Source organism: Diabrotica undecimpunctata, chromosome 8, assembly GCF_040954645.1.
Source record: "Diabrotica undecimpunctata isolate CICGRU chromosome 8, icDiaUnde3, whole genome shotgun sequence".
NCBI lineage: Eukaryota > Metazoa > Arthropoda > Insecta > Coleoptera > Chrysomelidae > Diabrotica > Diabrotica undecimpunctata.
This window is the reverse complement of record NC_092810.1, coordinates 22,692,691-22,981,048: the sequence shown is the minus strand read 5'-3', so window position 1 is coordinate 22,981,048 and position 288,358 is coordinate 22,692,691. Positions and strand designations below refer to the sequence as shown.

At 33.6% G+C, this 288,358-nt stretch overlaps 8 protein-coding genes across 16 annotated transcripts; 4 read left to right on the top strand and 4 right to left on the bottom strand.

Moving 5' to 3' along the window:
• Positions 1–5,055: 5,055 nt before the first annotated feature.
• Positions 5,056–58,247, bottom strand: Ggamma30A (guanine nucleotide-binding protein subunit gamma-e). Of its 4 annotated transcripts, none has more exons than XM_072539831.1 (3): positions 58,103–58,247; positions 45,623–45,898; positions 5,056–7,416 (listed from the first exon to the last, which is right to left on the bottom strand). In XM_072539831.1, exons 2-3 carry the CDS (start codon positions 45,733–45,735, stop codon positions 7,311–7,313), a joined length of 219 nt encoding a protein of 72 aa, XP_072395932.1. In that variant the 5' UTR covers positions 45,736–45,898; positions 58,103–58,247; the 3' UTR covers positions 5,056–7,310. The 4 variants fall into 4 exon arrangements, with proteins under 4 accessions (XP_072395932.1, XP_072395931.1, XP_072395929.1 ...); XM_072539830.1 differs by having other exon boundaries at positions 45,623–45,910; positions 58,103–58,223; XM_072539828.1 differs by lacking the exon at positions 58,103–58,247 and adding an exon at positions 48,633–48,805 and having other exon boundaries at positions 45,623–45,910.
• A 13,952-nt stretch (positions 58,248–72,199) lies between these two features.
• Positions 72,200–90,917, top strand: LOC140447267 (uncharacterized). Of its 3 annotated transcripts, none has more exons than XM_072539825.1 (10): positions 72,201–72,463; positions 74,589–74,824; positions 78,034–78,157; positions 78,582–79,844; positions 79,966–80,257; positions 81,966–82,302; positions 83,268–83,414; positions 89,833–90,127; positions 90,212–90,533; positions 90,598–90,917. In XM_072539825.1, exons 1-10 carry the CDS (start codon positions 72,364–72,366, stop codon positions 90,860–90,862), a joined length of 3,381 nt encoding a protein of 1,126 aa, XP_072395926.1. In that variant the 5' UTR covers positions 72,201–72,363; the 3' UTR covers positions 90,863–90,917. The 3 variants fall into 3 exon arrangements, with proteins under 3 accessions (XP_072395928.1, XP_072395926.1, XP_072395927.1); XM_072539826.1 differs by having other exon boundaries at positions 72,202–72,463; positions 74,589–74,818; XM_072539827.1 differs by lacking the exon at positions 83,268–83,414 and having other exon boundaries at positions 72,200–72,463.
• Positions 90,918–91,414: 497 nt separating this feature from the next.
• Positions 91,415–94,504, top strand: LOC140448324 (endonuclease III-like protein 1). The gene is made up of 4 exons (XM_072541411.1): positions 91,415–92,010; positions 92,330–92,500; positions 92,582–92,741; positions 94,121–94,504. Exons 1-4 carry the CDS (start codon positions 91,534–91,536, stop codon positions 94,384–94,386), a joined length of 1,074 nt encoding a protein of 357 aa, XP_072397512.1. The 5' UTR covers positions 91,415–91,533; the 3' UTR covers positions 94,387–94,504.
• Positions 94,505–99,242: 4,738 nt separating this feature from the next.
• vito (nucleolar protein viriato) lies at positions 99,243–105,838 on the bottom strand. The gene is made up of 2 exons (XM_072541410.1): positions 105,685–105,838; positions 99,243–99,917 (listed from the first exon to the last, which is right to left on the bottom strand). The coding sequence occupies exons 1-2, from the start codon at positions 105,771–105,773 to the stop codon at positions 99,308–99,310; spliced, it is 699 nt and encodes a 232-aa protein (XP_072397511.1). The 5' UTR covers positions 105,774–105,838; the 3' UTR covers positions 99,243–99,307.
• Positions 105,839–106,091: 253 nt separating this feature from the next.
• On the top strand, positions 106,092–211,470 carry Hel89B (histone acetyltransferase 1). The gene is given in 27 exon segments (XM_072539823.1): positions 106,092–106,238; positions 106,629–106,680; positions 138,841–139,082; positions 140,868–141,011; positions 141,101–141,252; positions 144,163–144,355; positions 144,412–144,587; positions 144,948–145,192; positions 146,333–146,721; positions 148,159–148,503; positions 148,564–148,736; positions 151,731–152,154; positions 158,443–158,653; positions 158,849–159,015; positions 159,245–159,519; positions 165,674–165,900; positions 170,123–170,328; positions 170,382–170,538; positions 173,138–173,307; positions 173,436–173,654; positions 173,738–174,138; positions 174,202–174,357; positions 174,360–174,406; positions 185,112–185,330; positions 189,566–189,787; positions 191,576–191,836; positions 207,865–211,470. Coding segments are annotated over 25 exon segments (5,430 nt in total). The 5' UTR covers positions 106,092–106,238; positions 106,629–106,666; the 3' UTR covers positions 191,832–191,836; positions 207,865–211,470.
• Positions 211,471–222,694: 11,224 nt separating this feature from the next.
• Positions 222,695–263,369, bottom strand: Drep4 (DNA fragmentation factor-related protein 4). Of its 3 annotated transcripts, XR_011951589.1 has the most exons (6): positions 256,148–256,321; positions 243,835–244,026; positions 243,509–243,755; positions 235,229–235,496; positions 224,240–232,169; positions 222,695–224,184 (listed from the first exon to the last, which is right to left on the bottom strand). XR_011951589.1 is itself a non-coding variant. In XM_072539822.1 (5 exons), exons 2-5 carry the CDS (start codon positions 244,018–244,020, stop codon positions 231,806–231,808), a joined length of 1,065 nt encoding a protein of 354 aa, XP_072395923.1. In that variant the 5' UTR covers positions 244,021–244,026; positions 263,237–263,369; the 3' UTR covers positions 222,695–231,805. The 3 variants fall into 3 exon arrangements, 2 of the variants coding, with proteins under 2 accessions (XP_072395923.1, XP_072395922.1); XM_072539822.1 differs by lacking the exon at positions 256,148–256,321 and adding an exon at positions 263,237–263,369 and having other exon boundaries at positions 222,695–232,169; XM_072539821.1 differs by having other exon boundaries at positions 222,695–232,169.
• Positions 263,370–263,732: 363 nt separating this feature from the next.
• On the top strand, positions 263,733–265,471 carry LOC140448322 (thymidylate kinase). The gene is made up of 2 exons (XM_072541409.1): positions 263,733–264,220; positions 265,032–265,471. Exons 1-2 carry the CDS (start codon positions 263,884–263,886, stop codon positions 265,346–265,348), a joined length of 654 nt encoding a protein of 217 aa, XP_072397510.1. The 5' UTR covers positions 263,733–263,883; the 3' UTR covers positions 265,349–265,471.
• A 6,356-nt stretch (positions 265,472–271,827) lies between these two features.
• Trm1 (tRNA methyltransferase 1) lies at positions 271,828–281,807 on the bottom strand. Of its 2 annotated transcripts, XM_072539820.1 has the most exons (9): positions 281,667–281,807; positions 281,416–281,548; positions 280,898–281,212; positions 279,975–280,349; positions 277,645–277,801; positions 277,230–277,441; positions 275,975–276,056; positions 273,508–273,731; positions 271,828–271,976 (listed from the first exon to the last, which is right to left on the bottom strand). In XM_072539820.1, exons 2-9 carry the CDS (start codon positions 281,529–281,531, stop codon positions 271,874–271,876), a joined length of 1,584 nt encoding a protein of 527 aa, XP_072395921.1. In that variant the 5' UTR covers positions 281,532–281,548; positions 281,667–281,807; the 3' UTR covers positions 271,828–271,873. The 2 variants fall into 2 exon arrangements, with proteins under 2 accessions (XP_072395921.1, XP_072395920.1); XM_072539819.1 differs by having other exon boundaries at positions 281,416–281,705.
• Between the last annotated feature and the right edge of the window lie 6,551 nt (positions 281,808–288,358).

The following is a 288,358-nucleotide window of genomic DNA, read 5'->3' as shown; positions in this document are numbered from 1 at the left end:
GGGATCTAAGTACTGTCATTCCACGATTTTTGACAATTTCATCAATTTCGTATTTTTTAAATTTTTCTTTATGAAGGGCACACAACGAATAAAGTTCCTTTCTTATAGATCCGGGATGGTACGTAATATTTTTTGAACTCAGCCAATTCTGCAAGTCTTTTTTTAACCACTTGGTTGTGGGCAGTCCTTCTATAAGTCTGGAGTGATAACTTGCATTATCCATTACTATTACACAGTTCTTAGGAAGAAGATCTATCATTTGTTCGAACCATTCTTGAAAGACATCAGCGTTCATGTCTTCATGGTAGTCACCGGTACGAGTTGATTCAAAAGTTAATAAACCACCTTCAACAAAACCGTCTGAACTGCCAATGTGTACTATTATCAGCCTGCGTCCCTTTCCTGATGGTGGGTTTAAACCAGTAGATAAGTTATTTACAAAAGCGTGCCTTTGACTTGTAACAGTTTCATCCTGCCAAAATTTATTTGGTGTATGACCCTCGTTGATCCATGTTTCATCAAGATAAAATATTTTTCTTTTTTGGTTTCTCATTTCCTTTATGGTTCTTAGAAAATGTCTTCTCCATATGACAATATCGCTTCTTTCTAATAAAATAGACTTTCTGAGATTCTTTTTCCAGCGGAAGCCTATTTCTTTTAAAAGTTTCCATAACGTACTTCGACTCATTTCTGGGTAATCCTTATCATCTCGAACTGAGACAAGAACTTTATCCAATGTTGGAAATTCTTGTCTAAAGAAGAATTCATGCACTTTCCGTCGAAGTCCTTCTTTAAAATGATATTCTATTTGAAATTTTGGTTTCCCTGGAGCATTACGTGGCATTTGAAAACTACCACATTTCTCTTCTTTAATAACTCTGTAAATCGTAGATTTCCCAACACCAAGTGTACTGCTAACTAACTCAACGGTCTCATCAACACTTTCACATAAACGTTTGTCTGTAAATGAGTTAAAACAATTAAATATTAATGTTTTTCATTAACTGTTAGAGGACCAATTTTTCGGCGTTTACACGGCACTTCCAAATTTTCCATAACACTAGTATACACAATAAACTGCACCTTGCAACTGAAGTACCTACTTTTAGTGAACTGTTAAGAATTTTGAATACGCCACTTGGACCTTCCTATATACAAAATAGAAAAACCCACTATCACATTTTCTGTGGAATAAGTTTAGAAGGTAATTATCTAGTCAATTACTGTCGTAGATTCCTGGAATTAAAGAATTAAATGTTTGATTGTTGAAACCCTTACTTCGTGGAATGCACTCATTTCAGATAAAATAAAACGTTTTATTTTATCTAAAGAATTAAACTTTATTTTGCAAATAGGCAAAGAATTAAACTTTATTTTGCAAATAGATAAAATAAAACGTTTTATTTTATCTAAAGAATTAAACTTTATTTTGCAAATAGGTAGGTACTTATTAAACTTTTATTGGTTATATATAACCAATAAAATAAACATCTTACATTTCTTGCAAATTCATTAGTACCTGTTAACCTCCATCACTCCGACACTGGCAACCTTATTTAGGGATTAGTAACCCTCACAACTATTGTATTCTATTCTGCTCCAACCTTTATACCTGGTGGTCATACTCAATTTAAAATTGTTTTCCTATATACTTCTGTAAACTTGTTGACAAATATCTGTTTTTCATTGAGTCACCCGTATCAACAGTTTAGGGATTTGCATACATAATTTATTGTTTTATTACTCTCTCATACATAAAAATACACTATAAATTTAGAAATATCGCACACTTTAATTGCAGAAGACTTTGACTCATTTTTGTTTGAATTTAAGCCAGTTTTTGAATGATATCGATACATTCCTAAAATGTTTATGTGGGTCCAACTTATCTGGACGGCCATCGCTTTCTATTAATGAAACTTTTACTCAACTTCAAATAAGTTCAGTGCCAATTAAGCTTTCTTTTGGATTATATACCTCCAGTGTAGCATGCATGCATATGAAACACGCGGGTGCGACGTCAAAAGATAAAAATAAAAAAAGGGTTCACACATCAGAAGAAGCAATAGAGTCGGGACCGACTGCAATTGATCCAGTTACAGAAGAAAATGAAAACGAAGACGATGTGATTAGTTCTTACTACGAATAATTGTTTGTATTTAAAAATTTAGTTGTAGGTATATACTTCTACTGTATTTTTTATTGTACTTAAAAATGTTCTGTTTATTAATAAAAATGTTTTGAAACTTTACTTTTTGTATTTATTTACTTTTCCTTACTTAACCCTAGAATACTAACCATCGTAATTTTTACGACGCCAATGTCATTGTTGTAGGATATTGTGGAAGGGGTACACCAGTATCTCTCGCCCGCTCATCTATTCTTACATTAGTGTATATCGAAACGTTTTACAAGTACAGTGACGCCTACACTATTAGTGAAGTACCTGCAAATGAGCACAGCTTCGTAAATATTACAAAGGTAAGTGGTAACGTTATAATTGCCAAAAACAACGATATTGTCAGTTTTTATTTTTTTTATTGTCAGTTTTTATTTTTTTATTATCAGTTATTTTTTTATTATCAGTTTTTATTTTTTTTTTAGTGTGAAATATGAATATGCAACAGAGAGACATGCACAGGCCCCTCACGCAGCGGGAGTTGGAAGCTGAGTTGCAATTGTGCCTGGAAGAAATTTGGCCAGATGAATCAGATAACAATTCTGATAAATCGGAAAGTGGATCTGAAACAGAAGATGTCGTTTTAGAAGCATTCAGTCCATCTGAATCAGAGTTCGAACCATCAAGCGAAAACGACTCAGATTCCGACCATGACTTGCCATCCACTAGTAAGAAAAGAAAAAGAAGTTCTAAAAAGAGTAATGAGTTGGAAAAACAGTTTACTTCAGTGTTTCCAAGAAAAGAAAGTAATGGCTCTAAAATCGACAAGGAAAATAAATGTCCTGCTCAGCAAACTCTACCAAAAGAAGAAAAATCTCCAGAAATTGCAGCTAAAGAGAAGCAAATTCGGTTGCCGTCGAGTCTAAAAGGTAAAAATGGACACAGATGGTCCTCTCAACCAAAGGCCGCAACTAAAACTCCAAAACGTAATTTCGTACATTTTGTTCAAGGCCCCACTAATAAAACCAAGGAAGCACAAACTCCCTTAGATGCTTTTCATTGTTTTATGAGTCCAAATTCACTGGAAAAAATTCTAAAATATACAAATGCCGAAATTTCTGTGAGGGCACAAAAATATAAAGTCGAAAAACTTACAAACTCGAAAGTGAATATTGACGAATTGCATGCACTCCTAGGACTACTTATTTTTGCTGCTGCCCAAAAAGACAATCATTTAGCGACAAGACAAATGTTTGATGACAAAATTTCTGGTGCGATATATAAAGCAACTATGGGCCGGGAAAGATTTGAATTTCTTGTAGAATGTTTACGTTTTGATGATAAAATATCTAGACCACACAGAAAGGAAACAGACCTATTAGCAGCCATTCGTGAAATATGGGATGATCTTATACAGAACTGCAAAACGTCCTATAAGCCCGGATCATACCTAACAATCGATGAGCAGCTACTGGCTTTTAGGGGAAGATGTCCTTTCCGGATGTATATCCCAAACAAGCCAGCCAAATATGGACTGAAAATAGTAATGCTGTGTGACGTAGGTACCAAATATATGTTCGATGCAGAATTGTATTTAGGAAAGGGAACTAAAACCAATGGACAGCCTCTAGGAGAATATTATGTAAAACAATTAACTCAGGGTGTATACGGAAGTAAGCGTAACATAACCATGGATAATTGGTTTACGTCAGTACCACTAGCAACGGAGCTCTTAAAACCTCCTTACGATTTAACTATTGTTGGTACCCTAGGGCAAAATAAAAGAGAAATACCTCCCGAGATGATAAATCTCAAAAATCGTGAAATTGGTCATTCCTTATTTTGCTTTGATGGTGAAAAAACAATGGTATCCTATAAGACAAAAGTAAATAAGTCTGTGCTTCTTCTGTCGACAATCCACAATGGTCCAGTAGAATGTGATCGAACAGGAAAGCCAGATATCATTAAATTTTATAATGCAACCAAGTACGGAGTAGACACATTTGACCAAATGTGCGGAAACATGAATATTTCCAGAAAAACACGAAGATGGCCTCTTTGCCTGTTCTATGGCATGTTAAATATAGCTTGCATAAACTCTTGGATAATTTATAATCATAACCAACAACGACAGCAGAAAAAAACCATCACCAGAAAAAAATTTATGGCCATTTTGTCTGAACAACTGACTAAACCTTGGCTACAGCATCGTGTAAATTGGCCAACTTTGAACCGCTCGGTAAAGTTACTTATTGAAAATATTTTAAATCTGGAGCCGCAGCAAGAACGAATATGCCCTACTGTGTCAAAACGTGCCATGTGTCAATTTTGTCCGTCTAAAAAACGTCGAATGACAACTCATCATTGCGAACACTGCCGACGTCCATTTTGTGGTGAACATCGCGCCCTTTGTTGTCAGCAGTGTAGTTCTAAAATTTAGAATTTATATTTTTTTGTGATTTTCAGGTTTTAGAAACATCTCTTTGTTCAAAATAATTTGTAAAATTACGTTAAATAAAATACTTTTTCAGTGACCACATTTTTTTTCTCAGCGTAGTAAATTTTACGATGGTTAGTATAAATGAAGGTAAAAATAAGGTTAGTATTCTAGGGTTAAACCATATGAAAAAATGTTTTGGTGCAAAAACGGTATAAGTGAATCAAATTCAATTTTTTAACTGAACTAAATCCTGTATTAAATATATTATTTTATTAATAAAAACATATTTTCGGTTTAGAATTTTTAAACTTTATTAAACTAACGGGTTTTACAGAATTTTAAAAATTCAAATTACTTTGGAAGCTATTTTCTCAAAAATAAGACGTACTTATACCCTTTCTGCTCCTAACCCTTCAATTATTTCTCAATTTAGTGTAGTACTCTTTGCTTTAGTATGAGAAATATACGAAAAGACACAGGTAAGAAAACGACTATGTATGATCAAGAAGGTATAATATAATTTTATTATCAACTGGTACATTTTTCAGCTTATAGGTATAGTATATTTTAATTGAATACTCATATTGTTTACAGCTAGTAATAAATATCTGGTCACCCTTCAAAAGCCGTGGAAAATATCCTCAAAACAAAAAGAAAATTGTCTTTATCGGTAAGGGACCGAAAGTCCCGCGGCAGGTATATCGATTGCCGTTCAATTGTTTGTCGTCATAGTCTGGTGCTTGGTACATACATGTTATGTTCAACTTACTCCTAGTCTAAAGAACACTTAACCTACTGCAAAAACTTGAATTATAATAAGTTATCGTTAAAATCAAAGCATGCATTAACTAACGCTACTATAACTTTACAATGCCTTAAAAACTAGAAAAAAGCTTTAGGCTGTCAGGCCCAATCAAATATCAATTTCTCAGCGTTAGCTGTCCCGATGGTCAGAGGACGAAACTTTCGTTACGCTAAAGTAGTGCCCACCAATCAGCGGACAGCCGTTAGAGGAAACACTCTTCCTCTGGAAGTACGCTGTATTCGGCGGAAGTGTCAATTGTTATGAGTACATACGATTTTTTGAAAGTAATTTGCACAGCTTTTGAAATTTGACTTGTGACTAGGCTAAAGCTTAATGTCTTTTGTTTAGAATTCTACCATGTATATAAAAACCTGTAATAGCCTCGATTGGGAGGCAAATGTACCGTTATTTAAAAAAGGTACTAAAGTATTATTGGTAGGGCTTAATATTACCCTGCTTCGGTTGCTACTGTAAGTTACAGGATGCTTTCCGAACCAACAAGCGGACGATGGTGAAGAATACTGTTCAAAAGGCATCCTTGTTCGAATTTTATAAAAATTAAAGCTTTTTCAGAAGCAGGGTAAGACATTAAACGAGAAATCAATGAATATTACCAAGCTTTGTAATATTCACTGACTGAAAAAAACAAATTTTATCATATAAAACATTCCGATAATGAATGAGTAGTTAAATATTATAATGCAACACATACAGAAATGTAGAGTAATATTAAATAACAAATACACGCTTAAATTATTTCACTTATACTGATAAAAATAAAATTTCACAGTCTCTTAAAAGGTACTCAGGATGGTAAAAGTTAGATGCAGTTGTTTGGAATACCTTTGAAAAGATTAGGAATTTTTGTTGCCGGTCCCTTTAACAATAATTTTCCCACTCATTTCTAGATGGCGCTAATTAAAATTAAGTTTTTAAAACGATGTCTTCTTGTTTTACCAACCAAAATTATATATAACTATAATCTTATTATTAATTATTTTATTTTGACTAGATTCACTCATAGTGATATAATGAAGAAGTTAACATTTGACATTCGTTAAGACAATTGAGCGCCACCTAACGATGAGCTGAAAAACTAAGAAATAGATGGTAGTGTATTAACAGTTTAGGAGTATAAGCAATAACAGTGTTGATGTAAATTGTCATTTTGTCATAATGAACTATTCGTTTTGTATTTCAAAAGGAATAAATAAGATGCTTTTGCAATATCATACAATAAATATTTCTACAGCTACGATAGTAATAAAAGTACACAAACAAGCATTATTTAAAATATGTTATATTTTGGAGCGGAATGTTTAATTGTGTAGGTATAAAACAGTCAAAAGAAAGGATTTTTGCTTATGTCGTTGGGGGAGGAACAAAATCTTGAATACCTACCCTACAAATACACACATAGCATATATATAAGTGAGTATCTTAAAAGTAATAAAATTTTTAATAATTGCTGAATAACAGCTGGGTCACCTTAGACTATTATAATTGCCAACAAAGCTAATATCAAGCTAGATACACTCAGTATATAATATATTTAATTTGTTGTTTGTTCCTCCCCAGCAAATCTCCTGTGTGTATTGGATAGAAGATGAGGTGAATAATCTATCCTCCACAAGGATTTTGACCGCCGTATACGACGGGAAATAAAAATTCCACTCCGTAGACTACGTGTAATAAAAAATAGTTAAAAATTTCAAACTGGTTATAGTTAAACTACATAACAATGGCATTCTTGGAAAATCTTTTTTAACTGTAGGGTTTTTGTTTTGGGTACACTGTCAGAATGGACTGCTGCGCCGGAGCATATTCTTCTAGGATCGGAACTAATAAAGGACTATCGGATTAAGCAACAAACTGTTAATGTTGGGCAAAATCATTATCAGAAAGGGGAAAATAATAACTAGGAAGCCGAAGATCAGCTGTTGATTCTACATGATGACGCACTTTCCTTTCTCCGCCCAGGGGTTATTCTTTTTATCGGGGGCGTGGATTAGAGGGTCGTTCTTTTCGTTTTCTTCGACATACTCCCGCATTCTAAAACAAAAATAAAATAATTAGTACTTTGCTATTATTATATACATGCTTTATAAAACTACGAAATATCTAAAAATTATATCAAAAAATTGAAGTAAATAATTGTCTGCTTGTTTTGTGAAATAAATTGCTAGCACGTGACTTCTTGAGTTACGTCTTGCCAGAAAGCACGTATGGTCGCGTTTACCGTAGAATTATCGGCCGATAAGCTTATTGCCAGCAATAAGTTTATCGGGTTCGTACTAGCTAGACTAAAAGAACAATCAGAAGCAATCGGAACAATACCCGAAGCACGGTTCGGATTCAGATTCAAAAAACTCATGTGACATGTGAAGAAATATACAGCAGCGGCTTTTCTAGACATCAGTAAAACATTTGACAGAGTCTGGCACAAAGGCCTGCTGTATAAAATGAACCAATATGGTTATAGTGAGGCAATGACGTGTCTTCTCTCGTCATACCTAGCCGACAGAAGGTTCAGAGTTCGGATAGGGCCTACCCTGTCCGAAGTAGGAACCATAGAAGCAGGTGTGCCACAGCGAGTGGTATTGTCGCCAAATCTATATACTATTTACACATTAGACACCCCAAACGAACCCAGGTCGATGATGAGCCTATACGCAGACGATTACCAACCCAGATCTAGCAACAAGACACTTACAAAGGGCACAAAATGAACTACAAGAATTGTGTGTTCAGTGAAAGATAGCTGTCAACCCTGGCAATACACAGGCCGTCATTTACCAAAAAATAAATAATAAGTGGCACACTAAATGGGGTCATAACCTTATTTGACACACAAATGGAATGGTCAAATCAAGCCAACTATTTAGGCGCAATGTTGGACAAAAAGTTGACCTTTATAGAACACATGAAACAAACGATCAACAAAGCTAAAACACTTAGAAGTCAACTCTCATTACTAATAGGTTGGAAGAGTAAACTGATATTCAAAACAATGGTTAGGATGGCAAATTGTATAATCTTGTCAATACTAACATACACTTCAACCGCATGGACGTACAGGCGCAAATTCAACAGGAAGAAAATGTAAATATAAACATCAACAAAACGAAGTATATGAAAATAAGCACGCAACCACAAATCCTACGACCACTTTTTATAGAAAACGACGTCATCGAAGCAGTGAACAAATTTGTATACCTGAGAGCGCTCCTTAGCTTAAAAATGATGATGATAGTGAAAATGAAAATAATCCAGAGCCATATGATCAGAGAGGCTTTGAATATACCTAAGTTATTTTGATCAAGGTATGTATTTAGGGATTCAGAACAAAAGAGAATCCTGAGAACTATGGATGAAAAAGCACACGTAATTTTCAACTATCTCAGGAACCACCCGAGTAGACTACTAACAGAGTTAACATACTATGGCGAAAACCAAAGGACAGGACATAGGCGACCTAGACAGCAGCGGGCTAAACACAGAGAAGACAATAGTCGAACGTACGCAGTAACAGAAGGCAGAAAAAAAAACCAAAAACCCTGTACTTATATTTTATTTCTTTTATTTAGTTATTTTTATTTTACTAACCAGTTACACTATATAAAAAAGAAACAAAAAAAACAAAAAATATATACACGGGGTATGTGATGGCCGTATACACATGGGAATGCACACCCCACCTATTATTACTTTCTATCTAATATTATTTTCTCTTAACCCTTTACTAATAACTAGACTTCGGCAAATATGCAAATAAAAATGTAGAAAATATGCGCATAAATATGCACGTGTTTACCCGAAAATATGCAAATATTTTACAAAATATGCATACAAATAAATAAAAAAATCGTAAAATAGTAACAATTTTATTTAAAAAAAAAGTGTACATAACTAAATATTTCCTACTATTCATTAAGATTTACATTTATTTTAAGTAACTACATCATTTTTAAGTATGAATAAACTTATTTAGAATTATGGTAACAATAAATGACCAAGTGGTGTTCAAAATTTTCTAACAAAAACTTGTGGCTTCTGTCTGAGTACATATATTTATATATGGAAAAACTTCGTTCAACATCAACTGATGTAACGGGAGCATTTTTCAAACTAACAAAAACATTTGGTTCTAAATTAATTGTTTCCGAAATATTTCCAGCTAGAACACTGACTACTTCAGAAAGAATATGGTAACCTTTATTTTTTTCCATAGTAGCTTCAAATTTTTTTAAAATATCTTTTCCAATATTACCTCTAACGTTCCGAGAACATGACGCAAATTCTTTTATTAATGCTGTACTTTCGAACAATGACAGTTTTGGTGATTCTAACTGAGTAATTGTTTTTTGAACAAAACTAAAATTTGATTTTATAAATGAAAGTTCTTGTTGAAGCAAGTTACTCTGAAAAGTTTGTTTAGAATCCAAAAGAGATTGGGAACTTTCATCTGTTAACGTATCAATTATGTTCTTTATTTTAACAAAATGATCTGCATAAAAATTAGCTGCTTCTAACCATGTTCCCCATCGCGTTAAAATAGGTTGTGGTGGAAGAGGAATGTTAGGTAGCATTTCTTTATAAAGTTGAATTCTTATAGGAGATTTAAGAAATACTTTTTTGACACTGGATATCATGGTATTTACAAGAGGAAACTTTTTTCGTATTTCCTCTGCAACTCTGTTTAATCCATGCGCTACACAAGTAACATGTATTAAATCTGGGAAAAATATTTTTAAATTTTGTCCTGCTTTCACCATATAAGGAGCAGCATCCGATAAAATAAGCAGTAATTTATTAGAAGGGATAGTTGTCGGAAGAAAAAAAGTTGCTAATGTTTCTTGTATAAAACGCGAAATTGTTAAAGCATTTGTTTTCTCAAGTTGCTGGCATGAAATAAGATGAGATTTTGGTAAGGTATCTTCTTTAAGAACACCAATCAATAAATGAGCAATATACTTTCCTGAGGAATCAGTGGTTTCGTCTACAGATATGTAAAAATAATTATCTGCAATTTCTTCCTTAATATTAATTAACACCGACGAGTATAGCCCGTTCACATTATTTCTTCTTAGAGACCGATCACTTGGAACATTAAGTTTGCAATATTTTTTTAGAAACGAACTAAAATTTACATTTGCTAATTTTGAAAGCGGTATGTTTGCAGACACTAATGCGCGACACAAATCTTCATTAAAAGTTTCTTGCTCATCTAATTTTTTTGAAGTAGATTGGAAACATTTAGCCATTGAAGTTTGATGTTTTCCTCCTATTTTTCCTTTTTTTGCAATGTGTGAAGCAGTTCTCACATGTTGGTCTATCTGAAATTTCTTCTCACATGCTATCTACAAATAAAAATAAAAACCTTTATTTTAACCCAACCTTTAAAATATAAAAATATACAAGGTGTTTTTGGTTAATCAAATAACTGGTTTGGAAAAAAAAACACTCGCTAAGTGTTTTAAATGCAGTATTAATCCACAAATTAGTTTTTGTTACTAACCATTAGTACATCATATCTTATTTTAAAATTCAACAAAAGTTTTTTTTTGTTAATTCAATTACAATAAAAATAATTGTGTTTTAGAATAGCTGACTTCATAAAAAAAAGTAAAGGTGAAAAATTTTTCTAAATACACACCATTGTATTGTACCATGGACAATTTTGTCTCACTAAAGGAAGCTATTTTTCATTTAAAACAACCTACGAGTACTAAATTTCAAGTAAATACGTTTATTGGTTTTAAAGTTATTGTTATTAACTAAAAGAATTTAATTTTTTTTAATTTTAACACCCTGTATCTCGAAAAGTAAATAAGTTTGACCCCTCATTAACTATATCGTTTTGTTCAATTTTTCGAGAAGTATCTACAGTCAAACGGTGTAAGTGTCATTTGGAAACACCCTGTATGTATGAAATATTAGATATTTAATAGAAAATATTAGATACTTACAATTTTGCCACAGACTGAACAGTAGATTTTTCCCATATCCATAGACAGCTCTTTATAAGGTCTAATTCAAGTTGAAGCACTGGTTGTTTTAGGCATTATAAAATCACAATCTTCCTTTTTGTTACGCACAACGAGTGTTTACGTTTTGAATATCAAAACAAAAATGATTTACAAATCTGAGCATCAAATTAGAAATGTTTAGGTACCTAATTCAATAAACTGGGAGATTTTGGAAAATCCCTAAATTAGGAACAAAACTATTAGCCGTTTACCTGCTGTTAAGATACAATAAATTGTAGATAGATTTGGGGATTAGATCATAAAATGCAAATGAGCGAACCCTTAGCGATTATCCAATAACTGAATGCCTCAGTGACCGAGACTTTATAAGAATGTTGAGGGCTACTTAAATTGATCTTCTTTGAAATTGTAAATGTTTTGTACCTGTAGAGATTACGTACTTAGATCATTTCTTGATTAAAATGACTACAAAATTTTATACAAGAATTGAAATAAATTGGTATGTTTAAAAATTTTCAAATACAGTATAAAAATCTGAACTTTTATGCACTTTATGCAAACTTTTATACAAATATGCCAAAATATGAAATATTTGCATAAAATATGCACAATATGCAAAATATGCAATATGCATATTTGCCGAAGTCTACTAATAACCTTCTATTACAGCAGTAATGAAGTACCAATACCATAAAATATAGACGAGTGAATCAACTGCACAGACAAGTCGCCCTTCAGGCACCTAATACCCTTCAACTAGGTCAAATAGACCAAGCTCGTGGAACCTGAACATTGATGTCACGTACCGCCAAATGTGGGCTCGATGACCAGACCTTTCGGGCGCATTTTAATATTTACTTTTATCAAATACTATGGAAGCTGATATTTTTGATCATTGAAGATTGGTTTGAAAACTCACATTCCAAACTTGGAGCCAAATATTGTAATAGCGCTTGACAACCCTTCCTATCATTCCCGACAACACACTAAGGTTCCAAATACATTCAAAGAAATTACTATTTTAATGGGAATAAGCCACAATTGAAGTTTAAAATTTCCATGTCGGAAACCACGTCTGAAAAGTCATTAAAATAATGACTGAAAGTCAATACAGATGATTCAGTATTGTTATTATTTGAATGACATTTATGACTTTTAAATTTTGACAATCGTTACGAATCGAATCTTTTATTGATAGATATTTTAATTTTTTAATTTTTACTATTTACTAATTATATGTCTGTACTAGTAAATTGATGTGAAGAACCGCTATTTTGTGAGGGTACGTTCATAACGGTGACCATCGCATCGTATCCTCGCCTAGATCATAGTACTGACAGTGAACGCTCGAATTTAAAATAATGCATTTATTTTACCTGGCGATCGATACGATCCTATGGACGGAGCGAGGGTCGGTGGTCGGCGCCTTGTGTCGATCGTAGAGTACTAGGGTCGAGGGTCGAAAAAACACTAAGCTCGAATACTATGGTCCAAGTCTATGGCACAGTATATTGCTTTAATGGTCCAATACCTGGCTCGAGGCTGGGCGCTGCGCTTTGACAGTGAACGCTGGCATTTTTAAAATAATGCATTTATTGGCATATTTATGTTAGAGCGCACACTAACGCTACCCGTGACGCCTTCTTCTTGTGGCGCTAGATCCTTGATGCTGTTCTCAAAATTTTACTACAGAGAGCAAAGTAATACAACGTATACAACTTATTGAAGTTATACACACGAAGCAATTTGACAAATTGCTTTACACATTGCACACATATTTCTTTGCATGGTACTAGTAAAATGTATTTACCTGCAGAACTTAATACAGCTAAACTTCATCGAATGTATAGATAATATGTCACACAATAGTAATAAAATAGGGTAGACTACATTTCATCAGATATTTGTGAGTAATTTCAATATATATATAATATTCGGCTACCCACGTAAAGATACATATAGCTCTTGCCACATTTTCAAAGCTAATATTGCAATTCCTATGGATAAAATGGCTAACTGCACTGATAAATAAAAAATCATTGAGAACAACTGCAGACACTAGTACGTGAGAAGACGATCTATTTACGGAAAAGTGAGCAGTTTCACTTCCTGAAAAAAAAAATATATAGAAAACAATCACGAAAAAACAAGACAATGGAAGCCATAACGATGGATTACCAAAAAAACCTCCCCACTCCCAACATCTCAACATCTGTAAGTAAGAAAGTATTGCCCGAAAGGGTGCGGATAATGTTTGTTCGATGTTGGAATACTTTTTTTTCATATTTTGGACTCAAACATACGCCATCTAATAATTTTTTGTGACTCGTGCGGCGGTACGTAATTTTAGCGTAATTCGCTTTCACCACTACGTAGTGCACACGCTTAACCGATTCGACGTAGTGAAAATGATATTTCCTATTCGTGGACACTCTTATCTAGTATGCAATAAGGACATGAGTCTTGTGAATTCTAAATCTTATACAGAAATACCGGACGACTGGAGAGATGTATTAAAGAATAATCGCAGTAAACCATCACTATTCAAGGTAATAGACTGTGCGGATGAAATTAACTTTCAAACATGGACCGAATATTTGTCCCATCTTTATGTGTCAAAATGTTCTACGGCAACTAGGCATATCATATATATTTTGGCCTATATATTACAGCCTTGGTAGTCCTCGAAAAATCAGGCAAGTAAGAGAAAATTGGAGCCTTTTCCATTAAAGAAGCTGTATAATGGACCTCTGCCTATTAATACTGCAAAGTTGCATGCTTTATTACACCTAACTCAATTCCTGACAAACCCCGAAGCGCATTTCTTTCACCAAGGACTAGTTTTCCATGCCGCTAGGAATGAAGGTAGTGATGTGGAATTTCACAATTGCAAAATATCATATCCAGCTCCTTTATTAAAAAATTGAAGATCTCAAGAACATATATAATTAGCAAAGTATTTTTCTTTCATTTGCGTATTAAAAAATCTTATAGTAATAAACTGATAATTAAAAATGTTGTATTTAATTTTCCTAAACTAAAATAAACGACTTAAAATTTTAAAATTCGATCTGTACAAAATGAACAAAATGTTCCTCCTTATATATGAGTCCGCTAGATGCAAAACTCTGTATTTGCAAAAATTGTAAAAATTGAGTTTTAGCTGACAGTTATTTGTCACATGTTATAGCTATCTGCAGATGTAGAAATTCAGCAGCAAAGTAAGGTATTTACTAAGAAAAAGGCATTAGAAATCTTGAATCAGACGCAAAACTCTGTATTTGTCAGCCTATGCCAGTTGCATAACTGTGTAATTGCAATTGGCCAATCGCTTACATTGTTTGAGTCACATGACACGTCTCATGTGCACATGTCAATTATTCCATCATTCGCCATTACCGGTTTCACTGTTTGTTATTTGACTACTAAAAACACCAAGTTTATTGCAAATAATTAACATTATGGATCTTCATGTGCATATTAGACCTTGTGAAAAAGGAAAAGGGAGAAAACGAGTTGTACAAACAGAAAAATGGAAACGAAATGTAATGAAACTTAATAGGTAAGAGGTGTCTACAATTAACTAGATAGGTTTGGGACTTATTGTCAATATTTTTAGGCATAAACCTAAGGATTTACCCGGTTTTCCCACCTGTAACCATACAAAGAAAGTGTATTGTTGTATAGATTTAAAGATGCGAGACATTCAGCGTTTCCATAATAATCTGTATTCAACAACTGACAAAATAAAACAAGATATTTTTTTGCTGAAATTTTGTGAAGGTCAAAAGCCCAAGAGATCAGGTACAAACCTACATGGAATTTCAATTAAATATTTTATTGATATATACCAATAGAGGGTGGACTTTTAAGAGTATGCAAGACAGCATTTCTTGGAATAACTCATTTAAGTTCTGAAAGAATAGAGCGTGTTGTAAGAACGTTTGTTATCCGGGGTGAAATACCAAAAGAGAGAAGAGGGGGAGATACAACAAAAGGTAGATTTGATCCAATAAAATTATCTATCCAAACATTTATGGGGCGTTTGAACGGTGCAGAGAGTCATTATAATAGAGGACGATCGACTAGATTGTATTTACCATGTGATCTGAATTTTACAAAGCTTTACAGAATGTATTGTCAACGTCATCCACATCATTCCGTAAAGTTATCATATTTCCGAACATACGTTAATGAACACTACAACATATCATTCGGCACTCCCTTAGTAGATGCTTGTTCTGCGTGTCTCAGAGCGAAGGAAATTTTGAGAAAAGAAAATTCAGAAGAAGAAAAGTTAAAGGTTATAACAGAGCAGAGAGTTCATACGTTAAGAGCTAAAGCCTTTTATTCTTTGTTAAAAAATGAATCAAATCATAACATACAAAATATTTTCTTTTGATTGTCAAAAAAATCTTTCTTTGCCAAAGCTTCCCGACCAGGCGGCTTATTTCTCACAGCAAATAAATTTTTATAATTTCACCATCGTGGCTGGAAATTCGAAATCCCATCTTTCTTCTGCAAATGTGACGTCATATGTGTGGCTGGAGTTTGAACATCCAAAAGATTCAAATGCTGTTGCCTCTGCTGTACATGATACTCTCATAAAATTCAACTTTAAAAATCAAATCGAAAAAGTTCACCTATTTGCAGATGGATGTGGTGGACAGAACAAAAATAGCACGATGATGTCTATGATAATCTACTGGTTGGTTTATGAAGCACCTGGTCACATCAAGGAAGTGGAGTTTACGTTTCCTGTTGTTGGTCATTTCTTTTTGCCACCAGATAGGATTTTCGGTATGATAGAAAGGGAGATAAAAAAGAAGCATGTTGTAATAAACAGAAAAGAATATGAAGACATAATTGGAAAACACTCAAAGGTGCTGAGACTTGGTAAAGACTGGCAGATATCAGACTGGAGAAAGACGAGTGACGTTGTTGTTAAAAAACCTTCCCAGTGGCATTTTAAATGTAATGCAACGAAACGATTTATATTTTCTAAGGACAAAGATTATATGGCTACGGTAAGGGGGCAAATATTTTATCATTCTGACATAGGGTTCAGCAAGTCTATAATACGAAAAGGGAAAAAGATTTCTTTATTGAAACCAAAGTTACAACAGATTGGATGTTCATTGAAAGGAGATAAATCGTCCATAGGCACTCTCCTTAGAAACCATTTTGGTGAAAATTGGAGAGACCAGCTGGATCTCAAATTTGATAAAATTATAGATACTGGCGTACAAGCAAATAATAACGAGAGTGCTGCAGAAAATGATCATATTGATGATGAGGACCCAGAGGAACTTAGAGTTTAGGAATTGATATAAATATATACATATTATAATTTGTAATACCTTGTGTACTTTGGATAAAAATAAACTTCACTAAAAGTTTACTTCCACATGCTTTCTTCCTTATTCCTAACACACTAGGTTTAGAAAACAGACTAATATAACAACCACTAATATCGTTAATGGTTGACTATTATCATGTATTTGCAAATATTAGTTGCATAAATCTGTATTTACATAGTTCACTTGCAAAACTCGGTATTTTCAAATTTTTCTTCCTTTTCTAGCAAACCCAATAACTTTTCTAAGAAAAAAATCATTATATTTTACCTAATAAAGCATTTATCTATCACAAAAAAGTGCCATTTATTATGTCTAAGGTTTTTTGCAAAATTTATCAGTTTTTTGCAAATAACTCAGTTTGACTTATACAGTAAATACAAAGTTTTGCATCTAGCGGACTCAATGTCCTGCTTTAACGGTGTATACTTAAGTAAAAATAAATATCTTTGATAACATATTTAGTTACCTACCAGAACAACCAGTGGCAGGAATAGGATATGTTTAAAGCAGAAGTAAATCTCATAACTTTCAAATCTGAACGTCCCACTGTATTTCTAACCGCAACTTATACTAACCATTTCTATTAATTCTTGATAATTAATAAACTGAAATTTTAAAATCCGGTCCTGTCTCGTGTCAGTTAATTACCGATTAGAGACAGGTTTTTCAGTTTAACTTGTTTGAAATTGATTTTTTAATTTTTCATTTACTCAGTGTAAAAGTTAGTTCGAGGTTTATTTGATAGTTTCTCCAACAAGGATTTGTCTGGTCCTAAACCGAGAAGAGTTTTTGAAAACTGAAAGAGTCAATATAATAAACTACTGTCAACATGTTGCATAATTTGCTCAAAATTTAAGCAACTTCAAATAAAAAAATAAGTGAAGCCAGAAAGGTGATCAGAAACAGCAAGATCACAAGACCACATCACATAAGCTTAATATAAACTAGTCGGTATTTTGCTATTTATATAAATTGCACTCAATAGCACACCATCATTCAAATTATGCATTTGAATGCACCATTTACAGTGTACTCGTCCGTGGAAACGCGCGAGGATTTTCCGCGATTTTCATTTGTTCCACATAATTGTCGTTAACAGGATGGGAAATTATGTCAGCCGTTCGTTGCCGTTTATATATTTGTTCCCTAGGCAGATCAGAATGGGGAAGTGGTGCCTCTTGAGATTTTCCAAGGGGAAATAAGCGGGTCAAGATATTTGGGTATTGAAATATTATTCTGTAGGGATGTTAGAAAAGCGAGAACTGCCGTAAAATTGGAAAATTGAATGGGTGCTTTGGTCAAGATTTTCAAAAGAAAGTTTCATAACGATTTTCATAACAATCCTATGTATATTATACTAAATGCGAGAAGATTGTTATTTCTAAAAGACGCAGAAATGGCGCTTCTATTGTATCAGCCCCGTTCGAATTTTTAGACAAGGTGAAAAGCTCGGATTCGTTCGGAAACATATTCCCATGAAATTTTTTTGCATAATCACTTTAATGAGATATCCTAAAATAAGGCCCAAGAGGTCTTTTTAAACAAATTGTAATAATCAATTTTTTCGACCCGGACAATCTTTTTTAATTTCTTTTGGATCATTCTGAAAAAAATAAGTCTCTTGTAATTTTTCCGCAAACTTGATCGTTTTTGAGTTATAAACAAGTTAAAACTGATACAGCGATTGCGATTTTCAAGCTCAAAAACACAAGTAAAAAATATTAATTAACAATTAAAAAACAATGTTTTAAAATAAGCTGATAGAAGAATGATTGAACTTGAATTTAGGTACTTAATGATTACAAAAATAATATTTTTTACCTGTGTTTTTAAGTTTTTCTGTTTTCAATTGTTTATATCTTGAAAACGATCAAATTTACAAAAAAATTACAAGAGATCTATTTTGTTCAGAATGATTAAAAAAATTTGTCAGGGTAGATAAAATTGATTGTTACAGTTTGTTAAAAAAATTTGAACAACTCTTCGTCTGAGCGACCTCTTGAACTTTATTTTGGGGTATCTCATGAAAGTGATTAAGCAAATAAATCTCATGGGAATATTTTTCGGAACGAACTCGAGCTTTTCGCTTTGTCTAGTATCAAAAAAATAATTAGCAGAATTACCTTATCATTCTTATCATATAGTAATTAATTCGACATTAGGAAACTTAAATACAAAAACCGGAAAAAGTGTTTGTGTTAAAAGTTGGAGTATTTATCCATAGTCTAGAAGCTAGCAGGGGTTGAGTATGCTCTTTTTCCTCGGAACCTTAACGTTTTTTTATGTTTTTCTGTGCGTAAAATCGATTTTTCGAGAGTACCAGGCTGAAAATCCGTCAGATAAGTTCTTATTAACAATGTAATTGTTTAAATTACTTTAAATTACATTCACATTGCCTCTATCGTAAACCACAAGATCAGTACGGGACTCGTAAGAAATACCTTCCCAAATCATTATTGACCCTTCTCGGTAAGCCACTGTTTCTGTTATAGTGCATTGAGTAAACCTTTCATTTTGACGCCTCTAGACACGTGTATTCTACTTTCATTTGAAAACTGAATATTCTTCGATTCCGCCACAGTACAATCAGCATATTCTTGCGCAAAACCAAGTGTAGCTCAACGGTGTTATGAGAACAATTGTGGAGAGCGAGCTGGACAGAAAGCCCTCAAATTTCTGTCTGTCATTCTTCTTCTAATGGTACGTTCACTGACACTAACATTTCTTACCTCAAAAAGACGCGTATGAGCTACAGGAGCGGTGGAAAAGAGATTTCTCAACACGTTGCTGATAATAAAGCGGTCATCTTGAATTGCAGTGCATAGATGCCGGCCTTGACCTGCGGGTGTATGAACCTGTCTCCCGAAATCGTCTGATAGCATCAAGTACCGTAGTTCGGGGTATTCGAGGTACCTTTGGTGATACAAATGTAGGACACAAACTGAGGGTATTAGTGTTTAATTTATGTTTCTATTTTTAAAATAGAAAATACCCCCAATATTTAAAAACAAGAGTCTTAAACCAATGTATACTTCCTGTTCTCCCCTACGGTTCTCAAACTTGGACGTTTACAAAAGAAAACATGGAAAAAATAGCAAAGACCCAAACAGCCATGGAAAGGCAAATGCTGAACATCAGGCTATCAGGCAAGAAAAGAAATACTTGGATCCGCAACAAAACAAAAGTGACCGATGTATTAACGCAGATAGCAAAACTTAAGTGAAAGTTCGCTGGACATACCATAAGACAAAAAGACGACAGATGGAATAAGATGATTATACACTGGAGACCATATAATTACAAACGAAAAAGAGGAAGGCCACAAATGAGATGGTCAGATGACTTGAAGAAACACGCATTCCCGAAGTGGATACAAACTGAATACAATAGAGAGACGTGGAAGTAGGAAGAGGAGGTCTATGTCCAAAATTGGACAGCAAGGGATGTATAGATGGATAGATAGATATTATGATATGACGCATTATCAGTAACAACAACAGATCCAACAGGCAAATTGAGGATTAACTGTTCTTTTATACATTTTTCATAATTTTCTGAATTCATATCATCATAATAATCTCCTGTCTTAGCTTCTGACTTAAAAATCAAAAGGGCATTATGTATGAAACCCATCTCCCCACCACCATGTATGATAACCAACCTACTTCCTTTTGAACAATCCTTTGCCACTGTCATCTATCCAGCTATTTGGCGTAGTGTGTCCTACATAGGTTTCATCAACATATACAATTGACTTACCTTAGCATCTGTAGTATTTAATTTTGTATTTTGTAAATTTAAGTATTTAATGCGTAGAGCACGAATATCATTCCGTTCAATTAATAAACGTCGATTATCTTTCGTTTTCTTCCATTTAAATCCCAAATCTTTTACAATTATGTAGAGAGAATGCACACTTCCAGTCCACTCGTACACCTCTTCAAGCCTTTTCTGCAAAAGCTTTATTGATACACGACAACGTTCAGTCTCATGAAAACGATGAATGGTATTTCTAATGAACTGTTTGTCATACTCCCTCAAGTCTGTCACGGTTGCTTTCCTTTTAGCAAGTGTAGTAGCTGGAAATTTTAGTATATTATTTGACTCTGCGTTTGTTAACATACTTGCTTGTTGAATGATCCTTTCTACTGTACGTAAAGATACTCCAGTAGCTTCACTCACACGTTGTTTAATACTGGTTCGATTATCTTCAGTAAATAGTATTTGCATATATTTAAATACATTATAAACTATTCCTTTGGATTCTGGCGTCAATCTGATCTGTTTACTCGTACTACACTTAACCAACTCCATTCTACAAAATAGTTCTAATACGCGTGCTAGTACCTTTCTTGTTGAGATTCGACAACTTTTCTTGTTGAGACTAAATTACGAACTCGTTTGAAATCAAGTGACTAGAAATTCTCGGAAATAATTCTTATGAGTTCTTTGTATGTCCTTAACGAGTCGTTAAGGAGTCATTAATAATGACTTTATAATTACGGTTTTAAGGTAATTGATACTAAATTAGAAATTAATTTTTGTATGTCCATTAAAAAATTGATGAATCCCTAGATGAGAGTATTTTTGTAATATCTCATACTACACATTTCAACTGTCAAACCCGTATATACAGTTGAGACAAGAAGGTTTATTTTTTACTAATTTTATTGGTCTATACAGATATCTTTTATACCGCTGGTGTAATTAATTTACGAAGTTAATTTATCACCTTTGTACATTAAATAAAAAAAACATATTTTTTTGATAATGGATTGATATAAACCGACAAGCTCAAACTATCAGCAAAGAGTTTCATTCACTAAAGTTTTCTACGTCTACTTTTTCCAACATTTTTCATCCTCCGCCTTAAATTCGACGTCGTCAATCACAACACGCCGATTGAATCGAAGCGAAGTCCAGTCCTGTCTATTTGATATATAGCCATAGGAGGGATATGTTCTGGCTATTGAAACTCGAACCACATCCCAGCCGAGACGTCAAAGAAACATTATACTGCATTAGGGAGATTAAAATTGCAGGGAAAAGCGGGGTGAGACGTTGAAAATCGGGGTTGGTGGAAATTGTACGTAACTAGGACGACATGAACATGTTTTCCGTGGGGAAAATAAAATTAAATACACAATATAGGGCATTAGTTTTATAGATATACTTGTGTATACCGAGTTATATATATGCAAAATATTTTACCTGAATGTTTTGAGTTACATTTCAATATTTGTGGAATCTAAATCATCCCATAATCATAAAAATCTTAATATTAGTTTAGACGTTTCTTTCTGTTTTTTTTTCTGTTCGGTGCATCCTCTTATTCACGTGCCATATCATCAGTGGCGGATCCAAAAATTTTTGTCGGGGTGGGTCATGGGCCTTGAGGGTGATTTTGATATAGGATTTAGATTTTTGAACCTTCAGGATTGATATGATTTGTGCCTCATGTAAGGGAACCATTTTCTCAATAATTATTTTAAGCAATATATTAAACTAATGAGAAGTTATTAAAACTCAAATACCCTACAGGTGCAAAGAAGGGTACAACATAAGGGGCCTTAAACAAAAAAAAAATTAAACCCACATATTCTATGACAGTAAAATCAAGTGTACAAGACTATTAAACCAAAGGAAAATTATTAAAATATAAATACTGAAAAATCAAGGACTGTCAATTTAAACTAGGTATTTTAAAGACAATTAATTTAAACCCACCTATCCTATGGCTACAAAATCAAGAATAAACCAAGGATAAATAAGTATAAACCTAAGTTAAGTAAAATCCGTAAACTAATTTTCGAAACCAAATCCAGAATTTTGCTTTAATATGTGCCTTCTAAGAATTGCAAGGCAAAACAGACGTTGATAAAGATGTTATTAGAGACATGGGGAATCTAAAAATTGAATTCCAAAACATATCTCCTCAACTAAGCAAAATTCTTAGCGAATTGGTTTCTAGTACTCGTACAGAGTATATCGGAATAAAAAGGAAAAGACAGTTAAGATTTGATTTCACGTACAGTACGCCTGTGCATCCGCTTATACGTATTTCGGCCTAATAGGGCTCTTCTAGTGAAAGCCATTCTGCAGAGGCCTATTAAGTCTATTAGAATTTTGCTTAGTTGAGGAGATATGTTGTGGAATGCAATTTTTTGATTCCCCATGTCTCTAATAACATCTTAGTAGGCACAGATTAACGCAAAATTCTGAATTTGGTTTCGAAAATTAGTCTACGATTTTATTATCAGATGTCCCTACATTGCGTCTATACAAAGCCATGTTAGAGTTGCTTCCTAAGACAGAAAAGATTTATTTTCACGTTCAGAGTTTCAGAGCGACTGTGAAAGCCATTCTGAAGAGGCCTATTAGGCCGAAATACGTATAAGCGGATACACAGGCGTACTGTGCGTGAAATCAAATCTTAACTGTCTTTTCCTTTCTAAGTTAAGTAATTTAAATGCAATAACTCCATGTAAGTGTAAGCATTAATGAATGTATTAAACATTCCTATTAAACTCTATCTTATCGTTGGATATCCGATATCAATTTGTAAAAACATTCATTTATTCCTTATTGCTATACGGAGTGGAAACATGGACTCTCGAACTTACAAGTATGAGGCGTATAGAAGCCTTTGAAATGTGTGTTTTTCGAAGGATGCTAAAGATTTTGTGGACAGAGCACGTGACCAACAACAAGGTGCTAAGAAGAATGAGGACTGAGAGAGAACTCCTAAATATTGTAAACAACAGAAAAATGAGTTATCTTGGACATATTTACAGAGGAGAAAAATATGACTTTCTACGACTCATAATGGAAGGGAAAGTAGAAGGAAAAAGAGATCCAGGAAGAAGAAAATGCTCCTGGCTGAAGAATGTAAGAGACTGGACAGGCATGGACACACATTCTATACTAAGAACAGTTCAAGATGGAGAACAATTTGCTGTAGTTATAGCCACCCTTCCGTAATGAAGAAGGAAGCTTCAACAACTTTTCTGAAGAAACTTTTTAACAAAAAAAAAAAATAATAATTTAAGGATAGTTATTTCTATAATTAGGCATATTAGTCTACAAGTGAGTGAAATATTTTTTTACTCGGTATTGAATTTCTCACGAATTGTCAGCAACAGCCGGCAACGAGTGGTAAATTAAAGTTCAGTGATTGAAAATACTATAAGAATAAGATAAATAAATATTATATAATTTTATAAAGTGTATTCTTTTCGCTTATCCGATTTAGCAAATCGCTCTATGATTGCATCAACATCTAGAGAAATTTCAGGATGTACATTGATGGGTGCTTAATCGGTTAACCTTTCCTCGCTCTGCTGTTTCTGCACTGACTGACAGTGTAATTAATTTTGCAGAAATATTCTAATATTTGGATACATATGAATATCGCAATTTTGTAATATTCCTAAAATATAATCAGGAAATTTTCCATTATATTGCACGACTCTTTTCCACTTTTGAATCCACAGTGAAAACTCTTTTCCTACTATGGAATATGCAGTAGATGGTCCAATAATATCTTGGAAGGTGTCAACAATTTTTTTTTAATACAACTTTATCTTCTGGTGTGTTATCAGTTCTAGGTAAAGCAACTCGAAGATTAAATAGATTCATAACTTTCGGTGAAAGTCGTTCTTCTAAATCAGTTAAGATATTGTCTAAAAGGGGTAAATAAATAGATCTTCGGAAATATTCTTCGCAAGAGTTAGCAGATTGGTTTTGAAAGGTTTGACGAGAAACTATACGAGGCATCTTCAATTCAATGTCTAGTTGTTCAGCTATTTGTTTACTTTATAGTAAAGTTTACTAAAAACAGATTCAGCATTTGATCTTTTATTTTAAAGAATGCATTTAGTGTCCTCTATGGCCTTAGTAGCCTACTTAAAATCTAATTTTGGTGACTGAAGAAGACGACTAAGTTCCACAAATACCTTGGACAGCAGCCCCCAGTTCCTTTATTTGTATTCACTAACGTATCAGACAGAACTAATGCAATAACAATATTCACTTTGATATTTATTATAGATAAATTATAAAATGTAGCACACAGTCTCAACAATTATAATACATATTCAAATTACAAACAACCAATTCGTAGACGAAACTGAAGATAAGAAATACCTAATAAAAAATAAAAATGTGCTGATTTCGTGCGAAAAGTCATGTCATATACATTGAATGAGCAATAATGTGTGGGCGGTAATTCTATCTCATCGATAATCGAACGATTCTTTGGCACTCACATGTCGAATCGTCAAAATTTGAAAATCACTTAACTCTGAATTCGCGGAAGTCAGGTTGTTAATCGAGGTATTACTGTATTCAGAACTGTTGTTTTTTTTTAGAGAGCAATTTAAAAAGGCTTCCGTATAATTCTACACTTACCCTTACAATAAATGAGTTTGAATCATTTCAACTCTTGCCTTCATGCTTATAGGGTTGATGGGTTTTAAATTATTTTTTTAGGATTATTTGATTGATATTTAATTTTGTTTTGGGGGTGGTCATGATCCCCGTGACCCCCCTTGGATCCGCCACTGCATATCATAATTATCCGACGTTGGCGATCCCCATTCCGAATTAGCGATCACCATTGCGAAGGCTTTTCGATCTTCTGTCACATGAAATAATTGTCCTGAATTTGATATCTGAGCCCATTCACTAATGTTTTTAACCAAGAAATCTGTTTTCTTCCTACACTTCTATGGTCTTCTATTTTGCCTGTTGTAGTATTCTATATCGATTTCCCCTCACTATATGTCCCAGATAAGACATTTTCCGGTGTTTAACAGTCTTTAGCAATTCTCTACCTTTATTGATCTTCCTTAGTACTTTCTCATTAGTTTTTCTTGCTGCTCAAGGTATCTTCAGCATCCGTCGATGAATCCACATTTCGTATGCTTCTAGGTGTCCGGCAAATCTCCCCTACCGATTTTGAACTTCAATTTCTTCAACCTATTTTTTTTTTGGTTTTGGTATTTTTCACGCGCAATACCGATCGCTTTTATTCTTATAATATTCTTCTTCTTCTGGTTCCTATCCGTTTCGGATGTTGGAAATCATATTGGCAATCATGACCTTGCTCGCTGCGGCTCGAAACAGCTCCGTTGAGGTTTTCTTAAACCATGTTCTTAAATTCCGCAGCCATGATATTCTCCTTCTACCGGGTCCTCGCTTACCTTTGACTTTACCTTGCAATATAGACTGCAGCAGGGAGTAACGGTGCTGATTTCTCATAACGTGTCCCAGATATTGCAATTTTATGCGTTTGATCGTAAACACAATCTCTGGTTCCTTCTTCATTTTTTCTAGAACTTCCTTGTTCGTGATCCTTGCTGTCCATGATATTCTCAGCATTCTTCTATAAAGCCACATCTCAAATGCTTCAAGTTTTTTAATAGTGGTGTCTGTAAGCGTCCATGCCTCCGCCCCGTACAACAACACAGAGAAAACATAGCATCACAAATGTCTCATTTTTGTATCTAGGGATATGTTGTGACTTTTGAAGATGGCGCTCATTTTGTTAAAGACCGTTCTTGCCTTTCCTATGCGGCACTTTATTTCCTGTACATTGCTCCACTGTTCGTTTATAATAGTTCCCAGGTAGCAATACTGTTTTACTCGCTCTATCTGCGTCCCATTAATGTATAGATGAGCCCCATTTATATTCTCCGTGCTGATAATCATTTGTTTCGTTTTGTGGGCATTAATTTTTAGTTCGTACCGTTGACTGTACTCGTTTATTCTGTCCATTAGCCTCTGAAGTCCCTCTAAACTATCTGCTATCACCATGGTGTCGTCGGCATATCTAACATTGTTTACTCTTTCACCATTTAGAAGGATGCCTCCGTCTATTCCGTTAAAGAGCCTCGTTAAAAATTTTCTATGAGTACATATTAAATATCAACGGCGATAGGATACATCCCTGTCTAACTCCACGTAGTATTTTTATGTGATCTGTTTCTTCTCCGTTAATTTTCATGTATGCGGTCTGATTCCAGTATAGTTCTGAAATTATTCTGAGGTCTTTGTCATCCAGGTCTGCTTCTTTTAAAATGTTTATCATATTTTGATGTTGAACTCTGTCAAATTCCTTTTCATAGTCGATCAAGCACGCATATACGTCGCAGTTAACGTTCCTGCATCTTTGAATCAGTACCTGTACTCCGAAAAGTGCCTCTCTGGTACCCACTGCGTTAATGAAGCCGAACTGTCTGTCCGATATTTGTTCCTCGCACTTCTCATAAATTCTTCCATGGATGAGTCTAAGAAACAGTTTCAACATGTGGCTCATTAGGCTGATTGTTCGATATTCTTCGCACTTTTTAGCCCCTTGTTTTTTAGGTATCGCTATGAATTCTGATTCTAGCCATTTATCAGGGATGATTCCTGTATTGTATATTTTATTGAAGACAGCCGTGGTCCAATTTATTCCTTCTTCCTCCAAGAGTTTTAAAAATTCAGCTTCGATATTATCAGGCCCTACAGCTTTCCTGCTTTTCATCCGTTTTATTGCTTCTTCTACCTCGGATTTAAGTATGTCCGGGCCCGTCATCCTCTCTGAAAATGGATGCCTATAATCCGTTCTTTGATCTTGAAAAAGTGTCTCCAAATATATTCTCCATTTGTATTTCATATCTTGGGTGTCTATGATTAATTTTCCATTGGTGTCTATGAGTTTCATTTGTGTTCGCTTTTTAAAATTACCCATTATTTCTTTTACCTTTTTGTGTATTATAATATTATTGTGTCTTATAATATATATTATGAATATCTTGAAGATATGAAAAAGGTAATTGTTTAAAGATTACCATCCTATTGTTTCTAACTTTATCGCAACTGCCGATTGTATCTCAGAAACCACTGTTCGTAATTAAACTTTCTTTCTTTCAAAAGAAGCATCTTGTCGAGTCTTTCCCAACACTGTCTTCCAAATTTAATTTAAACTAATATTTACTGAGATATTCCTAGCCGAGCCAAAAAAAAATTATAATTTTAAACCACCCCCCAAATATACAAATTCCAATTCTATAAAGTACGTTAGATAGGTGGAAAGCTGTTATATATGTAAAAAAATGGCACACTTCTATTGTTGAAATATTTATATCAACTAATAAAAATTTAAATATTAGGGCTGGCTATATGTCATTTACAGTAAGTTAAGGTTGGTACAATGTAAACTGTCAATTGTATTTACTTAACAAAACAAAGTCAGTCTTAACTGTATACTCTACTGGTTCGTTTCATTTAAAAATTTTAACATCTGTATGGTCTAGTTTTTGTTGCGCAAGATTTTAAAAAATTTCAATAAAAAAAAAAATAGATTGCAAAATTATTTTGCGAAATCTATCAAATCGATTTTAATGAAATTTTGTGAACTGTTTTATTATATTACAAAGATTTTCTAGTCGAATTATAAAGGTCCTCAGTTTAATAAAAGTTGCTGAAAAACATTGAATAAGAAAAGGTTTGTTTCCCCCCCCTTTTTTGTATTTATTGCTATTTTACAGCAAGGGTAATAAAGTAAAACATTTTTAACCAGTCGTATCTTATAAAATATTTAATTATCTCTATTTTATTACTTTACGAGAAAAAACCGTCGTTTTTAGTAATTTGTACATACACTTCTCCAAGAAATTAACGCACCACTTTAACAAATCAATTTTATTTGTAAACAGGTAAAGAATAAAAAATAAAACTTCACCAGATTTATTCAACATTTTATTAGTAATTATAACAATTTATCTAATCATCAGAAAATGTTGAAGTACAGGAGAAAAAAAAATAAAACGGAAAATTCTAAAAAAATAATGATAAGAAAAGTAAACTAAAATATGAAACAAGTCTTAATAACGAGTGTTTCCATCTCTACTACGTATAACAGTCTCACATCGTTGGCCCATACTTAAAATTAATTGCCGTATTTCATTTTGGTCTAGTTCTCTCCAAATCTGGATCAGCCTCTCTCCCACTTCCTGTAAGTTGTTTGGTTGGATCGGTGTCGCTCTTAATCGCCTACCAAGGATATCCCAGAGATTTTAAAATCGGATTTAAATCCGGACTATGTGCTGGCCATTCCATAGTGTTAATTTCAACCCCTTCTAGATAATTTCTGACGATCTGTGCAGCGTGAGGTCTGGCATTATCTTGCATTAGTAAGAAATTTTCACCGATATAAGGAGCGAATGGTACTACATGTTGCTCCAGGATCTCCAATATGTACCTTTCAGCTGTAATAGTTCCATTTTGTATGACCACTAGGTCCGTACGAGCGGTCAAAGAAATACCACCCCACACCATAACGGATCCTCCACCAAAAAATGTGGTGTGTGAGAAGTTACACTGAGCATATCGTTCGTTGGGTCGTCGCAACACACGAACACGTCTGTCGTTATTGTACAAACAAAATCGGGATTCATCAGTAAATAGCACTCGTTCCCAGTCAGCCTCTAACAAATTAACGTGTTCTCTGGCAAAATGTAGTCTCCCCCTTCGATGCTCTAGAGTTAATAGAGGACCTCGGACGGCAATCCTAGGTGTTAAGTTGTATTCCCTAAGTCGCTGGCGCACAGTTTCAGTACTAATTTGTATAGCATGCACGTCTCGAAGCTGAATTTGTAGACTTCGATGTGTTACAAATCGTTGTCGAAGAGCAGCAATTCTTAAAAATCGATCTTGAATAGGGGTACTTACCCGGTTTCGTCCTTGCCCTGGTCTGCGAGTATGATCCCCTGTTTCGAGGAATCTTTCTAACACCCGTGAGACGGATGTGTGGGACACATTAAACCGACGACCAATTCTTCGGTAACTCAAAGCTTCTTCCGACAGTATCACTGCTTGGGCACATTCATCTCGGGTTAAATTACGTGATTGAAGGTCCATAATAAACCAACACTTGGAAATAAGTATATTTATAGAAGTAGTACATTTTTTGCTTCTTTTTGTTTTGTTGCAAAAAAAACTATAGCGATAAAACACAGTCAATGAATATAGAGTGTACGAATAGCATATGCAAGAGGCTTGCAAAATATAATATTACAATGAAAATTTTTATTAACGCTAATAAAATATTTTAATATTTCAAAGTGGTGCGTTAATTTCTTGGAGAAGTGTATTTTAATATTTTTATTAATATTCCCGACCTATATTAGAGAGAGTATCTCTCACATCCACCTCAAATCAGATCCGCTATGGTCTAGTCATCTACTGAAAATATTCAACAACTGATACCAATTCAACCCATTTCAATAATGTTCATTATAAACTATATACACTATTTTAGTTACATTTTTTAATACAAACGAACTCTAACTAATGATAAACATACACAAAAATATAGTTGGCGTTGAAAGAATCAAAGCAAAATTATTTATAGCCTTGGCCGTCGTAAAAAAAGAATCAATGATATTTAAAAATAAAATATATGGCTTTTAATAGAATTTTATTCAAAATATCACATACGAAGAGAATCAGTCTTGAGATGCTTGTGGTTTAAAAGCATGTCTAATTATATAAAGTTGTTTATATCAAGAAAAACATCTCTTCAAAGCAATAAATCTAAGAAAAATTATGGAAAGGAAATTAGATTATCTAATAAATATCCTCAAGAAATGTAGTTGTATTAGAAGAAGCGAGTTAATTTTCGGAGAAATAATAAAAGCAGAAGTGGTTCGAATATTTAATCTATATAAAAAATTATATAAGGGTATAGCTTAGGTATATAATGGACGAAGAATCGTCAAATTGGCCATAGAAAACTCAATGGGAAATTCTAAATTATCGAATTCTTGCTTCCCTAGTTATTGTACATCAAAAGTAATGAAAAACTATTTGACCTTGCTGTTGCCAATTCCTGGATTCTATACAGAGATGATCATAAGTAACTTGGTGATGCTAATAAAACCATTATGAAGTTCCTGGAGTTTAAAATAGCTGTTTCTAAGTAGCTCCTTAAAGATAACATTTCTGAAAAGTCTTAACTAGAAACAGTACAACAAACAAACCTAGAACATCACTTCAAACGTCTACTAAGAGAAAGATACAACACATGCTAACTATAGCATCCGAGTTAAAAAATTTTGTTAGATGTAAGCTTCCAGGTTGTAAGGGTAAAAAAAAAGTTTTTTTTTTATTTATCCGCATCAACCACTGGGTTATTAGCGGTAGGTTTATGATACAAATAGAGAACATTTAGGTACATTTTAAAAGTCATGATTTACAACAATATGGTACAATTTACATGTATGTACAAGCAACAAAAATTAAATCATAATTTATTATAGAGTTTACAGTAATTTAAAAAAGACAGAACGTCATTGAATTTTGTAACCAGTGCTTCTTTCAGGCTGTTGAGTATCTTAAATATCGCCTTGGCTGAAGTATACTCTGGACATTCTATTATTAAATGGTTGACTGTAAAAGGTGTTTGGCATCTTTGGCACATTGATAGTGGTTCTTTGGAGATTATGTAGCCGTGCATAAGTCGTGTATGCGCAAGCCGGAGTCTGCTGATAATTACCTGGTCTTTTCGTTTTGGTGGTATAGGAAGATTTTTTGAAGATACGTCTGCTTTGTGTTTGTTTGATCCCATATTTCTTGCCAGATTTTATTTACATAAGTCTTGAATAAAGTTTTAGTATCTGATATTGGTATACCTGTTGTAGTCGGAATGTTCACAGTGTTTATTGCTTCAAACGCTGTTTTGTCTGCTAGCTCATTACCAGTTATTCCGACATGTAAGCCCACATAAATGATCCCAGAAAATTGGAGCTGTTGCAACGCGTCTTTAGTTAGGAATGGATTGATGTGTGTAGGATAAACATGTTTAATGGCCTGTAAGGAACTTAATGAATCTGATAATATTAGTATTTGTTTTTCATTTGTGGTTTTACAATGATTTAGTCCGTCAAGTATTGCTTGGAGCTCTGTGGTATAAATACTACATCCGTCAGTTAATCTAGTGGAAGAAATTACGCTTTCTGATACAGTAGCAGCAGCTGCTACTCCGTTGCAATCTTTGGAGGCATCAGTGAAGAACAATTTGTAAGTGGAATATTTGAGTAAATTTGCATGATACTGAAGCCTAACCTCAACTGAAATGTGTGAATGCTTATCATAATTAAGAAAGGAGAGGTCTACTAATGATAAAGAAACTGTCCAGGGAGGTGTCTGGTATATTTTTATGAGTGAAAACAAAAGTTTATTGTGAATCATGTGACATATTTTTATGGTTAACGGAAAATAACAATTGCTTTAAACAATTTCATTTACAATAATTTTGTGTTGATGCGATCCTGATGTCCTTTTGAATAAACATGTTTTTTTTCAAACTTAGCAAAGGTTGTATACTAAAAATATAAGAATTCTATTATTTAATAAAAAAAAAGCAAAAAAGATCAAGTCAGGTCTCAGGAGGATATCGACCCTCTATTTGACAGCTCGAAAGTGTTGCCACATCTAATGTAACGGTATGATAAAGATGGCCATGATTAAAGGAACGTTAAGAGAGTCTATTATGCTATCAAACATTATGACATACACTATAACAAATGTAAAAACATGTATAGGTTTTTGCACGTGTTTTTCGGTTTTACCTATTGATATTTGCCCGTAGCCCATAAAACGGTAAATACATCAAGCAATTACGAATTACGTACTAGTTGAAGAACTTCCTCAAAGTTAGTGGTAGGTATTTAAAGTAAGCAATTATAAGCTTTATAATAAATTTCTACAGATAACGATTTTATGTCTATTAAACATTTTAATTACACGAAAAATATGTTTTATGTTAGAATAATTTATTATACACATTATTGTTACGAAAATTTTAATGAAAAACGTAGAAGTAAGTCCGATTATAATTTCATTAGTATTCATGACTGTTGAACTGACGCCACAATAAAATTATCCATTAAAAACAGAAATAAAGAGTCTCCTACTTAAATAAGGTGTTATTTGAGTTAAAAGCTATCGCCGTATTTGCGATGTTAACCAATATCTATCCCGCCATCTTTTAAAGGATTTTGCTGTTGATTTTAAGTCTTCTGCCTTTCTAGCTAGTTTCTCATTATCTAGACTATAAAAAGACAAGAATTTGCTTAGTACACATATATTGTACATTGAAACATATAACATCTTAGGCTTATGCGAGCGAGGCCTAAAGGCGAAGAATGAACTCTACTAAAATCAGGGCCCACTTTGTACCAATACAATTCACGATATAAACAAAGAGTAGGCTTTATAATACATAAGAGCAATACATACAAGATTTGATAGCCGTAATAGAAAATACCTGGACCCTAATCTATCAACCACTAAACTAAATGAAAATTTTACCACACATTCTAATAATAAAGTCTCATATGGGATTTTTACGAAGGTATTTAATGAAGAATTTAACATTTCATTTGGATCTCCAAGAAAGGATATATTCAACACATGTACAAAATTAGTAGTTAGTATAAGCCTGACTGAGCAAACTGAACTGGAATCTAATGAGAAAATCTTAAAAGCACAGTGATAAGGAGATTCATCTTAGAAAAGCAGATGTATTTAAAACATAGCTAGCTGAAGTTCAAAAATCAACTGATTCTTCTGAAATGTTCTGATTGTGAAAATAACCTGCCTTTGCCTGTAACTAATGCACAATATGATGTCTTGGTAGACCTTTTTAACTCCATATACAAGACGGGACACATACCCAAAGAATGGCTTCTCTCAACTTTTGTAACGATTCCAAAAATCACAAATGCTAAAGATTGCAATGACTATCGGACAATTGCATTAATGAGCCACACATTGAAAACCTTCCTTAAAATTATACATAACAGAATACACATGAAATTAGAACAAGAAATAAGTAATTCACAGATGGGTTTTAGAAAGGGTCTAGGAACTAGAGAAGCATTATTCGGAGTCAACGTTCTGATACAACGATGTCTGGATATGAATCAGGACATATATGCTTACTTCATAGACTTTAAAAAAGCTTTTGACAGAGTTCAACATGAAAAGCTTTTAAGTATTCTTAAGACCAAAAACATAGATAGTAGAGATCTACAAATTATATCGAATCTGTATCAAAATCAGAAAGCAAGAATAAGGGTCGAAGGAGAACTGACAGAAGAAGTAAGTACTTTCACCACTCTTATTCAACGTCTACAGTGAAGTGATATTTCAAGAAGCTTTATTGGATATTGTGGAAGGTATTTTGGTCAACGGAAATAGCATTAATAATATTAGATATGCGGACGATACGGTCATATTTGCAAGTAACGTGGAAGATCTACAGTACATAATACAACATGTATACAATGCATGTCTAGAAAAAATGAAGAAGGAACCAGAGATTATGTTTACGATCAAACGCATAAAATTACAATATCTCGGACACGTTATGAGAAATCAGCACCGTTACTCCCTGCTGCAGTCTATATTGCAAGGTAGAGTCAAAGGTAAGCGAGGACCCGGTAGAAGGAGAATATCATGGCTGCGGAATTTAAGAACATGGTTTAAGAAAACCTCAACGGAGCTGTTTCGAGCCGCAGCGAGCAAGGTCATGATTGCCAATATGATTTCCAACATCCGAAACGGATAGGAACCAGAAGAAGAAGAATACAATGCATGTGAAAGGTACGGACTGCAAGTGAATCTCAAGAAAACGAAATCAATAATATTCTCAAAAAAACCACAAAATGTAGATAACCTGATCATCAATAATACAACGATTGAAAGAGTAACAACATATAAATATTTAGGAACGTGGCTAACCGAAGATAGAGATCAAGCAAAAGAAATCAGATCTAGAATAGAAATGGCAAGAAACACGTTTATAAAATTGAAGAACTTACTTTGCAACCGTAACCTTAATCTAGAGATCCGCACAAGAATGCTACAATACGTTGTTACGTTTTTTCTACTTTACTATACGGCATGGAAGCGTGGACAATAAAACTGTCTGAAATCAAAAAAATTAAACTCCTTTGAGATGTGGTGCTACAGGAGAATCCACAGAATATCGTGGACTGAAAAAGTAACTACAGGACGACGCAAAATATCCTGGCTAAGAAATTTGAGAGAGTGGTTCGGTTGCAGCTCATTAGAATTATTCAGAAGCGCGGCCAATAAAATTAAAATAGCGATGATGATTTCCAACCTCCGATAGGAGAAGGAACCTGAAGAAGAAGAATGCACAATATAAATATTATATTAGTCATTTATGATTTTTTTTTCATAAATACATAAATTTATAATTATGTGGTATCGTTTAATATATTGCTTAAAGGTGTACCTTGTTTATAAAAAAAATAACACTTGTTAATTTTTAAAAATCTAAATGTGGGAACCATTTAAAACTTTCAAAAACCCATGATACTATGACTAACAAGATAGGATCTTCCCGTAGCACAAAATCGGTCGTGTTCGCGCATGCCGTCATTGGAGAGTAGAATTTGAATTCTTGTTAAAGTTAAAAGGGATTTTTATGCATTCTGTGATGAAATTATTCAATTAGCAAAATAATAATATTAAATAAAGGTTTAATAATTACAATAATCGTGCACAAAAGGATATCTCCAAACTATTTATTAAAGATTATTTATTGACACATACAAAAAACTGACATTACGAACGTGCAACTCTCCAATTACGTCACGACTTATGCGCAATATCTTATCTTCTTAATCATAGTATCATGCAAAAACCTATAACTCAGAGAAATAAAAATGTGACTTGGCCACTTTTTGCACTGATATCTTCAATTTTGAAAAAACATAACCAACTTTGTTAGTTATACATTTTCGCAGTTACTTTTTGAAAACGATTTCCAGATTGAAAATCGAACCAAACTTTAGTTAAAAATTTCATTATAATCTAATGAGGTTTAATTCCATATAAACGTAATATAAAAAAAATAAATTTAAAAAAATGGACATTTTCATAATATTTCAAAAACTATCAAATTATGAAAAAATGATAGAATAAAAAATTGTAGGTTTTTTCCTTACTAAAAGTTTGGTTTTTTCATTTTTATATAAATTTGACTGAGTTATGATCTTAAAAAATACAAATACAGGCAGTGGCGGATCTAAGGGGGGGGGGGGTCACGGGGGTCATGACCATCCCCAAAACAAAATTAAATATCAGTCAAATAATCCTAAAAAAAATAATTTAAAACTCATCAACTCTATAAGCAGGAAGTCGCGAGTTGAAATGATTCAAACTCATTTATTCTAGGGGTAAGTGTAGAATTATACGGAAGCCTTTTTAAATTGCTCTTTAAAAAAATCAACAATTCTAAATACAGTAATACCTTGACTAAGACTTCTACGAATTCAGAGTTATGCGATTTTCAAATTTTGTCAATTCGTCATTTGAGTGCCAGAGACTCGTATAGTTTCTCGTCAAACTTGTCGTCAAAACCAATCTGCTAACTCTTGCGAAGAATATTTCCGCAGATCCTTTAGACAATATCTTAACTGATTTAGAAGAACGACTTTCACCGAAAGTTATGAATCTATTTAATCTTCAAATCGTTTTACCTAAAACTGGTGATAACACACCAGAAGATAAAGTTGCATTAAAAAAATTGTTGACACCAGAATATTATTGAACCAACTACTTACTGCATATTCCACAGTAGAACAAGAGTTTTCACTGTAGATTCAAAAGTGGAAAAGAGTCGTGCAAAATAATGGAAAACTTCCAGATTGTTTTTAGAAGTATTAGAAAACTGCGATATTCATATGTGTTCAAATATCAGAATATTTCTGCAAATATGAATTACACTGCCAGTCAGTGCAGCAACAACAAGCGTTCTACGCTTAACGGTCTAAAGACTTGGCTTAGAAATAGAAAGGTTAACTGGTTTAGCACTCATCAATGTGCATCCTGAAATTTCTCTAGATGTTAAATCGGATAGGCGAAAAGAATACATTTTTATAAAATTGTATAATATTTACTTATCTTATTCTTTTAGTATTTTTAGTCACTGAACTTTTATTTATCACTCGTTGCCGGCTGTTGCTGACAATTCGTGAGAAAAATTTCAAATACCGAGTAAAAAAATATTTTACTCACTTATAGCCTAATGCGCCTAATTATAGAAATAACTATTCCTTAATTATATTATGTTTTTTTTGAATACTACTACTACTTGTCGGTTTATATTTTTCTCCGCCGTTTTCCGACTTCCAATCGACCCTTGGTCCGGTTGTTCCATAGGTCTTCTTCTATGGACCTCATTTCAGTTGTTTATTGATTGTCTACTTTGTCAACTTTTTCTCGGTCTACCTCGTTTTCTATTTCCTTTTGGTTGATATTTTAATATTTCCTTTGGTATTCGTTGTTCACCCATTCTTTGTATTTGTCCGAACCAGATAAGGTGTTTGGTTGTTAGGTTATCTGTGATTGTTCGTTTGATTCCCATTATTTCTCTAATGCGTTCGTTGGTAATCCTTTCTCTTCTAGATCTTCCTGCAGCTCTTCTCCAAAAATCCTTATCCTTCGCTTTCAGTTGAATTTCACTTTTTGTTGAATAAATTAATTTAAATAAAATGCTGTTTACACTTATTCTTAAGGTTTCTTCATCATTGCGGAAGGGTGGCTATAACTACAAAAAATTGCTCTTTATCTTGAGCTGTTCTTAGTGTCGAATGTGTGTCCATGCCTGTCCAGTCTCTTACATTCTTCTTTTTTCCCTTCCATTATGAGTCGTAAAAAGTTATATTTTTCTTCTCTGTAAATATGGCCTAGATAACTCGTTTTTCTGTTGTTTACAATATTTAGAAGTTCTCTCTCAGTCCTCATTCTTCTCGGCACCTTGTTATTGGTCTATCCACGAAATCTTCAGCATTCTTCGAAAAACACACATTTCAAAGGCTTCTATACGCCTCATACTTGTAATTCCGAGAGTCCATGCTTCCACTTCGTATAGCAATAAGGAATAAATGAATGTTTTTACAAATTGATTACACTTACGTTGAGTTATTACATTTATATTACTTAACTTTGGTTTATATTTATTTATCCTTGGTTTGTTCTTGATTTTGTAGTTATATAATAGGTGGGTTTAAATTAATTGTCTTTAAAATACATAGTTTAAATTGACATTCCTTGATTTTTCAGTATTTATATTTTAATAACTTTTGTTTGTTTTAATGGTCTTGTACACTTGATTTTACTGTCATAGAGTATGTGGGTTTAAATTATTTTTTTTTGTTTAAATTTAAGACCCCTTAATGTTGTACCCTTCTTTGCACCCGTAAGGTATTTGTGTTTTAATAACTTCGCATTGGTTTAATATATCGCCTAAAATAATTATTGAGAAAATGATTCCCTTAGATGAGGCACAAATCATATCAATCGTAAAGGTGCAAAAATCTAAATCCTATATCAAAAAATAAAATTTCTGGATCCGCCACTGAATACAGGAAAGACTTCAGGACCAGACAAGGTATGCTGAATGAATATTATACACTGTGTTAAATTAAATATAAGAACAAGAAACCTTTAAAATCTCACGAAATAAACACACATTTTCATATTTTATTACGACAAAATAACCTAAAAAAAAAACAATGGTTAAAATTTGCATATAATCCTAATATTACATTATAAACATTTTAACCATTTGTCTTTAAAAAAAGGTTCCCACGATTGGTATAACCACCAACTTGCGTCTTATCAAAATATACATGATTAATAAGAATGAACTAATGGTACTAAATAGTCCAGTCGTCAGAGAGTTGACCCCTAAAAATCATACAAACAAGCTGAATTTTGCAGAGAATATTAATTTTGGAACCCCAAAGAAGATGCAAAAAAGTTTACCACTTTTACCCCCGGGCTTCCCTAAAAAAACCCCTTCGCAGGGTGGTAAAAACGTGAAAAAATCGATTTCCCAAGAATCTGTACACCGTAGAAAAAAATGTTTCAAATAAAAAATGAACCTAAGATAATTCTAAACAAAAATAGTTATAAGCATTTTTTGTGTAGAATGAACCGGTATCCTAGAAACAACGCTTGAAGCGACAGTCGATTTAGCATGATAATTACGCGCGCGAAATCAATGTTCAATAAAATTTGTATCAGCTGGACGGTAATAATTCGATATCTTTTGATTCAAGTGACCTATCGACAAAAATCAAGATGCGTTTTAAAGGTAAAGAGTTTAGTTTTTATATGCAGTTTGTAGCGTTTTAAATTTGTTGATATTTAATATCTATATAATAGTAAAAATTCTGTTTTAAGTTTTGTATTCAGTTGTTTTAAAATATAGATGTGTTTGTCTCTGTTACATTCTCAGGTAGAAGATTATTCCGGTTAAAACTAAAAATCGAGTTACGAAGTTAAAATAATCAATATAATACGTGTTATGTGTTATTTCGACGAATTTATTTCCAGTTACCCAATTTAAAAGTAAATAATCAAGATGTTTTTTTTGTCGGTTCGTTGCTAAGAACGAGGTCAAGGAGGGTAGATTGTTTGTTTAGGTTCGTAGGCCGCACAAACTAGTTGTGAGACGCGAGGGGAATTTATTTTGGTTGAATTTGTAAAATCTAACGCATAAGGAGTCGAGCAAGAGATTTGAGACGAGAAAGACGTTTGGCGGATTTTGAATCCGTAGCCAATTCTTTGTGTGTAATGTCTTAAGACTGGTTAAGGTGATAATACTCTTTGCATAATGGCAGTTTAGAACAGAGTAATCATCATAAGATTTGTGCAGTACACCGGAACTTTTGAAAATTATTATATAGGATGTCCCCGTCGTCAGCTTGCTTCCTCCACCGAACCTAATTTTACATCTCTTGATTGTTCGTTCCTGAGTATAGAAATGGTTACCTTGTCCCTGTTGGAGAATATGTCCAGATAGATGTCCCATAGATGTTTAACAAGTTTTTTTTAAAGTTAAGTGCGAAACAGTGAAATTTAGGTAACTTTTTAAGCGATTAAATTTTAAAGTAAAGACAGACATTTTTTTTGCTAAAAGTAATAATTATTGCTTTCATTAAAATTTAAAAGGATTTGTAATAATTAATAAATTGTAAATTTTATGGTTTAACTTAGCTGTCATTTTAATTGTTTTTTTTTTAATTTAATGTTAACATATGACAGCTAGCTTTATTTTTTTCGATATTTATTTGTTTTGTTTTTTTTTTTTAAAGGTTAATCTCTTTGCGGTAACATTTGTAAGTTTTTGTAGTATCTCCAACCCCTGGAGTTTGGACAACATATGTAAGTTTTTTTTGTAATATTGTATTTTGCAACTTTTAATAATTCTTGTGCAATCTGTATTTTTGATAACTGTTTGTTTGAGACAAAAATAAACGTTTGATTTGTTTCTCTGATCCATTTTTTTATTTATTTTAGAAAATCTTCTAACCCTTTATGTACTTTTTATTTTAAGATATTTTTCCTAAATCCAGCAAGTTTAGGATCCTTCGAAGCGGCGTCCTTTCCTTTAAAATAGCTAGAAGCCCTTTCTTGTTGTCTTAATTGCCCAGGAGATTTATGTAAGTACCGCTTTATTTCATTTTTTTGTAGCTGCCCAAATCCAAACCCTTGTCGTTCACTTATCCACGACCCCAGCTCTCCAATAACCCCCTGAGTGCCGTTCGCACAAGTAACGATTGTGTTGCTTGCCCTATCTTCGCCCCCATAGTTTCTGTCCCCTATTTCTACCCCCATAATCTTACCCTAAGGTAGGCAAAATACTTCGTTACAAGTTTTTGTATTTTGCCGCAAATAAACTCAGATTTTATACAGGTGTTAAATAAATAAACATGGCGCGATTTTTGTATAATGCGAGATTTTATTAAAGTATAACATTTTTTAACCAAAGTAAGTTATAAAAGAGTCTATAAGACCTGATACAGCTGTAGTAATTATATCAGATGACTTCTGCGAATTCTGCCTTTATTGTTGTCTGTAATGTGAATGATTTTAAATGAAATATGATCAATGTTCTACTTCCATTTTGTTTACAATTGTTGGAGATTGAGATTGATAGTCAAAAGGTGAAAACGCTAAAATAACCAAAACACATATGCACCACAGCAGCTTTCAGTGTTAACAAAAATATTGATTGCCCAGTTCACTCATTTCAAGACAAGCTTCAACTTCAGGTTCCTACTAAACTTTTTATTCACCTTTTGTCGATCAACTAAACTTGACTTATGAGAACGCACATTTAGAAACAACGCTTGAATCAGCGATTTTGAATGTCAGTTACGCGCGCGAAATAATTTGTTTAAATAAGATTTGTATCAACTCGACGGTAAAAATTTGACATCTTTTGATTACAGTGTTTTATCGACAAAAATCAAAATGCGTTTTAAAGGTGAAAAGTGCAGCTTTCGTATGCAATTTTTGTATTTTGTCTTTTGTCTTGTCTGTAGTTCGATTTGGTTTTGGACGGAATATATCTCAGTGTGTTGGTTGTTTTAAATTTTGTTGTGATTTTGCACTTATTTTCTATCCTTTTTAATTTTTCTGATAATCTCTTTACATATGTATCAACATAGAACGAGGAGTGCGTCAAGGGTGCATTTTATCCCTCCTATTATTTAATGTATATGCTGAACATATAATTACAGCTTCTCTTGAAGATCGCCCTGAAGGTGCCTGAGCCAATGGAGTCATCATTAACAATATAAGATATGCCGATGACACCATATTATTAGCAGAAACAGAAGACCAACTAAAAATATTGATGAACATATTATCAGAAGAAAGTCACAGGCTGGGCTTGGACATTAACTTTTCCAAAACCAAAATTCTGGTATTCCAAAAACCCCCATGAACAAGTTTCACCTAACATACAAATAAATGGTATCACCCTTCAGTGATCCCAAAGCTTCATATACCTGGGCAGAGAACTAAATAGTCAACTAGACCACTCAAAAGAAATTAGAAGACGCATTGAAATAGCAATATGCGTAAAATGATCTGTAACCCCAAGCTATCAGTCTCAATAAGATTGAGAACACTAAAGTGTTATGTGTGGTCTCTATTACTATATGGCTGTGAGACCTGGACATTAAAACAGTATGACGTCAACAAATTAAATTCATTTGAAATGTGGATATACCGCCGAATGATAAGAATAAGCTGGACCAGCAGAACTACGAATGAAGAAGTACTGAGAGCAATGAACAGACGCCCTCATCTGGTCAATACTATTAAAATTAGAAGACGTCTTATCTAGGACACATAATGCGCCATAGGCAATTTGAGCAGCTACAGGTAATATTAGAAGGCAAGACTGAAGGTAAAAGAGGCATAGGACGAAAGAAAAAATCTTGGCTACGAAACATCAGAGATTGGACCCACACAAGAGGAAATGAATTAATTCATCAAGCTCAGAACAGAGAGAAATTTGCCATATTGATCGCCAACCTCAACAGAGAAGGCACTTAGGAGGAGGAGGATGATATTGTTGCCATCTTTGAATCCCTTCTTGTGATTGTTTCTGGTGTTTTGTTCTTCTTCAAAATTGTGTAATTCGTTGTTTATAAATGACAACAGGTAGTCACTTTTCGTCAAAACCTTTTTTAGCAGGTGTTTTCTTCCTCGAATGCCTTTTCGTTTGAGCAGATGTTTTGGACTCTATCGTATAATTGATAATTCCTTATTTGATGTTTACCTTATGATTTTGTTGGTAATTTCAATATCAGTTGGTGTGGGTGTGGGTTGGTTTTCCGTAAACTTTGGTTGCATATCCTGTTTCTTCTGTCACTCCCATTTCTGGGTATGTTAATCACAAAAGAAGACACAGGATATGCAACCAAAGTTTACAGAAAACTAACACAAAACAGCAGATATTTAAATTACTACTAAAACCACAACGCAAACATCAAAAAAACTTAAAATCATTATATGATAAAGCTCGAAGCACCTGCTCTAATAAAAATACACTTCTAAAAAAAATTGCTAACAAAGGTTTTGACAAAAAATGACTACTCATTGCCATTTATATACAAAGAATTTCACAGGATCAAAAAAACAGAAAAAAAATAACCAACAACCACTCACAAGAAGAGAGAGATTCGAGGAACAATATCATATGTAACGGGTTTACTAGAAAAATTGAAGAGGATAGGAAGTAAGTACAACATAACAACAACATTCAAAACCACATGGTGGCGATAATCACAGCGGATAACCACATAGAAAAAGAGGTCTTAGCAAGGATAGCTGCGGGAAATAGAGCATTATACTCCCTTTCAACATTATTAAGATCGAAGCTGCTAAAAAGAAAATCTAAATTAACACTGTACAAGTCGATTTTTCGACACAACTGTAAAGATGAGTATGACAGTTGAAATGTGTGAGATATTACAAATGATTGTTTATTTAAAAATATTTTTACTAAACAATTGATGAATCCCTAGATGAGAATCTTTTGGAATATCTCATACCACACATTTCAACTGTCAAACCTCTCTATACCATTTTTCAAAGTAAAAACGTTGCACGTCACAATTTATATAAAATGATGTCACTTAAATTTAAAATTTCCAGAACGTCAACCTTAGAGTTCAAATTTTCCTAACACAGCTTATAATACGAAACCCATACGGAACTGCTCGATCTTTCATAGGCGCCAACATGGTATAATAAACAGAAAAATGTAATCATCATTATATTGGGAATTTTAGAATTATATTGATTAAATAACCAAAAACATTAGTTATTAATAATATAAATTTTCTGAAATAACTCTTTAAGCCTGATATTCCACAAAATAATAATTTTAATTAAATAGATTAGACAATTGTACGCAACTGATACGGGAATACTTCAAATTTTAATGACAGTTCAGCGTGTGGCAAAATTGTTGCCGCTTTTTTAGAGTAAGAATTTTGTTTATGTTTTGATTTTTTACACAATTTGATCATAATATATTATATATTAATAAATTGTATTTATAAATACATGTTATATTTAGATTAATAGCTTTAAAAACTAATTATTGTTGTGTATTGTGATTGTACTATGCCAAAACATCTAAATAGTCTGTAGAAAGCTGATAAGCTTTCATATAAGATATATTATTTTGAACAAGAAATATTGGCGGGACGTTTTTACTATTAATGCTCTAAAAGAGGTAAGTTTAAAATTTAGAATATTTAATTTTGTATTAAAATGTTTTCTTATGTATTTTAGTGTGTTGCACTAGTCTTAAAACTAAGTGTATTTACTGTTAATATAATAGTTGATTTTAAAAATTCCTGAATTGCTAACTATTCTGATGTTTTGGCAACGCTGTGGGGTTCTGACGTTGTAAATCTTAAATGACGTGCAATCATTTCTGTATGAAAAATTCTATATACAGTTTTGTTTAGTAAAAAACTAACTAAATTGGATTATTTGATACGCTGTTTTTTCTCGTCTTTCTTATTGTGTACTAAGATAGTTATTATAAATATTTAATTTGGAATTAAATCACAATTGTCTTTAATGAGAATTACATTTTATATTTGATTTGACCCTTCGTCTTCCAATCCTCAAATCGTTTTCAAACAATTCTGACATAGAAATTATAAATGCTTTTAACCTATAAATGTTTATAATTCAATACAATTATGAATCAATTGATGATCACGATAAAAATATTTACAAAAATGATGAAGAAATAAGAAGTACAAAGGTTAAAAGAAAAAAACTGCACTATCTGAGACTCATAATGCTTGAAGAAGAATAATAGTTTTGGTAGCTCATAATTCAGAATTAAAAATAGAGTACAGAAAAGGAGAATTGCTTGGCTGAAAAACATACATAAGATAATGGTATGATTGCAGCTCATAACAACTCTGAGTTCGAAGGTTAGAATGACCTTAACGATTGCCAAACTCCGTAACGGAGATGGAACTTGAAGAAGGACAAAATAAAAACTAACTTCTTGGCAAAACTACACATCTCAAATAAATATATGTGAAAAAGTAATCTCTAGAAAATAAGCAAAATAAGTTAAACATACTCATTATTTACTAAAGGCAATTTGTAATATTTGTTAAAATAATATTTTTAACTTAATGTTTCCTACCAAGGCAATATAAACAAATAAGCGCAATACCAAGACGACTTATCAGTGACTATAATGTGGTTAATGACCACAAAATGTGACTAGACAATGTCTAGTTCACATCTATTTACATAATGGATAATATTTTCATTACAAGCAAATAAACAGAAAAATTACTTTTAATAATAAATATTCATGCATAAATTTACTTTTAAGTGATCATTTGTCATCTGTCATGCAAATTTAAAAATATTAATACAACTTCGCTCTTGATTCTGTTAGAAAATCTATTTTTCAAACAATTAAATGTTAGCGATAACTGATTTCTATTCATCATTCTAAACTAAACAACGAGGTAAAGTTTCCGAGTGATTCATATCCACAATCTCATACGAAGCATTGTTTTCGTTCTTGTGAAGTGCGGTGACTGTTTTTGCAAAAATCAATAGCATCAACTCTTACAATTCAACCGGACAAATCAAAAAAGATACCACACAAAAGATTTTATGTCAAAAAAGATTTACACACCAGATTTTTCTTTCGGGTTTCCCGATATTGATTTTTAAAACCAGATTTGTTGTCAAAATTGTATTTTCGCCGGTGCATCCCATTTGTCAACACAGTTATTTATATTGATTTTAACTCCTTTATAAAAGCGGTTTCACAACAAAATTCTCAATTATTGACTTAACACTACAAAATACTTCAAACAAACCATCATCTGGGCTTGGGCTTGCCATATTGCCATCCCCAGTTTGTTTTCTATCGAGATTTTAAGCAAAACTACCACTTTTTCTCGTAAAATAGGAAATATTCGGCGTAGCAACTTATGTTAACAATATAAGAATGTAAAAACTTACGCTGCAATAGATTTTGACAGTGGCCACCGCTCCATTGCCGCCTGGTATTTCATATTCTCGATCTGCTTCTTCAAAGCATCCTTGTCCATAGTTGCGAGAGTACTGGCGTCCATCTGGGCTGGCGCTTTCGACGCCTAGCGTCGCGCACGCGTTCTATTTTAGATAAAAGCGAAGTAGGTAGATGGCGTTGGTGGAGAGCGCGTCGCTACGGTCACTGAAACGTGGGTGTCGTGCTCGATGTACCGGGGGAGATTTGAAAGTTGTTAAGTTGGTTATCTAAAATATGACCTAAAGAATTATTTAAATATTACTTTCAACAAAATAATAGTATGTAAAATAATAATATAATCATTATATATATATATATATATATATATATATATATATATATATATATATATATATATTTCAGTATACATAATATAGTTCACCATCATAGCTGCAGCACCTTAAGAGGGAGTGATAAGGGTGGCTTGGGAGATACTCATTTCAAATCAATAGTTTTTAAATTTTATGAAATTATGGTTTAAAACTTTAATTGAGTTCTGTCAACTTTTTGGTTTAAAAATAATGAATACAAAATTCCAACATAAAGATATTCATAAATACACTTGGGAACGACCTTCACTCCAACAGAAGTCGATCATAGACTATATAATAATGAGACAGAAATAAAAATTTAAGTGCCAAGACTACAGAGTAAAAAGAGGATCTAACTGTGGGGCAGATCACTACTTTCTTTTAGCTAATCTTTTGTACCCCTTAAACCCACTGAGCCCACTAAACAATATTATAAACAAAACACCGAAAGTGAGAGAAACAATACTACTCAGTACAAAACGGAGAGATATAAATTGCACCTTTTATTCCAACCAAGTATTAAACATCTTTTTCAATTTAGATTAGAAAAGGAACTAAATGAGATGGAAAGATGGAAAGATATATGGATGTAGAACAAGAATACAGCAACCTCAAAACGATAATAAAAAAATTGCTGATGAAGTATTAGGGACAGAAAAAAAACCACAAAAACACCGCGAACCACCATGGATGACAGAAAACGTAAAAGAAATGATACAAGAAAAAAAACAGAATATATAAGAAATGGCTAACAAATAAAACATTTAGCAATAGAGTAACATATCAAAGGAAAAACGGAGAAGTACGCAATCAAATAAAAGAAGCCAAAAACAATTTCTGGGAACAAAAATGTGTCCAAGTTGAAAATTTAATTGGTGGTTTTCAGACTACGGAAGCATGAAGAACTATCGCTAATCTAAAGAAAAACACCCATAACTCCTTAAGCAACTTAATTCCTATAGAAAAGTGGGAAAATCACTATAAAAATTTACTCCAAGCGTCCAGATTGGAATATATGGGAGAGGAACACAGTATGGAGAGACAAACAAATAGTAACATTAATACTACTAACAACGAGGTCCGTACTGAGTTAATTCAAATGAAAAATGGGCGATCTCCAGGACCTGGCAATATAGCTGTAAAGTTACTTAAAGCAGGAGGTCCACTCCTAATAGAAAGAATCAATGCTGCCAACAAATTAAACTGCTACAGAGGATTAAGTATCCTACCTACTTTCGGGAGATTGTTTGGAAAGATAATAAATGGAAAAATACAAGATACAAGATGATGTAGGACATCTAATTAGCGAAGACCAAAGTGGATTTACGCCTGGTAGATCTTGCACTGATAACTTGTTTATACTCCAACAATTAATAGAAAAAAGAATAGCGGTTGGTACCGAAGTACATCTAGCTTTCATCGACCTAGAAAAGGCGTATGATACAGTTCCAAGACTTAAATTGTGGCAAGCTGTACAACAACTACAACAAGGAATTAGTCCATACCTTTTAGGAATAATCACAGAAGTATACAGGGATAACAATACTTACCTAAAAATCGGAAAAAGACTATCAGAGCCAATAAAAGTCCGTAAAGGACTAAGACAAGGATGCAGTATGTCACCCTTACTGTTTAATTTATATATTGAGGCAGCTCTCCAAAATTGAAAAAACCACTGCCAGAGAATGGGAATCCCCATAGGAAATGACGTACTGTTCTCCCTGAACTTTGCGGATGACCAAGTCGTCCTAGCTCAAGATTCTTATTATCTAGAATTTATGATAAAGCGTCTATACAGAGAATATGTAAAATGGGGGTTACAAGTCAGAGTATCGACTATATTAGTACATACAGTATATATACAGTACTAGAGTATATAGACCTATGTATCGAAAGCCAATAAACAAAAAATATGTAACATCATAATTCGGAACATTCTAACTTATGGCAGTGGTCTTGCAAATAAAAACTAGAACAGAATAGATGCTAAAAGCCACAGAAATGGAATTTTGACGCAGGAAAGTTCGGGAAAGAATGAACAACAAATGACGGAATCAGCAAAATATTGGAAGGAAGTCAAACAATTGTAGACGGCACTTGAATGATACTTGAAAGATAGACTACCAAAGCAACTGTTAAATTGGGTACCGCTGGGACGCAGAAAACGTGGAAACCAAAAAGAAACAGGAGACGAGGTGTAAACAAGGAAATTAGAGACAGCAATTCAGATGAAGAAGCATGAATATATAGATGTAGATGGCGACCATGGATAGATAGACATATATGGTGACTGGGTACCTGAAAAGGTCGTAGAACGTTGTAAAAAGTCAATAAGAACGTGGTTAAATACATAAAAATGAGGATAGCATCAATAAGAACGTATTTAATTTTAAAAAAACCAATCGAAGAATAAAAGAAAACATTGAGAACACTAAAATTAATAGCAGGAGTTTGATAAGCATTGACAAATTGTATAAGAATTGACCGGCATTATAACATAAAAGTCATATGAATGAGAGAGAAAGAATAAAAATATATAAATGGATTACTTGGAGTGTTTATATATAAATTGAATTTCTGATGAATTTATTTATTATCTCCTCATTTAAATACATTATTTAAAATTGTTACTTAAAATACAAAAACTTACGTGGTTCAATTAACGAAACTATGCTAATAGTTGTAAAAAGGTCGAAATCCACCGTTGACTGACTACCGCTAAAATCCCTTTATTGTGTTTTAATTTTAGTCAAAAGAATCCAAACAAGTATGGTAAATACACGAAACTAAGCCAATGACTATTCTATAGGTATGGAGAACTTACCGACTAGAAGGTAATATTGATAAAAAAGATAACGACGAGTATACTGAGGTAAAAGTCAATTCCACTTAGTTACGAGTATGAGAAAGTTTCGCTAGATTAATATGCATTTTGTGGTATGTAAAAGTATGTATAGCTGGAGTTAGCGAAAGTTGTAGGTCAATATAAAGATATAATTATTATCGTTAAATTATTTAATCGTGTGATTAAAAAAGAAAAATGAGGAGGGAAAACGATGTAAAATATAATGTTTGCCAAGCACATCCTTAACACTAGAAAGTCGGGCTTAGCATACCTACCTAGAAAGCCCGAAGGGATCATTTTGGCCCCAAATTCCTAAATCAATAAAAACCAAGTTTAGAAGTAACTATTTATTTGGGAATAAACAAAAAATAAAAATAAACAGTTTTAAGAAATTATATAAACTCTTGACGATAGAATTTGATTTAATTTTCTAGTTTCATTTTAAACATTTGGAACACCATACAGTTTGCAGTTTTTGGCATTTGCCACACATTGCCTTGTTACAGCCGTGGCACTCATTGGAAGTACTTTCTTTACAAAACATTTTTAACTGACATTTTTTTCTTTTTTGGCTAGTAACAGTGCTGGTGGTTGGTAAATCCGGTGGTGCTGGGTATAGTACCAGATTTCGGGAGGCAAGGTATGGAGCCCGTAATTCTTCACACAGCTGAGGAATAAACTTACGACGACTGATTTTACTTCCAGTAACTTCTTTATAAATAATCCATGCATTTATTGCTCCTAAGTCAAGAATGTTATAAAACACGTGCATTGGCCATCGTCTTGAAGCAACTTTTGTCGTATAAAGACGCGCCATTTGGTCCACTACATCAACCCCGTATTTTGTTTTATTATAAAAACTTACTGTTTGAGGAAGTTTTTTTCCATCGACAGCAACATCCACTGATTGATGTAATGAGCTCAACAAAAGCACATTTTTGTGACTCTTTCCTTGGTATGCAGTAAGTGTTATCTTTTCGTCGCTCTGGAATATATGGGTAACATATAATTCTCATTTTTACTCTTTACGCTTAGAGGAACTTCCTTTCTGTTGCGATTCAAAGTACCCACAAGACTTGTTGATTTGTTTTGCAATGCCTTGGCCAATTTTAACGATATAAAGTAGTTATCTGTCGTAACATTTTTGCCCTTTCCCAGTTGATTTTCCATTAACCGCAAAACAACATGTTCACCAACACTTGTATCTTTCTTGCGTAGATGATCAGTGCCAGTATAAGGGTAACCATTTACAATATATTTTGATTCCACGCATGTCAAAAGCCAAAATTTTATGCCAAACTTATCCGGCTTATTTGATATGTACTGTGTGAACGGGCACCTGGCTTTAGAAGGCAGTAGTTGTTCGTCCACAGTAAGGTTTATTCCCGGTTTGTAACATGCATCACTATTTTCTATAAATCCATTCTAAACTGCAGAGGCCAGAGCAAATTTGTCGGTTTTCAATCGTTCAGATCTCGTTTGCTTTATGTCAAATCTGAGATATTTTATAATATCCTTGAATCTGTCTCGTGGCATAGTTTGCCTAAAAAACTGAGGACCCCATACTGTTGACCACAAGCTGTTGGTTGGGAAATTTTTGGCGCCGTAGACTCCTCTTGCGTACATAATAGCAAGGGCAGCCTCCAGTTCTTCCAAAGTTATAGTCCATGTGTCATTTTTCAAACATCGATGTGCTTCTGCAATAGTGCATTCTTTTATATGACGTAACATGCTGTCTTTGATTATTAGATGCCAAGCACTTACCACACAATTGTTCCTCACGTTCCTTTTTGCATACGACGTAGGACCTGATTCCACTCGATAAATGTTGTGCTGAGCTCGGCGTCCTGTAATGAGCAAACATTCAATGCATATGAAGATACTAAAAATCATAATCTTACCAGGTACTGATCCAGAATCAATAACTTTCCACGTTGTTCCGTCTTTCTATTGTTCGGTGTCTCCGATTGAAATAGTTTTTTCTTGTTGACCTCTTTTTCTCTTGTGACTTGGCTTAGATGCACTTGGATTCACGATAAAATCAGCTGACTCGTGCTGTTGAGTTGTAGAAGCAGTGTTTACATAAATTGGTGAGTCTTGTACAATAAAACTTTCTAACTGCTCTGAAGCATCAGAGTCACTTGAATCATTATTTTGTGGTGGTACGTATTGTTCATCGTCTGACTCATTATTTTCTGCAAATTCAGATTCACCTCCCGAAACATCTTCTTGTATTTTTCGTATTTATTCAAGAAGTTCAAGCTCTGATAGTCCACGACGAGACATCTTTACAGTCGTCTTGAATTTTCACAATTGAACGAATGTTTCAATATTCTAGAAACGAGAGTCAGCAAAACCTAATAAACCGCTCAATAAATAAAATACTTTCAAGGAACAAACAGTATGTAACAAAATACCTTCTAGGAATAAACGTACATAAACATAATTTTATCTATCCGACAGAAAGTTAAAAGAAATCGTCAAATTTCCGAGAAAACGATAATAATTACTACAGGGCCAGTTTGGCCCCTTCAGACTTCTATGGTAGGTTTGTTAAAAAATCTATTTAATAAATTTAGTAAACAATATTTTTTTGCGTTAAATAAGATTTTGTATCAAAATATTAAAAGTCATAAAATATGAAATTATTATTGTGTCAAATAAAAGAACTACAATAACTTCAAATCGCAACAGGGGCCAAATTGGCCCCTCCGACTTTCTAGTGTTAAAAGTGTTAGGTTTACCTACTTCAAGATCTAATCTACTTTCTTTATGCTCTAGGATCCTTCACCAAATGTTTCTACTTTTTCTAGACTTTTACTTTGATTTATTTTTAGTTTTAACCGCACCTGAAATGATTGTTGTGTGGATCGAGTAGCATAACAGTCACTCTCGCCGGTTTTAAGGTCAAATAAGGGATCAAATACCATTACAAACCCAGACGGTATCGCAGAAGTGTGGAAACAATATTGTGAAATACTATTCTCTAACAACGACCCAGACAATAATACAAAGAAGACAAGTTATGAAAAATAACTTCAAATATTGAAATTAAAAATTGAGGCCGTAATTAAAAAGCTAAAATTCAGAAAAGCAGAAGGAGAACATGGAATAACAGCTGAAACACTCAAAGAACTGGGAGAATTAGGGACGGAAGTAATGCTTAGAATTTGCAATGATATCTGGAATACCGGAAAGTGGCCAAATGACTGGGGTAAACACACGTTTATTCCCATATATAAAAAGGTTCACCGGCAGATTGCAGTAATTATCGTACAGTAGCATTGATATCACACGCGAGCCAAGTACTTCTTACCATCATCAATGAAAGACTAAAAGCAATTCTCTTACCACAAATTCCACAAGAACAATGCGGATTCGTCCCAGGTAGACACACAAGAGAACATATTCTTAATATTCTTCAAATTATCAAATAATCTCGAGAGTTTAACATAGAAACATATTTATGCTTTGTTGACTATTCCAAGGCCTTCGATTAAGTAAAATGGGATAAAATTTGGCATATACTTGGAAATGGGTACGCCAGAACATCTAATCTATTTATTACAAAAACTATATGTAAATAATACTGCTAATGTAAGAGTTAACAATGTGGTTTCGAAAAACTTCAAATTAAAATCTGGAGTTCAACATTGATGCATAATATCCTCCATTCTATTAATTTTAATAGTGAACATATTATGTGTCAAGTTTTTGAGGAATGGCAAAGTGGAGCAACGATAGGAGGAAGAAAAATCAAAAACCTCGTTATGCTAATGACACTTATATTGGCTTTGTCACCAGAAGAACTGGAACAAATTATGAATAGGCTAGACACATGGTCAGTACGGAATATGGTTTGAAAATAAATATGCAGAAAACCAAAGTGATGATCATCGATAGAATCAGAAACAACCAAGCAAAGATAAGAAACATGGCAGATTACGAAGTGGTCAGGCAATTTAATTACTTAGGCCCCGGTATTACTAACAGTGGAGGATGCGAACACTAGATGGACTGTTTGTAGTAAATGTTCTTTCGCAGAGATGCTTAGATATAAATCAGGAAGTATATGCCTGTTTTATTGATTTTGAGAAGGCATTTGACAGAGTGCAGCATAATCGGCTTAAAGAAATTTTATTAAATAAAAACACAGACAGTAGAGCCATTAGAATCATATGTAACCTCTATTGGAACCAAACAGCAAAAGTGAAAGTTGAAAATGCACTAACCGAGGATATCCAGATTCGCCGTGGGGTCCGCCAAGGGTGTATTTTATCACCCTTGTTATTCAATTTATACAGTGAAGCCATCTCAGAATTAGCGCTTGCCGAAGTCAGCGAAGGCCTTATAATAAAAGGTAAGCCACTTAATAACATAAGATATGCTGACGACACCGTCCTTCTGGTAGGAACACTAGAAGAACTGCAACACCTTGCTGAACAACTTAATATATATTGCAACGATCATTGACTAAAAATAAATTTAAAGAAAACCAAGTTCATGGTATTTACAAAAGCACAAAACATCAAAGTTAAGCTAGTACTAGATAATACAGAAATTGCACAAATATCTTCGTACAAATACCTTGGAGCATGGATCACAGAAGATACTGATCAGACAAAGGAAATAAGATGCCGCATTGAAATTGCACGGTCAACTTTTAATCGAATGAGAAAACTTTTTTTTGTAATCGCGATATCAATATATCGCTCCGAATAAGAATGCTTCGATGTTATATTTTCTCTACCCTTTTGTATGGGGTTGAAGCTTGGACACTTAAAAAATCCAACATTAAAAACCTAGAAGCATTCGAAATGTGGTGTTACCGACGTATTTTGAAAATATCATGGATGGATCGCAAAACAAACGAACAAGTTCTTGAACAACTAGGAAAACAATGCAAACTTTTAAATTCCATAAAAATAAGGAAATTGGAATACTTGGGCCACATCATGAGAGGTGAAAAATACGAACTACTAAGGAATATAATGCAGGGTAAAATCAAAGGCAGAAGAAGCGTAGGAAGACGTAAAATCTCGTGGCTACGCAATCTCCGTGAATGGTTTGGATGCAGTTCAATTGAACTATTCAGGCGCGTAACCAACAAAATTATAATTGCCAGAATGATTTCCAATCTCCGATAGGAGCGGAACTTGAAGAAGAAGAAGGAGGATGCGAAGACGAGATCCGTCGACGCATTACAATGGCTAGATCGGTAACAGCCAAACTCACAAAAATTTGGAAGAACCATGACATCACAAAAAACACAAAATTACGCCTTGTTCAAGCATTGATATTTCCTATTGTTACCTATGCTTCAGAAATTTGGACAATAAATAAAGCCGATTTAAAGCGTATAATGGCATTTGAAATGTGGGTCTACCGTAGAATGTTGCGCATACCATGGACCGCCCATCGCACAAATAACTCAATTTTAGCAGAACTTAACATAAAAACTAGATTCATCACAAATATCAACCAAAATATACTGAGATATTTTGGACATATAACTAGAAGAAGAGAAGGCATGGAGGTAATGATAGTTGAAGGTAACGTAGTAGGTAAAAGATCCAGAGGAAGATCTCCAGTACGATGGTCGGACCAAATAAAGGATCTGACTGATTACCCATTCTCCGAAGCAAAACAACACACACAGGAGAGAGATAATGGAACAGAAATAGTCAACAAAATTACATGCAGCCACTACATCTTTACCAAGGAGCAGAGATAGAGGAGAAGGTTATAACGACAGGTCATCCCTGCCATATGTAAAGAAAATATTGCTAGAAAACCTATTCAAAAGTCTTGGACTAGACAGAAAACTTAGAGACAGACTAAGCTACCAAAAAGGATTACGAATTGTGGAAAATGGATTGTACAGGGTCTCTCAAAGAAAATGAATATGAAGTGGTGAGTAAATGAGAAATATGATCATTTCTATAGTGTGGTCAGAACGTTACAGTTAATGGTGACCGCTATAGAGCCATGATTACTGACTTTTTTATTCCTCCTTTGAACAAACATGATGTGCTGAAGCTGAGGTTTCAACACGACGGCGCAACATGTCACAAAACTCGTGCCACAATTGATTTATTGAAAGAAACATCTGGTAACTGCATAGTTTCATGTTTCGGACCCGTGAATTGGCCCCCAACATCGTGCGATTTAACACTACCAGACTATTTTCTGTGTGGATATTGGAAGTCGCTAGTCTACGTCGATTGACCACTTGGCGAATAACATTTGCCACGTTATGGCCGATAATACGGCCACAAATGTTGAAAAAGTCATCGAAAATTGGACCTCTAGATTAGACAACGTCAGAGCTAGCCGTGGCAGTCATATGCCAGAAATCATATTTACATTTTAATGGCAAAAGATTATCTTTTGAATAAAGTCAATTTCACGTCAATTTAAATTGTCTTTGCTTTATACCAATTCAAAATTCTATACCTCTAAAAAAAACACCCTTTATATGCAGTAAGCAACACCAAAAAGAAATTAACAAAGAATTCAAAATAGCGCAGGGAAAAAATGAGAATTTTCCCTGACGGAAAAGAATGAAAAAATTTAAAGAAATAATAATGAAGAAAGCAGAAACAGTCGCCTAGATTCAAAACCCGACAAGTCACAATTTTTTCAAAACCTTTTTTATTAGATATAAGAATTTGAAATACATAAACCTACAAGTCCATAATACCTTTATTAAGCAAATCCCGACATATCTGATAATTATAGGCTCCCAAAAATGTACCTTAGATGCAAATACCGACAGGTCCATTCTCGTTTTAAATGCAAACGCCGATACTTCCAATCCACCAATAGACGCGTAGTATTTTACTCGCCACCTGATTTCGGTTGACAACGTGTTAGCCAAGCAGATCAGTTTAGTTTATGCTTTTAAGTAAGTTGTTTGTAGTTTGTGTAATAAATTGCTAAAATAATGGATTTATTAGCAACTTTAAATACTGTTGGACAGTTTATTAATGTAAAACAATGTGATGTGACAAAGGCTCGAAAAAGAGCGAAGGTCGAAACAAGAAGAGAAAAGGCAAAACGTGCAAGGTATAACCTATAATATTACAATAAATTAGTACAAAATAAGGATAAAAGGGGACAAGACATGTTCAGTTTACGCCACATTGACTCACATATCCCGGTAAGACAAAAGTAACGAACAGCCAACAAAAATAAACCAAAATCTTGTATTTGATCCTACAAATTGAAGAGAAGTGACAGCCCAATTGTTCCTGTATGTCGAACAGCTTTCCAAGGTATTCTGGGAATTAAAAAAGATAGAATTTTAAACATTATGAAAAACTACAAGAAACATTCGCTTATTCCTACCGAAAGAAGTGGCGGAGATCGAATTGGATAAAAAAACGAAGGTAAAAAACAATCTATAAAAAAATTCATTGAGTCCCTATAATGTGCGGAATCTCATTATTGCCGTTCAAAAACATTCAAAAGAATTTATTTGCCTGCTGAATTAAGTATCTCAAAATTATGGAGAATATACAACGACCAAATGGCCCAAAACGAAGACTTTAAAGTCAAAGAATGTTTGAGATTATTTTAACAAAAATTTTAACGTTGGCTTTGGAACTCCGAAGACAGATTTGTGTTCAACTTGTTTACAGTACAAATCCAGCATAAAAGGCGAGACTGACGAAGCAAAAAAACTAGTCTGGAAGCACAACAACGTCTCCGCAAAGTAAGAAGTGAGAGTTTCTACAGACTTCTTCAAGAAGAAAGAGACGACATGGTCACATTTTCATTTAATTGTCAGAAGAATTTGGCGCTACCAAAACTTCCGGATCAGTCGGCTTATTTCAGTATGCAACTTAATTTTTATCACCTAACTGTAGTTTGTGGATCTTCAAAAAGTAAATTAACTCCAGAAAATGTTACGTCATATGTTTGGACGGAGTTGGACCATAGAAGTTCAAACGAAATATCGTCGTTCTTGCACCACTTCCTTTCAAATTTTAATTTTGTGGATAATGTACGTGTTCTTCGGCTTATTTGCGATGGGTGTGGAGCACAGAACAAAAATTCCACGGTCATCACTATGCTGAGCTATTGGCTTCAGTTTGAAGCTCCAAGACAAATAAAGGAAATTGAGATAGTGTTTCCCGTTGTGGGACATTCTTATATTCCCCCTGATCGTGTGTTTGGACAAATTGAAAGAATTTATAAAAAACACACGGTAATTGTTCATCCTGATGAATATGTAAAGTTAATCAAAAAGTTTGCCACCGTTTACAGAGCTGGAACTGGTGTTGCAATTAAGGACTGGAAGGCTGAAACTCAAAAAGTAATAAAACAACCAGGCTATTGGCATTTTAAGTTCCAACCGTCAAAGAGAGTAATCATTACAAGAGGACAAACAGTACCACTTATAAGGGGTGAGGCATTTTACAAAACTGATTTATGCGCACCCAAAAGCTTATGCAAAAGAGGGAAAAAAGTCTCACAAATTAGTCCAAGAACACTGAAGGCTGGGATAGCGATTAAAGACGATAAGAAAAAAAGTATTACTAAGCTATTGGAGAAACACTACGGAAAGGGTTGGTAAGATAGAGATGAACTGGTCTTTTTCAAAGAAGTATTCCACGAAGCTATAGAGGAGGGACAAGGCAGTGAGGCAAACGGAGAGGAAGATAATTGTGAAGCAGAAACAGTTAGCTTTGCAATATAAAATAGTGGATACATGTTATCTTGCGTTGTTGAGTAATTAAACTTATTTTTCTAATAGATTTCGATTTCCTTTTCTTTCAAAATATTAAATTCATCTGCAAACCCCGACATGCCCAAAATATAGCATACAATTACCTGTTTCTGGGGGCCCCTATATTTTTTCAAAGTGTTTTTTTATGTATTATTATCAAAAACCTCAATTTTCTCAAAAAGTCGCTGCTTAATTTAATAGGATATAGATTTTGCAAGTTATTCTTCATTATCTCAAATCTCATTTACCTGGACTTGTCGGGTTTTAAATCTAGGCGACTGAGATATGTGATAACTTATCAATCAAAAAAATTATGGAATGGTTGAACACAGAAGTATCTTTTTACTCCTTCTGTGTTTTGCCTAATCATGTAATATCCTTGTTTAAATTCTACAAAACGATGTTGTAATTTGTCATATCCCGTTCATAACATTTTCGCTACCACAGAGTGATTTTTCACGAAAAAAATTCAAAGTTAAATGAATTCAATTACACAAGTTAACAAAAAACTAAAATATAAATAATTATACATATAACTTACCCAGATACATATGCGCTGTTTCTTAGAAATAATAAAAATACCAGATTATTTATTAACTCAAACTACACAATGAACTACTAAGTGTTATAGAAATCGAAATAACCGTTTGGGTCTAAGTATAAACATAAACTATGTAGGTAACTCCAACCCAATTATAAACAATATCTAATCAATTGTTTCCGTTGACAATTTTTTTTCGAACACATTATCAGCTGCTTAAATTATTTGGTTTAGTTCTATTATCGAAAGTTTTGTGTTCCATTAAAAATGTATGCGAAACTGTTTCAATGTAGCATGAAATGTAAACTAGGAACAGAACTAAAAGTGCAGCATTTTTTTCTGTTGGATTATTTTTTCTATTCATTCTCAATGTTCCGGGACAATGAGGTTTTTCATAGAGCAACTTTTTGGCCAGAATAAAACTGTTGTAATAATTATTCATGTAAACACAATGACCAACATCTAATTTTCCCTCTAATATTTGTAAAACAACTTTTTCGGTGTGACCTTTTCCTCCAGCATCGTCGTACATTCCTGTATATACCGTAAAGTTTAAAACAAGACCAGTAGGTTCTGTCATCATATAAAGTTTGATTCCGTATTTATGTTTTTTATTCTTAATGTATTGTCTGAAATTTAAACACACACGATGTAGAATCATTGATTCGTCCAAGCTCAAGTTCCGTCCTGGATAATACAGTTTGGTCATTCTTTCATTAAAAAAATTAATGTAAGTCCTGACCTTATAAATCCTGTCATCAGGTATTTGTTCATTATCTGATGGTTCTTGTACGAAATGAAGACATCGTAATATAAGCAGAAATATGTTTCTACTTATGTGGGAGGAGATAATTGGTGTAGTAAACAAGGGGACGTTCTTGTTCCAATAATCTTGAAATCTGGGCATTTGAACTACACATGTGACATAATGTTCGCACAACTACACATAATTCGAAGGCGTAATGGGTTTCTATTGGATTATTCTAGAATTTTCCTGAAATCCGATTTTTAAAAATATATTTTCAACATTCGTATTAGTTTGGTCGCATATATGTTGCAAAAATTCATTCGTCAATAACATTCTATAATAATCAATAGGTCTTTTACCAGGAAGAGGAACTAGCAATTGTTGTATTTTGTAAAATCAAACTGTTTCATCGAATTAAGAATTTTCTCCCAAATATCTGTTCCATCATTATTTGCAACAGAAGTATTTATATCCTAAAATCAATACCTCTAGTGAGAAGTGTTGAATAAAATTTTTAAAATATGCTTACCCTTGACGCTATATTTGGTACCACTTTCATCAACTTAAGAAACATAATTATCATCACTGGACACATCAAAATCATCATCGTTATCAGTATTTTTGTCTAAAGTACGAAAGCTGACTGTATTGAGCACAAAACTGACGCACCATGGATAAAGCACTTCGAGAGTTTGCTGAGGGAACAAAGAGAAAAGTTCCCACAAACAAATGAACAAATAGAAGCTGAAGGAAAGATAGTGCTAAAAATGGAAGGGGCGAGAGACACAATTAAAGGGATGCTTAGCAGGTCATATGAAAGGTGTTTAAACGGAAAAAAGTTCCAGAGTAATGGAGACAGTGCTAAATTTCTCCAATACATAAGAAAGGTACCAAAATACATGCACCAAAGTATAAGGGAATAGCAGTAATACCAAAAATAGGCAGTTTATTATACTAAAAAATATTCTTCTTCTTCAGGTACCATTTCCGCTACGGAGGTTGGCAATCATCATAGCTATTTTAATTTTTGAGACAGTAGCTCTAAAAAGTTGTTTTGAGCTGCATCCAAATCATTCTCTCAGGTTCTTGAGCCATGAAATTCGTCTTCTTCCGATCTTTTTCTGCCATCTATCTTTCCTTGCATTATGAGTCGCAGGATGCCATACTTCTCGCCCTGCATCACATGTCCGAGATACTGTAGCTTTCTTTCTTTAATTGTAAGTTCAACTTCCTTCTCTTTACATATTCTTCTCAGTACTTCAAATAAATAAAAAAAAATATTACGAAAACTAATATAAGGAAACATTAAAGACAAACAACCTGAAGAATAAGCTGGTTCAGAGCTGGACGATCTTCCATAGATAATTTATTTATATTGAAAATTGCCGTAGAAATAGGGAATGGGAATAACTGTGGAAGAACAGAAGCCTTTTACACTTATTTTTGGTAATGACCAAATAGTTACCGCGGAAGATGAAGAAGATCTTAGCTGTAGGATAAAGAAATTAAAAGAATGTGAATATGTAATAGTAGGCAATGCCAAAACACCCTATTTAGATGGAAAAAATAGGGATGTAAAAACCTGAAACGAGAAAGTTAATATTCAATATAAAATTAGGGCGGGAATAAATACGGGTAGAGCAATGATATTTGTTTTGAGATGTTGCTAAAGCCAATAAAAACAAAGTTATGACGACAGAAGTGGACTCTTACTTGCTCTTACTACGGGCACGTAAATAGGACGCCATAAGACAGATGTCTCCAAAGAATATTAGCATGGATTCTCTCTGAGAAAAGAAAGAGAGGGCGGCCTCGAACAAGTTGGCGTTACGATATCAATAAAGCAATGGCAGCTAGGAACCTAGAAGGGGCAACAACTTATGACATATGACAGAAGATCATGAAAAATGGTGACATTGAGACATCGACTGTTGTAAATCTATATATTAGAAAATTATACAAATTTTAGTTTCTTAAATTATTCATTTATTAAGTAAAATTAAAAAATTTTGTGTCGTCAATATGGTTAATGCGGAAAATTACAAATAAAAAAATGTTGAACTCAAAAAAAACTTACTTAAATAAACATTCTTCAAAAAATAATCATCCAAACGAGTATCGTTTATGGGAGATATGTTTAATCACATTAATGTAACTGAACAGGTAAGTGCCTACTCTTTATACTGTTATTGGCAATTTTATAGCGATATTTATATAAAGTCTATTTCAGGATAATAGTACCAAAGGGACTGTAATTTATTATAGGTTTTTATATAAATAAAAGTAAATAACGTTATATAGGGCTGGTCGAAAAGCTCGCGGAGGTGATATGGAAAAACAATTTTATGGTTATAATTGAATGCAAATTTAATTTTTTTTTATTTAACAATGGAAATCGTAGCTTTCAATTAAAATTGGCAATTATAATTTAAACGATTATGAAACCTTGTCCAGAAAATTCAACGAAGATATCGCAAAGATAAAGATGAATATGTTTATAACATCTGCCAGAAATTAAAAATCCAACTACATCGAAATGAAACAAGAAATTTTTTTTAGAAAGTGAAGCTGTTTATTCGCAAATTTAAACCCAGAAACTATGATAAGAGGTAATGTTATAAGTAATATAGACGCGGTTTTGGAGACTTGAAAGAACCCTACAAAAGAGACACTAATTATACTTCAGTACTAGAAGTCACCAACCAACAAACCTAGAACCAGATATACAAGACCCTGAAGTTGATGAAGCTATAAAACACTTTATTAGACTCATCCGCCTATTCGGTAGGGATCTATGTAGGAGTAACACTGAGCAGCAGGTACTCATCTTCCGTACTACTCATCCATAGGTCAATTCGACATTAGAATATTCTACACTAAGTAGCAGACTCATTTAGAATTTTAAACTACTATGTTAGCCTTTTTTTTCTGACCAGGTCCAGTTCCGGAAACATCGACCACTAGACCATTTCACAGTGAAATGAATGCGATTCAACCACCTGGCCCGCTTGGCTACCAGGCTGATTAAAACACCTTAAAAGAAATAAATAACTTGGTTGCGATGATATCAAAGCCGAGCTTTTACAGAACATGGAGGAATCTGTATCCAATTAATGTGGAAACTGTGAAATCACATATAGAGAATCTCCAAATTGCATTGCAAATCCAGTGCATAGTGTACTATGCTATTTACTCTAATTCATAAGAAAGGTGCAACCACCAAATGTAATAACTACCGAACCATCTCACTAATTTCACACCCAAGTAAAATTCTATTGGGAATCATCAAATGTCGCATGCAGACATAACTGAATGTGTGCTTGTATGACTATGATCATGTGCTTTCTGGATTACCAGAAGGCATTTGACTCTGTAAACTGAAAAGTATTGTGGAAAATTCTACACAGGATGAGAGTTGTTGATCATCTGTCACCTCTGGTAAAGAGCTTATACGAGAATAATAAAACAGAATAAGAAATAAAAACCGTAATTCAAATCCTTTTAGAGTCAGTAGGGGAGCCCATTAAGGATATATCGAGAAAATCACTTGACAAATGGAATGGTGGTATCTCTATCGAGGCAAAAAGATCTCAAACCTTAGATATGTAGACGATACAATTCTAACAGCTGCATCCAAAGAAGAAATGTCAAGCTTGCTGCAGCTAGTGGAAACCGAATGCAACAGAGGTGGTATTAATATCAATAACAAAAAAATAAAATTATGATGATAGACGATTATTGAAACTCACTGCAAATAACCGAAGCCTTGGACCAATTTGAAATGTTCTTCTTCTTCTTCTTTTTCCTCTTTACAAGCAATTCGCTTATTCATTGGCGGATTAATACCTCTATGGAAGGTTGTCCCTCCATCTTTTGCGCGGTCGTCTGATACTTCTTCTGCCGATTGGTGACTTATCTCTTGCTATTTTGACGATACGGGTCTCCTCCATTCTGCTTATGTGGTTATTTCATTCTTTTTTCTATTTTGTATCCATTCATTTGCACACTGTACGTTACATTTTCTTCTAATGTCTTCACTTCTCTTTCGATTTGCCAGCGTATTTCCTGTAATTCTTCTCAGTACTCTTATCTCTGCCGTTTTCAGTAGCCTTTGCGTTGTGGCTGTGTCGGGTCTTGTTTCTGAGGCATATGTCATTATTGGTCTTACACTGACTTTATAAATTCTTAACTTTATCTCAGTGTTAATGTGTTACGGCTTATAGTGTTATTAAGGCATCTGGCCAGTCTATTTGCTTTTTGTACTTGATCTCTCACTTCTTTGTGCAAGTATCCATAGCTTGACAGTGTAATTCCGAGGTATTTCCGTTTTTTGTTATATTAAATTCTTTTGCTCTTATGTTAAATCTGTAGAAAAGTCTTTGCAGACTATCTTCATCTTGGGCTCTCAATATTGCGTCGTCTGCATAACAGAGTATTTTTATTTTTTTGTTTCCCATTTTGTATCTTCTTCCTTTGTTAACCCCTTGTCTTATTCCGCTGCCTATTTCTATACCTTCTGTAAGTTGTCTATTTTTTCTGACTTCCATTTTGTTCTTTTGGTAGATGTTTTCGATAGTTTTTATAATGTTAAGGGGAACTTCTCTATTATACAGAAGATGGATTACATTTTTGTGTCTTACTCTGTCAAACGCTTTCTTTAGGTCAATCAGACATGGAAATGCTGGTCTATTATACTCTAGTGATTTCTCAGTAATTTAAAATGTTAACGAATTAAATTATCTAGGATCTTGGATTAATAATGCAGGCTTTTATGAAACCAAAATACGTAGGAGAATAGGAATGGCCAAAAATGCCATGAGTCGATTATCAAAGCTATGGAAAGATCGCCTTTTGTCAAAGAACACCAAAATGAAATTGGTACGTGCCTTAGTTTTTCCTATATTTAGTGTGAAATATCGACAATGAAAATGGACGATAGAAAAAGATTTAACGCTTTCGAGATGTGATACTAGAGGAGAATGCTTCGGATCTCATGGACAGAGTTCAGAATATCACCAGGAGACAGAATGTCTCTCTCCTGTTGACGACCAGAATGTACCTTCGACTTTTAAATAATTTTAAACTGTTTGTTTTTGTTTAGTGTGGTGTTATGTTCAACTTTTGTTTAGTTTTATGTGTATGACATTCTGCAATTGTTGGATAGCCCAAAATTGACGAAATGCACCTGAAGATGCTCTAGGGAGCGAAAGTACTTGGGCAAGATTTAATTAATAAAACTGTGCTCGATATCTGCGTTTTATTTTCAAAGTTCATTTATTCGAGCATTCAACCTTATATCAATTTAATTATATCTAGCTCTAAATTTGGTTTTAGAAAAAAATACTCAACAATTAAAGCTTTATTAGAAGTAATATAACATATTTTTCACGATCTTAATGCAGGTGAACCTACTAATGGATTAATGTGTGACCTTACAAAAGCTTTTTATTGTGTCATTTAATAATCAAGAATCTAATCCTCTACCAGTTTCAACCGGAGTACCACAAGGATCAGTTTTGGGGCCTCTGCTATTCTTGACATATATAAATAATTTACCAAGTGCGTTGGAAAACACCAACTGTGTTCTTTTTGCAGATGACACAACCTTCTTATGTAGAGGTAAAACTGATTACAGTCAGGAAATATTAGAAAAATCTAAATCCTGGTTTAACTGTAACAAACTTAAGTTAAACGAGCAGAAAACCCAGACAATGGTATTTAGTTCTGATAGATGGGTTAAACCATCTGAACCAGTAAACCCTTGGTTAAAAAATAGGGCAATGAATTCTAAACAATTCTATAAATTAGCAAAACACTTCTTGCTGGAACACTGTTTCTATAGTATCCAGGAATTTGTTTGTTTGAGTTCCTAGTGTGGTCGTTTTTATGAAAACTATTTTACACCTAACTGAATTGTTTTTTTTTATATTCTAATTTTCACTGTATATGTTATATTATGTGTTCTTGTATTATTTTTTAGTTATTTCCTATGTATACATAAGTGACTTATTTATATTGTGACATGTAGTGTTTACTATGTAAAAATTGTCAATAAACGTAGGTATCTATGTATCTTTACAGAATTAATATTTTTTAAGTAGTACATGTACTACAGTAGCAAAGATTTGACGACGTTGTCAGGGTCCTGATTCTAATTGAGATTTCGACTCAAAACATGTCGAAATTAATATGGCGACGTCGAAATGCGACTTTGCGAACCTTGTGGATTTCAGCTGAACTAACCAAACGACGTCACTAGTTTTAGACTTATCGAAATTAATTTTAACTTCAAGAAAGTGGTTGAAATTTCATTTCGAGTCGAAATTAATCTCTGACATGACTGACTGAACTGGGAGAAGTGAACTTAGGTTCAGTTTAAGTAGGCGGTGTTTTGATCCTTGCAAGGAAAACTGAGGCAAAAAGTATCAATATGGCTGTGTTTTACGGACATTTGCTAGTTTTGGAGGAATTAGAGAGGTTAGATATCCGACGTTCATAACGGAGGATAAGAAGAATGTTACGGGATACTCAAAATTCTTTTTCACTAAGTGATGCTCAATTTAGGCAGCAATTCCGGCTTAATAAACAAGCTGCAAATTATTTAATAAGGGTATTAGAACCATATTTGGAAGAAGGTGTTTATGCCTCTAGGATACCCAAAATGTTTAGGGTTAGTATTACTAAGCTGCAGTAAATTTAAAAATATATTAGAATATAACCACTAAGTCAAATCTTAGTGGTTATAACTTAAGGATCTCCCACATCGCCTTTTTTTTCTTGCCATCTTTTCTTTCAATTCAAAATATAATTGAGAATGGCCAATATTTATGATTTAACAACTCAAACAAGAAAAAAAAGACGTTCACGTAACGTAAACAAAACAAACATTCAACAAGCGTAGTGCAGCCAATAAACAACAGGGCCAACCCAAATTTTCAGCAGTGTCAAAATAATAAAGTAAATATCCCCAGTTTTAACTACAATCGAAATGAATGAGAATCGCTAGCGATTGCGACTGTCATGGCGTAGTCGCTTTTAAATTTCGACATCGAAATGAAATAGAATCAGGGCCCAGATGTCAAAGTTCCATTGCTTTCTATTATTTCATTCGCATTATAGTTTTGGTTTGTAAATATTTAAATATGCCGTATAATCTGTTTAAAGCATTTACCGAAAAATATACCGTTAGATCAAGTAAAGTTCTGTCGATTTCGACCACCCAGAAGACGCCAAGTAATGGTTACTTTATCTATTTAAATATTTTTCTATAAAAAGGCACAACTTTTCAATTCTATTTTATTTTTCTGTTGTGCATCCAGATGTAAGTGTGTTTCCAGATTCCTTCTAGAGTATGGTCTATATTTTTGTTTTTTATTTTGATGTTTTTGTTTATAAAATAAATTTTACTAAAATATAACCACATTTTAAGTCTAAAAGTCAAAAATAATTATTCATACATGTACAAAGTCTTTTAATAATAAAATATTAGGTCCAATTGAGCATCTTCCGATTTCGCCTGTACTAATTTACCTGTCTATTTATCTAATATTTGTATTTTAAGTCTTATCATAAGATAGCGGCGCACGGCTCGATTGTTAAGGCAAAAAAACGGCCACTGATATGTGTCTAGGTATCAATACACTCCTTATGCGATTTGAAATACTGCCGGTAAAATAAAAAATAAATAAATTTTTCTACTTTTGTTTTTATTCTACACTGCTCCATAAAATTAAGGTACTGTGTTATACATTGTGTTACACTGTGTTAATTGGTGTTTTAAATTTAATTGTATTCATTTGTATATTGAATGTACCGTGTATTTGAAATGTTTTATCAGATTCCTTGTTTTGTTTTTTGTTTCAACCGGTTTCTAAGTAACACAAAACAAATGGGCTGTATATTTGTTACGAAAATATCGATAAGTAAAGAGGTTATAAATTTTTTAAGTCCTTCTGAGAACTATTTCTGTTTGTTGCTAACATTTTGCTATTGTTTTACGCTATGAAGAACAGAATTTTACACATTAGCAATGCTATTTTCATACAAACACATATTTTTGAATAACGGCTGTCCTAGTAAAATTCTCAAGGCAACTAATCTACAACTCACTTATATGACGGGTGATGTGGTAACAGATCAATGTGATCCCGTTATATACAAAAAGCTATCCTACGTAAATGGCTTAACTAAAATATAATTAAGCTGCTCAGTGGAATTCCTAAAATCAAAATAGCTAAATGTAACAGGATATCCAATTACACCTTATTCTCGAAGCTTAAAGACCAGACACCGCTTCTAAATCAGATTGTCTCATCTACCAACTTTCTTGTCTCGAATAAGATGGACAGTATATAGTGCAAACATCGCAGTGGTTGAAACAAAGAAGAACGCAACACAAAAGTGATTGCAAAACAGAGAAAAATTCTTGTGCAGTAGCACACCTTTATTCGCCTAGGAGAGGAATTTTACCAGCTCACTAAATCATATAGCAAATTCCTGCTACGTAAGAAACGTCTTTTTTCTGAAGTTGCTGAGATCAGTTTACCTTACCTTCCGAAGATGCTGAGATAACTAGATAAGACATCGCTAGAGTTCTTAGTAACTCAAAGCCTCCGACTCCGAACATTAGCCAATCCGAGAAAAAAAAGCTCTGAAAGAACTTCAGTCAAATTGAAATCTAGTCATTCTTCCCACCGATAAATGTAATGCCACCGTCATCCTAAACACTTCTTATATTAATAAACTCTCTCTTCTTCTTCTTCTTCTTCACTGGCTTTACAACTCGGGGAGAATCTTCGCCGCATCCACTATGGCCCTCCATCCTCTACGATTTTGCGCTTCTTTTTCCCATTCATATTCATCCTTCGTCAAAAATTCTTTTCATCAAGTTCAATTTCATCGAACTTCATAAACAATACCCTATTTCACTGTCATTTTTTTTTAATAACGGATTGATTACGGCTATCGCCGCTTCTCAGCCCCCAATTTATATATATATATATATATATATATATATATATATATATATATATATATATATATATATATATATATATATATATATATATATATATATATATATATATTATGATTGTTTATTTTGACTTTAATCTTAGTTTATTGAGCCAATAAAAAAGAATTATAACTTATTTGTTATCAAAAGTAAAATAATCCTTATATTACCTGTGTTCGATTGATTCAAAAGATTTTCTAGTTGTCTTTTATCGGGGTAGAGAAGAAAGGATAAGAATACAAATATATTATATTACAAAGATTTACGTTTCTTTATTTTATATGAACGAATAAAACAATTATTAAATTCTGTCGTTATCTTATCAATCAACATACAAGAAAATAAATCAAATTTTTATAATAATAAGATTATAAAGCTACATACATTTATATTACGTGAAAACCAATTTTACTTAAAATTTTCTTTACTTGAAACAAGAAACAACAAAACTTTAAACTTTTGATTAGCCTAACAAAACCTCAGTTCTTAAATTTGAATGCTAATGACCATGATGTCAAACCGATCCTTCTCAGATATAAAATTCAATTGTACAAACACTTACAGCTTATTTTCTTCTTGAGTTGTATGTTGGAACATACCCAGAAAAGTCCAGTCTCCTCAACGATGTGATCTCTCCTCTTTGGCACCTCGGCTCCTTCTTAACGTCTCTGCAAACCTCCTGCAGACTACACAAAAAACACCTGATTCACTTCTCCAAACTCAGCTACTTATTTATGACACCAGGACCTCCTTTTGTCAACTTGATGCCGTAAGAATACTTTCACATATACTTTATAAAATGCCCACGGTAGATACAAGGACCTCTTTTAATCTACTTGTTATCTCCTTCTGCAAACTATTCACTTCTTTTCGTTACGCCGGTATCCAAACTCACGAACCACACCTTATCTTGAGACAAACGACTGTTTCCTTTCGATGACCAAAATATCACTAACTCCTCCGGTCTCCTGATCGGCTCACAAATTCCCATTTAAAAACGACCGTCCAATCAAAAGCTTAAATTGTGTTTACCATGATTTTGGAAAAGCCTAATTTCGGTTTCAGAGAAAAACTAAATAGCTTACTTTAAAATTGGTTTTGTCAATACACAATTTATACATATTTCAAAAGATTAGAATATGGTCATTTAATACTCGACTATGCAAACAATGAAAAGATTAACTAAGACAGGTAAAATGTCTTCTAATTCTAAACAAAGGTTTTTTTGATAATTTTGTTTGAAACGGAAAAAGGTCGTTTGCCAAACAAATTTCTATTCTTATCTACACTAAATCTTATCTTAAATTACTATATACATTTTTGTTTATAATGATATCTTAAAATTTTATTCCGATGGATATTTTTATTTATTTTTCTTTGGTTGGGAAAGAAAAAGTATGACAATATATATATATATATATATATATATATATATATATATATATATATATATATATATATAAAGGTAAAAGTCTGCACCGTACTGAAGACGACCAATAGTCAGAAATACGTATATACGGTTGCCTTCCATCTTATACACATATTTTATTATTATTTTTTTCCTTTGTTGCGAGCTATGCCGATATCCATCTCAATGGACGATAGAAGGTCCATTTTTGGACATAGGCCTCTCCGAACTCCTTTCATCGATTTCTATCCTGAGCAACATACTTCCAATTTGTTCCGGCTATTTTTTTGATTTCGTCCACCCATCTCATCTGCGCTCTTCCTCTTGGTGGCCTACCTTTGTAAGGTTTCCAATGTTGTATTGTGGCGTTCCAACATTCGTCTTTTTGTCTAGCAATGTGACCTGCGAAGCTCCATTTGAGTTTAGCAATTTTTATTGTGATATCCTCAACTTTTGTCTTTGAAATTGCTCAGTCGTTCCCCTTTTTATCTGTAATGCAGGCGTAATGTTCTTAATTACTCTATTGCTTTGATTTGAATTATAATAAATAAGAAAACTCTACTTCACTGCATTACTGTCGCGAATTCGTGTCAGTAAGAAATAAGAAGACGTATTAGTACGAAAGCTCAAAAGTTATTTCCTTAATCCTATTACCTCAAAACACACTCAGAAATAGCATACAATCGTATTGTAAATTGTGTGATACATCTGTTTTTGTGTTCAGGAATTCGATCATTGATTATTTTATTAATAAAAATCAAATTAAACGTATTTCTTATACTTCTTTATTACACAAAATAATTCCATAACTTAGGCAACTAACGAAAATTATTATTAATAAATTAAATATTGATAAACCAGTGTTTATAAGGTCATTAGAGTGCTAAACCATAATTGTTAAATATTATAGCAAATAGCGACCATTAACAGTTCGAACTTAATTAATCTTTAGGAGATAATTAAGAATTGCCAACGTATCCAATATACGTTAGTACGATAGTAAACTTATTGATACCAATAAGTATGGCCAATATATAAAACTTTGTAAACAATGTCACCTGGAAGATATTTTTTATACACAATATGCATTAATTGTTCCAGCTTTTCTTCTACAAATAACGCAATTAAACAATCCAAAATACATAAGGCTAAAGCTGGCATGCGACTGGAATTGGGAGAGATAGAGGTATGGGTCTAGAAATCACTAAGTCAAAGCTAAAAGTGGCTATTAAGAATGCTGTTAAAGTTGAAGAATGTCGAGGTAATAAATGACTGACTATTTTGAGGATGGAGTGCCCTATGTGTTGAAGATAACTGGAAACCTGCAAGATTGATACCTCGTAGCCGCCTCTCATCATCATTCTGGCTTTACAACCCTGCTTGGGTCCTAGCCTCCTCAAGAAATTCTCTCCAGTCGTCCCTATCCATAGCCTTTCTGCACGTATTTCCATATTTCCCATATCTTTATCGATGTTATCAAGAAACCTTGTTCTAGGGCTTCTTCTTCTTCTCTGACCAATGGTTCTATCAAGGACCGTTTTTCTAGCTGGGTCATTTTGTTCCATCTGCATTACAAGCCCTATCCACCTCAGACGTACTATCTTAATATGCTTACGATATCAGGTTTCTGGTATATTCTATAAAGTTCGAAGTTCTATCGTCTTCTCCACACTCCATTGTCATTTAATGCTTCATAGATTCGCCTTAGTACTGTCCGTTCGAAATATCCTAACATGTTTTCATTATTTTTTGTTAGAGTCCAGGTCTCTGAACCATATGTTAGGAGTGGGCGTATTATTATTTTGTAGAGTTTTATTTTTGTATTTCTCGACATAATTATGAATTTAAGAAGGAGATTAAGCCCAAAATAGTATCTGTTGGCCGTGCAAATTCTGCGAAAATTATTTTCAGAGTTAAGGCGCGCTCCAAGGTATACAAATTCGTTCACTGCTTCGATGACGTCGTTTTTTATAACAAGTGGTCATAGGATTTGTGGTTTCGTGCTTATTTTCATATACTTCGTTTTGTTGGTATTTATTATTAAACCCATTTTTGTAGTTGATTATTTTAATGCTACATACGCCTCTCGTACAGCGTTTTCCGTTCTCCCAACAATATTAATATCATCAGCATAGGCCAGGATTTTCACTGATTTATTATTAGAGGTCCGTAGCCGCCTCTACTGTCAGGAAATCTAAGTACCTGCAAATGAATGATAATAGATATGAATCAATGACAGATACGATTTATAAAACGATCCAAGGAGAATTGTATAGATTTCGCGATTGTGAGTGAACCAAATTTGATATTGGTGGGCTAAAGCAGATGGTGGGTAGATTATAGGAATGATATGGCAATGAGACTAGTCTCTGGTCAACTCTGATTAATTCCCTGAAGCGTGGAAGATGATTACGTTTTGTGTAGATATAATGAGGGAATTATGTTGTGTATGGATGTTACATATCACCAAACATCAATTTGGAAAAATATGAGTAGTTTTTGTATGATTTTAACGCGAGTATATTCTGATTTTAGGATATTTCAATACGGAGTGTCCCTTATGGGACCCTGAAAGAGAGGACTAAGGAGTGAGTGTGTAAGTGAGTGTGTAGTGCAGGATTAGTGTTTGTTGTTGAATATTAGCTGTTAATTAAATATCTTTTACAATCTTTTCGGAAACACAATTCTTCTTTTTATGGTATATTTCTTCTGCTTAGTTCTTCTTCTTCTATATATGTAATTAGTGTGTTTCCTGTTATTTTGTTGTTATTTCTGAAACAATTTCAAAAGTTAAAGAACATAAATGGTAATTTATTTTGTGAGAAAAGTAAGGATAAATTCACAGAGGAAAGAACTACTTTAACAGGAATATTGTAGCAAAACGAGACCATTAAAATTAAGAAGAATACAGACATTATTTGATAGATATTATTAACATCAATCAAAGTGACATATTAAAACATAAAATCATAAACAAATAATACAAAAAAATCAAATATTTCACTAAAATACCATTAGAACAAAAAATTTTAGTTACCGGTTGTGGCACATGTCACAAGAAACCCATTTTCGAACGAATATTTGTATATACTATGAGCCCAAAAAGACATAAACCGAGATCTCTCGATAGAGATTCTTACAGAGATCATAATGGTGTACAAAATAGCAGATCTAGATCAGAACCACAAAGAAGTAAGTCACTAATTAACTGAACAAATTCTTTCCTATCTCTGGCACAACTTGTCCTATTTTTTACTATAAGATTCTATAGATTCTGTTCTACTTGATAATTGTTTACCATCTCATTCCTCAGTCTTCCGCTTCCCCTAATACTTAACAGCCTCTTGTCTAAAGCACACTAGCCCCATTAGGTACGGTCTGCCTAATACAATTCGTATTTATATAGAAAGCATGTCTAAAAAAAAAGTGAAATGTAAAGATAAACAAGAGGCCTACACAAAGTACAAAACATCAAATACTACAGAATCCCGAGACACCTATAGAACAAACGAAATGAAACAAAGCAGTTGGTAAGAAGAACAAAAAATGAACACTGGGAATAGTTTACAAAAAGGATAGAGATTCATAAGAAACCAACGGAAAGAAATGACAGAATTAAAGGAATACAATAACATACCAGCAAACAAATGGGAAAGATACCTGACGAAACTGTTTAAAGGAAAGAAAAATAATAATCAACACAATAACGTACCTGAATTGAGACACGAAATAGAAATCAGTTTTGAGGAACTAAGATAGCCATAGATTCACTCAAAAATAGAAAGTAGCCAGGAGGAGACGGAATAACCAACGAGCTTCTAAAACACGAAGGAGAAAGTATAACCCTAGAGACGACAAAACTTATACAAAAACTAATATTGCACCGCAAGATACCAGACGCATGGAGAAACAGTATAATGATATCAATTTTCAAGAAAGGAGATAAAGAAGACCACAACAATTATAGAGGTATAAATCTACTAAAGACGGCACTTAAGCTTACCACAAAAGTCCTAATCAACAAAATCAATAAACTAACAACTTTATCAGATGAACAAGGATTCGGATCCGGAAGATCCTGCGTAGACATAGACAAGACGCCGTATTTGTACTAATACAAATCACAGAAAAGGCCATCGAGTACAATAAACCAGCATATCTATGTTTTATAGACCTGACAAAGGCTTTCGATCGCATCCAAGTCGAAGACGTCTTACACCTACTGTATAAAAGAAACATACCAATCAATATTATACAAACTATCGAAAACATCTACTTACATAATCGAATATAGGCAAATATAAATGCAAAACTAACACAGTGTATACCAGTACAGAGCGGAATCAGACAGGGTAACTCGTTAAGCCCACTTCTTTTTAATATAGTAATGGACGAAATAATACAACCAGTACGTAAAGGTCATGGCTACAGAATGGGGAACAAAGAAATCCAAATATTATGTTATGCAGACGACGCCGCATTAATCAACGAGACAGAAGACGAGCTCCATAATATGGAGATACAGATCCATAATATACAGCAGCCAAGAAATATAATATGATAATTTCAGCAGAAAAAACCAAATGTATGACAACATCTAAATACCCTCTACGATGTAAAATTGAAATTGATGGGAAAATAATAAAGCAGGAAACATGGTTTAGATATCTGGGAATAGATATAACTAGTTACGGAGATGTTGAAGAAGAAGTACGACAACAAAGCTTAAAAGAAAGTAAAGCGGCGGAATCTCTTAATGACACAATCTGGAAGAACAAATACCTAAGACAAGACACAAAAACAAAAATCTATAAAGCAGCAATTAGACCTATATTAACATACACGACGGAGACAAGACCTAACACATCTAAAACGAGACGAATACTAGAAACAACAGAGATGAAAATACTCCGACGAATATCAGGGAAAAGTCTGTTGGATAGGGAGAGAAGCGAAACATAAGAAGAGCATGCAATATAAAAAATATAAATGGATGGGTGGGAAGACATATGGAGATAGGATAGCACGATAGCACCAAATGGACGAAAAGTATTGGCAGACCAAGAAAAAGATGGTGCGGTAATTTAAACAATTTATGAGGCTAATATTGAAGAAGAAACATGCTTTAAAGCCTACATAAAAGAAGGAAGAAGAAGAAGAAGCATGTCTAATGTTTTTTATTTTTTAATTTTAATGACCAAAGACAAGCTAATCTACTTATTTTGACGGAATATGTGCAAATAAACTTTAAACATTTTACAATATTTCCTCAATTTATTTTTAAAACACATTTTTCTATTTACGTATTTTTTTGCAGGCGGCACAAGCAGTTACCCTCCTACAGAAACATACACCACAGCTGTGGAACCATCTACAAATCGACGAATTATTACAAGAGGAATATGCGGTCTTCCAGATTTCTATTCCAAACTTCTAGGTCCCACAGCGGAAGAAACACTGTTAGTGGGATTCAAAACCTTTCTTAAAATAGGTTTAGCTTGCAATTCAGATAGTGAGCAAGGAGATTATACAATATCGACATCTATAGTAAGTGTAGGTATACTCATGATTGTTATTTCTAGGGGTGCGTGTGAGAGTGAGATAGAACGAACAGCGTTCGTTCGGAAAAAAGATGATGTCGTCACTTAGTTCTACAGACTGCTCAGTCTATGTTAATATATACGATACTATGATTGAAATAATATGAACTACTTGTTGACTCGTTGACACACTTATCATAAACAGCCTGTGCCAACCCTTAACAATCAAAAGGTCCACTATAGAATTGTAATTCTATAGTGAATTACAATGCTGATCAGACTTGCTGATCAGACGGTACCTACATACTTTAAAGCAGATAGTCCAAACAATCTCTAATAAAATAATGTCTAACATCAATATGTTTGGTTCTTCTTGATTCTAATGCAGAAGCCATTTTATTACATGATTGGTTATCTGCATATACAAATATATTATACATAGGTTTAAAAATCTCGTTTATAGTTTGTTTCACGAAAAATGGTTGAGTGCTTAATGGTTACCTGAGTTGATCCTATTGCGTATACAAGATTCTCTCAATAACCACCGAATTACACAGGGTCGCACTTCAGAAAGTTTGTTATTTAATATATTTCATTGGTAGCTGTGTAATACACGATTATAAAAATTTATTCAATTATTTCATATGGTATTTTCAGGTTGTTCAAGTGAATATACTTGATAATTGAACAATTTTTAATATGAAGAAAGTAGTTTTTTTGTTCCACGTGAATAATTGTAGTATATGGATCTAAATTCAGAAAGGTATTTTCCTTCACACTTTTTACAGGCTTAGGACTGTCAGCAAAAAACTGGCGTGTTTAAAAGTTTTTGCTCTTCCTAATCGGATATCGTTAAAAATGTAAAGTAATAATAGTTCTATTTACAGTATATACAGACAAACGAATACATAATGTACAAAAAATAGATGAATTGAAAAAAAAAATATAGAAAAATATATACAAGTTAATATTTACAAAAAAAATACCCAAAATAACCAAAATATATTTATGAATTCCTAAATACCTAATTCTGTTTCGCTGTCGCTATGCTCTTCAAGATTAATAACAATTGGTTTAATTATGTGATTTAAAGTAACATATGAATTTTCTACGTTCATTACATGGCGTACTGAATTTTTCCAACTTTCTGGGGAGATATCAACACATTTCCTTATTAATTCGACTACACTACCACTTAAAGTCGGAGAAACATTTTGTGACCTAACATTTGACTTTAGTTGGTGCCACATATGCTCTATGGGAATAAATAAACAATAGTAGGGCGGAAGCCGTAATACTGTATGTCCCATATCCTCGGCCAATGCGTCACAAACATATACTTTTTTAATAGAAAATGATTTTAACACTTCTAACAGTTCATTTTTTAAATAACTTTCTTCAAAATATATATCGTTTTCTAACAGGTAGTTTTGAATTTCAATTTTCGTGTTATTTGCACTTGGAGACTTATGTAATTGACGACTGTGGTAACTTGCATTGTCCATTACTATCACAATATTTAGAGGAAGGTTAGGTATAAGACAATTCTTAAACCATTGCTCAAAAAGCTCTGCCATTGTATCCTCATCGTAGTCCACGCAGGAGTCTTTAATGTTCTTTGCAGAAAGCCATAAGGCATTTGGGATCCAACCATTTTCTGATCCTGAATGTAAAATTGTTATTCTTTTCCCTTTGTTTGATGGAGCTTTTGTTTGACACCTGTTGGAAGAATCGGACCATCCTTTTGATGGCGTTTCATGAGTGTCAAACCATGTCTCGTCCAGATAAATTATTGGTCGATCTTCTGTACGGTACTTTCTTATGGAAGTTATATATTCAGTACGCCACTTTTGTAAACGATGGGACTCCATAAGCACTTGCCTTTTGTCAATTGTACGATATCTGAAGCCTATTTTAGACAAAATCCTCCAAAGACTAATGCGGTTACAGTTTATTTGTGTATCATCATTAGTAAGCCGTTGTTTTAAAGCATCTAATGTAGGTATCCGTTGCTCTTCTTACATTGTGTAAATTTTTCGTTTTATTAAGTCCTTATCACTTTCGTCAATACATTTGGTAGAACCGGCATCCTTACGCTTCCTTCTTGACTTAATGGGATTTGATGTAATTCTTTTCACTGTGGTTAGAGGTATTTTCGTTAAATCAGATATTTCACTGGCAGCAGTATTAGCAGTAAGTCCTCTTGTAAGTAAAGAACTATATATTGTTTTTACGATTTCTCTAGCGTCAGCAGATAAATGCTTTTTCTTTGCTGGAACACTGGAAGAAGCACCATCAATGTTTTTCCACGGACGCCACATAATGCTGTTTTATAGGTATAAATAGGTATAACACTGGTAACACTTGTAACACTTTCAACTAAATGAAACAAAATGTATATTTAAAAATTTCTCATTGGTTTTAAATACTTTTACAAATTATACAGAATAGAGGAAACCTGTATAATTATTCCAGGAAATACTTAACGATCAACAAATTTATTGTGGTCATTAAAATATCAACCATTGATAGTGAAACTCACTGTTAAAATGTTTACAACTTTATGAAATAAAATGTATTCTAATCGTTTTTATAATTTTATACGATTTTTTAATCGTTTTTATATTACCAGGAATTTATTATACAAACAAGATAACGACACTCCATAGTAGCTTAAATTTTACCTGAATACTTACCTGCTCAACTAATGTTGACTAAGCTGGGGTACTTGCGGTCGGGTTTTATTGCAATCATTAAGCACTCAATCATTTTTCGTGAAATAAACTTTACCATCTAACTAAAAATCAAACTTTCTGTCTTCTATCTCACATGAAGATAATGCCATATATTCAGCCTCTGCACCAAATAGTGTCACTACTCTTTGGTTCTTAGTTTTTCAACAATAACATTATTGTTTATTACTTTATAGCATAACCACTAATACTTTTTCTGTCAATCTTATTATTTGCTAAATCTGCATCAACCTATGATACTATTTATATTTCCATTTTTGTTTCCATTGACAGTATGCATATTTTCAAAAAAAAAATGCATATTAAATGCATATTTTTTAAAAGAAACGCATATTTAAGGCATATTTTTGCGTATATTAGTTATTATTATCATTATTTTGTGAATATTTTTCACTTTTTTGCATATTTGCCTAAGTCTAGATATGATATTTGTATTTGTACTGCCTAACAAATATATTCATTATTATAGGAAGGTTCTGGAATATTTACGGAGAACGAGCAAGACTATTTGGAAACAAATGACGAAAATGTTTCAAAACTGAATAATATCTCCATAGGAACTTCTATTTCTGAGAGATACAAAAGGGAAGTTGGTAATTATTTGTTATGATATTAATCAGTTTAATTAAACTTACAGTTAGATCATTTTTGTAAAAGTTTATGATTATTTATTAGATTTTTTGGGATTTCAATTTTTAATTTAAATATAGTTTTGATATTCAAAGACAACAAAAAAAATATTAAACTTTCTGATTGAATCATTTTCAATATATCTCAGAAGAAATTTCTGATACTGAATTTGTTTCAACCTTTTCTCCACCACACTATTATCTCAAATTATTCAATCAGGTAATATTCCTTCTTCTAATACTGTGTTTTCCCGTATTTTACAGCGCATTATAGTTTATACTAATACATACTTATCTTCTTTTATTTTTGGGTCCTCACATGACCCGGAACCAACAACTTTCTTGTAATAATAAGAATAATATTCACCACTTCATTTTTCATTCTTAGATTACGATGAAAAAAAGCCTTTCAAAAAATCGAGTGACATTGATAGCGAACAAGAAAAAACCATTATTTCAGATCCAAAACAGTATATAAAAGAAGAATCAAACCCTACAAGTGTTGAACTAAAAGAAACTCCACAAACATCAGAAAAAAAATCGGATATCAAATCTGAAAGTAAAAATGGATCTCAACTTTCAGAAACTTTCGATCAAACAAATGATAAATTAGACAAGAATAAACATGGAGCCTCTTACGATGATAACGAATCCAGAAAACGTGTAGAAGATTTGAAAAAACAACTGGATTCCAGCAAAACTGTATCGAAAATAGAAGATAGTAATGAGAAAGAAAATGAAAAAACTAGCGAGAAAATCGTATTAAGTGATAGTATACTTAGAACATCTTTAAATTCTAAAGAACCATCGCCAGAAGTTAGTATAACTATATTAATAGAAAAACCGGAATCAAAAACGAAAAAATCATCAATAATTACTAAAGAAGAAATAAAAGATATGAAGTTGGAGAAGATAAAAGAAGAAGGTGACGAGAATGTTCAGGAAGATATGGGTATTAAACAAGAACCTGTCGATGAAACAAGTGATAGAAAATCAAAAAAATCCTCCATAGAATCATCGGAATACGAACCAAGTGCGTCCAAAGAGAAAGAAGAAACTCAGTCAATGGAATCAGCTACTTCTAATTTGAGTAAAAATAAACCAAAATCAATTTCAGTAGAGCTTGAAACAAGTCAAAGAAAATCAAAATCATCTTCCATAGGATCATCGGAATACAAACCAACTGTATCCAAAGAGAAAGAAGAAACCCAGTCAATGCAATCAGCTATTTCTAATTTGAGCCATAAAAAATCAAAATCAGTTTCAATAGAGCTATACGAAGTCCAACCAACAACTCCAGAAGAGCTTAGCATAGGTCAGTCAAAGAAACAAGTTACCGAAGAATCTGCCGCATCAATTACTCCACCAGTTCAAACAAATAGTAAAGAGGACAGCAAAGCCGTGGCAAAAGATCAGATCAGGCAAAAACTGAGTGAACGCCTGTCTAAACAACCAAATGACATTCCCAGTAAAGTATCTACAAAATATATTTTGGAACCATCGCCAGGTCAAATAAGCAGCCAATCAAACAACATTTCAAAGTTAGCTCTTAGTGATGCGCTAAAGAAGTTGTATAGTTGCCATTCAAAACAACAAGATTATCCAGAATGTCGTCAACAGAATGTGAAACAGTCTTTGAAAATTCAACACAGTAAGTAACTTTTATAAATAAAAAATTGAAAGTGACATAAATATATTTATAGCAATTTAGAATAGTTGGAAGTCCTTATTTGTTTATTTACTATGACGTAATGTATTTCTATTATTTTTAGTACAATCGAGAACATTTCCCCCATCTCAAAGTTCACTAAAAGTTGAGGTTAGTAAAAAGTCGACAGTTTGTTGTCAATCAAAAAAGTCAATCAAAAGTCAAAATGTTTCGAAGATGTCAAATGAGTTGACTCCCAATATTCCAGAAGAAGATGAGGAACAGGACGAAATATCTGAAACCTATGATCGATCGGACGAATCCGACGAATCATTGGAAGATGTACCGGTTAAAACATCAACACTAGCAGATAGACGAGCAGCGATTTCAAGAGAACCACTCACAAATTCGTCAAGGTCAGTATGCAAACTGTTATCAATTTATTAATATCTTCTTCTTCTTCGTGCGACTAGGATTACTCATGTTTGTCTGTCTCTTATTCTGTTTCAGTCGTTGTAGACTGTACATTATCTTTCCACCTTTTTGGCGACCTTCCAACGGGTCTTCTGCTATACGGCTTGTTGTTTTTACAGATGTTCGCTAATCTATCTCTTCCCATTCGGTTTACATGTTCGTTCCAGTTTTTTTTCTTGTTTTTATCTACCTGTTAATATTTTGAATTTTGCATTGTTCGCGTATACTTCTGTTGGTTTGTCTGTCTCTTAATGATATGCCCGCTATTGATCTTAATACTTTTATTTCGATATTGTTGATTTGTTGTTTCGTCTTTCTTGTATCGATCCTTGTCTTCGATTCATATGTTAGGATTGGTCTGTTGTATACTTGCTTGTATACTTTCATTTTGCTTTCCGTGGTCAGATATTTGTTTCCCCAGATGGTTTCTCGGAGGCAACCACTTACTCTTGCCGCTTTTGATGCTTGCCGTGTGGTCTCTGTTCTTATATCCCTGTCACTAGTGATCTCTACTCCTAGGTAATTGAATTTCATTACTTGTTCTACAATTTTGCCGTCTATTTCTAATTTGCATCTACGCGGCTCCTTACTGATCACTATATATTTAGTTTTTTCTACTGATATTCTCATATTAAATTTGTTTGCTGTGATATTGAAAGTGTGGAGCTGCCTTTGTAGATCATCTTCGTTATCAGCAGTTAGTACTGCATCATTGGCATAGCATAGTATCGTGATTTTATGCGCTCCCATGTGGTACCCATTAAACAATAGTGGAGAGAGTACGCAGATCTGGCGAACTCCTTTTTATTGACATTTCTACTGCACTGGAACGCCGTTTGGTCCCAACATAGGTTTTTAATAAGGGCTACCGTGTCTATACCATGTTGTGTTAGGGTTGTGTTAGGGTGCATAGGCATTTTCCATATAATTGAATCTCTAGTTATGACTAACTAACTAAATTCTTACTATTTCTCCTTTTAATGAATAAATTCTTTCCAATTTGATAACTTGATGATGTTGATTCGATGCGATTTGATTGATCGCTTTATTATTTCTTGGGAGTTGAACTTTCAACTAATTCTTTTCAACTGGTATACTTCTAGTTAAGTTCTCAGTAGTTTTGTCATCGTCTTTGTCTTCTTCATTTTATTTTACCTTGCACTAAACATTGTGCTCTTATCTCTTATAGTTTTGTCTACAAGAGTTGAATTTGGCTAATTTGATCAAAATATTTAAGACATTTCGATTGTTTGCCAGCTTAATCGATGAAACATTCGAGGCAATCATTAGAAGGTATTCAAATTATTCTAATATAATAACAGTCTCCCGTTTTATACCGCTTCGCGGCTTTAAGAGTATAGCAGGGTAGTCTGTTATATCTAGGGCCTACGGTATACAAGGAAGGTAACATGGCCAGTGCTACGCTTCAACCGCCTATTATTACCCCTGGTTTTACCCAAGATACTCATTTTATTCAGGCTGAGTCGACCTGGGGCCTATAGACATTTTTAAAAATGTCTAGTTGTTCTTGCCGGCGGTAGGATTCGAACTCCGGATCACCGGCATGCGAGGCAAGCATCCTACCGCTTGCGCTACGCAGGCCCTTTTCAAATTATTCTATGCATGGATATATTATCTGATTTTTTATAGGTCCCAAGCAGAAAGATCTTTAGAAAGAACTTTAGGTTCAAGAGAAAAAAAGATGTTTTCAAGCACTCAATCAACAAGTGAAAATCCGGAAGCATCATTAACGGATTCTAAGAAAAGTAGTGTTAGTTGGAGCAGTCAGCAATCAGAAAGTTTTGTTTCTGGAAAAATATCTCCTAAAGTGGAGACGTCATATGAATCCAAAAGATCCGACAACTCTGATATAAAAGAACCATCCAGGTATTCCTCAAAGAGATCACATGATGAAAGGTCAAGTGTTGTATCACAAGAATCTAAAAGTTCGGGTTATTCAAACTCCAAAAGAGTACTCAGTGACGGTGTGAGTATAATTTTGAGTATGGTAAATTGTAGTATAAGGTCGTAGGACAATGTTGTACTCTATGTCATGAGTCATGTCATATTATATTTTATTTGGAATATAAGTTCGCAGATACCTAATTATTGAGCACTAGCGGCGAAATGCTGCCTTAGTATACCAAGTACATGTATTGGTTCATAATCCCTTCAATAAAATGCATGTTACTTATTCCTGCAGATGACATACACCCCCACATCATCACTCTACCTCCACCGTGCTTTACTGTAGCTTTCATATTTTAATTTTAGTTCTTCATTCGGCTTTCTCCACACCGATATTTTTCCATCGGACTCAAACTAGGTTTATTTTGGTTTCATCAGCAAATATTACGGAATTCCAAAAGTTTAAATCTTTGTTAATATGCTCCCTAGCAAACACTAATCTAATTCGCCTATTTCTTTGACTAATAAAAGGTTTATTTCTAGCAGTTATTCGACCATGTAGGTTATTCTTTACTGCACCTTTTGTACGATTATTTGCTATTTCTCTGACTATCCATCTTTCCTCAAGTTCGGTAAAAATCTTATTTGGAGCTAACCTTAATTTATTTTCAACTTTTTTACTTTTAAATTTCAAATTAAAAATAAAAATAACTGCAATATGAATTTAATGCAACGCCTACTTCGTAAATTTCAAATTGATAAGTTGTGTAATGCTTCATCTTATCTGCATCATTTTAGCTGTGACATCAAAATCATACATAAAATAATTAAATATATATTGTTATTTAAGTACGGTATATTTGAAACCCAAAAAATAGCTTAGGTAGTATTTTAGAAGACATAGTAATTTATTTTCAGTAAGTAATTTTTTTTTTAATAAATATTGAGCCGCTGACACAAGCTAGTTTTATTGAATAGCGACTTCATCATTTAAGCTGTGATCTACTGTATATAAAAATTTGTTTTAAATTTGTTAAATTTTAGCTTAAAATTAAAGTCTCACAAGAGACTATAGAAGAGGTTTCAGAAAAATCAGAAAAGTCTGACGACAAATCTGAGTCTGAAATAATTTACAAAACTGAGACAAGCTTTGAAACTGGGAAAAAAGATCAATCTAAATCATTTATTTCGGTAAGTGTTTAGATTATTTATTTTGACAGTTAACTATACCTACTATGTCAACTTTTCCGTTTTTTCTCCATATCATCGATACTGGTTTCTTCAATAGCAGCATTTCTTTAATGATGTCACTTTTGACTCCATCCTTTACATTCCATACATTCAACATCTTCTAATCTTTCCATTATTGAAATAGGATATTGCTATTTTCGCTGTTATTTTTCTATTTCTATGATCACTAATGTAATATGATTTTTCACCAGCCGCCATGTTTTTCGAACAGATAGATTTGATAATGGCGTATAATATACACTCGCGATCATAAAATCCGGGTCACCTTGAAAATCACCGATATTTCATTTTTAACGAGCTTTATCGTAAATAATAATAACACAAATATAAACTAATGCATATTTCTGGGAATTGTTGTAGTTTTAGCGGTTTCCTTTGCAACAAAGAATTTCAATAGTGCCGATTTCGCGGGAAACCGCACACTTTCCAAAATGAACGGTACCTGTAACTGCCGCTTGTTTTAAATGTCTCATTTGTGCTTCGACTTTCTGTTCAAACGCAACGAACAAACGTTTATTATTGCCACCATTAGTGTATATTAGTGCCTTTATTAGTGTTTATTATTGTTTATTTTTTGCCAAAAATACCCTTGACTGTTGTTGAAACGGCACAAATTGTTGCGCTTGTGAAAGACGGTCACACTCAATGGCAAGTCGCAAGAACTGTTGGCGTAAGCCTTTCTACGGTTCAACGAGTGCTTCAACGCTTTCAGGAGAAGGGTTTGCTATCCAGACAACCTGGCTCTGGACGAAGAAGAATGACCACGGTATGAGATGACCGTTTTCTTGTGTTTCAGGCTTTACGAAACCGGACCTCAACTGCGATTATGCATCGAAATCGTCTACAGGACGTACGAAATGGCAATGTTAACGTTGCAACAGTCAGGAGAAGATTTCGTTCTTTTGGACTATCTTCTCGGGTAATGGCTACAGGACCGCCACTTCGCCTGGCGCATCGAGTTGCACGACTAGCTTTTGCTCGACAATACGCGCATTGGGGAATTAACGATTGGAGCAAAGAGTTATTCTCAGATGAATTCCGTTTCTGCCTGACTGGATCCGATGGACGTGTAAGAGTTTGGAGGAGAACCGGTGAATGATTTTCACAATCTTGCATTGCTCCAAGAATGCCATTTGGTGGAGGCTCGGTCATGGCTTGGGGAGGTGTATCTTCCGACTTCCGCACAGAATTACCCTTCATCGAAAATGGGTCCTTACGCACGAAGGGACATTACGGAGATTCTGGAAGAACTTGTTATGCATACAATGGCAAGGCTTGGAGAAAACGTCGTTTTTATGCAGAACAACGCGCGAACGCACGTTGCCACGATCAGTATGCAATACTTGGACGAGGTTGGAATTATGAGGTTACCCTGGCCAGCTAGGTCTCCGGACCTGAATCCCATCGAACATCTCTGGGACGATTTGAAAAAACGTATTCAAACCCTAACATATCCTCCTAACAACGGACAGAAGCTTAAGGATCTGTTAGTGAGAGAGTGGAATAACATACCACAACATGTAATCCGGAGAAAAATTGAGAGTATGCCCCGTCGTGTGCAAGAGGTCATTAGAGCAAGTGGAGGCAATATACGATATTAGTCATTGAAATTTCACTGACATTTTACCACGTTCTGTATTTTCCATTTATTTCGTATGCCTGTGTTATCAACAATTTGTTTTGTTTTCTGCTTTTTCAATAAAAACGATAAAAAACCTTTTTTTTTCAAAATAAACATTGATGACAAATAAAAAATACGTTAACCTAAAAAAAAGATTATTACTCCACCAGAGGCAAAAATATTCCAGAAACCTGAAATTTTCAAGGTGACCCGGATTTTATGATCGCGAGTGTATATTATACATTATACGTACTGGTTTATAAATTGATAAAGAAATAGGTATTTATTAAACAAATATTTTTTATTTAATAAAGAATTGTATCTTCCATACCAACACCGCTTCGTTGTTACTTTTCGTACATGTATCATAATAATAATCGATTAAAAAAAATTGATTTGCTAATTGTGACCCTTTATTTTTTTCAATAGCTAGACTTTCTTTGGTATTTTTTATATTAATTATCTATATTAATAACCTAACCGATTTGTTTACAAAATGGCTGTTCGAAAAAAATGGCAGACACTATTTTTTTATGAAAAGTCCTATATACTCAGGATCAGTGGCGGCTTTTGGGGGTAGGCAGGATAGGCCGGGCCTACCCAATAATTTTAAGAGCTTTAAAATTGAAAAACATATTTATATATTATGTTAATGCATGTAAATAACTTTTAAATGTACTAAATCACTCAATACATTAGTCACATTAGTCCGTTAAAACAACTAAGTTATTATATTACCACAGAAACCATCGAATCGTATTCAGGCATTTTAAATATCATTAATAGGCCTGATCGTAACTGGCCGACCCAGCTCACATAAGATCCCCGTACAAAAAGCGTTTGAAGTTAAGTAGCTTGCCGGACAACGATTTATATTGTCGTGTTTACGCTTGCTGTTTAGGCACCAGACGATCGGGCCTACGATGACCATCGTTGTCACTTAATTGTCACGTAATTATCGAATTGTAATATAAATTTTCTTTTAAAATATGATAAAAAAATATGTAACATAATCTATAATTGTAATATATTTTTAAACAAACAACACAATTGCAAACAAGTGCACGGTTGCCCAAATAAATTTAAAAAATTCGTAAAATTCGAAGAAAAAAAAATCACGTGAGATTGTTTTATAATTGATACATAAAAATGAGTTTTTATGACGCTTTATCAGGTTGCAGTAATAAATAGTAATGTTGATAGTGAGTCTTTGGATATTGTTGTTTTACTATTGGAATCGCCATTATCTAGAAGAACTGAAATTGATAGAAAAAAAAATTATTATGAATGAAAGACCTACTCCAACATTGCGTATTGACCAAAAAGATGGGAAAAAGGTGCGTACTTTTAATTGCTATTGGTATGATGTCTTCAAATGGAAGTATTACGAAAAACAGACTAGATTGTTGGCCGTGTTTGTTATTTTCCAATAAGAAATGTGTATATAATTGTGAAGGATACTTTGATTTAAAAAACATGTCTGCCTCCTTAAAAAAACATTCCAGTTGCAAGGAACATTTAAGTAATTTCCTGTCCTTTAAGAATGTACAGAAGAGGGCGTTTTCTGTTCGCGATTTGCTAGATGAAAAATCAAAAATCGCAAAAATTAGATACAACGCAGAAGTTAAAATGAACAGAGAAATCATTAAAAAATTAGTTAGGGGGGGGGGTCGAGACCCTGTGACCCCTCACTCTGGATGTGTCACTGATTACTCATAGCTATGTAATTTGCTGGCTTGGCCTACCCAAAATTTTACCACACCAGCCGCCACTGCTCAGGATGGAACCTGAATGAATAAATTTACATATAGCTGATAAACGAAGGAACTGACGTCATATTACGTAATTCTAAGAGGTGAACATGTCTCACAGGCTGGATTTAATTAAGTTGCTTGCTTGCTTGCAAATGTGCCATTAATCGTTCGTCTGGTCACAGTGTACTAAGCAAAGTTTCTCTTTCAATCAATCACATTGGGAATAAATTTTGTCAAACTGACTCATGTAAATTTAATAATTCGTACTATAAGTGCTTATAGTAACTTCTAGTAACTTATAGTCTCTTGTTCGTGTTTAAATAAAAATACTAAAAATTCTTAAGTGCGTATTATTCATTATAATACGCTGGTTATTCACTAGAAACCTATGGAAATACAATATAGTAAACTATATTTATAAATCTACTTTATTGAATTTATTTATTATAAAATTGGTGCACAATTTGTCCAAGGTGCACAACCGCAATTGATGACCGTTTTTTGGTTCTTAATTCTACACCAAAACGTTCATTGACATCGATGTACCTGAGAAATGAGCTATTAAATGTTAGACAAGCTAATGTATGTTCACAAATAGTTAGACGAAGATCAAAAGAAGCAAACTTAAAGCCCAGACGCCCCGCCATAGTTCCACGTCTTCTCCAAAATCATAAAGCTCGTTGTTTGGAATTTGCAAGAACACGTATTTAGTGGAATATCGACAATTGGAAAAACGTTCTTTTCACTGATGAGACCAGAATCCTATTATGGAAGCCTGATGGTCAAAACTACGTCAACAGAAGAGTTGGAGAACGATTCGCCAGCTGCAGTCTCTGCTGATTAAGCGGATGACTGGTGATTCTTTCGTCTAGTCTAAAACATCCTGCAAGATCATGTTTTGTCATATGCTGGTTATATTGGATATGAAAGATTTACGGTAATGCACGATAATGCTCGATAGGGTGAATAGCATAGGTAAAAAATATGGCCTCAAAATCAACATTTTGAAAACGAAATATATGGTCATTAGCAGAAACCCTCCAGAAAACCCGATAATATGCGTAGGTGACGATCGCATAAAACGCGTGAAAACTTTTAAATACCTTGGCACCACAATCAATGACCAATCGGATCCACAACAAGAGATAAAAACCCGAATACAAATGGCAAGACAAGCTTTTGTGAAATTCAGACCGCTTCTATGTAATCAAAACCTACATTTCGAAATACGCTACAGAATGGTCAAGTGCTACATATGGTCCATCTTGCTTTATGGCATGGAAACGTGGACTTTGAAAAAAACATCTATCAACAAACTTGAAGCATTTGAAATGTGGTCATTAAGAAGAATGATGCGCATACCTTGGGTGGATAGAGTTCGAAACGATGACGTCCTTAAGAGAGCCGGCGTGGAAAGAGAACTCTTTAAATTAATTAAAAAACGCAAGATTGGTTACCTTGGGCACATATTGAGAGGAGCAAAATATGAAATACCTCAGTTAATCCTACAAGGGAAGATCGAAGGTAGGAGAGGAGTCGGCCGCAAACAATTATCCTGGTTAAGAAATATTAAAGAATGGACAGGAATACACAATACAGGCGAGCTGTGTCACGCCGCCAAGAACAGAATTCTAGTAATGAGATAGTCGCCTACGCACTTTGGTGTATGGCATGTTAAGAAGAAGACATGCCGCTGCCATAGTAAGTAATTATCTTGATGAGGTCCAAATTCGAAGATTGGATTGGCCACCGTCTAGTCCGGATTTAAATCCAATAGAGCACATGTGGGATCACCTAAAATGCAGCATACGACAAAGAAATCCCATTCCAAATACGATAGAGCAGCTTCGGCTTGCTGCACAGGATGAATGGAAAGCAATTTCCCAAGGATATGTCCAAAATTTACTTGCAAGCGTGCTGAGAAAGATGCACGCAGTAATAAGAGCTAGAGGGGGGAATACTCGTTACTGATCATGCACTTTTTTCCGTTTAAACCAGTTGTTTAAGCAATTTAAATTATCATTTAAGTTTAGAACAAAATAACCTTATTTACCTAATATTAAACATTTATTTTTTTCACAATTTTCTCCGCATAAAAACTTAAAATTGTTCATTAAACATTGTTAAAATAAACTCTATTTTACAATCAACGGCTTGCTTGACAAGAATTAATTTTGAAAAAACAAAAATTTGAAAATTCCAAAATATTCGATATTTTTGTCCATGAGTGTATAATTTATTTAAAATATTCACACCGGTTACAATTTAAATAGCCGCGCGAATAATTTATTAATCGACACTTGTTTTAGAATGTCCTTTTAAATCTCAAATCGTCCGTTTTATACCTGAGTTGTTAATCTAGAAATTTCTGCCCGCTTCTTAGACCTTCGGTCAGAACGCCAACGGTATTATTCGATCCTCATCTCGAAACTTCCAATAGCAGGTATACGCGGGGAACCGGTATGACTCACATTTATCGTAACAATAGTAATGCGCTCGTCTGAGTTTAATAAAACCTATACAATATCTAATATTACTCCAGGTGGTATTGTGTCGTATGCTTTGTGTCTAGATATGTAATATGTATTTCTCTATTGGTTGATGTTTTCGATTTTCGATTTATTTGAGACAGAATATATTAGCGTTACATATTCTTCCAGAGCTAAATTAGCTTCGTTCTTTTTCTTATTGGTCTTTAATTTCCTCTTTTAGAAGATCTCTGGGTATTCGTCCATACAATCTACTGACTATAATTGTTACGAAGAGCCTTTTATAATTTCCACATAGTTTTTTGTCGCCATTTAAAAAAAAATTGTGAAGCCTTACTAATATAGGTATGCCACTTTTGATATTTTTTCTTTGTTCTTGGGAAATCATCAATACAATCACCATACATAAGGCTACACAAAATACTTCAGATAACAAAAGAAGCCACGTGAATAACCACTTTTTTAATTTGCGTTTCATTTTTCAAAATTTTCAGGTAAAGATTTCTGAAGAAACAGAATCGGAAGAATCCGAAGAAACGGATAAGTCAGACAAATCCATCCAATATGAAAAGCCAGAAGATCTCCAGAAATCTGAGGCTCCTGAATATAAAGAAAAAAAATCAAAAAAGAGTCCTAGTGGTGTTAAACAATCCAAAAAGTTTAAATCAGGTGTATCGGACTCGAAAACAAAAAGGAAACGTGAAATTTTGGTGGAAGTTACGGAAGAATCTGATGGATCTATTATTTCGGTAAAATCTGATAAAAGTAAACGATCTAAAGGTAGATTAGGTAGGTAGTAATAGGTTAAATACTTCAGAAAGAGTTAAATTGTTAAACGTTTTAATCGTAAAAACTAAATCAATTATTTTCTAGATAAAAAGCCATCACCTGTGCTTCAACTTACAAAACCGGTCCGTGATAAGAGCTCTTCGACAAGTTCCATTTTAAAAACGTCCTCTAGCTCAGATAAATCAGATACTTACACATGTACCTGCAATCTACAAACCGGCATCAACGTGTGTCAATGTGGAGACGCCAGAATCCAGACCGACTGTAATTGTTCTGGTCAGATTAAAAGCACGCAACTGGAAAAAGTAATTCCAATACAGTGTCCATATATAAAACCTTGTCTTAAAACCGCGGAACAAGCAGCCACGGGAGTATGTTCCCGTTGCAAAAATTCCTTACCTGAAGAGTAAGTTTAACGACCCACTGACAGCCTTTATTTAGGTGCTATACAGTTTTTCTTTATGTTTTAGAAGCACTATTGAAGAACATAAGCAGAAGAAACTTTGTTTTGATTGTTATACCAGCACTTCATCTAGCACAGCCTCGGATTCAAATTCTAAATGGAGGAAAAACATGTGTAGAGCTTATACTAAGGGACAAGTGAGATATGCGATCACGAAAATTACTGAATACGGACAATTTACCACCTTTGAAATAATGAAAAGCACGAGAAAAGTTCCGAAGTTTATGCCCGCTACCTTGGAAGGTGTCTTTGTACTCAAACGTAAAGTGTGATCTTAATAAGTGTAAAAATTATTACCGTATTCATGATGTTATTAAATTTCTAAATTCAAACATGCATTATTTATCATTCACTCAATAGTAAGGAAGTACATATATTAATGAGGCACAACCGCCCCTACACTAAATAACGTATAAAGGATATGAAGAATACATTCCTACCTACTTATTATAATCAAAACTTTGAAAAGGCAAAATTATATTAAAAGTAACAGTCAATAAATTAGATAGAATAGGACTTAAAATAATGACAATACCAAACATTAAATGATAAATAAAGTACAGAAACTAAAAAAACGACTTAGAAACAAATAACAAAATAAAGTAGTAGGGGGTAAACTAAAGATTTTTCCAAAATATAAAATGAATTAATGTAGGTACGCCTCTAGTATTTGTTACTATAGGAAATGATTAAGTTTTTGTATCTCCAAAGATGTTTTTCATTTACAAAAATGTTAGTATTTAGTGGTATTTATAAGAAGGTTGAAAAAAATCCTTTTTAGTGGCCTCTTGCCATTTAGCAAAAATATCCAATGAACAGAACAAAAAGAAGAATTATTAACCTAACCTTCAAATTTTAAACAGTAAACAAAATATTTAAAAGTTGAAAAAGGCCGGTATCCTGGTATTCTCATTTACTTTAATGTTTGCTATTATTACACTGTATGAAAGTTAATCATATACACATAGTCAAAAATTTTATAACCTCTATAATGAAACGAACAAAAACTACGAGAGCTAATAAAATCCTTAAACAAGAGGAACATCAATCTGAAATTAAAACCACCCCCAAAGTAGATTTATCGGCATTTAAAAAGGTGCCTAAATCTAAATTAACGAATAATATAAAAGTAGAAGGAGTTGGAGAAAAGTCAAAACAAAGTCAGATACAATGTAAAGAGGAAGTCTTTGAAAAAGACATTAAACGAGACCCTGAAAAAGAACTGAGTCCTACTAAAAGACAGCACATTAAAATAGAGTTCGATGAAGTAGGCAATGGATCCGATTTAAAAAAGAACAAAAGGATGCCAGAGAACTGGGAACAAGTTCTGGCAAATTTGAAAGAAATGAGGAAACATTCAGATGCTCCTGTAGACTCCATGGGATGTGATAAGTGTCATGACGAAAATGCACCACCAAATGTAATATACTTTTATATATTATATATATTTATAACATACATTTTAAAATAGCCACGTAATTATTAATGTTTTTAGTTAAATGTAGTTTGGAAGCTATTCATAGCTGATATCAAATAAGTCAAAATAATTATGTAGCAATTTAATACAAAATATCTAATTTCAGGCTCTACTGTTCTTAATTGTGGAAATAAGTATTTCATTTGCTTTATTCTGATTCTTATTTTAGCTTTAATGGCGGTAAGACAAAAATGTGATACTGTCAAACATCATTGTATATATTAAAAATGGAAATCAAAATCTGATATTTAATTTTTTTTAGGTCATGAGGTATCAACAACTCCTTGCACTGATGTTAAGTAGTCAAACTAAAGATCAAATCACCCATTCCGCTATGAAGAAACTAATAGATCATGGTTGTACCGTTGAAAACATATTAGGTACAGCAGATGAGAAACTGGGAGAACTAATATATCCAGTCAGTTTTTGGAGAGTAAGTATAATTTAAAAAGATTATGAAATTTTATGGAAAGTCATCTGAATACAAATATTTTTAAGTAATTGTCAATTTTAGAATAAAGTGAAATATATAAAAAAAACCAGTGATATACTACAAAAGGAATATGATTGTGACATTCCAGATACAGTGGAAAAATTGTGCAAGTTGCCAGGGGTAGGACCCAAAATGGCACATATTTGTATGGAAACAGCTTGGGATAAAGTGACAGGAATTGGTAAATTCTTCAGTAATTTTATTATGAGATGTGTACAGTTTTCTTTATTAATATGAGACACTTATGACATCTTAAATATAAAAAAATTGCTTCACAAATACTTGATTTTTGTACCAATCCCAAAAAAGCCTAGTGGCCAAAATATAATGAATAAATAGTATGTTAAAAGTGATTTAAGAGATCAAATACTCTTTTATATAATATATGAACAGTTTGACTTATAACATCAACTAGGAACTCAAAAAGCACATTGTAATCCTTTGACAATAATAATACAAAAATATATGGATAAAATAAGTCATGTATATTACATCAGTTCCATAGGGAAATAAGTCAAAATTTAGAGTTTTGAGAAAATTGCAATCAAAGATTTCATAAGTGTATTAAAAATCAGATTTAAATGATTAAAATTTTCTTTCTTTGCCATGCCATTGTAATATTATACATAATAGGTTTATGCATTAAAAACACATATTTGGTTAAACTAAACAGCTATTTTGTTATTGTTTGGAATGCAATTTTGGGGATGTGCAAGCAAGTCAAATACAACCATAATTCAAAGATTACACCCTGATATGTCTCAAACATAACGCTTCATGAGGACCTAAGAATTCTGTTCATACAGGATGTGATCACTAAATATAGCACTAAGCACCATGAAGGACTGAAATCACACAGTAACCCCTTACTTCAACCTTTAATACAACAAAATGCCTATAGGAGACTCAAAAGGAACTGGCCAGCTGACCTGAGAAACAGTTAAAGTGGTCTTATTACTGGAGAAGATCTCACCAAGCCAATAGTAGCTCTTTGCTCTGCAGCCAGCAAATTAGCTTATAGAACATTATTTGTGTTTTGATTGCTAAAGAGTCTAACTAAATAAAAAAAAGATTTTATAAGGAAATATTCAATTATTTGAATGAAAAAAAAAAGACTTTTGACTTGTTTCTCTATTTTATAGATAAAACAAGACTTGTTGAATACTTCCTTATAATTACCTCCAAACTCAAAATTTTGGAATTGTTTCAGTAGGAACTGAGTGCACTTATTTTCAATTTTGAGAAGGCTTTTCAATGTTAAGAAGCTGTACTCACACCGATTAGTTTAAGTGAACCAATATAAAAATGTAGTAAATAAACCTAAAAGGTGCCAGTTATATATTTTGTCTCTGATGTAATGAGCTTTTCAAGATAGGTTTCCAGAGATAATTAGAAAAAAAACATGTAGATAAACAGAAAGATGGATTTCCTTCTATTTGCTGTTCTTCTTAAAGTTCCTTCTCTCTTATCTAAATTAAAACTTGTAGACAGTTGTTTATTGATAAAGAAAACTTAAAAAACAAGTTTTTCCTACTATTTTGAAAACTACTTTGCTTTTAGGTGTTGACACCCACGTTCACAGGATATCAAATCGACTAAGATGGGTGAATACCAATAATCCCGAAGATACAAGGAAGGCTTTAGAAGATTGGCTACCACAGGAATTATGGAGCGAGGTGAATCTCTTACTTGTTGGTTTTGGGCAGCAGATTTGCGGGGCTGTCAAGCCTCAGTGTTCAACTTGTTTAAATAAGGAACTTTGTCCTTTTGGTAAGAAGTATGTAAAAGGAGAAGCAAAAACTAAGAAGACAAAAAGTAAAAAATAAATAGTTTAAGATGAACGATCTTTTCTTTATCTGTGTATGTTTGATCAATCTGTTTTTATATTTTTTTAAATAAACAATGTTTCTATTAAATGCTTCCTATTTTTAAATTTAAATAAAACAAAGGGTGTGGAGTTTTCATTTTTCTAGTAATAACGGCCCTTAAAATTTTGATGGTGCTGTACGTATACTATCTCGTAAATTGTTTTTTTACGTCTAACTACGCCTTATTTTAAGTTATCATATCATTAATTTCGTCTGTGTTTAGACTAAGTTAAAAAGTATGTATAACTAATTGTGTATTATAACCACATACTCACTTAGTTTAAGTTGTCTGTCTATACAGTATAAAATAATACTCAGACGCCAAGATTTGATTAATTTTAGTCTTGTGTTACGATGGCTGCGGACGTTAGTAATTAGTTTTTTAAATACAGTTTTTGTGGCAAGAACTCGCGTATTTGCGGCAAGTCTTTTCTATTGTTTTGTTGTTTGATCATAAAATATTGAAAGATTTTATCTTTCTAGAGTTTTATTCCAGGGCCAGCATACAGAAGCTGCCTCATTCATTGTTTCTGTTTTGCTGATCAGATAAGAATGGATCTAGACCTTTTTAAGGGTCGCTACCTTTTTTTGCTTCAGGACACATGCCATAAGGTTCAATGATCGCATATACAGAGTGATTCATCTTGAATGCGGTATAGTGTGTAGTACAACAAATGTTGGATAGTTGAGGCACACAAAATGAACGAGGCAGCGTTGCTTAAAATCGGAGGAGATATGGGCGTGGTGCTTTGGATCATTCTTACTTGTTCAGAAACAAAATAAAAACGAAAAATGAGGGAAGACTGACTTGAACTAAGACTTACAGGACTTTAGGATTGTTTCAAATGTTATAGAAGACCCTGTATATTTCTAATTGATTTTAAAATGTAAATCTTACCGCTACCTCGTATTTTTGTAAACTTTTTTTTGATATCTCCTGTAATAAACCAATGGAATGATGATAAAAGTTGAGTTTTTGGTAGGGGAGACCGGGGTTGTTAGAATTTTTACATTTTATTTTTTTGTGCATTCAAAATGTAAAATAGTCACCTCATAAAAATTGGTGTAAGAAGCACTCCGATATAATTATTTAAAATATTAGATTTACAAGAAACTGTCCACTTTTAGGAAAAAAATATATATTTGTTTAATCTTGCAAATTGTATCAAATTACCCCCCAATTGGGCAAGTTCTTACGTGGCGGGAGCAAATTGTTACACTAGTAACTTTTATACTTTTCAAAGAATATTTCAAAAACTTTAAATGAACTTTATTTATTTATTTTTTATTAAAATACAAACTATTGTGCGACATTTTTAAAAATTATTTAAATCAGTTATTGGACTAATCAGACTGGCAATGTATGCATAGAAAAATTGGAAAACCGTCACTGCAAAGTTCAGGCGCCCACCCCTTACAGTCTACAAATTGCAGCCATTTCTATTTTGATTTTGAATAAGTGTACGAATCACAAAATATAATGCAGAAACATTCTTCATTTTCTTCATCGCTTTCTTTTGAAACAATTGTCCTTTTGACATTTTGTTTCCCTTTTTTAGTAGCTTTTAAGTTTCTCAGTTGCTCTTGCTTGCTGTTCAGGCGTGTCCGTCAAAATAGTATGTTTTCGTTTCCTATTTTGTGCAGTATTTTTTCTGCGCTAGAAGTGGAAGGTTGTGGTCTGGTTCCTTGTTGATAACTTGTGGTGGCGTACTTGGTGGTGTTTGTATATTTTGTGTGGCTGCTTGTGACTGAAGCTCTATATTTTCTTGCGGCTCAGGTCTATCTGTAATGGATGATGGCAGAAAATTTTTATCCGTAAAAACGTCCTTCTTAAACGGGAAAATGCCAGTAACACGAAAACCGGACTGTACATTTTTTGGAGTTACAGCTAACGGCAAAGCATTTCCAACAATTAATGGAATGTTATAAATTGTCATTGTAACTCCTGGATGAGTATTCATCCAGCCATTCACCTGACTGCTAATACATTTTTGCAAGGGAGGCAAGGTCAAGAGAACAATGCCATTTTTCTTCCAATACTCTATTACCTCAACCGACAAATGGGAATCGTGATTGTCCAGTATTAATTATACTGGACTTTCCTTAGCACATTTAATATTCTTATGAAAATGTTTCACGTAAACTAAGAATTCCACTTTCGTCATCCATCCAAAAGGATTGTTCGTTCCTATACATCATGGTGGTCCACTGGAAACAAAATGTTCTCGATCATTTTTCCGCGGAAAAATAAACATTGGCGGCACTGAGTTTCCACTGGCATTCACTACCAGACACACTGTCACCAATGTTTGTCGTTCCCCGAAGTGACCGCCCCCACTTGCTTCACACATTTTGATGCTATTATTTTTGCAAGTTTTTGAACTGTAATTACCCCGGTTTCATCTGAGTTGTAAATATCGTTTGCTCCAAGATTGTGCCTATTTAATACATTGGAGAGTTTGTCAAAGAATAAATTTACATTGTGCCTATTAAAGCTTGTGGCTCGCCCTAAGTTCGTAGCCTGAGGGGTACGGATGGATTACTCATTGTGGCATTTTAAACAATTTGTTAGCCAGTCAGCAGATGCAGTCTCAAATTTGGTGCAGTTATTATGAACAGTTACGTTATTTTTTAAAGCAAACTGAAAAGCAAGCTGTTTAAGATCTTTTAGGGAAAGATCATGGTATATCTTTAAAAATTCAGTAACATAAGAAGCTAATTAATTTTCTTGTAGATCAGAGAAGATCTTCCGATTTTTTAAATATCCTGTAGGCATGGTATTAGCATCTGAACAAAAAAACAAAATTTAACGAGGCATTTGCTATATATGTGTTCATAGAAAACAAAAATTACGATTTTACTACACTCACTATCAAGCCCAATTTTCTGGATCTTTTTGACGTATCTCTGAAGCATCATAAAATTAATCGCGAATTCATCTGCTACTGGTCTAAAAGGTCTTTTATTTTCTATCACCTTTCTTTGCTGCAACAATAATGATTTCCTGTGTCGTTTCACCACGCTTAGTTATTTTCTTGTAGTTTCTCATTTTGATCTATTAAAAATTTACAATTTTGTTTACAACAAAATCTAAGATACTAATAAACCTACACACAAATTTCTTGAGATGGGGCAGGTTGTTACAATAACAACTTGTCCCTTGAAAATAGGAACAACCTGCCTCAGGACGCCATATTACAAATAAATTGTAATTACTCATCAATCCCAAATATTTAATCTTGTACGTATAGACAATAATAAAGCTAACACTCAATAAAACATGCTGTGAAAACAATAAGTTACCTTACCTTGTAAAAATAGAACCAGCAAAAATTTAAACAATGTCGGAAAATTACTGGGTGCTACTAAAAACAAAAAAATGGTCGGTCTACATCTCGTTGATTAAAATTAAATGTAACAACCTGCCCCGGTCTCCCCTACTATAAATACACATAACTTCAATAACGCTCCCTCTCCTCTCGTCTAAATTTACTACAAAAATTGTCTTGTTCTCACAATCCAAAACGGCCTGGGATACACGGGGGAAATTTTCTTCCCTCCCCAAGGTTCAAAATTAAAGAAAATCTATTATTTATGTATTTCAAATGTATCTTTTTTAGGTCTTTTGGTTGGTATTACATTGGAAGTCCCCCCCCCCCAAATATGGCCTAAATCTTTTAATTTTCTTACTATAATAGTTAATTACTATTTAAATGGGAATAAGCTACAACTAAAGGTTACAATACGTTAAAATAATGAACGTATTTTAACCTTTAATTGTAGCTTATTCCCATTTAAATAGTACTTAATTTAAAATGCCACAAGAAAATAGCTTCAGAACAATACTATAATAGTTCTTATGACTTAAATCGTTTTGTAACCATCTCATTATTGGCATTTGTAACTCATTGATTTTAAGGTATTTTCATTTTTCGCCAGTAGTATCACATTTCAAATGCCTTCAACTTCTTTATATCATCTATTTTTAATGTCCAGCTTTCCATTTCATAAAAAAGTATAGAATATATAACTCCTTAGAGCTCTTATCCGTAGTTCCATAGCAAAATTCTTTAGTGATTATTGAATTCTTTTTTTTTAAATATTTGTCTCGTAATTTCAATTCGTATTGTCATACAGGTTCCTAGATATTTGGAGTTGTAACCTTTTCTACTTGTTTTCCGTTAGTCTAGTATATGTCGCTAACAATATTGACGTCAATCCCCAGAAATGTGTACTAATCCTTCCAAGACTGGACCAAACCAAATCAGAGGACAATAAGCCACAACGGTTGTTTTCAGAACAAACACTGACGGTAGTGAGCATAAATATTGAGGGCATCACTACAGCCAAAGAAGATATTGTGTCAAAATTCTGCAAGAACACGAAATGTGAGGTATTTTGCATCCTGGAAACCCAGACAGACCTAACTGCAAAGAGGCTGAAAATCTCAGATATGAAACTGATTGCGGAGATACCACACAACAAGGATTGGAGCATCATAAACAGTATAGAGATTATAACCATTGAGATTGGAAAATGCACTATAACCTCGGTATGTAAACCCCAAAACCAACCCTTTATATTTTCATCCCCACATAATTTGCAATAAAAACCCAATCAACTTATACTGTGAGACTTTACAGTCGCAGTACGCAGACTCGGACGCAAACGTAAACACAGTGGAAGAATTGGCTGAAACTAATGGTCTCACATTAATGTAGGTCCTAACCTCCACCATCCTTTCAGGGCAGAGTATAACCCAGACAATGCATAATGATTAATTCTTATCCTAAATTAAATAAAAAATACATAAAATTGGTTAAATAACTTTAATATCTACACATTTGTAAAATAATAAAACATTAAATAAAAATTTTTATTAGTCTTTGTCTGTCCCCCGTCTGCCTTTGCCTCTCTTGCCCTTTCCCTTTTTTTCCCGAACTTTTAACCTTTCCTTTTTCAATTGCATTGATTTTTTCTTTTGCTTTTGCCTCTCCATTTTATTCTTCATTTGAAAAACTTTGCTTTTCTTAACATTCTTCGTGGCTTGCTTTTTCAACATTTTTCTAACATCCTTTTCAGATTCAAACTTTTTGACAACTTGTTGTTTCTTTTTACTAAGTACTGGTTTACTCTTTAATTCCATTCCAGGAATTTCATTGTCTGATTTTGTTTCATCTTCAGATTCATTAACATCATCATCTGATTCTGTGTACCTGGGCTGGTTGGCACCTATCCAATTATTCTGGTTGGCTATGTCATTTGTTGAGAGCTCTAATACTTTTACTGTAACGTCATCATCTTCATATTTTTCACTCAGTAGATCTTCTAACTCTGGAATTGGTTTATGAGATTGAACTAACTTTTTGTATGATTCTTTTGCCTCTGCTTTGATCCGTTTTCTTTCCTCTTTAAGGTCTTTTTCAAATTTCTCTTTAGCTTCCTTTTTACGCTGTAATTTTCTTTTGTGGAAACCAGTTAAAAATTCCCTAAAATAAAAAGAACAATACATAAATTTATGGTGCTGGTGTAAAAATTTTAACAAAAACAAAATAAAAAGAAACATCTCTGTTTAATACTAGAAAAAGCTATGTAAAGATGTTTGTGACCAAACACAAGTCAGGTAAATAAATCCCAACATGTTGTAGAGATCATCACCTGCTATAGAGATAATAGTAGTTTTTAATGGATAGGTAGCACCTGGGTTTTCGTTATGGACAGATAAACAGACAGAATAAGTAAATTATACAGATTGATGCTTGTAAACATTTGACTATTCATTATCTAAATAAATTCACATATTGCCTCTATATCTGAAGGCAGTTTGAACAGATCTGTTGATAACAAATATGTGATTAAATCTTTTTTCAGTTTATAAATTACAAATTGATTAGAGATGCAGAACGCCAGTGCAACTTTCAAATATAAGTTTTTCTGGTTTGATTTTGGAGAACAAAATTAAACGTAAATCATAACAATCATATTAGGTCTTTACATCATGATTTAGTCAATTTGCTTAAAAAATGTTCTAAAAGTTTATTACTTTCGTGATAGTTAAACTACAGATTAATTCACAAATTGTCCCATTTTGTTCTATTTCCAATAATTCTACCCATTTTGCCCTATGTTGTACATCATATTCTTTGTTCTAATCTGCAAACCATTACTGAACTTTTTCTGTCTGAACACAACACGATAAATTGAAAACCAACTAGAATGATCTGAACAAACAAATATAGACAAAAAACTGGATATTATAAATTCCGCCATGGTCACAATAGCTGATGTAGTTTTAAAACTGGATTAACACTAAGAAAAAGGAAGAATGGACTAGATACATAAAAGAACTCTTAACACTAAATATATGAATGCTGGTCCGAGCATTTTAAAACCAGAAGTAGAAAAATCATCAACAAAGCAAAAATGGGACACAAGCCCTGACCAAATACCATCCACCTTTTTAAAAAATTATAAATTTTAAATGACCAGAATATCTCAGAGCTAAAAAACATGTATAACTTCATATTTACAAAACTGGAATAATTCCATAGATATGATGTGAGCCTACACTTATCACACTTCCAAGGAAACCTAATATATCATCATGTAAAGAAACAAACAAGAAACAATGGGAAACAAATGTTATTGTTAACATTACTCCAAAGATCATGAAAAGTACAGAAACTAATTTATGTCTACTTCAGAGATTTTGAAAAGACATTCAAATTTTATTTCATTCATTTATTTTTTAAATAAAATACACTGCTCATGATGTATATGCATGTTTTTATATCAAATGAAAGCTAATTTTTTTCTTAACATGATGATATAAGGTTGTCTGAGAAAAATGGTCACACATTAGAGTTGCCAGCTGTGGATGTGAATTATCAAAAATAAAGTAAAATAGAGTTAGGGTACAACTACACTTGTTTGATAAGTGTTTATTATTATATATCTATCGACACATGCTTTAAAATCTCACACAAGTAACACTTCAAACCAGTAGCGATACCTCGCATTTTTAACAGCTGGAACTTTAATTTTTGACCATTTTTTCTCAGGCAAACTTATATTAACATATTAAGAAAAAAATTAGCTTTAATTTGATATAAAAAACATTCACATACGTCATGAGCAGCATATATTATTCAAAAAATAAATGAATGAAATAAAATTATTGTCGAAAATTAATTATTAATTTAATAAAAAATAATTCCGGCCACTTTTTGACTGGCAACCTATTATCAATGAATCTCCTAATTTTAAATGTATGTAAAAATGTAAGTTTGATTAACTATAATATGAACATAGTGATCCTGCAGTGGGATCTTAGGCCATGAGAAGAGTCAGACAAGGTTGTGTGTTATCCTCAAGATATACTAGGAAATAATATCTGTGGCTGGAAGGCAAAAGGGGATAAGTCGATTTTTTGCAAAATAGTGTTATGTATACCATTCGACAGCATTTTTGATTCTGCACAATCTTGGTAAAGAGAGTTAAGTGAAAGTTTACTAATTAAAATATTATTATTGATCAAAAAGGGGTAAATTGGCTACAATTTAATCGTTACGACTGTTTTAAGGATATAACTCAAGATATCTTCTGGAGAGCAAAATAGTAATTACTAGTAAAATGGTATATGTGCACATATTTTCTAACATTATGAAATTAACTGAGAAGCAAAACGATTTAAGTCATGTTAACTTGAGAATTATTCGAAATGTGTGCTAGTAAAAGGCATTAAATCAAGATATCCCCTTTTGCCGGAGTGTGATAGAAGAAATATATATGAAAGTATTGCTAGGATATACAAAGTTATCCCTTTTTGCAAGAATGCGGTGTCCACGCAAATCATATTCGTATCAGTTTCTTGTCAGTACTTGTCCAGATTGTGAAGAGAGCACACGCAAATTTTATCAAGGAATGTTCACTACGATGGCAACTCGAAATAACAATTATTATTCCTCCACGTGTGGTATAATTGTTGATTATTGATAACTACATTCCATATTTTTTTTAGTAAAAGAAAATGTACAGCAAGATTTTGACGCAGACGACAGCGTAAAAGACCCGGCCTATGATAACATTCAAGAAGACCACCATAGTGATTCAGACACCGAACAGGAGAAAAATGGCTAAGATGAACCAAATTTTGAAAACAATGAAGAACATGGCCAACCAATGCACAAAATATTGAAACGAAAAGTAGGAAAAAGAAAAAATAGACAGGTTTTACGAAATACGGGTAAAGGATATGAAACAAACAGAGGAAACGCAATAAAGCTAGACAGTCACGGTCACTGAGATATTGTAGAAGAAAGTGTAAAGAAAAAATATTTGATGAACATAGATTATCTCTGTTTCAAAGTTACTGGGGAATGGGCAACTACGATAGAAGAGTAAGTTATATTGCCTCATTAATTCAAATTTCTGACAAGAAGATTACTACTAACAGAAGTGATACTGATAAACTTTCAAAAAATAGGAAAAAGTGTTTTACATATTTTATAGAAATCCAAGGAGGAAGAATCCAATGCTGCAAGGTATGTTTTTGTGCTATTTTTGACGAAAGTAATAAATTTATAGAAACTGTTACAAAAAAGAAAATGTCATCCAACTGTGGTATTCCTATGGCTGATGGCAGAGGCAAGCATGAACCAAAAAACAAAATTTCCGAATCTAGAATGGAACTCGTCTATAGCCACATATCAAAATTTCCTGCCTATGAGTCTCACTACTCACGAAAACATACTAGTAAAAAGTATCTAGTAGCAGAATTAACAAAAGCTAAGATGTATCAATTGTATACCCAGGGCATAACATCTGAACCGGTTTCTTATAAAGTTTACTCTCAAACAATCGATAAATTAGGCTTAAAGTTTAAAAAACCAAGCAACGATACCTGTAACAATTGTGATATTTTTCACAATCATATTAATATCAGTAAGACAGCTGATGCAAGGAAAAAGTATGAGAATTTATTAGCAGATCATCATATAGAAGAAGCTGAAACTGCTTACGAGTCAAAGAGATTAGACAAATTAAAATGTATAAACAGCAAAAGTCAAAAAATATTTGTATTTGACTTACAACAGGTTTTTCCTACCCCTTACTTACAAACTAATACCGTGTTTTACAAACGACAATTAAATATGTATAACTTAACAATTAATGATTGTTCTGCAAAGGTCTCCACTCATTATATATGGCATGAAGGTATCGCGGGACGAGGTGCCAACGAAATTGCTTCTTGTTTATTTAAGAGTTTTGCACACAGTTATGCTTGTGGCGGACAAAATAAAAAATAAATTGTGGCAGCAATGTTTACGCTTTTATTAAGTCAAAATAATATCTTAAAGGTAATTGATCATACATTTTTAGCGCCTGGCCATACTCACATGGAGTGTGACGTAGATCACGCAACAATAGAAAGATTTAAAAAAAATGCCCATTTCCTATTCATGTACCTAGAGATTGGTATAACTTAGTAAGATCTGCAGGAACAAAACGTACTACTACCGCTAAATAAAAACAAAAAACAGAGGAAACAAACCAAACAGAAAAAAATAAGTTTACGGTAGTTGAAATGACCCCAATTATTTTTTTTTATTTTAAAAATTTATTCAAAGGAATGTTAATAAAGAGAAAGAAGAGTGACAATAAGACTGAAATTTGCTGGAGAAATATGAAATGGCTAAGATACACCAAGGAATTTGGCATTATTAATTTTAAAACATCGCTTCAGGAATGTGAGCCAATTCAAGAAATAAATTTTAGAAGACAAAAAAAAAGATACACCCATCGATATCAAGAATATTACTTTAGATAATTTGTATGATAAGCCAGGACAAATAAGTGAAAAAAAAGTAAGCGATCTTTCAGACCTTATTGAGTTAGTTGATGAGAGTGCAAAAGAATTTTATCGTGGACTTGCCCAAATCCCACGAAATTCACAAGATCTGGATAATACTGCTGACACAGATCCAGACATAGATAATTATTTTAGCGATGACGATTTTTAATAAAATATTCTTAAACAAATATTTGTGGAATTTATTATTTTAAAGAAACAGCTTCCGAAAAATATTTGTGTTCATCAAATTTTTTTTCTTCCTGCGAAAGCTATTCTGTTCGTATTATATAGAATATATGTTTTTATTTTGTGTTTAGAATGCGCCTTTAATTCTCTTTCTAAGTATCTTCTTGATCAATTGTTAATTTGTAAATGTATCATCAGATTGCTGTAGAAACCTCCATGTTTAATAAACTTTTTGAAAAAATTTACGTTTTATTTCTTGTTCTGTCAATGCTATATCCAGAACAAAATATTTTCTTTGCTTTATTGTGGTTGCCCGTTGTAAGTAGAAATAACTGCAGTTAACACTACAGGGCACATATAATGTTAGCCAAGTTACTACCGAGCATAAGGGTATAAATCTACATAACCCCCTTTACCAAGATGATTTTATGTGCATTTCAACTATAACTTGACTTATCTCCTTATGCTTTCTTGAAATAATTAAAAATAATAAATATCCTAAAATATTTTTTTTTATTTATCAAAATATTGGGCACATAGATATTAATTTAAGAAAAAACACTTAAATATATCTAACAGAATGTAAGTTGGATCTAGAAATATACAAACGTTACTAATATTACGTCTATAAGGTAACAAAAAGGCCATATGAACTAAAAATGTCTGTACTGAAAAACTTCCAAATGAGAGTTATCCCCTTTTGCCTTCTAGCCACAGATATGTAATGAAGCTTTAAAATGACATTAAAGAGTATTAGGGGAGAAATTGTTAACAATACTAGATATGTGGACAATACAGCCATATACTGAGTCACTAGAGAATGCTTTAAAAAAGGATAACTAGCTTCAAGTAATAATTCATGGTCTGCAATATTATTCAGACTTTCTTGTTTGTCTTCACTGTATTCATTTCCACAAATTTTATATATAAAATTATTGCATTAATTTATTGTAAAATATGTATAAAAACATTCTTTTCTTTTTAAATTAATTTGAGGTAAGCTGGAATTTTATCTTTAAACGTGTAGGAAAAACCAAAGTTAATGTTAAGCGGTATAACCTTCATCTACATATTATGTCTATGTTTCATTAGCATTCAGTGATTTGAATATTTTGTAAATAATTTCTAAAAAAACTGGGTTACAAGTAGTTGGAAGAAAACGTGCAAAAGTAAGGTTATAATTTAATGACATATACAGTAAAACTGCATTAACTTACTTTCTTTTATTTTCATCGAAAACTAAGTGGATTTTATTTTGACGATTTTTGGGTTTTCTCGAAATGCCCTTAGAATTTTTTGATCTCATGTTTACCTTTATGTTTGACGACTACTCTAAAATTGACATATGTCACATTCTTGACAAAAAATTTTATATAGATAATTTAAAGTTTGTAAGTGATTTTCAAGTAATATCTAAAAATGTAAAATTATTTATATGAAATTGAAATTAATTTGAATTGTTTTATTGTTATATACGTTTATATCCGAAATATTATTTCAATTTTTAAATAAATAATTGATTTCAAAATGGAATTGAGCTTGACTAGAACTGTGAGTATTTTGACCAATCAGAAACAACTAGTGGAGTTAAGTCGCGCTCATCGACATCATGGCTGTCAGTATAAATTTGTTCGCTGAACGATGAACTGCCCCTCTGTAAAATCTGCATATGAAAACATATTTTTGTTATTTTTTTCATTAAAAAGAGAGTTAATTTGTGCTAAAAAGTATGCTATGATGTCCAAAATTAAGTGACCTTTTAGTGTAGGCGGTAAGTTTCAAAATTTACAGCTCCGTATGAGAATATATCGCTAAAATTATGTGAAAAAATGAACTTATTTGTATCATATGAAAGGAACTGGAAATAAAAATAAACTGTTTAATAATTTCATCCGGTGATTAAATTTGTAATACAATATGGGAAGTAGAGGTTTCTATTTTTGGGTTTTAAAGGGCTCTTTTAATGCTGGGGATTTGAACAAAAATACTAAAACCAGCTGATTGCCAAAGCCATGAATTTAGATTATAAAAAAAATAGGCCAAGTCTGTTATGCTGTTTTTATAATATGTAACGTATTAACCATATGGATATTAATTCTCGTAATATTTTTATAGTATATATTAAATAATGAAAATTAATGAGAAAATTGTTTTGTTTCAGAATTTAGGGATTTTATACAAAGCTTTGAATTATAAACAATGACTTCTAGCAGGTGAGTAAATTGTCAGTAGCTTATTTTTTATGCTAATTGGAAAGGAAGTATTCATACTTCAGTGCAATATATCGCTGAAAAATTAAGCTGATAATTTATAAATGAAACAATGCTCTTCATAATAATAATATTCTTAATAAAATTTTGTTTTGCAAAAGACCTTTCTTTAACTTCAATTATATTTACTGAGACTTTAAAAAATATTTTTTTAATTAAAACATAATTTGGAACATACATCATGCTGGATGATTGCTTTTTATCATTGGACATTTTCTTTTTGTGGAAGGGTCCTATCAAATTTAGAATGGAAGATGTGATAATAAATTCTTACATATTTTATTTATTTATTTATATATAAACCATATTTCTTTGGAAATTAAAGTTGTTCTTATAAGCTAGAACTCATATAATCTGATTTTAATAAAATTTAGTTTTAGATTAGTCCTTATTTTCATATATCTTCACATTGATTGTGTTTTTCTTTAAGTATATACTATTCTTATTATTGCCTTGTATAGTTTCGGTGCTTACATTTATTAGTTTTATTTTGTTTGCATGTTTTTTGGTCTTTATATTTTTTATTCATCTTTTGCTTTTCACTTCTTCTTTTTATCAATATTGTTAGTTAATTATGAGTTTCCATGATTGAATGTTTGATTCCGATATTTCAAACTTCTCATTTTTTCCCTCTATTATCATACATATCTTTGGTTTTTATACATTTATTTTTAATCTGCTTTAATACCTTACATTAGCAGATAAAAGGGAAGTGTGCAACAGTATCAAATGAACAATCAAGAACCAAACTAGTTATTGAAGGGGAAAATCAGAATCAGTGTTTGCTCTTCTTTACTCCTTTTTTTATTTTGAAGATTGATATAATGCACTATATCAAATGCTTTTTCATAATCCATAAAGCAAACCTATACATCTTTGTTTTTATCTAAGCAGGTTATGTCAATACATTTAAAAGAAATACAACCTTTCTAGTACTTTCCAAGCCATTGCAGCAACAAAATTGGGTGTTACATAAGCCCTTTACCTTTTTGTTGTTGTTGTTGTTATCCTTCGTGAGGGAAGTAGAAACTATCCATACATAGCGGATAACATGTTTTTTAGATATTTGTTAAATAATGTAGTAAATATAAGTAAGTACATTTCCAAATCTGTCCTTATTTTGGTTCTCCTACTACTACGTTATTTTGTCTCTCCTATCTTCTTTTGCATTTTTCGGTGTATTTGACTGGTTTCTGTTTATCTATCTTTTGCTCTTTCTTTGTTCATTTAGCATATCGAGAATTTCACCCTATCATTCATTTTTCCATGACGTGATTGTTTTAATTTTAACAAAGTCATGTGCTCTTAGACAAATTGAAGTCACCTGATTGTAAATGCTTTTGAAGAAGAACCAATCTTGACAAAAATTTGCTCAATATCACCAAAAGAGTAAGACAAGTGCTAGTTATATCTCCTTCATGCGATGCTGTATTGGTGTTAGAATTTTGGTTGTATCAGTATATATTATAATCAGTTAATACCAGTTTAGTGTTCCCAAACCAATCTATAGAGAAACTAATACATAGTTTCCATGGATAGGGTGGCTAAGAGGAGAAACTGTTTTATTTTTAGCCAAAAAGGTCATTCTTGATAAACAATTTTGCTTGTTCTAAACCCCATACTTAAAATGAAATAAAATTTCAGTGTTTCAAAACATGCTCAAATTTATGTAATGAAATAAGCTACGGAAGAATCTGATGGGTCCAGTATTACAATCAAATTTGAACAAAGTAAATATCTAAAGGTAGATTAGGTAAATAGTAATAGGTTAATTACTTCACATGGGCACCTGGCTAACTATAGAGGATGTATGGTGGCAAAAGAGATAAAAAAAATAAAAGATAACCAAAACAAGAAACAGACCTTATCCAAACAACATCATTGGGTAATGCTAGTGGCAGCTCGTGGCTTTAGAGACTTGGCAAGGTTTTTTGTCTCCTCAGATAGGTATACCGTCTACTAAAAAGGCCTCAATCATCATAGGAGATTTGGGTTATAACTTCATCATAAAATTTATTAGAGTTTTGGAGAGATTTAAAAGTTTTATTTTCTATTTACATTTCAGACAAGCTTGGCATTCTCTCTTGTTTCATGGTTTTTCGACAATATGTTTTAATTCTTTTGAGACAAGAGAAATCACAATCATTTGAGGCAGAAGTTAGTGGTATTGAGAGAATTAATGACAATAATTTATTAATTTCAGTAACAGTTTGTTGTAATGAATTGCATTATGTAAAATTATACATATCTTGTAACTTATCCCACCTTTTGAAAATATTTGGATCAGAATATAAAAATTGATTCATTTTCTAACTTTATTTTATTAAAAAATGATGGATAATTTCTAATTAACTTGTCTAATAGATATTTCGGAAATTGTTTGTCGTAACTTCTAAATTTTGAATCGTCAAAGAGGTCAAAAATTTGCAAATCTTCAAAAATCGGAAAACGAGTATCTATTTGCATAATAATAGTATCTAAAATTTCAAAATATACTCGTTTTTCGATATCTGTGTCTTTGTCATGCCTTTGTTTTTGAAGTTATACTTCTATACGCGCGCTCCACGTTGGAAATTTGTATGGGAGTGAATCTGTGAAATCATTACATATGTAAGATAATGAGAAAGAGAGAGAAAGAAGATATATTTTCTCTCTCTTCCTCTCTCGAATATAAAAATGTTCCTTTTATATACATAATTTAATATTATATATATTATATAAAGATATATATACATATATTATACATATAATAAAATATTTATTAATATTATTATTTATGTGATATGTTTTGTATTATTTATTAAATGTTCATAATTATATTAGTCTTTTGTATTTCAAAATAATAATCTCAATAAATCACTGTATGATCCAGAACTGTCAATTTTGAAATACGTTTGTGTTATGTCCTCGGTAGTATAGTAGTCAGTATCCCCGCCTGTCACGCGGAAGACCAGGGTTCGATTCCCAGTCGGGGAGGACTTTTTTATTAATATTATTACATTATTGTCATTTTTAAATACTTATGGATATTGTATTTTAATTTGTATTGTATTATTATATGGAATTATGTTGCACTGTGTTGTAGTGTATTTTTTTATGTATATTATTGTAATTTTTAAATACCTATGAATATTGCAGTTTAATTTGTATTATATTATTATATTAGTAACAAAATAAACAATAAATTTTACTGTAGAGTACGTGTAAAAAAATTTTTGCAGTCAACTCCTTTCATACATATATGAAAATAAAAATATTCATTTTCATCAAAATATTGATTCAATCCTTCATTGTTAGTAAGTTGTTATTAATTCTGTTTCTCTTTCTGCTATGTCTTACCTATAGCATTATATATGTAATGATTGTGCAGATTGACTTCCAAATAAATTTGTAACGGCGAATGCGTGTATAGAAGTGTAACTTCCACCGGCACACCCGTTTTTTTTTTGGGGGGAGGGGGAGGTTCGGAAATAACAAACGAACCCAAAACGTCACTGTGTAAATATTGGAAATTACTATCATTACGAAAATCTCTGACAATTTGCTCCAGCTTTATTATTCTATTTATGGAATAAATAATGTCAGTTGACTGATTTTGAACAACACTGAATATCAAATCGGTTTGGGTAAACTTTTTCTTAAAAATATATAAAAGAATATTAAAAGAGTAATCATTTGATAAACTTTTCAAATCGATTGCTTCATGAATCGAGACATCATAACTTTCAAAATCGCCTTCAATAATAAAATAAAAAACTTCCAAAAGCTATTCACGAAAATCTGCTACAATGAAAACTACCCGAGATTTAAAATTCCATCTCGTCTGACAAACTGTTGGCATTTTTTCGTAACAAATTGTTCTAAAAACATTTGTCTTTTAGGCAAGTTTATGAAAAATGAAGCAAATCCGCTTAAACTGGCAAAAAAAACGACATTCTTTATTTCTTTTATATATATCCTGCAAAACTAAATTTATTCTAGCGCATGATAGTGAGTAAATGCTTGCGGTGCAATAGTTTTAACTTTTGCCTGGAGACCATTAAGCGGACATCACAGCAGCGCCGCCATAAGTTTGCCCTACCAATTTATTTTTGATATCAAAAAATTTTAATCTGTCCTTTACAATACCAAAAATATATTCTACCTTATGGCTTTTACTCACGTGTGTAAAACCTAAAAACCTCTCATAAATATTACCACGTAAATTATCGAACAATTGATAATTGGGAATTACATGATACATTAGTAGTTTCATCTACTTCTAGCGAAAAGCAGATGGTTTCATGGATCTCAGATTCAATAACGTTATTTAAAATGTAACTAATTGATTCTATTAATTCATTCTGGATTGTTTTAGATTCTGAAGTAAATTAGAAAATTCCAAATTGTATTTCTTAAACATTTTTATTAGTTCTCTATAATTACCTTGATTTAACGAATGCTCCGATTCATCGTGTTCCCTAAATGATAATTCATGACAACTTAAAAAAATTACAATGTTAATTAAAGGACTTAAAACTACGTGATTATTTTTTACAATTTCGTTGTGTTTGTAACGAATCGATCGATACAATACCAGGAAAGCCAGTGAGTGGACTGTCACTTCACTACTTAGTACTTATCCCGAAATAACATTTCATTCCGCGCTCGCAAAGCACTTGAAACTTTTCGGTCAATCTAAATGAAGAGTCGGCAGATTCAAATTTGCCGTACCTACCGTTTAAATGCGTACGGAGGGAAATGTATGTTTGGTTGCTTCTCGTTATTCCGTTGATATTTACATGTATATCGTCAAGCTTGGGATCGGCTTGCCGAAACGGATCTATAAAAATTCACACAGTTGGATGGATGACTCAGATCTCGGATCATTAATTTGAAAAGTTGAATGCTCGGATTGGTCGAATTCTTTTAAAAACCATGAATACAATTTAGTATGTATAATCTCACAGCTATTTTTTTTATTTCACAGAAGCAAATGACATCAACTTATTACAAGCGGTAATTAATTATTGAAATACTGATTAAATTAAATATTAAAAAAAATCTATATCTATAAAGGTGTGGGTCGGCACTGCCGACCCTGACTGGCCGCCACTGGGTAATGCAACAAAAATCTGTAAAAAATCCAAAATGAGAAAAAAAAAGAACTTATAGCTTGGTAGCAACTGGGAAAAGTAATGACGAACTATAGCAGTCAAGAAGATCTGATAACAGATTTTTCTAATTAATCTTTATTTTCTCCGTAAGAACTCACAGTCTCTACACGAAAATCACGATATATATCGCTTATAGATTTTTATTCGGATAACACATTTTCAAATTTGCATGAAAAAAGTTTTTGTGGCTCCCAAACTCAAATCGCACGAGCCGCTACTGGTAAATAACAATATTAAAAATATTTATTTTCACCTTTGCGCGTGACATACCCTGTATAACGCATATTTATATGATATATCTTGCTTTCTCTTGAAAAGTAAATATATTGAAGTGGTAATATTTTATGACTACATTAATTTGTACGAGAGGAATGTGACAATTCTAACTTTTACCTTATGCTCGCTTTTATTTCTGTTTTACTGCTAATTAATAATTTTATAGTATTAATTAGCCATATATGATTTATTTGACCACATTACTGGAAGTGTCCAGTCGGGTAATATAGTATTATTAATACTAATTAATATAGATCATTTAAACTATAATCATAAAACCAAATGAAATAATAATGGAGTATATTTTTTTAATGTTCTAACACTAAATTATATAATAATAAACAGAGCATAAACCTGACAGTAATTATTTTTTGTATTATACCATGTGTTGGTACTCTTGGGCTGTGATTTTATCTAGTTATTCGTAGCCTGGCACTTGGAGACTGCCGACAGAAGTGAATACTCAATTGGTAATATTTTTTATAATAACACTTTTAAGTTTCTTAAAATTTAAAAAATCATCATATTTTTCTTCAAAAATGCTGTTTAATGATTTTAGAATTTTCAAAATGTGTTCAATATAATATAGAATTTATTCATCATTTGCATTTTTATTATTTTCTTGTATTTATGTTTAATAACTTCATTTTGTTTACCATGATATTTAATTTTATTTTATTTAATATTTAATTTTATATAATTTTAGTTTAGTCATCTTATGAAATTGATCTACGTATAAAAATCAGTGTATGTGCCTTCTTGCATGTAATCCAAATAAATATAAACATAAAGCTTGAAATTATTTTGTGAAATAAATCTTCCCTTAAAAATTACAGCAACTAACTTAATTTTCACACTTCTACCACCAACCCCTATTTTTTATTAGCCATATTAGGGCCACATAGTTAGTTGCCATACTCCTTCGAAACGTCTTGACCGATTTTTAAGAAATTTTATATGTATATTGTAACCTCGGAAACCTTTTTTGGATGGTGCTAGAAAGGTCACCAATGGAGACACTGTTGCGTTCTGCACATACGATGACCTCAATGTAACAATTTTGGTCATCCTGAAGGGGGAGAGAAGATATTCTGTTCAATCTAGAATTCGCTGGTTTCCCCCTTTCGGATTGGGTATGTATATTCAAATAAAGAAAAGAAATGAAAACCAGTGGACTGTATAAAACTCTATTTTAAACAAGAAGGTGAAATTAAACATAAATACACATAACCCAATATACAACTATAAATAAGGAAGAATATATTACTTAAAAGAAGAAGAATATATGTAGTACAAACTTAAATATTAATCAATACGTAACGACACACAAAAAGAGAACCATAAACAAACCATAGATAGAAATAATATTATACAAAAAAGAAATAAAAATATGAATATATATGTCATATAAAAAAAATTGATATTAAACGTGAAAGAGTGAAAAATATACGCACATATTATAATATACTTAATTCGTAATAAAATGAATAAACCTCGTTAATACAGTTACACAAAATGCAATCAAAAATATCATATATGAATTATATCAAACTCAACTCAAATTATATATTCAAATACAAATATTTAAACTCAATTCAAATTATAATCGGGAATGACATATTACAAAAAATAAGAATAGAGTAAATACTACACAAAACAAAAGCAAAATGTCCAATTGACAACGTTTAATGTTCTGAATAAAGTTCAAAAGTTCAAAATCGCGACACAATATGCAATAATTGGGCACCAAATAAACGTACTTAGCCCATGCAGCAACAAAATTATGGTATTGTTCCTTACCCAATGAGAAGATGGCACTCCGGCCACCGCAAAAAATATGTCTTCACCGACGAATATCAGGAACCACAAAATTCCTAATGTAACTTTTCTGCATCAAAACGACTTCCTCGGTCAAAGGACCGATGCTAAGTTTTTTGTATAATATTATTTCTATCTATGGTTTGTTTATGGTTCTCTTTTTGTGTGTCGTTACGTATTGATTAATATTTAAGTTTGTACTACATATATTCTTCTTCTTTTAAGTAATATATTCTTCCTTATTTATAGTTGTATATTGGGTTATGTGTATTTATGTTTAATTTCACCTTCTTGTTTAAAATAGAGTTTTATACAGTCCACTGCTTTTCATTTTTCTTTATTTGAATATACATACCCAATCCGAAAGGGGGAAACCAGCTAGTTCTAGATTGAACAGAATATCTTCTCTCCCCCTTCAGGATGACCAAAATTGTTATATTGAGGTCATCGTATGTGCAGAACGCAACATAATGGTCCTTCGAGCCGGATCTCGCAGATGGCTCATCTTGGAATGTTTAGCCCTTAAAACTGCTGTGCCCTTGTACACGCAAATCTCGTTTAAATATACTACGGGGAGAATCAAAACTAACAAAAAAAAAAGTCTGTTCATATTATATAAATATTTATATATCGTTGCGAAACTGCAACATTGGTATAAAAACCAGAAAAGGTCTCTGTCATAAGAGCACCTTGAATGAAGTATATAAGAAAGAAGTAGTCTTTCGGCAGACTAGGTACCTTTCAGTATAAAAGAAATACACAATATAAAATGGTTATAAAAACCGTAAAAAGGTCTCTGTAAAAAGAGCACCTTAGACAAAGTACACAAAGAAGAATAGTCTTTCGGCAGACGACTGGATATCTTTTAGCATAAAAGATATACCACACTATATGGTTATGACAGTTAGTAAGGTCCCTACCATAAGGAAACCGTAAGCAACCAAAGGAAACTGGTTAAAATAACCGACAAGGCTCCTACCATAAGGAAACCGCAACTAGACATAACAAAAACACATGGAAAAAAGGTATCTACTAGCAGAGAACCCTAAACCCACAAAAGAAACGGAAAAAGAAGAAGAAGATCCGGCTCGAAGGACCATTATGTTGCGTTCTGCACATACGATGACCTCAATATAACAATTTGGCCCAATCTGAAAGGGGGAAACCAGCGAGTTCTAGATTGAACAGAATATCTTCTCTCCCCCTTCAGGATGGCCCAAATTGTTATATTGAGGTCATCGTATGTGCAGAACGCAATAGACACTGCGGACGGCAGCCAGATGGTTGGTGGAGAGCGAGTCGTGGGTTCGAAACTAGCTTTTGGAACCAGGAATGGGTCCAACGGACGAGATAAGTAAAGATACGATAGGAGATATTAGAAAAGATACAGAAATGAACAAAAAGATAGATGGGTAAAATTACCAAAGATAAGATAAGATAGGGAACAGGGCGCCACTTAATTTTTTGGGGTTTAAGGAGAAAATTAAGAAACCTTAGAAAAGAAAAGAGATAAGGAAAGATATTTAGGTTCAGAGATCAAACCCAAGAAAAGATATCAACAGTTAAATATTGAATAAATTTGGTCAACACTCTACATAAATAAAAAATAAATATATAAGGTATTACACTTACTTACCTACGAAACTTAATCAGCCTGATCTTTCTTCTGGTCAAAATTATAGTTATATTTAAAGGTAAAAAGCAAATATATAGAGTTATATCAGGGACTTTGTTAGGAGTCGACAAATAAAATACATACATAAAACAATAACAATATATTCAACAACAAAATTATGACGCTGCTAAATGCAACACAAGTAATAAAAATACACAAACAACTCTGAAATGGTGGTAGGTATACATATAAAAATAAGCAGAAATATAATTAGAAAATACCTTTACAAAGATATAAGTATAACACAATCATGCACAAATAAAGTTTTGGCGTATCTCGAGATATTACAGCAAAAAAAATGAATAAAGAATTATAACAAACACCAAAGATAACAAAAATTAATAAAATTTAGATTTACAAAAATACAAAAAAGTTACTGAAGTGAAAACATAAAAATTTAACCAAACCGCACTTGGTTAAGTCGATTATTTGGTTCGTAACAAAATATTGACTGTTCTTTAAATTTAATGCAAAACTCAGTAGTTACTCTCAACTACATTTGAAGACTTGTATGAACTTTAGGTACGTCCAGATAATGGAAGATGATATGATGCCATACCACGTTACTTGCCCAGATAGGTGGAGATATTAAGATTATGTTAACTTACAGTAATTCCTGACGACTGCTGCATTAATTCACTGAAGTTAATACTGTACTTGTATTAAACACTGAATTTATGACTATATTTAATCTAATATAGTATGAGATCAATAAAACTCAAAATAACAAGTGTATACACACTTATAAAGAAAATGCACAGAGACGGTAAGGTAGCAGATACGATAATGTGAGTTAAGCGTCTTAACTCGACGAATGCCCACCGATAAGTGACTTGGTTCCTCTAAAATTTTACCAAACTATTCAAGAAAAGGTGAGGGTATCTTCCACTCAAAAATCATAGGCCAGTTGTATGTATTTCTGAGAAGGTAAAAAGTTCTAATTAACATTGAACATAACGGTATCCTTCTACCTACAAACGTGATGAAATATCAAATCTCCTAGATTAGGTTTTTCCCGAAAAACATTACAACGGGCGTTCGACGACAATTACCGAATTTATGACAAAGAACCCGGAAAAGGATTAACTAAGGATTCGCCAGACCGGCGTCTTACTTATACTACTACTTACAAATAAATACTGAGGTAGATTCTTCAGTCATATTTCGGTAGTTTCCCAATAAAAATTTCTGATCGTAAACAGGACCATCAACGTATCATCCACATGGGTAAAAGGAATTAAAATTAATTTAATATATTAATTAAAAAAATGTTACAATATTCGACTGAATATACTACTCTGAATTTTCTTCCAGGAAAGTTTTTTTCGTTTAAATCAGTTGACACAGTTATAAATCAGGATGACGTAGTCAACTATACTTCCGAGTTTTTGAATTCGTTGGAATTGCCTGGGCTCCCACCTAATAATTTACAATTAAAAGGATCAGGTTCCATTAGGTTGAGTAACACAGTCGAGTTAATTAACCTCGACTGTGCAATGAAACGAGACTGATCGCGAAAAGACTAATGAATAATATGGAGGCAAAGATCATCAAGAAAAAATACAAAAGTGAGGATGTTTTGATCCCGCGTATAATGATGATTTTAACGAACGTACCATTTGATTTTAAATGCTTAAAATTTCCCGTAGATACTTTTGGCTTTTGTAAACAAATCACAACGCCAACTGTTGGACGTTTGTGGAATTAATACGTGTATGGGATGTAAAAATAACAAACACAAATTATCGTATTATGACGAATTCAAATTTAAAAAATTAATGTTTCTATTTTACTATTTTGTATAAAACTAGCAGAAAAAAAATCTCATTTTGGCGCTCGCCTGCAGTGCATCCCTTGCAGGTTCGTTATCGGCAGCCCTGAGAGTGGTAGCATGTAGTTTTATTCGCTGACTGTCAGTTTCGCGATCAGAGCATTGAAATAGATTGAGAAGCTACCTCTAGCTCTAGTCAGTATATTTTCGAAGGTAGGACTGAATAAGACGTTTTTTTACTATCATTTCTGATTCCCAGTCTATAATCTATCTACTTTGACTACTTCAAACTTTACTACCCAGGCTTGTTTTACGGCGTGCTTTTAGTTGTTCATCAAAAATTTCTACTTCCTGTGAACTTGTCGAAATTGCCAGAGTAATATTGTAGACTGTACTACGAAGAATGGGGAAAGAAAGAGAAGTTATGTATACGATTAAAAGGAGAAAAATATCTCGTACACATAATGAGAAACGGCACTAAATACAGATTACTGAAAATAATATTTCAAGGTAAAGTATTCGGAAAGCGAGGAATTGGGAGAAGAAGAATATGATGGTTAAAAAACCTGAGGAAATGGTTCTCCACAACAACAACTAATCTATTTAAAGCATCAGTTAATAAAATAATTATAGCCAGAATGATCGCCAATATTTGAAACGAATAGGCCCCAAAAGAAGAATATTCAAGTTAAATTGTGATTTTCGCTCAAATCAAGAATATCAAGAAAAATTAAAAAAGGGCAGATCTACCATAGACGAAATTTTCGAGAAAAAAATCGAACCCGAACCTACTTTTTCTTGATTAAGTAGGAACTTATTCAATAATCATAGCTTAACGTCTGTATTGAGCCTAGGAAAGTAAATAATTTTCGCTAATCTTGTCGACGGTTATCGCTAAAAGCTGAAAGTTTCCTGCCATGTCCGAAACCTATCTGTGAATTGTAACTAAATTGTTGGAATATGGAGATAAGCAAAACAGCGTAGGTAGGTCGGTTTTGTTTTTCTATGTAAATTTAGTGCATTTCCGTGTTCTTCTTTATTATATAGAAATATCTAACAGTTAAATTTTATCGTGACATGCGTTTCCTCAACATGGTATTGTAGTTTTATCGAGACTTATCAATGACCTAATCAATTTTTCTAATTTGTAATGCGCAGATTGATAATAAGAATGGACTTTTTATGCTATAGGGCGATTTCTTCAAGCAATACTTACGGAAATTCATTTAAACACCAAATAGCGCTTTCTACAATTTCATAAATTTTATTGACAACTCTACAATACCGCAATCGGTGTTCTTAATATTTTAATAGTTTTATTGGAGTTCGCTAGTTAACATTTGCGACCACCATTCAACAATAAATATTTACAATCCATTCCATTAATTATTTGTGACTGTTTGGATTAGGTATGAAAGTTGAAACTTAACACGTTGATCGCCATAATGATAATATTTTTTGCCTTTTCCCGGGCCAATTTATTTTTTTCGTTTAAAACGCATAAAAATGAAGTACAAAAACAACACATTTCTTAAATATAGCAAAATTTCTTTCTAAACATGATTTTGAATTGCGAGGCACGGGTGCATCGCGCGGCATAAGAAATAAAATTGTTAAGCTGAGACCATGCGATCCGCGCGTGCCTCGCAAATTTGCAAGAATAAACCTGCTTATTGTAGCGGTATGAGTCTAACCAGTGTATTATTTACCTGCGTATTGTAGTGGTATGGGTGTAACCCGTGTATTATTTAGTTCGCATCAACTTATTATCGTAGTAACAGTATCGCAGTAAAATAGAGAAATGGGTGATTATGAAAAAAATCAAAGTAAACTACAAAAACTAATGGATGATATGTTGTCAGATGAAGAGGTGTTTTCAGTGAGTATTCATCGGAAAGTTATATTGTTAGAGGAAAATCAAGAGATCAAAATATGTGATGACTACAAATACCTAGGAGTAAAGATCACTCAGGACGAAAAATTAGATGCAGCCATTAAGGAACGAAATATACAGGGAAGGAAAGGCATAGCCTTACTGAACAGTGTACTGTGGGATAAAAACATCTCTAAAGAAAATAAAAGAAGAATATACAACACCATAATAAAAAGTATCACAACATATGGATGCGAAGTGTGGCCCCTAAAAGACAGAACAGAGAAAATGTTTAAAGCAACAGAAATAGACTTCTGGCGCCGCTCGGCGGGAATCTCCAGACGCGCCAGAATAACAAACGAGAGAGTCCGAGAAATCATGGGGGTTACACATAATATTGTTGATGACATCAAAACGACACAACTCAGATGGTACGGACACGTAAGGAGAATGCCGGAGAATAGAATACCAAGACAAATTCTTGAATGGCAACCAAGAGGTAGGCGGAGACAAGGAAGGCCTAGAAGAATTTGGAGAGAAGGAGTTGATAAAGAAATCAGAGAAAGAGAACTGAAGGGCGATCTATGGAATGATATAATGAGATGGAGATTGGAAATCGGATGACGTCGAAGAACGTTGTAAACCGACATTATATTATATAGGTTATATTGCAAGTAGTTATTATTCAGATTGATCTAATTATTCTTCATCACCTGTTCAAAAAAAAGAAGAAAAAAAAAGGTACTCAACGTTTCTAATAACTCTAATAGCATAGGTCAACCCAGTATATCATTTGTAGTACAAATCGAAAGTGTTGAACAAGAAAAGCATGCTGACAACATGGAAACTAATCCTGTTAGCAGTCCTACGAATCTAATAGATGAAACGATTAAAAGTGTAATCAGAAACTTTGAGTGGGATAGTGATACAGCTGATGAAATACCTAGTGCTTCTACAGTGTTGAACTGGAATGAGGTAACCGGGAATAATTTGAAAAATTTCAGTTTTCGAGCAAGGGTTGAATATAAATGAAAATATCTCAGGTATGCATGATAACCAGCCTATTGATTTTTTTTACTGTTTGTGGATGACGATATCATGAATTTGATGGTACAAGAAACCAATAAATACGCTTCGCAAAAAGCAGAAAGAACCAATTTACTTCAAGCTCGGATTCGACAATGGAAGGATACTACTACTGACGAATTGAAAATTTTTTGGGTATACAGATTTGGATGGGATTAGTTCAGATGCCTAGTGTGACATCCTATTGGTGTAAGAATATCTTATATTCAAACGAAATAAAATAGTTAATGTCCAGAAACCGATTTGAGCTCCTCTTGAGCCACTGGCATTTTTCTGGTAATGAAAGTACAGATACTGCACACAGACTTTACAAAATCAAACCCCTTCTAAATCATGTCGTCAAAAATTTCAAAACGCAGTAACCCCTTCACGTAATATTTGGGTAGACGAAACTCTCGTGCCTTTTCGAGGACGTCTTAGTTTTCTACAATATATAAAAAACAAAAGACACAAGTTTGGGGTAAAAGTTTTCAAACTTTGTCTTGAACAAGGTTACACGTATGATTTCAAAATATATTGTGGGACAGAAAAAATACTACTTCTGACAGCGTACCAACATCGATTGTTATGGGGCTTTGCAAAAATTTATTGGATAGTGGTCGAAGCATATTTGTGGATAACTATTATACCAGTATCGAACTTGCTCACAAATTGCTGGACAGACAAACTCATCTGATCGGCACCTTAAGAAAAAATCGGAAGGGAATCCCAAAAGACATAGTACAAAAAAAATTAAAAAAAAGGCGAAGTTATTGCAAAGGAAAGTGATTCTGGAGTGGTGATACTGAAGTGGTGTGATAAACGTAAAGTTTTGATGCTGACAACAAAACACAAAAATAAGATGGTTACTGTAAAGTCCAAAAATGGAACTGAAAAGGAAAACCAACAGCTATTAGAGACTATAACCAAAACAAAAGTTTCATTGATCTCTCTGATCAACTAAAAGCCCACTCTTCTTGCCTCAGACGTAGCATCAAGTGGTATCGCAAATTGGCAATAGAAATTATTCTAGGTTCAACTATCGTAAACGCGTTTATATTATATAAACAGGTTACTGGTAAAAATATCACAATTACCCAATTTAGAGAAGATATTGCCAAACACTTGCTAAATATAACATCAAGAGAAAATCCTCCATTTGTAGAGAGCCATCACATTCAGGAAGTGAACACTACTAGTAGACGTAGATGCCCAAATTGCTACAAGAACGTGTCCGAACAACACGGTAGAAAATACGTCACGTCTAAGGCCACTATGTCGCGTTATAATTGTATACAGTGCGATAAATTTTATCGTATACCTTGCTTTACTTCTGTTCATATGTGCAAATTATAAAGACTGCAAAATACTGATTTGTTACGTTTTATTTTTTATTTTATTGTTGGAATACAAATTTTGTGTTTATAAATCTAAGCGAATATATTTTATTTTATATGTCAAATTTATTCTGTTTATTTTTCAAATAAAATAATATTTTGTTGTCTAAATTCATCGATTTTTTAGTAACCTAACAAACTACATTACAACAGTAAAAGGAATAAAATACATAAAACAAAAATATTATGGTAAGATATTGTGACATTCAACCCTAAATCAAATCGTATATATTCGGTTCCATGGCCGGGCAAACTAACTTAATTTGTTCATTGGGCCATCTACTCTTATTTCTCATGCATTTCTACTCAAACGTGAAGCAATTCTGTGCAGCGCGGCTTGGAGTAAAACATTACATACGAGACATATTTGTGCGACGCGGCCTGTTGTGTTACATTCGTGCGGGGCACATATGGCGATCAACGTGTTAATTGGTAAACTGTGAGAATCAACATATTGTTAACATCTTAGGTGAAAATGTTCATAGTTATCATTCCCTTTGTCTTTATCACTACTTAAAAAATTTTAAAAATTTACACGCATAGCTGAGGCTTTTACAAAATTTTTCTATATTTATAAAACCGTGTATTGTGTACATAACCTAAAAATGCTTTTTTTTTAAAAGGGTCAATTTTTTTGGAGATGGCTGCAGGTCTAATTTTTTCTATTCTGTGTATTTCTCATTTTTTCTAGATTTTTCCGTTAGGTGCACCACCATCAAAAACCCAAAAAAACTGGTTCTTTAGGTTTATTTTGGATTTGTTAGGTGTTTTTTTGGGGAAATCAAGCTTTCTTTATAGTTCATATACACTCGCGATCATAAAATCCGGGTCATCTTGAAAATTTCAAGTTTCTTAAATATTTTTGCCTCTGGTGCAGTAATAACCTTTTTTTTTGGCTAATGTATTTTTTATTTGTCATCAATGTTTGTTTTGGAAGAAAAAAAAATGTTTTTTTATTGTTTTTATTGAAAAAAACAGAAAACAAATCAAATTGATAAAACAGACATACGAAAAAAAATGGAAAACACAGAACGTGGTAAAAAATCAGAGAAATTTCAATGACCAATATCGTGTATTGCCTCCCCTTGCTCTAATAACCTCTTGCAGACGACGGGGCATACTCTCAATTGTTCTCCGGATTACATGTTGTGGTATGTTATTCCACTATCTCACTAACAGATCCTTAAGCTCCTGTGCGTTGTTAGGAGGAGGTGTATGGGTTTGAATACGTTTTTCAAATCGTCCCAGAGATGTTCGATGGGATTCAGGTCCGGAGACCTAGCTGGCCAGGGTACCCTCGTAATTCCAACTTCGTCCAAGTATTACGTACTGATCCTGGCAACGTGCGGTCGCACGTTGTCCTGCATAAAAACGGCGTTTTCTCCAAGCCCTGCCATGTTGGGCATAACATGTTCTTCCGGAATCTCCGTAATGTACCTTCGTGCAGTTAGGGACCCATTTTCAATGAAGGGTAATTATATGTGGAAGTCGGAAGATATACCTCCCCAAGCCATGACCGAGCCTCCACCAAATGGTATTCTTGGAGCAATGCAAGCTTGTAAAAATCGTTCACCGGTGCTCCTCCAAACTCTTACACGTCCATCGGATCCAGTTAGGCAGAAACGGGATTCATCTGAGAATAACACTTTGCAACAATCGTTAATTTCCCAATGCATGTATTGTCGAGCAAAAGCTAGTCGTGCAACTCGAGGCACCCGGCGAAGTGGCGGTCCTCTAGCCATTACCCGAGAAGATAGTCAAGAAGAACGAAGTCTTCTTCTGACTGTTGCAACACTAAAATTGCGATTTCGTACTTCCTCTAGACCATTTTGATGCATAACCGCAGTTGAGGTCCGGTTTCGTAAAGCCTGAAACACAAGGAAACGGCCATCTAATGCCTTGGTTGTTCTTCTTCGTCCAGAGCCAGGTCGCCTGGTTAGCAAACTTGCCTCCTGAAAGCGTTGAAGCACTCGTTAAACCGTAGAAAGGCTTACGCCAACAGTTCTTGCGACTTGCCGTTGAGTGTGACCGTCTTCCACAAGTGCAACAATTTGTGCCGTTTCAACAACAGTCAAAGGCATTTTTGTCAAAAAATAAACACTAATAATGGCACTAATAAACACTAATGGTGGCAATAATAAACGTTTATCCGTTGCATTTGAACAGAAAGTCGAAGTATCAACGAGACATTTAAAACAAGCGGAGTTACAGGTAGCGTTCATTTTGGGAAGTGTGCACTTTACCGCGAAATCGGCACTATTGGAATTCTTTGTTACAAAGGAAACCGCAACAATTCTCAGAAACATGCATTAGTTTGTTTTTGTGTTATTATTAGTTACGATAAAGCTCGTTAAAAATGAAATATCGGTGATTTTCAAGGTGACCCGGATTTTATGATCGCGAGTGTATAATTTAAAGCAACTGAGTCCTTTAGGATATTCAAACATCGGGCAAAACACCTTAAAACCCCCCCAGCAACTATGTTTTTCAGGGTTTTTGCGGGTCAATTTTTGAGATCGATACAACCTGAATCAATGCGCCTTCAAATCATATTCAAAAAATATATGAAAAAGAACATTTTCAGGCCTCAAAGAAGCAGATCATAGAGAGAAGAAAGAGTGTTTCGTCTTCATTATTTGACCACTAGTATTCAGATAAACAAGAATCCAATAATTTAACTAACGAACTCATTAGTAGTATTTATTTGTTGACGTAACAAGTTTAAAAAAACAAGAAGGTAGAAAACGGTTTTTATCGGTAGCAGTCATACTGTTATAGTAAACAACAATAAACAACAATCGAATAGAATAAAAAATAGCTATCTGTACATTTAACAAACGCAATAATTAAATAGTATATTTTTGTTGCTATAAGTTAAGAAATAGAAGGCTAAAAACATAATGCACTGTCATCTATCGAAACAGTTTTATAAAAAATGAACAGTTTAAAACCTATTTAAATTGGCAAAATTCCTATTATATTTCAGGTTATTCACTGATTCTAACCAATTTTTTTATGTTAAATCTTGAAAAGTCTACCTCTGGACAAAATTTAAATATTTGTTGTACATTAGAAGTTAAACAAATATCTTTTCATATTTGGATCATCATGGATAATCAGAGGGGACCAAATCAGGAGCATGAGCCAGATGAGAAAGCAATTCGAAGTCGAACTTATGAATTTTTGCCATTTTCCGATGCCGATGCACAGTTTTGGAGAAACAGCACTTTTTTCTGCATCTAGAGCGGTTTCTCACTGAACAAGCTAGCACTTTAACTGCACCCAACCTATTTTTGCCATTTTCCGATGCCGATGCATTGTCTTGGAGAAACAACACGTTTCTGCATCTAGGGAGGTTTCTCACTGAACAAGCAAGCAATTTACCTGCATCCAGCCTGAGAGACTTGCACACACCTTGGGTGTATGCAATGACACTCGGGTATTACAATTCATTGGGACGAAGATGATTAATTATTGTAAACAGGAATTACTCCACCGGGTCCCAATGCTCCAGACCGTTCCTTTCTCCCTCTAGCATTCAAAAAATTTGTGTCGGTGAAACAACCAATATCGCGAGACGTCCCTGGATATCGGTTACTCGAATTTCGTAACATACAAATATTATCTGTTTGAATTTGCCGACGGACGAAATATCGATGGACTCGACTTTACGATTCTGTCCAGAGGCGATCCCCAGCTGCCTTGTGGTAGACACTTATCGATAATATATTAGTGTCTCTTAGATCTCTGGTCGGACTTTATTAAAAGTTGCTCGTCTGTATTCGTTCATTTAAAACATTACTGCAATTGAACATTGGCGTCCAATCCAGTCGCTTCGTCAGAAAGGGTACTAATAGCATTGTTCATTGAGTACAACTATACATTATTTGTAAATTATCATATCTTTTGTCTTTCCTACAGAACACACGTACCTACTCTATTTCCTGATCTCTATTATTTGGGGGTTTTATATTTCAAATGGCCACTCATTGTATTTTTCGTTTTCTAATTTTTTGGAAAAAGAAAAGTAAAGCGTCGTACTCAAGAGCTGAAAGCATCGACATATGTCCCCGTGATTGAACGAAAGAATGAATTTGTTCTATAATTTAATAGCTCACTGTATTTACCGCCAACAATATAGTACATAAATATTATTTCTGCAAATTGTGTGTATTTATCATTTAATTAAATCTACATTGAATTCAATGTTGTATACAGTTAGCAATAAATCATCGAATATACAATACTTATTACCCATTTATATTTGTCGATATGGATCCATTTAATTAAGAATATTTTATTTACCATTCTGTCGTTAAATTGACGCATAAAAAAGTTATCGCTATAAAATTAATCAATTAATAAAAAATAATCTAAAATCGTTTCTGATTCATTTACAAAAAATACGAAATTAAATTTTGAATTTTATTATGTCATTCAGATCAAGTGCGCAATTCCGCAACTCTATCAGGAGAGATCGAAGTCTAGAGTTTACTTTTATTATTATTTATTATACAATAATCTCGAGCCAGCGAGCAAATTTTAAATGGAGTAGGCTGTGAAAATTAACTGTCTTTCTATTGGTTAGACTACGTTAAGTCGCCTAATAGCAGAACATTGAAAGTGCATTATGCAAAAAAAAATATTTTTTTGCATAATCATTTTCATGAGATACCCCACAATAAGGTTCAAAAGGTCGCTTAGGCGAAAATTTGTTCAAATTTTTTTAAACAAATTTTTGTAACAATCAATTTTTTCGGAATCACAGTTTTATCCGATAACTATGTCACTGAAAATGGTGTACCCCAAGGTTCTACTTTGAGTTCTACCCTCTTTCTACTAGCCATCAATGATATTTGCTCGCGTATAAAATCTTCCGTTAAATTTGCCCCATACGCAGACGACCTTATTGTATACTGCCAAGGAAAATCCACAGCTTCAACCTTATCTGTATTACAAAATTCTGTCGAGTCCCTTACTACATGCTTCGAGAAAACTGGCTTCAGGTCCTCTTCCAATAAATCCAAAATAATTAAATTCACCAGGAGATCCACTACTACTACTACTACTTGTCGGTTTATAACGTTCTCCGCCGTTTTCCGACTTCCAATCGCCACTTAGACCGGTTGTTCCATAGATGTTCTTCTGTGGCCCTCTCTCTCAGTTCTTTATTTGTTCCTTCGCTCCAACTTTTTCTCGGTCTACCTCGTTTTTTCTTTCCTTCTGATTGCCACTTTAGTATTTCTTTTGGCATTCGTTGTTCGTCCATTCTTTGTATGTGTCCGAACCAGATAAGTTGTTTTGTTGTTAGGTCATCTGTGATTGTTCGTTTGATTCCCATTATTTCTCTAATGCGTTCGTTGGTAATCATTTCTCTTCTAGATCTTCCTGCGGCTCTTCTCCAAAAATCCATTTCCGTCGCTTTCAGCGTTGACAGTGTTCTTTCTTTCAATGGCCATACCTCAGAGCTGTATAAAGTGATACTTTTTACTATAGTCTCATATATCCTCTTTTTATTTTCTTTGCTGATGGATTGGTCCCATAAAATGGTGTTTAACATTGTGATGGCTTTTCTCCCTGACGTATTTCTCTCTCTTATGGCTTTGTCTAATGCTCCATCTTGTGAAATAGTGATACCTGGGTATTTGTAGTCACAGCAGTGCTTTATCGTAGTGTTATCGTCTAATATGAGATCTTTTTGTTCTGCTCCAATGCACAGGTATTCGGTTTTCTTTTTATTTACTTCTAGACTCCATATATCATACTCTTCAATTAATTTTCGTGCCATATAGTTTAAATCGTCATAATCTTGAGCCATTATTACTTGATCGTCTGCAAAGTTAAGCGTATATACCATAGTATTGGTGAGCGGTATCCCCATTGTCCTGCATTTTTGTTTCCATCTTTTTAAAGCACTTTCGAGATATATTTTAAATAAAGTGGGAGACAAGCAACATCCTTGCTTTAATCCTTTTGATGTTATAAATCCTGTTGTTATTTGTGTCCCTGCTTTTATCTTTGTTATTGGTTGGTTGTATAGCACTTTGACGGCTTTTATTAATTCTATATTAATATTCGTGCTTTCCATTGATTGCCACAGCTTCTTCAGTGGAACGCTGTCGTAGGCTTTCCGTAGGTCGACGAACAACATATGAATCTCTTGATTCCTTGCCATCTTTTTTTCTATTATCTGGGTTAAGGAGAAAATGTGGTCAATAGTGGATCGACCCGTACGAAATCCTGCTTGTTCTTCTGCTTCATAATCTAAGTATTCTCTCTCGATTCGGTTCTTTAACACCTTTCCATATATTCGACTCATAAATCCGGTTACAGCTATTCCTCGGTAACTTTCACAATTATTTTTATCACCCTTTTTATGTATAGTGCTGAGGTATGATATCTTCCATTCCGTAGGGATTTCGCTTGTGTTTATGCATTCTTGAAAAAATTGTCGAAGACATTCGTACAATTAGTTCGTTCCTTACTTAAACAATTCTCCGGGTATATCTCCTGGTCCGGGTGCTTTGTTCCTCTTCAGCAGTTTACATACATTTTTAATTTCCTCTGTTGTTAATCCAACAGTGCAGAAATACCCAAAATCTTACTAAACGGTGTAAATTTAGAGTCAATTGATCATTACAAGTTTTTAGGACTAGCTGTCGATAACAAATTCATCTGGTTTCGTCATATCGATGAAATAAAAAGCAACTGTAGAAGCAGAATGAATTTGTTAAAGACATTGTCCCACCATCAATGGGGTGCCAATGAAAGTGTACAACTCAAAATATATCGGGCTATAATCCGATCCAAATTAGACTATGATTGTATAGTTTACTTGTCCGCATCCAATAATTTATTACAATTGTTAAACTGTGTTCACAACATTGCTCTCCGAATTTGCTTAGGAGCATTTCGATCCAGTCCCGCTGAAAGTCTCTATTGTGAATCTCATGAACTCAACCTTTACCTTCGGAGGCAGCAAATACTCCTATCTTATGCTAGAAGAATTTTATCGAGTCCGACTAACCCTGTATTTAATCTTTTGACTTCACCAAAACCTGGACTCGCCCATATGTATACTTTCAATCCCAGAAATCCTACAACCCTTGTGCTAAGACACAAAATTATCTCAAACACTTGCATCTATAAAATCAAAATCTCCGAAATGGTCTAGAACACCTCCTTTTATAAACATTTCCTTCTGTAAATTTAATAAGCAACAAACAAATAATATCATTTTTCGACAAACTTTCAAGGATATTGTGAATACACCCCACTATGATAAGGTACTTTATATCGATGCATCCCGAAACGCAGATGGAGTTGGTTGGTCTGTGACTACATTTGAAACAGTATTAGGACAATACCGAAGATCCAACGAATGTAGTGTGATTTCAGAAGAACTCTTCAGTATTTCAAAAGTTCTCGAGTTTCCTTTTGTAGCATCTGTAATTCGCAATTCATTCGTTAGAAAATATTTTTAATCAACATCACCTAGTGCAAAAAATACTAGAATCGATCCATCTCCACACTTCCCGTGGAACTTCAATAACAATAATATGGGTGCCTTCTCATATTGGCATCCAAGGAAATGAAATGGCTGACAGCGCTGCAAAAGAATTATCTACATCCAACTTACCTGTCTACAACATACAGCTCGAAGAAGGTATAAAATCAAAATTCAAAAGGAATATTCAAGGCAAGTGGCAGGAACTTTGGATCATAAAAGACACAAAGCTCCGAAAAATACAACCTAATGTTAACAGGACTTAAGGACCTAAATTCAAGTTCAAACCGTGTTCTATCATTTCTCGATAAGTATTTTGGGTCTATTTTTTTTAAAAACATTATTTTTAATAGTTAATTAAGCACTTATGACAGGACGGGCGCTCGGGCTTCGGCGTGTTTAAGGGAGAGAAACGAGATCTAACTATCTTTAAATTCTCATTGTACAAATGAGCGCCCGCCCTGCCATACGCGCTTTATTATCAATTAAAATCAATAATGGTTTAATAGTTATTTATGCACCAATGGATGTTGCTCGATTGGCGTTTCAATATTAGTTTTTATATTATGTGAAGTAAAAAATAAAATCTTGCATGTACCACTGGTGTTAACGAATGATTACGCCCATCCATCCCTCGGGTCAGAGGCCCTCTGGCTGGATTATGTTGCTCTCTGGGTGTAATCTTCTTACAGTACCTGGCCAAATTATTAGGCCAAACATTAAACATTTGCATTTTTTGAATTAATAATTTTTATCAACAGGAATGTTATTATTTTTTCGCATAGCAACATTTAATATAGTATGGTAATATTATTGTACTATTTTAACGTTGGCAACACCGCCCTATCCGCCATTTCTAGACAGGATTGCGTCCTGTCTACTAGTGTGCATTTTATAACCTCAAATACTGTCTGTGAAGATTTGAATTCTAAACGGTTTTGACCTGAAATTTCATTGCAGAGGTGAGTGATTTATCCTTTTTTTTATTATTTTTTAGATTATAAATATTTGCAGTGAAGTTGTTGGTATAATTAAGGGTATTATACATTTTTAGATGGGGAAAAACGCTGATCTGTCACCAAATCAAGTAGGCCAGGTATTTGGACTCCTAAAAGCTGGACAAATGTCTCAAAATGAAATAGCAGCAATGGTAGGAGTATCAAAAAGTTCTGTAAGGAATATAAAACAGAAAATTGCGTCTGAAGTAAGTTTGGATCCAAAGCGTAAGGGTCATAGCGGAAGACATCGTGTGACTGCTCCTAGGAGTGATCGTAAAATAAGAGATATTTGCCTAGTAAACAGAAAGAAACCACTGCGAATGCTTACCCAGGAGATAAGAGATGAAGGAATTTGTGTTTCAGAAAGAACAGTTCGTCGGAGACTTGTCGAAAACAAACTGCTAGCTAGGAGACCAGCTTTCTACTCCGGCTATGATAAAGAAACGTTTCGAATGAGCACAAAAATACAAAAACTGGACAGTGGAAGACTGGAAAAAGGTATATTTGTGTCGTTTTGCTTAAATATCAATATTAAAAATTAAAAAAACATGATCATTTCTAAAAATTTTGTTGATTTCAGGTCTGCTTCTCGGACGAATCCGTTTTTCAAGTTTTGACAGAAAAAACAAAGTTTGTTCGGAGACGTCCCAACGAGAAATACAAGCCCGACTGCATTGTGCCCACCATCAAACACCCACCGTCACTCATGGTCTGGTCTGTGGTCTCCGGCAAAGGTACGTGGTGGAAAACACGATGAGACAAGACCAGTACCTGAGAGTACTCGAGACGAGACTTTTGCCACAGCTGCAGGAATGGTTTCATGGAGAAGAGGAATCCATATTTATGCACGATGATGCTCCTTGCCACAAGGCTAAGAATATTTCAATTTATTTAAAACAAAAAAAATTAAAGTTCTTGACTGACAAGGCCAACTCGCCTGATATGAACGCTATTGAGAATGGGTGGGAACTACTGAAAAGGGAGATATTCAAGCCTGTATCGCGAGCATGCATTGACGTGTTCAAGATCTTTTAGCAGCCAAAGTCGGACATGCAAAATATTAAATTTATCCCTACTTTGTAAAAATTATACTTTTTTAGTACAGTTTAATTACCTATTACCTAGTTAATATTCACAAAAAAGAACAAAACAGTAATTTTTTTCAAATATACTTCATCTAATTTACTTACCGTTGCACGTCATCCGCGTCATAGCCCGTGAGGTCACATAGTCACATAATACCAACACGAAATATTTAGGCGGTAGGTGTGTTCTTTGTTAGAATCACTTTGCCGAGTACACTGGCATTACAGCCACTAGACTATATTTTATTATATACGCGTAGAAATAATATTTAAAGATTTCTATTAATGTTAACTTAAAGAAATACACAATAGTATGTTTCATTTAATTTGTATAAATGCATTATAAAGCGTTTTTATGAAGAACATTTGTTCGGAACACACTGTAACTGTAATCGAGCGAAGGTGATATTTTGGCATACATTGGTAACACTTATTTGACAGTTGCGGTTATGACACTTTTTATTTTACATTTTACATAAAATAAAATAAATATCTATGTATTCCATTTTACATCTTTATACGACGCATACAAGCGGCTCAAATTGTTTTTAACATTATTTTTTAATTCTTGTTTTGTTTCTATTTATTTACATTAAATATTAATTTGTTTTGTGGTATAATCCACTTTTGCAATAATTATGTGACCTATTTGATTTAAAATGGATTCAGGATTTTTTTATACTTTGGCAACTATGTCAACTTCGATCTCTGACGTAGATAATGACGTGCAACGGTAAGTAAATTAGATGGACTATATATTCATAATCCTGAGAGGAATAACTTCATATAGTAGATCTTGTTTCTCCCTCTTATACACGTCGCAGCACGAGCGCCCGTAATGACATAGTCCATTATTAACGATTAAAAAACAATGTTTTAAAATAAAATAGATCCAAAATACTTATCGGGAAATGATAGAACAAGGTTTGAACTTGAATTTAGGGGAGGATGGGGCATCTTGGACCATGGGGGTAATGTAAACCACATCGGTTATTTTGTTTAAAATTGGCAACACTAGATCTAGTAACTACTACAAATATGCGTAGACATCTTATCTACTTTTAGTATGAGTGTGGACGCACGGGGAGTACGTTCAGACGTGTTATAATTAAAAACACGTGTTTCTAAGGAATTTACTACTTTTGACTAAAGATTTCTCGGTAAGTAGACATGATTATTTTAATTTTTTGATACTGTGGTGTTGCTTGTAAAATGTGCTTTTAATAATTAAGATTTACTTTTGATACGTTGTGAACTGGTACGTTAATTTCCATATTTTGAATGTGTACTACGCATGGGGCAACGTGGACTAGGAGTGGTTCACATTGCCCCATTATATTTTCTTGACACTTTTTTAATTATATGCTTCTTTTGCAGTTAGAAATGGTACGAAACTATGTGAGGAAAACTGAGCAACAATCCTGGTCTCTTGTTGCCTTGAAGAATGCTATCCGGACAGTTAAAGCTGGGGAAATGGGCTATTTAAAAGCTAGTAAAGTTTATGGTATCCCGAAAGCAACGTTAATTCGCAGATGCAAAGAAAAAGTAACAAGAATTTCTCCTGACGAAAAGGGTCTAGGTTTCTACAAAACGGTTTTTACCAAGGAACAGGAAGAAGAATTGTATAATTATATCTTAGATATGGAGAAGCGTTTATACGGAATTACTTTGCTTGATCTTCGTCACCTAGCTTTCCAGTTAGCCGAAAAAAATAACATAGACCATCCATATAATAAAACAAACAAACTTGCAGGTTTAGATTGGGCGTACGGATTTCGAAAACGGCACCCAGGGCTTTCATTACGTAAACCCGAATCAACATCTGCTGCAAGAGCTGAAGCTTTTAATCGTTACAATGTAAAACAATTTTTTGATCTGTATAAAGCTACTTTGGATTCTAAACATGTCAATCCAACGCGTGTTTTTAACTGTGACGAAACAGGTCTAGGTACAGTCTCCAAATGTAATAGTAAAATCTTGGCGCATAAAGGACGGAAACAAGTTGGACGGCTTACTTCTGCTGATAGAAGTGGAATAACAACAGCCGTTATTTGCATGTCATCATCAGGAATCTTCATACCGCCGATGTTAATCTTTGCAAGAAAGAGAATGAAAGTTGAACTCCAAGCTGGTGCACCTCCAGGTTCAATATTCGCCTGTAGCGATAGTGGCTGGATAAATAGTGAACTCTTTTTAATATGGTTTCAACATTTTCTTCAACAAACGAAACCAAGTGAAGACGATCCGATCTTATTGATTTTGGATGGACACAGCAGCCATACAAAAAACATAGAAGTAATTAATTTGGCTAGGGAAAAACATGTACATATCATTTGTTTGCCTCCACATTCCACCCATCGAATGCAGCCAACCGATGTTGGTGTCATGGCTCCTTTAGCACGATATTATGATATGGCATTAGAAAAGTTTCTTAATAACAACCCAGGCAGAGTGGTAACAGCTTTCCAAATCTCTAAAATTTTTGGTGAGGCTTTCTTACAAGCTGCAACACCTTTGACTGCTATTAACGCTTTTAAAAAATGTGGGATAGTACCTTATGATCCCAATATATTTACAGACCTCGATTTTGCACCATCTGCTACGACTGAAAGAGATTTGGAGAATAATAGTCTACCAGTGTCAAGTCAAGATGAGGCAATTCCTTCAACTTCAACTGCAGAGCCTCACTTAAGTCAAGATGAGGTAATTGCTTCAACCTCAGTTGCAAAGCTTCATACTGGTAACGATTTTCAATTGACAATTTCCCCTGCACACAATAGAGCAACAACTTCATTTGGAGCAAACAGCCCTAAAGACATTCGTCCTCTGCCAAAGAGAAGTAAATTAATGGAACCAAAGAGGAAATCCAAAAAAGGTAAAACGGCTGTACTGACATCTAGTCCGTATAAGCTAGAATTAGAACTTGAAATAAACACGAAGGAGGCAATAGAAACAATGAAAAAGGAAAAAGCTAAGAAAAAAATAAATGATGATAAGCACGAAGATAGTGAAAGAAGTAACAAAAAAATAAAAGTTTGTCCTTCCAAAGATGGTAAGGGAAAGAAAAAAAATAAATGTAACCATCAAGTACAAGATGATGGCAATGGTGAAGATGCTGAATGTTTTTACTGTAACGAGTGGTTCTCCTCATCAGCCAATGAAGAAGGATGGGTACGTTGCTCGGCCTGTCTGAAATGGGCTCATGAAGCATGTGCGGGAATAGATCCAGAAGATGATGAAGAATTTCAGTGTGAATTTTGTATTTCTGAATAAATATAACATGTGTCTATTTTTACTAATGTTCTGTTACCGGTTTTCTAAGTATTTTTAATAAAAAAATTCTTTTTACTTGATTTTATTTACCAAACATAGCCATTAGATAATGAAATAGTGTGACTTTCCTCAGTAGTTCACATTGCCCCACCCTATGGGGCAATGTGAACTTTTGACATATAGTCAGTTGTCATTTTTTTGTTGAAAATACGTTAAATAAATTATGTTTCAATTGCAACTAAATGACAGTTAAATGTTTAATGAACGTCCCTAATTAATTAAACAAAACAAAATCATTTCTGGTTTAACAGTATGTGCATATCTTCCTTAGATGGTTCACAATGCCCCATCCTCCCCTAGGTTTTTCGTGATTTCCAAAATAACGTTTTTACTTGTGTTTTTGAGCAGTTTTTCTCAGTTTTAAATTATTTATAACTCGAAAACGATCAAGTTTACCGAAAAACTACAACAGACTTATTTTGTTCAGAATGATATATTATTACAATATTATGTTTAAAAAAATTTTCGCCTGGCGACCTCTTGATCCTTATTTTTGGGGTATCTCATGAAAGTGTTTATGAAAAAAAATCTCATGAAAATATTTTTCCGAACGAACTCAAGCTTTTCGTCTTGTCTATCTGTTTACTTAAAAAAATGCAACTAATTAAACCTATTCTTCAAAAAGTACTTGAATCGTAATAAATTATATAGTTAAAAACCTTGGCTTTTTACATGTTTTCTAACTTATTGTTAACTTTGCTATTACTGATAAAATAAATAGGCCTGCAATTATAATAAAGTTAAAAAATATTCAAGTAATATAATATATTGTTGTATAAAGGAAGTAGTTTACAAGATAGGCAATATTTTTTACCAGTTATTGCGAAAATATTACACTAAAGAAACCGTCGAAAAATTAAAAACGTTTTGAAAATAAGAATAAATTACTATATTTATCAAATATGCAGATTTGGAAATACTATATTTAAAAATGGTGGCGTTTGGTATAAATAAAAGAGTCTCTTTAAATATTTTAGATATGTTTGCTAATAGAAAAATATTTTTGCGAGATCATGTGATTGACTTTACAGTGGCATGGGATTTGATTGTCATTAATGCGTTCTTTAGAAAGACTAAAGGCCAGTATGTTACCTATACTAGCGGGAAAGGGAAAGTCAAGTAGATTTTGTGTTGTGTAGAAGTCACAACACAAAATCTACAGTAATTTTGTGTTGTTTACAACAGTAAAGTTGTGGTGCGAGTGGGAGAGGAAGTGCTAGAAAGCACATCTGGTAAAGGGCCTCCTATAGACAAAGAAACTTGGTGGTGGAATGAGGAAATGCAACAGAAGGTTAGAAGGAAGAAAGAGGCTAGAAATAGGTATGACAGGTCTAAAAGAGAGGAAGATAAGGATATGTACAAGGTAGCAAAGAGGGAAGTAAAGTGCGCTGAAAGAAGTACGTAAGTTTTCCACTGATGGTTGGTTTGCATTAAGGCTCTTCACTAAATCCCTACCTGTTTAATCTTGTTGTGGATGTACTGACAGAAAAAGTAAGGAAGGGGGCTCCTAGGTCAATACTATTTGCGGATGGTATCGTGTTTCTAGAGGAGAGCAAAAATATGTTGGAGGAGAAGTTGGGGTGTTGGAGAAGGGCTATTTAAGAGGGTGGACTTAAGGTTAGCAGGTTGAAAACGGAGTTTATGTGGTTGGGAGGAAGATGAATGGTTGGGTTTATAGAATCGCTTGGAGAAAGGGAGTAGGACGACTAGAAGCATTTAAATACCTTGGCTCCTACATAATTGAAAATACAGGATACAGGCTGGTTGGTTTAACTGGACGCGAATGAGCGGAGTACTTTGTGATTGAAAGAGCGCTAAAAGAAAAGATATAGAAGAGTGTGGTGAGACCTGCGTTGGTGTGCGGCGATGAAGTGTAGCCTGTAAGTAAGATTCAGGAAGAGAAGATGGAGGTAGCTGAAATAAAAATGTTACGGCGGATATTGGGTAAGACTAGAAGGGACAGGATCAGGAACGACTTAGGAACGTTAGGAAATGAGCCGAGGGGACTAAAGTCTCAACAAAGATTCAAGAAAAAATACTGCAATGGTTTGGCTTATTAGACGTAGGGATTAGAACTATGAATGAATACGTGTTTTTACCTTGTTTAGGCTTTCTCGCCTCTTCAATGGTGGAGTTTTTTATTGGGTATCTGCATATTGCCGTTCTCTGGAACTAAGTGGTGGCTGAAAAGCAGTAGTGTCAGAAGGATTTCCTGCCTTTGGGTTCCGGTTGCACCAAGCCCGCAACTAAGTACAAGGCTTTTTTGTTTTGTTCGGTTTAAACGCGTGGAGGAAAGCTGTGGTTGTGTCCTATACCTAGGATCAGGTGTCGTTGTGCAATGAGATTGGGAAACCAAAGAAAATGAATCTCCCTCTGTCGTGATTTTGAATGCGACGAAAGGAGTGTACGGGGTGCTCACTGTTTAGTGTTTGGTGTATGTGGATTGTGCGGGTTTGTGTAGTTATTGGTTGTGGTGTTGGCTTGTTTCTTTCTTGGTGTTTGTATGTTTATGCTTTGTGAGCTTGGGTAGAGGTAGAGTGTATGTGTGGGTAAATGATAAGTGTATATATGAATAATGAATGTGTGTGTTGTATTGTGTGTCTATCTGCGGAGTTGATTGAAGGTTTGGTTTATGGAATTGTAGCAAGAGGTTGATATTGCATACCCATACAGTGCATTGGACATTTGATTTAAATAGCGGATTGTCTCACACCTCTTTTCAGGGAAGACATTGAAGAGGATCATGGATGTAAAGTGGATTATGGATTCCATGTTCGAGGATAGGTCGTATGAGAGGGTGTGCCTGGAAGTGTGTACGGGTTGTGTTTGTTTTGTGTCTTTTGGTTTGATTCTTCGGTGTGGGCATTTTTCTGAAAATGTCGGGTGACCTTCATTACAGTTCGGACATTTGGGAACGTTTATCGTGGGGCATGCAGTAGACCTGGGTTGTTGTCTACAGTATGGATAGATAATTGATTTTTCGAGGCATTCGTTGCTGAGGTGTCCACTTTTGCAGCATTTCGAACAGTATTTTAGTCGAACCGGAACGGAATTGCTTGATCTTGGAATCTCGCATTTCAATCGGCAATGACTAAATGAAAGTTTTTTTATGATTTAGAACGAGTTGCGAATTAGCTAGGCTTTTAGATTTGAAACCTAGTTTATGGAAATATCGCTCTCTGCGGTGATTTGTTTTGCCGTGAGATCTTTGAGGTCTAGAAGATTGGTGGTTCGTACGGAAGCTGTCTTTTGGGTTGGGAATACTTTTATTGAGTCGAAATCTGGGATTAGATTGTTGTCTTTGATAAGTCGATAGAATGGTCTTTGCTGACATGTCTGGGGGGATGTCCTCGATTCTCTAATTTTGGGTGGTGTGTGGTGATTGCTGTGTGTTGTTTGTTGTAGTGTAGTGAGTGAGTGTATGGGTGTATGTATGGGTGATGGTGTTGGTTGAGTGTGTGTTGATGAGAATGTGTTTTGTGTTTGTAGGGGTGTGTAGGTATGGGGGTTTTTGAGTGGAGGATCGTGGTAAGGAGTGGATGCTTTGGATGTGGATGAAAACTATGTGGGACGAAGGATAGAGCTGTTAGAAGTGGATGGAAGAAGAGGTAGAGAAAAACCGAGGAGAAGATGGAAGGACTGTGTGGCAGTGGACTTGAAACCCAAGAAGGATAGGAGTTGCAAAGCCTAACTTCATGCTACGTGCCTCTTCAATGTATGGAGTTTTTGTATATGTTTGGGACGATTTTTTGTTAATGACTTAAGACCGTCGTAGGTGTCGAGCCAGGAGTTTGATCGGCGCTTATCGTCGATAGTGTCGATGTTCGGTGGGCAACTTCGTCGTGGACCATTTGAGGTGGCTGACATTGCTTGTTATTGCCTACCGATAACTTGTGCATCACAAACTTTCCTAAACTAGTTTCTCCGTCAGATGGCATTATTACTTTGATTTGAGACAAAAATGTACATTCCTTGTTTTTCCCCCGTGGTCTTCATTTAAGTATTGTATTAATATGTCTGTAATCGGGTAGAAGGAAATGACAAAAATAAACATTGAAAAGGGATAAACAATTCTTTCAGAAATTCTCTTAATTTGTCGAAATATTTATAAACACTTAGGAGATCTAAAGATATACTTTTTTATTCTAGGTTGGACCGCCTCTTCGTGCTGCTGGAGACCGGTAGTTCATCGGTCACACGTTCTGCAGCCGCAAAACAGTTAGGAGAAGTGCAACGATTGCATCCACACGAACTGAAGACGCTACTGTCCAGAACTGCCACCTACTTGAGATCATCTTCCTGGGAAACTCGAATAGCTGCTTCAGAAGCGATTAGACATATCGTAGCTAATGTACCACAATGGAATCCACAAGGAGTTGATATAAAAGAAGGTAGGAAAATAAAATGTGACTACTGTTTTATGTCCCATTCCCCATCGTTTAGGCCTCTCTTACTCATGGCGTCGTCTACTTCGTTCCTCCAGGATCTTCGGGGTCGTCCTCTTTTCCTCCTTCCTATGGGGCTCCATTCGGTTATTCCCTTTATCCATCTGCTGTCGCTAGTTCTTCTTACATGTCCATACCACTTTAGTCTTTTTTGTTCTATATATGTTAGTATGCCTGTTCCTATTGATGTTCTTTGTTTTATTTCGTCATTACTTCTCCCATTCATAGGAAACTCAATATACACATATATATATATATATACACATATATATATATATATATATATATATATATATATATATATATATATATATATATATATATATATGAAAATTACTGAGTTCTCGGGAAGAACCGCGTTGAGAATTTAAAACTCGACGTTTCGGCACCCATTTTGGAGCCATTATCAAGAGGGATACGGTTCGGTTCGAATTCGGGGTCTCAGTCTGCCTACTCCCCTCACTCGAGACGTACCAGTATCGTGTTCTATATTGCAAGAACTGTCTCTCGGCACTGAGGTCTCAATCTGCCTACTCCCCAGTGTCGAGTGACAACCGGTCTTACCCTGTGTGGCTGCTTTTATACTCGCTGTATGCGCGGGAACGGTATGCGCTGACGTGGTCTGAACTGACGTGGCCTGAGCGGTGTGGGCGGGAGGTCGCTGAAGAAGGGGTCGCCATGTTGCCGGCAATCGTTTCGCGTCATCGCGCGTGTTCAAGCTGTGAGGCCGTTTTTCGATTTCGATAGCTTCACGAATGATTCTTGCTTTTAATGAGCGGGTGGGAGCGATGGTTTTTGCTTTTTCGAAATCTATTTTGTGGCCTGTCTGAATATGATGTTGGGCTAGGGCTGAAGTGGTATCGGAATGTTTGACTGTTAGAGAATGTTCGTAAATACGGTTATGGATTCGTCGGTTTGTCTGTCCTACGTATGTACGTGGGCAACTGGAACAAGCTATCTCGTAGACACCATGGTCTTCATTGGGGATTTGGTCTTTTACGGATCTAACGAGATTGGACAATTTGGAGTGAGTGGTGAAGATGGTTTTGATATTAAGAGGGATAAGAGTTCTACTGATCTTGTCAGTGACACCTTTAATAAAAGGTAGAAAGATTTTGGGTTGATCCGGCGGCAAGGTTTCTTTTTTGGATGGAATGGGGTTTAGAAGTTTTTGAATGCTTCTATTGATTTGGGTTTTGTGGTAGCCGTTTTGTAGGAGTGTTTGTCTTATTGAATTGATTTCGGATGACCTGTGATTGTTGTCGCTGTGATAATGGCTCCAAAATGGGTGCCGAAACGTCGAGTTTTAAATTCTCAACGCGGTTCTTCCCGAGAACTCAGTAATTTTCATTCATCTGACCGCGGAAACTTATCCGAACATATATATATATATATATATATACATATATATATATATATATATATATATATATATATATATATATATATATATATATAGTCCGCTTCTATGAAGATATTTCGATGACGTCTAGAACATTCTAGTTTTTTAATTCATCTTTCTCGTAAAAGGACTTTTTCTATATGGAACAAATCTTACTGAATTTCCGTAACAATGTTTTACTTTTCGAATAAATCAATGAGTTAATATTACTGACCTGGATGGACTAGACATTAAGACAATTTTTATTTAAAGCTGTGAATACTTTATATATCTTACTATTGTTGTTTAACGTACCTTTAATTTTGCAAATTTCACATTCTGTTATTTAGAGGAAGATGGACAGTCTCATTCACTATCTACAATCGGAAGACTACGTTTTAGTCAGTTCAGTATGCCAACTGTACTAGCAAATAGTACGCATCTGATGGCATCAGAGGGAAAAGAATTCGACTTGAATGACGATCCAACAATAGGTAAGGATTGTTTTTAACAGCTCTGCATAATATACTTGTATTATATTGGTCATTATTGGGTATATTTTGTACTCGTTTTTTTTTTGTAGATTCCAAAGAAAAAATGGCGAAACAACGGCAACAGCTGAACGCTAGATTAGGACTGAATATGGCCGCACAAATGGGGTTTGATACGTCAAATCTGTTTACCAATGAAGATCTGATCGATAATTCTGATAAAATGAGTAGTGTTAGTGTTAGGGTAAGTAAATAAGTAGATATTTTTTTGTTGTCCTCATCAGTTTCTTTCCTGTCTTTTTGTAGTAGGTTGAAAACACTCACGAAGAACTTAGCGATCTTGTTGATATCTGGAATTGTTTCTGGTCCCGCTAATTTATTGTGAGCCAGAAGCAATCCCAGGGCACTCCCTGCTTTCAATTGTGATTTGGGGCATATTAAAAATTATTGCATTTCTAGACAAATCTGATAGTTATCAGATCAAAATAAAAGGTTTCTTTAACATGTTAGCAGTCATTGTCTTTTAGACATGAAGTATTTTGTAATTTATTAAAGGATCCTGTAATAAAGGCATCTGTCATCTTATGGTTTCAATACCTCTCGAATGTCAGTATTGATAGATTGACATAACGATGAAGTTTCAACAGTCAATGAGGCGGTTTGGAGAATCTCTTCATTTTTCATATACAAACGACATCTCACTGTAGTTAATTTAGCTGTTCACGGGAACAGCTCATAACGGCAAATCGAATCTTTCCCCTACAACTTCACCGACCTCATCACAACCAACTCGCTGAGAATGGAAAACACGCCTTCAGAGTAATATTATCAAGAACTTAAAGGACAGGGAGAGATTTTTGTTCTTTGATTTTTCCTATCTCATTGAACAACGATGCTACCTAGGTGAGTTTATAGCCACAGCTATGCTCTCCGCGTTTACTGAAGAAAGTCCAAAAATTCAGAAAAGGACCGTTTTCTTTTGTGGTATTCCCAGAAGAGACGCATCAGTACCACCTCCGAGATAAGCAAAAAAACTGTCATTTACAGATCATTTCACCAATATAGTCCACGTAAGGATCCCACCCTTTGAAGAGGCTTCAAGACGACCAAATTAAAGGTCTCCTTTTAACAGCCACTTCCATTTTCATTTCCAATAAAGAGTAAATCAACCAAGATTGTTGATATCGAGACTACTAATGAAATCATTTCATCATCGAGAACATGCTTGGAAAAGATATTCAGCTGAAATCTGTTATAGTCTTTGTGTTCCATCGCGTCAGTCTGGAAATTTACCTTTAGTCTCTACTGATTTCTATGATCTCTCTCTCCAATGGCGCTACAGCCCAAATCGGGCCTTGGCCTCCTCCAAACTATGCCTCCAACCTTGTCGGTCCCGCGCCGATTTTCTCCAGGTTCTCACGTCTAGCAAATTTTGCGCGTCCGCTGCCACTTCATCCTCCCATCTTTTCGGTGGCCTTTCTTTTGGTCTTGCGCCCTGCATTTTACTATCTAGGGCACTTTTCGGCAATCTTTCTGTCTCCATTCTTACTACATGACCAGCCCAGCGAAGTCTCTGAAGTTTAACGAATTCTGAGATCGGTGTCCCTTTGAACAGTTGGTAGAGTTCATGGTTATACCTGGATCTCCATATTCCGTTTTCGTTAATAGGTCCAAATATCTTTCTTAGAACTTTTCTTTCGAAGACTTCCAGTTTTCTTTTTGTCTCTTCTGTCATCACCCATGTCTCGCATCCATAACATACTGTTGGTCTGATAATAGTTTTGTAGACCCTGATTTTCGATCTCCAGTGTGTGTTTTTGGAGCGAAACACATGATTGAGTGAAAAATAAGCTTTGTTTCCCTTTACTATTCTTCTTTGGATTTCTGGTTCTTCTGTTTCATCCGTGTTTAATGTAACTCCTAAATATGTGAAACTTTCTACCGTTTCAATATCGTCCTCTAATTCAACTGTGCGTCTGTTTCCCCTAGCTCTTGCCTGTGTTAACTTTTTTGTCTTTTGAATATTTATTTCTAGTCCGGTCCCTTTTGCCGTTGATTTTAATTGTGAATATATTTCTGCCGCCTCTTCTGTTCTGCGAGACATGATGCTGATATCATCGGCATAGGCGGCAATCTGTATTGATTTATTTGTTAGGAGATTACCTCTTCCTATATTCAGCTGTCTTATTACATATTCCAAGGTGAGGTTGAATAGTGTCGGTGCCAGACCGTCTGCTTGCTTTAATCCTTGGGCTATCGTAAAGTTTTCAGTGAGCTCATTTTGGACTCTGACAGTTGCTATTGACGAATCCATTATTGTTTTTACCAGTCGGATGTATTTTTGGGGGATATTAAAGCTCTGCAATATTTGATATAACTTGTTCCTATTAATTGAGTCGTAGGCTTGTTTGAAATCTATGAATATGTTGTGGGCGTCAATGTCGTATTCCCACGATTTGTTTAAGATTTGTTTCACTGTGAATAGTTGGTCAGTTGTAGATCTTCCTTGTCGGAAACCGGTTTGATATTCCCCGACAATATTTTCAGTTAGTTGTTGGAGTCGTTTGTTTAGTATGTAAGTAAAAATTTTTTACGCCGTGCACAAGAGGGTTATTACAGTTTATCCCCTTTTTTATAGATTGGGCATATAATCCCGGTTTTCCAATCATTAGGGATCTTTTCATCATTCCAAATCTTGTTCATGAGCATATGCATTTGTCCTACTAGGTGATCGCCACCTAATTTATATAGCTCAGGGGGGACGTTGTCATACCTGGAGCCTTATTGTTCTTTTGCGCTCGTATTGCCTGTTTTACCTCTTCCATCGTTGGGGGTTCTATATTTTCGGTGTCTCCCTCATTGTGATGCATGTCCATATGCTCTTCATTTTCTTGTGTCCCTAAAAGAGTTTGGAAATAGGTTTTCCAGACTGATTTTATTTCTTTTGGATCACTGGTTATTTGCCCTTCTTGATTTCTGCATAGATTTGTTCGGGGTTTGTATCCTTCTCTTAAATTGCATATATATCTATACGCCTGTCTTATATTGTTGCTTTGGATTTCTATGATGTGGGGAATTAATATTATATATTGTTCTCAATGCATTAGTTTTAAAATTTGGTTTGGAATTTAATTTTAATTGTACCCCTTTGTAGAAAAATGTTCAAGAAGTGATTTGTCCGATAAACACAGAACTGAGCCTGAGAGAAATAAATAGAGCTAAGCGGAAAGCCAGGCAGGCTGTGAATAAACAAAGATCTAGAGATAACTTAGACGAGAATAGCTCTGAAGAACCCGAAAAGAAGAAACCCAAGACTGAATTGAAAGAGGAATATACCGGTCAGTTTGGTAAGATTCTTTGTACGTATGTATCTCTTTTTAGTATTAATGTACTTGGATTTTAGATGTTGAACTAGGAGATGCCGGCGACTGGCCGCTGGAATGGTTCTGTGATCAATTAAGTCAAGACTTATTTAGTTGTAGTTGGGAAACTCGTCATGGGGCAGCTACGGCTCTACGAGAGGTTCTGTCTGTACACGGATCTGGAGCAGGAAAGGCAACGTATTTGTCATCTAATCAGGTAAGTCCACTGCTTTTTTATAGGTTTATAAATAAGTATTTAAATAAAATTTACTTCCGACGTATGACGTTAGTTGACAGGTGGACATGTAACAGATGACATGCTATGTGACATTTGACAGATTTCTTCTAGCGTGTGTGACAAATGACACTTTATACGTAGATAGTATGTAACACTAACTTAGTCTTCTATTAACATTATTTTTATGTTTGGTTTACTTGATACTAAATGAAAATATATATATATATATATATATATATATATATATATATATATATATATATATATATATATATATATATCGAATCTTACTTAATTCTTACTGGTAGTTTTTATTGACAAAAGTATAATTATTTTTAGATGGAACTGTGCCACCAAATTTGGCTAGAAGATATGGCAATAAGACTGTTATGCGTTTTGGCTCTAGATAGATTCGGAGACTTCGTATCTGACGCTGTGATCGCTCCGGTTAGGGAAACGTGTGCGCAATCGTTATGCGCAGTCATGAAACTGATGACGTCTCAATCGTGCTACGAAGTTTTAAAGATACTTCTGCAGCTTATGGACCATGCAGAATGGGAGGCTAGACATGGAGGTCTTTTGGGGTAGGTTTTTCATAATTATTTCTATATTATGTCCATAAAATTGTGGAAATTAAAAAAAAACGGGTGTGGCAGTCCAGTGGGACTGCCGGTAGAAGTTATACTTCTATACACGCGTTCGCCGTTAAAAATTTATATAGGAGTCAATCTGCACAATCATTACATATGTAATGCTATAGGTAAGAGAGAGCAGAAAGAGAAAAAGAATTAGTTATATAGGTATATGGTGCATCGTTTGCTGTATATAAACATTTGACCTGTAATAGGAGTATAGTAAATGAAGAATTGTATCAATATTTTAATGAAAATATATATTTTTATTTTTATATATGTATAAAAGGAGTTGAATGCAAAAAAAAATTTTAAACATACTCTGCAGTAAAATTCATTGTTTATTTTGTTATTAATATAAAAATTACAATACAATAAATACACTGCAACATAATTCAATATAATAATACAATATAAAAATTAAAATGTAATATTCACAAGTATTTAAAACTGCCAATATAGATATAACTTACTTTACGAAGATAAAAATAAAAAACCAACAACTCGGATTATGTTGTAAATTTTCATTTTATTTTAAAATTTATGTTTTTGCGTATATTACATATATTTAATAAGATTAACGTGAGGTTTTTAAATATTTCAAAAATAAAAAAGGATATTCATAATTGGGATTCGAACTCACAACCACCAGCGTATGAACCAAACACGTAAAGGATTTGCCAATTAGACATGACACTAACGGATTTCAAAATTGACAGTTCTCGGTAAAACAGTGATTATTTTGAAATACAAAAGCCTAAAATAATTATAAACGTTTTATTTTAAATAATACAAAACATATCACATAAATAATAATATTAATACATATTATATGAGAGAGGAAGAGAGAGAAAATATATCTTCTGTCTCTCTCTTACTCATTATCTTACATATGTAATGGTTTCACAGATTCACTCTCATGCAAATTTCCAACGCCGACCGTGCGTATAGAAGTATAACTTCAAAAATATAAATAAAGAACTTGGTGTCTTCAAACAAGCACAATGACAGGTCTGCATACTTTTTACTAAGTACTATATGTTTTTATAGGAAAAATTGTATTTTTTATTGTATATGAATTGATATTTCCAGATTAAAATATTTGCTTGCCGTGAGAGAAGACATGATAGACACTTTTCTCCCAGAAAGCTTCCCGTTTATCCTACTAGGTCTTTCCGATCCAGTCGATGACGTTAGCGCAGTTGCTGCTTCTGCATTAATACCCGTGGCAGAGAAACTGACTGACTTAGTACCTGAACGTATCCCAGAGGTCGTCACGAAGCTTTGGGACTTACTGTCCGAGCAAGACGAACTGGCAGCTGCTTGCAATAGTTTCATGGGGTTGCTGGCTGCAGTATTAAATCTGCCGAAGATGCAGGCGTTGTTGCCGGCACAACCCTTGAATGAAGTTGTTCCCAGATTGTGGCCGTTTTTGAGCCACGGAACAAGTTCTGTCAGAAAGGCTACACTACGAACTTTAAGTAAGTACTTGTATTTTTGTAACTCAGTTAAAATTTTGTATTTTTCAATCGAGTTTGATTAAACAGAAGAATTATTATTTTCGAATATGTCTCAGTTTTTGGTGAGATTCTGGAATCGTGATGTCAAGATTTTAAAATCAATCGAAAGCGAGAAAGAAAGAAAGCAAAAGTACGTGTTAACGAACAGCTGTCAGAAGAAATTGAAATTAGATGTGGAGTAAGACAGGGATGCGTATTGTCGCCAATTCTTTTCAATGCCTACTCCGAAGAGGTCCTGAAAAAAGCTCTTGAGGGTGAAACAGCTGGAATAAAGGTAAATGGAGTTTCCAGTAACAACATTAGATATGCGGACGACACTGTGATCTTAGCCGAAAACATTGAAGATCTTCAGAGACTGGTGACCAGAATAGCAGAGTATGGAAAAGAGTATGGTCTAACAATGAATGTCAAGAAGACGAAATTTATGAGAATATCGAAAACTCAAAGAAATAACGAGAATCTTCTAATAAACGAAACCAACGTCGAACAAGTGGACAAATATGCATACCTGGGAACAATGATTAACTCCACAAATGATTACAATCAGGAGATAAAAATAAGAATAGAAAAGGCTAGAGCAAATTTCAACAAAATGAGAAGAGTTCTATGTACCAGGGATTTAAAACTGGAACTAAGAGTTAGGTTGGCTAGGTGCTATGTTTTTTCGACTTTATTTTATGGAATGGAATCCTGGACCTTGAATGCGACATCAATGAAAAAACTGGAATCATTTGAGCTGTGGGTGTACAGAAGAATTCTGAAAATATCATGGACAGAACACGTCACAAACAAAGAGGTTCTGGGAAGGATGAACAAAGAAATGGAAATTTTAAATTCAATAAAAACAAGAAAATTAGAATATCTCGGACATATTACACGTGGAGAGAAATACACCTTGCTCCAACTGATTATGCAGGGAAAGATCCAAGGAAAGAGAAGCATAGGGAGGCGTAGAATGTCATGGCTGCGCAACCTGAGAGAGTGGTACGGATGTACATCAAATGAACTTTTCAGACCAGCCGTCTCAAAAGTCCGAATAGCTATGATGATTGCCGACCTCCGCCGCGGAGATGGCACTTGAAGAAGAAGAAGAAAGCGAGAATTTTTTATCCATTTATAGGTTAAGTTCATTAATATTTTTTATTTTAAAATTTTTTGAAAACGAGTTGTTTCGAATCGAAAATCAAAACAACTGTAAAATATAATTACAATCAATTATAATTTAATCCCAAATAAAATAATATTTAGTACTGATCCATGAGAATTTCTCCTTTTTATTTAATAGAAAAATTCTCATGTTCCACCGGAGTCGACCTCTATACCCTTATGACTTAACTGAAATAAATAGAACGGTTTAGGAACGCATTTTTCCAGTTATTCAACATTTCAATTTTGTAGGTACATTAACTGAGAAACCAAAAGATGGTACCGCTATTCTCTGGGATGCTCAGCTACTTCAAGACGCTCTTCGGCACATCTATCAACGAGTTCTGGTCGAACCCAACCCTGACGTACGCCTCGTCGCTGAAAAAGTGTGGTACAATTTAATAGAGAATTCCAGACTGGTCGAATTGTTACATGCCGCTTGTCCGTTCATAACCGTTTGGTTGTACCTTAGTATGCAACCTGTACGACTGCCCTTCGACACAAACTTTCTCATTCACGCCAAGTCGCATAAGAAAAAATCCGATGCGTTGAATAGTTTCGATCACACCGTTGTACCTCCCAAGATGTACATCGGAGGTAAGATTACCTTTAGACTTTAGGCTTAACTTTCTATTTACTCGTGAAATAAATTTCTAGGTATCGAAACCACTGCAACTCTGGTTAGGGAGCAAAACGCTATACCAGTTCGGTGCGCGGCCTCAAGAATGTTAGGTTCCCTTTCCCGATATATTACAAAGCCAGCACCAGGTGTAGATTATGCCACAAATGGTCTGGAAAACCCCATAGATTCTTACGTAAAAGTTCTCATGGTAAGTATATGATTTACATTCAATTAAATGCCCTCTATCGCCATATTTATTAGAAAGACCAACAATTTACTTAATTGATGGATTCGACCGTTACTTGATGGAAATTCATTTTATGTAACAATAAAACACTGAAAACTTTGTTTTCAAAACTTCCACAAAATTTATTTTAAATTCTTATCACTACAGCTGTTTCGGCTGATTGCCTTTCTCAAGTGATCTGTTTTTGGCATGGGTTTACACTTTATAGTCTCTAATGAAATAGGTTGAGGAGGGGAGAACTGTTTGTCTCAAGCTGGTCATTCAGAATTATATCTGTGTTTTTTAATTTGTTGATTTCCATAGATTCTAACAAAGATAGCTTAAGGCCTTTATTTTGAATGCGTAGAATTTTAAATTCGTCATTAAAAGAATGATTATGATCTAGAAGGTGAAGTGCGTATGTAGAATCTGTTTTTCTATTATTGAAAGTCCTTTTATGTTCTGCTATTCGTTTATTAAAATTTCTACCTGTTTGACCAATGTAAGTTTTTGGGCAGTCGCCACATTTAAGTTTGTACACACCACTGTGTAAGTGTTTTTTATGTTGGCTCTTATTGTTTTTAATATATTTGCCTAGGCTGTTATTTGTTCTGAAAGCTGGAGTTATTCCTTTCTTTTTTATGTGCTTGGCTATTTTTGTTGATATTTTGCCTGTATATGTAATCGAGCAGAAGGTACTGGTGGTGGAAATACTAAGTTCAGGGCTTTCTTGTGTAGTTTTTGATTTAATTGTTTGTTCGTTGTATCCATTGTTTACTGCTATTTGCTTAATGATATTTAATTCTGTCTCAAAATTGTATTTTGACATAGGAATTGCTGTTAATCTATGTAACATACTATGATAGGCTGCCAGTTTATGTTGTGTGGGATGGGATGATGAATTGTGAATAGTCGTGTCGGTATGGGTAGGTTTATGAAATATGGAGAAGTCATGTTTGTTTTTAAGTCTGGTAATTTTTAAATCTAAAAAATTTATGGATTGATTTTGTTCTGTTTCTATTGTAAATTCAATATGACTATGAAGAGAATTAATATACGATAAAAATTGGTCGAGTTGCCTGTTAGTTCCTGTGAAACATACCAGTACGTCGTCTACGTATCTCCACCAATAAAAAAACTGTTTGAATATGGGATGTTTTGAAATCTTTGTCTCTAGATGATCCAGAAAAATATCTGATAGCAATGGGCTTAGAGGATTGCCCATTATAAGTCCTGCACTGTTATTTGTATATAATTCATTATTAAATTCAAAGTAGTCTTGGTTTATGCAAACTTCAAGAAGATGTAAAATTTCAGATGTAATGATTGGATTTGTACTATTTTGGTCTAAAAGGTTTTTTACTAGAATAAAAGTTTCTGTAGGAGGGATACTAGGAAAAAGATTTTTTACGTCAAATGAAATTATTAATAATTATTAATATAAATTAAAATAAATAAATTAATTAAAATAATTAAATAATAATATTATTTAATTAATTAAATAATAATAAATTAAATAAATAAATTAAAATAAATAAATAAATAAATAAATTAAAATAAAAATTATTAATATAAATTAAATGATAATTTCATTTGACGTAAAAAATCTTTTTCCTAGTATCCCTTCTACAGAAACTTTTATTCTAGTAAAAAACCTTTTAGACCAAAATAGTACAAATCCAATCATTACATCTGAAATTTTACATCTTCTTGAAGTTTGCATAAACCAAGACTACTTTGAATTTAATAATGAATTATATACAAATAACAGTGCAGGACTTATAATGGGCAATCCTCTAAGCCCATTGCTATTAGATATTTTTATGGATCATCTAGAGACAAAGATTTCAAAACATCCCATATTCAAACAGTTTTTTTATTGGTGGAGATACGTAGACGACGTACTGGTATGTTTCACAGGAACTAACAGGCAACTCGACCAATTTTTATCGTATATTAATTCTCTTCATAGTCATATTAAATTTACAATAGAAACAGAACAAAATCAATCCATAAATTTTTTAGATTTAAAAATTACCAGACTTAAAAACAAACATGACTTCTCCATATTTCATAAACCTACCCATACCGACACGACTATTCACAATTCATCATCCCATCCCACACAACATAAACTGGCAGCCTATCATAGTATGTTACATAGATTAACAGCAATTCCTATGTCAAAATACAATTTTGAGACAGAATTAAATATCATTAAGCAAATAGCAGTAAACAATGGATACAACGAACAAACAATTAAATCAAAAACTACACAAGAAAGCCCTGAACTTAGTATTTCCACCACCAGAGAAAAAACCCAGTACCTTCTGCTCGATTACATATACAGGCAAAATATCAACAAAAATAGCCAAACACATAAAAAAGAAAGGAATAACACCAGCTTTCAGAACAAATAACAGCCTAGGCAAATATATTAAAAACAATAAGAGCCAACATAAAAAACACTTACACAGTGGTGTGTACAAACTTAAATGTGGCGACTGCTCAAAAACTTACATTGGTCAAACAGGTAGAAATTTTAATACACGAATAGCAGAACATAAAAGGGCTTTCAATAATAGAAAAACAGATTCTACATACGCACTTCACCTTCTAGATCATAATCATTCTTTTAATGACGAATTTAAAATTCTACACATTCAAAATAAAGGCCTTAAGCTATCTTTGTTAGAATCTATGGAAATCAACAAATTAAAAAACACAGATATAATTCTGAATGACCAGCTTGAGACAAACAGTTCTCCCCTCCTCAACCTATTTCATTAGAGACTATAAAGTGTAAACCCATGCCAAAAACAGATCACTTGAGAAAGGCAATCAGCCGAAACAGCTGTAGTGATAAGAATTTAAAATAAATTTTGTGGAAGTTTTGAAAACAAAGTTTTCAGTGTTTTATTGTTACAACAATTTACTTATCTTAATTAAAATTATTTATTCAACTATTGTTTTTAGGTCCATTTGAATTCAAAATCAGCTCTCCAACGTATGGTAACAGGTCTAGTCATAGCCGAATGGGCTAAAGCCGATAAAGACGTAGCAACATGTCCCCCCATCCTGAAGACTCGCTTGCACGAATGCCTTAACGAGTTTCTCTACTTCGATGAAATTGCTCATAGTTTTACACGTCTGGCTCAGGAAACGAAAGACTTTTTAGCTACTTTACGGCATTATAAAGTGCCTATACCGGGCAATAACGAAAACGTTCTAACGCTCGACCAAATCGAGCAAGTTACTGGCCCGGAGACTCAATCGATTCTAGTCAATATTAAAATGAAACCTAAGGTATTGGAAAGTTTGGAGGAGAGGAGGAGAAATATTCATAACTCTGTGTCCCAGACCAATAAAGATCAGACGAGGCTTAGTTGTAGCACGATGGGTAAGTAACTTCTACATAATATAACTCGGACATATTTTAATATCCTTATTACGTACTTTTAAAATGAGGTCGTTTTATTTATTTATTAACGAGATAATCCCAATAACAGTAAAATCATAGAATAACCGAACACACATAAAAGCGACACAACGGTCCAAAAGCGTGTACCATTTTTGTATACGCATGCCCGATTCTGGTTGTTTAACTGTCAAAAACACGTGCTTATTCTTTAATTCTGGTTGTTTTCGATAGTCCGTAGGCGTCTATGGTAAATACTCGACACAACAAGTGCATTTGACCATTTATATAATTAATTTATAGTTAAAAGGTTATAGTTTATAGTTATAGTTAAATATATAAGTTTATAGTTATAGTTTATAGTTAAAAGTTTAATTTATATTTAAAATGTCTGGATATATTTGTGCGATTCGCGGATGTTCATCTGTGACAGGAAAAGGAATAAGTTTATTTAGATTTCCTAAGAATAATAACAGGTAATTACTATTGCTTTGTAATTATTATTAGTTATTACATAATAGTATTGGTTTGACTTTGGAACAGTAAGCCGACGCCGACGTGTCTGTCCTAGCTATAAAAATAAACTTTGGTCTGCCAAGGGATAGTTCAAAATGAAAACATTAAATATGGTGTCAGTGCTATTTCTTTTATTGAAAGACGCAAGTCTCCGAAGGCTCAGGTCAAAAAATCAACAGATGGTGGTCGGGTGTCAGCGCGCTCGAAGACAACAATACGAATATAGTATTTTTAGGAAATAAAAATATATAGAGGGTTTTATACACGTGAATATTTGATTTAAGAGCGTAGGCGCAAAATTTCGGGCAAATGTTTTTTAAATGTATTCATTTTTTTCGAATCCTGAAAAAACTAATAAGTATTTTTGAAAAATTTAAACGCAGAATGAAAGACCACATTATTACTGAGGACCAAAAGTCCCCGAAAACTTCTATAATGTTTATTTTAATAAGTTACAGGGGTGAAAAAAAAAGAGAAAATTTAGTGTGATTTTTAATTTCAAATATCTCATTCAAAAAAACTTTTTGTTTATTCTAAGTGACTTTCGGCCCTCGGTAATAATGTAGTCTTTCATTCTGTGTTTAAATTTTTCAAAAATATTTGTTAGTTTTCTCAGGATTCCAAAAAAATGTTAAAAAGCATTGGCCCGAAATTTTGCGCCTACGCTCTTAAACAAAACAAAGAAATTACTAAAATGCTCAAACTAAAAATTGTTGGAAACATAATTAGACCGATAATTGGGAAAATCTTAAAATTACAACAGAACAAGACTTCAAAATTGCAAAAACATGATTGCAAATAAACAAACTTACATTAAATTATGAAAAAACTAAATAGGTACTCATCTACTTCTTGCTATATACAAAAGTTGTCTGCCAATTTTAAATTCGTTAAATATAATTAAAAAAGATCAAATATATGGATTGAAGTACATAAAATATTTATGAGTTTTAAATGGGAATTACAAATAAAAAATATTAAAACTTTATTTGTTGCATATCTCAATATTTAGTAACATTTTTGTGACTTACTCAGGAGAAAACTGTAAATTTATTAAGATTAGATATTGACAAAAGTTAAATATTTCATTACTTACAGTATACTTAGAATATACTAATACTCTTATAGTTGTAAGTAATAAAGTATTATTTATAAATACTGAAAAAGTTCTTTGTTTAAAATTTGTTCTGTTAAAAATTTGTAGTGCCAAAGTGTGGATAGAAGCTTGCAGACGAGAAGATTTGTTATTCAAAATGGATTCACTTTATAATAATTATAGGATTTGTGAACTGCATTTTGAAGATAATGTTATTGTAAAAGGAAATAGAAGAAAAACATTGGCGCATGGCGCAGTACCTTCAATGATCTTTGTTATTTATATTTAACGAATTAAAAATTGGCAGACAACTTTTGTATATAGCAAAAAGTAGATGAGTACCTATTTAGTTTTTTCATAATTTAATGTAAGTTTGTTTATTTGGCACCATGTTTTTGCAATTTTAAAGTCTTTCGAGCGTAGGCGAAAAATTTCGGGCCAATGCTTTTTAAATACAATCATTTTTTTCGAATCCTGAGAAAACTAACAAATATTTTTGAAAAATTTAAACACAGAATGAAAGATTACATTATTACCGAGGGCCGAAAGTCCCTTAGAATAAACAAAAAGTTTTTTTGAATGAGATATTTGAAATTAAAAATCACACTAAATTTTCTCTTTTTTTTTTCACCCCTGTAACTTATTAAAATTAACATTATAGAAGTTTTCAGGGACTTTCGGCCCTCAGTAATAATGTAGTCTTTCATTTTGCGTTTAAATTTTTCAAAAATACTTATTAGTTTTTTCAGGATTCGAAAAAAATGAATGCATTTAAAAAACATTGGCCCGAAATTTTGCGCCTACGCTTTAAGAATTTATATTTGTGTGATATGCCCACTGACTATTAATTTTCTGGTTGTTAGCTGTCATTGGCGGCTTGGCCACGTAACTTCCAAGGACTGTCGCTTCTCTGTGTTCGGTTGTTCTCTGGTAAAATACAGTAAAGAAAAAGTCAGTTAGGCTCTATTCAATACCAATCAGCCTGTTGCCTACAATATCTAAAATGTTCGAAAGGCTACTGCTTGATAAATTAAAGTAGGATGTCAATATAGATGCAAAAATACCTACGCACCAGTTCGGATTTCGTATAAAACATTTTACAACATAACAGATCCATAGAATAATAACAACTGCCATTGAGGAAAAAAATATTGCACAGCTGCGTTCTTAGATGTAGAAAAGGATTTTGATAGAGTATCACAGAGTGAACTCTTATATAAACTTAAAAGCATCCTTTTAAGTCCTTACTACTTCATTATAAAGTCCTATGTCAAAGATCGTTACGTCCAAGTAAAATATAACACAGCGATCTCAACATACTCTCCCATTAAATCAGGGGTGCCATAAACAGTGTGCTAGGTCCTTCCCTTTATCTGATATTTACTGCCGACATTATAACCATAAATACAACAGTAATCTTAATATTTGCGGATGACACCACCATAATCGCTATCAACGAGACGCCATCACGGTATCCACACAACTATAAATCATCTTAACCAACTAGAAATATGGCTCAATAGAAGGAAAGTTTAAGTAAATGAAAACAAATCAACTTAAGTCACCTACACAAATCCAAGGGATGAGTGTCCCAACAACAGCAAGAAGTGGCACGCAGATACCAGTCAGCACTCAAGTTAAATATTTAGGATTAACTCTCGACAAGATATTAACATGGAAATCTCACATTCAAGCCAAGAAAACTCAGATTAACATTAAAGTAAGACAAATGAGCTGGCTCATAGGTCGAAAATCAAAACTAACCATAGAAAATAAGCTTCTCCTGTACAAATTTATAATAAAACAAATTTGGATCTATGGTATCAAGCTTTGGGGTATAGATTCAAATGACGCAGATTGTAAATTAAATTATAAAAAAATTGTTAACAATATAACTACCCAAAGAAAGTTGGGCGGCAATGTGTAACAATGAAACTAATGTTAGGAGCCAATTGTTTTGGTCTTCGTGTAGCTCAGTCAAATCTGAAAAATGTGTTTGGCTGGGACAGATAAAAGAGAATATTAACTAATCATATTTATTATACAGAAATAACATAAAATTTTTATATTATTAATAAACAAAAGAAAGCAAATCCTGCCTAGTTGGATTGTAATTTCGAGCAAAGTTGAGTTTTTTTATAGCAGTGCCTATGCTACTGCAGTTTACGGTTGTGAAAATGTGGTTCGTGAAAAATGTATTAAGCATGGTTATTACTGATAAAAATATGACCATTTTATTTAACATGTATTTAATATTGAGAAAGGTTTCATACATTTAATATTGCAGTTAACAACACTTAACTTCTATAGTTTTTTACTCATCTTCAATATTAACATCTACCTGCAGTGGTCCTATGTCTTGAGCATCTTCTGAAGTAAACAGATTCTCAAAATGGAGATGATGAATGGGTGGAATAGAAGAGAAAAGGTCTTTCATATCATTTTTCTTCTCTTTGGTCACAGGTCGAGGTCCACTGTATAGTTTTGGTTGATCTATATTAGCTAAAGATCCTGGTCGTCCTTTTTTTAGATCCCGGCTTTAGGTCTAGCTCAAACAATGACATTTCATCCGAAAGAGTTTCCTAAAAGAGTAATGTGAATGTAGTACTCTTTTGGTATCGAATCCACTGCATTTTTAGCCATATTACTGCGTGGTTTTCCGTGTCATTCTTCCTTTTAGTGATTGACTTCAACAATGTGTCCACAGACAAAAAATCATTATTCGTCATAACGGTAACCTGGAAAGGATTTTTCTTCCTTGACTTGGCAATAATACTGTACCACTCAGTGGGACAAAAAGTTTGTTGCGGTTTGTTGTAATTTTCGATAGAAGCCAAATCACAGTGATTGGGAAGAAAGGAATGACCACTTTGCATAAACTTTTGGTTTATGATTTCAATATTGTTGTCTTCACTTAACACCAGTTTTAATAATGTTAGGGCTATTTTCTAATTCCTGTTTTGACCGGTACACGTATCAATATACATAACATGTTTTGCTTCTGACGCTCGTATTTGTATGTGTTTGACTAAACAAGCGCCAGTTTCTTGCGAACCTCTAGATTCAGTTACTTCATCCCAACAATACATGAATCCCTTTTTTGTTGAAAGCTCATGGCAACCTAAATTGTAGACGTACAAATTACGTTTATAGTAGGCAATTTGACATGTTAGACATGGGAAAGATAAAGACTTTTCTAATTCAAAAGAAAAGGCGTAGGATCTATTAGAAGCTGATTTTTTAGTATCCAATTTCATTGATTCTCGAGCTTTATCAGCTTTGCGTAGATGAAGTTCATGGTCATGTCAAAGTTTTGATTTTTCGTGTTCTTCTGGTGATTTTTCAGTTTATCATCAGAAATTTTAAAAGTCTGCAAAAAATATTTTTTTTTGCACACGGTCTCAGTTTTTCCAGCAATGTTCATGTGATATATATTAGTATCAGATTTTTTATTTTTAACATTTTTTCGGGATTGCTCTGGAATATTATGAAAACACCTTTTTCGACAGTTGCAATCAGGATTACTGATTACTTTTTGTGCAACCACTTTTCCTGTTCTTGTTGTGTACGATTGCCCACAGTTTCTTTGTCTTTTTCTCTGCTCTTTTTTGTTTTCATTAATTTACCTTTTCCGACATCGTTTAGGCTTCTTCCGCTTCATTGTCGACCGGTTCTGCTCCATTGTTATCAAATCCCCTCTCATCCTCTGAAATAAAATTTAAGAAAATGTTATGCAACTCCATTTTAGTTTATGTGTTATAAAAGTTTTTGACTACTTATTATCGAGTTTGCGCCTGGATACGAATTGGATTCAATAAAACATTTTATTAAAAATAACTTTTAACTTAACGCTAGTTTATTTTATTGAAAAAAAAATGACATAACCTCTTACCTGCACTTGATTGATCGGAATGTGTTGGAAAATATTTATTGCCAGACCCATTATCAACGAATAGACTTGGCTCTGAGAGACTATCTTCATCAAAAAAACTCATTTTAAACTAAACTAAATACAATTAAATATGCAAATTAAACTTAATGTATCAAAACTAACATCCACAAACACGTGTGAAAACAAAAACAGTTGCGGGAACAGTGGTGTATATTCCTTGTACTTTGGCTGTCAATAGATAGGTGACTCCACTGACAACACAAAATGTGTTGCCTAAAGTTGATCATAGCTCTGAAGATGGGTTTTTAAGATGAAAGCGCTTGTCTAGTAATTAAAATTTTTTTACACACTTCAAACATACTTTTCTTTTCCATTCTTTCATGTAAATGAATCAGTTAATTACATTAAAGATTCTAGCTGGATATGCGTATTTAAAAGTTGTAAATAAAACATGGTTTGGAGAATAGGTTATGTCAAAGAAAGAATGTAAGAAGCTATCAAAAAGGACACTGGATATTTCTTAAGTATTAAATATAAAGAATTATGAATTTATCCTTTGAAATTTAGCTTAAGTATACAAAAGATGCAGAAAAAAACATTCCCTTCCAAAAGTGAAGCGAAAACTGACATGACAGAACGGTGTTGCCAACTGACAAATAGATTTGGTCGCTTGGACAATGTCACAGATATAAAATATAGTCTTCGTCTGCACCTTCCCGCGGAGTATGTATTTTCTTCTATAATCATAAATTTGTTATTTTTATAGCTGCAATAGCGGGTGCAACGGTCATGTTAAGAATTATCCCGGAAAAGTTTGGATCGATAGTAAAGTCCTTAATGAAGTCGCTGCACAATGAAAGTAACGAGGAATTACAGAAGATAGCAGCGGAACATTTATCGATATTATTACATCAGACTAGAAACAGGCCAAATAATCCCAACGAAAGAATCATACAACATGTCAGTAATTATTTGAAGTAAGTATAATACATGCTGTTATTTTTTTCTAGTGATACTTTTCCTACAATTTTCCTATAACTTATACATACTTTTGACAACTTTCATTCGGTTAGCTCTAAATTTAGTAAAGCTGTTATCCTTACATATCGTTTTCTGTAATATTATAACCCAATGCAAGGTTTTAGTAAACTCAAGCTACATTTATGTTTCAGGAGCGATCCCGAGTTTACTCCTGTCATTTATAAACATCAAGAGGAAGAAAGTTCTTCCCAGAAGGATTTTCTTAAACCAGGAAACTATAATGGTATAGTTACACTCAATAACCAGCAAAGAACGGCCGAAAGAGCGGCTTTAAAGAGATGTAACAGTACAGGACGAGGTAATTGATCATATTTTAATTTAAAGTTCTTTCTAAATTGAAGAGGCAATGGAGCACAGTCTGTTGAGGTTTGCTAAAGTTTGCCGTATTGAGTTCTATAATTAAACGCTTCTGTTTTCTAGAAGTAATTTGCTGAATGTTAGATATACACTACAAGATTTTTTAAAGTAAATATATTCTTCAGCCATTGGCAATCATCAGTTAGCAAATATATTTTTTTTAATTTCAGGTCCTGGAAGACCTCCAGCGACGGATATTCCAATGGACGAACTATTTAAAGAAGAAGATGAAGCACAGAAAACGAATGTAATTCAAAGACGAGGTGGTACCGTAGGTCTTGTGGCCGTTGTCAAACATTTTGGAGAAAACGTACCAACAGCTGTGCCTAAACTGTGGGAATTAATGATCGGTCGATTGACTGAGTCCATAGATCCGTTTAATTTCATTGCTCAAGATTTTTATGATAAGGAAGAACAAGCAGAAACGATTTTGTGGTCCTTACAGGTAAATTTACAGTAATTAAAAAAATATATAATACACCTTTTTTCTTCATTGTACATATTTATTTCTTCTATTATGGTGGGCTGCTGAACTATCAACTAGAATCTGGTGACAATGCGTATCTGGTCTATTTTACTAAAAGAAGGGAATAACCCCAGCTTTTATAACAGACAACAACTTTAAGCAAATATAAACTCCCGGACAAAATTAACGCACCACTCATATTTTTCTCAATAATTTTTATTTAATGATAATTTACTGTACGACAAGTTGCCTATGGACCTTGTTTGACAGTGACAGTTATGTAAGCTAATAATGGACAGTGGAAGTGGAAGTGTGACGTCACAACTGTCAATTACTTTCCAAACAAAAGTTGAAATGCTCAATCTCAAGACTTTTTAATTTGTATAAAGTTAACATTTTGCTTCCTCTGCTGCTTTTTCTTTTAAGTATAGTGTTTTTTACGATAATACCATCATAATTCAGTGTTCTATTTCTATGAAATATAGTTTAAAAGTTTAAATTAAAGACATTCTAACCTTACTTTATTGATACATGCATTTTATTGTTATTTTTATAAAACAACATGCTTTATTATTTACACAACCTTGTAAAATTGTTGTAGTAACTATTAGAATACTTAGATATTGCAAAAAGCGGAAAGATTCTGTAAAAAAATGAAAAAATAACGAAAAATACAAATTATCCACACTAAACAAGGTTTGTTTGGAAAGTGAAACTGACAGATGTCAATAAAATCTACGTCATCACTTCCACGGTCCATAGTCTTGTTTTAACAATAATTTGTATTGAAACTTCATTTTAGATTAAAAGTGAGTTAAACTTTTCATAAAAAGTGCCGATTAAAGCAAAGTGCTTGTGAGAAACAAGCTTTTTATTGTGATATTTTTCATCACATGCATGTTTGGAAGTTCATTTGCATAAAAATTAACCCTTAAATGCCCAATCGGGGTCACTATGGGACCCCAGACATACATTTTTGGCTATAATATCTTTATTTGAAACATTTGGCAACCGCGCAATCAGGTATTTGTGTGGACGTGTCTCCTACGTTTTCTGTTAGTATACCACGAACATTCGTGAGGTGCAGTGGTCTGTAAGAGAGATTTAGATAAGTGGGGTCTCGCTGTGACCCCGATTGGGCATTTAGAGGCACCAGAATATTTTTATTATTTTTAACATTTTTCGTCAGTTTACATTGAAAAATGGACCGTAAGAGAATGAAAATGACAATAAGCGACCAAGAACATGAAAAAATTATCCGAAATATAGAAGAAGGGATATCAGACTCCGATTTCGACTATGAGATTACCGACGAATCAGATAGCGAAGAGCAAGATGTTTTTGAGGAAAATGTTTCGGAAACTGAGGACAATTTAGAAGTCAACAGTGACGAGGAATCAGATGCAGAACCTACCGAAGTGGACGATAATATTAGTGAGGTTAGTGGTCCAACATATACATCCAAATCTGGAATGCAGTGGAATAGCCTACCTTTCGTGAGATCCAAGAGGCAACAAAAAAATATTATAAATGTACATCCAGGCTTAACAAACTATAGTAAAAATTCCAACACGTTTTTAGACTATTTCAATTTATTTTTGACCGAAGAGATGAAGAATGTCATATGCCTTCATACTAATGAAGAAGCTGTTAGGCGTTATCAAGAGTGGAACGAAAAACATCCGAATAACAAAAAAGAGTGGACGGTACTTACCAACAATGAACTGGATAGCTTTTTAGGAGCACTTATCAAAGCTGGTGCTTTAAGGTGTGGGAAAGAATCGACACGAGAGATATGGTCTACAGACACCTCAATACGCCGGTCATTTTTTACAGCCGCATTCGCTAGGAACCGATTTGAAGAATTATCGAGTTTCTTGAGGTTTGATGACAAAGTGACCAGGGTGGAGCGGAAGGAACAGGATAAGTTAGCGGCGATACGAGTAATTTGGGACATGTTCATCTCTAACTGTGACAAAGCCTTTGAACCATACGAACATATAACCGTTGACGAACAGTTAGTGAGTTTTAGAGGAAAGTGTCCTTTTAGACAATATATAAAATCAAAACCTTGCCGCTATGGGATAAAAATTTGGGCTGCCGCGGATGTTAAAACATCTTATTTATCAAAACTTCAGGTGTACCTTGGAAAACTACCAGGTGGTAGAATAGAGAAAAATCAGGGATTTCGTGTTGTGAAAGATCTGGTGGAACCATATCATGGCAGTTGGAGAGGAATTACAACTGACAACTTTTTTACCAGTGTTCCTCTTGCTCAATATCTTTTATCTAAAAACCTTACTTTACTTGGGACCGTCCGCAAAAATAAACCTGATACACCACCACAACTAAGTTTGAGAAAAAGACCTGTGGAGTCGTCAATATTTGCTTTTACTAAAGAATTAGCTATGGTTTCGTACATACCTAAAATACACAGGATGGTACATCTTCTTTCAAGTCAACACGATAGTGATATAATTTGTCAAGACTCTCAAAACAAACCCTTGATGATTTTAGACTATAATAATACCAAGGGTGGTGTTGATAATGCCGACAAACTGATTAGGGAATATTCCTGTAAAAGAAGAACTGCTCGTTGGCCATTCAGGCTCTTTATGAATATTATAGACATATGTGCACTAAATGCCTATATTTTATACATTGAAAAAAATCCTGATTGGAAGAAAAATAATTTTTCACGAAGACGTATTTTCCTGTTACAATTAGGGGCTGAGCTTGCTCGAAACAACATGGAAAAAAGAGCGAAATATATAAAACATAAAGCCTATGTAAAATCTGCTCTAAAAGATTGTGGCATACCAATGGTAAACCCAACTACCGAAGTTGCAACTCAATCCGTCCATTCAGCTAAGAAACGTGCTCGTTGTTACCAGTGTCCGCGAAACTGTGACAGAAAAGTGAATACCGTTTGCTCTTTTTGCAAAAAATTTATATGCCAGGTGCACAGAAAAGAAGAAAAAACTATTGTATGTAAAAATTGCAACTAAAAGTTATATGCTTATATTATTATTTAATTTTAATTTTGTTCGAATTGAAAATAATTTGTTTCTAGAAAAGCCGTTAATTTTGTATGAAAAATAAATAAAAATTATTCAAATATGCTTAAAATTATTTTTAACCGTGTTTTCCTTTTAGTCAGTGCTAAATGACGTTACTAAATTGAAAATTTTAGTGGGGTCCCTAGGAGACCCCACATGGGCATTTATGGTTATTTTCATATCACGGGCATTTAAGGGTTAAATAAAAAAATGAACCGCCAAAGAAATTTGTCAATGGAGGAGGCAGTGCGAGCATCAACTCTCCTATATGAAGGATATTCAATGCGATACGTTGCAGGTTTGTTAGGAAGACATCATTCCAGCATCAGTTGCAAGGTGAGGCGATATAATGAAACGGGTCGTATAATCGAAGATCAGGGCAAGGGAAAACGTTGCACTAAACAAATTGATGATCGTTTTTTGAGACAACGTGTTTTCAGAGATAAGAGAATCACCAGCAATTTGCTAAAAAATGTTGCGATATCATCTCGAACAGTTAGAAGACGTTTACATGAAGCAGAATTGAGAAACAAGAAACCGGCCAAAAAACCCTTGCTCACCAGAGGACACAGGGTTCCGAGATTGAATTTTGCAAGATTGCATCAAAATTGGACCATCGATGATTAGAAACGAGTTCTTTTCTCCGATGAGACTAGACTAAGTCTAAAAGCTCCAGATGGTTGTGAGCGTGTCTGAAGAAGGCGAGGAGAAAGGTTTGCCAGCTGCAATATCTCTCCTAGAGTACCTTTTGGTGGTGGCTCTAAAATGTTTTGGGGAGGAATTTGTTTTAAAGCTCCTACGGAATTGGTCCCCATACGTACGGGGTCTATGAATGCCCATTATTACTTAGACAACATTATTGTCGAATATGTAATGCCTTTTACTCCGTTTCTTGGACCTAATTTTTTATTCATGTAAGACAATGCTCGTCCTCATGTGGCTCGACAGGTTATTGGCTTCCTAAATGATGTTGATATTCCATTAATAGAGTGGCCACCTAACAGTCCGGACATGAATCCTATAGAGCATCTATGGGACGTTCATAAAATTGAAGAACTTACTTTTCAACCGTAACCTTAATCTAGTGATCCGCACAAGAATGCTACGTTGTTACGTTTTTTCTACTTTACTATACGGCATGGAAGCGTGGACAATAAAACAGTCTGAAATCAAAAAATTAAACTCCTTTGAGATGTGGTGCTACAGAAGAAACCACAGAATATCGTGGACTGAAAAAGTAACTAATATAGAGGTGTTACAAAGAATGAAGAAAGAATGTGAAGTCATAAAAACTGTTAAAATTAGAAAGATTCAATATCTGGCTAAGAAATTTGAGAGAGTGGTTCGGTTGAAGCTCATTAGAATTATTCAGAAGCGCGGCCAATAAAATTAAGATAGCGATGATTTCCAACCTCCGATAGGAGAAGGAATCTGAAGAAGAAGAAGGGACTATCTCAAAAAAAAAAAGATTCGAAGTCGTAGACCCCCTACTGACAATCACAACCAACTCATTGAGGCCGTTATTGAAGAATGGGAGAATATTCCGCAAGTTTTTGTTGAACATTTAATATCAAGCATGCCTCGACGCATAAATGCAGTGATAAGAAGTAGAGGAGGGCCTACACGGTATTAATGTTGACCCAGATGCATTTTATTGTGTTACTTTACTGATTTTTCCTTTTTGCAATTTGGAGTTATGCTAGCTTATTTACGCATTTCCGGCAAAAACAATTTTTTAAAGAAACATTAAGGCAAATTAAGGTTATGATAAAGTCATGTTGGACTTGTATGTGTTTATTATTATTTTAATGTAACTTAGTTTTATTTTGTGTTCATATTGTAAATATTTAGATTAATTAAAGTGGTGCGTTAATTTTGTCCAGGAGTTTATTAGGAGCAAGAGCTAAAAGAAGCGCTTACACAGTGGTGTATACAAACTAACATCGGTCAAACTGATAGAACTTTTAACAAACATATAGCAGAACACAAAAGGACTCTCAATAATAGAACACTAGATCAGTGATGGAGAATTTATGACACGCGTGTCATATAGCAATATAAGCAGTATTTAATACCTGTTTACAATTTTATGATTAAGTAATTAGGACTCATTAGTAATAATATATTGAAGTGATGCACCAGAAAGTTGGCGAACTCTGGAGCATTGCTAACTCCTTGGTATAAAATGGATACGAGACAAAAAAAGATCGCCCAAAAGAGGACTCAGAAATGAGTGAAATGAGGATGCTTCAGCGAATCTCCTGCACAGTGAGGCAGTTTCCGCAGGACTTTGTATAAAAAGGTTAGGTTAGGTTAGATACGGTATACATGTAAATATATTAATTCCAAATAAACCTAAAGTTTATCATAGGACGACATCATCTCCTGTATAAGTCGCCCTAAAGGTCAGTAACAATAGTGTAAAAATTGGTTTGTTGCAATAAAATGGACTGTATATTGGGTCTGCTTTTTTTTTCGTGGTTCCAATGGCTAAATAATTTTAAATACTCACTCGTATTAAATAAACATGTATTATAAATACAATTAACAAAATACTAACAAAAAATAAAATACGTTGTTGCAATGACATGACAATATTAGTTAAGTTTGGATGTCTCTCTAGCATCACTTGAGTACACGCACCAAACCACCCCTTCGTCCCGGGTGGTACCCCCACCCTTTCGCTCGAGTAAGCACAGAGGCGGGCTAAGGGGAAATTGTACAAATAGTGACATACATTTGTCGACTTTGGAGCAATCTCTTCCAGTTTAAACATCTCGTGCTGTATAGTCTAGTTCCATAACGACTAAACTCTTCGGCGCTGAGACCCAGGAACGAGTTGTCCGCGAAAAGGTTAATGTTCTAATTCCCAGTAATTGCTTTGCAAGATTTTTTAATAGACCCTTTGAGTACACACATATTTCGCTTTTAGTGTACTGTATATTTATAGATTAAAAGAGAAAAAGGAAATTTACTTTTAACAAGCGTTTAGGAAGGCATTTTGCTGTAAATTCACATTAAATATTCAGTTTTTATTTGGAAATAGTTATTTTACGTTTCACTTTTTTTTCTAGGTTTTGGAGGTGACCGTTACTAGTTTACACAAATCGTTGCTACCGGAAGTAATGCACAAAGCTCTGATAAGACTCTGTGTTTTGCTTTCACATCCCTATCGAGCTGTAAGACACTTATCATCACGTTGTTTAGCCACATTTGCAAAACTTGATTCTGTAAGAGTCATGGAAATGGTTGTTAGTATAGTATTACCAAAGCTGGGAGCTACGGACTGCGATATAGATAGGTAAGAGTTGTATTCGGTTTTTTGTGATCGGTTTATACTACAGTAGAACCTCTTATAAGTCGAACAGTCGAAAATGCCTAAAGCTCCACTTTTGATTTTGCATATTGGCAGAATTCATATAGGAAGTGCCATGTGGTCGTGTCAAAATACCACATAGACAGTAATATACAAAAAAAAAATTGAAATGTATTCATGCAAATAACAGTACTTAGTGTGAAACAGACTTTAAAAATATCACTTACCCGTAATTTTTGTAATTAAAAATAATTGAATAAACAAGAAAACAATTAAAATATGTCGCTCTGTCAACATCAAACGTCCTCTTCAAATGTGTGCTTGACTAATGTTATCCAGTCAATGTGATTCCTTTAAATCGTATCTAAAGTGGTTAGACACTTACAATATAATCTTCTTCTTAAAGTGCCTATCCGTTCCGAATGTTGGCGATCATCACGGCTACAATATAATAGGCAACCAATTTTACACACTGGTATGACTAAAACCGCTGGGAAGTTTAAAAGAAATGTTTGTAAAGGTGATCACTCAGCATACCGACAGTCGTCAAAGGGTTAAAGGTGTTCTATTGTGATCACAATACAAACGTGTAACATGTTTTAATCAAGAGCTAATTCAATAATTTCATGGTGATTCGTTTCAGCTAATAACAATATACAGATTGAACAAATTTAAAACGGAACATACGAAATCAATGTATTTCGGCTCAACTCCGCTCTAGGTGGTTGGCCAACAAAAGGTTGTCAAATAATTATATTATAAAAATCCAATACTTCAGCGGGCTGCTGGATTCTGAATTCATTCAAGAACAAATCAAAACTCCACCCAAATAGGTTGCCTAGAATCACTGAAAAAACTAGACTACACAAGCAGTTATTATGCTGTCAAACCACTTATCGCTTCCTTATAGTCCAAGAGATAGAGCCGAAATTTTGAACTGATCAGTAATATGACATTTCTCTATTGAAATATATTCATTGTAACTGGGTTAAGACTTTGCCTTACAGGCGGACCCCCTCGTGGTACAGGGGGTGGCTATACAGGGATGAAGTTGTCATTTTTTTCGGAAAAATTAATGATCGATAATATGGCTGAAAATTTGCCCAGAGTAAGATCTTGGTATAACTAGACGAAATCCCAAAGGGCGGACGCGAGAGTGGATACATAAGGGGTGGCGGACAGGGGTGAAGTTGCAATTTTTTGGGGAAAAATTAACGATAAGTAATATGTCCGCCATTTTCATGGCTCATTATTTAGCCCCTAAAAACTCTAAATCCAAAAGGGCGGACAGCTGGGTTGGTACATAGAGCCATAAAACGGGGTCAAATGTACCACTTGCCTGCGCATTTTAGGTCTCGGTAACAATTTTCAAACTGATTTTATTATAATATTTTTATACCGATTGATTTGAAAATTTGTATGCTCACTTCTGTTACTATTCTGAGAAGCGTCAAGTAGAGTTTTCCTCAAAATTTTCCAAAAAAATTTCCGTAAATGAAAATTTTCGTAATTTTTAAAGGTAAAATCTAATTTGTAGAATCCTTTCGATTTTCTGTAAGTTATACCATGATTTTTTTCCAAAAATTTTCAAACGATTTTTCCGATAAGAAAAAAAAATTTAGAAAAACTTTTCTAAAACATTTGATAAAACTCTACGTCATCGTCTGAATCTTTTATAGAATATTTTGTAGTTTTAAAATGATATTATGATAATGTTTTTTTTTCAAACTAAAGTCATATTTACTTTACAAATCACATTTTTTTCTTAAATATAAATATTTTACGAATTAATTTTTAATTGAATAAATGTTTGATATTTGATATTTTATTAAATTAAAGTAATTTTATAATGTTAACTATTAAATATTTTTTGTATAACAAATAGTAATTTTACTTATTTTTTATTACAATAAAAAGGTTTTTAAATTTATATTGCATAAATAATGGTTGTTCAGATATAAGAAAAATTTGATTTATTATTACATTAATAATCAAATACAAAATATATTATTTCTATTTATCAATAGGTAAAATTCAATTTGTAGAATTCCTTTAACATTTTACAAATAATTATTAGTAAAAATCAATTTAATAGTGGACTTATCATTTTTTTAAGTTTTAAAATTTACTTTGTAGATATTTTCAATATATTTTTTTAACTTTTAAATTGATTGAATTTTTTTTTTCATTAGTTAATTATAATTTTACAAATTCTGTTTGGACATTAATTTTGCATCATTATTATTTTAAAATATTAAAATAATAATGATGCGCGTTCCATTTAGACCAGTAATTCTAGACGCATGCGCTAAATGTAATAAGTATCAAGATGCTTTTATCCAAATTGGTGAAACTGACTTCGATTGTAATGAAGTTTTTGAAACCTTAGAAACTTTCATATGTCACTTATATGGAACAGGACTGACGAGAACAATTCCAAAAAGAAAAGTAAACGATGTCAGATTTTCACTATTTAACCGGCAGTATAAGTTGCATGATGTAAACGAGCCTTTAAAAAAAAACTAAAAAATTTCGATGCTTCAAGCTTACCACCATGTCAAGATGAATTACACCAACATCTACTGCGAGCCCATTATATTTCAAATATTTGGACAAATGCTCATAAAAAAGTACCAACAGAATTGATTGTTGAAGAACATGGTTGGGAGTTTTAAGATGAAACATATAAATTGAAATGGTTTAGTGGACCTCATATGCCAGAATCAGTTCGAGAAGTAGTGATTGAAAATGAAGCAGATAATGAATGTAATATTATTAAAAGTGAAAGTGACGAAGGTGATGAATGTGATGACATCAATGAGAGTGAGAAAAATGACGAAATTTTTAGTTTTTCTAAATTTTTTTTTCTTATCGGAAAAATCGTTTGAAAATTTTTGGAAAAAAATCATGGTATAACTGACAGAAAATCGAAAGGATTCTACAAATTAGATTTTACCTCAAAAAATTACGAAAATTTTCATTTACGGAAATTTTTTTGGAAAATTTTGAGAAAAACTCTACTTGACGCTTTTCAGAATAGTAACAGAAGTGAGCATACAAATTTTCAAATCAATCGGTATAAAAATATCATAATAAAATCAGTTTGAAAATTGTTACCGAGACCTAAAATGCGCAGGCAAGTGGTACATTTGATCCCGTTTTATGGCTCTCTGTACCAACCCAGCTGTCCGCTCTTTTCGATTTAGAGTTTTTAGGGACTAAATAATGAGCCATGAAAATGGCGGACATATTACTTATCGTTAATTTTTCCCCAAAAAATTGCAATTTCACCCCTGCCCGCCACCCCTTATGTATCCACTCTCGCGTCCGCCCTTTGGGATTTCGTCTAGTTATACCAAGATCTTACTCTGGGCAAATTTTCAGCCATATTATCGATCGTTAATTTTTCCGAAAAAAATTACAACTTCATCCCTGTATAGCCACCCCCTGTACCACGAGGGGCGTCCGCCTGTAAGGCAAAGTCTTAACCCAGTTACAATGAATATATTCCAATACAGAAATGTCATATTACTGATAATTCCAAAATTTCGGCTCTATCTCTCTAACTATTAGGCAAGCTCCTCTTTCCTTTAAAGGAGACAGATAGTTGAACGATATTTTATACAATGTCTATCACTGGGTATGGATTTATTTTTGTCCAAGTTTTATATTGGTCCACTATTTCAAATGCAGTTCAAACAGACATATATTAAATTGTATGTTCCGTTTTAAATTCGTTCAATCTGTATAGCTGTTGTGGATCCCGAAACAATCATTGTTGGGTAGTGAGACCATCGTTTAATACTATTTATTCGATGAGGAAATTCAATTTTCATTTTTAAAAAGAATTTTGCGTTGCTATTAAACTTTTTACATTTTTACTCTTACAGGTCTCAACTCTTTCTTCATTTGTTTTCAAAATCACAGAAGATGTTCAAGTTCGCGAACTGCACCAACCAAACTAATTTGCTGATCGCTCTTTAATTTTTTTTGTTAATTGTTAATTATTTAATTTATTGAAAGATGATTCTGCTGAAATTTAAAAAATATTCAAATTCGTCCCATGAGTGTTTTAGACCATGTTATTGTCGAAAAATCCTCATAAAGTCTCAAATATTGTATGGGAATATAAATCGTCATTTTTGATGTATATGTGACCTTTTTCGTCACTTTATAGCATCAACTAAATGAAAATTCTTGTTTCCAGACAAGGTGCCGTCGAAGCCATCACCTGCATAGTAGAAGAGTTAAAATTCGATATAATTCCTTACGTAGTACTGTTGGTTGTTCCGTTACTCGGTCGAATGTCAGACCAAAATATGTGCGTAAGACTTATGGGCACCCACAGCTTTGCCACGTTGGTACAATTGATGCCGTTGGACGGGGGCGTACCAGAACCACCGGCACTAAAAGGTAATGATCTACTATACTATTTAGCAATCATTTTATGTATTGTTTGATTGTAGGAAGTATTTTGAACGTACGAAGAGACAAAGAGAGGGAATTTCTGCATCAACTTCTTACTCCCTCTTCGATACCCGACTATCACGTTCCCATTCCAATTGATGCAGAGCTGAGGAGTTACCAGCAGGCCGGTGTTAACTGGTTGGCGTTTCTTAACAAGTAAGTTTCGTATATACGGTTGGAAGTCCAAGAAATCAACATACTCTTGTAAAGTTCCCAATGTTGAATACACTATAAGATCTGCAAAAGTTTCTATATTTCCAATATTCAATTTTTTTATTAATAAAAATATATTTGAGACAGTTTGAGGTTAAAAAAATGTGTGCGGGAGTGCATCGATATGATTAGCATGAAGAGTGAGAGAGAACGTATAACTGTATAACAACTGTATAACAATAAGGAAAAAACTTGAGGCAGCATAGTTTATAATTAGTCAAAATTTTAAAATACGTATTTACATATACTATTTTTTTGTCACTTTTGTGTATATTTGTTGTAATTCATCATCATAAGTGGCTCGACAATCTGTTGCGGATCTTGGCCTGCTCACAAAGAAGTCGCCACTACTGTCGATTCCTGGCAACTTCCCTCCATCTTCTGACACTTAGAATCTGTAGGTCTTCTTCCACATCACCAATCCATCTTCTTCGTGGTCATCCTCTGCTTCTTGCACCCTTTGGTTTTGAAAATGTTAATCCCTTCGTGTATTCGTGATCTGACATCCTAGCAATGTGTCCAGACATATTATTCCCTTTAGCCACTCTTCTGGTACCAATTCATTCTGCCATATAAGTACTATTAGTTTATGGATTCCTGCAAAATTGATCACCACCTTTTTTATACATTTCCGAACAGATTTCATCGATTCCTGGGGCTTTATTGTCTTTGAGTTGTAGGATGGCACCTGACATTTCTTCTCTTGTTGGGTCTTCACTGTATAGTTGACGTTGTAGATTTTGTTGATTTTCTATGTTGTAATCTTCTTCAATATCGTTTATATTAAGATGTTCGCTGAAATGTTGTGCCCATTTGTTAAGAACTGAGTTTTTATCATGTAGAATTTCACCTTTACTGTCTTGTGGTTTAACTGCTCGATGGCTATTATTTAAGGATTTGTATCTTTGTTGTAATTCCCAAGGTATAATTCGGTCTGTTGTATATTTGTAAATAAAACTCTTTTTTTCTTTAGGTCTCTATATTTCGCTAATTGTTTGTTAACTTCATCAGGAGAAACTACAATATAATTTTAAATAAAGTTAATAAAAAGATGATGTTATAAATTATTAACTTACAAATTTAAAGTATTTTGTATTTTAAAACATTTCCATGTTTAAAACAGTACTGACGAACAATATCACTTGGATATATCATTAGTGATTAAAAAACACAAAAAGTAAATAAAAAAAAACACAAATAAATACATATTTAATAAACAATAGAAGTAGTCAGTTTCATAAATGTTAAAAATATACAGGATGGTTAAAATGTGTTTATTGTTCATACAATAAAATTAATTTAAATTATTTAGAATATTATAGTAGATATTGCTTAAGTTTCTTTTATCTGCCTTGTAACTTATTGTCTCTTTTTATTTATTGATGGGATACATTTCCAAAACAATCTTGTTTTGGAACTACTTTCTTGCCTTAAAACCTTATTTGAGTAGTCAAAATATTGCCCAATAATATTGCAAAATATATGTTTTTAAATGATGGTCAACTGCCGCACACGTATTTTTCTTTTTTGTACAGTTACTTTTGTGTTGTGTTATTCTCTGTTTGAGCCATTGTGATGTTTGACCAACATAACAACTCTGACAATCCGAACAAGGGAAGTTGTAGATAACATTGGTTTTATAAACAGTTGCAGTTTTGTCTTTTACTTTTAAAAACAGTTAGTTGTCCGTTTTCTAATCAATTATATTAAAAAAAAATTTTATATTAGTAAATTACTTAAATAATCTAGTCACAGAAGAATATAAAGAGGAAAGAGTAATTGGGTATAAAGTGCCAATATTATATAGAAAAAAATACTTGAAACAACAGGGACACAGAATAAGTATATAGAGACAAATAAAAATGTAAAGAAGGTAAACTTTCTGTGTCTGATATCCTTTACTACATCTGACAAAGAGAAACGACGGATAATTCGGAAAAAAAAATGTATCTAAAGTAGATATCGAGACGAGCTTCTAAGAGAGAAATGACACAGGCGGAATGAAAGAGTTCGAAGTGAAAGTATGCAACTGGATGAAGTTTTTCTAAAAAATACTTAAAACTCCTGGAAAAGGACATAAAGGAAACACCGTGGTTATGACTGATACTAAGGGTCTCTCCGTGACCAAAAAATAAAAACTGATAGGTGTAATGAAAATAATATCATGAGTAAACTGCCTCAAGTAGCACCTACGAAAAGTGTTACAGTTAATTGAGCACATAAAATTGGTTAAAAAGATTTCTTAAAAAAATGGTCGATAGTGTGAAGAAAAGCAGATAAAAAGGAAGGGAAAAATATTTCTTTTGTATAGAAAATTGTAGAAATATTTGTAAAAAATTGAAAAATGAATTGGAAAGAAGTGAATAGAAATATGACGTCAGAAACTTGGAAAACGTTCCTTCTTGTTGCGTGAAAATTTATTTGTTATATAAATCGTTGCTTTTTTTACATTATAAAAGGTGAAACAAGCTTTCAACCGCATTTTGAAAATTTTAATTCGAATAATTAGCGCGCTTTGTTTATCGTTCTGACTAATTTTTAGATACAAGTTGCATGGCATTCTGTGTGACGATATGGGTTTGGGAAAGACATTGCAGAGCATTTGCATTCTCGCTGGAGACCAGTATGACCGAGAACAACGGTATAAAGAAACCAAATCTCCTGATTGTGCTTCACTACCATCGATGGTTATTTGTCCACCTACTCTCACAGGTAAGTTTTATCTTCTTGTTTATCACACTATAAATAAAATGTACAGTTATAGTTTAACACCATTTTTTATTTATTTTTTTCGTGTAATGTAATGTTTGTATTGTATGTAAAATTCTTTTATTTTCCAGGTCATTGGGTTTATGAAGTGGAAAAATTCCTCAAACACAAGTACCTACGCCCTTTGCAGTACAACGGATCTCCCACCGAGCGAGAGAAACTGAGACACAAATTTCGAAAATTTAATCTGATAGTCGCCTCGTATGATATCGTTCGTAAAGACATATCATTCTTCTCTGGTATTAAATGGAATTACATAATTCTTGATGAAGGACACGTTATCAAAAACGGTAAGTTTTTCAACTTACAGACAACGTGAATCACCAGGATTTGCAAAGTTTTGGAAGAGGTTTGAAGTATCTGTCTGTTTTAGGTAAAACGAGAACAAGTGTAGCGATAAAGGCGCTGGTAGCCAACCACAGACTGATCCTTAGCGGTACACCTATTCAAAATAACGTCCTGGAACTTTGGAGTCTTTTCGATTTCCTAATGCCAGGTTTCCTTGGAACGGAAAAGCAATTCACAGCTAGATATTCTCGACCTATTTTAGCCAGTCGGGATCCTAAGTGTTCTCCAAAGGAACAAGAAGCTGGAGTATTAGCCATGGAGGCATTACACAGACAAGTATTGCCGTTTTTGTTGCGAAGAATGAAGGAAGACGTTTTGGACGATTTACCACCGAAGATTACGCAGGATTATTACTGCGAATTAAGCCCTTTGCAAGAACAACTCTACGAAGACTTTTCCAAAAGTCAGGCTCATCAAACTCTACAGGTACAAGACGCTTTAGAAGAAGTAGTTACATTTTACTTACTATTAATCCCTTATTTATTACAGGAATCTATTTCTGCCAGTGGTTCGTCAGGATCCATTCACAATACACACATATTCCAAGCACTTCGATACCTACAGAACGTCTGTAATCACCCGAAATTAGTCCTAAATGCAACACATCCGCACTATCAACAAATCAACGCCCAACTACAAGAAAAAATTCAAGATTGGAAGATATAAGTCATTCGGCCAAGTTACCAGCACTTAAGTAAGTCATTTTTGTGCATATTTTTTGTTTAGTACTTCATTAGGATATTTAGAACATTATTTCTTTATTTCTTAATAACTTTTTTAAATATAAAACTGTGCCAATCTAAAAACCCAGGCAGAAGGACTGTCATCAAATATTCCGCAAAAATATACGTTATCAACTTTGTTAAGCTATACTACTACTACTACTACTTGTCGGTTTATAACATTCTCCGCCGTTTTCCGACTTCCAATCGCCACTTAGACCGGTTGTTCCATAGATCTTCTTCTATGGCCCTCTCTCTCAGTTCTTTATTTATTCCTTCGCTCCAACTTTTTCTCGGTCTACCTCGTTTTCTCTTTCCTTCTGGTTGCCACTTTAGTATTTCTTTTGGCATTCGTTGTTCGTCCATTCTTTGTATGTGTCCGAACCAGATAAGTTGTTTTGTTGTTAGGTCATCTGTGATTGTTTGATTCCCATTATTTCTCTAATGCGTTCGTTGGTAATCCTTTCTCTTCTAGATCTTCCTGCGGCTCTTCTCCAAAAATCCATTTCCGTCGCTTTCAGCGTTGACAGTGTTCTTTCTTTCAGTGGCCATACTTCACAGCTGTATAAAGTGATACTTTTTACTATAGTCTCATATATCCTCTTTTTATTTTCTTTGCTGATGGATTGGTCCCATAAAATGGTGTTTAACATTGTGATGGCTTTTCTCCCTGACGTATTTCTCTCTCTTATGGCTTTGTCTAATGTTCCATCTTGTGAAATAGTGATACCTAGGTATTTGTAGTCACAGCAGTGCTTTATCGTAGTGTTATCGTCTAATATGAGATCTTTTTGTTCTGCTCCAATGCACAGGTATTCGGTTTTCTTTTTATTTACTTCTAGACCCCATATATCATACTCTTCAATTAATTTTCCTGCCATATAGTTTAAATCGTCATAATCTTGAGCCATAATTACTTGATCGTCTGCAAAGTTAAGCCTATATACCATAGTATTGGTGAGCGGTATCCCCATTGTCCTGCATTTTTGTTTCCATCTTGTTAAAGCACTTTCGAGGTATATTTTAAATAAAGTGGGAGACAAGCAACATCCTTGCTTTAATCCTTTTGATGTTTTAAATCCTGTTGTTATTTGTGTCCCTGCTTTTATCTTTGTTATTGGTTGGTTGTATAGCACTTTGACGGCTTTTATTAATTCTATATTAATATTCGTGCTTTCCATTGATTGCCACAGCTTCTTCAGTGGAACGCTGTCGTAGGCTTTCCGTAGGTCGACGAACAACATATGAATCTCTTGATTCCTTGCCATCTTTTTTTCTATTATCTGGGTTAAGGAGAAAATGTGGTCAATAGTGGATCGACCCGTACGAAATCCTGCTTGTTCTTCTGCTTCATAATCTAAGTATTCTCTCTCGATTCGGTTCTTTAACACCTTTCCATATATTCGACTCATAAATCCGGTTACAGCTATTCCTCGGTAATTTTCACAATTATTTTTATCACCCTTTTTATGTATAGTGCTGAGGTATGATATCTTCCATTCCGTAGGGATTTCGCTTGTGTTTATGCATTCTTGAAAAAGTTGTCGAAGACATTTGTACAATTTGTTTCCGTACTTAAACAATTCTCCGGGTATATCTCCTGGTCCGGGTGCTTTGTTCCTCTTCAGCTGTTTACATACATTTTTAATTTTCTCTGTTGTTAATCTTATTGGCGAGCCAACTATTGAAATTCTATCTTGGTTTTGATTTCTATGTTCCTGAAATTCGACTCTATTCTCTACCAAAAGTCCTTTGAAATACTCTTCCCAATCTTCAGGTTTTATGCTCTGTATTACTTCTTTATTCTTTTCTTTTGTCAATTTTTTTATCAGTTTCCAGCTTTCTGTGCTTCTGGTTCCTCCTAGATAAGTATTTATTCGTTGGCAGTTTCTTTCCCAAGACTCGTTCTTCTTCTTAGAGATTTTCCTTCGTACTTCTGCTTAGCTATACTATACTTATAGAAAAATAACCATAGTTGCCACTCTAGGTATATATATCTATCAAATGAAATCCCCCAATAAGAGAATCGATTTGACCGAATCCTCCACTTTTATTTTAATGGCCGGTTCTCGAGATAGTCTAAAAAAAGTTTTCGGACTAACAAGTTCATCATCAGTGCAGATACAATATAAGTATCAAGTACAGTGTCAAGCCCAATTGGAGAATGATATCAGACGTATTGAGCGTAACACATAAAACTACGAAAGATTTGCCAAACTTATAATTAGTTGTGCTAAAAAACATATTCCACGCGGCCTAACCTACATTCCATGCTGGACCAAAGAATGTAAAGACCTATATGATCAATACGAGCAAATTAGAGATCCAGACGTAGGTGAACAACTTCTAGAGTCTGTGAATCGTGCAAGAACCACCAGGTGGAGGGAAACTCTCGAAAACTAACTTCACCCATAGCACTCGCACAGCCTGGAATCTACTCAGAAAACTGGAAACGGGCCCTAACATCCGGACAACTAACTCTTCATCATTGAATACACAGAAGATACAGCGAAACGCTTTGCCCCGCTCTCCAAACCAGCCATAGAAAAGTTCATAAAAGAGAAGTACGATATCAGCTCAAAAAGATCAAAACTGCACATCATGAGGCAAATAGAGATCGAGAAACTTTTCAACGCACTAGACTTAATTAAGTAGATAAAACAAAGAATATCAATGGTAAGAAAAGAGTAAGAAAAGAGAAAGGCGCCAAACAAAGAAAATGGAATACATATATGTTTAAAAATCCTAAAAAGAAGAATGAGTACCAGCAGAAAATAAAAGTAATATTAAGTGAAAGAGGAGAACAAAACAACATTGAAGAAGAATGGAATATCATCAAAACGACAATTACAAATATGGCAAAGGAAACATTAGGTGAAACCTCAAGCCAAAGAAACGAGGAATGGTTTGACCAAGATTGCCAACAAGTAATAAATAGCAAAAATATAGCTAGACAGAAATGTCTACAAAGGGATTCCCGATCGAATAGAAAGGCATATGAAGAACTCAGAAAAGATGCAAAGAAAATATGCAGAAGGAAAAAGAGAGAAATGTTGAATAGAAAAATACAACAAATTACAGATTATAATAACAGAAGAGAGGCTAGAAAATTTTACAAGGAAATCAAGCAATGCACCCAAGGATACATAACAAGATCAACAGTTTGCAAGGACAAAAATGGGGCAATTATCAGCGAGAAAGAGGAAATAATGAAAAGGTGGAAGGAGCATTTTCAAGAGCTGTTAAACCCAGAAAAAGAACAAAACGAAGATGAAGAGATAATTCACCACACAGCAGAACAACTAGTTGAGCAACCAACATTGGAAGAAACGATAAACGTCATAAAACATCTAAAAAATAACAAAGCACCTGGCACAGATGGAATAACTGCAGAACTGATAAAGAATGGTGGACATGCGCTATGGAGGCGTATCCATAAACTAATCGACCGCATATGGACACTAGAAGTCATCCCAGAAGATTGGAAAGTGGGAATCATACTTCCTATGTACAAAGGGGGAGACAAATGACTCTGCAAAAATTATAGGGACATAACAGTTTTAAATGTCATCTACAAGATATTATCAGGAATTATATATAGCCGCCTGGAATCGTTTTCGGAGGAGATTATTGGTGAATACCAATGTGGCTTCAGACCAAAGAGGTCAACTATTGACCAAATACATATGTTAAGAGGTATACATGAAAAATGTGTTGAATATAACATACCTATTTACAACTTGTATATCGATTTCAAACAGGCGTTTGATGGAGTAGATCGACAAAGATGTTAAAGCAACTATCTATGTTAGGGATACCCAATAAGTTGGTTAAACTTATACGAATGACTCTGGAGGTTCCAAAGCTATGGTGAAAATAGATGGAGATATGACGCAGGCCTTTGATATTGAAAATGGAGTTAGACAAGGGGATGCCTTATCAACAACACTTTTTAATCTAACTTTAGAAGCTGTTGTTAGAAAACTGGATATAAACGCTGTATTAATACAAGATCTATGCAAATATGCGCATATGCGGATGATGTTGCCATAATAAGCCGCAACAAAAGTGTATTAAGCGAAAAAGTTATAGAACTGAAACGAGAAGCTGCTACGTTTGGTCTATATATAAATGAAAGCAAAAACAAAATATATGGAGTGCACAAAATCGAATGAACATGAGAATCTGAAGGTAGACAACCATACCTACAAATATGCCTCCACTTTTCCCTACCTAGGCCTCAATAATAAATGACAACAACAACATCAGTCAAGAAATACAAGCACGGATTCTTAGCGGTAATAAGTGCTTTTATGCATACAAAGACTTAATGAAAAGTAAGTTACTGAATCGTGAGTCTAAGCTGAGAATCTACAAAACAGTAATTAGACCAGTGGTCACATATGGATGTGAAACGTGGACCCTCTCAACCACTGATGAAAATCAACTGAGAATATTTGAGCGCAAAATACTAAGGAAGATATTTGGACCAACCCAATGCAGCGATGGTTCGTGGATAATTAAAATGAATCACGAGCTGGATGAACTAATGCAGAGCGCAGATATTGTCAGATTTGTAAAGTCACAAAGACTAAACTGGCTTGGTCACCTAGAAAGAATGCCAGATAATCGAGCTGTAAAAGTAGTCAGAGATGGAAGCCCCAAGGAAACAGAACAAGAGGAAGGCCCCGTAAAAGATGGATAGACGACGTAGAGAGGGATCCTTAAAACCATGAACATCAGGCAGTGGCGAAGGAAAGTATCCGACAGGGCAGAATGGAAGAACATTGTTAAGCAGGCCAAGACTCACAAAGGGTTGTAGCGCCATTAGAAGAAGAAGAAGAAGACTTAATTAAGTGACACAAAGCTGCAGGAGTTGACAAAATATTTCCCGAGTTCATAAACACACTGGTCCAAAAACTCAAAAGTGGCTTCTAGATTCCTTCAACCAGATATGACGACACAAAAGCTTTCTAAACTATTCACACAAAGCAAAGTCATAGCAATCTGCAAACCAGGCAAAGACACTTCACTACCAGAAAGTTATAGAGTAAGTGCCTGCGATAAGATTTTTGAGAGGATAATCTACGCGAGGCTTTTACAATCTCTCAGCAGAAAGATTCCCGTAGAACAAGCTGGATTTATACCAGGAAGGAACTGCAGTGAGATCAAGTTCTTTTTCTAACAACATTCATTGAAAAGGCTTCCAACAGAAAATCAAAACGGCAGTAGTTTTCATTGATCTGACTTGCAGGGCCAACTGCGGCAGAAATCTCGAAACCCACCACAAGAACAGCTAACAATCTTCCAAACAATTTCACAATCAATGAGGCATTGGATAGGTGAATGGAACGAAGAAATCAACAACGCACATCTAATAGAAAATCCCACAGTCAAACCCAACGGTTTCTTTCTTTCGCGCCGAGAATGGTGTAATCTGAACCGTATCAAAGTAGGTCATGGAGTATGCCATGACATAAAACATCATAGGCCATTTTAGACAGACAGCCATGAACTCAGAATGAAATTGGGCCTGGTATTTCTTTTATAACCTCGCAAAAGCTTACTAGAAAAAGGGGGTGGTTTTCGTTTACGTAGGAATATTTTACCAATTTTAGCTTTAATTATGGCCAAAACTAATAAAATTTTAAGAATGATTATGTGAGATAAACAAATTAATCCAGGTTGAAAACGAAAGTAGAAAGAATTGAAAAACAGATGAAAAGAAATAACATAGTAATTACGGGTCTACTAATAGTCGCAACAGATGAAACACTCTTAAAAAATAACGTAAAAGATTTCATATAAAAGCACCTAAAAGGATGTCGAATCTGCAATGAAGCTAAAAAACAATATATGTCTGGTACAAATGAAGGATTATGGTGAAAAATATAAGGTAATGAAAGAAAAAGGCAAACTCAGTTTTCTTACTGGAGAAAAGATCATCAACGAAGACCTGACCGAAAAGGAAAGACACATGAGACAGGAAATTGTAAATAAAGGCAAGGAATTAAGAGCTGAAGGTAAAAACGTGAAGATAGGGTACAAAAAATTAACTGTGGACGGCATAAAATGGAAATGGGCCGGAAATGGTACTTTTAAACGAGAAAATTCTAGAAATATGAACCCAAAAAACGGTATATAGTAGTGGAAAAAGAAAAGGACGACCCATTATGCCGACGGATGACTAATGTAGAACAGAATTAAAAAAAGATCAGATTTGAGATTTGAGAAAAAAGTTTGCGATCGCAAAAACAACACGACCTAGAAAGGTATGCCGAACAACGAAAAAAAGTAAAGAAAATCCTAAGGGTGTGGAAAAGAAAGTATATGGATGATAAAGTAAAGCGTATTGAAGAAAATTATAAGAAAAATGAAATAAAAATTTTTTATACAGAGGTAAAATACATTAAAACTGGGTATCAGGGAAGAACGATGAATGTAAAAGATAAGCAAGGAAACCTGATAGTGGACGAAGACCAAATATGTGAAAGGTGGAAAGAATATTTCGAAGAGATGCTAAATGACGGAGTGACTACAGAAGAAAATTATAATCTTCCTAAACCTCAAATAGCAATAGAAGAAATACAAGAGAAGAAATTGAAGAAATAGTAAAAAATATGAATAATCAAAAAAGCCCCGGGGAGAGCGTCATTGTGGCAGAGAACTTAAAAATATGGAGGAGAGGTTTTTATAAACCAACTTAGTGAGCTAATACTAGAAGTGCGGGATGCCGAAGAAATGCCTCAAGAAAGGAACAAGTCCATTATAATTCCTATACACAAAAAGGGAGATAGAACTAAATGCGCAAACTATAGAGAAATATCCTTGTTGGAGATAATATAAAGTGCTCGCCATACTAATTAAAAAACGATTAGAAATATATGTAGAAACGAATCTAGGAGAGTATCGGGGAGGATTTCGCAAGGGAAGATCAATAACCGATCAAATTTTTATGCTAAAATCAATCCTGATCAATCGCTATGAATACAACGTTTCAGCACAAGTACTTTTCATTGATTACAAAGCCACCTACGATACAATGGACATAATCAAACTAATAAAAACGCTAAAAGAATTCCAAGTGCCAGAAAAAAAGTAAGAGTGGTAAAAATGACAATTAGACAAACCATTCTAAAAGGTTTCTTAATATTGACTAATGTTTGTATTTTGAGAACGATTTCCGAAGTGGAAATTGAAACGTCAATAAACGTACTTTAACCTTTGATTGTGGCTTATTCCCATTTAAATAGTAATTATTTCATTCTAAAAGGTGTTCGTCAAGGAGACCCGTTGTATACCTTGTCATTCAATATAATTCTAGAAAAAATTGTAAGGGTTACTGGGATAAATAGGTCCGGCATTATTTTATACAAAGAGCACCAATGCTTAGCATACGCTAATGATGTGGTTCTCATTGCAAGAAATGGAAAAGAACTGGCAAGTCTAGCAAAAAGACCGATTCGGGAAAGCTCTAAAATGAGACTGAAAGTTAATGTTAATAAATCCAAGTACATGGAAATCTCAAGCAAAAAAGGAATAAACACCAGGGGCTTCTTTAAATTGGAGGTGGAGGATGGACCAGTTGTAGAATTCGAGAAGATGGATTAATATATGTACTTAGTACTCTTATTGATCAGACATGTAAGAAAGAAACTAAAATCAACCAGAGACTGTCAAAGAGCAACATATGTGCTGGAGCCATGAGGAAAATAATTAAGACCAAAGATATATCTCGTAATATCTTTGGTTGCCGCTGTCGAGATATGGACTATGAACAAAACCATACAGAACAGATTGGAAGCATGGGAAAGAAAGATACTTCGCAGAATGTTTGGTGGAAAAGTAGTAGAGAGAGAATGGAGAAGACGAACTAATACAGAAATGTACAAATTTTACGCTAACTCTTCAATAACAAAAGTGGTGAAAAAACGTAGACTAGAATGGCTCGGACATCTAGAAAGAATGCAAGGTAATAGAATAGTCAAGAATATTGCTTGGATTGTACCTGAGGGCAAAAAAGAGAGGAAGACCAAGAAAGAAATGGAGAGATTAGTGATGGGAGATGTCAGAGAGATGGGAATCAGAGATTAGAAGCTGATAGCTAAGAACAGAAAACGATGGAAATTATCCATCTAGCAATGAGTCTAAAAGGCCTTTAACGCTATACATATGTAAGATTGCTCTCAAATAGACTAAATTGAGAAACTTGCACGTGTGCATTAGAAATTAAATACTTTAACCCCAAATATAATTTATTACAAAATGGGAGACATTTTAAATACACTTCTTCTTCTTCTTCTTCAGCCTTCATTTATCCATTGTTGGACATAGGCCTCCTCCAATTGTTTCCACACTTCCCTATCTTTTGCAATTCTCATCCACTGCTTTCCAGCTACAGCTGCTTATATCGTCTATCCATCTCTTTTTGGGTCTTCCCACGCTTCTTTTTGTTTCTCGAGGTCTCCAGAATGTCACTTTATGAGACCATCTGTTGGTGTCTTGTCTTGCTACATGTGCTACCCATTGCCATCTCAATGTCGCTATTTTTTCCATGATGTCGGTTACTTTAGTTCTTCGACGTATTTCGGTGTTAGGAATTTTGTCTCTGAGGCTTATATTTAACATGGCCCTCTCCATGGCCCGTTGAGTTAATCTTAATTGTTCTGCCATTTTTCTTGTTATTGCCATAGTTTCCAATCCATAAGTTGCAACTGGTAGTATACAAGTGTCATAGGTTTTTCGTTTTAAGTGCATTGGGATTTTTCTGTCTTTTAAAATGAAGCTCAACTTCCCAAAAGCAGCCCATGATAATTGTGTCCTTCTTTTAATTTCTAGGGTTTGATTTTCCTTTTCGTTTTAATTGCATGTCCTAGATATATATATTGTTCTACCTTTTCTACATTGATGTTATCTATCGTGATGTTTTCTAGGCTGTTGCTTAATATCTTTGTTTTGTCGAGATTCATTTTTAATCCTATTTGATTTGATTTGTGATTTAAATCTTGTAGCATTGATTTTAGTTCATGGATTATCTGTGCTTATTAGTACTATGTCGTCTGCGAAACGCAAATGATTAAGATATACTCCATCTATTTTTAATCCCTTTTCGACCTAATTTAGTTTTTTGAAGACATTTTCTAATGCCAGAGTAAATAACTTGGGTGAGATGGTGTCACCCTGTCTCACGCCTTTGCCAGGTCTATTTTCATAGTTTCCAGATCATCATCTATTTTACGTGAAAAGTAGCATCATCGTATATATTCTTAAGGAGGGCAGCATATCTTGAATCTACTCTGGCGTCGTCCAGTGCTGTTAAGAAAGCCCATTTCTCGATACTGTCGAATGCTTTGTGATAGTCGACAAATGCCAGATGTAGTGGTATGTTGTACTCTATTGTTTTTTCAATAACTGTCCGGATTGTTTGCAAGTGATCGATAGTGCTAAAACCCTTACGAAAGCCTGCTTGCTCCACCGGTTGGTATGCATCTAGCTTAGCTGTCAATCTATTTGTTATTATTCGAGTTAGTAGTTTGTAAAGGTGTGACACAAGCTTATTGGTCGGTAGTTTTCTATATTGCGGCGTCTCCTTTTTTATGGAGTAGAATGACTTCCGCATTTTTCCATGCTTTTGGTATTTGTCCTTCCAATAGGCATTTATTCAGTAATGCTCTCATTGCCTCTTCTAATGCAGTGCCTCCCATTTTTAGCATCTCTGAAGTAATTTTATCTTCTCCTGGTGTTTTCCCATTTTTCATTTGTTTTAGGGCGGCTCTAATTTCTGATGTTATTATTTCAGGGAGATCCTCTGAGCCCACATTTAAGATATGTTTTGTTGGTATACCGGGGTTTGGAATAGTAGAAGTATACAGCTTCTCATAAAATTTTCGGATTTCTCTAACGATCTCTTCCTTATGCGAGCACAATGTTCCACGGTCGTCTTTTATCTTTATGATTTTATTCCTGCCAGCGGATTTACATGTTTTTAGTACTTTCATGTTCTTATTGTTCTCTATGGTTTCAAGAATCTGGTTTGTTCTATAAGCTCTGAGGTCTTTCGAATATTTTTCTTAACACTTCTGTTGAGCGCTTTATAGTCCGGGTTATCTCTGTTCGTTCTTCTTCTTTTCTCTATCTGTTCTAGAGTCTCGGGTTTAGTTTAGCTTCTTTTTGTTTTCTTATTCTGCAACAAAGTTTCTTAGTGACTGTTTGTATGTCTTTAGTTATTTTCTCAGCTAGTTCATCTATATTCTTGTGCTCAAAGGTATTTGCTACTAGTTTCCGTGCTAATTCCTCTTGATATTTCTCTTTATTACTGGCTAGGATGTCTGCCGTCGGTAAAGGGTTTGTTTAAAAGAGTTTTAAAAACCCTTTAAATACACACACTTGATGTATTCGAAGCGATAAAAATATTAATCTCTATCAGAGTTAACTGAAAATACAGGCTCGTCAAAAGTTTTATTTAAAGAAAATTAACATGCCGCAATTTTATTTAATTGATAATTTTTATTATTTTTTAGTTTAATTTAATCAAAAAGTTTAAAAATTATCAGTAAAAATCTGCAAGCAAAAAAGTAAAAAATGACATTCGCACATTATTTTATCTAAAAAGGTTATTCTTGTCTACATAGAATGGTCTGTTCTTCGTAGTTTATAATTTTTGTCTATCTTCTACAGGCAACTTCTTCAAGACTGCGGCATAGGCGTAAACGACAGTCCTGATAAAGAATCAACTGACATTGTCATCAACCAACACAGAGCTTTAGTATTCTGTCAATTGAAGGCTATGTTGGATATCATAGAAGAGGATCTATTCAAGAAAAATATGCCTGGCGTATCGTATTTGCGACTGGATGGTTCCATACCACCCATACATAGGCATTCAGTGGTTACAAGGTAGTTATTTGTTTATTTATTTATATCAGATCAACTATGACACTATCGAGATAGAATTTAAAAAAAATAGCAGAAGTCAATAAACCACTGAATTATGAGCTAGCTTGTTCTAGAATTCGGCAAATTTTCAATCGATCAGTTCACTAAATGACTTGCACACAATTTTGGTATGTCACGACTACCCTTCATTGCCAATTGCCTGAGTAAATAAAATCAATTAAAGTAATTTACTTCAGATATTTTACTATTTATTATATGGAATACACATAGGCATCTCTTTGTATTCCCAAAGCGTTGCGGAAACCAATCTGTTTATCGTTGAATCCTTCTTTACGCCCATTTATGACTCTCTCATGTATAATTAAGAAAAATACTGTAATACAGTGGACGCCAAATCTGAAGAACCAGAGCACAAATCGGATTTCGTTTACTTAAACAATTTTTTTTTTTTTGTAAAATTTGGCAAAAATTTTCCAAGGGGGTACCTTGGATTTTTATCAAATTTGGTTAATCGGCTATATTGGCGTCAATTTTGGTCCGAGAGTCAAGCGAATAGACATTTCCTACATAAAATTGGCCGCTCGTTCTTCTGCCATACTCAGAATTTTCGTACATGTAACGGTTCGTGAGAAAAATTTCCACTTGGATGTATGTATTCGCTGAACATTTCGAGAAAATTAAAAGTGTATATTTTCTTTAAAATTTGAATTATTTCGATTAAGGGTGACTTGCTGATTAAAAAAATATAAACATGTGGCTAGAAATTATGCACCATTTTGCCGAAAATCGAAAAAACTGTAGAACATTGGATTTTTATCAAATTTCGTTAATCGGCTATGTTGGCGTCAATTTTGGTCCTAGAGTGAAGCGAATAGACATTTCCTACATAAACTTGACCGCTCGTTCTTCTGCCCTACTCAGAATTTTCCTACATCTAACTGTTCGTGAGAAAAATTTCCACTTGGATGTATGTATTTGCTGAAAATTTCGAGAAAATTAAAAGTGCATATTTTGTTGGAAATTTGAATTATTTCGATTAAGGGTGACTTGCTGATTAAAAAAATCTAGTTATGTGGCTAGAAATTATGCACCATTTTGTCGGAAAATCGAAAAAACTGTAGACCATTGGATTTTCATCTAATTTCGTTAATCGGCTATGTTGGCGTCAATTTTGGTCCGAGAGTCAATCAAATGGACATTTCCTACAATTGGCCGCTCGTTCTTCTGTTATACTCAGAATTTTCGTACATTTAACGGTTCGTGAGAAAAATTTCCACTTGGATGTATGTATTCGCTGAAAATTTCGAGAAAATTAAAAGTGCACATTTTGTTTGAAATTTGAATTATTTCGATTAAGGGTGACTTGCTGATTACAAAAATCTGAACATGTGGCTAAAAATTATGCACTGTTTTGCCGGAAAATCGAAAAAACTGTAGACCATTGGATTTTTATCAAATTTCCTTAATCGGCTATATTGGCGTCAATTTTAGTCCGAGAGTCAAGCAAATGGACATTTTCTACATAAAATTGGCCGCTCGTTTTTCTGCCATACTCAGAATTTTCGTACATTTAACGGTTCGTGAGAAAAATTTTCACTTGGATGTATGTATTCGCTGAAAATTTCGAGAAAATTAAAAGTGCATATTTTGTTTGAAATTTGAATTATTTCGATTAAGGGTGACTTGCTGATTACAAAAATCTAAACATGTGGCTAGAAATTATGCATCGTTTGGCCGGAAAATTGAAAAAACTGTAGATTTTTTAATTCGATTTTTCCTCTTTTCCGGCAAACTAGGGTTAAGGAATCAGAAAAAGACACATATTTGGAATAAGCTGGACTAAGTGCATGTACCAAAACATTTAACAAAATTTTTTTTTTTGTAAAATTTGCAAAAATTTTCTAAGGGGGTACCCTTGAATTTTTATCAAATTTGGTTAATCGGCTATATTGGCGTCAATTTTGGTCCGAGAGTCAAGCGAATAGACATTTCCTACTAAAATTGGCCGCCCGTTCTTCTGCCATACTCAGAACTTAAGTATATTTAACGGTTCGTAAGAAAAATTTCCACTTGGATGTATGTATTCGCTGAAAATTTCGAGAAAATTAAAAGTGCATATTTTGTTGGAAATTTGAATTATTTCGATTAAGGGTGACTTGCTGATTAAAAAAATCTTAACATGTGGCTAAAAATTATGCACTGTTTTGCCGGAAAATCGAAAAAACTGTAGACCATTGGATTTTTATCAAATTTCCTTAATCGGCTATATTGGCGTCAATTTTGGTCCGAGAGTCAAGCGAATAGACATTTCCTACATAGAATTGGCCGCTCGTACTTCTGTTATACTCAGAATTTTCGTACATTTAACGGTTCGTCAGAAACATTTCCACTTGGATGTATGTATTCGCTGAAAATTTCGAGAAAATTAAAAGTGCATATTTTGTTGGAAATTTGAATTATTTCGATTAAGGGTGACTAGATGATTAAAAAAATCTTAACATGTGGCTTAAAATTATGCACTGTTTTGCCGAAAATCGAAAAAACTGTAGACCATTTTATTTTTATCAAATTTCGTTAATCGGATATGTTGTCGTCAATTTTGGTCCGAGAGTCAAGCGAATGGATATTCACTACATAAAATTGGCCGCTCGTTTTTCTGCCATACTCAGAATTTTCGTACATTTAACGGTTCGTGAGAAAAATTTCCACTTGGATGTATGTATTCGCTGAAATTTCGAGAAAATTAAAAGTGCATATTTTGTTGGAAATTTGAATTATTTCGATTAAGGTGACTTGCTGATTAAAAAAATCTTAACATGTGGCTAAAAATTATGCACTGTTTTGCCGGAAAATCGAAAAACTGTAGACCATTGGATTTTTATCAAATTTCCTTAATCGGCTATATTGGCGTCAATTTTGGTCCGAGAGTCAAGCGAATAGACATTTCCTACATAGAATTGGCCGCTCGTACTTCTGTTATACTCAGAATTTTCGTACATTTAACGGTTCGTCAGAAACATTTCCACTTGGATGTATGTATTCGCTGAAAATTTCGAGAAAATTAAAAGTGCATATTTTGTTGGAAATTTGAATTATTTCGATTAAGGGTGACTAGATGATTAAAAAAATCTTAACATGTGGCTTAAAATTATGCACTGTTTTGCCGGAAAATCGAAAAAACTGTAGACCATTTTATTTTTATCAAATTTCGTTAATCGGATATGTTGTCGTCAATTTTGGTCCGAGAGTCAAGCGAATGGATATTCACTACATAAAATTGGCCGCTCGTTTTTCTGCCATACTCAGAATTTTCGTACATTTAACGGTTCGTGAGAAAAATTTCCACTTGGATGTATGTATTCGCTGAAAATTTCGAGAAAATTAAAAGTGCATATTTTGTTGGAAATTTGAATTATTTCGATTAAGGGTGACTTGCTGATTAAAAAAATCTAAACATGTGGCTAAAAATTATGCACCGTTTTGCCGGAAAATGGAAAAAACTGTAGATTTTTTAATTCGATTTTTCCTCTTTTCCGGTAAACTAGGGTTAAGGGATCAGAAAAAGATACATGTTTGGAATAAGCTGGACCAAGTGCATGTACCAAAACATTTAACAAAATTTTTTTGGCAAAAATTTTCCAAGGGGGTACCCTTGGATTTTTATCAAATTTGGTTAATCGGCTATATTGGCATCAATTTTGGTCCGAGAGTCAAGCGAATAGACATTTCTTACATAAAATTGGCCGCTTGTTCTTCTGCCACATCTTCATCATAGTTCTTCTTTGACTATCCTTTGGATATTTTACCAATATCTTTTCGGTTTCAATATAAAAATTTCGATAAAATATCCTTTGGATATTTTACCAATATCTTTTTTATATTACCATACTTTGAAATAAGGTTAAACTCAGTCATTCTGATATTTTCACATATTTTTAAAATTTAAATCAAATGTGTACTAGATTCTAATTTCTCTTATATATACTTTGTCTCGGTGTTCGGAACGCTCCCAGAACCCAGTAGAATTTTCTCGGCGGCCTTAGAATGGCTGTAGATCGAACCGTCGCGTAGTATATTCGATCAGGGGCGTACCAAGGGCTTGGTGTAACACTATAATTTTTATTATTATTGCAAGTTATGGCAGATATAAAGTGATTATTATGTGGTGTCATAGTATGTATATTAATGTATAATCTATGTCTCATGTTACATTTTTATCATCTTTTTATCATCAGGTTTAACAATGATCCTTCGATTGACGTACTGTTATTAACGACCCAAGTTGGAGGACTGGGCTTGAATCTGACGGGCGCCGACACGGTAATTTTCGTCGAACACGATTGGAATCCTATGAAGGATCTACAAGCCATGGATAGAGCTCACAGGATCGGCCAGAGGAAGGTTGTAAATGTCTATAGGCTGATTACAAGGGGAACTTTGGAAGAGAAGATTATGGGGTGAGTGTGGTTTAATTTATATAAAAACTTGTTCGTTGTATTTATTTTAGTTATTGTTATATTTATAATATGGAAGGATACGCTGGAATTTTAAAATTTTTATTAGTAGTGATATCTACATATTCTATTTCATAGTTGATAAGTGTTTATGGTCAAATGTCTTTATCTGTCTTTCCATCTGCCGCGATATAAGTTTTTATATTATATTTATTTTCATCTATCGATTAGGTCCTAGGCAGAAAGTTCCAAATTAACTGTATAATATTTACTTGCGAAATTAACTGTAGTATTTTGGGCGGTTTTTTCTTTGGAAGCCGTCTGAATGCATTTTCCAATGACGCTTCAGCCTTTAGGTTTATTGTGCTTACCTTCCACACTTTTTTACGACACCCATTCCAAAATATTTTTAACATTCACCAATTTGTTAGAGTTGGTGTTCAGATGTCCTTTTACTGGCAAATGCTCAGTTAGTAACACTAGGAGTTTGAGCTGCTTCTTGTTCATTTTGCGCAGTGTTGCATGTGTAAGGGTTTATTCTTAGTACACATTCTATTTTCCCCGAATCCAGCCTTTTATTCGGTTTCTGATTGTGATTTTTGGAACACCCTGAACTTGTTCTGTTGCCGATCTTCTTCCAGTAAGTTCATCGGCTCTTTCATTGCCATCGATTTGTTGACGTTCTGGCACCCAAGCAAGTTTTACACTGTTGCTGCCTGATAGGTTATCAAGTTCTTGGCCACATTTCCACACGAGTTTGCATGTAATCCTTGGATTGGGTAGAGCTCATATAGCTGCCTGACTATCCGCTTATTTGTATAATCCATCATATTGTTTATTCTTGCATAATGCAGGATTACACAGATCTCTGCCTAGTTCTCTGTCCCATGTAGGAACGGGCTAAATTATGGTTATTACTGTCACCATTACATACTCCTATTCCCGAACCATCCTTCTTTTTAATTGATCTCTATACCAGTTGTGGCCAACAGACTTAAGATGTCTTCTGGGATCATTCCATACCTCTCTTGTGGTTAGCTCTATCTGGAAAGGTATCTTGATTCTATTTCTAGAGGTTACGTGGTGTGTTTTTATCTCCCATATGTGATCCCCAGATATATTCATGATGTTGTGATACCTCCATCTAATTGGAACATTGTGTAGGTTTTCTTGCAATTTATATAAACTCATTCTCGATTCTCCCTTTACTGGAGTACACAAGGGAGAAGGTTCAATAGAATTTCCATTGCTGCAGTTGGAATGCTTCTCATCGCACCAGTTATGCTGAGGCAGGCAAGTCTTTGAACCTTGCTTAACTTCAGCATTACACTTCTTTGTTGTACCTTTGGCCACCATACCTGATATGCATATGTTTTTGTGGGTTTAACCAGGTTTTGAGCACTTTCTATCGATATATTAAATACATTTAGGCCTGAGATCTTCAAACGATCAACCCAAGTGTTGTACTTTCAGATATACTTCGGCCATTAGCATCAGACCCAGGATTGCTTCCCTAATTCCTATTACCTTTCCGAACCCATATTGGGATCTTTTTAAATGTTTTACATTTTTTATATATTAGTTATCGTCTCCACACATTCTTGCTTCGTGTTTTTTGGGAATGGCTAAATTAATAGCCTGAATAATGAAGTTGTCTCCTCGTTCAATTGGCTGGCCATCTTCCGATCTGTGATCCTCGAAAAATTTCTTTTATATACTAAGCTTCAAGTATTAGATTTTTTTTATTTATTTTTCGAAATATATCATTATCTGAATCGACTTTTGTTACAGATTGCAGAAATTCAAGCTCCAGACTGCTAACACCGTCATCAGCGGCGAAAACAGTCAGATGGAGACCATGGGTACCGACCAATTACTAGACTTGTTCTCCCATAAATCGACATCAAATGGAGATTCGTCTTCTGGTAGTGCGAAGACCGGTATAGGCGGAATGAAGGCCGTTTTGGATTCATTACCGGAGCTCTGGGACAGTAGACAGTACGACGATGAGTACGATTTGTCTCAATTTATGTCCAAATTGAAGTAGATGAGGTAAGCAAGCATGTTTTACTATTTGTTATTGATAGTCCTTTATTGAATTTGTAGAGAACAAAAAATAGTAGTCTATATATAAGCTATTGTGAAACATGCCAGTAAATTAACCAGAAATACAGAAAATATTAACAAGATCGTAAAAAAATATCCACTAGGTACCAAAATATGGATAGTAACATAATATGATACAAAGGAGTGTCTTTTAGTCCAGCAAACGAAAGTTTTCACCTTCCAATTTTTTCGTAAAAGATCGATTTACTTGGAAATTTGAGAATAAATAGTGGATAGTCCAAGGATCAAAATCTATATGATGCCGAAATGCGCTTTTACCATGGAGGTAGTTGCCACCCCAGCTCAGGAGAGAATTTTGAGAATTTTTTTTATAGTTTGACCGCAAAAATTGGTAGAAAAATTAATTCTAAGCAAAAAAATGTTCCATACATTTTCTTGATAAAATTAATAGTTTTCCATTTATTCGCTATCGAAAGTGTTAGTTTTATATCGAAACAATCAATATTTTTTATCAGTTTTCTGTCATTAACAAAAATGTACCTTTTGAAAAATAAATAAAATGGTTCTTATAAGACTAATATCAACCGAGCTATACTTTATTATAGGTTAGTGTAAGAGCTACAAGGCTATTAATAGCCTTGTAGCTCTTCTAAAAGAGTCGTATTCTCCTGAAGAACTTTTAAAAATAATATTTTTAAAAGCCTCATGTAGCTGCAGAAAACTGGAGTTATTTTGTAACCCAACTTACTTTGGTTGTTCTGATGATAATTGCAGTACTAGTACTCCAATAATAGAAGATGCCGAAGAAGATAGTGAAAGAAGTTTCACCAATGGCGAAAATGAAGTTTGATCACTACAGGAGCAATGCAACCAATTTGTGGCGTTAGAGTTGAAGACCCTGATGGTTTCCAGGTCAACCACTAACAATAACCACGGAGGAATCTACAGCTACCTGGGGAAAGGAATGCCAAACGTTTAAAACAAATATAAAAGGTTAATGCTAATGAATAATAAAAGTAAAATGTAATGGCATGTCTCGCAACAGAAAAACAAAAAACAAAATACTTGAAAAACAAACATTTGATAAACCTTAAAAATGAATTTTCAAAGAATTGAAATATTTTAAAATTATAATTAAAGCACTAAAAAATCATTATTCAATTCATCTTAATCAAATTTCACTGTTTATAAACTTTTTTGTAGACATTTAAAAAATAAATGTTGAAGGGTTGAAATACTCAGAAATTATATTAAGATTATCAAACTATTATTACCTAAATTTGAGTAATTAGGGGTAGTTTTCAACCTTAAAAATGAATTTTTAAAGGGCTGAAATAGTCAAAAATTATAGTTAGAGTATCAGACAATTATTATTTATAGTTTATTTTTATGAACGAGAGAGTAATTAGCATAATTTTAACTGGTAGCTCCGACCACTCCATGGGCGTGCTCAAGATTAATTGAAAAATTACTTTGAATAATTGTAAAAAATAAATGAATTATTTCAGTGTTATAAAGTGTTGTGTATGTAAACAAAAGTGACCTCTTTTACCACACACTATATTAGAACTGACTGGCCTACATTAAAAAGGGTTTTAAAAAATTCACATTTTTTTTAATTTTTAAAAATTACAAAAGAGAAAAAGAGTTTTTAAAACCGTCTAAGGTATGTTAAATAGATGAATAAAAATATTAATATAAAACTTACAGCTACTTGTTACAAATCCAAATCAGATTCAGAAGATGAACTTTCAGAACCAAGATTTATAATAACTGGCTCGATCATTTTATCAGTAATATTGTCCAGCTTCCACATTTTTTCCTCTTCTTTAATAGTGTGATTTACTGCCTTTTCCCAGTTTTCAGGTTTTACATTATTTACGGCCTCCAAAAACAACTGTTTAACATCATGAATTTTAAAAGTGGTATTTTTTCTTGAAACTTCACTCTTTATCTGTGCCCATACCAGTTCAATCGGGTTTAATTCACAATGATATGGTGGGGATCTAAGTACTGTCATTCCACGATTTTTGGCAATTTCATCAATTTCGTATTTTTTAAATTTTTCTTTATGAAGGGCACACAACGAATAAAGTTCCTTTCTTATAGATCCGGGATGGTACGTAATATTTTTTGAACTCAGCCAATTCTGCAAGTCTTTTTTTAACCACTTGGTTGTGGGCAGTCCTTCTATAAGTCTGGAGTGATAACTTGCATTATCCATTACTATTACACAGTTCTTAGGAAGAAGATCTATCATTTGTTCGAACCATTCTTGAAAGACATCAGCGTTCATGTCTTCATGGTAGTCACCGGTACGAGTTGATTCAAAAGTTAATAAACCACCTTCAACAAAACCGTCTGAACTGCCAATGTGTACTATTATCAGCCTGCGTCCCTTTCCTGATGGTGGGTTTAAACCAGTAGATAAGTTATTTACAAAAGCGTGCCTTTGACTTGTAACAGTTTCATCCTGCCAAAATTTATTTGGTGTATGACCCTCGTTGATCCATGTTTCATCAAGATAAAATATTTTTCTTTTTTGGTTTCTCATTTCCTTTATGGTTCTTAGAAAATGTCTTCTCCATATGACAATATCGCTTCTTTCTAATAAAATAGACTTTCTGGGATTCTTTTTCCAGCGGAAGCCTATTTCTTTTAAAAGTTTCCATAACGTACTTCGACTCATTTCTGGGTAATCCTTATCATCTCGAACTGAGACAAGAACTTTATCCAATGTTGGAAATTCTTGTCTAAAGAAGAATTCATGCACTTTCCGTCGAAGTCCTTCTTTAAAATGATATTCTATTTGAAATTTTGGTTTCCCTGGAGCATTACGTGGCATTTGAAAACTACCACATTTCTCTTCTTTAATAACTCTGTAAATCGTAGATTTCCCAACACCAAGTGTACTGCTAACTAACTCAACGGTCTCATCAACACTTTCACATAAACGTTTGTCTGTAAATGATTTAAAACAATTAAATATTAATGTTTTTTCATTAACTGTTAGAGGACCAATTTTTCGGCATTTACACGGCACTTCCAAATTTTCCATAACACTAGTATACACGATAAACTGCACCTTGCAACTGAAGTACCTACTTTTAGTGAACTGTTAAGAATTTTGAATACGCCACTTGGACCTTCCTATATACAAAATGGAAAAACCCACTATCACATTTTCTGTGGAATAAGTTTAGAAGGTAATTATCTAGTCAATTACTGTCGTAGATTCCTGGAATTAAAGAATTAAATGTTTGATTGTTGAAACCCTTACTTCGTGGAATGCACTCATTTCAGATAAAATAAAACGTTTTATTTTATCAAAGGATTAAACTTTATTTTGCAAATAGGCAAAGAATTAAACTTTATTTTGCAAATAGATAAAATAAAACGTTTTATTTTATCTAAAGAATTAAACTTTATTTTGCAAATAGGTAGGTACTTATTAAACTTTTATTGGTTATATATAACCAATAAAATAAACATCTTACATTTCTTGCAAATTCATTAGTACCTGTTAACCTCCATCACTCCGACACTGGCAACCTTATTTAGGGATTAGTATCCCTCACAACTATTGTATTCTATTCTGCTCCAACCTTTATACCTGGTGGTCATACTCAATTTAAAATTGTTTTCCTATATACTTCTGTAAACTTGTTGACAAATATCTGTTTTTCATTGAGTCACCCGTATCAACAGTTTAGGGATTTGCATACATAATTTATTGTTTTATTACTCTCTCATACATAAAAATACACTATAATTCATCTGAACCAAATTTCACTCTTAAGCTTTTATATAAATTTTGGCAATAAGAGGTAGTTTTCACCCTTAAAAAACTAAAAGCGTTCGTCGGCACAATATTGATTTTGAAGTAGAGGTTAAGTTGAACCTAATCCCAAATTTTTATGCAAATCAGTCTTTTCCGAAAAATTTCCGAGTTGTCTTATTTTATTATTTTAAGCTTCGTTTCCTGGACTATTCTTTTTGCTGGCGACATACTGCTTACCAAGTTTTTATTTTAGTCAAGGGCCGGGTTGCTTTTCACTGATTATGTATTTTTATTAATCTTGTTGGCAAATCAAGTTAAGGGTTGTGAAAAGAAAGGTGAAACTATTAGTTATTTGTATAGGACTTAAAGAACTTGTTTAAACAAAATACCCGAAATAATTACAAAGGGCAATAACAATATATTGAAAGTTTCTATCAAATTTTCATTCTTAACCATGTGAATTTTATTAGGAAATTTAAACCGTATTTCCTAAAATGATTAAATGTTATTACAAATAACCTTAACCTGAATGGACTCGCCCACATCCCGGCAAAATTCGTCATAAACTTGATCTTTTCCAGAAATCGAGAGCAGGTCTTTCCGGGACTCTCGCCCTACTTGCGTACGAAATTTCAAAAATAGGTCAGTGTGTCAGCGGCACGCCTGATGCAGTTCGGAATTTGGGAAATGGGCCACGGTCGCGGCCTTGGCATATATCCGTTCGTTACGCGCTCTTCTCGAGCTTCTCCGGTACAATTTGTCGATTTCGAGAAGTTACATTATGGAATGCAGCTTCAAAGGAGATTAGAGACGAGTAACTTTTTTCATTTGAATGATCCGGTTTAATTGAAATGCCTTGCTTGTATTATGGATAAAATTGAATTTAAACATGTTTTTCCGCACACAAACAGATTATTACAGTTGTTTCAAGTCATAGAATTTTATTGCATTATAATCAAAACACTTTTGTGTTGTACATGTGGGGTTGTGCTGTGAATATAATTATTTCTTTTAAAGTTAATTGCACGTCATCGATTTTGACGTTGACATTTTTGCACGAGTAAATTTATTTTTTATTTTTGATTTGGTTTAGCACATATTTTACTTTCGAAGCACATATTTATATGGTTTGTTACTAATTTAGTCAACATGCTGAAGTTTGGTTAGGAGTACTTTTTAACAATTTTTTTTTGATAAGATAAGTAGGCTTTTAGAGTACTTAAGATACTTAAGCTTCTAGAAAAGTTATTTGGCGAAACAATTAGATCAAATCGAAAAAAAAAAACTAAACTGTAGAAATAGAGACATACCTAAATTAAAAAAAAAGAAAAATTAATTGAACAAGAAAATAGAAAACTTAAAAACAGAAAATAGAAATAAGCAACCTGAATATCCAAGTAGAATATCTAAAGAGACAAATTGAGAAGAAAATTTTGGCAATCCATGGTATAGCTGAAACTGAAGATGAAACAGTAAATATGGTAAAAGAGAAAGCGAAGTTAGTAATAGGTGGAACTGGAATACACCTAGAGATCTAAAACGATATCAGAGAGTTCAGAAGAATAGGACAAATAAAACCTACCTTCCTAAGGCCAATATTTATAGAATTAGCAACAAAACAAATGGAAATAGTGTGTCTGTTTTCTGGGAAATGACAAAATATTATCATAAATGAGCTTATGAACTTCAGGGGGTTTGGTATTCCATTTCGGGTGTTGTCCTCGCCTATCACGGGGGGTCAAAGACTTAAAAAGCAAGCTTCAAATTCATCTTACACGACCTTCTGATATCCCATAAATCGAAGTAAAAGTCTTTTTACAGACCTTTTCGTTCTTCTTTCGATTTGGAACATGATAGGTGAATTGAAATTCTTTCAACACTCCTCCTTCTTTTCGGGCACGGTGTCTCTGAACAGGCACCTTTTCGATATTTGCTGCAAGACTATATCTTGCTCATTTTTGGTGGAAAAGTTGTTTAGTGTGTCAACACAAAAAGCCAATTCTTCTTCAGAACATTTTTGGAAGCATTTTGCTCTGCATCTAAAAAGAAAAGAGATTTTTAAGGAATGGTAAGATTTCTAGCACACTAGAACATAAAATAAGTTTGTAGCTAATAAATTCCTGTATAGTGATATTAAACCTCTTATTAATATTACAAAAAACGCCGATTTTTATCCTTGGAACAAGTGTTCATTGAACTGACACTAAGTTTATATTCTTAAAATTTGCAAAACAAGAACATTAACGACAATATTACATTACTGTAGTTTGTTTATTTATTGCGGAAAAATATGTTTTTATTAACGAAATATTAAACTATGTTATAAAAACTATAAAAATTGCTGCTAATTGTTAAAACTGCCTATTGCTCATACAAACGGTAATAAACAAACCTCTGTAAACTTACATAACAGCATAAATTATTACTTACTTGCAATTAGGTTCTGTAGCTCTAGCCGGTACAATATTTCCTTTATAGTTAGTGTGTTGTAAACCTTTAACTTTGGCATTACGTACAATATTCCTTCTGTATTTATCTGGATTGGGTTTTCTCTTTTTTAAGGGTAAATGTTCATGTACACTATCGTCAGATGAAGTTGGCATATTATTTCTTTGTTTACATAACAAAAAAACCAATAAATTTAAATTAATCATTGTCAAGCACTTAACCTCCCAACACAACACATTAATGAAAACTGAAATAAAAATATGGTAACATAAACGACTCAACAATCATACGATCTCGGCTACCAACCAAATTCTTAGAAATTATGTTTACAAATTCACAGCAAAAACTGCATACGTCCTGGACTAGCGTTGTTTTTGCACAGACCTTCAATTTAAAAGCGGCTTCCCACGGTCGGCGATATTGCGGACGTAAGCGGACCAGCTCGCACCACGCACCGTGGGAAAGGTCTCGTCCGTGTTAGCACAGACACGTCCGTGCTGGTGCGTCCTATCCATCTAGAGTCGGTAACATCAAAGGTGCGGTACATGCTCGTGCGACGCGATCCTAGCGCGTCTGTGTTTTAACAGACGACAAGTGCAAGTCAGAAGTTTTTCATTCGCTGTCACGAGTAGTTGTCTTGTCTGTAGTGTTGTCAAAGTTGTTTTGCAGTTTTTACTCGAACTTTACTTCTCTTTCACTTGGCATTTTGAAATAACGTTAAATCCAACACTACTGTCCTGGACCTACACAGACTATCACGGACCATAGGAAGAGCTCTGTCTGCGGTGCGTTGCCGTCCGTGCTGATCGGCTGTCCGCGATGATCTGTACAATCGCAGATCGTGGGAAGCCACTATTAGTTGTAGAGTATTTCGACAGATTATGTACGGACTGGTGTCGTTTTTGCACACGTCAGTTTATCTTAGAGGAGTCTATTCCGCACAAAAAGTTAGTTTCTGAAAATTGTGAACTTATGCACTTTTTGAAATGACCGATTCAATTATGTTTCAAATTGATTTTTTGCTTCTTTTCTCAATCTTTTTTACGAATTGTGTGCTGAATTTATTAAAACAAAAGGTAATTTCTAAAATCAATTAAGGTACCTATTAATTTAACTTTTATGACGAAAAAACAAAAAAATTTCAAATCGATTTTTCTAGAAATCGTTGTATCCTACAGACTTAAAGAGTACCTTTTAGTACTAGAATACCTAAAAATTAAATAATCTATTATCACAAATGCTTAAAAGTTAAAGACAAAAAATTATGCGTTAAAATAACCGTTGACCTACCCAAAACGGACGCCTATGAACGGTACTAGAAATTCGCATTTAATGTAATCGATTTAACTTTGGGAGGATAAATAATCATGCCAGTTTTCGTTACGTAAAAACTACTTACAAGGCATCATCTCCAAATAGCTCTAGCTTTCCTAGGAAGCATTTTCGGACTAGGTGAATTGGATTAAATCTTCTTAAAATTATGTGAGGAATCTCCGGTTTTCGTTTGCCCGGAGAGTTTCTGGACACCCTGTATAATAAATGGTGAAATATACTTGTTCTTCTTGTTATGGTGCCCTATCCAATTAGTGGATGTTAGCGACAATTCTGGCATACTCCTATCAGTCTTGTGTGGCTCTGACTGCACGAGCATCGAGGTTTGTCCAATCGCTTATGTTTTTAAGCCATGAGTATTTCTTTCTTCCGATGCCCCATTTTCCTTCTATCTTTCCTTCCATAATAAGCTTTAAGAACTGGTACTTGGAATTTCGAAATATATGACCCAGATAAGCAGTTTTCCTTTTTATTATTGGCAGCAATTCTCGTTCTCTGCTCATTCGATTTAATACTTCGACATTTATTGTGTGATCTGTCCAGGGAATTTTAAGTAGTCTTCTAAATACCCACATTTCAAAGGCCTCTAATCGGTTCATCACATTGGTTTTTATGGTCCAGGTTTCTACACCATATAGCAGTATGGAGTAAACGTAACATTTTACAAAGCGATATCGAAGCGTTAAGTTAAGGCTGTTGTTGCTTAGCAAGGTTCTCATATTAGTAAATGCTGTTCTGGATTGCTTAATTCTGCTATATATCTCTATACCTGGATCTAGATCTTCAGTTATCCAACCACCGAGATATCTGAACTTGGAGACCTTTTGGATGTTCTTATTGTTTACCCTTATATTTAATTGCATATTTCGTGTTCTGCTAACCACCGTTACCTTTGTCTTGTCTATATTAATCTTCAAGCCCAGTCGTTCTCTTTCAGTGTTTATTCTATCTATTAGTCGTTGTAGCGCTTCTTGGCTATCAGCTATTATGACTGTATCATCAGCATAGCGAAGAACACTAATAGTCTGTCCGTTGATTTTGATTCCATCTACAGTGTCACTTAAAGCTCTATCGAAAATCGTTTCAGAGTAAAGATTAAAAAGGAGGGGTGACAGAACACAACCCTGTCGTACATCTTTTTGGATTGAGATGATGTAGATTCCAGTCCTACTCTCACAGATGCCACTTGATTCATATAAAGGTTCTTTATGATTTTAAGGTCACTCTCATCTATCGAACGTTCCTGGAGCAATCTTTCTTACTAATTCTGAATGATTAACACAATCGAACGCTTTCTGGTAATCTATAAAGCATAGGAAGACATCTTTTTGCTGATCTCTGCATTTCTCAAGTAGGACAGTTAAGCTATAAAGTGCTTCTCTTGTGCCAAATCCTTGTCTGAAACCGAACTGTGTGGGGCTAATGTCACTTTTACATCTGTTGTATATTCTTGTGTGAATTATCTTTAAGAAGAGTTTTAGGACCTGGCTCAATAAGCTGATCATTCGGAATTGGTCGCAACTATGAGCGTTTGGCTTTTTTGGGATTAGTATAAAGGTTGATTGAAGCCAATCCTGTGGTATTTGACCGGACCCATAAATGTCATTAAAAAGATCTACCAAGGCGTCTATATTGTCTTCACTCAACATTGTTAGAACCTCTATGTATATGTCGTCTGGGCCTGGTGCTTTTCCCCATTTGCTCTGGTTGATTGCCCTTACAACTTCTGACTTCAATATTTTGGGGAAGGGTTCACTTTTATATTCACTTTCAGAGTTTCTTCTAGTGTTGTCTGAGTATAGTTTCTCCAATGTTGAAGTAGATCCTTGGGATCAGTAATTAATTTATTGTCCTTCACAATACTCTTGAATTTGCAAGGTTTTGTATGACCTGTCACTTCTTTAACAAGTTTATGTATGTTAAAGTGGTCATGTTTTTCTTCCAATTCCTCCATTTCTGCACACCCGTCTAGCAGCCAGTGTTCTTTAGCTTTGCGACACTCTTTTCGTATTTGTCAATTAATCTGCTGATGTTTGGTTCGGTCTTTCTTTTTAAATGATCTGCGGCCGTCCATCATTGATAATATTTCGTCAGTCATCCAATTCTTCTTTTTGTAATTTTGGGAAGCGATCAGAGACTTGGTGGTGGTTACGATAGCTTTTTTAATACTGTCGATTTCACTTGTCTTCTATACTGGCCGGTTGTTTAGATCTTGCCGTGATATCCGCTATTGCCTCATTTAATTTTTCTGTGACTTTTAGTTTAACGTTAGGTTGTTTTAAGCTGTTTATATCAATTTTCTTTATGGATTTTCTTTTAATTTTCGATATACTTGTTAGCATATACTAAAGAATGGTACTACTCAAGACAGAGACCAAAGAAAATGAAGAAAAGTAAAAGAACTACTTCCAAAAGATGCCCAAATAAGAATAAGTCCATAAAGAATATGCTAAAAAACTAGTTTGCAAAAGTTGACATGTTGTATAACAGACTCCCTCGTCACGTAAATGGACTCTTCCAACTGTTTACTGTGACTGCGAAACACGAACTGCTATTTAATTTGAACTAAATTCTACGGAGTTATTGTAAATGTTTATAAGCTTAAAAAGTTCTATTTATTATTGAATCATTTTTTTAAAGTTCTTTTTTCCATAGGTTATTAATATACGTGTTAACAAAGAAAATAAACCCCGGATTATTGAGATACATTCAGTCAAATTATGACGACCGGCCTTAGAAATTAGCTCATTTTTCAAAAAATCTTATAATCAAATTACAAACAATATTCAAAAACATCGATTTTGTTGTTTATTTTGCAATAACTTTTTTGTTTATCATTCGATTTCAATTCAGCATATCTCACTTTGTGTATCTTTTTTTTTTCTGAAAAAGTTGTCTGTTGACAATGTTTAACGTTTTGATTGTTATTTTAAAAATATTTCCACTAAAAAAATTGATGAATCACTACATGAGAATCTTTTTGTATTATCTCATACTACACATTTTTACTACTGCCAAACCGGTCTATACAGTTATGACGAAAAATTTATATTTTTTACCAACTTCATTGGTCTAATGAGCTATTTTATTTTGATATATCCAAATAAAAAATAAACCTGACAATATATCCTTGATAAACGTATACTCACCGACAGAGGCAGCAGATGCGAATACAAAACAAAAATGTTATGATAAAATATATAGAAAACGTAACGAAACTTTATAATTATTCGTAACATATTGAATTTTTCTTGTTTACAAAGTGAAATCACGTGTCCCATTATGGAGAAACTGCAATGTTAACGAAACCATTCCAAACTCGGATAAATTAATGTAATTCGGAAAATAGGTCAGTGTGTATCCTTGACATACAAACTAGTTCGTATAGTTGTATATTTGACCTATATTTTTTGCTATCCGAATAAAATGTAATGCAATTTGCAAGTAACTACAAAAACTGGAATAGAATTTCGGATAAAACAACGTAAATCATTAATTACAAAAAAAAATGAAATGTGTGGTTTGAATTATTTTCGTAATAAAAATCTTCCTGTACCTTAACAAAGCAGTATTATGTTATATTCAACAAAAATATCTTGAAGTCAACTCATAAAAATATCTAAATTGCAGAAATTATTTTCTCTACACAGGGGAAAAAATTAAAAACAAAAACTTAAAAAAGTACATACGAAATTTTGAAAATTTAGAATATTGCAAGGATTGTCTGAACATATTTGCTATTTAATATTGTGATAATCATCACTTTCTTCTTCTTCTGCTACTATAGGTCTAATAATCTCACTAGTGTTTAGTTCGTTTATACATTTATTGTTTATATTTCTATATTTTTTTAGATTTTTATATTCATTAATCAGTTTTTTCGACCTTTTGAGATTTCCAAGAATTTCTTTTCATGTTTTTACCATTTTTTGAGTTTTGTGTGACTGCATACCGTCTTAATATCCAAGCTTCTATAAAAATATGAAAATCGCTAAACCGGAAGGAGGTTGGTCCAGTTCTGATCAAAATTTTCAAAAAGCCCTTTTTACAGCACCTTATCGGTGATTTGGACTTACAATTTGCGTTTACGTTCTTCACCTATGTTTTTATTGGTAAACAATCGCAACTTAATTTTGGTCTCTACTCTACTTTACAGATGATTGGAATTCTTGCAATGGGATACTCTTGCGATGGGGTACTTTTTTATGTCATTCCACTTCTTTTTAATGGTGTTAGTGGCAAGTTTTATTGGGATATTAGTCTATAGTGAAATAGAGGTATTAATTTATAGTTATCTAGTACGTGAATATTTTTGATTTTAGAAATAAGGTCATTGGAATCTTTAATCTTTATAATAAAGACTTTTATTTGTGACATTGGAAATAATGTTTTTTAGAACGTCAAAAGATTTTCGAAGGATGATTGAATGCAGGAAACGATAGGACGTAGAGAGACATTCTCCTTGTGTGTTTTAGGTAAACCATAAACTTTTGGTGGAACAGCGTTGTGTAGTTTAAGTGATTTTGATGTATTTGGTGATATATAACCATGGTTTCTTGAATTCAATCACCCTTCGAAAATCTTTCAAAGTTCTTAAAAAACATTATTTCCAATGTCACAAATAAAAATCCTTATTATATTAAAGATTCCAATGACCTTATTTCTAAAATTAAAAACATTCACGTACCAAATAACTATAAATTAATATCTTTAGAAGTCATTTCACTATACACTAACATCCCAATAAAACTTGCGATTGACATCATTAAAAAGAAGTGGAATGACATAAAAGAGTACACTAACATCCCATTGCAAGAATTCCAATCATCTGTAGAGTTAACAATAAACTCAACATATTTTTTATATAAGGACGAAATATACCAACAAATGGATGGATGTATAAGTATTTCTAGTGTCATTGCTCAACTGATTCTGGAAGACTTAGAAGAATCTGTTATGAGTCATTTAGATTTTAATGTACCATTCTTCTACCGTCGCTATATTGTACCATCGCTATAACGATGACTGTAACTGCTATTCCAACAAATAAAATTAACGAAATTTCAGATAATTTTAACAGTTACCATCCAAAACTAAAGTTTACTATAGAAGTTGAACAAAATAATAAAATAAATATTGTGGATATCACCTTACATCGCATTAATAACACAGTAAAAACCATGTGGTTTACAAAAGAAACATGGTCTTCACGATATCTCAACTACAAATCTCATCATCCATTCTCCCATAAGAAGTCTGTAATTATAAGTCTTGCTGATAAATCTATAAAATTAACAGATCCAGAATACAGACCAACTGCAATAAAAAAAGCAAAAAATTCCCTTCTAAATAATGCATATCCCGAACATCTAATCGAAACTATTTTCAAATCAAGACTTAATACATTTTACAATAATACAAATAACAATAAACCCAACAGTATCAAAACTACTTATACAACTCTTCCATATATAAAAGGTTTATCCGAACAATTAACAAATCTTTTAGCTAAACATAACATAACAGTGGTTCACAAAGGCAACAACCTTTTAAATAAATATTTCACTACACTAAAAACACAAACTCCAAAACTCAAAAAATCACATGTTATTTACGAGATACCATGTATTTACTGTGAAGGTGTCTATATCGGACAAACCAGTCAGCTGCTTCAATCCAGAATTCGTTCTCACAAATTTGACAAGAACAACGTCACTGCGCTCACAAAACATGAAAATGAGAAGAAGCATAAATTTGACTTCGAAAACAAAATTTGAAAAACCGAACAAAACAAAAAGAAGAGGAAGATATACGAATCAATAGAAATAAAAAGAAATACCAACGCAATCAATGACAAAAAGATACACAAAACCTAAATAAAACAGATTTCAATCTGATTTAAATAATAATAAATATAACTCCATAAAAAACTCTTGTAGTGCTCCTGTAGTGATCCTTTCCCAAGTTAACATGCTCCTTTTCTAACTTGGCTGCACCGTACTAAAGACGACCAATAGTCAGAAATACGTATATACGACTGCCTTCCATCTTATACACATATTTTATTATATTTTTTTCCTTTGTTGCGAGCTATGCCGATACCTTTTACCTTTATTTTACTATTAACTCGCATTAACCTTTTTTTTTATATTATATATCTATATTATACAGTGTGACCCATTTAGATTGGAAACACCTCTATAAAATTTGAAGTTGTTAACCGATTTTAACCAAATTTTTTTTAATGTCATGTAATAAAAGGTCTATTGCGGGACAAAATATGAAATGTTTAGTTAAATTTTCAGGGCATTCTACGATACTTTTTCTTCGTCGAAAATGGAGAATTTGTATTAGAGATTTTTTTATTAAAAAAAATTCTACGCCACTGGATTTAGAGTGGCTTCAAATAGCTATGACAAAAATTTCATTAAGATATATTTATTAATAACAAACTTATGACAACTTCAAATTTTAAAACACACTAAGAAAAAAACACTCTGTATTAACGTTAAAAAAAACACTCTGTATTAACAGAAACATGGAAACATAATTTTAGTTTAAATCCTAGTTGCCTCTACCAATCCACCATATAATTGGATACATTTGTCGTAGCGTTTATGAATATTTCTAATTTCATTTTTTAGTTGTTGGGAAGTAATTTCTGCACATGCCTGTGGAATTCTTGCACGAAGTTCGTTTACGTCTCTTGCACGGGTTTGGTAAACTTTTTGTTTGATAACTCCCCAGAGAAAGAAGTCTAAAATTGTGAGATCTGGTGATCTGGGTGGCCAATCTATCAACGGACTACCCCGGCCTATCCAACGGTTCGGAAAATTTTCATTTAGCCATTGCTTCACGGTTATGGCGTAAGGAACAGAACACCCATCTAACTGGATATACAAATGTAATCGTTCATTAATTGGGGGCTCATGAATAGCATCCCACAAGTCGGTGTTTAAAAATTCTAAAAAGTTCTGTGAGTTCAACTTTTCTTTAAAAAAGAAAGGACCAATAACTCGCTCGTTCAGTATACCACACCAGACATTGATTTTTTGAGTATACTGGCTTTTACAGTTTATTACCCAATGGGGAATATCTGCTGTCCAATAGCGACAATTCTGTGAAGATACTACTCCATTTGTAGTGAAAGTGGCTTCGTCGGTAAACAACACGTTTTTTAGAAAATTTATATTGTTTAAATATTTCCCTTGGGCCCATAAACAATATTCTAAACGTTTTGCTTCGTCGCCTTCTTGTAATGTGTGTAAGAATTTTGGTTTGAACGGTTTAATATTATTTACCTTAAGACATCGCCGAATACTCTCTCGAGGCACATTCAAATATAAACTGGCATTCCTTAAACTGGCATTAGGGTTATTTCTGAAATGATCTAAAATGATTTAATCATTTCCTCTTCTTCTTTGTAACGGGTTATTTTTTTAAATTTGTTTTGATACTGCACCATATTCATTAAATATTGTACAAGCTTCCCTGGCACTTCTATCGTTATCTCCCAAAAGACAAAGAGAAAGTAATTTCATTTTTTTCTCTTAAACTTAATCTTGTAGCCATGACATAAAATATTATTAAAAGAATTTGAAGTAAATATTGTTGCAGATATTATGCATAAATTTATGCTAGCACTGAAATTCGAATCACACAAATAATGTCAAACAGTAATATCGTTGTCATGGCAACTGAGATTTAAGTTGTAGCATGTAAAGTTAACAATAATGTAAGTGCGTTAATTGCATTAAATTTTTATGCTAATTTAAACATTTTTTTGTCTAGTAGTGGTTTATTATTAAGATTATTTAAAAAATAATTAGTTTTATGGTTATCTGTTGATACAGGGTGTTCTTTTTTGACTCGGAGCTTAGTGTGTTTTAAAATTTTAAGTTGTCATAAGTTTGTTATTAATAAATATATCTTAATGAAATTTTTGTCATAGCTATTTAAAGCCACTCTAAATCCAGTGGCGTAGAATGTTTTTTAATAAAAAAATCGCTAATACAAATTGTCCATTTTCGACGAAGAAAAAGTATCGTAGAACGCCCTGAAAATTTAAATAAATATTTCATATTTTGTCCCGCAATAGACCTTTTATTACATGACATTAAAAAAAAATTAGTTAAAATCGGTTAACAACTTCAAATTTTATAGAGGTGTTTCCAATCTAAATGGGTCACACTGTATGTTATGTTTTTAAGTCTATGTATTGTTTTTTGTAAATTTAACAATAAATACATATAGAATTATCATTTGGATGATTTTGGAGAACTCCTGAGATATGTGTCGTTATTTCGCGATTGTTCGGTTAATTGATGATACCAGTTACGGATTAATAATCTTGGCACATTATCGTCAACTTGTACTTGTGTTTTTATTGAGACCATCCAATAACGTGTTCACTTCAGCCTATGATTTATTTTATTTTTTTTTTGTTTTACAGGTAATTGTTGCTGTGAATATTGAAGCAATAACTAAACTATTAGGAGTTGTAACCGTTGGGTCTGTAGGATATATTACCAAAGAATTATTTATTTTCACATTACACCTTTCACATGTTGAAAACCATCAATCATTTTTAAGCTACTATAGGATAGAAATAGGAGGATCACATATCTAGAATACTTTTTTTTGTATATTTAACCAAATTTGTTTGTCAAAAAAATTCGAATTGCTTTTGTACCGTAAGGATTTTCCAAGTTATACTCTTATATGAGTTTAAGAGTATAATGTGTGATTCCTGGTTTTTTGAAATACATATAAGTTTTATGTTTACGTGACATGTTTGACGTACCTCCAATAAAAGGAATATATGCGCAAAAAGCACATTTGCTGCTACCTTCAAGTTGTTACAGAAGTTTAAAAATAATAAAAGTATTTTACAAGGTACTATCGTCATTCTGTGCTCAACAATATTCAAATTTTTTTGCTGGGAACTCGGTTTAGTCTCAAAGTCCAGGATTTGTTTTAACATTTTTTGTGTATAAAACGGCTGTCTTCATTCAAACATTTTTTCCTCACTCAACACTTGAAACATTAAAACCTCGAACATCTTAGTAATGAGAGATTGCATCTTGGATCAGAGCAATCTACAGCACCTACAAGTCTTCAGGGTTTCTTTCTTTAGTCTTCGTTTCGATTTCAAAGCCCATAATTTTAGTTTGGCCAGCTAATATTTTTACACGAATAATATCCTTGAATGATTTGAATGACGAAAGGCACGAAAGTACTGTTTGTTTTTCACAGAGTGCTACAAAAGTACCAAGATCAACGCAAAGATGAGTTTTTCTGTTTTATTGGCTAGGAAAGGAATTTGATCGAGTAAAATCTGAAGAACTGGTCCAAACTCCAACACAACATGGTGTACGAGGATGGGGAAATCGTACTAAGAAGGATGGTAATTGCCTAAGAACTCTTGAACATGTAAAATACCGGAAAACATCTAGGGCATATTTATAGAGGAGAAACCTATAACTTTTTGCGACTCAAAATGAAGGTTCAAGAAAAAAGAGACCCAAGAGGAAGAAAATGCTCATGGTTAAAGAATGGAAGAAACTGGGTAGGCCCATTGGTTATTAAAGAGCACAAAGCAGAGAGTACTTTGCTGAAATTATGGTTAAGTTTCAAGAAAGGAGAAGGGAGCTTAAGAAGAATAGTACATCCATAATATTATTTTAAAATTGCCTCTTCGTGGCATCTCAATTTTTTGTTGTATTTTCAGACAAAGAACTTATTTTACAGTCATAATACAATACAATCTAACAAGTTATCGATTATTTCGCATTCTTTTATTTATAATTCTTAATAGTTTCATTGATAGTATCAACCTATTTTCTACGAGGCGTCTGAACGCACAGGTTTGCTTCTACAAACGTTTTAATAGTAGTAGTTTGCTGGCAGATTAAAAGCTGTGTCATCTGCACATTCGTCAAAAGATACTGACTTGGCCTGCGGAAAAGTGAACAGCTGTCAAGAAAATTTTAATCTGATTAGCAATTGTCTTCAAATTCTTAATATTATATGTACATTATCATTATTCAGATAATGGGTTTATTTCCCAGTCGATTTTAGGGGATATCGTGCTCAACTCGACAATCTCCTTCGGAATTGTTGAGCATGATAACAAACTTCACCTTTTTTTACCGTGTGGTCAATTCACCAATACCTCTTAACCTCTCCAATTATAATATTAATATTTTTGGTATCGGGTTATCTTCCAAGATGGAGCTTGTGGTTTTGTTTTAATCACTTTCAGAACTAACCTGATCTTACAAAAGTCCTAAATTCCTACATATAAACAAATTTTAAGTAACGTGTATGCACACATATACATATAATACAAATAGACTGCAATACAGTCGCGTTCCCACAGTGCGACAGAGAAAATTGACGCAATAAGTCCCTGCAAATCTTTTTAATGGGCCAGGTTTGTCGACGACGTGAACATTAAACATTTAGGTCACGTGGTCGATAAACCTGGCAAATTAGAAAGAGATGCGGGGACTGCTTTGCGTCAGTTTTCTCTCAGTAGCTCAGTCTATTTGTATTATATGTCTATGCATGTACATTTATTTTCCATAACCTGATTTTCACTTCATACAGTTTATTAAAATAAACAAAGGAATTTGTCCAAAATTTCTCAATAAAAAATATTTTGGACATTCGTTCAACTATTTCAGTATAAAGCAAGTGATCAAATCGACGTGACGGTTTGCTAACAATTGACAAACCTACATAAACATCTTGTCAATTCCTTTACCTTTGGGATTTGGGGTGCGCAGACGCCAAGCTTACTGCGCACACTCAGCAGCTTATAAACACTTCGCAATTATTGCAGAAACCAACCTAATATCCAATGTGCTCCTTTGCGCATATATTCTTTGTTTAAGTACTAATTTATCGCGTTGGGAAGTAGTTTGATGGTCTTTTTGTTAACGTATAAATTTTATTTTTTTTAATTTGTATTATATCACCTTCATTTAGCATCAATAATTTATATACCATGGGAATAATACCAATCACATTTAACTCATATCGATTTATTTTTAGTAACATTGTTATTATTTACAATAAACGATTTACTTGTTTATTTCTACATTTGTTTATTTATATCTACCGGTTGTAAAAGATATATACTGAGGAAATAGTTTAAAAAAATTGGCTTATGAAATAAATCTTTCGAATTCAAATTTTTTTTTTTTAATTTGGCTATTTACTATTTTCGTCAATACATTTTATACCTGAGCAAATTTATTAGACAGATATTGTTATTGTTCATTATGAAATTCTTTACTTGTTTGGCTCTATGATTACGCGTATATATGATTATGACTGCAAATGCCTTTAAAAAATTTAACATTTCTGATTATTAATTACAATTTTTCGCCCCTTTTTTCGTTGATTGAGATTTTGTAATGAATTTTGATAATTTCTTCCTAGAATGCAAACCCGAATATCCATCTTGAGAATTCTATTGAGGTCCCACCAAAGGATTTTCGATACGTACTTCCAGGAAAATTTACACACTATTCTGAGAGTGAATATCGAAAAAATATAACACAATTTTGAAACTTTTTCCATTTTCTAATGGTGCATTGGTTTCCGAACTTATAATCCAGCCTGGATTATAAGTTTGTTATAAGATTGTTTTATGTCTTTATAGTGTACGTTTTTTTTTGTAAACATCGTCTGCGAATTTATATTTTGCCGTCATTGTTGAGCCACGCGGGACGTGTTTCGATCTCGATAGCTTCTATGGCAAGCTTTAGATCAATAGATCGTTTTTACCGAATCATATCAATATGAGCAAATAAAAAGGTCACAAAATAAAAAAAAAATTAAACTTGTAGTTATGGTCTCTTTTTTAGCCGTTTTACTCAACATAATTCACATTCAGAAGCATAATCCATACGTTAGCCAGTAAAACTGTAATTTAAAGTGAAATTAATTTGAATTTCACGTTTATTGTATGTGTTGATGTACCAAAATGTAATATGCAAGTTAAATACATTTTTGTAACTGATTGGAGCTGTATAGCAATAAATATTTGTAAGAGTTGTGTTATTATCATTACATTTCCCCCAATTCTCGTTTGAGTCTTCGTGCTTCATAGCTCTCTTGAACATCGAATGAAATGATTTCGACGGAACTGTTCGTTTTAAATATGGATATGTACAATTTTGTGGCTTCCGTAGATTTATCAAAGAATATTCCAATATAGTATACTTGTGGAACCAGAGCTATATCTACAAAATGGCAGCTGCGCAGACTACGCAATTTAATATAAGTTATAAATAAGCAGGTGGAAAACTTTGGATAAACGTTTTACTGTAATGTGGCATTATGTTCTTTCTATTGAAATAAGATTCAGCTTGTGGGAAAGAAATAATCAATATATAGACTTTTGTAATATAAAATCAAAATGAAATTGCACACTTGAAACTCCTTGATTTATGCTTTGATCTCATATTTTTTGTTTTTTTTTTTTACTTCAATGTCCAAGCTGAAGCTGAAGAACAGAAAAGCAGCAGGTGAAGACGGAATACCAAACGAATTACTGAAATATTGTGGAGCAGCAATGACAGAACAATTAACAACATTAATTAATAAACTATAAAACACGATAAAATACCGGAAGAATGGAGAACGAGCGAACTAATTCTACTATTCAAAAAAGGAGATAAAAAAACAGCCAGAAAATTACAGAGGTATAAACTTAATAAATACTACCCTAAAACTTACAAACAACTAAAATTTTACAATAACTAATGAATCAGAGGATAAGTTGCAGATGAACAACAGGGTTTTCGTAGTGGCAGACCGGTGGTCCAATAAGCCGATCTCTCGGCTGTTTATCAGAAACTATTCATGTTCTAACTTTAGGAGAAAAAATTCCTTAGTAAAAGTGGCCAAGAGAAATCGCTGGAAATAATTTTCAAGTTTCTGGGTTGACCGCTAGGGGGCGTAACCTGTGAAGAAAGCTTTAAAAACCAGTTTTTTGGGAAATATGCCCAATTATACGAAGTGTTAAATAAGTAAACTTTACTTTTTTTTTTTTTAATTTTTCAAATAAAGATGGGGGAGAGTGGGAAAGTATTTGTGGATAAATACCTATAACTTTGGTTTGAATCAACCGATTTTAAGGAAATTAGTGTCTTCGGAAGAGTGTGGATGAATTAATTTACATCTACTATAAAAATTGCATTTAGTTTTAATTGTCATAGGTAGAGGGTACTTTCGAATAGAAAAAATTTGTTTTTCTTCAAAATTTTTAATGGAAACACCTATTTATTGTAAATTATAATGGAACTGGATTAAATTCGTAACACAATGGCGCAAACCACATGTTAATAGCTTTTGTCGAACTCGAGATATGAATAAAAACGCATAAACATAAGTAAGTATAGTATTGACTCGCCCTGTATTATAAATTAAATTAAAAAATAAGTCAGTAGGTACTTTCAAATTTTTTTATGGCAGAAGAATATTAATGTTGATACCTATTTTGACCATTATTATTTCATAATATGATTAAAAATAGTTTTTTCGAAACTAAGTAGTCTACGACAATGAATTTAACGGGGAATTCATATTGTTAATTTATTGACAGCAGTCAAAACATTGTTAACACGTTCGCGGACACTATGACATAACCAAGGGTACGTAGAAACGCACATCTGTTAAGAACGTCATTTTATCGAAAATAAAATTAAAAATAGGTAGCATGATTTATTATGAAAAAAACATATATTTTTGATAAAAAAATAGGAAGCGGCAAATACCGTCTTGTCCCTAGCAAAGTCTATTTTCGTGAGCTGGATACAAGACGGCGTTTCCCGTCACACGAAAAATGGGAGGGGATGGGACGAATTGATTAAAAACAACAATTTTATTGTCTATGGTAATCTTCGAAGCAAGGTTCGACACAAAGAGCTGGCCTGCTGGGGCACGTCTTACAAAGGTGCTTGGTCTCCTTTCGTATAGATCTTCATGTACAATGTTTGCATCTCAAATGGTAGGATTTATTTGGATCTTTTGGGTTTGGTATTTTATCGAGAAAGTGTATGCCAGAATCAGTGTTTCTGTTTGCTATTTGTTGATCCAGTCGTGGCCTTTTACCACCATGTAATGGCCCCGTCTTCACAAAGTTTCTTCCATCTTGCTTATCTTTATCAATTCCTAAATATTCTTTTACAATTTCTTCGCGAAATTGAAGGAACGATAACTGTGTGTCCAATGTTCTTTTTATGTAAAATGCATTCGAAAGAGAAATGTCTCGTAGATGGAACATTACTTTTTTATACCATCTAATACTTTTTCTCGGAGATGAATATTAACTAATCATCCGGTCATTACGGTCAATATATATATATATATATATATATATATATATATATATATATATATATATATATATATATATATATATATATATATAATAACGGATTTATTACGGCTGTCGCCGCTTCTCCGCCCCCAATTTCCATCTTTTTCTGTCATATGCAGTTGCCTCTTCTAAGTCTCTTGCCGCCATTGCTTCATCAATATCGTTGCGCCAACTTCTCCGTGGTCGTCCTCTCTTTCTTCTTTCAGGAGGGATCCATTCCAGTACTCTCCTAGGCCATCTGTACTCTGGCATTCTTTTAACATGTCCGAACCAGATTAATTGTTTTCTTTCTATGTCATCATTGATATTTCTCTTCATTTTCATTTCGTTTCTTATTTGTTCGTTTCTAACTCTCTCCAGTTTCGATCTACCGCAGCTTCGTCTCAGATAATCCATTTCTGTCGTCATAAGTTTGTTTCTATTAGCTTTGGTGACGTCCCATACTTCCGAACCGTAAAGTGTAATACTTTGAACTATACTACCGTAAATGTGTTTTTTGGTTTCTCGTCGAATTGTTTTTTGCCAGAGAAGAGAGTTTAAGGCACGGGTCGCTGCTCTGCCCTTGTTTATTCTTTCCCTGATTTCATCTGCGCTATTTCCCTTCTTGTTGAAAATGACCCCCAAATATTTGCAGGATTGCACGCCTTTGATTTTGTCGTCTTCCAAGACTAGGTCACATATTTCATCTGTTCCCACTGAGAGATATTCACATTTTGTCATATTCATGTTTAGACCTGCCACCTCATATTCTTCTTGCAGTTTTCTTACCATATAGCTAAGATCGTAGCTGTCTTCGGCAATTACTACCTGGTCATCCGCAAAGAAAAGTGTATATAGCTTGTTTTCTTCCACCGTTATTCCCATGTTTCTACATTTTTTTACCCATTTCACTAAGGATCTGTCCAAATAGATTTTAAATAAGGTGGGTGACAGACAGCAGCCTTGTCGTAGTCCTTTTGTTGTTTGAAAAGGAGAGGTGATTTCTTGTCCCATTTTAATTCTCGCAAAGTTTTGTTCGTAATATTTTTGAGTGGCGTTAATAAGAATTGGGTTTATTTTCAAGTTACCCATTTCTATCCATAGTTGGGAGATCGGTACACTGTCATATGCTTTTTCCAAATCTATTAAAGCTACATGAGTTTCTCTATTTCTCTGCACTCGTTTTTCCATTGCAATTTTTAATGTGAAGATATTATCCATAGTGGAGCGTCCGGCCCTAAATCCCGCTTGTTCTTCGGGTTGTTTGTCTTTGATATCATTTTCTATCAGGTTTCGTAGTACTTTTGAGTATAGTCGGCCTATAGTAGCAATCACTGCGATCCCTCTATAGTTTTTAGGATCCATCTTTGTGCCTTTCTTGTGTATTGGAGAGATATACGATTGTCTCCATTCTTCTGGAACTTCTTCTCCGTTTAAGCATCTTTCGAATATTTTTCGGATCATCTCAAACAGTTTTGATGATCCATATCTAATCAACTCTGGATGTATTCCGCCTGGGCCTGGAGATTTTTTTAATTTCATTCCCTTAACTGCTTCATTCACTTGTTCTATTGATATTTCGATTCTTCCTTCTACTTCCACTTGTTCATTTGTCTGTTTAAACCTTTCTCTTCTCTCTGTTAATAAGTTCTCAAAATGCTCTACCCATGTGTTCTCTGGTATTCTATTTATTATGACTTGGTTTTTTGTCGTTGTTCTCATCGTTTTTATAGTTCTCCAGGCTTCAGAGCTCTTTGTCCCTCCTATATGGTTGTCTAGGTAATGGCATTTTTGTTCCCATGTACTATTTTTCTTTTTAACCACTTCTCGTTTGACTTCTTTATTTAAGTTTTTATATTGTTGTTTTGTACGTTCGTCTCCCTGTTGTAATAACTGTATATATACTTCCTTCTTTCTTTTTATCTTTTCTTCCACTTCTTTATCCCACCAATATGGTTTATCTACTCTTCGTACCTGTGGCCCTAAGGCTTCTAGCTCTGCGTCTTTCATGCAGTTTTTAATATGTTCGTATTCATCCGTCGTTGATCTGTGTGATTCCTGTAGTTTTTGTGTTAGTCTCCAGGAGTAAAGTAACTGTGTGCTCTCGTTATCTAGATTATCTAAGGTGTACGTAGTTCTCTCTATTTTTTCTCTGTGTTCTTTGTTGATGTCTGTGTGGTTCCTGTCTACGAATGGTGTATATATTTTTCCTATTATCAGGCAGTGGTCCGAGCCGCACTCTGCTCCTCTATTCACCTTTACGTCCTGTACTCTTAACTTAGTTTGTTGTCTTGTTATGAAATAATCTATTATCGATTTTAGACCTCTTGTGTGCTGATACCAGGTGTATTTATGTATGTTCTTGTGGGCGAAAAAACCATTCAAAATCTTTAACTCATATTGTTGGCATATATTTATGAGTCTTTCTCCGTTGTTGTTAACAGTTTCTTCTCCATGCATGCCTACCACTTTACTTTGAACTTGTTTTCCTACTCTGGCATTCAGGTCTCCTCCGCATATAATCTCATGGCTGTTAGGAATTTCGTTCAGGATTTTTCTAAAGTCTTCTTCAAAAGCTTCCTTTTCTTGCACTGAGTAGTCATCATTTACGGCATATACCCCCAGAATTGTTATTTGTGTTCCTCTTAGGAGAACCGTCACTTTAATAAAACGTTCGTTGTATGCTTCCCAAGATTTAATATATTTTTCAAATTTCTTGTGTACAAATATTGATATCCCTGCTCTTGCTCTTTGATCCTTTCCCACTCCTGAGAAGAAATGTACATAGTCTTTTAATTTTTCGCTTCCATTTCCTTTTTTCTTGGTCTCAGAGAGAATGGCTATATCTAATTTTCGATTTACAAATTCCTGCATAATTTCTTGTTGTTTGTTCCGGATTCCCTGTATATTCCAGATTCCGTAATTCATGGTCCATTTTCGTTGCTGTTTTCGTCTACTGTAATTTCCGTCCGGTAACCGAGGCTCATTGGGTATTTTAGCACTGTAGAATTTTCACAAGTGTAAGGTCGCTGGCCTTACGACTTAACCCCCATCCTTGGAGGACCGAATTTTCTGTTGGGGTTTATTCCCCTAGCCGATATGTTCCAGTTTTTAGGCGCCAGAAACTCGCCTTTTACCCTCTCTCGTCTGCTACATAACGTACTCCCATTGTACGCCATGCACCCAGTGGTTACGCGACATGGTATGTCTTCGTGGACGTGAGAGTAGGATTTACTGGCAGAGCTGAGTTTTATTCCTAAAACCTCCAACTCATTCGTTGGAAAACATTACGGTCAATGCCAGACATAAACTTGTTGTAATTATCTACTTCCTCAGGTTTTACCTTTTCAACGTCATACCTGTTTTTCTTCTTCTGGTTCCTATCCGTTTCGGATGTTGGAAATCATATTGGCAATCATGACCTTGCTCGCTGCGGCTCGAAACAGCTCCGTTGAGGTTTTATTAAACCATGTTCTTAAATTCCGCAGCCATGATATTCTCCTTCTACCGGGTCCCCGCTTACCTTTGACTTTACCTTGCAATATAGACTGCAGCAGGTAGTAACGGTGCTGATTTCTCAATACCTGTTTTTAGCGGTAATTAATTTGGGATGATATTTCGTGGTAATGCAAATAACATCCCATTTATCCCTCCATTTTGAAACGTATACTTGACCACATCGGCTCCAGCGGTGTTCATCTTTCTTTAACTAGTCTTTTACGATTGCGGCAAGATTTCTTTTACGATCTTTTCGTAAGGTACCAGTTGTATGGGTTTTTCGACAAAGAAGAATCTTAGAAAGAGGGAGGCTATTATAAAAGTTGTCCATGAAGATATGATGTACACGATCTAGGTATGACTCCGCCAGAGAGAGAACTAGTTGCTCAAGTTTTGGTACACCAGTCGCTTCGGTTGTTTTTCCGGAATATATTTTTAAATTTAGCACGTAACCATCGCTGGTAGAAACAGAGTAGAACTTTATTCCGTACTTGGCGCTTAAGTATTTTTTTACTTTTTTGTTTAGTTTTTGCCTTATAAAATCCAAATATATAAAATTAAGGACTTAGTGACACTTACCAAACACATAAAACTGCTTTGCACTAATTTAAACAGAGTGTATAACTTTTACAGCATAAAAATGTAGGAAGATATTATTCACGTGTATTCACCAAAACACAAGCGAGGTCAACTGCATGGCGAAACGTATGCAGGGACATTTTACGAAATATTTTTATGTGTGCTGGTTCATCAATCGTGTTCGTACGGGGAAACCAATATACGCACGACGAAAAATTCCGCTTTGAGTATTATACCGAGCTGTTTGTTTGGACGGCATATCGCGTCTTGTCCCTGTGTGCATGACGGGATATGCCGTCTTGTCCGCGACGTGTTAAGAAGTGTTATATTATAATTCAAATTGAAGACTGCACTTTTTTTAATAGATATTAATATTGGTAATATTAGTAATTAATTATCAGTACTAATAATTCGTGATGAGTATATCAAATGCAGAATTGTATGATATTATTGGAGTTTATTTCGAATGTCACCAAAATGCCGCTATTGCCTCACGTATATATTCTGTAAGATATCATGACAAGAGGCATTATGGCAAAGAAGTATTTGAAAGAAAGGCAAGAAGATTAAGAGAAATTGGTAGTTTTCATCGTCCTTGTTTTAAACGACGTAGTAGAGGTATGACCGAAGATAATTCAATTAATGTTCTTGCTTTAATTCAACAGAATCCACATATAAGTGTCGGCAAATCTCTATAGAATTAAACATACCCAAAACTACTGTTCTAAGGATTTTAAAACATCACAGGTTGGTTTTTCATATTATAAAGTGAACGTTTAGGTCAGAAACTTTGAATTCCCTTTAAACTTTAGATTCAACTGTTATTTTAATATTCCGATAAAAACGGCAACACGGCGCTTTTATCCTTTTATCCGTTTCTTAAAAATACTTATGCACGATTTATCTTGTGAAACAATTGTGGATTTTTCAAGATTTGTTGAGTTTTAGTAAATATAGTGGTTTCTTTTTCACCAATATTTGTTGTTCTGTTTTTTAGACTGCATCCTTATCATGTAGTTCTCCACCAAGCTTTACATGAGAGAGATTTTGATGCAGGGCTGGATTACTGCAATTGGATGTTAGGTCTGCTAGAAGAACAACCGCATATCATGTCAAAGATTTTGTGGACAGACGAGGCTACGTTTAATAGTGCGGGTGGTGTTAATCTGCATAATATGCATTATTGGGCTGAAGAAAATCCGCATTGGATACATGAGGTGCAGGTTCAAGGTAGATGTAGTCTTAATGTTTGGTGTGGTATAGTTGATGGACAGATCGTAGGTCCATATTTCTTTGATAGAACTTTAAATGGCGAAACATATTTGGATTTTCTGGACAATCAGTTGCCTGTTTTATTGAAAGATATTTCCTTACAAACAAGAAGAGGTATGATATTACAACATGACGGGTGTCCTGAGCACTTTTCCAGACGAGTTCGAGATTATTTGTATGCAAGTTATCCAAATAAATGGATTGGAAGGGGAAGTATATTTTCATGGCCACCTAGATCTCCAGACTTAACATGTCTGGACTTTTATCTGTGGGGAAGATTGAAAGACTTAGTGTACCAAACTCGGCCAACCACGCGAGACGACATAAAACAGCGCATTTTAAACGCAATAAATAGTATATCAACAGCTGAGATTGAAGCAGCTGTTATGTTTACGCGCGAATGATTACATCTTTGTGTGGACAACGCTGGAAAACAATTTGAACATTTAATTGGACATTAAGTTTTAATGATCGAGATATTTGTATGATCTTTCACATATTTAATTTTAAGTTATAATAAAGGGTGAGTCAATACTATGTATACTTACTTATGTTTATGTGTTTTTATTCATATCTCGAGTTCGACAAAAGCTATCAACATGCGGTTTACGCCATTTTGTTACGAATTTAATCCAGTTCCATTATAATTTACAATAAATAGGTGTTTCCATTAAACATTTTGAAGAAAAACAAATTTTTTCTATTCGAAAGTACCCTCTACACATGACAATTAAAACTAAATGCAATTGTTTATAGTAGATGTAAATTAAATCATCCACACTCTTTCTAATGACACTAATTTCGTTAAAATCGGTTGATCCAAACCAAAGTTATAGGTATTTATTCACAAATACTTTCCCACTCTCCCCCACCCTTTATTTGAAAAAATTAAAAAAAAGGACTTAAACAACTTTGTGCGGAATTTAGGCCTCTTTCTAGTTTACTTATTTAACACTTGGTATAATTGGGCATATTTCACAAAAAAACTGGTTTTCAAATTTTTCTTCACGTATTACGCCCCCTAGCGGTTAACCCAGAAACTTGAAAATTATTTCCAGTGATTTCTCTTGGCCACTTTTACTAAGGAATTTTTTCTCCTAAAGTTTTAACATGAATAGTTTCTGATATATAGCCGAGATTGGCTTATTGGACCACCCGGTACAAATGCAATATTATTTATAAAGCAAATTACTGAGAAATCACCAGAGCATTTCAGTGTCTGAAATATTATTATTATAAATATTATAAAATCTATCGAAAACATCTACCAAAACAATAAAATGGAAGTCAGAATAGATAGAAAACTTACAGAACATATAGAAATAAGCAGCTGAATAAGACAGGGGACTCATTGAGGCCTATGTTCTTCAATTTAATCATGGATGCGCAGACGACGCAATATTGATAGCCCAAGATAGTCTACTAAGACTGGTCCACAGATTTAACATAAAAGCAAAAGAATTTAATATGACAATCTCATCTCAGAAAACTAAAACAATAGTAGTCAGCAAATAACCAACCAGATGTAAAATAGAAATTGATGGCATCAGTATTGAACAAGTAATGGAAATAAAATACTTTGGAATTACATAGTCCAGCCCAGCTATGGAGACCTGGACAAAGAAGTGAGAGATCAAGTACAAAAAGCAAATAGACTGGCAGGATGCCTTAATAACACTATATGGCGAAACTGACACATTAACATTGAGATGAAGTCAAGAATTTATAAAGCCAGTGTAAAGATGGGTACACATATGCGAGCCGAACTGCTCGCGAGCTGTTCGCGAACAGTTCGTTGAAAATATGTTTACAGCGAACTCATCGCGATCCATGGAAAGCGACGAACCAACTTGTGCAAAGTAACAGATTTGTTTGTGTAGAAATCTTCTTCAAGTGTTATCTCCGCGGCGAAGGTCGGCAATCATCATAGCTATTCGGACTTTTGAGACTGCTGCTCTGAACAGTTCATTTGATGTACAACCGTACCAGTCTCTCAGGTTGCGCAGCCATGACATTCTACGCCTACCTATGCTTCTCTTTCCTTGGATCTTTCCCTACATAATCAGCAAGGTGTATTTCTCTCCACGTGTAATATGTCCGATATATTCCAATTTTCTTGTTTTAATTATTTAAAATTTCTATTTCTTTATTCATCCTTCTGTGTAGAAATGAATATAATTATTTTATTCATTATTAATAAACACAATTTGGTGAAATATATTTTATGCTTTTAGAGTTTCTGTTTTATTCAATTCACCCTTTCCTATTTCACCGGTCCCTGTGGAGACCTTTTTCTTTTCGCGCCTAAACGATGCCGATAGGGTTATCATTTTCGGCTTCTGGACAATCTTCTGGTGGCATGTCCATTCTCACCTATTTCGCGCCATAAATTTAAGTTTTTTCGAAAATGATCACGGTCTTTCAAATCCCAGAATAAGCGGATTCTTATTCTGATATAAGTCAATAAGTTAAATACATTTATTCTCGGACCACTGTACAATCATGGAAAACTTGGGGTCATGCCGAAAAATACGCACTAAATTCAAACTAGGAACAAGTCATACAATCTCGATTCGACGACGGCACGAACAGACAATATCTCTGCGAACACCGTCCAAATTTAACTGCGAACATTCTTTGTGTTCGTCCCAAAAACCGACAGGCCGTGGTTCCTGACGAGCAACGAACGAACAGCTCGCAAGCGGTTCGTCCCGTCGTACAAATTATACGAATATAGCGTTCACAAACGGTTCGCGAACAGTTCTGCTCGCATATGTGTACCCACCTTTAGACCAATAATGACTTATGTCTCGGAAACAAGACCCGACGCAGCCACAACATAAAGGCTACTGGAAACGACAGAGATGAGAGTACTGAGAACAATTACAGGAAATACGCTGAGAGATCGAAAGAAAAGTGAAGACATTAGAAGAAAGTGTAACGTACAGTGTATATATGAATGGACACAAAATATAAAAAAAAAAAGAATGGAATAACCACATAAGCAGAACGAGGAGACCCGTGTCGTCAAAATAGCAGGAGATACGTCACCAATCAGAATTGCTTATAAAGAGGTGGAAGAAAAAGAATGTCCAAGATATTGAAAAACGCTAAAATTGGCCTTTCCGGCTCTTTTAGTTGTTTATTTGCATTTTACACCTAAAGTAAGCATTTTACGAGAGATTCGCAAGACTAACGTTGTCTTAACTTAACCCAAACTATTAAAAAAAGTTGTGTCAAAACGAAAAAAGCATTTTTTTTTATATTCTGTTCAATTTTTTTTATAAATAAATAGGTTCCCGTGGAAAACTTTCGATAAACTTTTAAGCATACCACATTGGCATCATAATCTATCGATTAAAACAAGTTTCAGCTTGTGGGCATAAAATAGATCTTTTTCGACAAAAACCACCAGCTTACTAAACTTTGTGAAAGAATATGGAAAACACTTCACGAATTATGGAAGGAGAAGTCATGGGTTGTGTACTAAGGTAAGTAATGATCGGGATAAAGGCACAGCACTATGTTGTGATAAAGGTAAGTAAAAGAAAACAAACAATATCTCATAGTCAACTTTATTTCGTAATAATAAATAGTAAGTACATCAAAAAGGTATATATTTGATTCAGTCAGTAGATAAAATACTGTATATTGCATAGCCTACAAAGATTCTATAATGTACAGTTTTTTACTGATATGAACAATGTTATTTTTTACTGCCTACAGGGTGTACATAGCAATATATTATGTGCACTTCCGGCATGCTAATAAATATGTAGGGGTTAATCATAAATGTGATTAACCCCTACATATAACCCCTGCCGAAACTGATTTCGACACGATATTATTTGCTTTTAGTTTTAAATGAACCGACCTCTGGCGGACAAAAGATACATAAACTGTGTAATTTCGGAATTCAATAAGATGTCTAGTCGTTTGTATTCAAAATATAAATTCGTGACATTTTTGAATTGTGATAATTGGTAAACGTTAGTTATATAGGGACGATAAACCCGAAAATCAAAATTAAAAATCATTGCTGTATATCAAATTGTCAAAATACAAGAAAAAGTAGTTGTTCTACGTTGCATATATATTCCTTGGTTGTAGTTATGTAGTTATCTGATAGAAAAACGTCATAAATGGAACCAAGAACGGTAAGTTGCCTAAATTTGGCATAAATCACCAACCTAAAAGATTAGTTTTCATTCGTTTTATTTCAAACATAAGCTAATATTGCAGTCATAAGCTGCAATCGCTAAAAGTCATTATAGTTTAGATATTATTTGTCCACTAGAGGGCGGGTCATTATATAACTCACAACGGATACTGACTACATAAAACAACATTTGTATTTCAAAGGGTTTCATTAGAGAACACAGTTTTTATCTGTTAGGAATTCACACACTATTTTATTAGCATACTGGATAAGTTTCTACAGGTAAATTATAAAATAATCGATAATTTGTTCAAAAAGGTATACAATAAAAGTGCTTTTAATATTTTAGCTATGGCTTTTAATATAAAGAAATCTACGGTATAAAAGTATATACAATTAGTAACTTTTTATGTATGTGCTATATTTGAAAGCTTATATTATATAAGTGAAGTTATAGCGGATTACAAAGAAGTAGCTCGATCGAAGAATCTCTAGAAGAATTAGCAATGATTAAATGCAATCTGGAGGATTTTTCCTTGATACGTTATTGTCGTTGAACACATATATTTCTATATGACGGAGACGAAATAACAGTCAAAACATCAGTGGACCCTTTCGATGTTAATGTAGAAAAAAGTCACTTGTTTGCTTACAAAAAGATTTTCTTCTATCAAGGCAACTCACCCGCTTAGACTGAGGCATTTGCAATCTAAAATTACACTAATTGAGTTGAAGTAATAGCCATCCAGCGTGGTTGCCACTGGCCCCAAGGTAATAGTCGTATTTTTTTCTAACTTCACATTATTTTCGTCGTATATTTGTTTTTGTCGACTGAAAAATCCAATAGGCCCCAAAATTATTTGAGATAATTGTTGAACATATCGATTATTCTTCCAATAAAGTACGTTTAATAGTGCAAATATTTATATTGATCTAATATCTAACCTTCCGAAATGTCTTTTCATTTAAAACTTCTCTAGAATCATTGACGAGTAAAAGCATGTAACCTTGTTGAACGCCTCTACCTTTATTTATTCTCAAGTTATATCAGTTTTAATATAACACTATAATGTGTTTGTTTTATAAACATCTTTGAAATATTACATTCTTCGTCCAAAAGTGCTTTTTCTGTTCTGAGATCGTTTCTAACTTTCTGGATAATTTTCTGTGTGTCATTTTAAGGTAGATTTTTTTTGTAACGTAAAACTCGTAGTGTTATATTTGCATTTTTAAAAAGTATAATCTCTACAGTATCGTAAGTTACTTACCAAACGAAAATTTGTACGATTGTGGATTTTAACCTCGCCTGGCACAAAATTTTTCTATTAAAGGAGATTTCCGTGTTCATTAGGTCAGTACTCGGTCGAGGCGCTGCTGTTGTTGGGATATAAAAAAGGATTTTTTGTAAAGGCAATGACGATGACTTGAGACGGCAACCTGACAATTACTCCATTCAAACTACACAAAAATGCAAAGCCATTGAGTGTAATTGTTGACATTTTTCTGATTCGATATTCTTTATACCTGATATATGTGTTTTGGCTCCTCTCTCTTACAACGATCTGGGTGTTTAAAATAGCTTCAAACACGGCACATACAAGAAAAGTCAGATCGAGTTTTTGTTGAAAATATGAAAAAATATAGTCCATAGTCAACAAATGTGTATATAACACTTAAAAATGTAAAGATAGAGATTTTCCACATACATTGCAGAATTTACACTTATCTGTATCTGCACATTTCTATTCACCCTGTATCGTTCCTGCACAACCTAGAGTGGCTACTGTTTGAGTATATCTTTACTATGAGTTCATAAAATTCAGCTCTACAATATTCTAACTAACTATGGAAGCCGTTACCTTATGTATATTGTGGATAAATTTACATTTGAAGGTCGCCGAATTATCGATTTATTAATCACAGCTCTTTGGTATGTAGAAAACTTTTAAACTGCGGAATATTTAGACGATGGTGCACCTTATTTTTTCTTTTATAGTTTAGAATTTGCCTTATTGTAATATTAATATTAGAATGTTTAAATTTAATAAACACCTCATTTACATTTTCAGATAACTATCCAAACAGGTATATATATATATATATATATATATATATATATATATATATATATATATATATATATATATATATATACATGGTGGTGAATCGTCAAACGGGCCATAGAAAACTCAATGGGAAATTTTAAATTGTTTAATTCCTGCTTCCCTAATTATTTTACAAAAAAAGTCAAGAAAAACTATTTGTAGAGGACTGAAATCTGTATCGAAAACAAATGTTAAAATAAAGAACTGACAATTCGCGCACTATTGCCCGAATAAAACATTTTTATTATTGCTACTTTCTCCTCAACTGAGTACATTTTTTAATCAACTTTATTGTTTTTTAAACAATAAATCACACAATAAAATTTTTGACAATTCAATAAATAATGTCAAAGATCAGAAACATCAATATGACCAAACGCAACATGTCATACACATTCTTGCACTGTGTTTGGACTGACTTTAAGGGGTGGCCTGAAAAATATATTATATTTTTGCAAAATTTTCGAGTACGCTTAATTCGTAGAACAATTTTAACATTTGTTTTTAATACAGATTTCAGTCCTCATAGTTAGTTTCCTAAGAATTTTGATGTAAAATAATTAGGGAGCAGGAATTCAATTCACGGATTACTACTTAAAACATTAATAATTTTTTGTAAAATATACTTGATTCTTAATGTTATTGACTATACATCTAAACGGGATATCGCACTCAACACTACTAACAACAAAAACTCTTCCCAGATGCACCGAAAATTTCAATACCGATTTGGACCAACCGACAGATCTTAAAAAACACGATGGCTATATCTAATATGATGGCTTGACGAGAACAATAGGAGATGATGGAATAAATCACAAAACAGTGTTCTGGAGCATGTGCTTATAAATCTCGATAATAATGTACCTTTATGCTTCAATTCTGTTCACAAAATGTATGCTTTCTATTGGACTACGCCATTATCGTACGTATTTCATTCTGCGCATCCGGTCAACAAGGGTAATGGTCGTTATACCCAACTATCAATAGCCTATCAACAGATTTTTGTGTTCAAGAGTTTGCGAAAGAATTTCAATTCGGGATTCATTGTCTTTGAAAGTCAAGTTGCACTGAAGGCTCTGAAATCTACAATTAATGAATATTTAGTAGCTTGGAACTGCAGTCTCTTGCCTGGCGCAAAAATTATCTTTGGTACGGGTACCCGGGCATAGAGGAACCTGGTATACTGGTTACGATATTGCTGATAGTCTCGTTAAAGAAGGAGCTAGCACTCCTTTCATCGGGCTAAGACCACTCTGTGGTGTACCAAAAAGCCGCATAGTGCAAGATGTTGGAAAACGGAAAAAAACTTGCAGACTACTGGGAAAATATTCCACGCCATCGGTACGCCAAATAGTTCTTCTTACTCCTCCTTACGTAATACATCCTTCTACTACCTTTGGCGTACGGTATCGCCAAAAGATCTTTCAAGATCGCATTGTGATAAGGTCTACGGATCAAATAACCCCTCTGAAATATACAATCAACAATCCGACAGACTAAGACTGGTTTTGGGTAAGGTGTTATATAGTCTTGTTATATAATTAACGTAACGTATTGTTGTGGCTTCGCCCTAAGAGTTGTCTTTCTGTTTCGCGGGAAAAATGGTAAGTGTGACAGTAGAGAAACAAATTGCTGTTTAACTTCACATCAAACTTGAAAAAACCACTACTGAAACTCATATATGTATTAAAAGAAATGTACAGTAATGAATTTTCATTATGTACACGTGTTTTAGAGTGGTTTAAGTATTTTAAAGATGGCCTAGAACTCGTTGAACACGATTCGCGAACCACGTAAAAAACTGATGACATTATTGGACAAATGTGATCTTTAGTTAGGTATTCGTGTAATTGCTGAATTACAGGAATCGAGAAATAATGCATAGCGGAAGTATCTGTTGCTTTTTCTAAAAACTGTTTTATTGTGGAGAATATTACGATAAAATTTTATACAAAACGAAGAATCTTAATATATGTTTTAATAGCTATCATTCATTTAGAGTCATTTGAGTCATTTTAGATGAATTTATATGGTTCAACATCGTTCTAAATAATCCGCAAAGAACACTTGACGACTTTCAAATCCCAAAATATCCTTTTACAAGCTACCTACATATATACTAATTATTGCATGAAGCTAACAACTGATTGCATAAAAGCTGTTTCCTTTTCTATTTTTAATCACATCATTTGATAAGCATTTCGTATATACTTATTTTGAGGTTATGTATAGGTTACAATTAGATGACACCCGGAAAAACCGTCTAAAATATACTCCTCTAGTATTTTTCCGGGTACCTTAACAATACGTATGTTAACAATATTGATATACCATAATTAATTAACTTATTTCACCCGTAAGCACACGAGGTGAAGATAAACAGTATATTTTTGTCGGGCCTTTAAGCGCATGATGGAAAATACTTTTATGGTGAGAAATTGTTATACAAACAGCTCAGAAACTTTTATAAAAATATTATTCGCAAACAGCTATTGTTTCGTAAGAGACCTGTTTCTTTTGATAACTTCATTAAGAGATTATGAAAAGGTCGTATTCTCACAAAATTCTTTTAAGAAATAAGTCTGACCTAGTGCTTAACAATTTCATTAAAATATAGATTTAGTCAACATTTGATATAAATGAAATGGTGTTTTAAATATAGATCTTTTCTAATTAATATTTTTCTCAAAATATTAAATTGTTACTGAATTAAAAATTTTGCAATATATTACCAATTAGAATTTCTTTGTTCACATTTACGCACATAGATGACAGCAATGGCAAAAATATCAGATGATCAAGAATATCCATTGCGATCTAATGATACCTTCCTCTCATTAATATATTTCTGATAGTTTTAATTCTTATTAATAAAACATTTAACGTGCTATAAAAGTGTTGACAACTAATTTCACAGAAGAAATTTATCTTCATATTCTATCTATCTAACGCTCTTTATTCGTCCAGTGCGGACATAGGTCTCTCCCTTCTGTTTCCATTTCCCTCTTTCCTAGATTAGGGAGGTCTTCTCTTCCACTTTCGTATTCCCCTGGTATCCAGTGAATGATTTGTTAATGCAGTGAATGATATAATGTCAAACTCCTATAAGTATAACGCAAGGAGCCGGTCAAACAAGGCTATATCATGAAATAAAGGCGGACCCCGGTCTGGGTATGCTTTTAGACCTAATGGTTCAAATGTATAGCTTTGATAAACATTTTAATCTCATGGTACAAAAGAGGGAAGACTGGAAAACGGGTCCGCAGTAACGGCAAAGTCAAGTTGGTATACAGATGTCTCCAAAATTGATGAAAGTATAGGGACTAGTAGTATTAACCTTGGGAACATATGTGAGCGTATTTCAGGAAGTAGTTGCTACTACGTGATCTACTCCGATAGTCAAACAGCTCTAAAAGCCCTCAGTTATAAGTAGGTTGATTCAAAACTTGTGTGGGACTGTTTGGGTTACCTTGTCCCAGGTTGAAAGTCAAAATATATTGACACTAGCCTGGATTTTAGGGCACAAAGGCTACGTAGTCAATGAGAAAGCTGTTAAACCTGCTCGAGAAGATAAATGGGTGCAAGAAAGTCTTTGAAATGGCGGAGAAATACACCAGGACAAAGACAAAGTCCACAAATCATATGTCATTGATGTCATTGGCATGGAATTCACAAATAAGCAGCAGATAATCTTTAAGCGGATCCATTGTTAGTTGTAACGGTTTCAATATGTTTATGCTATATGCGCAACCTGATTTGTTCTAGAAAAGATTTTTAGTTGGCTCATACATTGTTATTAGTTTTCAATTGTTGATTTTGAGAATATACTGGTTTTTTACGTTTTTCTCCAATATTAGCAAACATCACCCATCACTGTATTAAAGTTTATATAAAAGGCAACAGATTTATTGAAAATATATAAGAAAAGATCTATATTTTAATCCAACAGTGATAAATACATCTATTATAATTTCCTAGTAAACATCTGTAAAAATGAAATTAAAAAGGTAGTAAAATACTTTCTCTGAGACCAGCTCATATAAAAAAATCAGTCAAATAAAATATAAAAGTAGGTATTTGGTAAAATGTCATATATAAAAATAGATGTAACGAAATTTTTGAACACCAAACCTGAAACAAAATCTACGTCTTTCTAGGACCCTATGGCGTATAGAAATAACACTGAGGTAGGTTTATACCAGATTTTGTTTCTTTTATGTATAGAAGAGATCGAAGCTAAAGAAAATTTTGATTGTTTTTGAGCAAATAAATAATTACGTCTAAAAATGGCACAAAATTGGGCAAAATACAATTGGGCATATAGTACAATAATAAAATGACTCGACTAACTTGACACGATAATGGCAGTTCTACTAGATATTAACAGTTTATATTTACTTCAAGAACTAATAAATTATCAGATTATCAACTACACTCACGTGATGTCAAATACGTTATGGAATATTGAAAAGTTCCAACTTCAAAAATTCCCTAACGACTCTTTTTCCTTTAAGCTAAATCATCATCATCATGCAACCTCTTCTGTCCACTGCTGGACATAGGTCTCTCCCATTTTTCGCCACTCTTCACGTTTCTGTGCTTCTTGTTGCCATTTCTTGGATATTCGTCTAATGTCGTCCATCCAGCGTGTTGGTGGTCGTCCTCTGCTGCGTTTGTCTTCTCGTGGGCGCCAGTCAATTAGTTTTCTGGTCCATCTTGTCTTTCAATCTCGCTTTGTGACCTGCGCAATTCCATTTCAGCTTGGCTATACGTTCGACGACATCACTGATACCTGTTCTTTTCCTTAAGTCTTTATCCCTTATTTTGTCTTTTTTTTTGTCACGCCGAGAATTGATCTTTCCATGCGCCTTTGTGCCACTCGCAATTTCAGTGCTGTTGTTTTTGTGAGCGTGAGAGTTTCTGCTCCGTATGTCATAATAGGAAGAACGCATTGGTCAAATGTCTTTCGTTTCATACCTATCGGGATGTTGCTCTTAAAGATGTCTCTTAGTGAACCATAAGCCGCCCAAGCAAATGTTATTCGTTGTTGAAATTCGCAGGTCTGGTTGTCCTTGCCTATTCTGATTTCATGACCAAGATATATGTACTTTTCTGTCAATTCTACCACAGTGTCTATCGAAGTAGACACTGTGGTCCTTAGACGCGACTTGGGGCTCCTTAGAGTGACAATCGTACCTATACAAGTGATTGTAATTAAAGTGGTCCTATCATACGACTCTGTAAGATACGTGTTATGTTCACGGATATATCTCGAGCAGTTTGAAGCGAATCTTAACAATCCCTTGTTTGTTTAAAGAGATATCTCTGACATTATATAATCATCTCTTCTATTAGTAAATATAAACTGTTGAAATATAAAATATATTGGTAAATACTTTCATGGAAAAATTATTCTATCTGCATAATTTTACACGTTATTCAGATTTCTACAGCTCTAAAACATGGAATGTTAGAAACAATGCTTACTATTAAAAATGTGGTTTATTTTATGTTATTTTAGATTTTATATATAGCGGAAAATTCTGGAAACTATCGTCTTGTTGTGTCTAACATTTAATGTTTATTTTCTGACATCAAGCTTATTGTTATCACTACTAAAATGCCTTATTTATCGAATTCTTTATCACATAAATAGTAACTTGTCAGCACAGATCACAGATTTACAGGAAAGTACTGAATCAAGAACCATAATATTAAATAAACTGTAGAAATAGCATAGAAAAAATATACTCGTTCAGTACATCTGTTGTAGATTTTCAAATAACTGAAAACTAGGCCTAGTTTTATAAAAAGCATAAATATACATGTTCAATCAAAGTCCACATCCATCCCTTAGAGTTTCATTTTTTTATCACATCTAAAGAATAACCAGAGATATATTTAATACTGTTTTAATAGAAGATAATCCACCATCTTGAGTTTCATAATAGCATGATAGAAAAGATATGTTTTGTATATATTCAGATTGTTAAATCAAGTTATTTTATATTCAGGTTCTTCATTTACCACATTCTAGTATTTTTTTGAATAATTGGTTGTAGTATCTAAGATCATGCCTTAATGACATTAATTGTCCAAAACCTTCATCAGATAATTTTGTCTATATCTTGTAGTACTTCCAATATTAAATATATGATATCTCTGATTGTTTTCCTAGTTACATCCATAAAGTTGTATCTTGAGCATAACCAACTAATCCTAAGTTTCAACTACTTTTGTAGAATATATATCTGTATAATGCTTTTATTCTTTAGGCCATTTTGTGTTCATCTTGTCTTTACACATATCATCAGAATGACTACAATAATTAAATCAAATTACTAATAAGCTCGACAGTCGCTGCTTCTGTGATCTGCGCTAGTCCGAGTACAAAAACCGAACATCACTGCAACAGGTAAGGGCCCGCTTTTGCTGAGACATGAGCACCTTTATCATGGCAAACAATATGTACAAATTTCAAGTTATTCAAAGTGAATAGATCGTTATAAATACCCTTAATGTCGAGGCATACGTTCCTATGCTTTCCTTTTTTGGCTAGATCTAGGTCTACGTGGATGCGTCTAATCTCAGCGTGCGCAGCAGCAGGATGAGAAGACCGCAAAGCTGCGCACACAGCTGGGATGACTGAACGCGAGCGTTCCTTGTTGTGATCGAGATTCCAAGTCTGAAAAATGATGCGTGACTCCCGGCTGAGGTACGGATTAATGCTGTGAGTCGGAGAGTATAGACATTGCTCCTTATCCCATCTAAAAATAGATAAATAACCAAACAAGTATCAAATATATTTACTAAAAAAACAACAGTAGGAACTATGGTATTTAATCAGACATTTTGATAATCTGAAGAGCTCAAAGCTAAAAGGACGAGGGTCCATTATTTGTCATTATGGAGATAATACTAATTTCTTTTTTACCTAGAATACCTAGTTTTCGGTATAAATAAGTATGATTTTTCTATCTATTTATACTGAAGACGGCTTATTTATCATCTTAAGTAAATTCTCTCCGTTTATTATATTTTTTAGTGTTTTTTTTTTGTTAAAACTGTGTCTTTTAATAATAATATTAGGCGATAGTAGTAGTACTTAAGAAGAGTCATATCTACTCCGGATTTTAATCTCTTCCTCCTCTTCTTCTTCTTCTTTAGATGCAAATCCACTAATGGATGTTAGCGATCACATTTTCCATTAATTCTCTATTTCTTGCAATATGTATCAGAGATTGTATGTCGTTAATCCCTGTCCATTGCCTTATGTTTCGGAGCCAGGACATTTTCTTGCGTCCCATTCCTCTCTTGCCTTCAATTTTACCCTCGATTATAAGTTGGAGGAGCTGGTATTTTTTATTTCGCATGATGTGACCTAGATACGCCGTTTTCCTTTTCTTGATGGTTTCGAAAAGTTGGCGTTCTTGGTTTATTCTTTTAAGGACATCTATATTTGTGATTTTCGCTGTCCATGGTATTTTTAGGATACGGCGATAGAGCCACATTTCGAAAGCTTCTAATCTGTTTATATCCCTCGTTTTGAGTGTCCAGCCCTCTACGCCATATAGCAGCACTGACCACACGTAGCACTTAGTAAACCTTAGTCTCAGTTGAAGATCGAACTCTGAACAAGTCAGTACCTTCTTGAATTTTACGAAAGCTTGTCGAGCTTGCTCAATGCGACATTTTACTTCCCTGTCCGATGCCCAGTCTTCAAAAAGCCACGATCCCAGGTATTTAAATTTACTCACTCTTTCAATGGACTTAGTATTCAGTGTTATGGTGGAGTTTTCAAGTGCATCCAAGTTTCTGGAGATGATCATAAATTTGGTTTTTTTGGTATTAATCTCTAATCCCATTCGCTTACTGTATTCTCCGATTATAGTGACAAGTTGTTGAAGATCGACTATGTTGTCACAAATTAAGACACCATCATCAGCATATCGTATGTTGTTGATCAGTACTCCATTCACTTTGATTCCCATCTTTGCATCCTCCAGAGACTCTTGAAATATGGCTTCCGAATAAATGTTAAATAAAAGAGGGGAAAGCACACATCCCTGTCGAACGCCCCTTCTTATATGTATGGGTTTGGATATTATAGAATTGTCTATTTTTAACTGTGCCGTTTGATGCCAGTACAAGTTTTCAATGCATCTTATGTCTTTTTGGTCTATATCAACTTTCTTGAGGATCTGGATTAACTTGTGGTGTTGGACACGATCAAACGCTTTTTGGTAATCTAAAAAGCATAGGAACACATCCTTCTTCTGATCGTAACAATTTTGGACCAGCACCTCTGTTGCTACTATTGCTTCTCGTGTTCCTAAACCTTGCCTAAACCCGAACTGGGAGTCACTGATGTCCCATTCACATTTTTTGTCGTCCTCCTCACTCCAACGCAAACTATTAGGTTGGTAGCATCTACTTTCTCCATTTACCTGAGTTTCTGAGTTCACGTAAATTCAATAAATACTGTATTGTATAAAGATGACTTCTTTAGAGCGGAGTTCCTCATTGGAGTGAAACAGGTGATATTTCTTTGGTTTTATGAATTGGTTCTTGATGTCAGTGGTGGCAAAATCCAAGAATACCAGTATTGATCGGTAAACTGTAGGATACTTTCAATTCTCCTTTCTGCTGCATACTGGTTAGATTGAGTATCTCTTTGTCTCTTTGTCAACCATTTTCCATCCACTCCTGAATGTAGGTCTCTCCCAATTGCTTCTATCTTTCTCTATCTTGCGCCAATCTAATCCACTGTTTGCCTGCCACTGTTCTTATGTCATCTACCCATCTTTTTTGAGGTATTCCCGTGCTTCTTGTTGTCGTCCTTGGTCTCCATTCTAGAATTCTCCGTGTCCACCTGTTGTCATTATATCGGGCTACGTGACCTGCCCAGCGCCATTTCATTTTTGCAATTTCTTCCACAATATCCCTAATCTTCGTTCTACGTCTTATCTCGGTGTTTCTAATCTTGTCTCTTAGTGATATTCCAAGCATGATTCGTTCCATTGCTCTTTGCGTTGTTTCTAATTTTTTAGCAGATTTTTTGGTAAGGGCTACTGTCTCCAAGCCGTAAGTACAAACTGGTAGTATGCATGTGTTATACACCTTTTTCTTTAAGTTTACAGGAATGGAGGTGTTTTTCAAGATATATGCTAATTTGCCGAAAGCGCCCCATGCCAGTTGTGTTCTTCTTTTAATTTCAGCATCTTGATTTGGTTTTCCTAGTTTGATAACATGACCTAGATATACATAATGTTCAACATTTTCTATGGTATGATATTTGTCTGGTCTCGGCTCAGTATTTTTGTTTTGTTGTAGTTCATTTTTAAGCCTACCGCTCCTGAAACTGCATTTAATTGTTGTAACATATCATTTAGTTCTTGGATATTATCGGCTATTAAAACTATGTCATCTGCGAATTGCAAGTGGTTTAAGTATGATCCGTCGACGTTGATACCCTTATTGTTCCATTCTAGTTTCTTAAAAATGTCTTCTAGAGCAAGGGTAAATAGTTTTGGAGAGATGGTGTCTCCTTGTCTTACTCCCCGTTGTAGTCTTATGGGATTAGTTTTTGTGCTTTCGTCCAGCTTTATCTGCATGGTGGCATTTTCATATATGTTTTTAATTATGTTAGTGTATCTTGAATCTATACTATTGAATTGATTGATTGAATCTAGATTGAGTATATTTGACCAAATTGTGGTCTCCAGCACGGATAAAAGAGTAGAAGATTAAATGGGAGCAAAAAGACCCTCTCTTTAATAAAACAAATAAACATTCTACAAAAAGGAATAATTAGAGAATACCTTACCTGCCTTGACATTGGAACGTCCCTTGCCTGTCGCAGATGCTTTTCATGTCGTCGGAGTTTCCACTGTTCGCCCTGTTGAAATAATACCCATGATATTTATTCAATTTTAATCTGGCCTCTATTTCTAGAAACAGTTCACGTACCGCCGTTTGCGGTACGTCCTTCCTGTTTCCGATTTCATCTTTGGTTCGGTAGTAATAGGATCTTATTCGATCTTGGGCTCTCCTAAACATATAGTCCTCTTTTGTTTTCGCGGTGGTGCTAAGGCCTGTGTGTAATGCTTGTGTGTTTACATGAAAACAATAAGCGCCGACGTATTACCGATCAAGCTGAAGAACTAGCTAACAAGTATATGAGTTATGTAATTTTTCTATGTAAAATGCTCGAAAATAATCAAATGAATATGAAGTTTTAAATATTTTTGAAGGATATATTCCATATAATTTAAAAAAAATTGTAAAACGTAAAGAGAATACAAATGAAAAATGGGAAACCTGTAAAAAATCATTAAAGAAACCCTTAAAAACACTAGGTACACAGAAAATCGGGAAACAAGGACAGTGGAAACCGAATAATTTTATGAAAAATGCCAATATCTTCTTCTTCTTCCACTTTATAAGCAATTCTGCTTGTTCATTGGCGGATTAATACCTCTATGGAAGGTTGTCACTCCATCTTTTGCGCGGTCTTGTGATACTTCTTCTGCCGATTGGTGACTTATCTCTTGCTATTTTGAGGACACGGGTCTCCTCCATTCTGCTTATGTGGTTATTCCGTTCTTTTTTTCTATTTTGTGTCCATTCATTTATACACTGTACTTTACATTTTCTTCTAACGTCTTCACTTCTCTTTTGATCTCTCAGCGTATTTCCTGTAATTCTTCTCAGTACTCTCATCTCTGCCGTTTCCAGTAGCCTTTGCGTTGTGGCTGTTTCGGGTCTTGTTTCTGAGGCATATGTCATTATTGGTCTTATACTGGCTTTATAAATTCTTGACTTCATCTCAGTGTCAATGTGTCTGTTTCGCCATATAGTCTTATTAAGGCATCCTGCCAGTCTATTTGCTTTTTGTACTTTATCTCTCACTTCGTTGTCCAGGTCTCTATAGCTAGACAGTATAATTCCTAGGTATTTTATTTCCATTACTTGTTCAATACTGATGTCAATCAATTTCTATTTTACATCTGGTTGGTTCTTTGCTGACTACTATTGTTTTAGTTTTCGGAGATGAGATTGTCATATTAAATTCTTTTGCTCTTATGTTAAATCTGTGGACCAGTCTTTGCAGACTATCTCCATCTTGGGCTATCAATATTGCGTCGTCTGCGTAACAAATTATTTTGATTTATTTGTTTCCCATTCTATATCCTCTTCCTTTGTTAACGCTTTTGATGATTTCATCCATGATCAAATTGAAGAGCATGGGGCTCAATGAATCCCCTTGTCTTATTCCGCTGCCTATTTCTATAGGTTCTGTAAGTTGTCATTCTGGCTTCCATTTTGTTGTTTTGGTAGATGTTTTCGATAGTTTTTATAATATTTAGGAAAACTTTTCTATTATACAGAAGATGGATTACATCCTTGAGCTTTCTTTAGGTCAATCAGACAGAGAAATGCTGGTATATTATACTGTAATTTGCTTTATAACGAATATTGCATCTTTCCACGATCTTCCACTACGAAAACCCTGTTGTTCATCTGCTAAACTTGTAATCCTCCATACATTGTAAACCATTCTCTGATTTATTAGCACTTGTAAAATTTTAGTTGTAATTTTTAGCGTGGTATTTAACAAGTTTATACCTCTGTAGTTTTCTGGCTGTTTTTTATCTCCTTTTTTGAATAGTAGAATTAGTTCGCTCGTTCTCCATTCTTCCGGTATTTTATTGTGTTTTATAATTTTATTAATTAATGTTGTTAATTGTTCTGTCGTTGCTGCTCCACAATATTTCAGTAATTCGTTTGGTATCTCGTCTTTACCTGCTGCTTTTCTATTTTTCAAGTTTTCAAGTATTTTCCGAACTTCCTCTACGTTTATATTAAGTTCTTCATTTGTGGTACTTTCTGGTGTTTGCGGTTCTAGCGTCGTTTGTTCTTCCTCTGCATAGAGCTTTTTTAGGTAGTCAATCCACGTATCCTTTTGTATGTGTTTTGGTTCTATGAGTTCCTTTACCTTCGTTCTTTGACCTCTTATGAAGCGCCATCTTTCCATTTCTTTCAAAAAGCGTTCCCAGTGATCATTTTTTATTTTTCTTACAAGTTCATGTGTTTCATTTCTAATTGTCTTGTAATTATGGTATGTCGCTTGTGTTTTGGTTGAGATGTATTTCAGGTAAGCTTTTTTCTTTTCTTTACATTTTTCCTTCACTTCTGTACAAAACCATTAAGTTCTTCGCCTTGGGAATGATTTATTTTTATTTATATTTCTTTCACCAAGAACTTCCTGGGCCGACGATAAGATATTAGACCTAATTTTTGCTCAGCTTTCTTCGACTCCATTAATTTCTGTGATAAATGTGTTTCTGCTTTTTTCGGTTACTCTTTCTTGGAATAGGTATCTTGTGGAGTCATCCTGTAAGCTTTCGACTTTAATCTTTGTGGTGTATTCTGGTGTTTTGTTATCACATATATGTGTTTTCATTCGGATTTTGCACAATACCAATTTATGATCGCTTCCTATTTCTGCTGATGTTAGTGCTCTTACTTTATCTTTAATCTGAACCTTCTATAAATTAAATTTAAATCATTAAAGCAGAAATCTGAATTTGTTTCGAAACTATCTTACCGATTTTTCTATCAGATGTCGCTATTGCGTCCATAACGAAGCCATTTTATTGTTGCTTCTTAAAAGACAGAAAAGATTATTTTTCACTTTGAGAACGGCTATGAATAACTGTTCTGATGAGACTTATTAAGTCGAAATACGTATCAACAGATACATAGACGCTTTGTACATGAAATCAAATCTTTGCTGTCTTTTTCATTTTATTCGGATCTACTCTGTATGAGTACAAGAAACAAATTCGTTAAGGATTTCTGCTTAGTTATAGCATATATATAGAACACGGCGGAAAAAAGTAGACTCTACAAGGCTAAGGAGTAATGAGAAGACGATGCATACAATAATAAAGTGAAGATTCATGGAAAAAGAGCTTCAAAAGCTAGAAGAAAGTGAGTGATCCCTATCACACACGATCATGTCTCCATGAAGTGGACATAGTATATACCCAATTTCCAATCTGTGGGTGCTTCTTTCGGTTGCCATATTTCAGTTATTAATTTATGCATTTCAAAAACATGCAATCAGGCGAGATGAAGGCGCAACAGTCAGAAAAGATTTTGACTGAAGAGGGCCGATGAAACAACAAACCAGAGGACGACTGTGATTTACGTATCAAGATAATCTAGAGAATAAGAATAATCTAGAGATAATCTAATTTCGAGAAAAGATTGTGTGATGAACGGGAGAATAGACAAAGAGAAAAACAACCTAGCTATTTATCTAGAGAGTCGAACGAATGTGTGTTTTTATACGGATTTCAAGGTTTGTGCACGTGCTAGAACAACTGGTACTTCTTTAATGAGCAAAGAAGTGAAGAAGAAGCATCTAGAAATAGTAAATAGAAAAAAAGCTAACGAAGAAGTGAGTATCTAAAACTACATAAATGAAAAAATCTCTAAAATATTTTAAGATTATAAAATGCTGCAGTATTCTGGAGACAGTATGAAAGCAACATTATCTTGAAACAATATTGTAATACAAAATCAAATGAAATTTATCCTTCGTACATAACTAATTCTTTTTCGATTGGTAATGACTCGGCTAGAGATATCCTACAAATAATTAATATATTTCATAATTTTAATGATTAAAATTTATTCATTAAGTATAACATTAGATATTAACATAATACAATAATTAGAGACCTACGCTTCTATAAGAATTTCTTTAACATCGTATTCTAGACATATCTCATATACAATGTCCTCTCCTATACCTATCTTGAACTGTTTCAGAAATAATAAATGTTTTCAGATTTCAGCGATAAGATCTTGAGACTGTCGCCTTACCATTACGAGCTGAACCCGATTGAGATGGTGTGGAGTCAAGCGAGAAGGTATGTGGCTTCAAACAACGTTGATTTTAAAGAAAAAAACGGTTGATAAAAGAAACTTACCAATGTATCTAAACAGCAGTGGCATAATGATGTGAACCACGGTGGACAATTTTCAGGAAGATATTGAACCGGTAATAATTAATCTAGGATATGATTCAGAGGATGAGGAAGATTAAGATATAGATTGCGATTAGTATTAGTTAACGAGAAATATCTCAGATTTTATGCTCATTTGTTTATTTTAGTACTGTACGTATAGTGCTTCCACCTAAATTAGGTGACCTAATATTCCCAAATCGGTGGATAGGGAAGAGAGGAATGGCCAGCACGATCTCCTGAACTAACGCCATTAGGCTGCTTCTTATGGGGATATGTCAAAAATATTCTGCAAAAAACTAAATCACAAGACTTAGCTGACTTAAAAAGACGAATAAGGCTTGCGATTAGATCGGTCACGCCTAAGAGGTTGAGTAACATAAGAAGAAACTATTTAAGATTAGGATGTGGCCAAGACATTCGCGGCGAGAATTTTGAACATTTCCTACATTCACATTAATATTTCTTTTTGTTCTTTACGTTATCAAGAAATAAACAGTATTACTTATTAGTTTTTCAGTGTGTTGTAGAAACTTTCTGTTCTCAGATAACTTTTTTGCAATAAATCTGAAAACACTTAATTTTTCCAAAACACTGAAATATAGATAATTGTAAATGAGATACGTTTAGAATATTCTGAGAAATTTAATAATATATAGGGTGTTGTATTTGAAATAAGAAAGTTGGCATTGGCAACTGTTACAAGACACAGCCTGTATGAAAAGTTTTTATTGCAAACACTGAGCAAATAAAAATACCAAACGAGGTGTCCAAACTTCTTTTTGAATACTTCCCCATTTATTTACTATATAATTTATTCCATTCTTTATAATTTAGTCCTCAATATATAAAAAAAAGTTAACCATAAAATAAAACTAGTATTTTTCCGGTCCTATTCGCAGCTCAAGAAAGCGTTTAAATGAATGATCTTTATCAGTAGGATGTCTCTGAATTGTTTAGATGTATCAACAAGCTGTTTGTTAAAATAAAATGTGTGATGACAAAATTTTACAGGTTTTAAAAATTTGCTGGAATCATCTTTATTAAAGTCGAAGAAATACACCAAAGCACATAAAAATTTCAAAAATAACATAATATAATTAACATATCTGTTAAAATACTGGCGGACATTCATTGGACCGCTTTTTAATTTTTAAATCGATATTTGTGATCTAATAGTGTCTTTCTAGTTTCCGTTAAAGCAAAATGTTTTTTAAAAAAGTACCTGAAATCGTAAATGTTTTCTGTATTATTATTTTTATCGAATATTATTGCTAGTTTACACCAGGCCTCTAAGGAGACACTCGGGACACAGCAAAACAAAATTAGAAACAAAATATGGTGGAACGAAGAAATCGAATATGGTAAAACAGAAAAAAGAACAGCATCTAAAATGACTAAATACAAAAAAGACTAAATACTAAATACTGAAGACCATCAAGCTTACAAAGAAACCGATAGACAACTACGAAAAATGATAAAACGAGAAAAGAATAAAACATGGGATCAGAAATGTCAAGAAATCAATACATACATCGGAGGGAAGCAATGCACAGAGGAATGGAATTTTATAAAATCAGTAAAAAATACAGGAAAAGACAAAGCACACATACACACCATAAAACCAAGACAATGGAAAGATCACTATGAAAGCTTGCTGACAGAGACAAGACAAGAATACCTAGCGAACTTCCCAACACAGTCAGTACATATACAAGGAGAGGAAGCGAGGGTAGACATCGAAACAGTAAGGAAGGCTGTAATGACCCTAAAGAATGGTAAATCCGCTGGACCTGAGGGAATCTATGCTGAAATGCTTAAGAATGGAACTCATAAACTATTTGAAAAATTAACTTATGTGATCAATCAGTGCCTAAATGGACACCCAGGACCAGAACAATGGAGAACGGCATACATGTCCTCAATACACAAAAAGGGGGACAAAAGGAATTGTAATAATTATAGAGGCATATCGGTAACCATCACCCTGAGCAGACTGTATGGACGAATTTTGAGAAATATGATCGAGGAAGAATATAAGCACAATGAAGAGGAAGAACAAAGCGGGTTCCGTGCAGGAAGATCGTGCGCCGATAACGTATTTTGTCTTAAACAAATAATAGAAAAAAGATCGGCTAAGAATCTAGAAACTCATATTACTTTTGTAGACCTGCAAAAAGCATATGACAACATCCCCTTAACAAAATTGTGGACAACGTTGAAAAGATCTAACATCAACCACACATTGATAAATGCTGTACAAGAACTATATAGAGACTCAGAGGCACAGATAGAAACAGGAAAATATCTAACGGAAGAATTCCTGGTTACAAAAGGCTTGCGACAGGGATGCTGTATCTCACCAACCTTATTCAAGATATATGTTGCAGCAGCATTGGAAAGATGGAAAAGAAAGGTGCATAGGATGGGTATAGAGCTTAGCAATGAATGTATATATACACTCAAGTTTGCTGATGACCAGGTAGTACTAGCGACCGACAGGGAAGACATGCAGTACATGCTTAGAAAACTGATGAAGAATATAACGACTGAGGAATGAATGTCAATACAACAAAAACCAAATATCTTTGTATTGGAAACGAGTCAGATAACATAGACCTCGAAAACGGACAACATATTTCCTGCTGTCAGAGCTATGACTACTTGGGTGTTGCCTTTGACAATACAGGAACTGATACACGGGAAATAGAAAAACGAATCACTCAAGCAAAGAAAGTCTTAGGATGTCTCAATGGTATACTGTGGAGTAAAGAGATAACGAAAGGAAGAAAATTTAATATATATGAGACCATGATTAAAACTACTCTTCTTTATGGCGCTAAAATATGGAGAATTAGTGAAAAGAACAAAAAAAGCGAATAGAAGCAGTAGAGATGGATGCAATGAGAAGATCTTTAGGTATTTCCAAACGAGACCGAATCAGAAATGATGTAATAAAACAACGGATGGGAATAGAAGGAAATATAACTCAAGATATAGAGAAGAAACAATTAGGGCGGTATGGGCATGTTCAACGGATGCCAGCAACAAGACTCCCCAAAAAAGTAGTAGAATGGCAATCGATAGGTCGACGGAAAAGAGGAAGACCCAGATTAGAATGGCAACACGGCGTAAACAAGTCCATGAGCGAAAGAAATTTAACAACAAACGACTGCGAAGATAAGAAGAGATGGTGTTTAGGTATCGGACAACGTCGAAAGACGTTCTAAACCGATGTATATATATTTTTATCAAATATATGTCTATCTAGAGAAATGTTTACCGATTATGAAGCCTGAATTACCACAAAGAAGACTCTGAAAAAGTTTAACAGTAATTTCTTCCTCATCATCTTGAAATATCAGTTGAGTGTTTACAATATTTAAACCAGTGGAAAGATGCTGACACTGAATGCATATTGTAACACTATAGACGTCATATTTTTGTTTATTATCTTCGAATAATAATTATTTTATACATATTGTCTTTAGATTTTTAGTCCAGTTACAGTGGGCTTTTCCCTCTAAACTTTGTACCGATTCACTTCACCGATTTGTCTGAAATTCCCACACACTCACAACATGATCAAGAAAACAACACAGCTCAATACTGTCTGGACACATGTCTGCTATCTAAACTGTCTATACTGTCTAAACTCTTCTTTTATTCAGGTCGCCTAAGGAGATACAAAGTCAGTAACAAACGGAAATGCGACAATATTGTGCAATTGTTTCAGACCGCAATTTAAAACAGTTGCGCCGTGGGCGTTGGAACTAATAAATAACTTCAATAAACAGTACTTACATTATCGAAGCCATTTTAGCGTTGCTTCTATTGCGACAGGAAAGATTGTTTTCACGTTCAGAGCATCTGTAAATAGCCGCTCCGAAGATTCCTTTTAGGATGAAATACTTATAAGCGGATATACAGAGGCACTCTACGTGACATAAAATCTTAACTGTCTTTCCTTTGAAACAGTACTACATTTTTCTGACCTATTATATACTATTTTCATGTTTGGTGTATTTCTTTGGTTAAGATTTTACGAAACAATATCAATAGCTTACCCTCGAACCATTCAGGATGTTCGGATCTGCTACTCAACTTGGCCTTATCTGCATCGAGACCCTTCAGAACCTCAGCCAGTTTCAACACTTTGCTTTTCATTTTCTCGGTGAAAAATTCTTGCACCTTCTCTCCAGCTGTTAAATACTCATCGTTAACTTCTCTTATGGTCTTGTATAAAATCTCGGCGTCGGTGGCGGCCTTTTCACCAGCTTTTACCCATATTAGCAACGTCTGAGGAGGAAGGGTCTATAAAAAAATAATATCAGTGAGAATAATAAATAAAAAACTGTTGGCGAATGGAATTTAATCGATAACGAGTATTTACCTGAAAATATTCTTCATTTTCTATGATAGTGCCATCGGTAGTTTGGAAATCTATCTCACCAGGTGAGAATTTAAGTTTAAACTTGTCTATGGTTTTTTTCTTCAATTCTTCCAAATTTTTGACGGCAATTCCAACTCTTGTCTTTCGATCAGCATCTGTGACCTTAAAACCCTTGGTGGTTGTCATGACTTACTGTAAAAAAATTGTTTACAAATTTTAAGTTCGTTGAATAGTCACTAAATCCATTCAAATTATTTAAAATCTTAGAATTCCAAATTAATTTTATTTTTATCACGAGCATTTTAGCTACTTTTATGACTTCCTTGAATTTCTTTCCTGTTGGCTCTTTTGCTACTTGTATGACTACTTCGTTTATAGTTCAATAAACAAAAAATAAAATGTAAATAATTCGTTTCAGAACGAATCCTTGAAAAAATTAAAGTTTTGGTATGAAAATATCGATTTACGTCAGTTAAAATAACGGCGTCATTGTGTAAACATTGATTTTTTGAGAAGTATTAAACATTTTCAATACTTCTTTCCTAATTAGAAGTTTTCATTTTTGTTTTTTTTTAGAGATTATGAAAAAACGATTCATTTGATACCTTCTTTTAATTTCAATTTGTTAATGTTGTTTGCCAGAAGAAATGTCAAAATTTACGAAAATGATATGTATATGTATTTTTAAAGATATCAGAAAGAAATACCAATTGAATTGTATAGATGCAAAAGTCACATTCTCCACTTTTTGTCAAAAATGTATTTTAAGTTGTTTCGTAGTCTCTACATTGAAATACAGAATTTTTCAAAGTCTGAGAGAGCAGAAATAACAGTCTCTTGTACAAAGTAATAAATAAAAATCGCTTTGTTATCCCAAAAACTAACATTCTCCGCCGTATTAACTTCCCTTTCAGCCTACGAGACTGGAGGGTTACGGTCACGTGGCACCTAGGATTTTTGTTAGCGACTGTGTTCGCCTTTCGGCTTATAGCCCAGTCTGGTTAAAAAAAAGGTCGAACATTTTTTCGCAGATATCTGAAGCTTTTAAAACAGGTGAAATATTTAAACTATTGAACTTGCTCTATTAATGATGCTAGACACATTTAGCAAACTTCATAGGATTCTTTAGGACTTAAACTATCTCAGAAGTTAAATGCATATTGCGTTTTCATCGAAATTATTTACAAAATAAACGTTTGAAAGAGGGGAATGTTTTTTTACTTATAAACAATTGTAATAACTTCTATATTTTTCAAGCTACAGCCTTGTACGTACAACCATTGGATAGCTGTTAAAAAAACTCACATAAAAAAACCTTTTATGACCAATAGGAACGAAGTTAGCGACTATTTTTTTAAAAATCGTATCTCCATTGTTTATAAACATTAAGAAGTAAAATTTGCACAAAGTTTAAATGAAAATCTAAACTTTATATTGAAACTTATAGCTATAAAAATTATCCAATTTTTCGAAACTTACAGCCCTTCGAAACGAAGGTACTTTAGAAAGATCGACATAGGAAAGTGGAGGGGATAATTGTTTCAGCTCCGCGTTTTTTTCGAGATCGGAACTTCAAATTGAAACACGTAGGAAAAATTTACATTATCTTGGCTTCCATTGTTAGAAAATCACGAAAATCTCTCATCACGAAAAATCCCGGAAAATCAACATAATTTTTTTTTTCATTTTATATCAATATTTTATAAATTAAATTTCAAGTAATTTGTTATACAATATACACTAGTGGCCAAAATTCTGGAAACTTTTCAAAAATTTTAGTTTTGTCATCAGCATTCCTCTTTTTCACAAGACTTATGTTATTTATAAGTTTATCTATAATTTTATTACATCGTTTTATGCTTCTACTTAATATTTAACATCTATTTTAAGGGGGAAAATCCTCTAAAAATTTAAAAATAAATAGTTAGCTATTAGTAGATATATTTAAAAAAAAAATGGTACAATGATTATTATCAACAAAATTAGTATATGATAGGATAACCTTTGTTTTTTAGGACAGACTCAATTCGGGGAGGCATGGAGTTGACCAGATGAGCCAAATCTTCTGGTGTAATAACTCTAAACCAGTTTTGAATAATGGCTTTTATCAGTTCTCTCTTGTTGCTTGGGTTTCGGCGTGATACTAAGACTTTCAGCCTTGACCATAAATTTTCTATTGGATTTATATCGGGACTATTTCCAGGCCAAGGCAGAAAAGTAACATCATGGTTTCTCAACCATTCCATGGAAGTCTTAGCCGTATGACAAGGCGCTCCATCCTGCTGGAAGATGCATTGTTGGGCATCCCCTTCGAACAAATCTCTGATAGTCGGCAGCAGTTTGGCTTGCAGTATCTCTTCCTGATATTTTTTTGCATTAATATTGCCCTCTATTACTGCTAAACCTCCTACTCCATTAGTGGTCATGCAAGCCCATACCGTGACACTCACAGGATGCTTCATAGTGACCGTAGTACACTGGGGCAAAAAGTCTTCTCCCGGTCGGCGGCGAACAAACTTCACTCCGTCACTCCCAAAGATCGAGATTTTGGTTTCATCACTCCAAATTACTTTACTATATTGTTCTTCTGTCCACCCTCTGTGTGCCAAAGCCCAATCAATGCGTTTTTGCCTCTATTTTTTGTTCAGGAACGGCTTCTTCCTAGGAATTTGTGCTCGCAATCCATTTTCACACAACTTTCTTCTGATAGTGCGGTCCGATATTTGTAATCAAGTTGATTTGACAATACCGTTAATATCTTTTGCGGATCTGCGACGATCTTAGAAAGTCGGCATATTCTAGGCACATCGTAGTGACTAACTTTGGGTTTTCTGCCAGATCTTTTTGCTGATTTTGTCGTTCCACGTTTGCAAACTTTCATTACACCTGATTTTGTGGCGCCACCACCCAATTTGTTTGCTATTTCTTGATAAGTGTAACCTTCTTCTCGAAGGATAATTACTTTGGCTCTCTTTCCTGGCGACCAGTCAACACGTTTTGGGTTTCTGGTTGCCATTTTCGTTGAATCAACGCTGATGAATTCCTCTCCGACAATTAAACAGTATCATCTTAGTAACAACTACCTGATGTTACTAATAAACACTAGAAGTCGCACGAAAGCACGAAACTGTACTAAAGGCCACCTAACTACTTCCAGTTGGGTTGTTGACTGACTAGCAAAACCCTGACGCAATACAGTATTGCCAATGTTGCCATTCACAAATCTTGAATTTTCAGCGTTTCGCTTGAATCTGGTTCCATATTTTATTAAATATTGATGTTAATAAAAAAAGAGTGAGAAATACATCAAATATTATGCAGGAATATAAAACAATAAAACAAAAATGTAATTGTAATGTTAAACTATATAAATTATGATCAGGAGACGAGTCTTGCTAAAAAACGATAATTTTTATAAAGTTTCCAGAATTTTGACCACTAGTGTATTATTATATTCCTTATATTAATTATAATTATGTTGATTTTCCGGGATTTTCTGATATTTCCGGGAGGTGAAAATTATGTCATCATTATTAATACTGCGACAGACTATTCCAGCCAAATTAAAAAAAAAGTAAGTTTTTACGGTGAATTTCAAATGGATTCAATTTTTCCGAGGTTTCCCATATTTTCCCGGCAGTGAAAACTATGTAGTTATTCATATTATTCACATATTTCGACAAGCTACCCCAGATTAAAAAAAAGAGGCTTCTAGCTGCAATTGAAGCCGAGATAATGTAATTTTTTCCTACGTGTTTCAATTTGAAGTTCCGATCTCAAAAAAACAACGGAGCTGAAACAGTTATCCCCTCCACTTTCCTATGTCGATCTTCGAAAGTACCTTCGTTTCGAAGGGCTGTAAGTTTCGAAAAATTGGATGAATTTTATAGCTTTCAGTTTAAGTTTCAATATAAAATTTAGATTTTCATTCAAAATTGGTGCAAATTTTACTTCTTAATGTTTATAAACAATGGAGATATGATTTTTTTTAAAATAGTCCCTAACTTCGTTCCTATTGGTCATAGTAGGTTTTTTTTATTGTGAGTTTTTTTACCAGCTATCCCATGGTTGTACGTACAAGTCTGTAGCTTTAAAAATATAGAAGTACAACGGTTTGTAAGTAAAAAACATACCCCTTTTTCAAACCTGTATTTTGTGAATATTTTCGATAAAAACGCAATATGCATTTAACTTCTGAGATAGTTTAGGTCTTAAAGAATCCTATGAAATTTGCTAAATGTGTCTAGCATTATTAATAGAGCAAGTTCAATAGTTTAAATATTTAGCCTCAGGGATAAAGAAATTAAATAACTTTTAAACTATTTGCCGATCGGGGGGAAATTTCGCACAAATTTAAAAGACGGTAATTCCTCTATGTTCAAATATATTAATAACATTTTATTTTGTTAATAAAAAAATTAATAAAATTTATAAATTAGTGCAAAAAAACGGCTTTTTTTGCAAATATCTCCGTAAATTATTTATCAATTTTAATTTAAAAAAGGGGAAAATAAAGATATTCTTGATATAAAAAGAAGATATAAATATTGTTTATGTAAAATATAAGGGGAAAAACTCGTCATTTAGTAACCCCCACCTATGTCTTAAAAGCTTCAGATATCTGCGAAAAATGTTGCCGTGAAATTGATGATTTTTTCATAACCAGACTGGGCTGTTAAATATTATGAATTAGTTACACACAAGCGAAATCCTTTTTTTAAGTTATTGTCGTTTTTTTCGATATTTAAAGTAATAAAATACAAAAATAACAGTAAACAAAAGTATTGGTGAAACTGTTAAAAAACGAGTGAAGGCACCGGACAATGGAAGAGAAGTGAGGCAAAGAAATGCATGTATTTAACCTAACTTTAATCTTAACACTGCATTGTTAGATTTAAGATATCTTGCTTAACTTGAATATTCAGATAAAAAATAGACGATAGTCAATATAACCGATGTTTATCTTCCGTTTTTTTAGATATACGGCAAAAGGCTTCCTGAACTTCCCGACATGCAACCACCATAGTGGCGCACTATTATGCAGAACAATCAGCCCAGGATACTAGACGCTTTCGCTCAAAGTTTTATGCAACACAGGATAAAATATCGCAAGATAATGTTATCGTAAAACAATTGACTATTCAGCAAATCCAAAGAAGGCGTCCTAAAAATAATAGGAATACAGTACAACAAGCTGGAGCGAAATATTTTATACGATACAATGAAAAGAAAAATGTCCCAGTTTGATATACTACATTTTTGGAAACCTTAAATGTATCCAGGTTTAGGGTGAATCGCTTAGGCCAAAGGTACTTTACTACTGGTGAAATGCCAAAAAAGAGAAGAGGAGGGGACAGAACTTCTCACAAGTTTACAGCCAAAAAAGCTAGCGTTATTTGAATAGCTTGAACTGTAGCGAAACACATTATTGTACAAATAAGATGGATCGAAAATATCTCCTAGCTAAACTTAATGTACGGAAACTTTGGCGAATGTACATAACAGCTGTTTAAGAAAAAACTGTGGAAGTAAAAGAGCAATACTTTAGATATCTTTTTAACACAGAATATAACTTAGGATTTGGTAGCCCACGGGTGGATGTTTGTTCAACTTGCTTGTCACTTACCGAGCAAAGTATGCAAAGTTGTACAGCAAAAAGCTACTCTCATAACAACTAAACGAGTACACAAGTTAAAACATACAGCATTTTATGTCTTAAGGAGGTCAAAGATGACTTGTTGATTTTGAGCTTTGATTGTCAAAAAAATTAGGCGCTACCGAAACTTCCAGATCAATCCACTTGCGCCAAATCATATAACGAAGCTCCAGCTAGTTTTTCCAATGACAGGTCACACTTTTCTCCCTCCTGATCGCGTTTTTGGAAGTATTGAGAAGGAAATCAGAAAGCGTGAGATAATCGTTAGCCCTGAGGAATATATTCAAATAATAGACAGGTTTGCTACTGTTAAAAAGTTTAGGGATGACGTAATTGGAATTGGCGAAATTGGAAATCGGTAAGAAAGGAAGTCACCAAAGCTCCTGGTTCTTTGCATTTTGGCAAACAGTCATGTAGGCAACTTTACTTTATCCGAAAGAAGGTACAAAACGTCACCCGTGTTTTGGTTCAAGGTGACACAACTTACAAGTGGAGAAGTGAAGTTGCGGACTCTGCACGAAGCATCACTAAACGAGGACAAACTTTGCGTAGCTTAAGGCCCGAGACTATATAAAGGTAATTGTATAGCGAAACCCTCTTTTAAAGAAACATTATGTGTTTGCACAACATAACAAGTGTGCCTTGCTGTTAATAAGATACCTCTTTTCCAAATTTAATTTTTTATTGGCGAATTTTATATTTTAAAGTAAAATTTGAGCAAAGTAAAACAAGTTTTAAAAAAAACTGACTTTTTTATATCTAAATTATATTCGTAAACTATTATGAAACTTTTTTATCTGAACATTCCCATTAAGCTTGGTTTCAAAACTAACTGTTTCCACCTTGTTACAGTCCAGACCTCACATTCTCCAAACTTTAGTACCAAAAGTAACATTATCCAAATTAATAAGTAATTTTTTGTATTCAGCGGTGTATCCCATACCATATCTTTATAAAATCCATGATTAAAACGTAAACAAAAAATTCGTTATAGTTGACTTCATAATATTGTGTGTTGACGCTTTTTTTATTTCCTCTAAAATTTTAAAAAGTGGAGAATGTGACTTTTTCTTCTATACCCTTCAACTCAACTATATCATGGTAAAGCTTATTTACCTACGTCAGCAAAATATGACGTCAAATGCTTTTCATTCGCGCTATATAGCGTATAACGTGCTGAACGTTATGTACATAAGACTGTGGTCGTGAAATGATATATAAAAGGTCACTAGCACGACCTCGGCAATGCCCGCAAGTCATAATCGCAGATTCGACAAACAACCCGGAGAAAATCGATACCCGTTTAACTGAACCTTTAATTTCGCTGTTTAAAGAAACTTTGAAAACGGCTTTTATTCTACAGAACAAACTTTACCACGCTAAATAAATATTAAAAAGCACTTCTAAACTCCAACATCTACCGTAATACGCCTTTCTAACTGTAGGAATAAACTTTTATCGAAAATTTAACCAAAACTACTACATAAAAAAAGTAGAACGACTTTTTTGGAACGGAAAGAACTTAAAGAAGTATAATATATCAATTAGACATGGCGAAAAGCTCGGGTTCGTTCAGAAAAATATTCCCATGAGATTTTTTTGCATAATAACTTTCTTGAGATACCCCAAAATAAGATTCAAGATCATTCTGAACAAAATATTTAGGTCTCTTGTATTTTTTCTGTAAACATCATCGTTTTCGAGTTATATAATAAATAAGTTAAAACTGAGAAAAACACAAAATTAGGATTTTCAAGGCTCAAAAACACAAGTAAAAAATATTATTTTTGAATATACTAACGACCTAAATTCAAGTTCAAACCTTGTTCTATCATTTCCCGATAAGTATTTTGGGCCTATTTTACTGAGCCGCCGTACTATATGTTAAAACAGAAGTATCAAAACCTAAAAATCTGAGCGTTCTACTATAAAGCTTACCGCAACTATATATGAGACACTAAACTAATTTATAATACAATAACAGAAAATGTGTCTGCATGAGGACCTGAAGTCTGGGTAGTGTACAGTGTGTCCGTAAAGTATGGAATAAATTCGATATTTCCTAAATGAAAAGCCTTGTTAAAAAAATCTAAAACACGTCGATTTTTAAATTGAATGTTCTACATTTTACAATAAAATTTCATTATACAAGCTGATACACATTACAGTGATGACGTCATCGGCTCTTTTTTTAAAAGTAACACCCTGTATTTTAGGACATTTTTAGATCGATAAAAATTAGCTGATTTCAAAAAAGTACAATACTCGGGTCTAATGGATATAATTTGAAAGATATGCGCTCAGAAAATAAATTATTTATTAGCAATTGCAAAAAAGTAGCCTACTTCTAGTTTTTGGTAAACTGTAATTATTTTTAGTAACGTTCAATAACAATTAAGTAGTACAATAATTGTATTAATTCGTGAATGTTCTGTATTATTGCTTAGAATTAATTTTAAGTAGAAATGAATTTGAGTGTAAAGCAAAGAATTGAAATACTCATGATGATTGGGTATGGAGACAAATCGCGAACTCAGATGGAAGTGTGTAATTTATTTAATGATAAATATCCAGAAATACCCATCACGCAGTCAACAGTAAGTAAGATTGAAATGAAATTTCGGGAAATTGGTACGGTTGAAAATGCACGCAAATCAGGTCGTCTCTCTGTAAATTATGTATAACATTAGATGTTCCACTTGCTTTTGAAGAAGATGCGCACACTTCTGTTCGTAAGGTTAGTAGTGATCTCGATGTTTGCAAAATAACGGTACACAAAGTTCGTAAAAGTAAGTAAAGTAAGTAAAATGCACAGTTGTACAGGAATTAAACGAGGATGATCCAGATAAAAGAATACAATTTTGCGAAATAATTATGGATAACAGCCACCGAAACCCTCTCTTAGTTCAAAATATTATTTTTTCTGATAAGGCTACATTCAAATAATTAAATGGCGAGGTCAACCGTCAGAATTGTAGATACTGGGCAAAAGAAAACTCCAACTGGAAGCGGGAACATCATACGCAATATCCGCAAAAGGTAAACGTATGGGCTGGCATTGTAAGAAATAAAATCATTGGACCCTACTCTTTCGAAGGTAATTTAAACGGGCCAGCATACCTTCAGTTTTAAGTGGGTATCTCGTACCTACTTTAGTTAATTTATTCCCCAGTACAATTAATCTTGGAGGTTTTGATAAAAGTTTATGGTTTCAACAGGATGGTGCGCCTCCGCATTATGCTTTAGATGTTCGAAGGTACCTAAACGAAATTTTCCGAACAGGTGGATTGGAAGACGTGGACATATTGAATGGCAAGCGAGGTCGCTAGACCTCAATCCTTTGGATTATTTTATGTGGGGTCATTTAAAGAATGTTGATTATAAAACGAAACCTGCAAATATTGGAGACTTAAAAACAACAATTCGTAAAGAAATAAATAATATTTCTCAAGAAAGCATAAATAAGGTTCTACAAGAATTTGTACAACGTTTGGGTTACTGTCAAATACAACAAGGGCTACAATTCGAACATTAAGGATTAAGTCATGTATTAATTACTGGATTACTTTCAAGTTATTTATTATAATTTATTAATATAAATCAATAAAAATTAATTTTCTAAGCGCATATCTTTCAAATTATATCCGTTAGACCCCCAGTATTATACTTTTTTGGAATCAGCTCATTTTTATCGATCTAAAAATGTCCTAAAATACAGGGTATACATTTAAAAAAAATGCTGATGACGTCATCACTGTAATGTGTATCATCTTGTATAATGAAATTTTATTGTAAAATGTAGAACATTAAATTTAAAAATCGAAGTGTTTTAGATTTTTTTAAAATGGGTTTTCATTTAGGAAATATCGAATTTATTCCATACTTTACGGACACACTGTATAAGAGACACAGAAAAAAAATTGAGATGGATTGATGAGAGACGGTCCTGCAAGTGACAAGAGTAGTTCCGTTGATTTTCGCTTTGTAATAAACTTCAAATAATTGGGAATTACAAGTTAGAAAATTCAACAGAGTTTCAAAAATAAGTGTTAAAAGTTAGTGCATACAGGTGATAGTAAATAAAGGAAATACCATCAGACAAGTAAGAGAGAACTATTTTAATAATTTTAACAAGTTTTGAGCAAATAAATAATTGTGTGATAGATTAAAAAACTGGTTTTTTTTGCGAATGTATTAAGTCCGAGGAGTCGACCCGCTTAGGCATTCCAATGCGTTTTTTGACAGATAAGAAAGTAATTAGTACCGACAAAAAATTAAGTATTAAAATAAAAGCCACATAATTTTATTACAAAAATCCAGATCCGGCCTTAGAATAAATTAGATTAAAGTTAGATTAGAATTAAATTAAATTAAAACAATAAATAATAATTGTTATTGTAATAAAAAAGTTTTATTAATATGGGAAAATGAATAGAAGTGACAAAGGAACAGGAAGCGAAATAGATACAGATGAATAAACGAAACGCAAGAGAAGAGACCAGGATGAATATTTTAGAAGAATAGGCATGATATTGCATTCCTTGGAGATAAAATGCAAGGGACCGAAAACAATTGAGGGAAATAACCAAGTTCTTAGAAGACAGGGGCCTACAAGGCCTGATATATATATATATATATATATATATATATATATATATATATATATATATATATATATATATATATATATATTAAGATGGAATACTGGAGAAGAAGCTGTAGCTCTGAAGCTGATCTCTGATCTCTAATAACCAAAGAGTACTTGGGATGCTAAGGTCCAAGAAGCAATGGCAGCGAGGGGATTAGGTCAGAATGACTGGATTAGCAGAAATAGCTGGCCGAAAGAGATCGAGAAATGCCTTGAGCTGTAACAGACTCGCTGTGTCTGTACATATGTATGTAAGAAAAAATCATTTTTTTTCTGGCATAATGATTACAACAAAATATTTTATTCCTAATTAATAAAAATTATAAATTATTATTATCAAATTACAGCCGGACACTGCGACTACTGTGATTAGTTGACCTTTAAACAAATCAATCTACATTGAAATTTAACTGAAATCCGAAATAGCCTCATAAAGAACGTTCACAAACCGTTACGAAAATGGGTAAAAGCAGAATGTGTAGAGAAAAGCTTTCAGCTTTCTGGTATAAAGGGAGTAAAACTATAGTAAAACAATAAAGCCTTTTGAATTTGTGTCGGGAGTGGCTAAAACAACAAAATGAAAATCGGTAAAATTATTATGATATAATAGAATAGCGGTCGGAGATAAAAATACAACAAACTTGAGATGACTTTGCTGTACTGAGAAGCACTCAAAAGCCATTAGAACAAATAAAAAGAAAACTAAATACCTCTAACGGAGTGTAGGGCTGTTTACAAAATCGAGCTGGACGTGATGCTGATATGGCACCTATTAGGCGAGGAAACGAAACATTAAACCTACCAATTTTCCGCAGCAAGATGCATCGCTGTTAAACTTTTTTCTTTTGATTCGGGAAAGTGTCAGGAAAGTTTTTGAAGAAAATTCATGGTGATAAAATAAAAATTGCGTTTTGTGCATAAGCAAAATGTATTTCCAAAGTGCATGAAATTTTCAATATCTTCCAAAGATATTGAAAAATTTGCATGATAGCAACTAAAGTCCTCGTAGATACTTTGTCTCAGGACCAGCAACATGTGGAGTCGTACGTTGCCATGTTATCAAATCCACTGGTAACTTTAACATCTTAATATATAAGATCTAATAATGTAAACCAAATTGTAACCATTAACTTTTAACGGGTTTTTACCCAGATATTTAGTGGCTCAAAACATGTACACCTAGACACTGATGATGGAATATGGATTCCGAAAACGTTTTGTCTTCATGACATAGCCCGATTGGGTTTTTTAATTTATATACCTTTTATAATGGATTTTAACAAATTTTTTGTGATACATGGTATACAGCCAGCTACAGGAACTTAGTTTCCTTGTGGAGAACACAACAGTTTCCTAGTGGTTGCTGGAACATGGTCAATCAATCATGTTCTCCCGCAGATTATAATTTTAAATAGATTTCTCGTTGTTTTCAAGTACGACGATCTCCCAATTAATAAATCGATCTTCCGTGCCGTTCATCGACCTTTTTTATCCAAAACCTTATCTCCTGTTTTAGAAATTACTTTTCCAAAATCGTGAAGTGTGTCGTGACAGTACTTTTTATTAAATTTGGGAACTCATTGAAATTTTTACCGACAAAAATGACAGTAGAACGGTAATTAGAAAAATGATATTCGTCACTATTTGGACACTAAATTAAATTTGTAAAAATCAGTTTATTGTTGAAGAAAACAATGAGAGTGAAATTGTAGCGAAATTTTAAAGTGTCTTTTGTAAAGAAAAGATATTTCCGTATAAAATTGTTCACAATTTCTATACAATCGAAACATATTTCGCAAGGTCAATGTCCTAACACAAAAAATCAAATATTACAGCTAATTATTATGAAACAATATATGTAAAAACTATAGATACTATTACAGTTTTCATACATATTTGATCGAACTTCATATTTTGACAAATAGTATCAATATTACCAAGTAAATACTAAATACCGGAAAACCTATTCGGGAGATCGAAAGACCTTGAAAATATCTTTGGGTACTTACCGCTGTTACCGAACAAAGACACGCTCCAGTAACTACTGATGCACAGTATTCCCGATAGCGGAGTGCAAACTGAACTGGGCTTGTAGTTTGTTGCGCTGTGCAGTTAAATGCAACTCGGATTCGCAAAAGAGCCAAAACAATTAGGCCAATGTCATTGTCAGCTGGATTTCCCTTTCTCTGTCCCGAGTTCCTGTTCCGGGATGGTGGTGGGTGAGCGTGCGCCGTGAGACAAATCGGAAAATCCATAAATCCGGTTTTGGGGGCGAGATGGGGTGGTTTTTATAGCGGCGGGAGGAAAGTTGGAGCTTGGTGACAGACGGAACGAGGAAATCATTCCATATATACGACGCAAATAATTTATGTCACGGTTCCAGTTAACGATAAGAGATATTTCTTGGATGTTTTCGTACCGTTACTGAAATGAGCGTCCATAAATAAAATCAAACAAATTCACGGTGAATATGGTTGAGCGAATATAAAATCTCTTCTTTTCTTAGTGGACTGTAGTATTTATTATTTACTTATTTTAAAATAGCTTCTTTCAGGAAAGTGGATATATTAATACAACCAAATTGTGTAATATTCTGCGGAAATTTCAACTACAACAGTAACGGAAATTGCTCAAACGAACAAATAAAGCAAACGAGAAAAAAACAGGGCTCTGTTAACATCACTCAACATGAGAATGACCGCTTATCTAGGAGATATTTCTCAACCCCAGATTTATGAGTCCTCAAACCTAATTTACCATGCGGCATATCCCATTCATCATCATGATCACGGTACTACAGCCCTTAAAGGCCCTCGATCTTTCTGCGCCATCCTACTGTGTCCCTTACTCCCATGCTTGAATTTTCCAGTTGGCAACACCGATATTATCAGCATCCTGGGTTATCCTGCCCACTGCAGATCCATCCATCCAATGGCACTACAGCCCAAATCGGGCCTTGGCCTCCTTCAACAAGCTTCTCCAATTATCTCGATTTACCGCTGTTCTTTTCCATGAACGCGTTCCCAGGCAGTTCCTGGCATCTTCATCGACTTCGTCTTCCCATCTCTTTTTAGGTCTTCCAACAGGTCTTTTTCCCTGCATTCTTGCATTTAATAATTTTCTGGAGATTCTATTCTCATGCATGCGGACCACGTGCCCTGCCCACCGTAATATCTGCAGTTTAGTGTGTTGTGCTAGAGTTGGTTCGCTATATTGCTCGTATATTTCTCTATTATACCTAATTCGCCAGTTGTTGTTTTCACTTATTGGGCTCAGGATCCTACGTAATATTTTTCTTTCAAACACATCTAATGAATTGGCAGATTTCTGTGTCACCACCCATGTTTCACAACCATAACGTACTATGGGCCTGATTATTGTTTTATAGACCCGGAGTTTTGTTTTCCGGTGTACGTCTCGCGATTTGAATATGTGGCCCATCGCGAAATAGGCTTTATTTGCCAGCATAAGCCTTCTATTTATTTCTGGTTTTTCTTCATTGCTTGCGACCAGATCCATTCCTAGGTATGTGAATCTATTTACATGTTATATATCGTCAATAAAGTGTTGTTGCACCGGTCTATTTGATCTGGTTTGTATGAGTAGTTTTGTTTTATTTGTATTTATTGCTAGCCCTACTGCTTCTGCACTCTGTTTCAACTCAACCTAGGTTTCTTCCGCTGCATTCACTGTTCTGCTCATCATGTTGATATTATCTGCGTATGCTGCTAATTGGGTAGACTTGTTTGTAAGTATGTTATTTCCGCTCACCGTCAACCGTCTAATTACACATTCAAGAACAAGATTAAAGAGCGTTGGAGCTAGTCCGTCGCCTTGTTTCAGTCCTTGCGTTATCGTAAACGCATCAGTGATTTGTCCCTGAATACATACCTGTGCTTCTGTTTCTGTCATTGTCATTTGCACTAGTCGTATTAATTTTGATGGTATGCCAAACTGCCCACTGCAGATGAATTCGTTTAATTATTGTGGTAATATTTTTTTCACCAAACTTATGCTATGCGTAGTACTTTTTTGCTAAAAATCAATAGAAAGGATTCATCTGGTTTGGTTAGGGTCCATGGGCAGTACCGACCCACACATTTAGAGATATTATACTTTTTTTAATATTTAATTTAATCAGTATTTCAATAATTAATAATCGCAGGTAATAAGTTAATGCCATTTGTTTCTGTGAAATAAAAAAAATATCTGTGAGATAATACAGACTAAATTTTATTCACGGTTTTTAAAAGAATTCGACCAATCCGAGCGTTAAATGATCTCTGCGCATCAACACACCTTCCAAATAATGATCCGAGCCATCCATCCGACTGTATGAATTCTTATAAGACCCGTTTCGGCAAGCCGACCCCAGCATGACGATTTACGTCTAAAAATCAACGGAATATTAGTCGATAAGCAACCAAACATACATTTTTCTCCGTACGCAGTTAAACAGCAGGTACGGCAAATTTGAATCTGCCGATGCTTCATTTGGATTGGCCGTAAAGTGTGGCGTGCCTTGCGAGCGTGAGATGAAATGTTATTTCGGGATAAGTAGTAAATAGTGGTAGTGCACTGACTGGTTTTTCTGGTATCGTATCGATCAATTCATTTGTATTGATTTGATTTTTCAAAGTAATACTGTGATAAGTTATCGTTGCCGTAAAAAATTAAAGGGTTTTTTTAAAATATTTGAAGTTTTTTCTTTTTTAAAATTAAGCTGTAAAAAAATCCAGGCAAATTAACCTTTTATTGGGCGTATTAACCATGGATGAAACTGTAAGTACCGATAAATCTGAGATTGTAAATTATATTTTGCAAAATGGGTTTTCATCTATTCCATACGAAGAACCTGGTTACGATAATGTAAAGGAATCATTTAGGGCTTTACAGAAACATGATATTTCGAAAGATCGTACATACAGCCAGATTAAATTAGATTTATTCGGAAAACAAAATATCTATGTTTCATTAGATAATGCCCATTTACGTCGCTTAATTGATATTGTAATTTCTTTAAGTTGTCAGGAATTATCATTTAGGGGACACGATGAATCGGAGCATTGGTTAAATCAAGGTAATTATCGAGAACTAATAAAAATCTTTAAGAAATACGAATTGGAATTTGCTAATTTACTTTCTGATTCGAAGACATTTAGCGGCGTATCTAAAACAATCCAGAATGAATTAATATAATCAATTAGTTACATTTTGAATTACGTTATTGAATCTGAGATTCAGGAAACCATTTGCTCTTTGCTAGAAGTAGATGCAACTACCGATATATTGTCTCCGGAGGCGTGTCAGCCGGGAGCTGACAGCCGTGCCGGACGCATCAAGGAATTGGGATATTGGTCAAAATACTTGGGAATTCCAAGTTTGGCCAAATCCAAATTTCTAATTGACTCGATGCAGGGAAATTCCACTTTTCCTACGTAAAACAAAGGATTTGTTTTACATAAAAGCAGGTGGATTTTCTCTCATCAGTCAGTCGAGCTGGCCTCTTCTACTGTAGACCTAGTCGGTGCTATTATTGTTCCTACTAACTTATTGTTTTATTTCTGATTTCCTATATACCATTTTATTTTAGCATTATTGTATATTCAGACCTTTTCAGGTTAGAATATTACATTGATCTATATTTGTTCATGTACTGCTTTTTTGATATTTTATTTGATTGTTTATTTTTCTTGTATTTTGTGTCTAAGTTGTTCTTCCGTAAGTTAAGAACACTTAGAAATATTTTCATATCGCATTATTATTTCTGATATTTTATCTAAGATATTTTCTTCCGTAAGTCAAGAAACACTTAGCAATATTTTCACATCTTTTCTATATTTAATTTTTCTTATTTTCTATTATAAGTCGTTTCTTCCGTAAGTCAAGAAACACTTAGAAATATTTCCATATTTTACTCTCACATTTACATATTTCATTTATCTATATTTCTGTCCTAAGTTGTTTCTTCCTTAAGTCAAGAAACACTTAGAAACATTTTTCTTTGCATTATATTTTTATACCATTTAATTTACTTGTTTACTAAGTTATTCCTTCCGTAAGTCAAGGAATACTTAGATCATTTTTACCTATCTGTTTTCCATTTTTGCTCTGTTACTTTGTAACTGTTCCTTGGAACAGTTACCTATAACAGATATTTGTCACTGGAACTGTTATTTATAACAGCGGTGGTATTTAACCTTTCTACCAGCGACAAACCAAAGATGGTGAATACCCGATCCAATTCCGGGGATAGGAAGAAGCCCGAAGAGCCGGCGATGGGTCCTACAGGCCCAAATGCCCCCTCTCGGCAACAATATCATGTTATTCACAATTATCAATTGTTGTTCGATACGTGTTACGTGGTAATATTTATGAGAGGTTTTTAGGTTTTACAGACGTGGGTAAAAGCCATAAGGCAGAATATATTTTTGGTGCTTTAAAGAACAAAATTTTTTGATATCAAAAATAAATTGATAGGGCAAACTGATGACGGGACTGCCGTGACATTCGGTGAGAATTGAATGGTCTCCAGGTAAAAGTTAAAACTATTGCATTGCAAACTTTATTTACTCAGTGTTATACGTATAGAATGAATTTAGTTTTGCAGGATATGTGTATAAAAATTAAAGAATGTCGTCTTTTTTTGCCAGTTTAAGCGGATTTGCTTCATTTTTCTCAATCTAGCCAAAACTGATGTTTTAGAACAATTTGTTTAGAAAAAAATGCAAACAGTTTGTCAGACGCGATGGAATTTTAAATCTCGATTAGCTTTCACTGTAGCAGATTTTCGTAAACACCTTCTGGAAGTTTTTGATTTTATTATTGAAGGCGACGATTTTGAAAGTGATGATATTTTGATCCGTGAAGCAATAGCTTTGAATAAACGATTACACTTTATAGCTTAGATTAAAAACGAGTATATTTTGAAATTTTGGTTACTATTATTATGCAAATAGATACTTGTTTTTCGAATTTTGAAGATTTGAAAATTTTTGACCTTTTTGACGATTCAAAATTTAAAAGTTACGCCAAAAAATTTCCAATAGATTTATTAGCCAAGATATGTCTAATTTTATAAACTAAAATTCATAACAAGAAACTGTTCTCGAAATTAATAAATTAGTGTCATTAATTCTCTCATTATCATCAACTTCTGCCACAAATGAACGGGATTTCTCTTGTTTCAAAAGAATCAAAACGTATTATCGAAACACCATGAAACAAGAGAGAAAGTCAAGCTTGTCTCAAATGTCAGTAAAAAAACTTTTAAAATCTCTCCAAATTCTAATAAATTTTATGATGACGTTATAACCCATTTTCCCACTTCCAAATAACATAGACTAGAGTTAATTTATAAACATGTTTAGGTTCTAAATTTATAGGAAAAAACAATAAATCTCCTATGATGATTGAAGCCTTTTATTAGATGGTATACTTAGCTGAGGAGACAAAAAAAACCTTGCCGACCCTGTCTCTAAAGTCACGAGCCGCCACTGCTATACAGCCTTACAAGAGTTTTTTCAGACAGACATTTGTCTGTTTCATTGATTACTGACTAAATACCCAAATTTTAAAGCAGCCTTGGACTTCACCTAAAGATTATAAGTTTCCCATTTCTACAAAACAAAATTTGTGTTTTCAAATGAAATTGATGGAAACATTTCCCTGGTTGTCATATTCTGAACATAAAAGTAGAGCATACTGTAGAATTTGCTTCGTAATGAAAAGCACGCTTAATGATGGTAAAAGTGGCCATCGGCGGTTTGGTCAGCTTATAACCAACTCTTTTTGCAAGTAGAAAAATGCACTAGAAATATTTTACTTCACCAACTCTTCACCTACTTCGTCGTCTAGTTCCGTCAGGTTTCGTCCATAGAGTAAGGTGATCATTTGCTCTTGCTAGGTGTCTTGGACACTGTAAATATCTAATTTTTATTGTAGTAACTATATATTTCTTCTTTTTAAATGCCTCATCCTTCAAGAGCATTGAAGACCCATCAGATATGTACCACCATTCATTCACTCAATAGTCCAAATATTTATATGATTGTATTCTCTCAATTATTTCTCCATCTATCCTGATGTCAGTTAAGTTGACTAGTTGTTTTTGCTGATGATAATCCAGTTGTTTTTCTTTGTAGTTACTTTCAAACACATTGATTTACAATAGTCTATTACAGCTTATAAAAATGTCTGTAAATAACCTTTATCAGTGGTTCGGAAACTCTGTGATCAGCATATCTTAGTTGTTGATGACTGATGACTACTCCATCAGCACAGAGTAGTCATACCTTCTGTTCTATCTTCTACAGCTTCTCCAAAAATCGACTTTGCTTATAAATTAAGTAAATGACAGCAAAGAAAGCATACAGCCTAGTTGAACTTCTCTTATATTAAAATATTTCTTTAGATATCTGACTTTAACTCATACAATTGATTCAACACTTCATATAATTGATTTATATTGAACACTGTCAAATATTTTCTTGTAATTGACCAAGCATGCATACTATACATCTTTGGCTTCAGCTATTTCTTGTATTCTTTTTATAGATTAGAAATTATGTCGATGACACAACTAGATTAGAAAATGTATCTTCCTTCGACATGTATATTAATTTGTGATGGGTATTACTATCTATTACTATATTTATTGACTTTTCTTTTCTAAAGGCACACATGTGCTGGAAAAAGAGAGATAGTGGTAAATGACATGTTGGAATCAATTTTTACTAACTTATACTTATATTTTTAATATGCCCCACCATAAAAATCTGTCAAGATACCGCTTCTTTTGTGGTAATAAATTATACATTTTTGTTGTATCCTTTTGTCCTGGTTTATTTATTTATGACCATATTTTTTATATTTATCTTTATTTGGTCTATCAAATCCTGAATATTTTCCCGCTACGCCCCTGTTCAGTATCATTTATATTTTTGTCTAGTGGGTAATGACAATGACCATAGATAAATAATATAGTATTATACAATGACTCAATAATACACTTTTTTTGTTCTGTAAGCACTAATTATTTAAGCTGTTTACTTTATTGTATATTTTCTAAATAAAATAAATATGTGTTATGTACTTACTCTATTAGTTCAAACTATATCTTATTTGTGTTTGAGTTTTTTTGTGTATGTGAAATTTGAAATTGTCCACACAAAACTTTTTGTTCAAAACAATAACAATCCTTTGTTTTTGTCCACGTATATTTAATTGACATGATCAAATGAGCATTGAAAACTGTTTTATCTTTAACCAATCGTTGAGTCCGATTAGTTATTACTAAAATGTGATTGGTTAGTTCAAACCGTTGAAATGTCAATTTAGAATCTTTTAACCTTGAAAATATTTTCATGCATTTTTGAATTTTGTCGATATTACGATATTAAAATGAAATCTACGCAATAAGCTAAAGTGTTTAAGAGAAATCGGCAAACACAGTTTCAGAAACTCTTACAATAAAATTGTTTTTAAGTAAAATAATTATGAGCAGAAAACTATCATAAAAATTCAAACTAAAGGCATAACCAATGACATGAGCATAACCATGGCATATCAAAATGTTCCTAGGGGTTCCTAGGTATGTCAAAAAAGTGAGGGAAAACATTCAAACATAACCCTAAATGACGCTTCGCTAGCTTAAATAAGTGTAGAGTGCATAATTATAACTGGTATTTAATTGTAGTATATCTGTTTTCTTTTTGTGTGACTTTAAATTAACTGCGGCTTTAATATGAGTACTTTAAAACGAGGTGCTTTAATCGTAATAGAAGGTGTAGACCGCTCAGGAAAATCAACTCAATGTAAAAAGTTAATACAAGCTCTAGAGAAAAAGAAAATTGAATCCAAGTTGTTCACTTTTCCAGACCGAAGTACGTTAACGGGGAAGCTTATTGATGAGTACTTAAAGAATAAAGAATGTAAACTGAATGATCAAGCTATACACCTCTTATTTTCTGCCAATCGATGGGAAAATGTGGAGAAAATGAAAACGCTGCTATATGACGGGGTTACCCTAATTATTGATAGGTATTCTTATTCTGGGATAGTGTTTTCATCGGTGAAAAAAAGTAAGTTATTTTATATAGTTAGAAAAAAAGTTGAACACAGAACAACTTGACAGAAGTATTGAATTTTCCATATGGAAATGAATGATAAAACAGTTTTTATGACACAAGCGTACAATGGTCTTTATACAGGACTGTTCAAATAAAAAGTATAAATATTAATTTCTTCTTGTCTCAGTTTTCTACAAAATTTTTTAAAAATCACTCTCAAAAACTTCACATACAATAAACATAAAATATAAATGAGCTAGCCATAAGAATTCAAGCCAGAATTGCATGCCTCAGTGGCAGAGAACATGAGTTACTTTAGCATAGAGTAATAGAAAAATGTCATTAAGAACATACATTTATTACGTACCTAAATACATACTTGTTCTCTTTGGATTAGATAGCATCATCATCACTACATTCTTTATTACCCAAAGAAATTATAATGGACTCTATTGTTTCTTCTATTATAGTATTGAGTTTCCAAATTTTTTTCCTTGGCTGTGGCCTGTCTTTTAGCATTTGCCAAATGAAAATATTTCATACTTAAAAAGTTTATAAAGGTGCCAACATTATCGATTTATTAAAATTACAAATTAATTTTAAAAGGCTTTGTTGACATTGTGTTGGGGAGTATATTTATGATTCTTGATAAAAAAGTGAAAATATTAATAAAACAGTTATTTTACTTATTTGTCATACTGTTTCCATAAAACATTGTAATTTATATGGATAACAATAGATTTTTACAGAGTTAACATGTATTAGTAATTATTGACTTCAATCTAAAATATTTTTATTACAGACTAAACAAATTCTCTTTTAGATATGAGTATGGAATGGTGTCAGCATCCTGAGAATGGCCTTCCTAAACCAGATCTAGTGCTTTTACTAACTTTAAGTTTAGAAGAAATGCAATCCAGACCAGGTTTTGGCAATGAAAGGTATGAACATATGGAATTTCAAAGAAATGTCGCAAACATGTATAACCAGCTCTGTGATGAAGAGGACAATTGGGTTAAAGTTGATGCTGCTGGGTCCATAAATGAAGTTCATAATAAAATTTTGGAAACTTGTTTAAGGAAAATAGAGAAAGTTGAGAAAAAACAGCTAAAAAGTTTAAATTTCAATAAAGGCATTTGAAATAGTAGGCAGACTAAGTGAATTAATAAATATATTTATATTATATTAATTATTTTTTATATGTTGTATTAGTATTTAGTAATGATCGCACATTTTCGGAGTATTTGTATATATAGATGATAATTATAAACAGAATCAATTGTTTTAATCTCTTGATCCCACCTTACCCTATAATCCTTATCAAAAAGTAAATAGAAATTGTAAAATATTGTACTAAAAATGTATGAATGACTCAAAAATTAATGTTGCACTACTTGAGTGTGACCAGAAGTGAAAACTTTTATAGAGGCCTGGAAAACATCTTGTATATTGACGAAGATATTTATTTATTTCATGAAAGTACAGATGTCACACAGATAAAAATGCTAAATATACAATTACAGACCCTAAGCAAAAGCTATGAGTCAAATTAGAAAAAAATATATAATACAAACACATTATTTTGGCACATTAAAAATTTTGAATAAGATGAGGTTCAACTGAAGGGCTTTTTTTTACAAAACTGCATAAATCCATTTCTGGCTAAAATACATTTTTTGTTTACAAATTTTACATTTAAATGTTTAAAATACATTTCGAGAGTTTGGTCTGTTTTATATCTTGCGTTAAAAGTAATAAAATGAGCCTAACAATCACGTTTCTTCCACAAAACTTAATTAAACCACTCAAAAACCTTTACCCCATGTTCTCTCTTTTTTTATACAAAACTTAACATCTTTAACTAACCATTAAAATTAGTTTTTGTTTTACAAAACTGCATAAATCCTCTGGCCTGCAGAACTATCCTTCTATTATTTTTGTTTGGTTTTAAAAGCATCCTCTAGAATTAGATGTTAATTAATGAAACAAAATATAATATTCGTTAGTTCTAAAACTACTCACGGGTCGTCAGTGTGTAGCGTAGCCACGCCATACCAGGCTGTATTATTATCAGATTATCAGTACTTTTCCGTTCAATGAGACGGCATGTGAATTCATTGTATGTCAACGTTATTTCTGTGTTTTGCGTGTTATTTTGAGATGGATACTGTTGCTAATTTATCGGTGGGATCTAAAAAAAGACGATCCATCAAAACAAGTGAGAGAGGGCGTTCAAAAATTATGAAGTACAACGATAGTGATCCTCATTTAGTGTTTCTAAAACAGAAGACCAGACCCATTATGTGCCCATAGTTCGAAAAATCTTTATTGTGCTACGGTATCCTACGATGATATAAAATTTAATCAACAAGTAGTCTACATGGCAGAGGGTTAAGAGGAACAAGATATTGTTTTGATGAAATATATCTCTGCTTTCGAGCCCCAAAGAAGAAGGGGAAGTGGTGCGCCTGTATCTGTAAGTCGCAGAAGAATGGTTTCTGTGAAATTTTTTCTCAATAGAAACAGAAACGCATGATTCCTGTCTGTAAAAAGTTTTTTGCTTTTTCAATGGGTGTACCTGCCTCTCGACTACTGCGGATTGGAAAGGTCGTAGCTGCCCAAAGAAAATAAGGTGGTTATCGACGAAAAGCTTTTTTCAGAGCCAAAAAAGGAAGCATTCCGTTAATTTCTTGGTAAACTAAATTGTGTGGAATCTCGTTATGGAAGAGGAAAAAGTAAGAGAGTTTACCTTTCAGCAGAGTTAAGTGTAAATAATTTATATAAAATGTTTAAGGATGCTTACACTGCCGATTTGCATGTGAGCTATTCATGTTTTCACCGTATTATTGTAACCGATTTTAACATTGGATTTTTCTCTCCACTATCTCATTCCGTGACTGAAGAGAAAAAAAATATGTCATTCATTTATTGCAAACCCACTGTGGACAAAATTGGAAAGAGATCCCTGATCTTCATTGGTATATTAATGTTTTTCAACACAAAGTTACTAGTGTTCCAGATCCAGAAACCCACAACTACCATGATGGCAAGTGTGATTGCTTGGATGATGAGCCAAAAAATTTTCACATCTAAATTTTTTGTGCTCCTCATTTTGTTTTTGTTTTAGTGGGTACCGTTTAATATTGTTTATTTCTAAGATATTTTCTTAGTTTGACAAAAGTTAATATCTCCCATCTTTTTTTACAAAACGCGATATCTCCAACAGACACATGGCTATATTTTGTTAATCAATCAATGAAAATAATGTTAATTAACGTTTTATTTCTCTAAATCTAACCTCAATTGATTACTTTCTCTGAAATTTCGAAAATTTTAGGAAAGTAATATAGTACCTATGCGTCTATATTCTTTGATTTTAGTACAACAGCTGCAGCACGTTTTTACGTCTCCTGAAAATTTTTGAAAGTTGGATTTATGCAGTTTTGTAAAAAAGCTCAACTGCGCAAACAATTTGTATATGGTGTACAGATATCATCATTATTGATATTTATTTAACAGAAAGAAAACTTATTTATACAAAAAGGAAACAAAAAAAAAACGAATCTAAAAAATATTGTGAGAGGGTTATAAAATGGTTCTCATAAATGAGATTTTTTAATTTTCATTTGAAGGCATTGATTTTCATTGTCTTCAGTATGTCAGAGATAAGGTTGTAGCATTGTTTTTTTTTAAACAATGGTTGTAGTACTTTATTCCTTTTACCACAATGCTTCATTGTTCTGCAGTTGTGTTCATTGCTGTAGCTCTAAAGTGGAATCTATTTCTTCCGTTATAGTTGTGAACTTGAGAAGTGGTAGTTGTTTCCATTTTAGAGTGAAATTTCTCCATTTGAGACGCGTAGGAACATACATACTTGGTATATGTATATTGATTGAATGTCCATATTCTTAATGGGTAAATATAGTTCTTTTGTTGGGAAGAGTCTTGGTAGTCTAAAGATTTTTTTATAGCTGTATTTTGAAGCTTTTTTATAGTTTTTCCATAATATATTTAATTTCAATAAATCTCAAAAATATCATAATATGATATACATTCGATATGTCATTTCTTATTTATTTGCCCCAATTTGTTTGAAATTGAAGTATTTTTCTCTGAAATCAAGTGTGGAATGTTTCCAGTCAGTACCTAGTGCTTGAAATTCCTGTATAGAACAATTTTACATATCTAGGCATCACCCTAGACTCACTAACTCAAATTTACTACTAATGTATGTATAACAAAATATGAAACAATTGCTAACACTGGCTAATAATGAATGTATAAATATAATGGTTAACCTGTGTTTTACCTTCGCTATCTCTGTGTTTTATTGATTTTATGCTGTCGTCTTGCCAAATTCTTTTAATTCCAGGCTTTGCAAATATCCATGGCTCATCTAAGTATACGAATGTTGCATTTTCAGATTTAAGTCTAGTATATTCTGTCAAAAATTTAATTCTTTTGTGAAGCACACTACTCCTTTCGCATAAAAGTAACCTAATATTTTCTTTTTTGAATTTAAATCCTAAATCTCTCAACACTTTTCAAAGGCTCTTAATTTCAGAACCTTGTTTTTCTCTTATTTTGGCCAGTAAAGTATCTAAACTGTCATGTTGATTGTTTTCACACATTCGATACAAAATATTCCGAATTTCAAATTTTTCTCCATCAGGTAAGTCAACGCTTCTAGAAAGTTTACGAGTTGTTTTCTTGTCTTCGTGATACTTAGTCACAGTAAGAGCTTCTTGAGAATCTCTGACCGTCTTCATTACAGTTTTTAGCTTACTTTCACGTATCCCGAGTGCGTCACAAACACGTTGATTTATACATAATAATGACTTTAAAGGTCCACCATTTTCTCTTTCCATGGTAAAGTATTTATGCACATTTGCAATTAATTCATCAATATCCAACTTACGTCTAGGCATGATGGTCACTTGAAACTACATGTATGAATGATAATATACCGAGTTTAGATCAATTTGACAGAAATTTTATAACTGTTGTGCTTGAGAAGTAAAATATAATATAACCGCTTACAAAGATCCTAAACACATTAAGCAAATTAGCTTAATGATCATTAGGAATGCAGATTGTAATTTAATTGTGTTCGATAAAAAGTTTAGACATGTTTGGAAACCGTACATAAACAAATTAAAATGTTTCCCACAAGTATTATCATTTGAAAATAAAAAGTTAAATATATTTACCAAAACCCTAACTTTAACCCGTAATCGCAGACGTCTCAAAAACGGTACACTTTAACAGACATATATGGTCAATCTAATCACCACTATTTAAATTGACAAAATGTTCTAGTTTACTCCGAAGTATTTTTTAACAAAAATTAAAAGTGATATTTTACATTTTAGTACTTTGTATATCTACTTTGAATATAAATTATCCTCAGTACGGTAGTATTTGTTTCAGAAAAAAATTATCAAACAAGTTGGTCAAAGAAATTTACATTAAATAACATTATGCATTTTCAAAATCTCGCAGGGACTAAAGCAGGGAGATGGGCTGGCACCAACATTGTTTAACCTGGCACTGGAGTATGCGGTTAGGCAAATGCAAACTGGACGAGAAAACCTACTGACCAATAAAACGGTTCAACTGGCTGCCTACGCCGATGATATTAATATTATGAGTAGAACATCAACAGGAGCACAGGAAGCATACGCAGAGTTAAAAACACAAACGAAAAGGCTAGGTCTGGAAATTAACACAGAAAAAACAAAAATAATGGTACAGACGAGAAGAAATATAATCCCACAAAACATTATGCATGAAGATGACATTGAAACGGTTGGAAAGTTTACATACCTGGGAGTAGAAATATATGCCGATGGAGCAGAGGATGGAGAAATACGAAAAAGGATAACGCAGGCAAACAAAGCTTATTTTGCCCTCTCCCATATATTTCGGTCTAAAAGTGTCCACCGAAATACAAAGATGAGAATCTATAAAACTTTAATTCGGCCAATAGCATGTTATGGCAGCGAAGCATGGGTCCTGAAAGAAACATCCAAAAACAAACTCGACACATTCGAAAGAAAAGTACTGAGGAGAATACTAGGACCTGTGAGGGAAAACGGAATCTTCAGAATTCGATATAACAACGAGCTCTATCAACTGTATAAGGAAACACCCCTGTCAGACTTCATTAGAATACAAAGATTGCAATGGGCCGGACATGTGATACGAATGGGAGAGGATAGGCTACCAAAACGAGCACTGAACGCCAGAATGCAGGGAAAGAGACCAGTTGGAAAGCCAAGAAAGCGCTGGGAAGACACAGTAAGCAGCGACGCACAAACACTTTTAGGAGTCCGTGTATGGAGAAGAGCAGCCACAGACAGACAAGGGTGGAGGCAAAAAATAAAGGAGGCCAAGGCTCATTTTGGGCTGTAGTGCCGTAAAAGAAGAAGAAGAACATTATGCAAGAATACTATTCTTCTTCTTCTTTTGGCATCATAACCCTGGATGGGTCTTTGCCTGTCTGGCTATGTCCTTCCATTCAGATCTCTCTTGTGCCCTTCTTCTCCATTGTCTTATGTTCATTGTTTTCAGGTCGTCTTCCACGTCATCCAACCATCTCGTTCTGGGCCTTCCTTTTTTTCGCCTTCCTATGGGCTTCCATTGTAACATTTTCTTGCAAGAATACCATTATTAAAAAAAAATGTAACAAAATAAGCAAAACTATGAACAATGGGTTAATGACATATATATTTATTTTATACTTAAAATTTAGCAAAGTGGTTAACATTATGAGAACTCCAGTACAGTTTACCTTGCCATTTACTACAACGAAAGATTTTCTGCGAATTCCGTTAATCGTTTAAAGGTGTAAGTTGGTTGAACGTACTGTAGCACTTTGCGATGACATAAGATGTGTATGATAGTCTCTTCATTTTTCACATTTTCTGCACCATTGGCCATTCATCTTACCTATTGTATAGGTGTTTTCTTAAACCACAATGTTCAGTAATGTTTTAATCTCTTTTTATTTCATTGAGGTTCATCAAATTGCCCGAGAGTTTTTTTGTCAAAATTCTTGATTATTTTCTTAGCCTGGATTTATTTTGATGATTCAGCATCTTTGGTGTTGCCATAACCTGATTCTGGGCCTACAAAGGTTTCTTTCGAGCCTTCTTTTGCCAAAAACACGACTCTTTCATTCCCATGCACTCCTTCTTTACCTGACACCCATATTAGAGACTTTATTTTTTTGTCAAATTGCTCAGAAGATTTTTGCAGACCTTGACTATCTGTTTCTTAATTACATATAATTCATTTATAGCATGGTGAGCTGGAGGATTCCCATTTCTAGTCTATAATGCTTACAGTGTATTAGGCTTAGTATTATATTTCGTTTCTATCCTGAACATTAAAAGCAGCTCGAGTTAAGTTCTCTTGCACCTCACGGTGCATTGTATATCCAGATACTTGTGTGATCCAAAATATTAGTTTTTATATAGGAAATATATATCCAGGAAATACAAGTCAGATCAGAACATGTTACAATTCATTTACTTAAATAGTACATGCAAATTAAAACGCAGAACTGAGAAGAAACCAGCGATAAGCACACTAGGGTAAATAAATAAAAATTTAATCCAATTAAAATATATTTATTATTTAAAAACATAAAAACTTAATATCCTATTTTTCCGAAACACCCTCAGTTTTTTCTTCAGTTGGGGAGTCTTCTCTTTTCCGTTTTCCTTGATTCCTTTTGCTTTTTTGAATCTTCTGGTCACCAACCCTACAAATTATTGAAATAATATACAATTAATTATACAGTCCAACAAGTCGTTACCCTGAAACACATCATAAAGTTAATGATAAAAAAAAAAACATCAAAATTATGACATAATTGTCTACTACATTTAATGAGAATTAGCCATAATTTTAAAAAAATTTTGACGTTTGATTATTAATAAATTATTTCGACGTTTCGGTTCCGGACATTTTAAAAACCATTTCCAAAGTGGATATTTAGAACTATGTATATATAACTATATGATATCTCTGAAATGAGCAAGAAGATGATTATTACATTATAAACTTATTAGAGCGGGGTACCACAGGGTAAGATATTTGGATTTTTATTGTTGTTTTATAGGGAAATTGACAATGGGAAAAGAAATGAAACTCTATTAGGACTTGATGATTAGAATATTATGTTGCTTGAATGTGTATATACACTATAAATCACTGCTTTAACCAGAGACATATAATACAAGATAAACTGATTGCTGCAATCCGGTCGTGTTCTCCCAGTGCGACAGAGAAAACTGACACAAAGCAGTCTCTGCATCTCTGTCTAATGGGCCGGATTTATCGACCACGTGACCTTATTACTAGTCATTTAGGTCATGTGGTCGATAAACCTGGCAAATTAGAAAGAGATGCATGGACTGCTTTGTCGCACTGAGAGAACGGGCTGGTATTGCAACGATTAGTCTATTTTGTATTATACGTCTATGGCTTTAACACATAAATTGAAGGAACCATATCTATCTATATAAAAGGCTATGATGATAAGTCATACCGTTTGTCCAGTAAACTAACGACGTCATCTAGGAAAGAAATCTGAACTACCACCATTTGGCATTTCAATCATATTTTGTTGTTGAAACGATAAGTTTAATTAATAACTGTATTAATTACATATTAATATAATTAATAATTAATTTTAATAATATTTTTAAGGTAGAATTTAATACAAAATACTTTAAAGATTTATGTTAGTTTAGATTTAAAATCCTAATGCCATCTGAACATTTTAACTACTGACATTTCAACCTATCAGTCATCAGTTTAATTAATACTACAAAAAATATTAATTACATATTAATATAATAAATAAATATGACCTAAATATTGTTGTTTAGTGTAGATTAGAGACATGGATATTAAAAGATTTAACGAAATCGGAGAGTATGATCAGTATGATGTTTAATGTTTATACACTTGGTGCGAGAATATAATATTTGGTGCAGAATTGAACATTTTAATTTTTGTAATGATAAAGACTTGGGGAGGCTAGGACCCACACAGGGTTGTAAAGCCAAAATGATGATGAATGAAAAAGACTTTTTTAAAAGGTTAAGATTAAATAAACTGACAGTGATCTATATTCTGGAAAAATATTGTAAATAGTTGTTAATAAATGATTATAAAAGTAGGTGTATACATATTTTCATTTAAAAAGTAGAGTAATTGTAGATGTAATTAATTGGATCCCCTGTTGCATGGTGACAGGCAAAATCACTAGTATATAAAAATCTTACATGGCTGTGTTCCTACATCCGGGACCCCAATGCGCTGTTGGGTTTTCTTGAAACCGAACTAGTCCCATCTTTTTAGACGCAGGATTCGCATCCGGATGCAATTTAAAAGAATACTCTTTCTCTGGCTTTTGAGATAATATACGGAAAGCAGGAGTATCTTCTGTGAGCCTCTTTTTGGCAGCAGGGTGGAGTTGTTCCCAACATCTCATTATGTCCCATACAACCTAAAATATATAAAAAAAGATTTCGTACAATACGCTATAAGTATTTTACAAATGGAACATTGGTAGAAGTGCTAGAAATTGTAAACAACATCCTACGAAGGCTAAGATGTTAGATGTGTGGAGGAAGCATATTAGAAGCTCATACAGCTATAATAATTATTCATCAAACACGATGAATAAAGGTACGCGCGTACGTGACGAAGCGGCTGGTAATGGAACGCACCGTAAAGCGCATTTATCGGCAAAATCAGGTGAGCAGAAGAGGAACAACAAAATAAACTTCCAAAAAGAAGCGTAATAAATAGATGCATAAAATTTATAAGAATCTAAACACGGACAGTGAATTTGTCATTTTATTTCCTGATTTAATCGGTCATCAAATCAAAATTTTATCAATATTTCAGAACGAGCTACGAAAAATATCAAGAACTCTTATCTACAGTAAAAACTGATCTCACAACACAAAATACAACATTTAGAAACTCTATTCCACCAGAAGAACGCTTAGCAGTATTATTTGGTAAGTATTTTACATTTTCCAGTTCATTCCGTTGTAGTAACGATTACTAAGTCACCAGGCAATGCACCGCTTCACACTAACCACGCAAATATTCCACACTGAGTTTTCGGTGTGAATCGACCTGTTAAGTTTCCGCCAAAATATTATGTTTTGTTTATGAATACATGAAATATTTTCTACAAAAGCACCGTTTTTAGCAATTCTTGCTACTCACACAACATTGAAATGTGTTAATTTTTATCGGTGTACTAAGGCGATCTGATAAGTTCTTGGCATGATCCATATAATGCAGTGATTCACGTGATTTTCCTACGTTGACATACATTTTAGTAGACGCCTGTGTGTACTTTTCGCTGGTTCATGGTTTAAAAGAAAAACAATGTATGGACTGTATTTTACTTGAAAATTGTAATAAGTGCACAACGATGAGCATTCAAGCTGAGATCTTTTTACACACTCTCTCTTTCAATGGCACCTAGGCAAGCTGACAACGTTGACACAGTTGCCATTTTACAACATAATAAAGTCTGAACAACGCCATGCAAGTCATTCCACGCAGTAATTATAGAACTATAGATATTCGTTTGAAGCAGTTGGTAGTTCTTGTTAAAAAATGAGCGACTTTTTTCATCGATACGTTTAAGTGGATAAAATATAGAAGTAAGTAGAATGGATGTCTGGTGTGTCTGAAATCAGTTGTGTTCACCTCCTAAAAAAAAATCAGGCAACCTGATCTACGCTGTTCTGTACCTGTTCAAGATTTTCTAGACTTATTCGAGCTGGCAAAAGATCAAAAAATGCTGCTGATCCGCACGGTCATCTCAATTTTCTTAGGAGCCACCGCGGCTAACTTCACGTTGAATAAAACCCAACAGGCAACCTTTCTACTCACTAATTCACTACTATAGTAAAAGCCACACTTAGAATGCAGTGCAGGTAAGATATGCAATGTATTTCTTACGGAAGAACGGCCGACCATGTTGCCGGTTTGCCCCGAGCGGTGCATCAGGACCGGATTTAAGAATCATAGCAATGGAATATACGCGTACACAACAAATGCCTAAGGTTGTATAAAAGACTAATAGGGTAAACTACTTGCATTTTTTTCGTATATATGTATGTAAGTATTTACGAGATATTAGATGTTTTATGTATACAAGCATTTTTTATAGAATTAATTCGTTTTTTTTGTTTATTCTCTTATTTAACTCAGTTAAATTATTGAGTAAAGATTTTTGAAACAAAGCGCGTACGGCCCTGATTTCTCAGTCTATGGCCAAACTACCACTGTGCCGACATGAGCGGCATCGCTGTGCGCCGTAAGACCAACACTACATTCTAATTGTGGTTTTTACTATACGCACACAAAATCAAACAATACTCTTAACGGTGGATATAAGCACAGCCCGGAATGTCCAGGCGCAGGTTTTTTGAAATGCGAAATAAATTTTGTTGACTGACTTATCTTTAAAAAAGTAGTAACTACTTTCAATTTATAATTATTGATGAAAAAAAAAAAGAATCTTTTTCATCAAGACAATACCCGTTTTAACAAAAGTGTAAGACAATTGGGAAATCTGCATTTCCAGAGGAATAAAACCACCGGATAAAATGTATTAATCAAAGATTGATTATATTTGCAAATAAAAATTCTTTGAAGGACTAAATTGTATTCAAAAGCAGACCAAGAACTTTTCAGACTGCTCTCTTAGTAAACACTTACCTTGGTAGGCGCATCTGTTTTTATGGAAGTTTTATTCATATGGGTAAATGATACTCTATAACCAGCATTAAGAATGGCAGATCTACAAGAATATTTATAAAAATAATTAATGATGTCTTATAATATTTTTTTTTTAATTTTTAATAAACACAGAAATTCCACAATTACCTTTGTGGCACTTGCTTAGCGTAAAAACTCAGAGGTCGTGAGTTGGAATCCCGACTGAGATTAGAATTTTTATTATTTTTTTATCCCGGCAGTTATTCAGATATAAAAAGCGATCCTTATTAATTACAATGAAGCTGACTTTACTTAGTAACAAGGCAAATATTCGACAAATACACAATATACAATAAGCTAGTTAGATGCAGTACAACCAGTTTATATGGGTATTATGTAATGTTCCCGTATCTGTGAGTACATTCCCTCTCTCCCTCTCTAGTCCTTTCCTCATTACTCAGTGTCATGATCTCCCACGATATGAGGAAGTATTTCTTTTATCTCTCTTTTCATCAGCTTCTATCCTGGGCTCCCATGGAGTCATAGAATGCCTTACCACTGACTTTCTGCACTTAATCTGTTTATCGAGTGAATGAGCGACCTCTGCCTCTATGAACTTCAATGTTTTCCAAAATTATAAGTCTGTCAATGTTATCATTACATGCGATATATCCGAGAAACTTTCGTCAATTTTTTCCGATCGTCCTGATTTCATGATCCTTATTTCGAGACTGTGACTGAATATAGGAAAAATTAATGCACATACCAATCTCATTTTGGTGTTCTTCGACAAAAAAATTTTTCCATAGTTTTGATAATCTACTCATAGCATTTGGGTGAGCAAGTACATTAAAATTAAGAAGAAGTAAACTGTAATCAAAAGTATAACCTGAAAGTGGAAAAGCTAATATTTTGGAAGAGATCAATATATTACATTGTTCTGCTTGGTGCTACAGACAACGACGAAGCGAAGATTTGAACTTTTGTTCTACTTGAAAAAAACATTATAATAGTATTTTATTTTCTTTTTCTTTTTTACTTCACTAAAGAGTTGCTGAAGCGTCAGCAGCATTCGTGGCGAGTCTTTTTATTATTCGTAGAGTGCCGTCTCCATACAGAGTCTGGCAATAATATTTTAGAAGATTCTGCGGTCCATGCAGAACAATGCTGGTATCTAAATATTTGTTTTAAATGAAGAAGAAAAATAAAATACATACAAAATGTTTTAAAAACAAATAACACAATTATAACTTACCTTATCACCATCATTGGTGGTTGTTCCACGTGTATAGTACTACACAGTTTCTCAAACGTATAATACAAAGGTACATCTAATAATTCTTCAGATATAACATTTAAAACACCATGAATTCGACGTATGGTACCTAATTTTTCTGGAGCAATATCTATGACTTCTTTCACAAACTCTGAAGAGTGTAAAGGAGCGGACCAAATAGGACCACCAATCTATGATGACAACAAAACATCATTAATTAAAATCATTAATTAATTATTAAAAAAAGATTGGACAAAAGATAACGAATCAGGCAAATATATTAAAATCAAAGATGGTGATGATGATTGTGAATAGACAGCTGTGTTTATCTTAAACTTGTATTAAAAATAAAATACTACACCCATATTTTACTACTTGAATTATATATACTCACATGATGCGTATTTCCACAATGTTCACAGTTTGGAGAAACTGGAGGACCTGTTGGAATTTTAAACTTAACATTTCCCTTTTCGCCAGTCTTTGTTATACCCAGTGGTTGAAGAGTAAAACTATCACATCCTGTACAATGATAAACGTGAGATAATTTACTGTAACAGAAGAAATTTTTGTAATTCTACTAAATTTATGTTGATTTTTACTCATTTAAAGTTTCAAACTGTTTAAACCATTTCATTTATTTGTATTTTTCTTCTTAAAAGATTGAATTTTGATATAATGTATTCTTAACATAATTAATATTTCTTAATATTAACAGCAGTTTCTTAATATTAACAACTTGCATCAAATAAATAATATTCCTAATTGTATGAATAGATTTTTAGATTTTGCTCTGACTAATATAGATGTTTGTACTGGGGCAAGGTCTGACTGTCCATTAGTGGCTGAACATTCGTATCACCCTGCTCTCATCTTCAGTATCAGAGTAAGTGAAATAGCTGATTTACCAGGCAACAAAAAGGTATATACATACAACTTTGCTCAAGGTAACTACTGACATCTTTATCATTTAATTTTTCAGTTTAACTGGTCCTCATTATTCTTATATAAGGATATTAAAAAAGCTTTTCATGTTTTTTATAGTCAAATGTCAAATCAAAATGTAAATAGTATTAAAAAACTTAAACCCAAAAAATCTACAGGCCCTGATGAAATACCACCCTATATCTATAAGGGAATGGCTGAACCCTTGGCTAAACCTCTGGCGTTTTTGAACAATGTCGATTGAACAGGAATATTTTCCATATATTTTAAAAGTCGCAACAATTTTTCCAATACATAAAAAAGATAAAAAAAATGACATTCAAAACTACAGGCCTATCAGCCTGTTAAATAGTATTGCTAAGATTTTTGAAAGTATTCTTTATGATGATATATATAAGCATGTTAAGAGTAAAATCAGCTAATTCCAGCATGGTTTTGTAAGAGACAAATCAACAGTAACTAATCTCTGTGTTCTCTCTGAACATTTGCTAAGGCTATTGAGGCAGGGGAATAGTTGGACATTCTGTATACTGATTGCGAAAAAGCATTTGATAAGGTAAATCACTGTATTCTTTTAAATAAACTGGTACAGTTTGGTTTCTCAAGAAAAGCTTTTAATTTATTAAAATCTTATTTGTCAGATAGAAAGAATACAGTAAAAGTAGGTAATTGCTTTTCTCACCAATATGTGTCATCCTCAGGAGTCCTACAGGGGAGCAAACTAGGACCATTGCTGTTTATTTTATTTATTAACAACTTGCCAGACTGTATTAAATCTTGTAACAGCTTAATGTATGTGGATAATTTTAAACCTTTTAAAACAATCTCTAATACAAAAGATGCAGTCAAATTGCAAGATGATCTAAGATCAGTTATACAATGGTTTAACCATTCAAAAATGACTCTTAATGTTAAAAAGTGTGCAATAGTTTCATATATGAGAAAAATCAATAGTGTTATTGAAGATTATTATATTAATGATGATCGAGTTGAGAGAGTGTTATGAAGGATCTTGGAGTTAAATTCCAAATCAACATGAAGTTCAATATACGCTTTTATGAAATAACTAACAGAGCTTATTTTGCTTTGGGTTTTGTCAGTAGAAATAGCAAAAATTTCAGAATAAGCACAATTATAAAACTCTATAATGCCCTGGTGAGACCATATATGGAATATGCTTCAATCATCTGGTCTCCTACTGCATTTTCAAACTCAGAAATGATTGAAAAAGTACAAAAACGATTTTTAAGATTTCTATACGTAAGGAAAAATATGAAATATCAATATGGGGTCTCATACAGGGTAATGTTGGACTCATTTCAGTTACAGTCACTTGCCACTAGAAGAAACAGTCAGGCTATGTTCATATACTTGATTGTTAACAGTATTAAGTACACAAACTGTGGTTTAATTGAGTTTATTTACTTTAGAGTACCCAAGAGTAGGTTAAGGATAACTAACCTAGATCTATTCTTTACAAATTACTATAGAAACATATCACCAATAAACAATATGTTAAAAATTTGTAATGAAGTATTTAATAGATTGACTCATATAGATATATTTAATGTAAAAAGCTGTGAACTTACGACATTGCTTGCTCATCAGCACTAGGTTTAAGGGGTTTATTGTATTTTTTCTTATTGTATTATTAATGTTCGTTTCTTTCATTAATTTCTTGTATTTTTTTGTCTTAAACACTTTACATGTAATTAGTATTAGTCCATAGTGTTTGTAAGGTGTCTAAATAAATAAATAAATAAGAAAAAACAGACTAACCTGGTTGAAAATTTACATTTGTGAGCTCCTGAATATACTCTCACAAATACCCGAATGTAGAAATCAGCTGACAGTGACATCAGGGGTTCAATATATCTCCCATATCTAGTAGCATGTGATTCGATAGACTGCAACAAAATTCTTAAAGCCATTTCATGACAATACCTGCTCCTAATAGAAATCGCACCATATTTCGTATAACAAGTCTCTGGGCTATTTCCTGCTAGCACAGCCATATCTGTAGCAGTTACCAGTAACAAGCCTCCATCTTTAATTGCTTGTACTGCTGAATCTAGAAACATTGAAGGACATCCATAAGGGTCTAAGTCAATGACATCAAACTGGTTTTGTTTCTTGTGTTGATACATTAATGCCCTAAAATTAACAAAACGACATCCTAAGATGGCTGGATTCAATCAACAATTCAATAATTTTCCTGTGTTATTAAGAAAATGGATTTGAAACATTGTGCAGAGGAAAATGTAAGAATACCTAACAGGGTAAATCTGAGGAATAGAGGGGATGATACAACAATACTTAGTTTAATTAACTCATTTTAGAGGTGTTTTTTTGAGTTATATGAGAGGTGCCTTGATAAAAAATATATTTTTTTCTCTTCTAATCTAGAGCTTTTCTTATGAATTTCTAGATAACACTGATCCAAAAGGACCTGCTGGATGTATATATAATCCAAGTCTACTATTTTACCAGCTTGGGGGTAATTAATTTACAATCAAAATCAACATATCATTATATTGAAAATTAAGAAACATTTAAGTATTATTTGATTTCTCTTAATATAAACTCTAAATAAAAATCTAAAACAAAAAGACCCTATGGCAAATTTTAAATTTGTTATAGCTCGTTAATATTAATTGTTGGGGTTTTTCAAGTTAATCAATCTATAAATATTTCATACTTACACAGCATCATCATGATTTGGTTTTACCAAATGTTCAACATTATTCAGTATTACATTATTTTTGATATCATCTACAGCTTGTAAAGAAAAATCGTTAGCTACTATTTGTTTTACACCTGGAATTTCTTTGGCATATCTTATAGATCTTAGTCCAGTGGCAGAGAGGGCTTCTAGGATATTAATACCATCTTCATACCTGGTACCAGCTTGCCAAGGTTCCAGCTGATTGTCTCTTACTTCATTCTTCTCTTTTTTGGCTCTAAGTTCTTCATTTTCTTTACGAAAGCGTCTTGCAAAGGCACTTATTACTGAAATACTATATACTATATATCAACAAACAGAATTGAACATATGAACAGCAAACCCATATAGTGTAAAAAGGGCAAATAATGGGCGACAAAATAATAGGTGATAGAACAGGGAGAGCAGTGATATTAGCAAAAACAATATAGGAAATACTGGTTATTACAAGGATTATATTACAATAAATCATAGCAAGTTACAGGCTGATTTTATTACCTTACATCTCTATTGAATTCTTGGACAGGATTGTAAAATACTTTCCCTCCCGTGCGAATATTCGCCAAACCTTCAGAAATTTCTTGAAATTCAGTTGTCCCACTTGTGTTTGTCATATTTTGTAAATAATTACCTACAAAAATAGTTCTTATTGATTCATAAGACAATTTTAACTTAACCTGAACTTTATTTTTTTGTATTATTCGAAAATAAAAATACATTTGAAATGTATTTGTTTTTTATTTTCTAACCTTCCAGAACTTGACATGTGGATCCAAATCCATGACAAATGACAACTAAAATGAGGTTATTACTGGTATAAAAAAATTGCAAGAGAAAAAAAAGAAGATTTTACCAGACACAAAAATGCAAATTATTATAAAATAAGTCGATAATTGAGTTTTAATTAATTAAGCTTTGGTGGGCTCTTGTTTTAGATGTCCACAGACTTTACAACCATTTACTCTTTGTTCTCTATCAGAATCTAGGTTAGGCCACCAGGAGTATGATATGAACGCGCATTTGATTTCATTCTAATTATCCCTTCCTTCATGATTACCAAAGAATATAGACGCTTATATAAGCGTCTATATTCTTTGTGATTACTATGAAGTTCCTCAAGCAATTGTTGTCTGAGGCTAGTGGGAATGACTGCTCGATAAGCCCACATAATAATACCCTTTTCTATTGAGAGTTCATTCTTTCTAAAAGAAAGGCTTAAAAATTAAATTTTCAATATGCTTAGGAAATGCTAATTAATTGGCCTTTCTAAACCATCAGCCATTACATGCATTAGAACCGCTCCATGGTACCATTGTACCATGGAACCGCTCCAATACCATATTCGCTAGCATCATAAACTAAACGAATACCGTAGAATGGGATGACTTTGATTCTATGAGGTGACTTTGATAGAACATGAATATTTTGTTTCAACAGAGTATACAACCCAAATGTTTCATCCGTTATGGTGATTGTCTGAACTTAATTTCAGTGTACATGTTGATTAACTGTAGCGGAAGGCGTTTGTGGCGAATATCAAAAGTATACTCTTATAAATGCACTGTTGAAGTTTTTGTTTTAATTTCATGATTTTAGATTGTGTCACTAAATTTAAACATACAGCTCTCACCATGCAATTTCAGGTAATTTTGTGTATGTTGCCTTAATTTATGTTTAACTGTCAATATTTTAAAATATTTAATCTTCTAATTAAAGTTATCTACTTTATTATTATTATTAAATCTACTGATTAAGTTATTTTCGTGACTACTTCATGAAATTAGGTACATGATTTCTTCTCCGGGGTCACTTTGATACATTTTTCGGGGTGACTTTGATATTTTATTTCTTTTTATAGTTTTCTTGATGACACTTCAAACCGTTAATTAATTTCAGGTTTTCATCATTATCTATATCGTAGCGTTTTTAAATAAAACGAGCGGTTCGAATTTATATAAATATATTTATTTATATATATACCGAAGTTTACAGTTCGGTAGTCTCTTATCAACTAAACTCACTCATAACATCGTTACATATATATACCAAAAAGTATTATTCTCGAATCTTCTGGGGTAGTCCCACCTCTAATTCGCCTACGTGGCGGGTTGTTCTCTCTCGCACTCGATACATCGCGAATGTTCTTGTTGCCTTTTTCGAGATGCAACCGTTACATGTGCCATGCCGAAAGCATGTTCGTAACAATATGAAAAGCCAAAATGTCGCGAGTTTATAAACGAAAGTTGGGATCAAGAAGGTACAAGAACTTCTCTGACGAAACTCTTGAACATGCTCTGCTTCAAATAGTAAACAGAAACTTGTCTGTTAAAGCTGCTTCAGAAAGATTGAAAATTCCGTATGGTACTTTATATAATAAATACAAAGGGAAGCATGGGAAGAAACCAGGCCAAACTGCGTTGTCGGCGCTGGAGGAAAAATCAATCGTGTCCTGCATTGTCAAATGTGCCGATTGTTGACTTCCATTATTGACGTTAGATGTACAACTTTTCACTAAGAGTTATTAAAAAGAACTGGAAGAATTATTTCTAAATTTAAAAACAGGGTAAGTCCTGGTAACGACTGGGTAACCCATTTTTTAGAGAGGCATATTGTTAGTTAGCAAATCTCTGAACGACCTGCGTCTAACATTACTAGAGCTCGGGCAGGTGTCACAAAAGAAACGATAGAATCATATTTCAATAATTTAAAAACAACTCTCTCAAATTGCCCTCCATCACACGTTTTCAATTACGATTAAACCAACGTTAGTGATGATCCGGGGAAAAGAAGATTGCTATATAGAAAAGAGACCAAATACCCAGAACAAATAACTAATCATAGTAAAGCCGCCACATCAATAATGATGTGTGGTGCTGCTGATGGCACACTACTCCCTCCTTATATAGTATATCGCAGCGAACATATGTGGGATGTGTGGACATTAGGGGGTCCACAGGGCTCTCCTTGTTGTAGTGGTGGATGTTGCGCAAGAGGAGCTAGATATAACCGAACAAAAACTGGGTGTATGGAGGTAACTTGTTTTACAGACTGGTTTGAGACCATATTATGACCACACGCAAGACGGCTGGAAGGTAAAAAAGTTATGATCGGTGACAACTTCGCGTCTCACTTTTCAGATCATGTATTACAACTGTGTGAATTGCACAATATTGAATTTGTGTGCCTTCCCAGTATTTCAACACACATATGCCAGCCTTTGGATGTATCCTATAAAGATTTTGACGGAATTTAAATTGCGACACCCAAAGATTACTGGTGTACCTAAAGATCAATTTCCGTCGTTATTAAAAAAATGCTTTTGGAATTAATGGATCAGACAATTGCAAAAACTGAGCACAAACGTGGAGACTGTGAAGAAAGTGCAATTAAGAGAGTCTTGAAGAATGGGTTCGAGGCTTGTGGCGTGGTTCCTTTCGATCCAAATAAAGTCTTGAGTAAAATTGCACCAATCAACCATGATGTTTATTATGTAGAACCTCTGATTAACGACAGCCTCACAGACTATTTGATGAATAAAAAGTCCGAGATAGAACTTACTTAACGTCGAAGTAAAAAAAACTTAATATCCAACCCGGTAAAAGTGTAAGTCGACATGTAACGGCAGATGACAGCTCCTACGATAGCGAATTAAACAGCTATAATAGTGAAAGCGAAAATAAAATTGAAAATGAAGATTCTGTGGAGAACCAATCATATGAAAATGAGATGAATACAAAACCATCTCTTGCTGAATTGAATGTTGGAACTTATGTGCTTGTAAAAATTGTCAGGTAAACGAAAATGTATAAATTACGTATATGCCGGAAGGATACAAGAGAAATTACCTTTTGACGAATACGAACTCATTGGACTTAAATCACTAGATGAAACCCATAAACATTTTAAAGTTGTGGAGCCGACATTTTTAATGCTCCTTTTGCTGATATCTTAGCAATTCTGAGACCCCATCGGTTGAAACAAATGAAACAGCAACGAAATGCATATTTCTTGGCAGAATTGATGTTAAAGAAAAATAACTTATTTTGTTTGCCTTTCATAATATATTCTTTTGGTGTCTGTAGCAGCTATCAAAGTCACCCCCCAAATTAAAATTGAAATATCTAAAAATTGGCTTGTTCGATTAAAAAAATGGACCCCATATCAATGAGTGACTTTGATATACACTTTTTTATTTTTTTTGAGAAAATCCTCAATTTGAAAACATATATACTATCAATTTAAATTAAATAAACATAAAATGCATCCCAGTGGTGACTTTTCCAGATTTTTGGGATGACCCATTCAAAAGTTACGCTAGAATATACGAAAAAAATTAACAAAGTCACCCCGTTCTACGGTAGGTTTCTGTGGATCATAGTGAACTAACAATTTGTCTGAAACTAATTCTTTTTTTGCCATTTCAAAAGCCGTTTCATATTCTTTTGTCCACTTAAATTCTGTACCTTTACTAATTAAATTGTATAGAGGCTTTAAAATTTCTTGCAAATTTTGAATAAAACGTGAATATTAGTTTATCATCCCGACAAAAGCACGAATTTCTGTTTAATTTTTGGGCCGAGGAGCATTAATTATAGCACTTACTTTTTCTTTATCTTTTCTAATCCTTGGCTTGTAATTTTATGACCCAAGTAAGAAATACTATCTTTAAAAAACTCACATTTTCCTGAATTTAACCTAAATCCGGCCTTATCTGATCTACATAAGACTTTCTCCAGATTGTTTAAATGTTCATCAAAATTCTTACCTGTGACCACTACATCATCTAAAAAATTTACGGTACCTGCACAACCTTGTAAAACTTTTTCTACAATAGCTTGAAATATTGAACAAGCAGGTTTTGTATCATAAGGCAAACGATTTACCTTTCAAATACCATACGGGGTACTCCACGATAACAAACGACTGGTATTATCATCTAAAACTAACTGGTTATACGCATTTAAAAAATCCAATTTAGTAAATTTTTGACCTCACTGTAAAGCAACAAAGATATCATCTATTCTGGGTAAGGGATGATTAAAATCTTTCAAATACTTGTTCACTGTTATTTTATAATTGCCATAAATACCAATATTACCATTTGCTTTCATAATGGGCACTAGCAGTGTTCCCCAATTCGAATTTGAAATTTCCTCTATAACCTTTTCAGCTTCTAATTTGTGAAGCTCATTTTTCACCTTCTCATTAAAAGCAAACGAAACTGGATGAGGTTTGTGGAAAGTGCTATTTCTTTTTACCAATGTCCGATTTTCTTTCTCAACAACATATATGATCTTGGTTCTTCAAGATCGTCCTCAACATCGTCTAACCACAGCAGGTTTCCATTGCGCATCTTCTCTTATAACCACATTATCCCCTACACTTAATTCTTTTTTTTGTAGCTGTATTTCTATCATAGTAGTGCTTGTATAACTTTCTTTTATTATCCAATTTATTCTTTTCAGTTTTTAGGTCTACCTGTTCTGGTGAATATTTTTCATGTAAATCTGGAAGTTTGCGTCTATGTCTACGACTATTTAAGAGTTGTGCTGGGGATTTATCTAATCCTAATAGCGGTGTGTTCCTATATTCTAATACGGCAACTGAAGGCTTCACACTTCGTGAAAATATTTTGAGCTATCTGGACGGCTCGTTCTGCCTGCCCATTTGCTTTAGGATATCTAGGGCTAGATGCCACAAGTTTAAAGTTCCATTCCTTAGAGAATTCTCGTTCTTCCTTATATCCAAAAGGCATATTTCCGGATACGACTTCCAAAGGAATCCCGTGAGTGGCAAACATAGTCTTAAACGAATTTATTATTGACTGGGATGTTTTGGACTGCAGCGAAACAATTTCAATCCACTTTGTGAAATAATTCATTACGATTAAATAAGATACTCCTCCAACTTCAACTTCCAACTCCTTCCAACTTCTGGAATTTCTCTTAGTATTAATGGCTCTTTAACATTATTTCTCTGATATTTCTCACAATCAACACACTTTCTACCCAAATCCACTAAATATGTCCTTATTCATATTTGGTCAGAACAACAACTGTCTTGCTGTTTACTGTGTTTTTGTGACCACAATGTGTGTTTCATGAAGCAACTTTAACATCTATGCCGCAAAGAATCCGGAACTATAATTCTGTCCCTATAAAATATCAAATCATTTAATGAGTAAACGTCATGCCTAATATTAAAATAATCTTTTACTATGTAAGGTATCCTTGATGCGCATGACGGCCACCCTTTTTCACAAAAATCTTTAATAATTTAAAGTTTCTTATCCTTATTAAAGATCTTATTTTTATCCTAAAGCTTCTTATCATTTAGTTTCAGCTATAAATTCCTCTCTCCTTTCTTCTGTTATATTTAATATATGCACTATTTCCGTTACAAAAGACATGGGCCCATCAATCATCCTCTACCTTTTCTTTTAAAAAATTTCGAGACAACAAATTAGCTATCAGGATTTCCTTGCCTGGCTTATATTCTACAGTTAAGTCATATTTTAATAATTTCACCTTCATACGTTGTAGTCTAGGAGAATCTACTTCTGCTATGCCTTTTTTCATTATCGAAATCAATGGCTTATGACCTGTGAAAACCTTAACTTCTCTACCATAAATATAATTATGAAATTAAGTATAAGAAAATAGGATTGCATTTAGTTCCTTTTCAATTTGGCTTAATATGGTTTCACAATCGGTTAAAGATCTAGAAGCAAAAGATACAGGTTTAAGATTTTGTAATAATACATATCCAACATCATTTTGACTTGAATATGTTTAAATTATTATTGGATTATTTTCATCAAGATTTTCAAGAACGGTTGGTGAGCAAATTAACTTTTTTAATAAATTAAATGAGTGTGTTACTTCTAGTCCACATCCAAACTGTATTCTTTTTAATAATTCTCTTAATGATGCTAATATATCCGATATATTTGGTATAAAATTGCGATGGTAATTGATGTCCAGCATTCTTTGTAACTCTTTTTTATTATTGGGTTCTTTCAAATTTATAATAGCTTTAACTTTATCTAAGTCAGGTCTCATACCATCTTTATCGAATGTACTTATTTCCCAAATATTTTACTTTAGACATTCTATACCGTATCTTATTAGGATTAAATTTTACTCCAATATTTTTAGCACGTTCTAATACTTCTAGGATTCTAAGTCTAAGTAATACTTCTATAATGCCACGTTTTTAATCTCCCTTTACAGGCTAAATGGACCCTTCGTGGGGGCTTAGCCACAGGTACACAATTCTCTTTGAGTTTTTTTAGGACATTTACCTAATCCAGTGAATACATCAATATTTTGTTTAATACAGTTATCTTTTGTTATAGTTAAATATTTGACTTAGTCGCGAAAAACCGACACAAAACGGAAGTAGAACAAGGCGAAGCAAAGTCTCATGAAGTACCTGTCCA

What these genes read in the sequence shown, in the direction of transcription:
- Ggamma30A (XM_072539831.1), bottom strand. Translation starts at nt 45,735, where the DNA reads ATGGACGCCAGTACTCTCGCAACTATGGACAAGGATGCTTTGAAGAAG. An exon ending in CTGTCAAAATCTATTGCAGC is followed by an intron (nt 7,417 to 45,622) that starts GTAAGTTTTTAC and finishes TTTTTGTTTTAG; the next exon opens with AATGCGGGAGTATGTCGAAG.
- LOC140447267 (XM_072539825.1), top strand. Translation starts at nt 72,364, where the DNA reads ATGAGCCCAAAAAGACATAAACCGAGATCTCTCGATAGAGATTCTTAC. An exon ending in AAAGAGTACTCAGTGACGGT is followed by an intron (nt 82,303 to 83,267) that starts GTGAGTATAATT and finishes GTTAAATTTTAG; the next exon opens with CTTAAAATTAAAGTCTCACA. An exon ending in AATCTAAATCATTTATTTCG is followed by an intron (nt 83,415 to 89,832) that starts GTAAGTGTTTAG and finishes CAAAATTTTCAG; the next exon opens with GTAAAGATTTCTGAAGAAAC.
- LOC140448324 (XM_072541411.1), top strand. Translation starts at nt 91,534, where the DNA reads ATGAAAGTTAATCATATACACATAGTCAAAAATTTTATAACCTCTATA. An exon ending in ACGAAAATGCACCACCAAAT is followed by an intron (nt 92,011 to 92,329) that starts GTAATATACTTT and finishes AATTTTTTTTAG; the next exon opens with GTCATGAGGTATCAACAACT. An exon ending in GGATAAAGTGACAGGAATTG is followed by an intron (nt 92,742 to 94,120) that starts GTAAATTCTTCA and finishes CTTTGCTTTTAG; the next exon opens with GTGTTGACACCCACGTTCAC.
- vito (XM_072541410.1), bottom strand. Translation starts at nt 105,773, where the DNA reads ATGAGATCAAAAAATTCTAAGGGCATTTCGAGAAAACCCAAAAATCGT. An exon ending in TTCGATGAAAATAAAAGAAA is followed by an intron (nt 99,918 to 105,684) that starts GTAAGTTAATGC and finishes TTTTTATTTTAG; the next exon opens with GGAATTTTTAACTGGTTTCC.
- Drep4 (XM_072539822.1), bottom strand. Translation starts at nt 244,020, where the DNA reads ATGACAACCACCAAGGGTTTTAAGGTCACAGATGCTGATCGAAAGACA. An exon ending in AAAATGAAGAATATTTTCAG is followed by an intron (nt 243,756 to 243,834) that starts GTAAATACTCGT and finishes ATTTTTTTATAG; the next exon opens with ACCCTTCCTCCTCAGACGTT. An exon ending in ACGTTCCAATGTCAAGGCAG is followed by an intron (nt 232,170 to 235,228) that starts GTAAGGTATTCT and finishes ATCTATTTTTAG; the next exon opens with ATGGGATAAGGAGCAATGTC.
- LOC140448322 (XM_072541409.1), top strand. Translation starts at nt 263,884, where the DNA reads ATGAGTACTTTAAAACGAGGTGCTTTAATCGTAATAGAAGGTGTAGAC. An exon ending in GTTTTCATCGGTGAAAAAAA is followed by an intron (nt 264,221 to 265,031) that starts GTAAGTTATTTT and finishes ATTCTCTTTTAG; the next exon opens with ATATGAGTATGGAATGGTGT.
- Trm1 (XM_072539819.1), bottom strand. Translation starts at nt 281,636, where the DNA reads ATGTATTTTTATTTTCGAATAATACAAAAAAATAAAGTTCAGGTTAAG. An exon ending in CCAAATCATGATGATGCTGT is followed by an intron (nt 280,350 to 280,897) that starts GTAAGTATGAAA and finishes TGTTAATTTTAG; the next exon opens with GGCATTAATGTATCAACACA. An exon ending in AAATGTAAATTTTCAACCAG is followed by an intron (nt 277,802 to 279,974) that starts GTTAGTCTGTTT and finishes CTTCTGTTACAG; the next exon opens with TAAATTATCTCACGTTTATC.